The sequence below is a fragment of the Triticum urartu genome, chromosome 4A (assembly GCF_056163025.1).
Source record: "Triticum urartu cultivar PI428250 chromosome 4A, HENAU_Tu73, whole genome shotgun sequence".
NCBI lineage: Eukaryota > Viridiplantae > Streptophyta > Magnoliopsida > Poales > Poaceae > Triticum > Triticum urartu.
The window spans coordinates 485,026,173-485,314,530 of record NC_141876.1 but is presented as its reverse complement, the minus strand read 5'-3'; the positions used below and the strand labels follow the sequence as shown (position 1 = coordinate 485,314,530).

Sequence of the window (288,358 nt, the reverse complement as noted above, 5' to 3'; positions counted from 1 at the left end):
TGTTTAGACCTGGTGAAGAGAGGGTGAGAGACTGTGAATATAGGAAACCCTAGCAAATGAACGCTGAGCCTCCAGCGTGTAACATATATGTAGTGCGGCGAGCGTGTGGAGAGTGCAAACCCTAGCGAACAAGCGCTGAGGCTCCCGCTTATATATATACTACTGTAGTACAGACTGAGCTCCGGTGCCTTCACTGCACCTGCTTTTGGCTGTATGACAGGTGAGCCAGCCACATTTTGGGCCCACCTGTCATAAATCCAAAGGCAGGTGCACTAAGTCAATGAAGCTGCGTCCATATAGTACTCTCGTGTATACGACTAATATATAGTGGAGTGGTTTTCTTATTCTCTCCATAACAATCGTTTTAAATTGTGTAAGTACGAAACGAAACTCTTTATTCAATGTACAGTGAAGAAAACTAGTACTACTTCCGATGAACTAACAATCCACGCCCACGCGTCCTGGTCGCACTTCCTGTCCTTCACGTGTGGTACACTACCCTCCCTTAAGTGAACAACCACACATGTGCCAAATTATCGGAAACATGTGAGAGTGTGTACAAATTAAGAATTTTAATTTCAATTATCAGAAAGGTTTGGGAGTATTACAAAGTTTGACTTCAGTCAAATCTAATATGCGGAGTAAATAAAAATGGAGGGCTACTACGTCCATCCGGGTTTTTAGTCCACACCATTTCTTAAATCAAAGTTAATAGCTGGACAAATAAAATTACAGGGGAGCTGGAGACAAAGTTGTTAGAAGTCTTAGAAATCAATACAAAACTTATGCTCTTAGTACCAATGTCGATCCTTCTTCGAGGAAACATTTGGTTCATAGCCAATTGTGTGATAGAATTGCACCAACGTGAAAGACAACTGCGTCTCCAACGCAACCAAGGTGAACTGACGAAGGATATCATCTTTGTGTGTAACAAGCAAAGAGCACTGATGGAAGACAGCTTGTTTTTCATTGAAAATCGATCAGCTTCAGCAGCCGATGCAACCATGAGGCGCAACCATGAGCATCGATAGGTCATCGTGGTGATGCATCATCCATTTGGCATCAAGTTTGGGTGAGGCACCTATGAAGTTCGACAAATCCTCACTGTGGTCTGTTTCTTCTCAGTAATCAAGCTCGAGGAAGGAAGAACCACGCGGCAGAGGACAGTGAGGCGGAACAACAATGGCCATCCAATTTTGTGCAGTTCCACTAAAATTGAGGAAGACATGCCCGGGTATGGAGACACGCACCACTGTTTCCAAAAATATAAAAAAGGGTTAGCAACGACATCTCAATTGTCAATAAGAATTAATTAAAAGTACACCAACAAACAGAAGCATCATAATTATCTTGATGGGAACTAAACCAGGATACCCGAGGAAAAAGCATTTCTTCATTTAACCAGTGATACTACTACCACCATATGGACAATGACCGCACAACCACCATGTATTTTTTGTCAAAACAACATGTGTACCTCCACCGAGGCATAAATCAGGACAACTTTTCGAGTGGCATTTCCTCTATAATAGTACTAGTAGGTGATGTTGGACCAGCCGACGAACCCTAGCTACTATGCATGGGGAGATGGGGAGTAGTCGCATAGAAGAAAACCCGCACGCAGCGACCTATGGAGCTGGACCAGTACAAGAAGTTATACCTCAGGTGGGCGACATGTCGTTTAGGCGGGCGGGCGGGATCTGCCCACACGACCGCAGCGAACAAGGGCGCGGAGGATCTTCGTCCGCGCCAACGCCGACTCCGAGAGGACGGTGCGCATCGGCTTCCTCCGTCGCCGCGACAACGTCAGCACTGCACCTCCTCACCTCCCGCAGCAGATGGGACTCGGCCGGATCTGTGACCACCGGTGAGGAGAGAGATAGAGTGGACACTGTCATCTTGTTTTGATATGGAGAGGGTGACAGAGTGAGACGCGAGAAACTCTATCAAACAAGAGGCTATAATGGAGTAAAAAAAAATCTCTCCATAGCAGTGGTTTTAAATAGAATACGCGTGTTCCCGGAAAAAAGAAACGAAAACTGGCGGACAAATTTTTAAGGGTCTGTCTAGGACACATCTAGATGTGACATAGTTATGTCACATCTAAGTTGATGTCCACTCTGTTTGTGGTCTATTTTTTCTCCTAGTTTTTTGTTTCTTGTTGCTACATTATATACTTGTGGGAGCTTAGATGTGATATCCTTAAATAACATCTAGATGTGAATTAGACAAACTGATTTTCTAACGTACCAAGAAAGAAAACTCGATCAAAAACACGCCCCCGCTTCCAGGTCGCGAGAGTCGTCGTGCACACACACACAGACATAGACATGCATATCCGTGTTTACATAAAATTCCATTTCCATCTCCATCTCCAATCATATTTGTCCAACTGGCACATTATTTACGTTGTTAATTATATACGCAACAATATTAACGTACAACATCTCTTGCTTGCGCACGTCCGGACCGCTGCCACGGCCGGTCCTGACCAACCTGAACCCTCTTCATCACCCGCACGTGCTTCCCGCCCGAAACGGTCAGTGCCGCATTCATGCCCGGCCAGAGTGGACGCGACCTCTCACTGGCGCCGGCATTGAAGCGGCGCGTCGGCCGAGAGAGCATCGCCCGCGCCGCTTCCGGGTGCACGCGGCTGCTCCATGTTCAAAGGTCGCAATAGCCGGCTACAACATGCATGTGAAAAGTTCTTGGGAGTCTATGCTATAGCTAGCTGTCCTCCCCCAACTCGTCAATCTCTTCCAGTAGTGCTAGTACTCCATGGCGCGATCCATCGACAAGCAGGCGGGAAAGTTATCGTATACTCGGTTTGTGGTGAGTGGCATGCCGAGCGACCATGTGGGGTCGAGCCGTGGAGGAGAGTGAGACACGAACACGCCAGACGTGATTTAAATGTTGGTTTTGCTCGATGGCGCGATCCAACGAAACGAAACATTGGTTTCTCTCTGTTTCCATTTTTCTCCAGAAAAACAGAAACTTTCCACTCCATTTTCATTCCTATTCCAAGGTTGCCCCATTACAACATTCCATCAAATACAAAGGAAAACTAACACGCATGCTGATGCATCTCAATGATTCATAGATCATAGCCAATATTTACTTCACAACTAAAGAAAAAAGTTGTGAGAGCATGTACGAAAGAAAAACTACTGATGGGGTCACTACGACTTAAACCCTAAACATGATTTAATTTCCTGGCCAGGTAGAACCTGTCAAAGGAAAGACGGCTGGCACCCTCGGATCATACGATGCTTTTGTGCAGTTGCACTAAATTCGACCTGAGCATCCCTGATGGCAAAGATATTGAAGAAGTGTGATTAGAATAATAGTACTGGCACTAGTTCATGAGAGATAAACTCATCACAAGTAGAAGTCGGTAGAAGTAGAGAAAGATCGACATGGAGATGAGCTACGGCAGTGGAGCAAGCCGGCTCCAAAAGGAAGATGGACTACCTGGGACATCGGGCTGTAGCTAGAAGGGCGGTTGGGACACAGCATCGGCCCATACCGCGGTGACCCCCGATTGGGACACACCGACTGTGGGTTTTCTCCCTCGTCGATGTCGACCGCGTCTACGCAGAACATTGTTCCCTTCCCCCAGCTGCGGGATCAGGCCCGTCGTTCTATGCTTGTGAAGAGAGCAACCTAAGCAAGCAGGCTTGTAGCTTAGGCTCCTGCTAGTGTATATATAGTGGTTTTCTTTTTCTCTCCATATCAACCATTTTATATTGCGTACGTGTCATTCAAGAGTGAAATGATGGTTGCTTCTTCCGACTAACTTACTATGTGATTTGACTACTCCTTAGTGGCCCCTACATGTACTCCCCCTACGTGTATGCAACAGTCACACGTACACATGGACGCAAAAATGCGCACGACGCCCTAATGCATGCATGTCCGAGCACACGACAGAACACACACGGTCACGCTGAAGTGCTCAACCTACACGTGCATGCACACACATACTCAGTCAGGGTGAGCTAGTGACCGTATAAACACTGGAAAATATATATATTGAGCGCAATGAGCGTAGTATGAAGTTCACTGACCATATTTTTAGAAATATACAGTGATAGACAGTGTATTTATCTATGGACTAGCATTACTTTGTTGTGTCCCGTCAACTTGCCAAACGAGGAGAAGGTTGCAGGACGGGAGAAGCTTGCGTGCGGTGGCTCGCAGGACAAGGAGAAACTTTTGACTAATGCAAGCTCTCCCTCGCTCAGGCGGTGGACCTGCAACAGTTAATTCGGTGTCAGATTGCCAGAAGCATACACTATACTACTAGTGCTATTATTGTTCGACTTCCCGAATAGGCGAACAGCCAAGCACAAAGTTTACTAGTACTACTACTATAGTCTATAAAGGTACGTACTATACTAGTACTAGTACTAGGAACCGGATGGAGGAGCGTCTGCACTCTTATTATAATTTTAAAATGTGATAAAGCAATCTCCAACACATTTGGTTCTCTTCGAGGGTTATCGCATGTGATAATGGAAGTTGATTGCATGGAACACTCGCCACAATTCACGCTTAATTCTGGCTCATATCCTGTTACAAATAGTAGCGCTCGGTAATATTTCCTATTTTTTGTTATTCAACATGTAAACAGGTCAGCAAACCTTGCGGCGCATCTTTGTGTGAACCGTGCTTGCTGCACTTTGAATGTGGCCGAGAGCTGGCTTGATGAAACACCTCGCTTCCTACTTCTTTTTTTGCAGGGTACCTCGCTTCCTAGTGACCAGTATCTTGGCTGATCGTCCTAAGAATGCTTATATATGAATAAAGCTCTCTCATTTACCCGCAAAAAAGATTAAGCCATATTAACCGGAAAGGAGGGAGTATAGACTAGCACTACTTTTTGGTGTGTCCCGTCAACTCGCAGAACGAGGAGAAGCTTGCAGGACAATGTGAAGCTCGCTTACACCTTTTGACTAATGCAACCTACCCTCGGTGGACATGCATCAGTCCATTCGGTGTCAGATTGTCAGAGGTATACACTGTAGTACCCAACATGCGGAGTACCATCATTGTTCGACTTCACGAAGAGGCAAAGAGCCAAGCGCAGTAGTACGAGTAGTACTACTACTAGAACCGCATGGTGGAGCGTCTGTACTCTTATTTTTTTATCTCTGATAAAGTACACGTTTATTCCAGAGAAGGGCGGAAAATGGCAGCCCAACATGTAATGAATGATATCAATCAACCAACCATGCTCGAATATATCTTGGCCTCCATGCGAGCCCGTCTGTGTGTTCTCGCTCCTCGTCTCTCTCAAGGAACGGCGGGTTGGCTCTTTGCCATCAATTGAGATCGGTTTGCTCACACTCCTGTCCCACATGTCAGTGATATGCCAAGAGGAGGTGCATTGACCGACTGCCGTACTTGGTTTTGCACCTTCATACTACTCCTCCCTCCATCATAGTTTACAGGGCGCGCTTCATTATGATGCATTTCTCTCAATGCATTTCCACCACCAGAGAGACTTTAGACGCATTTGGTTTAATGCTCAATTAATTAGGGCGTGGTAACCGCAATCAAGTCCACAATTTTCTCTCCATGTACTGTACTACTACGGAGTGGAGTAAGTGCATGCATGTGTGTACCCGGGGTGGAAGCACTGCATGCATGTGTGTACGCATTATTCCCTCTAGTAATAGATGCCGTGCTATAACTACCAATGCTATTTTTCAGGCCGATCGCTAGTCACCTTGGTCCCACAGATTTTTTTCTTTTTCTGAAGCGCGCTGTATAAACAGTGACGGATGGAGTAGTATGAGCGGATTCAAAGAAGAGCGTATTGATGGTTGCTTCTTCAGAGCAACTTACAGTGGGAAAGGTGGGGCTTACGATTTGACTTCTCATTACTCACTATTAATGCGGCGCAACGACCGGGCTGAGTCTTCCATGCGGTTGTGCACTACCCCCTCGGTTCTTAAATATACTCCGAAGTATTTGTCTTTCTAGAGATTTCAACGAGTGACTACTCAAATATTTGTCTTTTTAGAGATTTCAAATGGACTGGCACATATAGATGTATATAGACATATTTTAGAGTGTAGATTCACTCATTTTGGTCCGTATGTAGTCACTTGTTGAAATCTCTAGAAAGACGAATAGAATATTTAGGAACGGAGGGAGTACACATACGAAGCAAAATGAGTGAATCTACACTCTAAAATATGCCCGTTTGAAATTTGTAAAAAGACAAATATTTAGGAACGAAGGAGTATAATTTTGTGCATGGCACATGGACCCAGATGATGAAGAGACTTCTGGCAATGCTATCAAGCTTCTATCATTTGTTTACATAATTGGCGTACTATACAAATAATTTTCCAGCGACATGAAATTGTACAATGGTGTGAGCTTTCAGCTTTGTTTCGCGTGTCTTGCCATCGATGCTCTTTCGAAAACAATAAAAAACTAACTTCCTTGCTAATGCATGCCAATTATTAGCAGATCAGAGCTAATAATTACATCACAACTGAAGACAGAGTTGTGAGAAGGTGTTAAATTAAAATTGATCCATGCTTTCATTGGCAGCAACCTCCCCCCAGCTCTGTCTAAATCAACAAGGCATGTTGGGAAAAAAAGTAGCTGTCTGGAGCATGCAACATTCCAATCATTTTGTGCAGTTCCACTAAAATAGAGCTGAGTGTCCCTGTTCCAAAGATATTAAGTGTGATTACGATAATAGAGGACTGCTGATGAAACAATAAACACACAAATAGAAGCCGGTCACCTTTGCAGTCTCTCTTAAGACTAACTAGTTGGAGAAGATTAAGCTCGGAGTTGGATGAGGAGGATAGAGCAAAACCAATCCCCCTTTGTGCAGTCGCACTGAAATGTAGAGACGTTGCCCGTGTGACATTTTATTACAACTGCACAAAACACTCTTAAGAAAAAAGTGATTTGTGCAGTTCACCAAAAGGTCGCAATAGCAACAAGGTGAAATGGATAGCCCTGTTTTTAAAAAAGAGGTAGAAAGGAAATAAATACTGGCCAATAACAGTTGATGACACATGCGACGACAAAAAAGAAGCATATTCCTTGTCCTAAGGGAAGATAACAACACGGTTGTGTTTGTCTAAAACGGTGTGAGGACGAGAATGCAATATGGAAAGTACGCCGGACGAGCTACGTTTTGGGCAAAGAACTATGGAAGATCCACATGCAGCGATGTGGGAAGACAGGTAGTGGAGCAAGGCCAGAGGGGATACCTGGAGGTCGTCGGGATGTAACTAGGTGAGCGGCGGCGGGCGGAATCTGCGAGCAGGTGGCGTAGGCCCTGCCGCGCCGGAGCTTGGTCAGAGAGAACGGCGTGTACCGCAGATCGGGACGTGCTGCCTCGGCACCGTCGAACAGAGAAACGATGCACTTCCTCACTTTCCCCCAGAGGACGCGATGCGGCCGGATCAATGACCAACGGTGAGAGAGAGAGAGAGGCCACCGCACTCCCTTTCCCCCGGCGGACGGGATGCAGCCGGATCAGTGACCAACGGTGAGAGAGAGAGAGAGGCCACCGCAGCCTTGTGTGAGATACTCTGAAGAGCGACAAACCAGGCAGGCAGGCTCCATTGTATATAGTGAGCGGACTACCTTTTTCTCCATAAAAATCGTTTTATATTATGTGTACGTGCCATTGAGCGCTATAACTTTATTTAAAAATAACGCGGCAACGTGTCAAGTCGAACTTTGTTTCGTGCACGCGTGGTACACGACCTCCCTAGGTAAACAACCGCTACGGGCATTCAAATTAGCATGTGGGCTGCCATTTCATAAAGAAATGAGCTCCACTGTGTACCCGCGCGGGTGTGGCTGGGCACGAAGCGTGAGTACGTGCACGGTGCACCTATTCTCTTCGTGTATACGTACACCACCTACGTGGGGTTGTGTGAGAGAGATACAAACCTAGAGAGATATAGTGTGTGGGTTCTTGAGAGTTTTTTTTGGGGCGGGGGGTCAATCAAAAAATGTAACATATGCATGTGTGTGAAATAGAGTCCTGGATATAACATATATATAGAGGGGACGATCCACGAGAAGAGAGTGGAGGTATCATTGGCTTGAGGTGTCCATAGAATCGAAGAGAGGGGTGATGTGTGTGTGTGTGCGCGCGCGCGATCGATAAAGAGTGCCATCGAATTTGTGTGTGCCCACGTCAAAGATATAGAGTGGCTGGCCTACTAGAACGTGAGATGGGACATGTGCAATTTGTCTCTGTGGCATGGATACCTACCTGCAGCGCTCAACTATTGGTGTGTGGTGGGGGAAGAGGGAGGCCCAATTAACTATAGAGGTACAATGGCTGGTATATGTGTGGAGGAGGAGAGAGGCCTACCTCATGTATTAAGGAGATCGATCTGCCTCATGTATTAAGGGAGATCGATCGGCATCCATGCATATGTGCAGGAGAGGAATAAGGTTAGGAGAGAGACAGAGCTAGAGTGTTGGAGGGGGTGGTAGTGGAGTTGCTTCTAACAAATGGTGGGATAGGCTTGCTAGACAAACGGAGGGCACACCCACAATATCAATAAGAGAGGAGATGGCTGCTTGTTGTCTGTGCACGTGTGTGCGAGAGACGGGTCAGGAGGCATGCTCGAATGATGAGGGGGGACGATGTGGCTTTGGTAAGCAGACGTAACTACATAGGAAGATCAATCGCCCTTTGTTAGAGAAAGGAGAGACATAACTTGTGAGGTACATCGATCGATGGGGGGGGGGGTAGTTAAAGTCGATCTAGGTATAGTTGGGAGATCGATCGGTATACATGCATGTGTGTGTTAGAAGCAAATGAGGCACGAGGAGAAGGATAGAGAGAGGGATGCATGTAGGAGGTGGTACGAGAGGTATACTATATCGAGGGGGGAGGAGTGTGCAAGTACGAGAACGATGAAAAGAGTGGTGAGAGTGAGGCATGGACGGTGACAAGAGAAGAGGGGAAGCTTGTGTTTGTGCTCACACCTGGCTAGAGAGGCATATCAATCGACGTGTGGCATAAAGAAGGAGCTGGGGGGCCTACACACACCGTGGGTGAACGACCTAAAGTGAAAAGACGAATTTGCGCGATGGAGCTAGAGAATGCTGAGGGAGGGTGAGAGGGATGCGGGCGTGTGCATGCACAAGAGAAAGTTAGCGCTAGCTACAAAGATAAGAGGGTTGTGTGGGTGTAAAAGACAAATAGAGATCATATATACTTCATTATAAGAAGTGAATTCGGATATTTGAAGAATTTATCATAGTGTTTCAAACCGACGCATGTGTGATAATATATAATAGTGATACACATGGTGTGGTTATGAACATGTTATACTACATTTAATATATTTTATCTCCACTCTTATAAAAAACAGAGTTGTTGATGATGGTGTGCCTGCCATCCTGCATTATGGGCCGTCCGATTTATATCTGGTGGATAGCAAGGAAACTATGATGGTTGAAGTTGGCAACAATCATGATTGTAGATTCTTATTGAAATAGAGAAACGAATTCAAATTTAGTTCGAATTGCAGCGGTAGTATAGACATTTGGAATGAACTCAAATGTTGGTATGAGTAGGTTACATGCATTATACAACAAGCGAAAAAATTTAATCGGACATAACATGGATTCATACTCCCTCCTTCCATCTATATAGGGCGTAATGAGATTTTTAAGACCGCCTTTGACTATTGACAAGATTAATAGTACATGACATGCACAATGTGAAAATTATATCATTGAAAGAACCTTTCACAGACGAATTTAACGGTGTGATTTGTGTAAGTTGCATGTCATATATCATTGCTCTAATATTTGGTCAAAGTTAGCATCGAAAAACGCATTAGGCCCTATATAGATGGAAGGAGGGAGTAGCTTTGAATAGCATTTGTATAGTAAAACGGGGCAAGACTCTCTCTTTGTGTGGTGTGAATAGTTTTATTTTTTTCGTTTTTTTGGTCGAGGGAAGTGCGAATTGATTTGGTACGTACAAGTACAATATTACTACACGTTAGGCTTGTCCCTAAAATTCAACCCGCGTCTTGTTATATCCCGAAAATTTAGATATCGTGCTCCCAAAACTGGCGCCTTCACAACCCACGCCTTGCTATCCCGAAATTACAACGCGCGCGAAAACTCCCTCTAGCTGCCAAATCCCGACACGCAAAATCCCCCTTCTAACCCTGAGCCAAAAGGGCCGCTAGTTCAAATCGGTGGGGGGTACTTTTGTAACACACCCTACATTTTGGACAAGCGCGGCCCTAAGTCATGCTTCAACCCCTCCCATCGCCCCCTTTTCGCCATTTGAAATCTTAGGCCGCCATAGCCTCTCCGCTCCAGCCGCGAAACCCCACCCTCCTCCGTCCGCCACGTCACCGCTGCCCAGCCGGAACCTCTTCCCCGACGACGTCGTCCACCGCAACAGCTCGACGTCCCTCATCCACCTCCCAGATGAGGATCCTCATCCATCTCACCGTCCTGCCGATTCAGCCGCCCCGTCCTCCACCTCCAAGGAGCTGCTCCGATGATCGCCTCGTCTATCGCGGATGCTCCATCCCCACAGCGCCGCCTTAACCTGCTCCAGCGGAACCGCAGCATCCTCACCGACTCCTCGGATGAAGCCGAGGCCTACTCGGCGCCACCAAAGAGGTTGTACACTCATCGCATCGCACCTTCTCCAAAACTCGACCTCCCGGCACCGACGGTGCTCCATCCCACACCCCCATGGAGCGGCTACCTTGAAGCCGGCGCTGCGGATGACATCTCCATGGCGGCTCTCCCCCAGTGCGAGGCCCCTTCGGCGGCGGTGTCCATACCAGCCGGATCTGCTGCTACTGCTCCGGCTCTCGCTCGCTCACTCGCGCTGCTGCTGCTCCGGCTCTCGCTCGATCGCTCGCTCGCCCAACTGCTGCTGCTGCTCTCCCCCTTGCTTGTGCTGCTACTCTGCTTCGATTAAGCCACACTTCAGTCGACTGAATCGACTTTTGGGTCAGTCGATTTTTAGGGGTTGGGGGGGCTCGCCAGAGTTAAGGAAGAACCACCCGCAACGGGGACGGGGGCTCGCCGGAGAGGTACCCCACTATCTATCTTAGTGTTCAGGGTGGGGCGGGGGGGCTAGAGGGCTGGCCGGGGCGGCGGTAGCGAGTTGTTTTGGGGCGGCGAGGCAACGCTGGGGCCGGCGGTTCAGCCGGTGGTGGCTGGCGGCTCAGGGGGGTGCAGGTTGAAGATGAACTGCAGGCCCTCCCTAAACTACATGTCAAGTGCCACTCTGCTACCATTGCATTCAGTTTCGACAGTAGCATTCAGATTCCACAGTAAATTTCAGTTTCGATAGTTAAGTTCAGAGTCAACTGTTTTTACCTCATCTGTTGTAGTCAGGTGGTCTTTGGTGATGTTAATTTTACATCCATTTTACATCATCTATTGGAGATGCTATTAGAATCCCACTTGAGATTGATGATGTCTGTCTTGTGCTGCTTCAGCCTTGATGTCTTACGGCTCACCGGAGCTGCTCCAATGACAGAACGATCCATCACAACAGAGTAGTGCCTTGGACGCCGTCTACAGATTCCTCAGATCTTCCTCCACACCTCCGACAGCCACCTCTGCCTCAACTGCTTCAGCGACCAACCCAATGATGCTGAGGTCGACACGGCTACGGCAAAGAGGTTGTACACTTGTTGCATCACTTATTACTATACATTCACGTCGATCCATTAGGGCTATTTTGGTTCAACGAAAAAACGTCAATCCACTGGTTGTTACCATCACTCTAAATTTCTGCATGCTCTCCTTACATAATATCACCATATTTTTTTCGTATGCATGTCATATATTGTACACAGTCATGCTGAACATGTAGAGAAAAAGAGAAGAGTTTTGTGCGGCAATACAATGTCATGCAGACATCGCTCCATGGTGGGTTCAAAGGCAAACCCTCCCCACCCCTCTCCAGATTGTAATCTAGAGGAAGATATCTGTTCTGAGGCGGATTCAGACGCCGGTGACCACTCCTATTTACCCCCCAAGGTGTTTGCTCTACCTTGGCATGATGGTGTTAGTCATATCATGCATATGTCGCCTTGCAGTGCCTACTTTTGACATCATATATGTCATCTGCTTAGTTTATACATGTTCTGTAATGCCGCCTGTTTAGTTTCTATATCATATATGGGAATTATGCAGTCTCATGTCTTTTAGCCAGCCATAATATATGTGAAATGTGCAATGCCATCCTGTTTAACCGGGCATCATATATTTGAATGATATCTTGCCTATCCTTTTCTTCATTACATTTCCATTTGTCGACAATGTTTGTACATTAAACTACTCTTCCCGTGAATCAGCAATTTGGGTGGGAGATGGAAAAATCTGGAGTGAAAACAAGGCCTTCAGAGCAGACAGTGCTACCTGTCAAAGCAGATCTCTTGTTGGGTCCCGATAGCTCCTCAGAGATGGATTCAGAGACAGATGACCAGTCCTATTCCCCCACTGAGGTGTATGCTCTAACTTGGCACGGTTATACTGCTCATATCATGCATACGGTGTCCTTCATTGCATAGTTTAGACATCATATACACAATATTCAACACCATGATCTTAGTTCAGACATCATATCAAATGCCCTCTATTTAGCATATAAATCACATATGTGAATTAAATGATGCGATCCTGATTACTTAGATAACATGTAGGTGAATTATGTCATGCGATCCTGTTTAGTTATTCATCATATCTTTAAATTATGTTATGCTATGCTATCCAGTTCAGATAGACATCATATATGTGAAATTATGTCATGCTATCTGTTTTAGTTAAACAATATACATATCAACTATTTCATGCCCTCTTTTTTCCACACTATCTATTGCATCTGTCTCTCATACAATGTCTATACATTCAACTATGTTTCCTGTTTATCAGCCATTTGAATTGGAGCGGGTGATTCCAGTATCTAGCGGACTAAAAACACAGTCTTCAAATAAAACAGTGCTACCTCTTGGTGGAGATAGCACCCCGGTTGTACATGCACAAGAACCAGCCCTACCACACATAACCCAAACTCTCACAGATTGTACCCCTACTACGATGGACAAAGAACCAGCTTCTCCCAATCTAACCCCAACCCCAGCCGATAGTAACCCAATTCCTGTTGACACAGCACCATCTCCACCACAGAGCTCCCAAACAAGAGCAGTTAGTAAGGTAGCTCCAGTGCCCAAAGGGCTAGTACTATCACGGCGAACCCCAACTCCACCAGTTAGTACGCCTATTCTTGTGGAGGAAGCACAACCAACTAGTCGTAGTTTAGCATCTATCGCATTTGATGTTGTTAAATCGTATGTGTGTATCTTCCCATCTTGGAAATATTATACTGAAGATGAAGGAAAATGCCAGTTGCAGGTGTTTGTCTAGGAGTTATGTGTAAGTAATGTTATTCATGGCAATTACTTTGCTTCGTCCCATACATCCTACCTCCATGATGGTTATAATACAACAAAATTTTCCCATATTTCTCTATAGAGAAGGACCGATTTGGAAGCTCAGGATGAGGTAACCTGTGATAATACCTCTGCTATCTTCAAGAATGCTTGGTGGCAGTATCGGAATTACCTGAAGAAAACGTACTTCACCGGCAAAGAAACTCATCAAATTCCCTTACGTTCTCCTAAGACACATTTACTGGACGATGATTGGGAATGCCTTGTTCTGTACTGGTCCTGTTGGGGATATTACTACTGGGCGTAAACCGGCCTATCTGGGCCAGGTTAACTTCGTCAGTAGTTAAGTATGTTAAAGCCCAAGAAGGCAGATGAGGGCTCAAGGCCCGTGGTCGGTTCAAGGCCTGTAGCCGTAAACCGGCGTTGGTAGTTAACTTGTATTGTAAGTTAGGAATAAGTAGAGACCAAACCAGACACATCTATGAGCCGGTATTGGGACTCTGTGAACCGACGGGCGTCACCTGTGTATATAAGGGGACGACCCGGTGGCGGTTCAAGGACAACAGACAACAACTCGGGACATAGGCGAAGCTTGTTTGCTCCCTAGTCATCGAAACCCCATCAATTCCGTCACAACTAGACGTAGGCTTTTACCTTCATCGAAGGGGCCGAACTAGTATAAACTCTCTTGCGTCCCTATGTCCGCTTTAACCCCTTCAAGCTAACCTGTGGCGATGGCTCCATGACTAAGTCCTTTCTCTAGGACATCTGCCATGACAAAACCACGACAGTTGGCGCCCACCATGGGGCTATCGCACGATGGTTTCAAGTTCTTGGAGGGCCGCTTTGAAGGACTCAAGGGCTACGCCGTGGGTCGGATGACTAAGAGTCGTCGCGGCAAGCTCTACATCGATGATGCAGGCTGGGGCCCCGAGGCCGGCTCAGTTGAGTACGGGTACCGGGTCCCCTTTGGTGGCACACACGTTTTCATCGGCAAGATTGGAGAACCGGGCCCTGAGCCGGATATCTGCACCGACCTCGTCGAAACGGCTCAGCGTGCGCGGTCTGCCCGGGTTAAACCGGCCATGAAGCGTGCCTTCGTGGGAGTCATCCATGGAAGAGGTCATGAGGACGGATCGGGATCTGGAGGCGAGACCGTCATTTACTCCGGCGATGAGTCATCTGGAGAAACCGAATCTCTTTATCAGCTACAAGATGGCCGGATTGGGGGCTGTTCCGATGGTGACAATATTCTGGACCCCTCTGATCTACCCAACCGAGTTGGAATATTCATGGCTGGCACGCAAGCAGCACTTCATTCTTCGACTGCTGCGCCAATAACCTCCGATTCAGCAGCGGCGACAGCTGCTGGGGCAGGGAGCTCTGCGCACCCGCTGGCTCAAGTTCTATCAGATCTATTTGATGCATTGGCTGTGCTTATGGCAGAGGCTAATCCGGCGGATCAGGAAGTCCACAACGCGGAGATTGCAAAGGTGAAGGAACAGATCACCCAGGCCAAGGCGGACCTGGCAGCTGAGGATGCCAGGATGACCGCAGAGCGGGCCGCTTTAGACGCACAAGCCTACAGGCTCATGTTGGACCAGAACGCGTCGCATGAAGTCATGAAGAGGAAGTACCGATCCCGTTTGCCTTCGGTTTTCGAGGCCAGAGACCTTTTCAACACCCTAGGAGCAGGAACCAGTAATCCGCTGGAGGTACACCGGACGGAAGCCCCTGCGACCGGCGCGCCGGTTCAGCCCCGTCGGATGGATCTGCCTCGTCAAAATACTGTTATACCTCAGGCTGTTTCGACACCTCCAGGTCACTACTCCAACCCGATGGACAATCTCGTTGCCGCTGCTGCACGGCTGGAGGCCATTCCAATTGAAGGTGACTCGCCGCAGGAAGTAGAGACGCGACGGGTCAAGGAGCTTCTGAGGACAGCTTTGGTCCAACAGGAAGCATACTCGTACAGCCGCGACCGGATCCACTCGACCCCCCGTCCAAGCCGGAGCTATAGCAGACATATGGATGAACCGGCAGTGTCGAGTAATGAACGACGTGGAGCACCCCGTGGCAACAACCCGGCGGGTGGTGCTGATAACGCTCAGGAAGTGGTGGACCGGGCCCAAGCGCGCAGGGAGGCCGAGTTAGCCGCACAGCATCAGGCTCGGCTGCTCACGCCGGTTCGTCCAACTATCTCAATCGAACCTGGTGTTACTTCTAGTTCTTTGGGGGTGCCTTGCCTTGTCCCTGCTTTACGCAATGTGCGCCTGCCCAAGGATTTCAAAGGCCCACGCAAAGTACCAAATTACACGGCGGATCAACCTCTAGAGACATGGGTGGGGAGCTATGAGATGGCCATGGAGATGCTTGATGTGGATGATGCGGCATGTGCGAAATACTTCACCATGATGCTTGAAGGAACGGCCCGTACTTGGTTAAAAAGCTTGCCGGCTAATTCTATCAGTTCATGGGCCCAATTATGAGCCCGGTTTATCAGCAATTTCAAGGATACATGTAAACAGCCTATGTCGATAGTGGACTTAGCTGCCTGCGTCCAGGAGGAAGGAGAATCGACGACTCATTGGGTGCACCGGGTTTCACAAGTGTTGCATTCATCAGACCGCATCAACGCTGACACCGCAGTATTAACCCTAGAAGGCAACTGCCGGTTTGGGCCCCTAAAGCTGAAGCTGGGACGTATGAAGCGTCATTGCACTGACATGGGGACCCTCATGGCCGCTTTGGTAAAGTATGCTGATTCTGATAGTACCAAGGATCTTGAATCTGATGATGACAAGGCAGGGAAGGGAAAGAGAAACAACAACTCCAAAGGTCAGCAGCATCACTGGGCAGGCAATGGTGGTGGAGGCAAGTGTAAAGTGGATGGTAACATGGACTTTGTGGCTAATACCAATGCGCAGGACAATGGCCAGCGACACAAGGGTAAACCTAAAAATCACAGTGGGGCTCCCAACCCTAACCCGGACCGCCTAAACTATCTACTGAGCCAGCCCTGTCCAACACATGGGACGAAGGAGGCGCCAGCAAACCACCTTTGGAAGGATTGCTTCGTTATGCAGGAGTTCAAGAATTCTAATGCTTTCCGGTATGATCATGGCTCTGGCGGTGGCTCAGGATCCGGGCCGGGTTACGGTGGAGGAAATTCCGGTTTAGGATTTAATGGTAATCCGGGCGGACATAATAATCAAAATAGTCAGAACAACCAGGGTGGTTACAACCAACAGCAGCAACCATCAGGTTACCAGAGCAACCCAAAGCAGTTGAGTAGTGGGCAGTACCATATCTTCACCACTAGCTTGGACAAGCGAGACCGGAAGGTTCAGAGGCGGGCGGTCAACTCTGTTGAACCGGCCATGCCCCGTTATCTACGCTGGTCTGAACAGCCAATCATATGGAGCAGAGAGGATCGCCCTCCCCAGGTTGATAATCCGGGTCAATTGGCTCTGGTGGCGGCGCCTCAGGTGGGAGGTTACAAGTTCACCAAAGTGCTCATGGATGGAGGGAGCAGCATTAATATCTTGTACTATGAGACCTTCCGTCGTATGGGACTAACAGATAAAAATGTCAAACCATCTAATACGGTGTTCCACGGTGTGGTACCTGGCAAATCAACATATCCTGTTGGTAAGATAGCTCTGGAAGTGGCCTTTGGGGATGATCATGATTCCAGGTCGGAGACATTGACGTTTGAAGTGGTGAAAATCCAAAGTCCATATCACGCCCTGTTTGGGTGACCGGCCTACGCCAAGTTTATGGCACGACCCTGTTATGTGTATTTGCAGCTCAAGATGCCGGGTCACAAGGGGACAATAACGGTTCACGGAAGCCGCAAAATCGCTTTGGAGTGAGAGGAGGGAGATGCGGCCTATGCAGAGTCAGTTTGTGCCACCGAGGAGCTGAAGTATTATAAGGACAATGTTGATCCGGCGGACATGACTCCATTAAAGAAGCCAACTACAGAGCATGATCCGGCCCTGAATTTCAAATCGGCAGCAGAAACTAAGCTTGTTGACTTCGTACCTGGAGATTCGTCCAAGCAGTTCGGCATCAGTGCCAACTTGGATCCGAAATAGGAAAGCGCGCTCATCGAGGTCATCCGTGAGAATCGGGACATTTTTGCATGGAAGCCCTCTGACATGCCAGGTGTACCGAGGCAACTCGCTGAGCACACCCTTAATGTGGATCCTAAAAACAAACCGGTGAAACAGTTCCTCCGCCGGTTTAACGAAGAAAGACGCAAGGCGATTGGAGAAGAGGTAGCCAGGCTCTTAGCAGCTGGCTTTATTGTTGAAGTTTTTTACCCTGAGTGGCTTGCCAATCCGGTGCTGGTCCTTAAGAAAAACGGCACCTGGCACATCTGTGTGGATTACACAGATCTTAATAAGGCTTGTCCAGCAGATCCTTTTGCCCTCCCCCGTATTGATCAAATTATTGATGCTACGACGGGTTGTGAGCGTTTAAGTTTTTTGGATGCATATTCTGGCTATCATCAGATCAAAATGGCAGTTAAGGACCAGGAGAAGACGACTTTCATAACTCCCTTTGGAGCCTTCTGCTATGTGTCTATGCCCTTTGGGCTCAAGAGTGCCCAGGCAACTTATCAACGGTGTGTACAAAATTGTCTTCACAAGTAGATTGGCCATAATGTACATGCTTACGTGGATGATATCATGGTTAAGTCCAGGTAGAAGGAGACTCTGATTGACGATTTGAAGGAAACCTTTGATAACTTGAGGACATACAAGATGATGCTTAATCCGGACAAGTGTGTCTTTGGTGTACCGGCGGGCAAGTTATTGGGTTTTCTGGTGTCCAACAGGGGGATTGAGGCTAATCCGGAGAAGATCACAGCCATCACCTCCCTGGCTAAACCGAAGTGTATCAATGATGTTCAACGCCTGGCAGGCCGGATTGCCGCGTTAAGCTGGTTTATCAATCGTCTTGGTGAGAAGGCAATCCCTTTGTATTAGATGCTGAAGAAGACGAATCAGTTTGTCTGGAGTTCCGCTACTGATGAAGCATTTGAAGATTTAAAGCGGCAATTGGCCAATCCGCCCGTGCTCGCCGCTCCCATTGACAAGGAGCCGTTACTGCTATATGTTGCTGCTAATGCTCGTGCGGTCAGCGTGGCTATTGTGGTGGAGCGAAAGGAGGCAGGTAAGGAGCATCCGGTCAACGTCCAGTCTATTATATCAGCGAGGTACTCATTGAGTCCAAGCAAAGGTATCCGCATTGGCAGAAGCTGGTGTATGGGGTTTTTATGGCAAGCCGAAAGCTTAAACAATACTTCCAAGGGCACCCAATTACGGTGGTCAGTTCTGCTCCTTTGGTGGATATCATCCAGAACCGGGAAGCAACTGGCCGGATTGCCAAGTGGGCTATAGAGCTTGGGCCGTACGGTTTGAAGTATGTGCCTCGAACGACGATTAAGTCTCAAGCACTTGTTGATTTCATCAATGATTGGACGGAAATGCAAGCACCTGAAGAAAAGCCGGATCACACATATTGGACCATCCATTTTGACGGATCCAGGCAATTGGGAGGATCGGGGGCTGGAGTCGTATTAACTTCCCCACGAGGTGATAAGTTTTGTTACGTTCTCCGCTTAATGTTCCCTTGTACTAACAATGCAGCTGAGTATGAAGCCTTGCTCCATGGTCTCCGGATGGCTAAGGAGATGAATCTAAGTCGAGTTAAGTGCTTTGGTGACTCGGACCTTGTGGCTCAGCAAGTATCTGGCACTTGGGACTCCAAGGACCCACTCATGGCAGCATATCGTCGTGAGGTGGATATTGTTGCAGGTCACTTTAAAGGCTATCAGGTGGACCACGTGGACCGGCGGAAGAATGAAGCGGCGGACGCTTTAAGCCGGCTGGGCTCTCAGCGCAAATCGGTCCCGCCCAATGTTTTTTTGGATGTGCTGCACAACCCGTCGGTCAAGATCCCTGGTGAAACGGATTTGGCTATTCCTGATCCGGAGGCTCAATTGGTGGCAGCTCTTCATGTTATTCCGGATTGGACGCTTCCTTACCCGGCGTACAAGAACTGGGGCGAGTTACCAGAGGATGAGACTCTGGCCCGACAGATAATCCGGCGGTCCAAATCCATGACTATTATCAACGGCGAGTTGCATCATTGCAGTGTGTCAGGGGCGTTTCAGCGCTGTGTGTCTCCTGAAGAAGGCCGTGAAATTTTGTGTGAGATCCACGAAGGAGATTGTGGTCACCACGCCGGTTCAAAATCGCTGGTGGCTGAAGCGTTTCGCCATGGCTTCTATTGGTTAACTGCTCATGCTGATGCGGAGGATCTGGTCAGACGATGTGATGGTTGCCAAAAGTTTTCAAGACGTGCTCATGTGCCGGCTCAAGAATTGAGAATGATTCCAATTACTTGCCCGTTTGCGACTTGGGGGCTGGATATGGTTGGGCCTTTCAAAAGGTCCAATGATAAGAAGACCCACCTCCTGGTGGCGGTTGACAAGTTTACAAAGTGGGTGGAGGCAGAGCCTGTTAGCAAGTGTGATGCGGCCACGGCGATTCAGTTCATCAAAAAAGTGATTTTCTGGTTTGGCTTTCCACACAGTATCATCACAGATAATGGTACCAATTTGTCCAAAGGTGCCATGAAGGAGTTCTGCGAACGGGAGCACATCCGGCTCGACGTTTCATCGGTGGCACACCCACAGTCCAATGGTCAAGCAGAAAGGGCTAATCAAGAGATCTTGAGAGGCATCAAGCCCCGACTAATGGTTCCTTTGCAGAGAACACCGGGTTGTTGGGTAGAAGAGTTACCATCTGTGTTATGGAGCATCAATACTACACCCAACAGATCAACAGGATACACACCGTTCTTCATGGTTTATGGAGCGGAGGCGGTTCTCCCCAGTGATATCCATCATGATTCACCCCGTGTGGCGGCTTATGTTGAAGCGGACAATGAGACAGCACGACAAGACGCTTTGGACCTGTTGGATGAAGAACGTGACATAGCAGCTGCCCGCTCGGCGATTTACCAACAGGATCTTCGTCGTTATCACAGTCACCGAGTCAGAACCAGAACCTTTCAGGAAGGAGATTTGGTGCTTCCACTCATCCAAGATCAGACTGATATGCATAAGCTATCCCCACGTTGGGAGGGGCCTTTCTTGGTCAGCAAGAATCTGCACAACGGGTCATACTATCTGATCGATATTCGAGAGCATAAAGACTCACGTACATCAGAGGAGGAGACCAACAGGCCGTGGAACATAGCTCATGTTCGGCCTTACTATACCTGAGCCATTGGCTCTACTTATGTACATATTACGACGATGTATATATTCTGATTAAATATAATAAACCGGAACCTCAGCTAAAGCGGGGTATCTGTTCTTTTACATCATGTGTGGTTACACGGAGTTGTTCTAAAGCGGCCTCCGGTTTACCCCTTGAGTTAGCTTTTCAAAAGCATCATGTTATATCACTTGGGGGCTTGGTCGTGTCCGAACCAATGCAATACCTCTTGATAGGCGAGAGCCACCAGATCACTTGGGGACTTGGTCACGTCTGAACCAGTCATGCCTCTTGATCGGCCTAAGGCCACAGAATCACTTGGGGGCTTGGTCGAACCCGAACCATTGCCATGCCACTTGATCGGCATAAATGCCACGGTTTCATTTGGGGACCTGGCTGACTTGAACCATAGCTACACCTATCGGGAGCTTGGTCGTGTTCGACCATGGTAACGCCATCTGATCAGCTCAAATAAGCCTCTTTTTGCAAACGGTTTTGTCATTACCTTTGCTTCACATTTTTCTTTGAAAGATATTTCTTTCTTTTTATTGCGTTTTTTTAAACCGACAAAGTTTTAAGCCGGTTTAAATTGTCAATTGACGAAACACGGTTCATTTTAATCCGGAGACTATTTGCCCGGTTTGATTTTTTTGTTAACATCCTATTATGGAGTAACACGGTGTTTATTATAACCCGGCACGGTTTACATGGTAAACCGGCATCATATATATATAGGAGCTGCTATCTCCTCCAATAGTGTGGGTTTATAAAACTCCGCTTCAGGATTGGCCAAGCCAACTTCACGCTCAACGATGGCAGGTATTATGTATCTCAAAAATTTGGTCATATACTTAAAAATTTCGGATGTTTTGATTTCATGTATGCAGACATCATATTCCGCCTGACGGTACAACCGCGGTGGCACTTTAAGATTTTTTATTGCAGAAAGTACTTTGGAAAGTTCATCACCCAAAGGAAGAGCAAGTTGCAGTAATTATGCACGAAGGCATATCAACATCAAAAGTATCAGCTAGCCTATTACAAGGCAACACGGTGCCCACAATAAGATCATTGTTTTTCGCAAGGGAGAAGCAGTTTTAAACTGGCTTCCGGTTCAAGCTTGGTCACCAGCCTAGCCTGATGGTTGTGGATCATCCCGCGCCGCTTCAGCTTCAGTTTCTCTACCCAGCGGCTAGAAATCAACAGTTGTCCAGTCGATTCCCATTAATGCTTGAAAGACAGCTTCATCATGGATCAGCAATGACGGGTCAATATCGGGAGCATAAGTATGCTTATGGATTGGAGGGATAAGATTTTCCGCTTCATGAATTGGTGCAGCTATTCGCTTGTTTTGATTGTCGTATTGGGCTTGATAATGAGACAAGTCTGCTTCTTCAGCCAATTGACAAGCTAGCGGACGCACCTCCCGGTTTATTGCTCGCAGATCCGCTTCACTAAACTCCGACCCGTCTTCCTTCAAGCTGGGATAGCCCTGAGCCGCTTCAATAGGATCAAAATCCGGCACCCAAGCTTTTGCCCGGATTAAGGCATTGATCGCACCGGTTCGAGTAGCAGATTTCTTCAGCTCTTCAACCCGGGCAGGAAGCACCGACAGTTTCATCAGAGTGTCCTGAATCAAAGTGGGCGCCGGCTTGTTGTGGGATGCAGTACAGATGATCCGCTGTGCACCAGTGTACAGTTGTTCGACCAACGTGTAGGCGGCTTTCAATTTCTTCCGCGCATCTGACCCCAAGTGACCAATGCGTGTCCCTGAAATATCATAAAGGGTAAACAAACCAGCAGCTCTGTAAGACGGCAGAATCAATTCAGAAGTCAAACTGTCTTACCAAAGATAGCAGTGTTCATGGCATGCACGTGCCGCTTTATGCTGGTTAGTTCATCCGCCACCGGTTTTAGTGCAGCCTCGGCATCTTCTGCTCGTTTGATTAAAGTGGATTTTTCAGTGGCCCAATCCGCCCGCTTCTTCTTGAAGCTCTCCTTAAGCTGTTCCATGGCGCTTAAAGCGCTGGTTAATTCCTCTTTTGCTTTGGAGGTTTCAGCTTGTTGGGATTTCAGATTATCTTGGAGGTCGGTGACTTGGCTTTCTTTCGTCTTCAGCTCAGCCTGCATGCAGACAGTTATATGATTCAGCAAAACGGTACAAGGATTGAAGTACCAACCACATAACAAGTTATGCACTTGGCACTTGGGGGCTAATGCATATTCGATCTTCATCTTTCAATTGCTTGCAAAGTCCCAAGATCAATACAAGTATTCAACTTGGCACTTGGGGGCTAATGGCTATTTGCTCGTATATATTCTGATGCGGCGATCTCAATTACTTAAAGTCCTGGTTTAACTACGCTAAGTTGAACCGGCCCTTGGGGACTACATCAGCGAATTTCAAAGCATTAAGATTTATATTAGTAAGTCCCGGTTTGAAAGAAGATTACAAACCGGTCCTCGGGGGCTAGGAGCGTCAACAAGAATTGAAATATACAAACAGGAAAGAGCATATGGAAGTTACCTCATATTTATCTTTCATCATATTAACCAGACCGACTTCATAGTCACGACTGTTATACAGCCGGTTCAGGTAGCCGGAATGGATATCTTGGGCGTTCAGAACAGCGTAAGTCGCCAGATCAGCATTCCACTTGCCTTTGCCAAAGGCAGCAAATTCTTCCTTGGCAGAATGTTTGGACAAAGCGACAGGATTGCTTGGCTCTGTATGGCCAATGCCAGTAATGACAACCTCATCATCCTTGGTATCGCCGGTTTGCACTGGGGCTGTTGGCTTGTCAGTAGGCTTTGTTGGACCGGTGGATTTCTCAATCCGGATGGAGCTTGTGGGCTGATTGACAGGACTTGAGGTATCAATAGGTCTCTCTTCAGCAATAATATCGTCGTCTTGCTGCGGCGGATCATTGGGTATATCCTCAGGAATAGCCGCTTCAAGATCTGGTGTTTTGCCTGGTTCAAGGACGGCATCCTCTTCGGCCGCTTTGTCCAGACGAGCTTTCTTGCTTGGCCTAGGCTTGGCCCTGAAAGGAATAACAAAATCAAATACAGCTTATGTTCCAAGGCGATGTGCTACAAATATTATGATAAGTATAGCTTACCCAAGCACCGTTTTGAGCGGTGGCAGCTGAGTAGCCGATGACTCGCCAGAGGATGAGTGTGAAGTAACCTGGTAATCGGAGTCAGATGGATTAAGAGGTTGACGAAAGCAGGCCTCTTTAGGACAAGCACTGACAAGCAAATTAGAGACCTCTGAACGGCGTTTCCGAACCAGACTGTTCGGTAAACCGGCAGAGGTAACTACCTGGCCGCTATGCCGGGTTGTGCGACGAGCTTCGTGCTGTTGGGTCTTCATAAGAAATTTGGGATCCAAATAAGCAAGAGGATGAGAAAATTTAACTTTCCGGTTTGCCTGAAGGATTTTTAGGGAAGCCAAAGGTTCTGAATCGGAAGAGAGAATAATTACCTCTGCAGCATCAGCATGGCTGGCTTCGGCATCATCCTGACAAATATCATCATCAATAAGACGCATGAAAAATAAGCCAAGTGAGTCAAGCCCTACCTCAAGGTCCGGATTATCCACATCATCATCAGGGGCCGGATTAGAGGATGCAGTGGTTCTTTTCCTGTGGGCAGTCTTCTTCACAGCTTTAGTCTTTTGCCGGGTTGCTCTTTCCGGTTTGTCTGGTTTTTCTGGTTTCTCTTGCGGCAGTTTCTTGCTCCAAAATGGATCATTGCCCTGGTTACATAGACACTGATATTAAACAATGACCAGATATATCAATAGCAGATTTAGCAAAAAGAAAAATCAAACTCTTACAGCTAGCGGTTTGTTGGTGGCACAGAAGGGAAGCAGACCGGTCTTAGCACAGATGTGTTCCGGTTCATTCAACATCTTATTCACAGCCTCTGTGATTTCTTCATTGGTGAGCTGGATGTTGGAATGTCGCAGTGGGTCATCAACACTGCTAGTATACTCGCACATCAAACCGGAGCGCTGACTAAGGGGCAGTATGCTCCATGATATCCAACAGCGGGCGAGATCAACCCCTGTTAAACCGTTGGCCATAAAGGCTCTGAGCTTCGACAGTTGAGGAGCATATTTGCTTCTCTCCTGGGCAGTCAACCTTTGCGGAAAGGGGTGTGTATTGCTGAGCCGCTCCGGACGAAAGCCAAGAAATGGATTTTCACCAGCAGGGGAGGTGTCTTTGCAATAGAACCATGTTTGACTCCACTCTTTGGGGTGGCTGTGCAGTTTGGCATGAGGGTATGTGACCTCTTTCCTTTTCTGAATCGCCACGCCACCCAATTCAGTAAACTCAGTATGGCGGTTTAGATGGAAACAGTCTCTGAACAATTCCACTGTGGGCTCCTCTTGAAAGAACACCTCACAGAGCACTTGGAAGTGACACATGTTTGTAACAGAGTTGGGGCCAGTATCTTGTGGATGGAGTTGAAAATCGGCTAAAACGTCCCGGTAAAATTTAGAACCGGGCGGCTTAAAGCCCCGGGCTAAGTGATCTACGAAAACGACGACCTCTCCTTCTTGAGGTGTGGGAGGGCATTCTTTGCCAGGAGCCCTCCAATGGATGGTATCTTTGCTGCCTAAGGTGCCGATCAGGACTAAATCGTCCAGTTGAGCCTCTGTGACGCGAGAAGGAACCCAGTTGCACTCATATACTTGCTTGGCCATGATGAAATCTACAAGGTAGATGATCCCGGTTCAAAAATGCATTGATTAAGGTACATTGGTATGTGCAATGTTAAACCGGAGACAGATCTATCTAAACCGGAGTTTTATGAAGCAACAACATCTGGCGGTTCAACAAGGGGACTAATGGTATATACCGGTTTGGCAATTTTTTCTACAAAGTTAAACTGCCTGGTCTAAACATTGAAGCAGATGAGTAAGTTTACAGAAACAGATTTCACAAGACTTCTCTACAGCAACGGATCTGAAGCAAGTTCAGAAAAGAAGGAAAATATTCAAGGTTCAAAAAAGAACATTACTAAATCAATGGGCAGAGATACATATGGATCTATGGTCTTGAGGCATGAAACTGAAGGTGGATGCTAAAACCTACCGCTACACAGAGCAAGGATTCACAGATGCATCTAGGAGCTATCATATGAACACGAAACAGGCGATGAACACTAGAAGAACATGAAACCCTAGAACAGATCTATGTTGAAAAGAACAGAAGACTTACTGAGATGAGAAAGACGCGGAAGGTTGCCGTGGTACTCTGGTGCGCCCAGGTTGATGCAGCGGCCAAGGTTGATGCAGAGGTTGACGGTGGTGGCGGATCTCCGAAGCTGGGCGACGCGAGGAAGACGAAGCAGAAGGGCACGGAGGGGAAAAAGAAATGACCCTTCGGTCCTATTTATAAGGCAAGGGACAGGAGTCAGGCGCGAAAATCAAGGGACCGAGGGTTTGGAAACAAAGATGTCGCCTTAATTGTCGCAGACCTATTAAGGTCCTTTATAACAGGTGACGTCACGCCGGTTTGCAACGACCAGAGAAGATGACATCACGGCGGTTCAACAAACTGCAAGAAGATATTGAAGATGAAGATTTTTGCTAAAGGATTGACATGAACATGTTCAAATCAATTTGGGGCCTAATGTTGGGGATATTACTACTGGGCGTAAACTGGCCTATTTGGGCCGGGTTAACTTTGTCAGTAGTTAAGTATGTTAAAGCCCAAGAAGGCAGATGAGGGCTCAAGGCCCGTGGTCGGTTCAAGGCCTGTAGCCGTAAACCGGCATTGGTAGTTAACTTGTATTATAAGTTAGGAATAAGTAGAGACCAAATCGGACACATCTATGAGCCGGTATTGGGACTCTGTGAACTGACGGGCGTCACCCGTGTATATAAGGGGACGACCCGGCGGCGGTTCAAGGACAACAGACAACAACTCGAGACATAGGCGAAGCTTTTTTGCTCCCTAGTCATCGGAACCCCATCAATTCCATCACAACTAGACGTAGGCTTTTACCTTCATCGAAGGGGCCGAACTAGTATAAACTCTCTTGCGTCCCTGTGTCCGCTTTAACCCCTTCAAGCTAACCTGTCGCGATGGCTCCACGACTAAGTCCTTTCTCTAGGACATCTGCCGTGACAAAACCACGACAGGTCCCGAACCAAGAATGTGGTAAGGTCTATGAGCTCATTTTCTATTTTTAAGTATTATATTCTTGCGTCTTACTGTACTCTGTTCAGGTAGAACAAGTGCCTAAACCTGAAGAACAACTGTTCTAATTTAAGATTCCATTGCTATCATAGTTCAAAAAAGCGCTAGGCGTTAATTGTGCGTTTTGCCACCGCCTTGCGCTTTACTGACCAAAGCGCATGCTTATGCGCAGTTATGCACAGATTATGCATAGTTATGCGCAATGCGTTTTGCCAACGCCTAGAGCCTAGGCACGCTTAAGCGCTCGCTTAGGCATGCCTTTTTTAACTCTGATTGCTCTGCTCTTGTATCACTGTATTTACTCATACAAAATTATTTTTAAATTGAAGGATCAAATCGAAAATCCAATGGCACAACAGGTATGTTCATGCATGTTTCTTTAACAGGTTTGCTCTTATCAATAGCTTTGTTGATCATTTCAATTTCAATTGTGTATGCAGTTGACTTTCATATCATGCACATTACTAGCATCACAACAGAGCCAATAGTGTTGTTGTACATGTAGACCCGTGGTACCCATCTGAAATCTTGTTGTGCCGTGTAGTTTCCCACGCTTTGTATTCTTTCACTGCTGCTTTGTCTTGAACTAATATGATTTGAACCGTGTCTCTATTTTGATTTGGCAAGACAATGAAGTGACCATAGGACATAGATATATGTTTGTTTGATGCTTTTATTATGTACTAGCACGTGGCAATAGAAGACTTGGTAGTTTAATCCTGTCCACCTTACTAATGAACTGGTTCACCGAAATGAGTTTCATATACTAGTACATCCTAAACTTGTTATGTATCTGCTTGTTTCTTCTTTTAGAATGCTGACGGAATATTGGGGAAGAGTGCCTTATTAAGCAATGGTAAAGGAAGTAATGCATATAAGGTTCAGGATAGTGGCACATCCTTGTTGGTCTCCAACAAAGCTGATAAAATAGCTAAGGAAGACTATCTTGAAGACAGCGAGACAACCCCAAAGTCCTGTCTTGGTTTAGTGTTTGAGTTACTGGCCACTACCACTTGCACAAGCTATTCAATCTCACTGTCTGAATCAGTTCGGTTTCTTGAGTCTCAACTACAAGCTGAAAGACATCGATCAGCTATGCTGCGACAAGAAGTGGAAGGACTGCGGAAGTCCCTGGAGCATTCAGATGCATACTTTCTGGTGCAACAGCAAGCGTTGGAGGATTTTAGCGCCAAACAGGACAAAGCTAATCAGCTTGCTAAGCTTATTGCCAGCATGGTGGATACCCAGGATAACATTTCTTGAGCTCTTCTGAAGTTGTTTCAGTTATGCTCTTGTTTTGCTGCCGTGTTTGTTTGCACTGGTGGCCAATTTTGATGGCCAGTGTATGTAATGTGCTGCTTTGTTCCCTATATTTGCACTGGTGGCGAACTTTGATGCCCACTGGATGTAATATGTGTAATAGCGGTAATAGGCTAGCGTTAATTGCTTGCTTATTTATTTCCTTATTGTCTTGTTTAGTTGTTTGGTTGTAGTCACTGCAGTTCTTTTTCTGTTTTTTTCTAGTGGCCACAATAGCCTATTTTTGGTAACTATGCCAAAATAATCATGGCAACACACGGACTGTTGTAACCATGGGCCTCCTGCAGGTCGTATGATCCATGGGCCTTCGTCCGGCCGTAGGATCCATCGGCCTTCTATACGGGCCTTAGTGTCCATGGGCCTTCTACGGGCCGTAGGGTCCATGTGCCTTCTACGGGCCGTACGATCCATGGGCCTTCTGCGGGCCATACTATCCATGGGCCTCATACGGGCCGTAGGATCCATGGGCCTTCTACGGGGCGTATCATCATTTCGCCAATCATGGGCCGTACTATTCGTGGACCATAACGGGCCGTTAATAGGCCGTATTTGATAACTCTATGAAAATAGCCCAACGGTTTTTTTGACATGAAAATGGCCCAACGTATTAACGGTCCGCAAACGGGCCGACTGTAACGATGGGCTGAATTTGGCCCACAAGCAGAAAATGACAGTAACGGGCCGTATGTAACCGAATGCTGCAAATGAGCCCAAGAACAAATGGGCCCTGAGAAGGCCGAAAGATAACTTGGGCTGGAAACGGCCCAATGGAATAACGGGCCGTTAATGGGTATAAAGTGATACACTGTTCATTACGGGCCAGTTTCACCACAGACCGTTAATGGGCCAAGAGTTACAAAGGTCCTCATATGGGCCGAAAGAAGTCATGGGCCACACATGGGCCGGAAGTTAAAATGGGATGAATCATATTGGACGGCCCAGATGAGGCTACCGGGCCTAATTCGGATAGGGCGTAACGGGCTGTAAATGAGCTATATGCGAACAGGTCGTTAACAGGCTTTCCGTGGGCCAGCCCGCCACCTTTGGACCAAGTCAAACGGGCCGGCCTTTTCACAGGAATGGGCCTCTGTTGGGCTGTGCCACGTGTCGCCGTATCATAGGCGCCTTCGGTCCAATGAGCGGATGATATATGTCCCAACGGTGAGCCGACACGTGTTTCCTCCAGCCAATGGTGATTTTACATGTGGAAAATCCCCATTGGTCGGGGCTGTTAACAGGTTATCGGATCCAAAACCCGACCCAATAGCTTAACGGCGTTCCGTTACGGTGGATGCCACGTGTCGGTCACCCTTGACGAAAGCACTTCTGTGATGCGCGATTTATCGTCATGGAAGTGGACACTTCCGTGATGATAATTTTGGTAATGTCATGGAACACTTCTACGACAGCACAAGTATGACTATCTTGATTCTGTCATAAAATCGTCATGGATGTACATGCATGACAAAAAACGTGACCTACTGTGACAAACATGTATCATCACGGAAGTGTATTTTTTTGTAGTGGGCTATACCAAGAAAATTAGCTATGCGGGTTGCATAAATTCCTCCAAAGAAATCTCCATTAAATCTATTAAGATGCAACCTACGTGCAACAATGGCTCCCAATTTATAAGATTTATCTCCTAACACAGCACTCCTAAGAATACTGAGGTCAGGGACACACATGTGACATGCCTCATCTTTACCATTAATGCATCTACCTATGAAGAGAGCAAAATAATGTATAGCAGGAAAGTGAATGCTCCCTATGGTAGCTTGTGTTATATCTCTAGATTCTCCCATAGTTATGCTATCAAGAAAATCTCTAAATTCAGATTTGCGAGGATCCCTTATACTACCCCATTGTGGAAGTTTGCAAGCAGTGGTAAAATCCTCTAAGTCCATAGTGTAATAATTTTCATAAAGATCAAACAGGAAAGCTGGAGAATTACGTGAAGATGAAAATTCAAACCTCCTCACAAAGGAACTAGTGAGATTGTGATACTGGCTGCACTTCTCTTCCTCAAAGCTCACAAGATCAGCGTTACGCAAATATGCGTTAAATTCTTCCTTAATTCCCGCTCGATCCATAAAGTTCTCAGAAGGCCATTCATAAGGATGCACTGGAGCGTCTCTTGGTGGCTCATCATCAACATCACAGATTGCAAGCTTGGGTCCTTGCTTCCTTGAAGAACCACCCTGGAACATTTTGCTAAGCATATTTCTTCCTCTGAAAAATTCTGAAAATTTTTAGTAACTTCAAAATAAAAGTGAACCAAACTCAATAATATTGATAGCAACTACTCATACAAGTGCCTAGAGCCTATATCATGCATCAAAACTACTTTTGACCATATAAATTTGACATGCAAGCTCAAGAACATGGTCACCTAGGCAGCACAAATTTGCAACGAATAAAGCACTAGAACAAAAACTAATTGGACCAATGGAGGAGTCACATACCAAGGAACAACCCCCAAGCAGTTTTGTGAGAGGTGCTTTGAGCAAGGAGATCGAAAATGGCAGCAAAATGAGCTTGGACTCAGGTTTGAGCTAGATATTCGTGTTTGGGGGAGGAAGAAGGAGTGTGTGGGTGAAAGGAAAAGTGGAGGAGGGCCACCGTGGGCCCACGAGGCAGGGGCGCACCCTCCACCATCGTGGGCAGGTGGTTGACCCCCCTGCTGTGTTCTCAGTGCCAAATATTCTCAAATATTCTAGAAAAAATCATATTTAAATTTCAGGGCATTTGGAGAACTTTTATTTTCGGGGTATTTTTATATTGCACGGATAATCAGATAACAGACAGAAAAATTCTATTTTTATTTTATTTAATAAAAATAACAGAAAGTAAAAGGAGGGTACAGAAGGTTGTGCCTTCTAGTTTCATCCATCTCATGATCATCAAAAGGAATCCACTAACAAGGTTGATCAGGTCTTGTTAACAAACTCATTCCAAATAACATGGAACCGGAGAAATTTCGAATAACACTATGTTACCTCAAGGGGATATGCACATCCCCAATAATAAGAATATCATATTTCTTCTTGACAGTATGAAGAGGAAATTCAAAACCTCCAAATATAATCGATGGGATTTTTCCAATAGAGTTGATACTATGAACTTGAGGTTGTTTCCTCGGAAAGTGTACCGTATGCTCATTACCATTAACATGAAAAGGGACATTGGTGCAGTCAATAACAGCCCCTGCAGCCCCTGCAGTATTCAAAAAGGGTCTTCCAAGAATAATAGACATACTATCGTCCTCGGGAATATCAAGAATAACAAAGTCCGTTAAAATAGTAATGTTTGCAACTACAACATGCACATCCTCACAAATACCGACATGTATAGCAGTTGATTTATCAGTCATTTGCAAAGATATTTCAGTAGGTGTCAACTTATTCAAATCAAGTCTACGATATAAAGAGAGAGGCATAACACTAACACCGGCTCCAAGATCACATAAAGCAGTTTTAACATAGTTTCTTTTAATGGAGCATGGTATAGTTGGTACACCGGGATCTCCAAGTTTCTTTGGTATTCCACCCTTAAAAGTATAATTAGCAAGCATGGTGGAAATTTCAGCTTCTGGTATCTTTCTCTTATTTGTAACAATATCTTTCATATAGTTAGCATAAGGATTCATTTTGAGCATATCAGTTAATCGCATACGCAAAAAGATAGGTCTAATCATTTCAGCAAAGCGCTCAAAATCCTCATCATCCTTTTTCTTGGATGGTTTGGGAGGAAAAGGCATGGGTTTCTGAACCCATTGTTCTCTTTCTTTACCATGTTTCCTAGAAACAAAGTATTTCTTATCATAATGTTGATTCTTTGATTGTGGGTTATCAAGATCAACAACAGGTTCAATTTCTATATCATTATCATTACTAGGTTGAGCATCATCATGAACATTATCATTAACATTATTACTAGCTTCTGGTTCATTACCAGATTGTGTTTCAGCATCAGAAATAGAAATATCATTTGGATTCTCAGGTGGTTCAATAATAGGTTCACTAGAAGCATGCAAAGTCCTATCATTTTTCTTTTTCTTCCTTTTAGAAGGACTAGGTGCATCTATATTATTTCTCTGAGAATCTTGCTCAATTCTCTTAGGATGGCCTTCAGGATACAGAGGTTCCTGAGTCATTCTACCACCTCTAGTCATAACTCTAACAACATTATCATTATTCTTACTATTCAATTCATTGAGCAAATCATTTTGAGCTTTAAGTACTTGTTCTACTTGAGTGGTAACCATAGAAGCATGTTTACTAATAAGTTTAAGTTCACCTTTGACATTAGCCATATAATCACCCAAGTGTTCAAGCATATTTGAATTGTATTTCAATTGTCTACCAAAATAAGCATTTAAATCTTCTTGCTTAACCATAAATTTATCAAACTCATCTAAGCATGGGCTAGCAAACTTAGTAAATGGGATTTCAGCTTTATCATATCTATAGAGAGAATTTACCGTTACTACCTGTGTCGGGTTATCAAGACCATGAGTTTCTTCAATAGGTGAAGTATTAAGATCATATGTTTCTTCAACACGCGGTAAATTAAGACCATGTATTTCTTCAATAGGAGGTAATTTCTTAACATCTTCAGCTTTAATACCTTTTTTCTTTCATAGATTTCTTTGCCTCTTGCATATCTTCAGGACTGAGAAATAGAATACCCCTCTTCTTCGGAGTTGGTTTAGGAATAGGCTCAGGAATTGGCTCCGGAGGTGTCCAATTATTTTCATTTGTCAACATATTATTCAATAGAATTTCAGCTTCATCTGATGTTCTTTCCCAGAACCAGCACAACTATCCAGGTAATCTCTGGAGGCATCGGTTAGTCCATTATAAAAGATATCAAGAATTTCATTTTTCTTAAGAGGATGATCAGGCAGAGCATTAAGTAATTGGAGAAGCCTCCCCAAGCTTGTGGGAGACTCTCTTCTTCAATTTGCACAAAATTATATATATCCCTTAAAGCAGCTTGTTTCTTATGAGCATGGAAATATTTAGTAGAGAAGTAATAAATCATATCCTGGGGACTACGCACACAACCAGGATCAAGAGAATTAAACCATATCTTAGAATCACCCTTTAATGAGAACAGAAATATTTTAAGGATATAAAAGTAGCGAGTTCTGTCATCATTAGTGAACAGGGTAGCTATATCATTTAATTTAGTAAGATGTGCCACACCAGTTTTAGATTCATAGCCATGAAATGGATCAGATTCAACCAAAGTAATTATATCAGGATCAACAGAGAATTCATAATCCTTATCAGTAACACAGATAGGTGAAGTAGCAAAAGTAGGTTCAGGTTTCATCCTAGCATTTAGAGATTGCTTATTCCATTTAGCTAATAACCTCTTGAGTTCGTATCTATCTTTGCAAGCTAAAATAGCTAAAGAAGCTTCTTTATCAAAAACATAACCCTCAGGAATAACAGGCAAGTCTTCATCATGAATTTCATCAACATTATCAGATTCAATATTTTCAATCTCTCTAGCCCTAGCAAGTTGTTCGTCAAGAAATTCACCAAGTGGCACAGTAGTATCAAGCATAGAAGCAGTTTCATCATAATTATCATGTATAGCAGAAGTAGCATCATCAATAACATGCGACATATCAGGACGAATAGCAGAAGCAGGTTTAGGTGTCGCAATCTTACTCAAAACAGAAGCTGAATCAAGTGCAGAGCTAGATGGCAGTTCCTTACCGCCCCTCGTAGTTGAGGGATAAATCTTGGTTCTTGGATCTTTCAAGTTCTTCATAATGATAAGCAGATATAAATCCCAAGTGACTCAAAGAATAGAGCTATGCTCCCCGTCAACGGCGCCAGAAAATAGTCTTGATAACCCACAAGTATAGGGGATCGCAACAGTTTTCGAGGGTAAAGTATTCAACCCAAATTTATTGATTCGACACAAGGGGAGCCAAAGAATATTCTCAAGTATTAGCAGCTGAGTTGTCAATTCAACCACACCTGGAAACTTAGTATCTGCAGCAAAGTATTTAGTAGCAAAGTAATATGATAGTAGTGGTAACGGTAGCAAAAGGTAACAATAGTAAAGTAATGTTTTTGGTATTTTGTAGTGATGATAGCAATAGCAACGAAAAAGTAAATAAGCGAAGAACAATATATGGAAAGCTCGTAGGCAATGGATCAGTGATGGAGAATTATGCCGGATGTGGTTCATCATGTAACAGTCATAACCTAGGGTGACACAGAACTAGCTCCAGTTCATCAATGTAATGTAGGCATGTATTCTGAATATAGTCATACGTGCTTATGGAAAAGAACTTGCATGACATCTTTTATCCTACCCTCTCGTGGCAACGGGGTCCTTACGGAAACTAAGGGATATTAAGGCCTCCTTTTAATAGAGTACCGGAACAAAGCATTAACACATAGTGAATACATGAACTCCTCAAACTATGGTCTTCACCGGTAAGTATCCCGATTATTGTCACTTTGGGGTTAACGGATCATAACACATAATAGGTGACTATAGACTTGCAATATAGGATCAAGAACTCTCATATATTGATGAAAACATAATAGGTTCAGATCTGAAATCATGGCACTCGGGCCCTAGTGACAAGCATTAAGCATAGCAAAGTCATAGCAACATCAATCTCAGAACATGGTGGATACTAGGGATCAAACCCTAACAAAACTAACTCGATTACATGATAGATCTCATCCAACCCATCGCCGTCCAGCAAGCCTATGATGGAATTACTCACGCACGACGGTGAGCATCATGAAATTGGTGATGGAAGATGGTTGATGATGACGATGGCGACGGATTCCCCTCTCTAGAGCCCCGAACGGACTCCAGATCAGCCCTCCCGAGAGGTTTTAGGGCTTGGCGGCGGCTCCGTATCATAAAACGCAATGAATTCTTCTCTCTGATTTTGTTCTCCCTGAAACATAATATATAGAGTTGGAGTTGGAGTCAGAGGAGCTCTAGGGGGCCCACGAGGTAGGGGGCGCGCCCTAGGGGGGAAGGCGCGCCCCCACCCTCGTGGACAGGTGGTGGGCCCCCTGGCCTTCATCTTTTGCTAGGATTTTTTATTATTTCTAAAAAGTTGTTCCGTGAAGTTTCAGGTCATTCTGAGAACGTTTGTTTCTGCACATAAATAACACCATAGCTATTCTGCTGAAAACATCGTCAGTCCGTGTTAGTTCCATTCAAATCATGCAAGTTAGAGTCCAAAACAAGGGCAAAAGTGTTTGGAAAAGTAGATACGACAGATACGTATCATGCTTTATTCATTGCATATTTTTGCTGCTTAGGTGACCCTGTTCTTGAGCTTGCATGTCAAATTTATATGGTCAAAAGTAGTTTTGATGCATGATATTGCCTCTAGGCACTTGTAGGATTAGTTGCTATCAATTTTGTTGAGTTTGGTTCACTTTTATTTTGAATTTACTAAAAATTTCAGAAATTTTCAGAAAAAGATGAAGAGATTTTTGAGGGGCTCATCGAGGTGAAGCTCGAAGGACAAGCAAAGTGAGGAGGATAAGAGGCCCAAATATAATCTTCCTCGCACTGCGGAGGTTCGGCCATGTGAATGGCCTTGTGGTGATTTCTTGAGAGCAACCGGGATTTATGATAATTTCTATGAATTGGCTGAGAATGCAGGCCTCACCGCCTTCCTCCATGACCAACGCGAACATTATCTCTTACTCACCAATATCTTTGTGCAAAACTATCATTTCCATGCTAGGAGCTCACCACCTACGGTGGAATTTTATCTATATGATGAGCATAAGGAGATGTCACTTCGTGATTGTTGTCAGGTTTGTTTGATCCCTTTCGAGGGCAGCATAGAGGAACCACATCGTGACGGTGTGGATGGGTTTATTGATACCATTGATGTAGGGGAAACGAGGAAGGTTTCCGACGCATGAATTACTAGCATAGACTTTCCTGTTCTACGTTACTTTGCTATATTTGCTAGTAGATGCTTAATTGGGTGCAGAAACTGTGGAAACCTGAGTGCCCCTGATATTGTTATTTTCTGCCATGCCTTATTTCGTGATGACACATTCAATATGGGTGCTATTGTTGCAAATCGGTTAAATCTTAACCATACTAAGGGCCCCGTCCTTGGAGGCATCTTCGCCTCACGCCTCGCTGCACACTTTAACATACCTATTAGGCATTATGAGAAGGAAGAGAAATTGCTGCCTCCTGTTTATCTAGATTATAAGAGTATGGTAGCACATGATTTTATTGTTAAGAATAGGGAAAAGGTGCTTAAGTACAAATTAATATTTGGTAAAAATCATCCTGAGACTATTACCTTGCCTGCTCCTTCGTTGTTTGATTTATCTGCAGGCAAGTACCTTGTTCCATTGGAGACCATTCACGCCTATCGGAACCCTACATCAGCTACAGAGCCAGAGCCGGAACCATAGTTTGATCCTCCACGACAGTCTGATTACCAGTGGGAGCCAAAGGTGATTACCAACGAGTGGCAATCTAAGGATTCTTCATAGTACGACCCAAACTATTACTTTGGATATCCGCTAGGCCAGCTATGGCCATAGACCAACTTAGGCCAAAAGCCTAAGCTTGGGGGAGTACGTATTTCTCACCGACATTATATTCCTGTTCACACACTCATGCTAGGTGTCGGTGCTCATACTTTTTCACTATATCATCCATGCTAGTTTATTTTCCTTTTTTATGCTTTCTTCTTGTGTGTTTGACAAACCTTAAGAAAAACAAAAAAGAGTTAGTTGTAGCTTTTAATTTGTTTACTTTCCATGCTTGTAGTAGTAACTAAAAAGAAAACCCAAAAAGATTTCTCGTTCTTCTTTTGCTTGTTGGGAGCCTTCCCGAGTAAATAGTTTTATTTCTTTCTTGTTCTTTGTGGGTCGATAGGAGAAGACCATAATGAAAATGTTGAGTGGCTCTTATATGCATTATTGTTGATCTAACAAAGAGCCCATTACCTTGTCTTCTCTCTTGAATTGAATGCTTGTAGATTCCAGCTTAGTCCAATGCACGTGCACTATTATTATTATCCACACTATTCGGTCGTGCAAGTGAAAGGCAATAATGATGATTATATGATGAACTTATTGAGATGAGAAAAGTCGGTATGAACTCGACCTCTCTTGTTTTTGTAAATATGATTAGTCCATCGTTCCTGATTCAGCCTATTATGAATAAACATGTTTGCAATGACAATTAGAGATTATGGTTGCTTATGCCATGCTTAATTAGCTAGGAGCTTATAATGGTTTACCTTGCGTGCCAACATGCTATTAAAATGGTTGTGATGTGGTATGATAGGGTGGTATCCTCTTTTGAATGATTCGAGTGGCTTGACTTGGCACATGTTCATGCATGTAGTTGAAACAAAATCAACATAGCCTCTACGATATTTATGTTCATGGTGCATTATATCCTACTCATGCTTGCATTCGGTGTTGATTAATTTTAATGCATGTTCATGACTATTGTCGCTCTCTAGCTGGTCGCTTCCCAGTCTTTTGCTAGCCTTCACCTGTACTAAGCGGGAATACTGGTTGTGCATCCAATTCCATAAACCCCAAAGTTATCCCATATGAGTCCATCGTACCTACCTATATACGATATCTACCTACCGTTCCAAGTAAATTTGTATGTGCCAAACTCTAAACCTTCAAATAAACATTCTGTTTTGTATGCTTGAATAGCTCATGTATCAACTAGGGTTGTCCGTATCTTCCATGTTAGGTGGGTTATTCTCAAGAGGAGTGGACTCTGCTCCTCACTCACGAGAAAATGGCTGGTCACCAGGATGCCCAGTCCCATGCTTTATGCAAATCGAATCAAAATAATTGCAAACAAAACTCCCCCGGGACTGTTGTTAGTTGGAGGCATTCGTTGTTTCGAGCAAGCCATGGATTGATGCTTGTTGGTGGAGGGGGAGTATAAACTTTACCATTCTGTTTGGGAACCGCCTATAATGTGTGTAGCATGGAAGATATCGCCATCTCTTGGTTCTTATGTTGACAATGAAATTATACCGCTCAAAATATTATTCATATCTATTTCAAAACCGAGCTCTGGCACCTCTACAAATCCCTGCTTCCCTCTGCGAAGGGCCTATCTATTTACTTTTATGGTGCGTCATTATCCTCTTATTAAAAAGCACCAGTTGGAGAGCACCACTGTCATTTGCATTCATTACTGTTAGTTTACATTGAGTATGACTTGACTGGATCTCTTTTACCATGAATTACAATGTCTAGTCAGTCCTTGATCTTTATAGGTGCTCTGCATTTATGTTTTGCGGTCTTAGAAAGGGCTAGCGAGATACCATCTTGTTATATCATATCATGATTGTTTTGAGAAAGTGTTGTCATCCAAGATTTATTATTATTGTTCGCTAGTTGATTATGTCATTGATATGAGTAAACATGAGACCTAAATGTTATTGTGACTATGGTTAGTTCATAATCTTTGCTGAAAACTTGAATGTTGGCTTTACACATTTACAGCAAAAAGAGCAAACAGAGTTTGTAAAAGTTTTTCTTTATCACTTTTAGTTTATCAACTGAATTGCTTGAGGACAAGCACAGGTTTAAGCTTGGGGGAGTTGATACGTCTCCGTCGTATATACTTTTCCAAACACTTTTGCCCTTGTTTTGGACTCTAACTTGCATGATTTGAATGGAACTAACCCGGACTGACGTTGTTTTCAGCAGAATTGCCATGGTGTTATTTTTGTGCAGAAATAAAAGTTCTCGGAATGACCTAAAAATCAACGGAGAATTATTTTGGAATATATAAAAAATACTAGAAGGAAGATCCATGTCAGGGGGGCCTCCACCTGTCCACGAGGGTTATGATCCGGCACCCTGGGAGCGCCCCCTGTCTCGTGGGCCCCCTGACGCTCCACCAACCTCAACCCTGACTCCATATATTCACTTTCAGGGAGACAAAAACTAGAGAGAAGGATTCATCTCATTTTACGATACGGAGCCGCCGCCAAGCCCTAAACTCTCTTGGGAGGGCTGATCTGGAGTCTGTTCGGGGCTCCGGAGAGGGGAATTCGTCGCCATCGTCATCATCAACCATCCTCCATCACCAATTTCATGATGCTCATCGCCGTGTGTGAGTAATTCCATCATAGGCTTGCTAGACGGTGATGGGTGGATGAGATTTATCATGTAATCGAGTTAGTTTTGTTAGGGTTTGATCCCTAGTATCCACTATGTTCTGAGATTGATGTTGCTATGACTTTGCTATGCTTAATGCTTGTCACTAGGGCCCGAGTGCCATGATTTCAGATCTGAACCTATTATGTTTTCATCAATATATGAGAGTTCTTGATCCTATCTTGCAAGTCTATAGTCACCTACTATGTGTTATGATCCGGCAACCCCGAAGTGACAATAATCGGGACCACTCCCGGTGATGACCGTAGTTTGAGGAGTTCATGTATTCACTATGTGTTAATGCTTTGGTCTGGTACTCTATTAAAAGTTGGCCTTAATATCCCTCGGTTTCCAATAGGACCCCGCCGCCACGGGAGGGTAGGACAAAAGATGTCATGCAAGTTCTTTTCCATAAGCATGTATGACTATATTCGGAATACATGCCTACATTACATTGATGAATTGGAGCTAGTTCTGTCTCACCCTATGTTATGACTATTACGTGATGAACCGCATCCAGCATAATTCTCTATCACCGATCCATTGCCTACGAGCTTTCCATATATTGTTCTTCGCTTATTTACTTTTCCGTTGCTATTGTTATCATCACTACAAAATACCAAAAATATTACTTTTGCTACCATTACCTTTTAACACCGTTACCACTACTATCATATTACTTTGCTACTAAATACTTTGCTACATATATTAAGTTATCCAGGTGTGGTTGAATTGACAACTCAGCTGCTAATATTTGAGAATATTCTTTGGCTCCCCTTGTGTCGAATCAATAAATTTGGGTTGAATACTCTACTCTCGAAAACTGTTGTGATCCCCTATACTTGTGGGTTATCACTAAACTAATAGCAAGGCACACATCGGGTCTGGTACACAGCATTGCTTACATGATATAACCTATGGTTGAAGCATAGGGAATGACTTTCATTTTCTCTCTATCTTCTGCAGTGGTCGGGCATTGAGTCCGACTCAACTTCACACCTTGTAACACAGGCAAGAACCCTTTCTTTGCTTGATCCATTTTGAACTTCTTCAAAACTTTATCAAGGTATGTGCTTTGTGAAAGTCCAATTAAGAGTCTTGATCTATCTCTATAGATCTTGATGCCCAATATATAAGCAGCTTCACCGAGGTCTTTCATTGAAAAATTCTTATTCAAGTATCCTTTTATGCTATTCAGAAATTCAGTATCATTTCCAATCAATAATATGTCATCTACATATAATATTAGAAATGCTACAGAGCTCCCACTCACTTTCTTGTAAATACAGGCTTCTCCAAAAGTCTGTATAAAACCATATGCTTTGATCACACTATCAAAGCGTATATTCCAACTCCGAGAGGCTTGCACCTGTCCATAAATGGATCGCTGGAGCTTGCACACTTTGTTAGCACCTTTTGGATCGACAAAACCTTCTGGTTGCATCATATACAACTCTTCTTTAAGATATCCATTAAGGAATGCAGTTTTGACATCCATTTGCCGAATTTCATAATCATGAAATGCGGCAATTGCTAACATGATTCAGACGGACTTAAGCATCGCTATGTGTGAGAAGGTCTCATCGTAGTCAACTCCTTGAACTTGTCGAAAACCTTTTGCAACAAGTCGAGCTTTGTAGACAGTAACATTACCGTCAGCGTGAGTCTTCTTCTTGAAGATCCATTTATTTTCTATGGCCTGCCGATCATCGGGCAAGTCAACCAAAGTCCACACTTTTTTCCCATACATGGATCCCATCTCGGATTTCATGGCCTCAAGCCATTTTGCGGAATCTGGGCTCATCATAGCTTCCTCATAGTTCATAGGTTCGTCATGGTCAAGTAACATGACCTCCAGAACAGGATTACCGTACCACTCTGGTGCAGATCTTACTCTGGTTGACCTACGAGGTTAGGTAGTAAATTGATCATAAGTTTCATGATCATCATCATTAGCTTCCTCACTTACTGGTGTAGGAATCACTGGAACTGATTTCAGTGATGAACTACTTTCCAATAAGGGAGCAGGTACAATTACCTCATCAATTTCTACTTTCCTCCCACTCACTTCTTTCAAGATTAACTCCTTCTCTAGAAAGGATCCATTCTTAGCAACGAATATCTTGCTTTCGGATCTGTGATAGAAGGTGTACCCAACAGTCTCCTTTGGGTATCCTATGAAGACACATTTCTCCGATTTGGGTTCGAGCTTATCAGGTTGAAGTTTTTTCACAGATGCATCATAGCCCCAAACTTTAAGAAACGACAACTTGGGTTTCTTGCCAAACCACAGTCCATAAGGTGTCATTTCAATGGATTTAGATGGTGCCCTATTTAACGCGAATGCAGTTGTCTCTAAAGCATAACCCCAAAATGATAGCGGTAAATCAGTAAGAGACATCATATAAGTACGATTACAATGTTCGGACACACCATTACGCTGTGGTGTTCCAGGTGGCGTGAGTTGCGAAACTATTCCGCATTGTTTCAAATGAAGACCAAACTCGTAACTCAAATATTCTCTCCTCCATGATCAGATCGTAGAAACTTTATTTTCTTGTTACGATGATTTTCCACTTCACTCTGAAATTCTTTGAACTTTTCAAATGTTTCAGATTTATGTTTTATTAAGTAGATATACCCATATCTACTCAAATCATCTGCGAAGGTGAGAAAATAACGAAATCCGCCGCGAGCCTCAATGTTCATTGGACCACATACATCAGTATGTATGATTTTCAATAACTCTGTTGCTCGCTCCATTGTTCCAGAGAACGGAGTTTTAGTCATCTTGCCCACGAGGCATGGTTCGCAAGTACCAAGTGGTTCCAGAAGTCCATCAGAATGGAGTTTCTTCATGCGCTTTACACCAATATGACCCAAACGGCAGTGCCACAAATAAGTTGCACTATCATTATCAACTCTACATCTTTTGGCTTCAATTGTATGAACATGTGCATCACTACTATCAAGATTTAGTAAAAATAGACCACTCATCAAGGGTGCATGACCATAAAAGATATTACTATAAATAGAACAACCATTATTCTCTGATTTAAATGAATAACCATCTCGCATCAAACAAGATCCAGATATAATGTTCATGCTCAATGCTAGCACCAAATAACAATTATTTAGGTCTAAAACTAATCCTGAAGGTAGATGTAGAGGTAGCGTGCCGACGACGATCACATCGACTTTGGAACCATTTCCCACGTGCATCGTCACCTCGTCCTTAGCCAATCTTTGCTTAATCCGTAGCTCCTGTCTCGAGTTGCAAATGTTAGCAACTGAACCAGTATCAAATACCCAGGCACTACTGCGAGCATTAGTAAGGTACACATCAATAACATGTATATCAAATATACCTTTCACTTTTCCATCCTTCTTCTCCGCCAAATACTTGGGGTAGTTCCGCTTCCAGTGACCAGTCCCTTTGCAGTAGAAGCACTCAGTCTCAGGCTTAGGTCCAGACTTGGGTTTCTTCACTTGAGCAGCAACTGGCTTGCTGTTCTTCTTGAAGTTCCCCTTCTTCCCTTTACCCTTTTTCTTGAAACTGGTGGTCTTGTTGACCATCAACACTTGATGCCCCTTCTTGATTTCTACCTCCGCAGCCTTTAGCATTGCGAAGAGCTCGGGAATCGTCTTATCCATCCCTTTCATATTATAGTTCATCACGAAGCTCTTGTAGCTTGGTGACAGTGATTGAAAAACTCTGTCAATGACACTAACATCAGTAAGATTAACTCCTAGTTGAGTCAAGTGGTTGTGGTACCCAGACATTCTGAGTATATGTTCACTAACAGAACTATTCTCCTCCATCTTGCAGCTGTAGAACTTATTGGAGACTTCATATCTCTCAATCGGGGCATTTGCTTGGAATATTAACTTCAACTCCTGGAACATCTCATATGCTCCATGACATTCAAAACGTCGTTCAAGTCCCGGTTCTAAGCCGTAAAGCATGGCACACGGAACTATCAAGTAGTCATCGGCTTTGCTCTGCCAGGTGTTCATAACATCTGGCATTGCTCCTACAGCGGGTTTGTCACCTAGCGGTGCTTCCAGGACGTAATTCTTCTGTGTAGCAATGAGGATAATCCTCAAGTTATGGACCCAGTCCGTGTAGTTGCTACCATCATCTTTCAACTTAGCTTTCTCTAGGAACGCATTAAAATTCAACTGAACAATAGCACGGGCCATCTATCTACATCAATATAGACATGCAAAATACTATCAGGTACTAAGTTCATGATAAATTAAAGTTCAATTAATCAAATTACTTAAGAACTCCCACTTAGATAGACATCTCTCTAATCATCTAAGTGATCACGTGATCCATATCAACTAAGCCATGTCCGGTCATCATGTGAGATGGAGTAGTTTTCAATGGTGAACATCACTATGTTGATCATATCTACTATATGATTCACGCTCGACCTTTCGGTCTCAGTGTTCCGAGGCCATATCTACATATGCTAGGCTCGTCAAGTTTAACCCGAGTATGCTGCATGTGCAAAACTGGCTTGCACCCGTTGTATGTGAACGTAGAGCTTATCACACTCGATCATCACGTGGTGTCTCGGCATGATGAACTGTAGCAATAGTGCATACTCAGGGAGAACACTTATACCTTGAAATTTAGTGAGAGGCCATCTTATAATGCTACCGCCGAACTAAGCAAAATAAGATGCATAAAGGATAAACATCACATGCAATCAATATAAGTGATATGATATGGCCATCATCATCTTGTGCCTTTGATCTCCATCTCCAAAGCACCGTCATGATCACCATCGTCACCGGCTTGGCACCTTGATATCCATCGAAGCATCGTTGTCGTCTCGCCAACTATTGCTTCTACGACTATTGCTACCGCTTAGTGATAAAGTAAAGCAATTACATGGCGATTGCATTTCATACAATAAAGCGACAACCATATGGCTCCTACCAGTTACCGATAACTGTGTTACAAAACATGATCATCTCATACAATAAAATTTAGCATCATGTCTTTACCATATCACATCACAACATGCCTTGCAAAAACAAGTTAAACGTCCTCTACTTTGTTGTTGCAAGCTTTACGTGGCTGCTACGGGCTGAGCAAGAACCGTTCTTACCTATGCATCAAAAACCACAACGCGGTATAGTGATTGCTTTTTAATCTTCAGAAAGAACCCTGTTCATTGAATCCGATTCAACTAAAGTTGGAGAAACTGACACCCACCAGCCACCTGTGTGTGAAGCACGTCGGTAGAACCAGTCTCGCGTAAGCGTATGCGTGATGTCGGTCTGGGCTGCTTTATCCAACAATACCACCGAATCAAGAATCAACTAGTGACGGCAAGCAATATGTATATACCCACGCCCACAACTCCTTTGTGTTCTACTCGTGCATATAACATCTATGCATAAACCTGGCTCGGATGCCACTGTTGGGGAACGTAGTAATTTGAAAAAAATTCCTACACACACGCAAGATCATGGTGATGCATAGCAACGAGAGGGGAGAGTGTTGTCCACGTACCCTCGTAGACTGTAAGCAGAAGCGTTATGACAATGCGGTTGATGTAGTCGTACGTCTTCACGATCGACCGATCCTAGTACTGAAAGTACGGCACCTCCGCGATCTGCACACGTTCGGCTTGGTGACGTCCCATGAATGCATGATCCAGCAGAGTGTCGAGGGAGAGCTTCGTCAGCACGATGGTGTGATGATAGTGATGATGATGCTACCGGAACAGGGCTTCGCCTAAGCACTGCTACGATATGACCGAGGAGGATTATGGTGGAGGAGGGAACCGCACACGGCTGGAAACAATCAACTTGTGTGTCCTAGGGTGCCCCCTTGCCCCCGTATATAAAGGAGCAAGGGGAGAGGCCGGCCGGCCCTAGTGGCGCGCCAAGGGAGGAGGAATCCTCCTCCTAGTAGGAGTAGGATTCCTCCTTTCCTAGTCCTACTAGGAGGAGAAGGGGAAGGAAGGAAGGGAGAGGAAGAGGAGAAGGAAAGGGGGGCACCCCCCCTCCCTAGTCCAATTCGGACTCCCTATAGGGAGGGGGCGCGGCTGCCCCTTGTGGGCTGCCTCCCCTCTTACCTATGGCCCATGAAGGCCCAACTTTCCCCCCGGGGGGGGGGGGGGTTCCGGTTACCCTCCCGCACTCAGGTTTTCTCCGAAATCACCAGGAACACTTCCGGTGTCCGAATATAGCCGTCCAATATATCAATCTTTATGTCTCGGCCATTTCGAGACTCCTCATCATGTCCGTGATCATATCCGGGACTCCGAACTACCTTCGATACATCAAAACACATAAACTCATAAGACTGATCGTCACCGAATGTTAAGCGTGTGGACCCTAGGGGTTCGAGAACTATGTAGACATGACCGAGACACGTCTCCGATCAATAACCAATAGCGGAACCTGGATATTCATATTGGTTCCCACATATTCTACGAAGATCTTTATCGGTCAAACCGCATAAGGATATACGTTGTTCCCTTTGCCATCAGTATGTTACTTGTCCGAGATTCGATCGTCGGTATCTCAATAACTAGTTCAATATCATTACCGGCAAGTTTCTTTACTCGTTCCGTAATGCATCATCCCACAACTAACTCATTAGTCACATTTCTTGCAAGGCTTATAGTGATGTGCATTACCAAGAGGGCCCAGAGATACCTCTCCGATACTCAGAGTGACAAATCCTAATCTTGATCTATGCCAACTCAATAAAAACCATCAGAGACACCTGTAGAGCATCTTTATAGTCACCCAGTTATGTTGTGACATTTGATATAACACTAAGTGCTCCTCCGGTATTCGAGAGTTGCATGATCTCATAGTCATAGGAACATGTACAAGTTATGGAGAAAGCAATAGCAACAAACTAAACGATCATCGTGCTAAGCTAACGGATGGGTCAAGTCAATCACATAATTATCTAATGATGTGATCCTGTTAATCAAGTGACAACTCATGCCTATGGTTAGGAAACATAACCATCATTGATTCAACGAGCTAGTCAAGTAGAGGCATACTAGTGACACTCTGTTTGTCTATGTATTCACACATGTACTAAGTTTCCGGTTAATGCAATTCTAGCATGAATAATAAACATTTATCATGATATAAGGAAATATAAATAACAACTTTATTATTGCCTCTAGGGCATATTTCCTTCAAGTTGATGCCGCTTGATAATGATACGTGTGATGTTAAGATGCCATCGCTTGAGGGCAAGGCTTGGGCAGGCACAAATGAAGATTGGGTTGTTTATATTGGGTAAAACTGTGAGTGGGAACTTGTGAATGTGTACACTCGTCACTGGGTTCCACTTCCAAAAATCTCAGACTACCCAGAGGTTGAGCACACAGATGGTCTACGTGAGTTCAAATACGATCATGGTAACTTTCGTCTACAAAAGATAACAATTTGCCGAGTTCCCAACCGCTCTTGGGATTACACGAACTATGAAGTTGTTGCTATCTTCGACAAGCTTGTTGCCTTCCTTACTTCCACACCTCGATGGATATTGCTCAAAAATCAATTTATGTACACGGATGAGTATTGTGATGCAATTCAATACGAGGGTCTTGTGTTTGCTGCCACCACTCGTGGCACTGTTTTTGCATGGAATCATCGTGCTTTCGGTATGTTTGTCTTCCATCGTAATTATAATTGTTTCATCCACATGCATACGGGTTAGCTAGTTTCCCTTTACTAATTAATTAACCTTCTTGTGTTTCCATGGTCCTGTGAACATTCCACCACCTATACTTGAAAATTTTATTCACGAGCATGAGGACGAGCAGGTCCCATATACTCAGTGGCGCCTGGCAACTTATTCTGATGGATCACCTCTTCTTGTCTGTATACGGGGCACTGTTGATGTTACTAAGGAAGCAGGTGTTGTCTCGTATGGTCGCACTCTCCGGACCTATTACAACATCCATTGCAGGGTATTTGGGATGGATACTAGTGTACTAGCTGTCGGTGTCAAAACCGACGGATCTCGGGTAGGGGGTCCCGAACTGTGCGTCTAAGGCAGATGGTAACAGGAGGCAGGGGACACGATGTTTACCCAGGTTCGGGCCCTCTTGATGGAGGTAATACCCTACGTCCTGCTTGATTGTTCTTGATGATATGAGTATTACAAGAGTTGATCTACCACGAGATCAGAGAGGCTAAACCCTAGAAGCTTGCCTATGGTATGATTGTCTATTGTCCTACGGACTAAACCCTCCGGTTTATATAGACACCGGAGGGGGCTAGGGTTACACAAGGTCGGTTACAAAGGAGGAGATACACATATCCGTATTGCCTAGCTTGCCTTCCACGTCAAGTAGAGTCCCATCAAGACACGGGACGAAGTCTTCAATCTCGTATCTTCATAGTCCAACAGTCCGGCCAAAGGATATAGTTCGGCTGTCCGGAGACCCCCTAATCCAGGACTCCCTCAGTAGCCCCTGAACCAGGCTTCAATGACGATGAGTCCGGCGTGTAGTATTGTCTTCGGCATTGCAAGGCGGGTTCCTCCTCTAAACACCCCATAGAAGATTTTGAACACCAGAATAGTGTACGGCTCTGCAAAACAAGTTCCACATACTACCGTAGAGAGAATAATATTTGCACAAATCTAATCTGCTGACGCGTTCTGACAGCACGACGTTATGTCATGGCTCGGTCATTATTCGAACCATTTTTCTCAACCAGCACCGCACATAACATGGGGCGGTTTTCTCGACACGTCTTGTCAAAGCAGAGATCGTGTCCCCCTTATTACGGGATTCTCATTAATATGGACGTGGGTAACCCAACTGTGCCATCAATTACGGCACCTAGGGAATAAGCGGTTTTACCAGGCAAGTGGGGAGACGCATCGCCTCTTCCGCCCTTATAAAGGGACAAGGATTCACTCTTTTCACCCATGCCTTCTTCCTCCTTGCTTACCCATTCCCGCACACTCGAGCTCTAGCGCCCAAGCTCACGTTCCTCTTCTCAAACTAGTCCAAGCATGTCCGGAGCAGGAGGCAAGTGGATGGTCTCCTCCATTACGGAGGAGAACATCAAAAAGTTATGGGAAGCCGGATATCTGGCCGCGGATATCGCGCACCGGCTGCCAAATGCAGGGCAGATCATCCCAACGCCCGAATCCCATGAGAGGGTAGTTTTTCTTACCCATTTTGTCCGTGGACTGGGATTTCCCCTCCACCCGTTTGTCCACGGGCTCATGTTCTACTACGGGCTGGATTTTCATGATCTGGCCCCCAATTTCATCCTCAACACCTTGGCGTTTATCATCGTGCACGAGGCCTTCCTCCGCATCAGGCCCCACTTCGGCCTATGGCTGAAAACCTTCAATGTTAAACCGAAGGTGGTGGGTGGCCAGCAAGCAGAGTGCGGAGGCGCCATGGTGGGCAAGATGCCTAATGTGACCTAGATCGAGGGCACCTATGTGGATACCATAAAGGGGTGGCAATCGGGGTGGTTCTACATCACCGAGCCGCGCGACTCCAACTGGGTGGCGGCCCCCAAATTTCGATCCAGAATCCCCACGCGGCTCACCTCCTGAAAAGAGAAGGGCCTGTCCTAGGGTTCTTCGGTAGAGTTGACCGGACTCCAGACCTGTATCCGGAACATGACGAGCAAGAAACTCAAGCTCGTCAACATGGTCCAGGTCATGCTCTTCCGCCGGATCCTCCCGTGTCAACGACGAGCATTCGATTTGTGGGAGTTCGACTCGGCCAAGCACCAGACGCTGCAAGAGCTCTATGACATGATGCACGAGGACGTCTGGAGGGTGCTGTTCAAGGGTGCCGAGATTCCTCCTTCCCTCACCGAGGACCGCGGACTCAGCGCAAAATGCCGCGCCAATCCGGTAAGTTTTTATATCTCTCAGGGTATTTATTTGCCCTAGTTTAGTCATATGCGGGATCTAAGCTTCTATGCCATTAACAGGACTGGATAAAGATAGTGGAGCAGCTTGATTGCCCAGCCCCCCTGCCCGAAGATCCTGTGGGCGCTCTCCTAACGGAGATGCTGACTCCGGCACCTTACAAGGTGCCGGTGAAGAAGACCAAGAAGAAGTCTGCGGGGACCTGAAAGGGTCTCCGGCGCAAGGTTGTATCGGACTCATCGTCCGATGACTCCGACGCACACTCCTCCCACGAAGACGAGGAGGAGGAAGAGGAAAGTTCTCCACCCCCAGCCGGGGGAGACAAGAAAAGGAAGGCCGACCCAACCGGGGAGGCCGAAGGGTCCATGAAGGGAAGGACCCTCCCTCCGGACTGCGCCACGACAGCCGCCGACTGCGGCGACGAGTAGCTACCCAGGGTCAAGCCCCTGGCGAAATAGTAAGTGTCCAGGCGCCATAGTACTTCATGGTATGCTTTATTACACTGCCTCTCCTCATGCCGAACATGATTATGCAGTCCATCCCGAGCTCGTCTCGACATATCCTCGTCGAGCGGCTCTCTTGACTCGTCGGATATGAACATCGGTTCTCTCCCGACCGCTACCACCCCTCGCCCTACGGACAATGCTGAGGTGTTGTCTCAAAAGGCACCGAGCCAAGGGGAGGTGGTCCTGGGGGCGCCTCGAGGCGACTTCCCGGACCCTAGGTACCCTACGGGCTCCGAGTTCGGCCCTCAGCCGAACACTGCGTCGGAACCTTTGATGGTTCCGGACTCTGGCAGGCGGTCCCCCATTAAGGGGGGCCAACCATCCGTGCTGGTGTCCTCTGTCCAACCAGAGGCACCGGACAACTTGCTGGAAGCACTTCGCATCGCTTCCATTGATGAAGAGCACCGCACTATCATGAGTGCGGTGGTCGAGAAGGTTCAGGCCGCCAAAAACGGATTGACCGAAGCTTGCGCCAGCCTTCTAATAGGCTTTGAGGTAAGCAATCAAAATATAAGAAAATATTACCGCATAGATAGTAGCCCCTGATGCTCTGTTCGGCGTTCGTGAAGAAAAGCCGAATAGAAGATCAAATGATAACTCAGGAGTCTAATTAGAGTATGTCTATGTGTATGTGCAGGCTTCACTGCTGGCCGCTGCCGCACGTACTGCGGAGGTCTCTGCGCTGAAGCAGGACCTGAAGTGGTCCAAGGACGAGCTCGGCCTTACCAAGAGGCAGCTTGAAGAGAGCAAAGGTAAGAAATACCCCTGTCTATATAGTTAAAAAGAAATTCAGTTATAAAATAATAGGATCATCATGGGTTTGCCAGGGGCCACGACCGAAGTGGCGACCCTGAGGAAAGTGCTGTCCAAGGCCGAAGACAAAGCGGCCAAGGAGCGTATTGAGCGGGAGAAGCAAGAAGCCCGAGTAGGCGAGGTGTCGCAAGAGCTCGAGGCTCTCGCAAAAAAGCATGAGTCCTTGGAGCTTAACTCTAAGACGCGAGAGTCCGAGCTCGCGCAGGCGCTTGAAAGCATCCGGAGCGCCAAGGCCGAAGCACACAAGGCCCTCCAGGAGATTGACGCGGTGAAGAAGATAGCAGCGGGTAAGGCATTCATTATGCAAAGCAAGCACGTGAAGGAGACTTTTCTTTTTCTTACCCGAGTTCGGAGCTCTCCATGAGCGTTTTCAGATCTTCCCCGCAGTGTACTGGATGCCGTGGAGTTTTACCGGGCTGAGGAGGGGAGCTCGATGGAGAAGTTGTTCTGGTCTCAGTATACTGGGACCGAACACCCCGTGCCCTTAAGCGACCAGCTGAAGCAATTGGTCGAGCTTCACAAGGCGGCCGAACAGGCCATGAGGGGCCTTATAGTACAGATGTGGCCTGGTGAGCCCCTGTCCGGCAGCTACTTTGGTCTGGTGAGGCGGCTTGTGGAAGCCTGCCCACGACTTGAAGTCATCAAGCAGTCTGTCTGCATCGAGGGTGCACGCAGGGCTTTTGCCCGGGCGAAGGTGCACTGGGCGAAGCTGGACGCCGTGAAGCTGGTGAAGGAGGGGCCGCCGGAGGGCAAGGAGCATCGCTACCCCGAGAATTATTATGAGAGTGTCCTGAAGGGTTCCCGCCTAGTGGCAAATGAGTGTGCCAAGGATGTAATTTTTGAATGAACATGCTCATGTGATCCTATAATATGAAACGAGTTCATTTGCGCCATGCGATGCTTTCTTAATTTAAAATATTACCTTCTGTGCGGCCGTTTATAAAATCTGAGAGTTGGCCAGTCGTTGGCTTCTATCCCCATGTAACTAGTACTGGGGTGTTCAGGATAAACCTGAACACTCTTTACCCCAATTTTGGGTCCTTCAAGGGAGGTGTTCAGCGCAACGAACCAGGCAATCAGACTATAATGCTTTATCACTCTCACTTATCCATAGAAGTCTATGATTTTAAATTTTGGCGAAGCCCCTGGTATTCGGAGGGCCGAATTTGGGGCGCTATACACGCCTAAGCCGGACAAGGCCGACTCCTCTCCCAAAGCGGAAAAAGTCTTTAAGGACTTGAGACCTCTCGAACAGCGAACAGTCTCTCGCCTTATCATGACAGTCAGTTTTTGGCTTTCTCTACTGAGGTGCTCATCCGGAAGAACCGGGACACAATCGTAGTAGTTCTCCCATCGCTACCTTAGCCGATATAGCGGAACGTAAGGTACCAAAGCATGCGATCCGGGCAACCCAACATTTGACCAAAGACATGATTCGGAGCTGATGCATATAATGCTATAAGTTCGGGGTGCTGCACTGTCGAAAGTGTTCAGACTTCTTGCGCCGTATTATGGGGTAAACGAGAACCCCTGGCGAACTGACCGTACCCGAACGTGCGGGTGCGGATTATCGTAAATGGACATATAAGAGAAAGAGAAAAACTTAAATAATGCAATGACAGATTAATGATATGCATTGTTATTTAAATAATACGTCGAAGCGTACTTGGTACAAGTAGTGCAATAAGCATAAAATAGGACAATTTGAAATGTCCTATCCCAGGGCAAGGTACGCATAAATAGTGAAAAGCGGGTATATCAATTATTACTAGAGACCACCTGGCGGTTCCTGTGTTCATCTTAGCTTCTTGCCGCCTTGGTTGTTGCTTCCGGAATGTGTTCGGCAATCGTACTGCCGGAAAGGGCTTCCAGAGAGTTAGGCCCTGAAAGAGAAAAGGAATGACAAAGGTATACAGCCCCTAGTGCGGTTAAGCCACAAGTGGGGCGTGTCCTGATCATGCCCCCGCCTATGTCCATGGTATTTTCAATGCGTAGTTATGTACGCGCGGCACGGATTTTGTCGCTTCACTGGGACTGGGACGGGGGCCGAATTGCTAGGCGAGCTCTGATCGTGCCAGGCGATCCTATTGCAGCTTGTTCCAGACTCGCTTGAAGGTGTCCGGGGGCTGTGACGCCGAATGAGTGGTCTGCCTGAACAGGCTGCTTTGTGCTTCTGCTGCAAGGTCCGCAGTGTGCTCTTCCATACGGAGCGAGTGTTCTATGTTTCCATTTACTGTTATGACCCCGCGAGGTCCTGGCATCTTGAGCTTGAGGTACGCATAATGCGGCATTGCATTGAATTTTGCAAATGCTGTCCGTCCGAGCAGTGCATGATAGCCACTGCGAAACGGGACGATGTTGAAGATTAACTCTTCGCTTCGGAAGTTGTTCGGTGATCCGAAGACCACTTCCAGTGTGATTGAGCATATGCAATGGGCCTCTACACCTGGGATGACGCCTTTAAAGGTGCTTTTGCTGGGCTTGATCCTCGAGGGATTGATACCCATTTTTCGCACTGTATCCTGATAAAGTAGGTTCAGGCTGATGCCGCCGTCCATAAGGACTCGAGTGAGGTGAAATCCGTCAATGATGGGGTCTAGGACCAGTGCGGCGGATCCGCCATGACGGATGCTAGTGGGGTGGTCCCTGCGATCGAAGGTGATCGGGCAAGCAGACCATGGGTTGAACTTTGGGGCGACGGGCTCCATCGCATAGACGTCCCTTAGTGCACGCTTCCGCTCCCTCTTGGGAATGTGGGTTGCGTATATCATGTGCACCGTCTTCACTTGTGGGGGAAACCCCTTCTGTCCTCCTGTGTTCGGCGGCCGGGGCTCCTCCTCGTCATCGCTATGCAGCCCCTTGTCCTTGTTTTCGGCATTTAACTTGCCGGCCTGCTTGAACACCCAGCATTCTCTGTTGGTGTGATTGGCTGGCTTGTCAGGGGTGCCGTGGATTTGACACGAGCGATCCAGTATGCGATCCAGACTGGACGGAGCCGGAGTATTTCTTTTAAATGGCTTTTTCCGCTGACCGGATCTAGAGCCTCTGAATCCGGCATTGACTGGCGTATCTTCGGTGTTATCGCCGTTATTGCGGCGCTTTGGTCTGTTACGATGCTGCCTACTGTTAACATCTTTGGTATCCGAGGTATCCGGATTCCTTGATGTGTTGTTGCTGCGAACCAGCCAGTTGTCCTCGCCCGCGCAAAAGCGGGTCATGAGTGTTGTGAGTGCTTCCATATATTTCAGCTTCTCCTGGCCGAGGTGGCGGGCGAGCCACTCGTCACAGATGTTATGCTTGAATGCCGCTAGGGCCTTTGCATCCGGACAGTCTACAATTTGGTTTTTCTTAGTCAGGGACCGTGTCCATAATTGTCTGGATGATTCCCTTGGCTGCTGGGTTATGTGGCTCAAGTCATCAGCATCTGGTGGCTGGACATAAGTGCCCTGGAAGTTGCCAAGGAATGCGTCTTCCAGATCCTCCCAACTGCCGACGGAATCTGCTGGCAAGCTGTTCAGCCAATGCCGAGCTGGTCCTTTGAGTTTTAGTGGGAGGTACTTGATGGCATGTAGATCATCACCGCGAGCCATGTGGATGTGAAGGAGGAAATCCTCAATCCATACAGCGAGATCTGTTGTGCCATCGTATGATTCGATATTTACGGGTTTGAAACCCTCCGGGAATTCATGATTCATAACTTCATCCGTGAAGCATAGGGGGTGTGCGGCGCCTCTGTGCCGGGCTATATCCCGATGCAGTTCATATGAGTCTTACCTGCTGTATTCGGCTTGGCCGGATTTACTCTTGGTGTATCCGACACAATGATCATCGTCCCGTGTTGGCACGCGTGCCCGTGTCCCGTATATTGACCTTGCAATTTTTGCCTTACTGTCCAATATGTCTTGCAGGTCCTCTGTGTTACCCCGGGCCTTAGTATTTTTGATTGAGTGGTGACGGGGTGCGGGCTGAACTTCAGGCTGAAATGCCTCTCTGGCTCAGCCCGTAGTGGCCGGTCAACCACATCGTACACTGGTGAATGAGGTTTCAATGCTTCCTCCTTGAGGTGAGGTAGCAACCTGCGTTTTGGGTAACTCTTGGACGGGCGCTCGAGTTCATGCTCCTCGGCCGCAAGGACTTTGGTCCACCTGTCTGCTAGCAAGTCTTGATCAGCTTGAAGCTGTTGCTGCTTTTTCTTCAGGCTATTTGCCATGGCCATAAGCCGGCGCTTGAAGCGCTCTTGCTCGATGGGGTCCTTAGGCACGATAAACTCGTCATCGCCGAGGCTCGCCTCGTCTTCGGAGAGAGGCATGTAATTGTCCTCCTTCGGTTCTCCATCTACTGCCTGCTCTGGGGGGCTAGCTTGTTCGTCCTCCAGCTCTACATCATGCTAGAGGGGATTGTTGTTGTCTTCGGCGCTATCCGGAGTGTTATTATCTCCTGTGCCAGTATCACTGCTCTTCCTGTGGCGGGACTTAGAGCGGCGCCGCTGACGTCGGCGCTGGGTTGCTTCTTGGAGGGGTCATCCTCCGCTGTCCCGTCGCCATTGCCTTATTTGGGGGTGTCCACCATGTATATATCATATGATGAGGTGGCGGTCCAGCTCCCTGAGGGCGGTGGTTCCTGTTTGTCTCTGGCTTCGTCGTCCATACCGTCGAAGTCTTCGGAGTCGAAGTCGAGCATGTCGGTTAAGTCGTCGACTGTGGCTACTAAGTGGGTGGTGGGTGGGCTGCGAATTTCTTTGTCGTCCTCATCCCATTCTAGCCGGACGTAGTTCGGCCAAGGTTCTCCTGACAGGGAGAGAGACCTTACTGAATTTAGCACATCGCCGAAGGGCGAGTGCTAGAAGATATCCGCGGAGGTGAACTCCATGATCGGCGCCCAGTAGGATTCTACGGGCACGGATGTGAGCGGCTCGGAGTCCGTGGCCGGAGATGAACCCTGTGGTTCGGCGACACGGCTCTCGTAAGGGTTGAAGTCAGTATCTAGCTCTATCGCCACTGAGAGGGCGGCCTCCACGGCGGGGTCTATCCCACCGCTCTTGGATGGCACGATTTGCTTCAGATTAACGGCCAGAGTAGTTGCGGACGAGATCTCCCGAACATTGTCCGATGGCAGAGTTACATCATGCTCGTCATGATTGTGCGGCGTACCCGACATGGGCTCAAATCCGTCGAAGATCAAGTCTCCACGGATGTTGGTGGTGTAGTTTAAGTTTTCGAACCTGACCTGATGGCCAGGGGCGTAGCTCTCGATCTGCTCCAGATGGCCAACCGAATTGGCCCGCAGTGCGAAGCCGCCGAATACGAAGATTTGTCCGAGGAGGAAAACCTCACCCTGGACCGCATCGCTAGTGATGATCGAAGGAGCCATCAAGCCTTATGGTGACGACACAGTGGAGCTCTCAATGAAAGCACCAATGTCGGTGTCTAAACCGGCGGATCTCGGGTAGGGGGTCCCGAACTGTGCGTCTAAGGCAGATGGTAACAGGAGGTAGGGGACACGATGTTTACCCAGGTTCGGGCCCTCTTGATGGAGGTAATACCCTACGTCCTGCTTGATTGTTCTTGATGATATGAGTATTACAAGAGTTGATCTACCACGAGATCAGAGAGGCTAAACCCTAGAAGCTAGCCTATGGTATGATTGTCTGTTGTCCTACGGACTAAACCCTCCGGTTTATATAGACACCGGAGGGGGCTAGGGTTACACAAGGTCGGTTACAAAGGAGGAGATACACATATCCGTATTGCCTAGCTTGCCTTCCACGCCAAGTAGAGTCCCATCCGGACATGGGACGAAGTCTTCAATCTCGTATCTTCATAGTCCAATAGTCCGGCCAAAGGATATAGTCCGGCTGTCCGGAGACCCCCTAATCCAGGACTCCCTCACTAGCGCCAACACCTTCTCCCTGGTTCAGTATTGAAAGTCTTGGAGGAAACTCGCTCTTCCTTGGACAAAACTATCCAATGATGGTGGAAGGTGATCCTGCTGCTGTTGACACAACGTTACTACCATTTATGAGAAGCAACTGTATCTATACCTCGGACATTACTATGCTTCCCTAGCGTCCCAATATGGGTATTGAAATAGGCCGCTTCAGCCTGGATGATCAGTCCTGCGTTGGTCTCAAGATTGACAGTAGTTGGCCCTTCCAAGAGAATCACTTTTGGTTCAAAGCAAGCATTTCCAACGCCGACGAGTGGTTGAGCTAAAGTTCATTTCATTGCTTTGTTATTTGTTGTGTGAGAAAAACTTTACTAGAATGTTTTGATGGAAATGATCTATAATCCAATGTGTATCCTCGTTGTCATTGTGGGTTGATGACTTGTTGTATGTAATCAATGGTACATTTGCATATGCGTCCATGAACTCACGCCTGCTAGTGGTGTCCATATGAACAGTGCTAGTGATTTTAGTTGCAAAACTTAGATAGTGCTAGTGATTTGTAGCTGCATATTTTGACAAATCGCAGTGTTACAAGGTTGACAAATGACAATGTTACTAGATAAACAAATGTCAATCTTTCTAGTTTGAGAAATGGCAACATACCCAAGATGACAGATATGCAAATCTTGCCCAATTGTTTGTACGTGGTTGCACACGGGTCATGCAAAACAACCGTTTGCGTTGAAGGGATGCAGAAATCCTACTCGACACATTTTCCCTTGGCTTCCTGGGGAAGCTGTCGGTTTGCATACGGGTGTTCTAACTAAAACGTTTGTGATGAGTGTTTTATATTTAAAAACCGTTGACATTTTTTAAAAGAAAATCATTTGATAAGTCTGTACATTAAGAGAGAAAAATGCAAGTTTGTTCAAACCATATCTTTCATTCAGTCACACTGCAAATTTATATTCGTATGATCGAGAATTCAAGATATAGTATTAAACCCCCAAAAAACTATTTCCGGCGGAGCCGGCGTGCCGCGCCGTCGCTGTCGTTGTCGTCCTCCGGGACGCCGTTGTTGAAGTCTTCAAGGCAGCACAAAATGTTCTTCACTTGTAAATCAAACATCATGTCGTCGTGCGATCGACGGGCGGGGCGTGGGAGGATGGCAACTGGCGCCGCTGAGAGGTAGCGGTCGACGGCAGCATTCCATGCCGCTGAGGGGGGGGCGCACGGGCATCGGCACGGGCGCGGCGGGTGCAGCCAAACGCACGGGGACCGGCATCGCGGTGGGTGGAGGGGCGCACACGGGCGTGGCGGGTGCAGCCAAACGCACGGGGGCCGGCGCCATGGTGGGTGGAGGGGTGCGCACGAGCACGGCATGGGCGCTGGTGCTCGCATGTACATGAGCTCGCATGGGTCCGCGGAGACCTCGCTGATGCCCGCGGCTTCCATCTCTGCGATAGTGCTCAGCGACCAGCCCGTCAATGCTATGGGGTTGGTCGCTGGCGCGGGCGCTGGGATGGGAGCTGGGATGGGAGCGGGGGCAGCAACCGCCACGGCCTGCTTGTTTTGGGCCATCTCCATGAGGCCCGATTCCTCCTTATTTTCTATCTCCTCCGGCTCGGAGTCGACTTCACCAAACTTGAAGACTAGTGGCAAATGATCATTCTGCGCCATGGTGGTGGAGGTCTGCGGGGGGGGGGTGTGGAGGGGAATGGGAGGTGAACAGTAAGGCCGCCCATATTAAACAGCGGCTCAGGCGCCATTAATGGAGAGGAAGGCGGGCGGCCATGGAAGTCAAAGGGCTCGCTTCCCAGTGAGCCTGCGCAACGTACAACACGCACGCTTCCCGGTGATCCTGCGCATTGGAGGACAGCTTGCACGCCGCTCGGTCAGCCTAAGCACCGGACTAAGCTCGCACGCCTCCTCTTCAGTCAAGGTCAAGCAGCTGTCCGCACGGCACCTCCTACAACCATTAAAACCAAGACACGTGGCATCACATGAATGGTTAACAGAACACACATGGTTTGAATTATACAAACGTTTGAGATATTAAAGTGGCAGCTATTTTTTCAAAATGCCTTTGTTGGTTGTCGTTATTCGAGTGCGCCTTCTCTCAAAATGGACACGAAAAATACCACATGATGTCGGGTGCCATTCCATGATAGCATGCCAAGTTTCATGAATTTCAGACGAGTTTTGGATTTACTAGAATTTAAAAACCAGACATCTCAATGTTTTATCGGAAATCAACGGTGCCCTGGTGTTTGAAATTCATTCACATTTCTTGCATGGGACCTAAGCATGCACCCAAGGACACATATTTGATTTTTCAACCAATTTATATGCACTGGAGCATGTGCATGTAGTTCAAATTTGAATTATGCACATAAATGCATTGAAAACTCAGTTAATGCATAAAAATGTCCAAAAGAACCCCCAAAAAATCACAAAAATTGACACAACACTCCTGTTGTTCTATGTTGACAGCAGAAGTTTTTTGGAAGCAATAAGAGGCGGTGGATATCGTTTCGTCCCCAAAGGTGGGACGTTCCCAACCGAAACCATGATGCTTGTTGTGAGAAACTCTGGTTTGTGAGAAGCATATACCCAAAAGTGCTCCAAACGGGACAAATTTTTTACCACAGCATGTTGATGCCGCTCCATGAAAGTATGCCAAGTTTCATGAATTTCAGACGAATTTTGGATTTACTAGAATTTAAAAATGAGGCATCTCAATGTTTTGCTGGCAATCAACGGTGCCCTAGTGTTTGAAATTCATTCCCATTTCTTGCATGGGACCTAAGCATGCACCCAAGGACACAGATTTGATTTTTCAACCAATTTATATGCATTGGAGCATGTGCATGTAGTGAAAATTTGAATTATGCACATAAATGCATTGAAAACTCAGTTAATGCATAGAAATGTCCAAACGAATCCCGAAAAATCCCAAAAATTGACACAACACTCCTGTTGTTCTATGTTGACACGAGAAAATTTTTTAAAGCAATAGGAGGCAATGGATATCGTTTCGTCCCCAATGGTGGGATGTTCCCTACCGAAACCATCATGCTTGTGGTGAGAAGCTCTGGTTTGTGAGAAGCATATACCTGGACCTGCCCCAAATGGGACAATTTTTTTAACACTGAATGTTGATGCTGCTCCATGATTGCATGCCAAGTTTCATGAATTTCATACGAGTTTTGGATTTACTAGAATTTAAAAACCAGGCATCTCAACGTTTTGCCGGCAATCAATAGTGCCTTGGTGTTTGAATTTCATTCCCATCTCTTGCATGGGACTAGAAATTCACCCAAGTACACACATGTGATTTTTCAACCAACCTTAGTGCATTGGAGCATGTGCTTGTAGTTCAAATTTGAATTATGCACATAAAATGCCAAGAAAACCCAGTTAATGCATAAAAAGGCCAAACGAACCCCGAAAAATTGCAAGATTGAACACAACACTCCTGTTGTTCTATGTTGACACTAGAAAATTTTTGAAAGCAATAAGAGGCAACGAATATCATCCCGTCCCCAAAGGTGGTACGTTCCCTATCGAAACCATCATGCTTGTTGTGAGAAGCTCTGGTTTGTGACAAGCTTATACCCGAACCTGCTCCAAATGGGACAAATTTTCACCACGACATGTTGATGCCGCTCCATGATAGCATGCCAATTTTCATGAATTTTAGACGAGTTGTGGATTTACTAGAATTTAAAAACCAGGCATCTCAACGTTTTGCCAGCAATCAACAGTGCCATGGTGTTTGAATTTCATTCCCATCTCTTGCATGGGACCTAGAAATTCACCCAAGGACACACATGAGATTTTTCAACCAACTTTGGTGCATTGGAGCATGTGCTTGTAGTTCAAATTTGAATTATGCACATAAAATGCCTGGAAAACCAGTTAATGTATAAAAAAAGCCAAACGAACCCCAAAAATTCATTATCATTTCTTCCATGGGACCTAAGCATGCACTGAAGGACACAGATTTGATTTTTCAACCAATTTGTATGCACTGGAGCATGTGCATGTAGTTTAATTTTGAATTGTGCACCTGAAATGGCTAGAAAACTAGTTTAATGTATGAATTGTCCAAACGAACCCTGAATAATTCCAATTCTTTTACGGCACACATACAGTTGCACGCTCGCTATAGATAAAATGTCTAGCAATTCAAACACCGTCCATTGCCGCCGTGACCCCATTTTGTAATTCAAATCAAGTAGACCCCAATAGTTTATTCTCACCAACCGTGTGAGATGTAGTAGAAAATATCTTGGAGCACCGTGGATGTATAGTACACCTATGGCTTATTGGAGAAGGTGTGTCGGCTACAGTCCACAGCCGGCATGTCAAGCCCACTAGCTCACTCCCCCAAAACTCCCGCCTCTGCATCCCTCGCAATCTCGAAAATATCTACCGCCGGGAAGGTTTTAATGTTTGATAGCACACAATTAGTATGTGCGGACCATGTGTGATGTCTGTTACTCCCGCTCTGCTTCAGTCCCTTGACTCAAATTTTCAGTAGCCCCTGTATTTTACTCCCGCCTCTGTATCCCTTGCAATCTCAAAAATATCTGCTCGCCCTTGATCCAAATTTTCAATAGCCCCACCTTGTTACTCCCGCCTAGTAAAATTTTCACTTGCCGCGGTATTTCCTAAAACACAACCTCCGCTCACACAGACACACACAACCCTCGAAACCATTGCCTATGCCTGTGTGCCGGGGAGCTCCAGTAGCCAATGGCCAAAAAGAGGTTTATCATGGCCTTTTCGCCCGACGCCGGCGAGGTGGCCTTCGAGGTGTCCCCGTCGTCCTCCGCGGGCCCGATCCGCCATCGCCGTTCCCCCGATCCGCCCGCCGCCACGCCCCTACGCTGGTTCGAGGACTTCCCCGTCCTCCCTCGGACCCGGCAGCCGACGAAGTCCTACTTCGGGGTCCGGCAGCGGCGGTGGGGGACGTGGGTCGCCGAGATTACAGATCGAGAGACCCACACCCGCTGGTGGCTCGGTAGCTTCCACACGACCGAGCTCGTGGCCATGGAGTACGACCGCTGGCAGGTCTGCTACCACGGCGCGGTGGCTAGGCTCAATTTCCCCTTCGGCACACGTCCGGTCCACCTCGTTCCGCCAGAGCCAGGGGTGGTAAGCTCAGCTATGGCGCGGGAGGACCGCAAGGCGTGGGAGCGTCTCGAGGCCGAGGCCACCGACGAGGCCTACATGCAAGAGCTCCGCCGGCAACACCCAGAGCTCATGGAGGCGGAGCGGGCGATTTTTGCCGGCATGGAGGGCGGCGAGGTTATCACGCTCTCCTCCAATGACGAGGTCGAAGGCGGTGAGGACGACGGCGCGGAGGGCGGCAAGGTTATCGTGCTCTCCTCTAATGACGAGGTCGAAGGCGGCGATGAGGACGACGGCGCGGAGGGCGGCAAGGTTATCGTGCTCTCCTCTGATGACGAGGTCGAAGGCGGCGGTGACGATGGCGTGGAGGGTGTCGAGGTGGGCCACGAGGAGATCGACGTCGACGAGTAGACGAGTGCCTTCCCCAATGACCCAGACGACGGTACTGGCCTGGACCCGGCTCGCGGCACACTGTACATGACGAGGAAGGATTGGCTCGACCTCTACTTCGACCGAAAGTAGTTTAGCTTAGTTTAAATTTATGTTTTATGTTCGTTTATGCAAAACTATCTATGTTTATATTTGAATGCATGCTACTTTCAGTTGAACCTGCTTTGAACTTGATCAAATTGAAGTTTACAACCTTAAGTTTAGGGGATCGACTAGAAAAGGCCAAAAATTGCTGGAGTATATATATATATCCACTAAGGGTTTTAGTCCTTTAACTTTTTAAGGATCGCCTAGAGATGTCCTTATGACTTGTTTATTTTAGTTCTTCATAATGTGATGCTCTAAATGTGCAACTATTTGCTGTGCAGTTCAATTTCATCAATAACAATTTGAACAATACCACTATGAATTACGTTATTTGGTTGCTGTTAAGGATATTGCAGTTAACATGCCTTTTCGTTTTTAATTGTTATTTAGAAACATGCATTGTACTGAATGACTAAATATGCAATCCCAGGCTACATAGCAACGAAGAAGAGTGTTACCTAATGTTCTGATGATGTCTAGATATACATGTAATAAAATCTTATATAATGGGATGGATGGAGCGTTGTACTACATCTTTTTTCAATTGTTGTTTAGCTTTTAATATTAACTTGGTGCTTTTAGGTACATATATCATTGCCAAAGATCCACACTTCGACCCTCTCTGCGTATGGGGCAATGAGATATTCATGAACCAGCATCAAGTGAGGAAACTGATAAAGATTGTTACTAAAATGGGTCAAAAGATGTCAATCGAACTATTTGTTTACACTTTATGCAAGACAACAGTGAACTGCAGGATGGTAACTAAGAACCCTGTAACCTTCCTTTTACTGCCCGTAATGAGTTGTGTTAGATGAAAATATCTGAATCTTTTTTTCTTTTGTAGTGGATCCTGAAGCAGTTTACTCAAGATTACCTCTCAAACTACATGATTGGTGGCCGATCATCACAAGGGGTTGGACTAGAGTCCTGCATGCCTTCTGCATCCAGGAGAGCACAATAGGGCCATTCCGCTTCACCTTGTTCAGCAACTAGAATGACTGTCGCCTCTTTCTTTACCATCTGTAATAGTACAAGTATAGAACATATGTACCTGTGAATCATTCTTTATTTGGTGCTTCTGTAATTCTTAAACATATGTACATGTGAATCAAATAATGCATTGGTTGTTTGAACCTGATGGATATGAATAAAGCTATAGCCTACTTTCAAGTTTAAATTAGGTACAATTTTAAATAGCAGCAATTAAATTAGGGCGAAATTACATTGTGCAGGTCATTATGTCACACACGGTTGGTAAAACACAAATGTTTGCGATATACACCATAATCCGAGACGGTTCATAGAGAGGAAACGTGTGCAAGCATGCACACAGTTGCCGTTTGCAAAGCATGTGTGATGTCAGACACTATCACATACGGTGCGGGAAAACTAAATGTGTGTGATTGTCTACCTATCGTACATGGTTTATAATCATGAACTATTTGTGATGTGCCAGGCATCGTAAATCTCCCGTGCCTAGAATCTGCCTAGAAAACTGCCGTGCATAGAATCTGCCTGGTTTTAGGCAGAACCACAAAACTCCGACTGTGATGGCAATGCGAGCACAAATGAGTGGCAAGGAGGGATATTTGAGATATCGGAAACGGTTATACAGGGACAACTGTATGCATCAAGGCTCCCTATCCCCAACGGTTTCTCGGTCGTGTGGGAAGGACCCCCCCTATCGCCCACACTCACTTGGAGATGGTTCCATATGCCGTCGCGGAAAGGGGTTCAAAACCGTTTGTTTAGGACTGACATGCACTAGTGGTTTATCCCAATTCGTTATGGTTTTAAGTCAATTTTTAAAATGAAAAAGACATTTTTTGACCGTAATTCTGCAAACTTTATCGTAATGGGGCAAATAATACACCGTTGAAAAGCTACGAAAAATGCGAAACGTTTTCATGTTAATGGTTTTCTTTGATTCCTAGCCCTTTTCAAGTAATTTTGAAAAAGGCCAGATCATGCGGTTGCCCTTATCGCGAAAAAAATTCTTCAAAAATGCACCGCATTAAGAACTTGAACTTCTCGGCATGTCTACTTGAACTTCACTCTGTTTTTCATGGGCTTTTTTGCTCGTAGCTCTTCATTCCGGAATTGAGCAAGTGATATACCGATGGAAAGCTGCTATAAACACGCAACTTTTCTGTGTTGATCTTTTTTCATACTCGTGAGGGTTTTAAAAAAATTTCATCTGAAATTCATTACGTGTAGTAGTTGAACTTCCCACTGTTTTCACGTTGAACTTTTGTGATGTATTTTCCTTTGCAATTTTCTCATCCATTCGTCGGTGTTACACAAATGATATTCCTTTTATACAAACCTCTCTCACAATATTTTTTAACTTTCTCCGATCGAGGACTTGAACTTATAACAACCAAAAAATTGGACCTTGCCTTTTAATTCATTTTTCTCATATTAAACACACACCATGTAGTACATGAACCTTTTTCCATTTTTATAATTTAAATTTTTTATTTTATTTTTGAAATCAAATTGCTCCCAAATAATAACTGAACTTCTTTGTGGATTGAGAGAATTATTTTATAAAGTAAAAAACAATTTCTTTTTTGTGTTCTCGAACATGGAAATATAAGGTGATCCTCTTTCTCAAAAAAATTTGAACTTTCCCGGACAGAGCACTTCAACTTCTAGCAACAACTTTTTTAGACTTTACCTGTTTATTCTCTTTTTCTCATACGAAATGCACACCATGCAGTACGTGAACTTCCGGCAGTTATAAACTTCTCTCTATTTCGCTTTTTAGTTATGAAAAACTCTTATTTTTTACATATATCAAACCACTCTAACTTTTTTACTTTGAATTTCTTTGAAGTATTTTTAGAAATATGAAAATTGTAGTTTTGTTAGATACATCAAACTTCTTCATTAATTTGAATTGAACTTATTGATTTTATTCTTTAGTAACCAAAAAAATTTGAGTTTTTAATTAAATATCAAACTTCTCCACATTTTTAAATTAAACTTCTTGGTAACTGAGTTTTTAATGTACATTGAATTACTCTATTTTTTAAAATGGAACTTCTTGGTTTAATCTTTACTATCGGGGAAAATCCATTTTTTTTAAAACAGGGAAAATCTTTTTAAAACTTTTTTTGTTGTTCCCTTATTTTAATTTGAACTTATTAGTTACTCTTTAGAACGAGAATCTGAGGTTTTTATAAACTCTAAACTTCTCTGTTATTTTAATTTTAACTTCTTAGTTTTATTCTTTAGTTAACAAGGAAAATCAAGTTTTTTGAACTTCTTTATTGTAAAATTTTGAACTTCTTTATTATAAAATTTTGAACTTCTTTGTTTTATATTTTAATAATGTGAAAATCTGAATTTTTTATAGACATGTAACTTCACCATTTTTTTAATTTGAACTTCTTAGTTGTATTCATTGGTAACGGGGAAAATGTTTTTTATATAAACAATGATACCGCGGCATTATTTTAATTCGAACTTCTAGTTTTTATAGAATGGGGAAAATCAGTTTTTAAACAATCTTTTGAAATGCTCCTCTTTTTAATTTGAAATTCTCTGGGTTTTTTACAAACGAGAAAAATCCGTTATAAAGATTTTTGAACTACTTTCTTTTCGAACTTCTTGCTCAAATTTTTTGAACTTCCAAATTTGTCTTTTAGATATTAACAACTTCATTTTTTTAATGTTGACCTGCTTCGGTTTTTAAATTGAACTTCTTATATAATTTTGTCTTGACATTTTATGCATTTTTTGCTTTTTGGTGAAATGGCCTAGGCAGTCCCTTTTTTGATTTGATGATTTTTCTTCTGTACGTGGCACACGTGAACTTCATAATTTCTGAAACATGAACTTCGCGTGCTATTAATTTTTTTTCATGAAACTCAATAGTGTTTATTCTTTGAATTCCATGATTTTTTACATTTTTTTGGTTTGAACTTCGATGTTTGTTACACCTGAACTTTCGGAATCACACCTTTTTTATACATGTTTTCCTTGAATCCAACATGTGCAAAAACAATAGGAAATTTTGTGTCAATTCTCATAACCAATAGGATAAATATTTAGAGGGCACCCATAATAGGTTTTTTGTTCTATTCAGTGTACTATGCACAACACATCCATGCAAAATTCTAGCTCACCTAAAATGAAAAAGATTTCAGTGTCACAGGACAACCATATAAGCATCTGGAATTAGAAAACATGTACTTTTTAGACAGGGCATCGGTGGACACTAATAGGGCATCGGTGGACACCTTTTTTTAACTTGATTGTGTATTTTTAGAAATGTGAAAATTGGAGTATTTTTAGAAACATCGAATTTCTTCCTTATTTCGAATTGAACTGTTTTTATTCTTTAGTAACTGGAAATATCCGAGTTTTTAAATATATATCAAACTGCTCTGTTGTTTCCGAGTGAACTTCTTTGTTATTTTGAATTGAACTTGTTGGTTTATTCTTTAGTAACCGGAAAAATCTGCGTTTTCAAATATGATATCAAACTACTCCATTTTTTATTTGAACTATTTGGTTTTATTTCTTTTATTATTAACGTAAAAACTACTGGTTTGTAATAAACATCTAGCCGCTCATCTATTTTAATTTGAAATTCTTGGGGTTTGGTGAGAAGTTCATTTTTTATGCATTATGAAAAGTTGCACTTTTTAGTGAACTTTATTGTTGTTTTATTTTCTTTCTTTTTAGTACAAATTGAACTACACTAGTTTCGCATGCTGAACTTCTATCTTTTTAATAAACATAATGAATTTCTACAAACAACGTTTCTATAATACCCAACAGTTGTCCAAAGTCAGTTTTTTATTGCTCAGACAACAACTCACGCCCATACACTTTTTTTGGACTTTTGTTATCAATAGAAAAAAATATCATGGCACTGTAAATAACGCCTCCACTGTCCTCCCCACACATAGGGAATTCGAATTTTATTCTTTTTTGTATACAGTGAACTGAAACACGCACAATTGTTGAACTTCATCAGTTTGCACATCTTGTAGGAAAAGTGTAGAAAAGGCTAGTAAAATGCACAAAAATCAAGTCATGGTATCCACATGGCATGACAAGCATGACCAAGTTTCCATTGCCTGAACTAGCTTCACACGGTAGCTTTCCCACTACTGACCATGTACTGGAACATCCAAACTCCATGTGGAATGAATATAAAAATCTCAAAGTAAAATGATAGTTGAACACAAGAACGACCGATGTTATGGAATCTATAATCATATAATCGCTGCAGGAAATATATTTTTTGCCATGTTGAAGTACATCCCGAAAACAACACAAAGATCACATAGCCTATTATGAAATCTAACCATCTTCCTCACGAACATCAACAATTCTGTCCCAAGCACCTCATGTGACCTTCTCCCCTACCACATGGTGACCTTCCTCCCAATGTTCACGTGGGCAGTGGATGGCAGAGTGACACGTAGGATCCTGGAGACACAAACTTTTGAGCATAATGAAGAGAAAAAAGCACCAAACAACTTTACGCTTGAACATTAGACAAGATTTCTTCCTCTCTGAACATTCTTGTACTAACAATTAATAATGCGAGAAGAAAATGAACTGAATTTCTTCGTCTTTCTGAACTTCTGCAACAAGATATAACTCCGTTCACATATGCATGGATCAAAAAATGCAACCAAAGACAAAAAAACAGAGGGGTCGTCCAGCGCGGAGGCCTGCAAGGCAAGTTCCTGGGGACGTGGGGCTGAGGTGGTCGTCCAGCGCGGCGCGACTGCTACAGGGTTAGCGTGCTCAGCGCAAGGAATGGATCGGCGGCGGCCGCAACACCTATGAGGAGGTGGTGTGGAGATGGAGCTCACGGCGATCGGAATGCCCTGAGTGCTGCGGCGGTGGGCCCCATCGGGAGGAGTTGTGCAGCGGCGCACCGGAGGATGCGGGGGTGGCGTCGTGCCGGAGGAGGCAGGGGCGCTAGGAGAAGGTGGGGGTGGAGTCGCGCGAAGGAGGCTGGGGTGGCTGTGCGCTGGAGGAGGAGGCCGGGGTGGCTGCACGCTGGAGGAGGCGGCGGGTTTGGATCCACAGCTAGGCGAAGGCGGCATCACACCGGAGGAGGAGGGTGATACGTCTCCAACGTATCTATATTTTTGATTGTTCCATGCTATTATATTATCAACCTTGGATGTTTTATATGCATTATATGCTACTTTATACGATTTTCGGGACTAACCTATTAACCCGGAGCCTAGTGCCAGTTTCTGTTTTTTTCCTTGTTTTAGAGTTTCACAGAAAAGGAAAATCAAATGGAGTCCAATTGACCTGAAACTTCACGGAACTTATTTTTGGAAGGAAAGCAACACAGGAGACTTGGAGTGCACGTCAGGAAAGCAACGAGGAAGCCATGAGGCAGGGGCGCGCCCTCCACCCTCGTGGGCCCCTCGTGGCTCCCCTAATGTACTTCTTCTGCCTATATATCTCCATATACCCTAAAACGACCAGGGAGCACAATAGATCGGGAGTTCCGCCGCCAGAAGCCTCCGTAGCCACCAAAAGCCAATCTAGACCCGTTTCGGCACCCTGCCGGAGGGGGGATCCCTCTCTGGCGGCTATCTTCATCATCCCGGTGCTCTCCATGACGAGGAGGGAGTAGTTCTCCCTCGGGGCTGAGGGTATGTACCAATAGCTATGTGTTTGATCTCTCTCTCTCTCCCTCGTGTTCTTGAGGTGGTACGATCTTGATGTATCGCGAGCTTTCTATTATAGTTGGATCTTATGATGTTTTCTTCCCCCTGTACTCTCTTGTAATGGACTGAGTTTCCCCTTCGAAGTTATCTTATCGGATTGAGTCTTTAAAGATTTGAGAACACTTGATGTATGTCTTGACCTGCGTGTCTGTGGTGACAATGGGATATCACGTGATTCACTTGATGTATGTTTTGGTGATCAACTTGCGGGTTCCGCCCATGAACCTATGCATAGGGGTTGGCACACGTTTTCGTCGTGATTCTCCGGTAGAAACTTTGGGGCACTCTTTGAGGTTCTATGTGTTGGTTGAATAGATGAATCTGAGATTGTGTGATGCATATCGTATAATCATACCCACGGATACTTGAGGTGACATTGGAGTATCTAGGTGACATTAGGGTTTTGGTTGATCTGTGTCTTAAGGTGTTATTCTAGTACGAACTCTAGGGCTGTTTGTGCACTTATAGGAATAGCCCAACGGATTGATTGGAAAGAATAACTTTTAGGTGGTTTCATACCCTACCATAATCTCTTCGTTTGTTCTCCGCTATTAGTGACTTTAGAGTGACTCTTTGTTGCATGTTGAGGGATAGTTATATGATCCAATTATGTTATTATTGTTGAGAGGACTTGCACTAGTGAAATTATGAACCCTAGGCCTTGTTTCAACACATTGCAATACCATTTGTTCTCACTTTTATCATTAGTTACCTTGCTGTTTTTATATTTTCAGATTACAAAAACCTATATCTACTATCCATATACCACTTGTATCACCATCTCTTTGCCGAACTAGTGCACCTATACAATTTACCATTGTATTGGGTGTGTTGAAGACACAAGAGACTCTTTGTTATTTGGTTGCAGGGTTGCTTGAGAGAGACCATCTTCATCCTACGCCTCCTACGGATTGATAAACCTTAGGTCATCCACTTGAGGGAAATTTGCTACTGTCCTACGAACCTCTGCACTTGGAGGCCTAACAACATCTACAAGAAGAAGGTTGTGTAGTAGACATCAAGCTCTTTTCTGGCGCCGTTGCCGGGGAGGTGAGTGCTTGAAGGTATATCTTTAGATCTTGCAATCGAGTCTTTTAGTTTCTTGTTTTATCACTAGTTTAGTTTCTAAAAGAAAACTATAAAAAATGGAATTAAGTTTACCTCATACGCTTTATCTTTTTAATATCTATCGTGAGAATAAGGATTCCGATAATTGTGCTCAAGTGCTAGAAGAAGGATGAATTAGAATGTTTGCCACTAAATATTTGAATGATGAGCATGATTGCAATGTTGTTAGTATACATTCCTTGAATATCCATGATGCTAATGATATGCAAAGCCACAAGCTTGGGGAAGCTATGTTTGATGAATATGATATTTTTTGTCCCCCAAGTTTTGACGAGCAAATTTATTATGATGAAAGCATGCCTCCTATTTATGATGATTATATTGATGAAAGTGGATTTGGAGAGGTCATGACTTTATTTAGTAATGATTCCACTATTCCGGAAGAGGTTCCAATTGATTATGAGAACAAAGTTGCTATCTATGATGATTGTTGTGATGACTTGTATGCTATAAATAATAATGATATCCATGAATCTTGTCATCATGATTTTAGTTTTCAATTGGATTATGCCTCACATGATAATTATTTTGTTGAGTTTGCTCCCACTATTATTCATGAGAAGAATTTTGCTTGTGTGGAGAGTAGTAAATTTTCCATGCTTGTAGATCATGAAAAGAATGCTTTGTGTGATATTTATATTGTTGGATTCATTCATGATGCTACTGAAAATTATTATGAGGGAGGAATATATGCTTGTAGGAATTGCAATAATACCAAGTTTCCTCTCTACGTGCTTAAAATCTTGAAGTTTTGCTTGCTTTACCTTCCTATGCTAATTGATTATTGTTTCCATAAGTTGTTTGCTCACAAAATCCCAATGCATAGGAAGTGGGTTAGACTTAAATGTGTTAGTCATATTCTTCATGATGCTCTCTTTATGATTCAACTCTTATCTTTTATGTGAGCATCATTGAATTCATCATGCCTAGCTAGGGGCGTTAAACGATAGCGCTTGTTGGGAGGCGACCCAACTTCATTTTTGTTCCTTACTTTTTGTTCCTGTTTAGTAACAAATAATTCATCTAGCCTATGTTTAGATGTGGTTTTATTCTTTTAATTAGTGTTTTTGCCAAGTAGAACCTTTGGGAAGACTTGGGGAAAGTCTTTGCGATCATGCTGTAAAAAACAGAAACTTTAGCGCTCACGAGAATTACTTCTATTTTTTATTGGATAGTGCTATTTAGTTAATTATTTTTGAAGATGATTAATAGATAAATTCCTCACGTCCAGAAATTTATTTGAGAATTTTATGAGTTCCATAAGTATACGTTTGATCCAGATTACTACAGACTGTTCTGTTTTTGACAGATTCTGTTTTTCGTGTGTTGTTTGCTTATTTTGATGAATCTATGGCTAGTAAAAGAGTTTATAAACCATAGAGAAATTGGAATACAGTAGGTTTAACACCAATATAAATAAATAATGAGTTCATTACAGTACTTTGAAGTGGTGATTTATTTTCTTATACTAACGGAGCTTACGAGTTTTCTGTTAAGTTTTGTGTTGTGAAGTTTTCAAGTTTTGGGTAAATATTCGATGGACTATGGAATAAGGAGTGGCAAGAGCCTAAGCTTGGGGATTGAGGGAGTCCTGGATTAGGGGGTGTCCGGATGGCCGGACTAGACCTTCAGCCGGACTCCTCGACTATGAAGATACAAGATTGAAGACTTCCTCCCGTGTCTGGAAGGGACTTTCCTTGGCGTGGAAGGCAAGCTTGGCGATACGGATATGCAGATCTCCTACCATTGTAACCGACTTTGTGTAACAATAACCCTCTCCAGTGTCTATATAAATCGAAGGGTTTTAGTCCGTAGGACAACATACACAACAACAATCATACCATAGGCTAGCTTCTAGGGTTTAGCCTCTCCGATCTCGTGGTAGATCTACTCTTGTACTACCCATATCATCAATATTAATCAAGCAGGACGTAGGGTTTTACCTCCATCGAGAGGGCCCGAACCTGGGTAAAACTTCGTGTCCCTTGCCTCCTGTTACCATCCGGCCTAGACGCACAGTTCAGGACCCCCTACTCGAGATCCGCCGGTTTTGACACCGACAGGGATGCCCAAGGCACCCCAAAGGTAATATTCAAGGATGACCAAGAGCCTAATCTTGTGGATGCCCTGGAAGGCATCCCCTCTTTCGTCTTCGTTAATCGGTAACTTTAGTTGGAGCTATATTTGTATTCACCACATGATATGTGTTTTGCTTGGAGCGTCATTTTATTTCATTTTGTTTTGCTTGCTGTTTGAATAAAATACCAAGATCTGAAATTCTTTAATGTTAGAGAGTCTTCACATTGTGAAATAATTATTCAACTACTCATTGATCTCCCCTTATATCTTTCGGAGTAGTTTGTTGTTGCTCTAGTGCTTCACTTATATCTTTTTAGAGCACGGTGGTGGTTTTATTTTATAGAAATAATTGATCTTTCATGCTTCACTTATATTATTTTGAGAGTCTTTTAGAACAGCATGGTAATGTGCTTTGGTTATGAATTTAGTCCTAATATGATGGGCATCCAAGATGGATATAATAAAAACTATCATATAAAGTGCATTGAATACTATGAGAAGTTTGATACTTGATAATTGTTTTGAGATATGGAGATGGTGATATTAGAGTCATGCTAGTTGAGTACTCCCTCCATCCGAAAAAGCTTGTCCCAAGCTTATCCCTGAAATGGATGTATCTAGCACCAAGTTGGTACTAGATACATCCATTTGAGGGACAAACTTTTTCGGACGGAGGGAGTAGTTGTGAATTTGAGAAATACTTGTGTTGAAGTTTGTGATTCCCGTAGCATGCACGTATGGTGAACCGTTATGTGACAAAGTCGGAGCATGATTTATTGATTGATTGTCTTCCTTATGAGTGGCGGTCGGGGACGAGCGATGGTCTTTTCCTACCAATCTATCCCCCTAGGAGCATGCACGTAGTACTTTGTTTCGATAACTAATAGATTTTTGCAATAAATATGTGAGTTCTTTATGACTAATGTTGAGTCCATGGATTATACGCACTCTCACCCTTCCACCATTGCTAGCCTCTATAATACCGCGCAAATTTCGCCGGTATCATAAACCCACCATATACCTTCCTCAAAACAGCCACCATACCTACCTATCATGGCATTTCCATAGCCATTCTGAGATATATTTCCATGCAACTTTCCACCGTTCCGTTTGTTATGACACTCTCCATCATTCTCATATTGCTTGCATGATCATGTAGTTGACATCGTATTTGTGGCAAAGCCACCATTCATAATTCTTTCATACATGCCACTCATGCATCATTGCACATCCCGGTACACCGCCGGAGGCATTCATATAGAGTCATATCTTGTTCTAAGTATCAAGTTGTAATTCTTGAGTTGTAAGTAAATAAAAGTGTGATGATCTTCATTATTAGAGCATTGTCCCCAGTGAGGAAAGGATGATGGAGACTATGATTCCCCCACAAGTCGGGATGAGACTCCGGACGAAAAAAGAGAGGCCAAAGAAGCCCAAATAAAAAAAAGAGAAAGGAGGCCATAAAAAAAAGAGAAGGCCCAAATAAAAAAATAAAAAAATGAGAGAAAAAGAGAGAAGGGCAATGCTACTATCCTTTTACCACACTTGTGTTTCAAAGTAGCACCATGATCTTCATGATAGAGAGTCTCCTATGTTGTAACTTTCATATACTAGTGGGAATATTTCATTATAGAACTTGGCTTGTATATTCCAATGATGGGATTCCTCAAAATGCCCTAGGTCTTCGTGAGCAAGCGAGTTGGATGCACACACACTAGTTTCTTTTGTTGAGCTTTCATATACTTATAGCTCTAGTGCATCTGTTGCATGGCAATCCCTACTCACTCACATTGATATCTATTGATGGGCATCTCCATAGCCCATTGATATGCCTAGTTGATGTGAGACTATCTTCTCCTTTTTGTCTTCTCCACAACCACCATTCTATTCCACCTATAGTGCTATATCCATGGCTCACGCTCATGTATTGCGTGAAGATTGAAAAGGTTTGAGAACATCAAAAGTATGAAACATTTGCTTGGCTTGTCATCGGGGTTGTGCATGATTTAAATATTTTGTGTGGTGAAGATAGAGCATAGCATGACTATATGATTTTGTAGGGATAGCTTTCTTTGGCCATGTTATTTTGAGAAGACATAATTGCTTAGTTAGTATGCTTGAAGTATTATTATTTTTATGTCAGTATTGAAGTTTTGTCTTGAATCTTATGGATCTGAATATTCTCGCTACAATAAAGAGAAATACATGATAAATATGTTAGGTAGCATTCCACATCAAAAATTCTATTTTTATCATTTACCTACTCGAGGACGAGCAGGAATTAAGCTTGGGGATGCTGATACGTCTCCAATGTATCTATAATTTTTTATTGTTCCATGTTATTATATTATCAACCTTGGATGTTTTATATGCATTTATATGCTATTTTATATAATTTTTGGGACTAACCTATTAACCAAGAGCCCAGTGCCAGTTTCTGTTTTTTCCTTGTTTTAGAGTATCGCAGAAAAGGAAAATCAAACGAAGTCCAATTGACCTGAAACTTCACGGAACTTATTTTTGGAAGGAAAGCAACCCAGGAGACTTGGAGTTCATGTTAGGAAAGCAACGAGGAAGCCACGAGGTAGGGGGCGTGCCCACCCCCCTGGGAGCGCCCTCCACCCTCGTGGGCCCCTCGTGGCTCCCATGATGTACTTCTTTCGCCTATATATCTCCATATACCCTAAAACGATCGGGGAGCACAATAGATCGGGATTTCCGCCACCAGAAGCCTCCGTAGCCACCAAAAGCCAATCTAGACCCGTTCTGGCACCCTGTCGGAGAGGGGGGATCCCTCTCCGGTGGCTATCTTCATCATCCTGGTGCTCTCCATGACGAGGAGGGAGTAGTTCTCCCTTGGGGTTGAGGGTATGTACTAGTAGCTATGTGTCTGATCTCTCTCTCTCTCTCTCGTGTTCTTGAGGTGGTACGATCTTGATGTATCGCGAGCTTTGCTATTATAGTTGGATCTTATGATGTTTTCTCCCCCCTCTACTCTCTTGTAATGGATTGAGTTTCCCCTTCGAAGTTATCTTATCGGATTGAGTCTTTAAAGATTTTAGAACACTTGATGTATGTCTTGCCGTGCGTATCTGTGGTGACAATGGGATATCACGTGATTCACTTGATGTATGTTTTGGTGATCAACTTGCGGGTTCCGCCCATGAACCTATGCATAGGGGTTGGCACACGTTTTCGTCGTGATTCTCCGGTAGAAACTTTGGGGCACTCTTTGAGGTTCTATGTGTTGGTTGAATAGATGAATCTGAGATTGTGTGATGCATATCGTATAATCATACCCACGGATACTTGAGGTGACATTGGAGTATCTAGGTGACATTAGGGTTTTGGTTGATTTGTGTCTTAAGGTGTTATTCTAGTACGAACTCTAGGGCTATTTGTGCACTTATAGGAATAGCCCAACGGATTGATTGGAAATAATAACTTTTAGGTGGTTTCATACCCTACCATAATCTCTTCGTTTGTTCTCCGCTATTAGTGACTTTAGAGTGACTCTTTGTTGCATGTTGAGGGATACTTATATGATCCAATTATGTTATTATTGTTGAGAGGACTTGCACTGGTGAAAGTATGAACCCTAGCCCTTGTTTCAACACATTGCAATACCGTTTGTGCTCACTTTTATCATTAGTTACCTTGCTGTTTTCATATTTTCAGATTACAAAACCTATATCTACTATCCATATACCACTTGTATCACCATCTCTTTGCCGAACGAGTGCACCTATACAATTTACCATTGTATTGGGTGTGTTGGGGACACAAGATACTCTTTGTTATTTGGTTGCAGGGTTGCTTGAGAGAGACCATCTTCATCCTACGCCTCCTACGGATTGATAAACCTTAGGTCATCCACTTGAGGGAAATTTGCTACTGTCCTACAAACCTCTGCACTTGGAGGCCCAACAACATCTACAGGAAGAAGGTTGTGTAGTAGACATCAGAGGGCGTGGCCTCGCACCAGGCGAGATCCAGGGCCAAGTGGTGGCACGCAGGATACACGGCCGGCGGCGGCGTGCAGGATCTAAGGCCGATGGTGGAGGTTTGGGGGGGGGGCGTGATATGTCTCCAATGTATCTACTTTTCCAAACACTTTTGCCCTTGTTTTGAACTCCAACTTGCATGATTTGAATGGAACTAACCCGGACTGACGATGTTTTCGGCAGAATTACCATGGTGTTATTTATGTGCAGGAGCAAACGTTCTCGGAATGACCTGAAACTTCATGGAGACACTTTTCAGAAAATAAGAAAAATATCTGCCAAAGATGAAGGCCAGGGGGGACACCACCTTGCCACGAGGGTGGGGGCGTGCCTGCCCCCCTAGGGCGCGCCCCCTACCTCGTGGGCCCCCTGTTGCCTCTCTGACTCCAACTCCACCTCCATATATTGAGTTTCGGGGAGAGAAAAACAGAGAGAATAAATAATCGTGTTTTACGATACAGAGCCGCCGCCAAGCCCTAAAACCTCTCGGGAGGGCTGATCTGGAGTCCGTTCGGGACTCCAGAGAGGGGAATCTGTCGCCATCGTCATCATCAACCATCCTCCATCACCAATTTCATGATGCTCACCGCCATGTGTGAGTAATTCCATCATAGGCTTGCTAGACGGTGATGGGTTGGATGGGACCTATCATGTAATCGAGTTAGTTTTGTTAGGGTTTGATCCCTAGTGTCCACTATGTTCTGAGATTGATGTTGCTATGACTTTTCTATGCTTAATGCTTGTCACTAGGGCCCGAGTGCCATGATTTCAGATCTGAACCTATTATGTTTTCATCAATATATGAGTGTTCTTGATCCTATCTTGCAAGTCTGTAGTCACCTATTATGTGTTATGATCCGTTAACCCCGAAGTGACAATAATCGGGATACTTACCGGTAATGACCGTAGTTTGAGGAGTTCATGTATTCACTATGTGTTAATGCTTTGTTCGGTTCTCTATTAAAAGGAGGCCTTAATATCCCTTAGTTTCTGTAAGGACCCCGCTGCCACGGGAGGGTAGGACAAAAGATGTCATGCAAGTTCTTTTCCATGAGCACATATGACTATATTCGGAATACATGCCTACATTATATCAATGAACTGGAGCTAGTTCTGTGTCACCCTAGGTTATGACTGTTACATGATGAACCGCATCTGGCATAATTCTCCATCACCGATCCATTGCCTACGAGCTTTCCATATATTGTTCTCCGCTTATTTACTTTTCCGTTGCTATTTCTATCATCACTACCAAATACCAAAAACAGTACTTTTACTACTGTTATCTTTTGCTACCGTTATCACCACTATCATATTACTTTGCTACTAAACACTTTGCTGCAGATATTAAGTTTCCAGGTGTGGTTCAATTGACAACTCAGCTGCTAATACTTGAGAATATTCTTTGGCTCCCCTTCTGCCGAATCAATAAATTTGGGTTGAATACTCTACCCTCGAAAACTGTTGCAACTCCCTATACTTGTGGGTTATCAAGACTATTTTCTGGCACCGTTGCCGGGGAGCATAGCTCTATTCTTTGAGTCACTTGGGATATATATATCTGCTTATCATTATGAAGAATTTGAGAGATCCAAAAACCAAGATCTATCCCTCAACTACGAGGGGAGGTAAGGAACTGCCATCTAGCTCTACACTTGATTCACCTTCTGTTTTGACTAAGCTTGCGACACCTACACCTGCTTCTGCTATTCGTTCTGATATGTCGCATGTTATTGATGATGCCACTTCTGCTATGCATGATACTTATGATGAAACTACCTCTATGCCTGATACTACTATGCCACTTAGTGCTTTTCTTGATGAACAACTTGCTAGGGCTAGAGAAATTGAAAATATTGAATCTGATGATACTGATGAAAGTGATGATGAAGAACCACTTGCCATTCCTAAGGGTCATGTTTTTGATCAAGATGCTTCTTTAGCTATTTTAGCTTGCAGAAATAGAACTGAATTTAAAAAATTATTAGCTAAATGGAGTAAGCAATCTCTAAATGCTAGAATGAAACCTGACCCTCCTCTTGCTACTTCACCTATCTTTGTTACTGATAAGGATTATGAATTCTCTGTTGATCCTGATATAATTACTTTGGTTGAATCTGATCCTTTTCATGGTTATGAATCTGAAACTGTTGTGGCACACCTTACTAAACTGAATGATATAGCTACCCTGTTCACTAAAGATGAGAGAACTCGCTACTTTTACATCCTTAAAATATTTCCGTTCTCATTAAAGGGTGATGCTAAGATATTGTAACGCCCTCGATGCGGCTATATCTCCCACGTGTCGAAGCACGACTTAGAGGCATAACCGCATTGAAAGCAATGTCGCAAGTGAGGTAATCTTCACACAACCCATGTAATACATAAGGGAAAGAGTTGCATAGTTGGCTTACAATCGCCACTTCACACAATTACATGAATAAAGCATTACATCATCCAGATACAATCAAGGTCCAACTACGGAACCAAAATAAACGAAGAACCCCAAAAGCGACAAGGTCCCCGATCGACCCCAACTGGGCTCCACTACTGATCAACTAGAACGAAACAACACAAAGGACAAGATCTTCATCGAGCTCCTCCTGAGCTTGGTTGCATCATCCGCACGGTAACCTCGGCACCTGCAAACTAGTTTTGGAAGTATCTGTGAGCCACAGGGACTCAGCAATCTCGCACCCTCACGATCAAGACTATTTAAGCTTATGGATAAGGTAAAGGTATGAGGTGGAGCTGCAGCAAGCGGCTAGCATATATGGTGGCTAACATATGCAAATGAGAGCGAGAAGAGAAGGCAAAGCACGGTCGATACAAGTATGATCAAGAAGTGATCCTAAAACAACCTACGTCAAGCATAACTCCAACACCGTGTTCACTTCCCGGACTCCGCTGGAAAGAGACCATCACGGTAACACACGCGGTTGATGTATTTTAATTAAGGTCAACTTCGGGTTTTCTACAACCGGACATTAACAAATTCCCATCTGCCCATAACCGCGGGCACGGCTTTTGAAAGTTCAAATCCCTGCAGGGGTGTCCCAACTTAGCCCATCACAAGCTCTCACGATTAACGAAGGATATTCCTTCTAGCGGGAAGACCCAATCAGGCTCGGAATCCCGGTTACAAGACATTTCGACACGTAAAACAAGACCAGCAAGACCACCCGCTGTGCCGACAATCCCGATAGGAGCTGCACATATCTCGTTCTCAGGGCACACCGGATAAGCTAAGCGTACGGGAGCCAACGTAACCCAAGTTGCCAAGGGACGGCCCCGCACGGTGCTCTGGGTTGGACCAACACTTAGACAAGCACTGGCCCGGGGGGGGTTAAAATAAGATGACCCTTGGGCTGGCCTAACCCAAGGGAAAAAGAGGCTAGGTGGCAAATGGTAAAACCAATGTTGGGCCTTGCTGGAGGAGTTTTATTCAAAGCAAACTGTCAAGGGGTTCCCATTATAACCCAACCGCGTAAGGAACGCAAAATCCGGGAACATATCACCGATATGACGGAAACTAGGGCGGCAAGAGTGGAACAAAACACCAGGCATAAGGCCGAGCCTTCCACCCTTTACCAAGTATATAGATGCATTAATTAAATAAGATATATCGTGATATCCCAACAAGTAACCATGTTCCAACAAGGAACAAACTTCAATCTTCACCTGCAACTAACAACGCTATAAGAGGGGCTGAGCAAAGCGGTAACATAGCCAAACAACGGTTTGCTAGGACAAGGTGGGTTAGAGGCTTGGTTCAACAATATGGGAGGCATGATAAGCAAGTGGTAGGTATCGCAGCATAGGCATAGCAAAAGAGGGAGCAACTAGCAAGAAAAGATAAAAGTGATTTCGAGGGTATGGTCATCTTGCCTGAAATCCCGCAAGGAAGAAGAACGAGTCCATGAAGAAGACAAACGAACGTAGTCGAACGGGTCCTCACAAACGCAACGTTATCGGAACCAACCCGAAGAAGCAACCACCGGAAAGAAGCACGCAACATAGTAAACAATCATCACATAACATGGCATGATGCAAAATCAAGTATGATGCATGTCCGGTTTAATGAGGCATGGCATGGCAAAGTGCACAAACAATCCTACAAATTAAGTGGAGCTCATTATGCAACGGAGTTGCATATTGACGAAACACCACATGACTTATTTAGTTCTCTCTCGGTTATGTACCCAACAATATTAAATGTTGTTAAACATGGAAAGAGGGTGAAGCAAAGTAAAACTACCTATCTAGTCAAGGTTAAATGAGGCCGGAAGCAACGAACAACAATTCCGGTAAGTCCCCATATGCATATATTAGGTTTGGTACTGTTCTGCCCTAAACCATATTTTATAGTTGTTAAACATGCAAAGTGATGCCACCATGTTAAACTATGCAAAATTCTACCCCATTTACATATAAATATTATTAAATTCGGAGCTACGGTTATTTAGTTATGAAATAAATCATTTTAGCATGGCATTAGGTAAATTATGAACAAACATCATTTTAAACATTTTAAACATAGATGAAAGTTGCACAATATGAATCTACACAAAATTCTAAGCAACTTTCATATATAAATCATTTTAATATGGTGCACGGTTATTAGGTTATTAAATGCATGGACTTGAAGGGCTTTTCTATAAAAATGTCAATCCCTTGGAAAATTAGGAAATTCATAGTTCAGGGGAAAAAAGGAGCAGGCCGAAACTGGCTGGGCGCTGGGCTGTGGTGTTCTCACCATTGGGCCTAACAGGCCGGATCTGGAGAGGAAACGACCCACTGGGGCGCTAGAGGCAAACGTTGTGGTCCAACCGGGCAGCCACGCACAAGTGATCTAGCGGGCGAGCGCGCTCCTCTGCTCATGAGGAAAACAGAGCAGCGATGCCTGAGCAGGCAAAGCAGGGAAGCGTCTGCACGATGCACGGGGGGACTTGGCGCTACTCCGGCGAGGAGCCGACGGCGCGGATCCAGCGGGCGACACGACGGGGAGGTCGGATCTGTCGGAGACGGCTACAGACAAAGCAGCGCTGCGGCGGGAGCTGCAAGGCCATGGCAGGGGAGAATTTCAGACAAGACGCTGAGAGATTAGAGAAAGAGAGGACCGGAGGGAGAGCTGGAAGAGGTGAGGCGGGTGCTCGAGGAGGTCATCTGACAGAGCAGGTCAATAGTGGTGGCGACATGGGCAGGGGCAGCGGACTTGGACGGTGGAGCCTGGGTGCGGCAGCGTGAATGGAGAGGCGGCAACGACGAGGCACGATGGCGCAAGCACGGGACAACCGAGGTCGAGCAGGGGTCCATAGCGCGCGGGGTTGCTGCCTGGTGCTGCTCCAGCGAGCTGCAGCTCGCGGTCGACGGCTGGGGCGGGGGCTATTGCTCGGGAAGAGCTCCTGCGAGGGAGAGAGAGATGTGTGAGGGAGAGCGGAAGAAAGAAAGACGGGGAGGAGGAACCGAGGGAGAGGGCACGGGGTCGGCTTGGCAGTGGTGGTTCCAATCGCCAGCGTAAGAAGTAGCTCCAGGAGGCGCAAGGTTTGTGGATCGAGGAACGGGAGGCGTGCACCGGCTGGATGTATCAATGGGACAAAGAAATTGGGGATGGATCCCGAGAGATTTCGAGTGGGTGGCGGCGGACACGGGGTGGATGGGACAGATCCCCTAGGTTTTAGGGTTAGGCTAGATTTGGTAGGTGGCGGTCTATTAATATAAGGAAAAGAGGGAGTTTGGATCCTCCGATCGAAATCGGACGGTTCAGAAAGGATAGGTTAGGGAGTCTAAATAATAAAACGGTGATATTTTGTAGACGTTAGGGGATGATCCGGACACAACGGTAGCGACAGCCCGGGTCGGGTCCGGGACAACTTCGGACGCGCGCGAGGGGTTCGATGCATTGTGCAGAGAGGGTTTCGGACCGTGCGGTCGCATCGGACAACTCTGGAAGCGAAGAGGGGAAGGAGGATGGACTAGGTGGGTTGTGGCGAGACTGCGAGGGGAAGAAGAGAGAGAGAGGGCCCGGCATCTGTTTCCGGAGACCGAAAACATCCGACGTTAGACCGGCTATAATGCCGCTATAGTTAATCGTTGGGGCGTCAAACGAACTCCGAATGCGATGAAACTTGGCAGGCGGCCTACCTACACTATAATAAGACTGCACGCCAAATTTCAACCCAATTCGAGAACATTTTCCAGCCACTTATAAAATACTATCTCAGACATGCCACGGGCGCGTGCAAGTGTGGTTGGGCTCAGAACGGACAACGGAGAGAACTCGGAGAACCCGGACGAATGCAAGTTTTTGAAAAACATGATGATGCTATGCAAAAGATGACATGATGAAATGCAACACGCAAGCAAATGACATGGCAACGCAGCGACTAACTGGAAGACACCTGGCACATCGGTCTCGGGGCGTCACAGATATGGTTTAATTCTCTTGATCCTGGTTGTGTGCGTAGTCCCCAGGATATGATTTATTACTTCTCTGCTAAATATTTCCCGGCTCATAAGAAACAAGTTGCTTTAAGGGATATATATAATTTTGTACAAATTGAAGAAGAGAGTCTCCCACAAGCTTGGGGGAGGCTTCTCCAATGACTTAATGCTTTGCCTGATCATCCTCTTAAGAAAAATGAAATACTTGATATCTTTTATAATGGACTAACCGATGCCTCCAGAGATTACCTGGATAGTTGTGTTGGTTCTATTTTTAGGGAAAGAACACCGGATGAAACTGAAATTCTATTGAATAATATGTTGACAAATGAAATTAATTGGACACCTCCGGACCCAATTCCTGAGCCTATTCCTAAACCAACTCCGAAGAAGAGGGGTATTCTATTTCTTAGTCCTGAAGATATGCAAGAGGCAAAGAAATCTATGAAAGAAAAAGGTATTAAAGCTGAAGATGTTAAGAATTTACCTCCTATTGAAGAAATACATGGTCTTAATTTACCTCCTATTGAAGAAACATATAATCTTAATCCATTACCTATTGAAGAAACTCATGGTCTTGATAACCCGACACAGGTAGTAAAGGTAAATTCTCGCTATAGATATCATAAAGCTGTAATCCCATTTACTAAAATTGCTAGCCCATGCTTAGATGAGTTTGATAAATTTATGGCAAAGCAAGAAGACTTTAATGCTTATTTTGGTAGACAATTAAAATGCAATTCAAATATGCTTGGACACTTGGGTGATTATATGGCTAATGTTAAAAGTGAACTTAAACTTATTAGTAAACATGCTTCTATGGTTACCACTCAAGTAGAACAAGTACTTAAAGCTCAAAATGATTTGCTCAATGAATTGAATAGTAAAAATAATGATAATGTTGTCAGGGTAGCTACAAGAACTGGTAGAATGACCCAGGAACCTTTGTATCCTGAAGGCCATCCTAAGAGAATTGAGAAAGATTCTCGGAGAAATAATATAGATGCACCTAGTTCTTCTAAAAAGAAGAAAAAGAAAAATGATAGGACTTTGCATGCTTCTAGTGATCCTATTGTTGAAACACTTGAGAATCCAAATGATATCTCTATTTTTGATGCTGAAACACAATCTAGAAATGAACCTGAAACTAGTGATAATGCTAATAATAATGTTCATAATGATGCTCAACCTAGTAATGATAATGATATAGAAATTGAACCTACTGTTGATCTTGATAACCCACAATCAAAGAATCAACGTTATGATAAGAAAGACTTTGTTGCTAGGAAACATGGTAAACAAAGAGAGCCTTGGATTCAGAAACCCATGCCTTTTCCTCCCAAACCATCCAAGAAAAAGGATGATGAGTCTTTCGAGTGCTTTGCTGAAATGATTAGACCTATCTTTTTGCGTATGCGATTAACTGATATGCTCAAAACAAATCCTTATGCGAAGTACATGAAAGATATAATTACAAATAAAAGAAAGATACCGGAAGTTAAAATTTCGAACATGCTTGCTAACTATACTTTTAAGGGTGGAATACCAAAGAAACTTGGAGATCCAGGAGTACCCACTATACCATCTTCCATTAAAAGAAATAATGTTAGAACTGCTTTATGTGATCTTGGAGCCGGTGTTAGTGTTATGCCTCTCTCTTTATATCGTAGACTTGATTTGAATAAGTTGACACCTACTGAAATATCTTTGCAAATGGCTGATAAATCAACTGCTATACCTGTCGGTATTTGTGAGGATGTGCTTGTTGTAGTTGCAAATATTACTATTTTAACAGACTTTGTTATTCTTGATATTCCCGAGGACGATAGTATGTCTATTATTCTTGGAAGACCCTTTTTGAATACTGTAGGGGCTGTTATTGATTGCACTAAAGGCAATGTCACCTTTCATGTTAATGGTAATGAGTGTCGTGGTAATGATTCCGACAATAAGAGAGGGGTAGGATAAAGGAGCATGATCTATCGAGATGCATATGGGTGACACGGTGGTTTTAGCGAGTTCGGGCCTCTCACGGTGGAGATAACAACCCTACGTCTCGTGCTCCGGAGAGGCTTTGTTTTATCCGAGTATGTATCCAGAGATTACAATGTATGCGAGAAAGGAGAACGGATCCCCATGCCTGAGCTAAGTCCTGAGACTAGAAAGAGAGAGAGATAGAAGAAAAGAGCCCCCGAGTGTGGTGGTGGGGGTGGCTTATATAGAGTGCGCCACCCCCTCACCCATTATGTTACACGGTGGAGCATCAATGCCATAATGCCTGCCCACTACAAAACCGTCATGCTGACTATTGGTCTTTGCATATCCGAGTGAGTTACACGGTAGAGTGGAATGAGCTCGTTGAGTGAAGTGCCGTGCTCCGAGTGGTGATCGCGTCCGAGTGACTTTCAAGTTGCAGTACATCTGGACGGTGATCTGGCCCAGGGGCCTAGTACAAAGTATACGGTGTCCATGGGTAGGGCCTTTAGGTCAAGCCTGTTACCCTACCCCTAATACATATCCTCGTCATTAGCCCCCGAATCGGTCGAGGTTGAGCGGGTCGAGTCGAGGTGAATTCCCAGATGAGTCGAGTGCTGCGGAGGCACTTATGAACTCCCTCTGGTCACCCGGCGATCTTATCTCCGCATGTTGCCTTGACGGATTCCAGACTGTATGGTGTCCGAGTGAAATGAGCTCAAACGGGTCCGCGGAGGAGCGTTAAACTCACCTTATAGCAATTTTTTTGGAGTGATTTGGAGCTAGTCCTGCATTGAGTAACTGATTACTCGGAATTTCTTCACGCCTGGAACGTGTCTTTGTTTTGTTGTTTGGCCGTCACTCGGACCGGGCGGACCGTTCCGAGTGGATACCATTCCGGTGGGGGCACGCTGAGTGCACCCACTGGGTGTAGCCCCAGAGACTGCCGTCGACTGCGGGCAGTCGGCGGGAGTCTTAGAGCTTGTCTTTTTGTTGTTGTTTGGCCGTCACTCGGACCGGGCGGACCGTGCCGAGTGGATACCAACAGTCGGCGGGAGTCTTAGAGCCTGTATTTTTTGTTGTTGTTCATCACTCGGACTGGTCAGGCCGTACCGAGTGGAGATTACTCCAGTGGGGGCACGCTGAGTGCACCCACTGGGTGTAGTCCCCAAGACCGCCGTCGACTATGGGCAGTCGGCGGGGTTCTGAGAGAACTAAAACTCTTCTTAGATGGTACTGATCGAACTTGTTCTTCTCTGACTCAGAGGTCGAGTAATTCTGGAGCTGGTTTTACATCGCGCAAAATGTTTCTTTCCGAGTTCTCTTCTAGTGGGGGCACGCTGAGTGCACCTGCTGGGTGCAGTCCCCGAGCCTCTGTCGGACTAGATGAGTCGGGCGGAGGGTTTAAGTCTCCTGGTAAACCTCCATGTAGTCGACACGGTAAATATCTTTTAGTCTGAAATTGAGTCAATCAGATGCATCTTCAGGCGCTTGACATGGTAAATAAGCTCAGCCTGGAGCTGAGTCAGTCGGAATGATCTTCGTGCACTCGGCACAGAATAAATTCAGCCTGGAACTTGGTCAAGCAGGTGAATCTTCGCGCTCTCGGCACGGTGAATGAATTCGGCTTTGAAACTGTCGACTGTAGAAAAAAGCTGGACACTCCAGGGAGTAATCTTTCCATTAGTACTTCTACCGTTAGATTTTGCGTGAAAGGGGTATTTGTAAGAGTACACTGTATCCGCAGAGGAGCTTCATTTTCACCCTTTTGCATGAAAGGGGTATTTGTCCGAGTGGACGTGCTTCCCGACTGATCGGGGTATGTTGACTCCAAGGAAAAACTTGGTGGCACTCGTATGTCTTTCGGAGGAGATAGACTATTGGTCTGACATGGACGTGCTATGAAACCCGAGTGGCGAGGCTAGTGTGTGGGCTAACTCTCCGGAGAGAGGTCACTCATTATCCTGGGGGAACACCAGCACATGCTATCTCTGAGTCCAAGTTTGGGAAACTGACGCCTTGGAGCCTAGGATAAGGGTCAAGTGTATCCGTAGAGGAGCGTTGTTTTCACCCTTTGCAGTCTTAAAGATGACTTCAGGTAATGATTTGGGCAATCGTCCGAGTGGACAGTACTACCCTTATAGATTTTCGGCAGACCGAGCATGTATGGTCAGAAGAATATTCCTGATGTGATCAATAGGTTGACCAAATTGGCGTAACCCATGAGGGCGACATGGCCCAGGGCTGTGCGAAGCCCCCGAGTGATGCTCGAAAAAGGTAAGATTGCTACAGAGTGTGATATGAGGTTTGAACATATGAGTAACTTAGTTGTTCCAGTGTTGGGGGTGTAGAGGTGAGGACATGTCCAACTGATGGTGACGCACGGGGCGGCCGAGGGGCGAGGACGTGCAGATCCGAGTGGCAACGCACGGGGCGGCCGAGTGATGCTAGGGTAGGTGGCCGAGTGAAGGACTAAGTGTCCATCCAAGTGGCAAAAATGGTCCTTGAAGGAGTTAGCCAGATGCTTTCGAAGCTGATGTAGTGACGAGGTCGGTGTAGTGTGGCTGCGGCGCAACAAGACCGGCGCGACAACTGAGTCTGAGTAGGAACGAAGATGGCGTGCAGAGTGTCTGAGTGATTATGTAATTTGTCAAAGTGACGGATCAAATGTACTTGTTGAAGTGAAGGGTCTGACTGGTGATGAAGTACTCGACCACTTAGGAGAATGTCATTCCGAATGAGCTGCAGCTCCCGAGTGCGGCGTAGCCCCCGAGCGTACTATAGGCTTCGACAATGGACGTGCCAGAATACGAGAAATATAGTTTTGAATGGATAATTTGTAATTCATCGAGTCGGACTCGGGTAAAGATGAGGAGAAGTTTCCGAGTGATGCTCGAAAGAGGCAAACTCGAAGGGAGTGAAGTGTGCAATTTAATTATAAAAGGGACTTATCAGTCTCATGCCTAACGAGGTCTATGTCATTGATATGATGAAGAGGATTCCTCTGAGGGGTTGGCCGAATGTTTTTGAAGCCAATAGGTGACAAGGTCGGTGTTGTGGTGCGCTAGGACCGGTACGGTGACCGAGTCCGAGCAGCGATGAAGTTGGCGCATAGGGCCGTCGAGTGATCACATAACTTGTGTAAAAATGGCACAAGCCAACGAAATAATTTCTCAAGGAAATTTGATGTGTGATGAAATGATTTGTGTGAATAGCGAAGGATCCGCTGGGAGTGCAAGGGGCTTGCTGGTTGACCAGCAAGAGTCTGAGAGAGCGAAGGATCCGTTCGAACTTGTCGAAGCGACGGATCCGACCGAACTCATTGGAATACTGGCTCAAATAAAATGGAAGTGTAGTGTTTCAACTGAGTTGCAGCCCCAGAGGACCGATGCAAACTCGAAATGAAGAACGACACATGGTGTTCGTGAATGATGTATGCGAAAAAATGGAAGCTGGACTCATGAGTCACATAACCAGTACTAAGCAAGTATGTGAAAATAAGCAGCCGAGCATAGAGGTACACTCGGTGGCGTGGCCTCCGAGTGAACGTGATGTGTGAATTACGAAACACTTGGGAAGACGGAAATAACAAGATGTAAAATGACTTAGCTGTCTGAAGGCGCACGAGTGGCCGAGTGGTGACGAGGCGATGGTGACAGTCGACCTTCATCTTGGTGTCCTTGCGGATAGGGATGGAGCGCACATTATACTTGTGATGCAGCTCCTTGAGTTAGAGGTTTGCTCTTGTCTCAGTCGGGTTTTGGCTACTTAGGCGAGTCCTTGGACTATAGCTAAGCCTCCGAGTAGGAGGCTTGCTCTCCACTCGGTAGGATTTCAAACACTTAGGCGAGCACTAGACTGCAGCTAAGCCCCCGAGTGGGAGGTTTGCTCTTCACTCGGTAGGATTTTTTCAAACTTAGGCGAGTATTGGACTGCAGCTAAGCCCCCGAGTGGGAGGTTTGCTCTCCACTCGGTAGGATTTTTTTCAAACTTGGGCGAGTACTGGACTGCAGCTAAGCCCCCGAGTGGGAGGTTTTCTCTCCACTTGGTAGGATTTTTTTCAAACTTAGGCGAGTACTGGACTGCAGCTAAGCCCCCGAGTGGGAGGTTTGCTCTCCACTCGGTAGGATTTCTTCAAACATAGGCGAGTACTGGACTGTAGCTAAGCCCCCGAGTGGGAGGCTGACTCATCACTCGGTAGGATTTCTTGAACTTAGGCGAAACAGATTCGCAGCTAAGTCACCCACTGGGGGATTTTGGTTACAAGTATAAGCAACAACAGTTATTTTAGAAAAAACTGTTAAAATCTGTGTGGTGATGAGGTGACCAACCGATGGCGATGCGCAGGGCGGCCGAGTGGTGATGAGGTGACCAACTGACGGTGACGCGGGTGGCGGCCGAGTGGTGATGAGGTGACCAACCGATGGCGACGCGCGGGGCGGCTGAGTGGTGATGAGGTGACCAACCGATGGCGATGCGCGGGGCGGCCGAGTGGTTATGAGGTGACCAACCGACGGCGACGCGGGTGGCGGCCGAGTGGTGATGAGGTGACCAACCGATGGCGACGCGCGGGGCGGCCGAGTGGTGATGAGGTGACCAACCGAGTGGCGACGCGCGGGGCGGCCGAGTGGTGATGAGGTGACCAACCGAGTGGCGACGCGCGGGGCGGCCGAGTGGTTATGAGGTGACCAACCTAGTGGCGACGCGCGGAGCGGCCGAGTGGTTATGAGGTGACCAACCTATGGCGACGCGCGGGGCGGCCGAGTGGTTATGAGGTGACCAACCTAGGGCGACGCGTAGGGCGGCCGAGTGGTTATGAGGTGACCAACCTAGTGGCGACGCGCGGCGCGGCCGAGTGGTGATGAGGTGACCAACCGATGGCGACGCGCGGGGCGGCCGGGTGGTGATGAGGTGACCAACCGATGGCGACGCCCGGGGCGGCCGAGTGGTTATGAGGTGACCAACCTATGGCGACGCGCAGGGCGGACGAGTGGTTATGAGGTGACCAACCGAGTGGCAACGCGCGGGGCGGCCGAGTGGTTATGAGGTGACCAACCGATGGCGACACGCGGGGCGGCCGAGTGGTTATGAGGTGACCAACCTATGGCGACGCGCGGGGAGGCCGAGTGGTTATGAGGTGACCAACCTAGTGATGATGACATGTCTCGCGGAGTGATGATACGCCGGGCGTCCGACTGATGTAGACGCGTCCCGCGGAGTGACGATGCACGGGGCGTCCGAGTGATGTAGACGTGTCCCGCGGAGTGATGATGCGCGAGGCGGCCAAGTGAAGTAGACGCGTCCCGGGGAGTGGAGACGCACGGGGCGTCCGAGTGGGTAAGTTGTTGAAGACGTGCCCAAACGAGCGCCGAGTGACGTAGACATGTCTAGCCGAGTGGCGTCCCGCGGGACGGAGGAATTGTGAGGACATTTCCAACCGAGTGGTTGTTGGACTGGAACGTCGGTGTTTGACTGTTGAAGTGGTCTTTTATCCATCCGAGCAAATTTATCTGAATATGCAATTCAGTGAGCTTAAGTCCCATCCGAGTGAACCTGGGTTCGAACAGAAAAGGAACTATTAAGTGAGTGTCGAGTAATTTGTTAGCTAATTTGTAAAATGATCGGAGAGGATAAGGTCCTTAATCCTCTGACGAGTGGCTGGAGACTTGGTCTGCCGGGTTCATCGTTACCAAAGCGGAGTGCCGCCAGCCCCGGAGGAAGGGGCCGTATGTGGGGGTTCGTCGATGACGTTGCATATGAGGCTGGAGACTACGACAAGCCGGATGGCGTCAGTGGTCGTGCGTGGAGGTTCGACGATGGCCTCGCAGACGACGACAACGCGGATGGCGCTGGTGGTTGCATGCTGAAGCCAACCAACTGAGTAAATCATCTCTGGGCTAGCCGGCCGAGTGAACCTGTTCGTTAGCCGGCCGAGCGAAAAGGTGAATCGACCGAGTGAACCACAGCTGGATTGTGATCTGGTCGCAACGCCATCCGCCGAGTGGAATAAATGGTGAGTCGGTCAGGCGACTTTGTTCGTTTTAGCAAAGCCTGCAAGTTAGCAAGTACAGGTACCTCCACGAATATTTTGTGTCGGACTAATAAAGTGTCCACGCATGAATGCTAGTACTGCTCTGCATGCCCAGCGGACTAGTATTTTGCAGGGCGTAAAGACCACGGATGGATGGCCGTGCATGCATGCACAAATTAACCTGCGCATTAGTCATCAATGGACGGCAGAGAAAACTGGCGCATTAACTCCTCTGCATGCCCACCGGACCATTAAATGATTGGCTAACGGCCCAAGGACTTGAGGTCGTGGGCGAGAAGTTTTTGCATGGGCTAACTTAACTATCGCAATAAGTAATCAGGTAATTAACTGCTATAATTTACTTGCGTACTTGGGAACGGGGTCATCGGCGGTGCCGGAGAGAAGTTCAGAATGTGTACCTCGCAGGTGTAGAGCAGCATGTCAACCGGCCCGGCGGCGCTGGCGGTGATGGTGAATCTGACCGTGACATTTCAGGTCGCGCTGTGCCCGCCGGAGCGGTCGGCGGTGATGCGGTGCGGCGAGTGCGGGTCACCGGACAGCGATATGATGGCTTAGCCGCTGGAGCGGTCAGCGGTGACGCGTTGTGGCAGGCGCAGGTCACCGGACAGCGAGACGACGGCGTAGCCGCCGGAGCGGTCGGCGATGACGTGCTGTGGCGAGCGCAGGTCACTGCTTGCCATCACCGTCGGAGCCGAGGAAGATCTTGAGGAGGGCGACGGTGGCGTGCTACAGCGCGGCGCCGATGGGGAGTTACTGGGGCTGAGCGTCTGCGAGGACATCCATTGTCGTGGCCCTCTCCTCTTCCGTCGTTCATAAGTGTGACATGCAAAAGAAACAAAAACCGATTAGCAAATCATCTATAGATTGTAAAGAGTACAGGATGAGATGAGCAACTCCCTGATCCTTTTGTATGATGAGGAGTATTTTGTGTGACGGCCGGGACTCCAATAGTCAAAATTGGAAGCGGCGATTGTTTGATCTCGGGAGATCATCCCAAGAAAGATTGGGTTGCCTGCAGAAATTAGTCTATTGACGGTGATTGAAGAAAGAACCATATGCATCATGGCTCGATAGACGCCATGCCCCAAGGTGGGCGCCAACTGTCGTGGTAACAATTCCGACAATAAGAGAGGGGTAGGATAAAGGAGCATGATCTATCGAGATGCATATGGGTGACACGGTGGTTTTAGCGAGTTCGGGCCTCTCACGGTGGAGATAACAACCCTACGTCTCGTGCTCCGGAGAGGCTTTGTTTTATCCGAGTATGTATCCAGAGATTACAATGTATGCGAGAAAGGAGAACGGATCCCCATGCCTGAGCTAAGTCCTGAGACTAGAAAGAGAGAGAGAAAGAAGAAAAGAGCCCCCAAGTGTGGTGGTGGGGGGTGGCTTATATAGAGTGCGCCACCCCCTCACCCATTATGTTACACGGTGGAGCATCAATGCCATCATGCCGACTATTGGTCTTTGCATATCCGAGTGAGTTACACGGTCGAGTGGAATGAGCTCGTCGAGTGAAGTGCCATGCTCCGAGTGGTGATCGCCGTCCGAGTGACTTTCAAGTTGCGGTACATCTGGACGGCGATCTGGCCCAGGGGCCCAGTACAAAGTATACGGTGTCCATGGGTAGGGCCTTTAGGTCAAGCCTGTTACCCTACCCCTAATACATGTCCTCGTCAATGAGCACACGGTACACTTTCCGAGGAAACAACCTCAAGTTCATAGTATCAACTCTATTGGGAAAATTCCATCGATTATATTTGGAGGTTTTGAAGTTTCCCACTGTCAAGAAGAAATATGATATTCTTATTATTGGGGATGTGCATATCCCCGTTGAGGCAACATAGTGTTATTCGAAATTTCTCCGGTTCCATGTTATTGGGAATGAGTTCGTTAACAAGACTTGATCAACCTTGTTAGTGGATTCCTTTTGATGATCATGAGATCGATGAAACTAGAAGGCACAACCTTCTGTACCCCACTTTTACTTTTTGTTATTTATATTAAATAAAATAAAAATAAATATTTTTCTGTCTGTTATCTGATTATCCATGCAATATAAAAATATCTCGAAAATAAAAGTTCTCCAAATGCCTTGAAAATTAAATATGATTTTTTCTAGAATATTTGAGGATTTATGGAACTGAGAACACACCAGGGGGGCCAACCACCTGCCCACGAGGGTGGAAGGCGCGCCCCCTACCTCATGGGCCCACGGTGGCCCTCCTCCACTTATTCCTGCATCCACACACTTCATCTTCCTCCCCCAAACACGAATAACCAGCTCAAACCCGAGTCCAAGCTCGTTTTGCCGCCATTTTCGATCTCCTTGCTCAAAGCACCTCTCACAAAACTGCTTGGGGAGATTGTTCCTTGGTATGTGACTCCTCCATTGGTCCAATTAGTTTTTGTTCTAGTGCTTTATTCATTGCAAATTTTTGCTGCTTAGGTGGCCATGTTCTTGAGCTTGCATGTCAAATTTATATGGTCAAAAGTAGTTTTGATGCATGATATAGGCCCTAGGAACTTTTAGGAGTAGTTGCTATCAATATTATTGAGTTTGGTTTACTTTTATTTTGAAGTTACTAAAAATTTCAGAATTTTTCAAAAAATGATGGGGAGACTTTTGAGGGGCTCATCGTGCCAAAGTTCAAAGGAAAAGGCACCAAAGCCTAAGTATAATCTGCCTCGCACCACGGAGGTTCGGGCATGTGAATGGCCTTCCGAGGATTTCTTGAGAGCAGCCAGAATTTATGAAGATTTTCATGAGTTGGCTCAGACTGCAGGCCTTACCGCTTTCCTCCACGACTAATGCGATCAGTATCTCTTGCTCAGAAATACCTTTGTGCAAAACTTTCATTTTCATTCTAGGAACTCACCACCTACGGTGGAGTTTCATTTATATGATGAGCATAAGGAGATGTCACTTTATGATTTCTGTCAGATTTGTTTAGTCCCTTTTGAGGGCAATACAGAAGAACCACATCGTGATGATGTAGAGGGATTTATTGACACTATCACTGTAGGGGAAACAAGGAAGGTTTCCGATGCACGAATCACTAGCATACACTTTCTTGTTTTACGTTATTTTGCATTATTTGCTAGTCGCTGCTTAATTGGTCGCGGAAACTGTGGAAACCTGAGTATCCCTGATATTATTATTTTTCACCACGGTTTATATGGTGATAACTCTTTTAGTACGGGCGGCATTATTGTCAAACGGTTAAGTCTGAACCGTACCAAGGGCCCCATCTTTGGAGGCATCTATGCTACACGCCTAGCTGCACATTTTAACATACCTATTAGGCATTATGAGAAGGAAGAAAAGGTGTTGCCTCGTGTTTATTTAGATTATAAAAGTGTGGTGGCACATGATTTTATTGTTAAGAATAGGGAAGGAGAGCTTAAATATCAATTGTTCTTTAATAAACATCATCCTGAGACTATTACCTTGCCTGCTCCTTCCTTGTTTGATTTGACTGTAGGCACGTACCTTGTTCCGTTGACAGCTATCCACGCCTACTGGAACCCTGCACCAGCCGAGGAGCCAGAGCCGGAACCACAATTTGATCCTTCACGACAGTCTAATTATCAGTGGGATCCAGAGATGATTGTCAGCCAGTGGCAATCAGAGTCTTCCTCTTCTGCATCACAGTATGACCCCAACTATTATTATGGATATCCGCCAGGCCAGCCGTGGCCATAGACCAACTTAGGCCAAAAGCCTAAGTTTGGGGGAGTACATATTTATCACCGACATTACATTTATGCTCACACACTCATTGCTAGATGTCGGTGCTCATACTTTTTCATTGTATCATCCATGCCAGTTTAATTTCCTTTTTATGCTTTCTTCTTGTGTGTTTAATAAACCTTAAGAAAAACCAGAAAAAATTAGTTGTAGCTTTTATTTAGTTTACTTTCCATGCTTGTAGTAGTAATTAAAAAGAAAACCCAAAAAGATTTCATGTTCTTCTTTTGCTTGTTGGGAGCTTTCCCGTGTAAATAGTTTTATTTCTTTTCTTTTCTTTGGGGGTCGATAGGAGAAGACCATAATTAAATTGTTGAAGTGGCTCTTATATGCATTATTGTTGATCTGGCAAAAGAGCCCATATTGCCTTGTCTTCTCCTGTTTATTGAATGCCTGCAGATTCCAGCTTAGTCCAATGCGCGCGCACTATTATTATTATTCACATCGTTCGGTCGTGCAAGTGAAGGACAATTATGATGATATATGATGGACTGGTTGAGATGAGAAAAGCTGGTATGAACTCGACCTCTTTTATTTTTGTAAATATGATTAGTTCATCGTTCCTGATTCAGCCTATTATGAATAAACATGTTTGCAATGACAACTAGAGATCATAGTTTCTTGTGCCATGCTTGATTAGCTATGAGTTATAATGGTTTACCTTGCGTGCCAACATGCTATTAAAATTGTTATGATGTGGTATGATAGGGTGGTATCCTCCTCTGAATGATTTAAGTGACTTGACTTGGCACATGTTCACGCATGTAGTTGAAACAAAATCAACATAGCCTTCACGATATTTATGTTCATGGTGGATTATATCCTACTCATGCTTGCATTCAGTGTTGATTAATTTTAATGCATGTTCATGACTGTTGTCGCTCTTTAGCTGGTCGCTTCCCAGTCTTTTGCTAGCCTTCACCTGTACTAAGCGGGAATACTGCTTGTGCATCCAAACTCCTTAAACCCCAAAGTTATTCCGCATGAGTCCACTATACCTACCTATATACGGTATCTGCGTGCCGTTCCAAGTAAATTTGTATGTGCCAAACTCTAAACCTTCAAATAAGTATCCTGTTTTGTATGCTCGAATAGCTCATGTATCAACTAGGGTTGTCTGTATCTTCCATGTTACGCGGGTTATTCTCAAGAGGAGTGGACTCCGCTCCTCACTCACGAGATAAATGGCTGGTCACCGGGATGCCCAATCCCATGCTTTATGCAAACTAAATCAAAATAATTGCAAACAAAACTCCCCCTGGGACTCTTGTTAGTTGGAGGCACTCGTTGTTTCGAGCAAGCCATGGATTGATGCTTGTGGTGGAAGGGGGAGTATAAACTTTACCATTCTGTTTGGGAACCGCCTATAATGTGTGTAGCATGGAAGATATCGCCATCTCTTGGTTGTTATGTTGACAATGAAAGTATACCGCTCAAAATGTTATTCACCTCTATTTCAAAACCGAGCTCTGGCACCTCTACAAATCCCTGCTTCGCTCTGCGAAGGGCCTATCTGTTTACTTTTATGCTGAGTCATCATCCTCTTATTACAAAGCACCAGTTGGAGAGCACTGCTGTCATTTGCATTCATTATTGTTAGTTTACATTGAGTATGACTTGAATGGATCTCTTTTACCATGAATTACAATGTCTGGTCAGTCCTTGGTCTTTAAAGGTGCTCTGCATTTATGTTTTGTGGTCTCAGAAAGGGCTAGCGAGATACCATCCTGTTATATCATATTATGATTGTTTTGAGAAAGTGTTTTCATCCGAGTTTTATTATTATGCCTCGCTAGTTGATTATGCCATTGATATGAGTAAACTTGAGACCTATGCGTTATTGCAAATGTGGTTAGTTATAATCTTTGCTAAAAACTTGAATGCTGGCTTTACATATTTACAACAACAAGAGCAAACAGAGTTTGTAAAAGTTTTTCTTTATCACTTTCAGTTTATCAACTGAATTTCTTGAGGACAAGCAAAGGTTTAAGCTTGGGGGAGTTGATACGTCTCCAACGTATCTACTTTTCCAAACACTTTTGCCCTTGTTTTGGACTCTAACTTGCATGATTTGAATGGAACTAACCCGGACTGACACTGTTTTCAGCAGAATTACCATGGTGTTATTTATGTGCAGTTGCAAACGTTCTCGGAATGACCTGAAACTTCACGGAGACACTTTTCAGAAAATAAGAAAAATACCTGCCAAAGATGAAGGCCAGGGGGTCCACCACCTCGTGGGCCCCCTGTTGCCTCTCCGACTCCAACTCCACCTCCATATATTGAGTTTCGGGGAGAAAAAAATCAGAGAGAAGAAATCATCGCGTTTTACGATACGGAGCCGCCGCCAAGCCCTAAAACCTCTCGGGAGGGCTGATCTGGTGTCCGTTCTGGCCTCCGGAGAGGGGAATCCGTCGCCATCGTCATCATCAACCATCCTCCATCACCAATTTCATGATGCTCACCGCCGTGTGTGAGTAATTCCATCGTAGGCTTGCTGGACGGTGATGGGTTGGATGGGATCTATCATGTAATCGAGTTAATTTTGTTAGGGTTTGATCCCTAGTGTCCACTATGTTCTGAGATTGATGTTGCTATGACTTTGCTATGCTTAATGCTTGTCACTAGGGCCCGAGTGCCATGATTTCAGATCTGAACCTATTATGTTTTCATCAATATATGAGTGTTCTTGATCCTATCTTGCAAGTATATAGTCACCTATTATGTGTTATGATCCGTTAACCCCGAAGTGACAATAATTGGGATACTTACCGGTGATGACCGTAGTTTGAGCAGTTCATGTATTCACTATGTGTTAATGCTTTGTTCCGGTTCTCTATTAAAAGGAGGCCTTAATTTCCCTTAGTTTCTGTAAGGACCCCGCTGCCATGGGAGGGTAGGACAAAAGATGTCATGCAAGTTCTTTTCCATAAGCACGTATGACTATATTCGAAATACATGCCTACATTATATCAATGAACTGGAGCTAGTTCTGTGTCACCCTAGGTTATGACTGTTACATGATGAACCACATCTGGCATAATTCTCCATCACCGATCCATTGCCTACGAGCTTTCCATATATTGTTCTCCGCTTATTTACTTTTCCGTTGCTATTGCTATCATCACTACCAAATACCAAAAACATTACTTTTACTATTGTTATCTTTTGCTACCGTTATCACCACTATCATATTACTTTGCAACTAAACACTTTGTTGCAGATATTAAGTTTCCAGGTGTGGTTGAATTGACAACTCAGCTACTAATACTTGAGAATATTCTTTGGCTCCCCTTGTGTTGAATCAATAAATTTGGGTTGAATACTCTACCCTCGAAAACTGTTGCGATCCCCTATACTTGTGGGTTATCAGTGCGCATGGCCAGTGGGCGGCGGTGGGGGTTAGCCAGGGTCGGGAGGTGGGGGTGCGGGTATCGGTAGTGGGCAAGGGTGGTTGCAGCAGGAGGCGGCTGTGCTGAGGAGGAGAAGGTCATGTGGGGTTATTTAGGCCGTCTGAAAATGTGCTTATGGATAACTATTTCGATAACACTTCCGCACTGCACGCTCAACGCAAGTGCACGTCATTGTTTGAACCAAGTGTGCTGCAGTACTCATGCGAGTGAACTTCATGTCAAAAAAAACTGCACGCGGTGTTTTCTCGGTACTATTTTTGCTCCAGTTTTTAAATCGTTTATCATAACGAGGCGTGTAATATACCATTGAGAAGCTATGGATTAGGTGCAACTTCGCCATGTTGAACACTTTACGAGACTCCTCGCGGTTTAAGAGCAGTTTTGAAAACGGTGTGGCGCTTGACGAGTGGCAGCAAGCATTTTTTCACGTTTTTTCTAAACCGCTCGCCGGAATGAAGCAAATGATACACCGTTGGATAGATATCGTCAAGGCGCATCTTTTTCATATCTATTATTTTCTCTAATTCGTTACGGTTTAAGAGCAGTTTCAAATTTACTAAATCACAAAATTCTTTTTTTGTAAAAAAAAATCAAATTTCCGCTACTGTTTTCGCTCCAGTTTTCTAACCGTTTGTCGAAACGAGGCGTGTAATATATCGTTGAAAAGCTATGGATGAGGCGCAACTTTCATATGTTTAAATGCTTTCGAGATTCCTTACGGTTTTTAGTTAGTTTCGAAAATCGTGTATCTGACGACGAGGGGCAGGGGCCGTTTTTTGCGAAATTTTTAAAAACCGTTGATCGGAATGATTCAAACTATACGACGTTGGAAAGATATCGATGAGGCGCAACTTTTTCATGTGGAACACTCTCCCTAATTCCTTCGGTTTAAGAACAATTTTGATTTTAGCGAAATGCGGACACTCTGTTTTTTCGCGAGATCAAAATCATGGTATGTACTGCATCAGACAGAAAAAGGCACTGCTTTAGACTAAAAACCGCACTGCATCAAACGGGCAAGCGAGCTTCATGATTTTTTTGTCGGTCATAAATTTCATAGATGAAGTTCTAAATGAAGTGTACTGAAGAGTCCTTCACAGTGCACCGCAATTACATGTTCTATTAAATGCATTTTATTTTAAATAGCACTGAAAAGTCCTTCGTTGTGGACTTTTTGTAAGACCAGACTGCACTGCATTTGCGTGTTTTTTAAATGCATTTTTTCTAAATGGAGTGTGCTGAAGAGTCCTTCGTAGTGCACCGCAATTACATGTTTTTTAAATGCACTTTGTTTTAAATAGAGTGTACTGAAAAGTCCTTCGTAGTGGACTTTTTGTAAGACGAAGGACTTTTTGTAAGACCAGACTGCACTGCATTTGCATGTTTTTTTAAATGCATTTTTTTTCTAAATGGAGTGTGCTAAAGAGTCCTTCGCAGTGGACCCTTTTTTAGAGCAAAGTGCACCGCATGATCAAAAAGAATAAACCACAACACCACGCCATATGAACAACACTTTTTAAAACAAAATCATGTATGTGTTTCACATTACTGGATTGCAAGTTTCTATATATATATATATATATATATATTTTTTTTCGAACGTGTTCTGCACTGCAGGGTCAAGAGTAGTGAACTACTACATGCAATTGAATTTGGTTACAATTTCTCGTCCCTGGAAATTAGCAAAACAAAAGGAACCGCATCAAATTGCAACAAAAAAACAACATTGTACAGTTGAACGAACCTTTTGCAAACAAGCAGAGGACCTCACAATGCACACAAACTGCATTTAGCTTAATAAAACAAAAAACAGGATCACTGGGGATAAACAAAACGAAGTGGGGTTTGGGCCATTTGTTTGTCCCATTTCTTTAGATGACGAACTATAGCCGAGAGCCTGCACATGACACGAGGGCACTGAACTGCATCAGCCAAAAACTTGCACGGGTTGAATGGCGTCATGAGCGAACATCATGTTGGTCGCCAGTGCAGATATTTCACACAAAACAACCTAAAAAAGTGGCATTTTTGTGAACTGCACACATGAGCCGGGCGACCCGAAAAATTGCACCAGAGCACTGCATTTTCTGAACTGCATCGGTATCATCGCCGCTATTGATCAGGGATCACTGGCGTCATCACGTGCTCCACGGATCACTGGGATCTTGTCGTATCATCGACATTGAGCTGATGCAACCCGCTGACTATCACGCGTCGGCGTCCACTGCAGTCAGAAATTGCATTGGAGCTCAGCTCAAGGCGAGGGGAAGTAAGCAAAGGGGGAAGGAAGGATGTACCAGTCGTGGGCAGGTGCCCTGCGTGTCGATGTCATGCGCCCTCCTCACGTTGTCAACTCTCCCCACCCGTCCCCAACCGCGTTGACTGGAGTCAATGACCCCCATGGCAACGCTGCTGGTGCTGGGGAAGGACCTGCAAAAGGGGAGAACATCAGAAGGTCGCGCCACCCAAAAATCTGCAGGCACGTGCCTCGCAAACTGCACACACGGAGCAGCTGTGGATTGCTATTCCTCAGGGGCGCACTTGTAGCAAGCACACACTACCGCACTACACATCAGCGGGCTGCGAGCTGCACGCGTTGGAAACATGGACTACGGGCAACCTTCGGTGGCGTGGATTCGGCGCCGCCCGCACTCAGCGTGTTGCACGCACACGCCCACCGGAGTACACGTGCACACTACCCGCACTGCGCGGGGGCTTAGGTGGTGCTCCTGTTGAAAAAGAACGGAGAAGGATGGTAGCGGGCAGGTGAGGCCGCGCGCCCCATCGGGGTGGCCCTGGGTCCTGGGTCTTGTCCGTCGCCGGCGGCCGTTTCGTGGCGGAGGCATGGTGGTCCGAGCCACTGGAGGTGGGTGGGGTCCCATCGGGGTTGGGGTTCGCCATGGGGTTCCAGCGAGGTCGAGCTTGATGAGTGCAGCCACTGGCGGGGGAGGAGGCCATGGAGAAGGCATGGGAGGGCAGGGGGGCTCAGATCCGTCGGTCGCCGGGGTCCACGCGGAGTAATAGGAAAGGGGAAGGGCTCACATTGGGGTAATCAGGGTGGCCGGCGGCGCAGCGCTTTCTGGGCAGTCGACAGTGGATGTGGAGGTGGTGCTGGAGGCCACGGTGGCCGGTGCGTGGGGGGGCTGCAAGGATGAACGTGGGTTGTGGGGGGCCGTTGGGGAAGAAGGAGAAGGTGGGGGTGCGGTGTGACGCCCCCGATTCAATCGTACACTAATCATATACGCAAACGTGTACGATCAAGATCAGGGACTCACGGGAAAATATCACAACACAACTCTACAAATAAAATAAGTCATACAAGCATCATATTACAAGCCAGTGGCCTCGAAGGCTCGAATACAAGAGCTCGATCATAGATGAGTCAGCGGAAGCAACAATATCTGAGTACAAACATAAGTTAAACAAGTTTGCCTTAAGAAGGCTAGCACAAACTGAGATACAGATCGAAAGAGGCGCAGGCCTCCTGCCTGGGATCCTCCTAAACTACTCCTGGTCGTTGTCAGCAGCCTGCACGTAGTAGTAGGCACCTCCAGAGAAGTAGGAGTCGTCGTCAACGGTGGCGTCTGGCTCCTGGGCTCCATCGTTTGGTCGCAACAATCGGGTATAGGAAGAGGAAAAAGGGGGAACAGAGCAACCGTGAGTACTCATCCAAAGTACTCCCAAGCAAGGAGCTACACTACATATATATGCATTGGTATCAAATGGAAAAGGGGGTAACATATGTGGACTGAACTGCAGAATGCCGGAATAAGAGGGGGATAGCTAGTCCTATCGAAGTCTACGCTTCTGGTAACCTCCATCTTGCAGCAGAAGAAGAGAGTAGATGGTAAGTTAACCAAGTAGGATCGCAAAGCATAATCCTAACGGATGATCCTCCCCTCGTCGCCCTGTGAGAGAGCGATCACCGGTTGTATCTGGCACTTGGAAGGGTGTGTTTTATTAAGTATCCGGTTCTAGTTGTCATAAGGTCAAGGTAGAACGCCAAGTCGTCCTATTACCGAAGATCATGGCTATTCGAATAGTTTAACTTCCCTGCAGGGGTGCACCACATTTCCCAACATGCTCGATCCCCTTTATCCGGACACACTTGTCTGGGTCATGCCCGGCCTCGGAAGATCAACACGTCGCAGCCCTACCTAGGCACAACAGAGAGGTCAGCACGCCGGACTAAATCATATGGCGCAGGGGTCTGGGCCCATCGCCCATTGCACACCTGCACGTTGTGAACGCGGCCGGCGAGCAGACCTAGCCTCCCTTATACAAGAGCAGGCGTTCCAGTCCAACCCGGCGCGCGCTGCTCAGTCGCTGACGTCACGAAGGCTTCTGTTGATACCACGACGTTGAGTGCCCATAACTGTCCCCGCGTAGTTGATTAGTGCGTATAGGCCAGTAGCCAGACTCAGATCAAATACCCAAATCTCGTTAAGCGTGTTATTTTGAAGTAAACGCGAACGCCGACCAGGGCCAGGCCCACCTCTCTCCTAGGTGGTCTCCGCCTACCCTGTTGCTCCGCCTCAAAGGAACAGTCGGGGGCCGCCGGGAACCTAGGCCCACCAATACCTGGGTGGAACCACCTGCCCCTTCAGCCCCCAACATCGGAATCACTTGCGGGTACTCAACGAGACGACCCGACTTTAGTCACCACCTGTATAGCATTTATATATGTATAAGTATATACCCATGATCACCTTCCGAGTGATCACGGCCCAATAGTATATCATGGCAGACGGACTAGAATGTAGGGCCACTGATGAAGTGCTAGCAACCTATACTAAGCATGTAGGATTGCAGGTAAGGTATCAACAGTTGTAGCAACAATGACAGGCTATGCATCACGATAGGATTAACGGAAAGTAGTAACATGCTACACTACTCTAATGCAAGCAGTATAAAGGAGAGTAGGCGATATCTGGTGATCAAGGGGGGGGGGCTTGCCTGGAAGCTCAGCCGAGAAGGAGGGGTCGTCAACACCGTAGTCGTACTAGGTAGCAGCGGTGTCGGTCTCGGTGTCTAGCGAGAGAAGAGGGGGAAGAAACAATAAATACAGTGCAAACAAATACATGACGATGCATGACATGACAAGTAGCGGTGCTAGGGGTGTCCTAACACGGTATGAGGTGGTACCGGTGAAGGGGAGAAATATTCGGGAAAAGATCCCCGGTGTTTCGCGTTTTCGGACAGATGAATCAAAGGGGAAAGTTGCATGTTCACTATGCTAGGGATGCGTGGCAGACGAACGGGCTGCGTATCCGGATTCGTCTCGTCGTTCTGAGCAACTTTCATGTACAAAGTTTTTTCATCCGAGCTACGGATTAATATATATGATTTATCAAAGTTTTTAATCAATTTCTAAAATTATTTTTTGTTCAAAAAGAACTTAATGCGCTAGCATGACGTCACCCTGGCATCAGCAGCCAACCTGCCAGTTGACTGGTCAAGCTGACATCCGGGGCCCACCTGTCAATGACAGCGGGGGTTAACAGTGTTAAGAACTAAACTAAATTAGTCAACTAACCTACTGGGCCCACCTGTCATTGGGTAATTAGATTAAACAAATTAAATTAATTATCTTAAAAACGTGGTTTGGTTAATAAAGGGTGGGACCCATCTGTCAGTGGCACGAGGCAGCTGAGTCAGCATGTTGACCAAGTCAATATGGTCAACAGGGCCCATGGGACACATCTGCAGCGAACCACGGGTGGGCCCCAGGTGTGCCACGTCGGCTGTGGCCGGCGACTCGCCGGCGGCGACGCCAAAACGCGGCGGTGTCGCACTGGCCGCGTCGGGAACCGGCTAGGGGGCACCACTTGACGCGCGCAAGGGCGCGTTCGAATGAGGCGACAGAGCCGCGTCATTTCGTGGCGGTGGCATAGGTTGGGGTGGTCGGGTTCGACGGCGGTGAGCTCGCGAGCGGGCGCCGGAGTACGGGCGTGGTCGGGTACCGCGATGTAGGGCACGACGAGGCGAGCAGGCAGTGGCTTCGGGCTCCTAAGGCTGCGCTGAGCATGGTTGCGTGCTCGGGCAAGCTCGTTATCGTCGGTAGCGACGGCGACGAGCACCGTGGCGGAGCAAAGCTCGGGTGGCAATGGCAGTGGCGGCTATGGGCGTCTACAAGCAGCACTGAGAAAGGGGAAAGGAGAGGATGCTCACCGGGGAGGCACACGAAGGCCCGACGGAGGCTTAGGAGCAGCATAGGCCGGCCGATTCAACGACCAATGACAGAGACCGGAGCGGATGGCGGGAAGAAGACGATGCCGCCAGGCTCGACGTAGGTGCTCCCGGCTCGAATGGCTGGCACCAGATGACGTGGGAGACGACGGCAAAGCCCTACAGCATGGCGGCGGGGCGAGAGAAGGACGGTGGTCGCGGGATCGAGCGGCGCACGGCGACGGCAGCGTCGGTGATGACGAAAACAAGGGGGCTGAGCGAAGGAAGGGAGGAGTGGCGAGCTAGGGTTCGCCAGGGGGTCGAGGGGATCTTGTAGGTCATTGGGGATGCGGCGGATGGTTGCCCCGTGGTTGATCCGAGCCAGGGACGTCGCACGGGCGCCCACCGCATCGCCGGTGAGCAGTAGGAAGGGGAAGATCCAGAGGTGGGCTGGGCCTGCACTGTGGACTAAGTCCCATTCCATAGTAGATTTCCCTGTTTCTTTTCTTTTTGTAATTTCTTTTCTGTTTTGCAAATTGCCAGGCCACAAAAAGACTTTTGTAAAATATCGAATTGTGCCACATAAATACTTTGCAATATTTAGCACTGCCATGAAAAGGTTTTGAGGCAAGATAATTTCATCATAGTTTTCTTTAAATGAAATGATTTAATTTGTGGTTGTTTTGCTACTGTTTTATTCCTTTTAGAGTATTTAAACATTTTATAAAAGTGTGGTTTCTCCTCCATAATTACCTATGCATTATCTGGCTCTCTGCAAACATTTTTGTTTTAATTTTTGAAAACTTTTATTGTTTGCTTGATTTTCAATTTAAATTTGAACCGGTTTTGAACTAACGCGAGATTAGCAACAGTAATCAAAGTGACGTGGCATCATTAGCATAGAATTACTGTAGCTTAATTATTCGGGCGTCACAATTCTCCTCAACAACAACAACAACAACAAAGCCTTTAGTCCCAAATAAGTTGGGGTAGGCTAGAGGTGAAACCCATAAGATCTCGCAACCAACTCATGGCTCTGGCACCTGGATAGCAAGCTTCCACGCACCCCTGTCCATAGCTAGCACTTTGGTGATACTCCAATCCTTCAGGTCTCTCTTAACGGACTCCTCCCATGTCAAATTTGGTCTACCCCGTCCTCTCTTGACATTCTTCGCACGCTTTAGCCGTCCACTATGCACCGGAGCTTCTGGAGGCCTGCGCTGAATATGCCCAAACCATCTCAGACGATGTTGGACAAGCTTCTCTTCAATTGGTGCTACCCCAACTCTATCTCGTATATCATCATTCCGGACTCGATCCTTCCTCGTGTGGCCACACATCCATCTCAACATACGCATCTCCGCCACACCTAACTGTTGAACATGTCTCCTTTTAGTCGGCCAACACTCAGCGCCATACAACATTGCGGGTCGAACTGCCGTCCTGTAGAACTTGCCTTTTAGCTTTTGTGGCACTCTCTTGTCACAGAGAATGCCAGAAGATTGGCGCCACTTCATCCATCCGGCTTTGATTCGATGGTTCACATCTTCATCAATGCCCCCATCCTCCTGCAGCATTGACCCCAAATACCGAAAGGTGTCCTTCTGAGGTACCACCTGGCCATCAAGGCTAACCTCCTCCTCACACCTAGTAGTACTGAAACCGCACATCATGTACTCGGTTTTAGTTCTACTAAGCCTAAACCCTTTCGATTCCAAGGTTTGTCTCCATAACTCTAACTTCCTATTTACCCCCGTCCGACTATCGTCAACTAGCACCACATCATCCGCAAAGAGCATACACCATGGGATATCTCCTTGTATATCCCTTGTGACCTCATCCATCTCCAATGCAAAAAGATAAGGGCTCAAAGCTGACCCCTGATGCAGTCCTATCTTAATCGGGAAGTCATCAGTGTCGACATCACTTGTTCGAACACTTGTCACAACATTATCGTACATGTCCTTGATGAGGGTAATGTACTTTGCTGGGACTTTGTGTTTCTCCAAGGCCCACCACATGACATTCCGCGGTATCTTATCATAGGCCTTCTCCAAGTCAATGAACACCATATGCAAGTCCTTTTGCTCCCTATATCTCTCCATAAGTTGCCGTACCAAGAAAATGGCTTCCATGGTCGACCTCCCAGGCATGAAACCAAACTGATTTTTGGTCACGCTTGTCATTCTTCTTAAGTGATGCTCAATGACTCTCTCCCATAGCTTCATTGTATGGCTCATCAACTTAATTCCATGGTAATTAGTACAACTCTGAACATCCCCCTTGTTCTTGAAGATTGGTACTAATATACTCCGTCTCCATTCTTCTGGCATCTTGTTTGCCCGAAAAATGAGGTTGAAAATCTTGGTTAGCCATACTATCCCTCAGTCCCCGAGACCTTTCCACACCTCAATGGGGATACAATCAGGGCCCATTGCCTTGCCTCCTTTCATCCTTTTTAAAGCCTCCTTGACCTCAGACTCCTGGATTTGCTGCACAAAACGCATGCTGGTCTCATCAAAGGAGTCATCCAGTTCAATGGTAGAACTCTCATTCTCCCCATTGAACAGCTTGTCGAAGTACTCCCGCCATCTATGCTTAATCTCCTCGTCCTTCACCAAGAGTTGGCCTGCTCCGTCCTTGATGCATTTGACTTGGCCAATATCCCTCGTCTTCCTCTCTCAGATCTTGTCCATTTTATAGATGTCCCTTTCACCTTCCTTCATGCCTAACCGTTGGTAGAGGTCCTCATATTCCCGACCCCTTGCTTCACCAACAGCTCGCTTTGCGGCCTTCTTCGCCATCTTGTACTTCTGTATGTTGTCTGCACTCCTATCCAGGTATAGGCGTTTGAAGCAATCTTTCTTCTCTTTAATCGCCTTCTGGACATCATCATTCCACCACCAAGTATCCTTATCTTTGCTTCTCCTTCCCCTGGACACTCCAAGCTCCTCCGAGGCCACCTCACGAATGCAAGTCGCCATCTTCGTCCACACATTGTTCGCATCTCCTCCTTCCTCCCAAGGGCCCTCCTTAATGACCCTCTCCTTGAACGCTAGAGCTACCTCCCCCTTGAGCTTCCACCACTTCGTTCTAGCGACTTTGGCACGCTTATCCCGCTGGGCACGAATCCGAAAGCGGAAGTCAACAACCACCAGCTTATGCTGGGGTACAACACTCTCTCCAGGTATTACCTTACAGTCTAGGCACGCATGCCTATCTTCTCTTCTCGAGAGGATGAAATCAATCTGGCTAGAGTGTTGGCCACTACTAAAAGTCACCAGATGTGATTCTCTCTTTCTAAAGAGGGTGTTAGCTACAATCATGTTGTAGGCTAGAGCAAAGCTTAAGACATCTTCTCCTTCTTGATTCCTGATGCCATAGCCAAAGCCCCCGTGCGCCCCTTCAAAACCTGTGTTAGATGTACCCACGTGGCCATTGAGGTCTCCTCCTATGAAGAGCTTCTCACCAATCGGTACACTCCTAACCATGTCTTCCAGGCCTTCCCAGAACTCCCTCTTGGTGTTCTCATTGTGGCCTACTTGCGGGGCATACGCGCTGATAACATTGAGAACCAAGTCCTCAACTACCAGCTTGACCAGGATAATCCGGTCCCCACGTCTCTTGACGTCTACCACTCCATACTTGAGGCTCTTGTTGATCAAGATGCCTACGCCATTTCTGTTTGCAGTCGTCCCTGTGTACCACAGCTTGAAGCTGGTATCCTCCACCTCCTTCGCCTTCTGTCCTCTCCATTTGGTTTCTTGGACGCAAAGGATATCAACACCTCTCCTCACCGCTGCATCAACTAGCTCCCGAAGCTTCCCTATCAGAGACCCTATGTTCCAGCTACCTAAGCGAAACCTCCTAGGCTCGACTAGCTTCCTTACCCTTCGCACTCGTCGAGTCAAATGCGAAGACCCTTGCCCATTTTCCACTACATCCGGGCGCCGATGTAGTGCGCCACTAAGGATGCGACGACCCGTCACAATTATCCTCCACTACAAGAACTCTCGTCCCGAGATTTTAAGAGGTGGAATAAGGGGGAAGGGATTTGGTTACGAAATTCTAACGTGTCTTCTCGGTCTTGGTTACTCTTCTCGAAGAGGTCAATCCATTACGTTGATGTCTTCATTTCTCTTCTTTGGATCATCATGATGAAGTCGGCATCCTTTCTTCGGGAACTCCATCGTACGTATGAAAGAATAAAGGGTGGGTATTCCGGGAGAACAGACCTCTGCAAGGTTGACTATCTGGTCGATAACATCGGGGAAGGTGGCGGAAAGTAACTCTCGAATTGAAACTTAATTAAAATATCGAGAGCAAAGTATGAAGGTACCAGGAGAAGTTTCAAGCGGGTAGGCATTCATTCAAAGCCTGAAACAAAGTGTTAAAGGGGGTCCAGAGCAATGGGGGTAAGTTTTGTGTTTGATACCAGAATAGAGCACTAGGAAGGGGGCCCGTGAATTAAATACGAAGACAAGCGTGGGGAATAACCATTAGAAACAGGATTGTATAGGAGAGTCAGGTTTCGATCCTAGGACATGTGGGTTATGGGCCCACCATGTGGGTTAAGGTAAAAAAGTGGTGACATCGTGCACGGTCATGATAGCAAGGTATGTGAGAGAATAACCGGTCAGTTATGTTGGCAGCATCGTTGGTACCAAGGGCGAGGGACGAAGAGAACCATTTTCCTGCACGTTAAACGAGGCGGACCAATAGGCAAAGTTCTCATCCATCGGCGGTTATCGGAATGTCATCAACAATAGTAATAGGTTCTTACTGACAGAGCTGTACACTGAGGTGCTTACAAAAGCAGTGACTTATTACTGCTTAGATCATATAAACCTCACGAAGGTTAAACAAAACAATGGAAAGGAAAATGTGATTATCAGACTGAACAGAACAATGGAAAGGAAAATGTGTTTAAACACATAATTTAGGGGGTATATCCTTCCCAAGGACAAGCAGCGCATGATATCCATGATGGGATATAATTGTAGAAACCCCTTTAGGAAAGGGGAGAGAAATTTCATGACATTACCCATACAACGGTGTTTGGATAATTGATAAAGAGAATTTAGCATTGTGCTTCAAATGTTCTTGTTGAAAATCAGAGTACCACAGACATGCTTCGAGATAGCATTGACATGGTCTTCAAGCAAAGGTCGGACTTTGGATACTCAAAGGATTCATCTGGAACAACTTATAGAATAAGTCTTATAATTTCCTCATGGAAGAATGGTTAACCTTGCTAAAAAGGAAGAACCATAACAATAGGTCCTTCGGCCAGTTGTGCTAGGTATGACATCACCTTACCGTGCTATATAAATACCAATGTTATGACTCTTGGAAGATGCTCGAACCACCATATCTGACCGAGATTCAGATCTAATTGGCGTTAGGATACCTCAGACACAGGATGCCTGAGAGGAAAAGGAGCAACACAAATTGACGAGATAACATTATAAGATTCTCGGGAAATGAACTATGGAAGCAAGTTTCGAATCATGCGTTCATCATTAAACCAAGGAGAGGATGAGGAGGTGGCTGATGATCTCAGCCACAATTCATTGGGATTTCCAAAAGATGGATTTCCACAATCATGTGAACAAGGAGATAACATTAGTCGGATCAAATGATATAATGATGTATGCTCGATGAAAACACACACAATTAAACATTGGTTGAAAGTTGCGCTCGAAATAAGGGCAGAGGTAGCATGATCAATGTTAGAATGGTGATTTGATAACCAATGGTCTAAGAATGAAATATCGACCATTAACTTCAAAGCAATAGGGTTGCTAGAACTTTGGAAGTGGCGCATCATAGATCAATAGTCAGTTTTCCGGTTAGAAACAACACGGGGACCAAGGGATGAACGGATATGGCAAGAAGTATCACCTGTATCAAGAATTCTTAAGAGGTGGTGAAATTCTAACAACATTCTTGACATAAGGGATGGTAATACTCCAAGGTAGAACATAACATAAGCTAGATAACATGGAACTCAAAGTATAACACAAAACACGGACAAGTTTGTGTTGAATGGAAGGCAGTAAAGTGGTCGATGATAACACAAATCATCGAGGGAAAAGGATGGTATTTTTCATCAAGAATTCAATAGATATCTTGGAAGGCCTCAAAATGCTGATGATGATCACGACACATGTGTCGAGAGATTTCATGAAGATTTAATCGATTGGCGATGACATTAGGCCAAAGGAATGATGAAGCGCAAGGTTATTGGAACCACGGGTACGACACAAACTCTAAATCAAGCTTGTTGTTCAAGGCGAGATGATATGACAAGGAAGATTGACGTAAGCTTAGCTCATTGTCGAAATCTGTGCTTTGGGAATAAGGACCAATTGGCAAAGTTTAAAAGTTAGAACAAGGTGATAGACGATCAGGCTAGGATTAACATGCTCGAGTACAAACTCGTGAGTAAAGGAGATTACTAAGAGTTGTTTAATCGTGGTGCAGACCTGATTTAGTTATCGGTGTCCTCGGGTGACTAACAACTCGGAACCAGGAAATATTGGAATCGGTGAGGAATAATACTCGATGAAGGCTCATAATAAGCAACATGGTTCGATGATATTATCAAGATACCAGAGGGTAATACTCAGAGGTAGAGCAAAATAGAGGGTTGAAAAGTGTATTGATCTGCAAAAGACAAGTACTTTAACTTCTCCGAGAAAAGGAATCAAGGAATATCAACATGGCCGAAACCATAGTTGCAAGGGATCCAATTCAAAGACACCGGAAGAATTATCCAACTAATTAAAAGTTTTTCAAGAAGCTTCCATGATAAGTTCCACATCGGGTCCATGGGCATGAACACAAAGTTCAAGGTCGACTCCCACTTCTCCAATGCATAACCTTTCACTCACTTCTCATTTTCGAAGAAGTTGTAATATTGAAATTTTATCTGGCAAAATACCAAAAGAGTATGACTCGTGAAAACTTTCGAGTTCACACATATTACGGAAGGCATAGGTTCCAGTCATCGGGGCTTCTTAGAACATATACCACGAACTTCAGGAGTAAATAACACAAGGTCAAAAGTAGAGCATGGTTGACAAAGCAGAGGATACAATTTACCAAAGGCATTATATACCCGGGGAAAGGCTCACAAGGTTATTGATTATGAAGGACGATGTCGGATGAAATCCAACAATGGATCGAGCGATCCACAACAGAGCTGATGTGAGTATCGATACTCAATCAAAGGAAGAAATAATGCAAGGGCGTTAGATTATAGAACATCCGAATAATTTGATGCTTAGTTAAAAAAGGAATTTATGATTTCCAAAACGAAGGATCAGAAGCAGACGCTCTGATCAAGGATGGATAAACTGAATAGACCAGAGGCACAATCGATGACAAATAGTTTGGTCGAGAACCAGCTCATGTTCAAAATGACGGCTGAGCCGGAAAGATAATTTAGAAGGGTCGATTGATGATTGTGTGCATTCGCACACATGTTGAATCAATAGGATCAAAATGATAGTCTCAAAAGATACTAGTGAATATTGCTAGTGATATGGGAGCATCCATAATGTAAGCATACAAGTATTTGCAGAGCAATAGTTCGAAGAGGATGCTCAGAAGTTCGGATAGTATTTTAGAGTATCTTATGAAGCATACGAACAACTGGGGATGAATGGATACTCAATAAGTGTGAGGAATCTTCAATAGGGGTATTCATGTGGTAAAGAACCAGAAGACAGCAAGCTTAAAGGATTTTCGGAACAACGGAGAGCAAGTTAGGGCATCTTGTAATAACAAGAGCAACTGAGAATGAAGGTATGAACGACAATTGTAGGTAGTTATCCATAAGGGTATATCGGTGGTAGGGGATTGTAAAGTCGGTGGGCAGAAGGGCCTCAGGAAAACCTCGGAGAGTATCTTCGGAATCTTCTGGTGCAACAAGCGATCATCTGGAGTGAAGGGCTCTCCGGGAGAAATTATTTACGAGAACCTAAAGTTAGTCTTTTTAGAGAGAAAAAACATTTAACCCGAATAGGGGAGAGATTAGAGTCCCAGAGTATAGACGAGGAGTAAAAGATCCTAGTACCACCCAATGGTGACGTGGGCCTGTAAGGCACACAGCCATGTTAGCAAAAGTTTTGTAATGTCTAGACTCGACTTCGGCCAAGGAGTGTGGAAGGGGGATTCCTACAGGCAGTCGGCTCTGATACCAACTTGTGATGCCCCCGATTCAATCATACACTAATCATACACGCAAACGTGTACGATCAAGATCAGGGACTCACGGGAAGATATCACAACACAACTCTACAAATAAAATAAGTCATACAAGCATCATATTACAAGCCAGGGGCCTCAAAGGCTCGAATACAAGAGCTCGATCATAGACGAGTCAGCGGAAGCAACAATATCTCAGTACAGACATAAGTTAAACGAGTTTGCCTTAAGAATGCTAGCACAAACTGAGATACAGATCGAAAGAGGCGCATGCCTCCTGCTTGGGATCCTCCTGAACTACTCCTGGTCATCGTCAGTGGCTTGCACGTAGTAGTAGGCACCTCCATAGAAGGAGGATTCGTCGTCAACGGTGGCGTCTGGCTCCTGGGCTCCATCGTGTGGTCGCAGCAATCGGGTATAGGAAGAGGGAAAAGGGGGAACAAAGAAACCATGAGTACTCATCCAAAGTACTCGCAAGCAAGGAGCTACACCACATATGTATGCATTGGTATCAAATGGAAAAGGGGGTAACATATGTGGACAGAACTGCAGAATGTCGGAATAAGAGGGGGATAGCTAGTCCTATCGAAGTCTCCGCTTCTGGTAACCTCCATCTTGCAGCAGAAGAAGAGAGTAGATGGTAAGTTAACCAAGTAGCATCGCAAAGCATAATCCTAACCGATGATCCTCCCCTCGTCGCCATGTGAGAGAGCGATCACCGGTTGTATCTGGCACTTGGAAGGGTGTGTTTTATTGAGTATCCGGTTCTAGTTGTCATAAGGTCAAGGTACAACTCTAAGTCGTCCTGTTACCAAAGATCACGGCTATTCAAATAGTTTAACTTCCCTACAGGGGTGCACCACATTTCCCAACACGCTCGATCCACTTTGTCCGGACACACTTGTCTGGGTCATGCCCGGCCTCGAAAGATCAACACGTCGCAGCCCTACCTAGGCACAACAGAGAGGTCAGCACGCCGGTCTATATCCTATTGCGCAGGGGTCTGGGCCCATCGCCCATTGCACACCTGCATGTTGCAAACACGACCGGCGAGCAGACCTAGCCTCCCTTATACAAGAGCAAAGCGTTCCAGTCCAACCCGGCGCGCGCCGCTCAGTCGCTGATGTCACGAAGGCATCGGCTAATACCACAACGTTGAGTGCCCATAACTGTCCCCGCGTAGTTGGTTAGTGCGTATAGGCCAGTAGCCAGACTCAGATCAAATACCCAGATCTTGTTAAGCGTGTTATTTTGAAGTAAACGTGAACGCCGACCAGGGCCAGGACCACCTCTCTCCTAGGTGGTCTCTGCCTGCCCTGTTGCTCTGCCTCAAAGGAACAGTCGGGGGCCGCCGGGAACCTAGGCCCACCACTACCTGGGTGGAACCACCTGCCCCTTCAGCCCCCAACATCGGAATCACTTGCGGGTACTCAATGAGCCGACCCGACTTTAGTCACCACCTGTATAGCATGTATATATGTATAAGTATATACCCGTGATCACCTCCTGAGTGATCACGGCCCGATAGTATAGCATGGCAGACGGACTAGAATGTAGGGCCACTGATGAAGTGCTAGCAACCTATACTAAGCATGTACGATTGCAGGTAAGGTATCAACAGTTGTAGCAACAATGACAGGCCATGCATCAGGATAGGATTAAGGGAAAGCAGTAACATGCTACACTACTCTAATACAAGCAGTATAGAGGAGAGTAGGCAATATATGGTGATCAAGGGGGGGGGGGCTTGCCTGGAAGCTCAGCCGAGAAGGAGGGGTCGTCAACACCGTAGTCGTACTAGGTAGCAACAGCGTCGGTCTCGGTGTCTAGCGAGAGAAGAGGGGGAAGAAACAATAAATACAATGCAAACAAATGCATGACGATGCATGACATGACAAGTAGCGGTGCTAGGGGTACCATGGAGCAAGGCCTCGTACCCAGTTGCATTGTTAGTACAAGGGAACATCAGTCGGAGAACATAAGAAAATTTATCACCTCGTGGGGAAGTTAATACAACTCCAGCCCCGAGCCTTCCAACGGCTTGGACCCATCAAAGTGAATAGTCCAATATGTGTTATCCGGCTTCTCCTCGGGCATCTGCAATTCTGTCCAATCATTGATAAAATCCACAAGTGCTTGAGACCCGATGGATGTACGTGGCACATACTTTAAACCATGAGGTCCAAGCTCAATAGACCACTTGGCTACCCGCCCTGTGGCTTCTCTGTTTTGAATGATATCCCCTAAAGGGGCAGAACTAACCACAATGATAGGATGACCCAGAAAATACTGCTTAAGCTTCCGGCTAGCCATAAAAACCCCATACACAAGCTTCTGCCAATGTGGATACCTCTTTTTGGACTCAATAAGGACCTCACTGATATAGTAAACCGACAGTTGAACCGGGTATTCTTTGCATGTTTCCTTCCTTTCCACTACAATGGAAACACTAACCGCTCGGCTATTGGCAGCCACATATAACAACAAAGGCTCCTTATCAATAGGAGCAGCAAGAATGGGCGGATCAGTCAACTGTTTCTTTAAGTCCTCAAATTGCTTGATTAGCAGCATCACTCCAGACAGAGTGATCTGTTTTCTTCATCATATGGTACAGCGGTTGAGGGAGTCCTGGATAAGGGGGTGTTCGGATAGCCGGACTATACCTTCGGCCGGACTCCTGGACTATGAAGATACAAGATTGAAGACTCCGTCCCGTGTCCGGAAGGGACTTTCCTTGGCGTGGAAGGCAAGCTTGGCGATACGGATATGTAGATCTCCTATCATTGTAACCGACTTTGTGTAACCCTAACCCTCTCCGGTGTCTATATAAACCGGAGGGTTTTAGTCCATAGGACGACATACACAACAACAATCATACCATAGGCTAGCTTCTAGGGTTTAGCCTCTCTGATCTCGTGGTAGATCTACTCTTGTACTAACCATATCATCAATATTAATCTAGCAGGACGTAGCGTTTTACCTCCATCGAGAGGGCCCGAACCTGGGTAAAACTTCGTGTCCCTTGCCTCCTGTTACCATCCGGCCTAGACGCACAGTTCGGGACCCCCTACCAGAGATCCGCCGGTTTTGACACCGACATTGGTGCTTTCATTGAGAGTTCCTCTGTGTCGTCACCATCAGGAAGGATGCCTCGCCCCATCTTTAAAGATGGCACCGTTGCTAAGGGAGCTTTGGCTGTCGGCCAAACCCTCCGGCTAGGTGGTTTTCTTATGACCGCCTGTTCGGCTTCTGCGCCTTTGATGACCTCTCGAGCCATCGAAAACAATCTTCATGTCAGCTCGGAACTCGCCGAGCAGTTAGATCCAATGGAGCTCTCCTCCATAAACGAGCTCTTGGATCGCTTTGCCGCCCTGGGAGTCGCTACGGATTACGACCAGATTGGGCCTAAACCTAATCTGAGAGAGATTAACTCTCCCCAAGTCACCCATCACGTTGCCGTGGTAGAGGGACAGTGAAACGACCCTTCATCTATCTTAAGGACTCATTACGTCCGGATTCCCGATCCCTCCAAGCCGGATACCCGCGGAGGAGAGGATATCACTCAAGACCTGAACTTAGAGTGAGGCGACGGACTGGATTCATTGGACAACATCCAGGAATCCAAATTTTCGAGTTTGGAAATTTCTCGGCCTCTGAGCCTCAGATGGGGTGAGGCTCCGGATTTAATTCCACCCACCCACCCGAACAGTAGCGATCTATCCCAAATTAGGCAAGAGCCCGAAGAAACAGTACATCATTACTGGGCCAGATTCCTCCTGGTTATGAACAGGATAAAGGACTGCCACGAGGAAGACGCGATTTCATTCTTCTGCAATAATTGCACGGACAAGGGAATCCTCAACGCCATAAGTCGCCGTGATATTAGACGCTTCACTGACTTGGCGTCCATAGTACAAAAGTACTGTGCGATGGAAAGCGCCTGGAAAACCGAAATAAAATTTTGGGACAATCCGGCCCTGAATGCAAACCCAGTCCGAAATAAAAGGGTGCATCATCGCCAGACACCCGGGTCAAACACCAAAAAGCAAAAACCCTCTACAGGGCATGGAACCGTATTGGAAGGATGGCTTAATGGACCCTGTAAAACTCACAGTACAGAGGACGCCACACCAACTCATAGCCTTAGAGCATGTTGGATACTCCGGCAGGTGGCCAAAATTGGCGAAAATCTCCTAATTCCTGAGGCCACAGAAAGCCACCCCAGAGACACCAAGACGGTATTAACAGTCTTCGAGACTTCCGCATCAAATAATATGTGAAAAAGGGCACTCCCAGCCTTGCCGAAGTCTACCAAGTAGCAACAATAAATCCATGGAGTGACACGGCTATTACCTTTAATGCCAGTGATGAACCTAAATTCCGAACAGCCCGAGCACCAGCCGCATTGGTCCTTAGTCCAATAGTGGACGGCTTTCGTCTTACCAAGGTACTCATGGACGGAGGCAGCGGATTGAACCTCATTTATGAGGAAACCCTTCAAAAAATGGAAATAGACTGGAACCGCATTGAGCGAAGCAGCACAACCTTTAGAGGAATAATCCCCAGTCGGGAAGCGCGCTGTACAGGAAAAATCACATTAGATGTGGTGTTCGGCACGCCGGATAATTACAGGTCCGAAGAGGTCACGTTCCATGTGGCTCCGTTCAGCAGCGGTTATCACGCTGTGCTAGGGCGGGAAGCGTTTACAATCTTCCAAGCAATACCCCATTACGGGACATAGCACTCCGCGCCGAAAACAAGACAACCACACTGGCCCTTGAGGCACTATCCGAAGCCCTAGCAGCTGAGGAACTGACTGCGCTGCACTCCACGGTGAATAGAGACGACGTGGTACTCGACAAAAGATCCAAGTCCACCTCCTTTAAACCGGCGGACGAAATAGTCAAATTCCAGGTCCATCCAACGGACCCCAATAAAACAGCTTCCATCGGGGCACATTTAAACCCTGATGTAGATGCCGCACTGTGAGAGTTCCTACGAGAGAACTGGGACATTTTCGCTTGGCACCCTTCAGACATGCCAGGAATCCCACACAGGCTGGCCGAGCACAGCTTAAATATCCTAAAAGAATTCAAGCCTGTCAAGCAAGCTCTTCGGCGTTTTTCCGAACCTAAGAGACAGGCCATGGGAGAAGAGCTAGCAAAGCTATTGGAGGCCAGATTCATCAGAGATATAAAACATCCGGACTGGCTAGCAAACCTGGTGATGGTACCAAAGAAGGACAAATCCTGGCGCCTGTGCGTTGATTTTAAGGACCTTAACAGGGCTTGCCCAAAGGATCCCTTCCCACTCCCCCGCATCGATCAAATTATCGATGCTACTGCAGGACACGATTCGTTGTGTTTCCTCGACGCATATTCCGGCTACCATCAAATCAAGATGGCGGAACCAGACCAAGCCGCAACGGCATTCATCACACCATACGGCCCATTCTGCTTCAACACAATGCCCTTCGGGCTCAAAAACACCGGCCCAACATATCAGCGCATGATTCAGACATGTCTGGCAAACCAGATCAGCAAAACAGTGGAGGCATATGTAGATGATGTGGTCGTCAAAACAAGACATGTCGAATCTCTAGTAGACGACTTGAGGCTCACATTCGATAACCTCCGAACGTATGACATCAAGCTCAACCCGGAAAAATGCGTTTTTGGCGTTCCAGCCAGAAAGCTCTTGGGCTTCATTGTATCCGGTAGAGGAATTGAAGCAAATCCAGCCAAGATCCGAGCTCTGTCGCAACTGGATATCCCAAAGGACCTCAAACAAATACAAAAGTTAACCGGATGCGTGGCGGCTCTAAGCCGTTTTATCTCCCGCTTGGGAGAAAAGGCCCTACCCCTTTACCGCCTCCTTCGGCGCACCAAACACTTCGAATGGACGGATGCAGCCACGGCCGGACTCGACGAAATAAAAGCCATATTGGCAACAAACCCAGTCCTGGCCGCGCAAAACACTGGTGAACCAATGCTATTGTACGTTGCAGCAACACATCAGGTTGTAAGCGCAGTACTCGTCGTCGAACGAGAAACGGACGGACACAAATTCCCCCTTCAAAAGCCGGTCTATTATGTGTCCACCGTCCTCACTCCCTGCAAATCACGGTACCCACATTATCAAAAGATTGCGTACGCGGTATTCATGGCATCCCGGAAGCTACGACACTACTTCCAGGAGTGTTCAATAACAGTAGCCTCGGAAGTACCACTTAACGATATTATAAACAACTGTGACGCAACGGGCCGGATTGCAAAATGGGCCATTGAGCTCCTCCCGTTCGACATAACTTATAAGCCACGGCGAGCCATCAAGTCGCAAGTCTTGGCCGACTTTGTCGCAGAATGGACGGAGGCCGAACTCCCTAAAGAGTACGACACATATTCAAATTGGATCATGCATTTCGACGGCTCCAAGATGTTGGCCGTACTGGGGGCTGGCGTCGTTTTGACGTCCCCCACAGGAGACACAGTTCAACACGTACTCCAGATTATGTACATAGACTCCAACAATGCAGCCGAATATGAGGCCCTTTTACATGGTCTCCGGATGGCAGTATCCATGGGCATTCAACGCCTAGAGGTGCGCGGGGACTCGAACCTCGCAATATCCCAAATAAATGGAGACTTCGACGCCAAGGATCCAAAGATGGCGGCTTACCGCAACGCCGTCCTAAAAATATCAGCTCGGTTCGAAGGGCTTGAATTTCACCACATAGCCTGGGAAAATAATCAGGCGGCAGATGTCCTGGCACGCATCTGCGCAAAACGCGATGTAGTCCCCCCAACATCTTCTTGGAAAGGTTGTTCAAGCCATCCGTAGTATGGGAAGGGGAGCCGCACAACAACAGCCTGGACCCAACCGTACTGCCCGACACCGAACATTCTGACACAATCAGCAGCTCTGCCAATGAAATAACACCTTCAGCCCACGTAATAATGGCCGTCATCGCCCCATGGACAGAACCATTCCTCGCCTACCTTATTAGGCAGGAACTCCCCGAGGACCAAAATGAGGCACGCTGCATAGTGCGGCGATCCAAAGCCTACAAAGTCCACGAGGGAGAGCTTTATAAGAAAAGCACTACCGGAGTCCTTCAAAGGTGCATCTCCGAAGAGGAAGGGCGGAACCTCCTGGCTGAAATTCATGCCGGACTCGGCGGTCATCACGCTGCAGCTCAGTTCCTTGTGAGCAAGGCCTTCCGCATAGGCTTCTACTGGCCAACGGCCCGGGCAGACGCCCAGGACTTAGTCCAACGATGCACCGGTTGCCAGCTCTTTGCAAACCAAAGCCATATGCCACCCATCGCCCTCCAAACTATCCCCATCACTTGTCCCTTCGCGGTCTGGGGGCTTGACATGGTTGGACCCCTTAAAGGCGGAACCCACAAGCAAAAATACTTACTGGTCATGGTGGACAAGTTCACCAAATGGATAGAAGCCAAGCCTGTTAAGACGGCCGAATCCGGACCTGTGATAGACTTTATATCCGGGGTTGTACACCGTTACGGCGTCCCCCACAGCATCATCACTGATAACGGCACAAACTTTACGGCCGACGAGGTAAAACTCTAGTGCAAAAACATGGGCATCAAGCTCGATTATGCTTCCGTCTATCACGCACAAACTAACGGCCAGGTCGAACGTGCAAATGGTCTTATCATGAGCGGAATCAAACCCATATTAGTGCAGTCTCTCAAGGAATCTAACAGCACTGGGTAGAGAAGCTCGACTCCGTACTCTGGGGGCTGCGGACCACGCCAAATCACACCACCGGATACACACCATTCTTTATGGTGTACGGCGCAGAGGCAGTTTTGCCTTGCGACATAATTCATGACTCACCTCGAGTGCGCATGTACGAAGAAAGAGAAGCCGAGCTCGATCGGCAGGACAGTTTGGACGCATTGGAGGAGGAGTGTGATGTGGCAAAAGCCCGTTCCGCATTCTATCAACAGTAGGCTCAAAGATACCAAAGCAGAGAAGTACGGGCCAAAAATTACAACGTTGGCGAATTAGTTCTACGTCTGCCGGACAAGAAAAAGGACAAACTCAAGCCCAAGTGGGAAGGACCCTTCATAATTGACCAACTCCTGACTGTTGGAGCGTACCTCCTGCGAAATGCATTGGATAACCGACTCGAGCCGAACCCATGGAACGCAGCCCGTCTCCGAAGATTCTATGCCTAGCGCCGGACTCTGTGTTCGTCTCCTTCCTCTGTCCATTTTTTATATACTTTCTGTCTTACATTCCTCTTCTTCTCTCTCTCTCTATCTCTCTTATAGCCTTTAAAAGCTCATAAAGTGACGTGCTATCCGCGCTCATTAAACCTGGGGGCTTCTTTAAACAGAAGCTTATTTATACAGGCTTCATGCCCAACACATGTGCCAGACTTCCGCATGTACCTTTTATTCACCATTATATGCATCGATATGACTTAAGTTTTGGCCAAGCTGGGTTGCCTGGCTCCTGTGCTTACCCCTACGTTCCCGATTGTTCGGCTAGGTGGTAAAGGGAGCACCTCTGCGATTGTTACTGTCGGGTCAGCCGAACGTGTACCTCAGACTGGGTGAAGCCGAAAGCTAGCATTCTTAAGGGAATATTCGGTCGGTGAACTAAAGATGATTTTTTTTATTTTTTATCTATATGCCCCCAGATGTTTTTCCTGCATTTCTTTTCACAGCATGGACATGCACTTTAGGGCATGCCTCCCAGGGAAAGGAACCCCTAACGGAACTATTCTCCCTGGAAGATGTTTCTTACTAACCATGTGATATAACATAACTAGTCAGGCACTTGTCTGTTCACGCACTAATGACCCCTACACCTAGTCTCCATGCATTCCCCGGTTCCTATATAACTGCATGGGAATTCGGACACACTTCGGACCGTCAGGTCCCGAGGCTGAAGCGAAAAGGTCGTCCATGACAAATGATCTACAATCCGGTTAGAAGGCATTATAAATGTCAATTAAATTACATAGTCATTTTGACTGATTGTATTCCTCTTCAATACCATCTAACAGGCTATCTAATTTACAGTCCTGCTGGGAATACTTTGCGGCCAACTCTACTTGGCCGTATACTAAGCTTACAGGGATCTCCGCCCCATCGGGCCCCATAGGACTGACCTCGGCCATGTGGTTGGGGTCAGCCTTTGTGTACCGCGTCTTCACCATGGCCCAGGCCTCCCTAGCGCCTTGACGGTAGGCCAATATCTTCCACAATCGGAAGCGCCGCCGTGCTCCCTTTAGCTTCTCCGCAAGCTCTCCAAGACCTTTGGGTATGGAGATGGATGGCCACAGGGCCTGGGCGATGCCTTGCATCGCCTGCCAAACTCGATCGAGCAGTTGCGAGAGCTCGGGAAGAAGGTCACCCGTAGAACCGGGCATCTCCTCTACAGGACGACCTGTTAGCACACCTACAGACACTCTCTGTTAGTCGACTTCCCCGCCGAACTTTCTTTCAAAGGTTCGTTCAAGCACTTACTAAATATGTCGCACCGAAGCCGCTGATTCTCCTTCACGGAGTCTGCCAGCTGGGCACGAACATCTTTCAGCTCGACGCCTAGCTTGGTATTGGCATCTTGGAGATCGTTCTTCTCCCGCCTCACCTTTGTCAGCACCTTCTCACCAGCCTTTAGCTGGCGTAGGAGGTGTTGCCTTTCCGGATTCAATCCGGCGCCATCTGCAATTTCATTTGTCAGATTCACACCCATGCCGTGCTTCGCAAAATACTTATCTTTCGAAGTGTATATTACCAGAGGGGGTCTCCTTGGGATCCCCTGCTGCTGCTAGTGCGGCCTCAAGTTGGGCTTTGCACTCTTCCAGCTCCTTGGACAGTAGGGAATTCTTTTCTGTAAGAACCTGCATAACAAATGATCCTTAAATCAGTTATTCTAACTGTTTCAAGTCTCGGGGGCTACTGGTATATATATATATATAATTACCAAAATTTCCTTACCCGTATCTCTTTTACATATTGCTCCGTGGCTCTGGCTAGACCATTTTGAGCGGCACGGAGGTACGCATCTCCCGAATTGAAGGCATCTAACGCCCCTTGGGAGAAACAAGCGTCGCGAAGAATTGTCCGGCGACGCCTGTGGTTCATGGCACTCTCCACCTCAGAGTTGGTGGCAGACAACTCGTCCACATCCTCCGTCGGAGGAGCGTCTGGCGCGTGCCTTGCGGTCGCCTCCGCCTCCGGACCAGGCTTTGGAGCCTGGCTGCTGGAGGCGCGACTGGCAGCCTCTCCGGATATAGTCCGGCGGGGTCTCTTTGTCCTGAAGAGAGCACAAGTGTCAATATGCCTCGAAGGTATAACACCTGGGATAAGGGGGTGCGCCATACCTTTGCGCTAACGTCTCGGTCCGGACTGCACTTCTTTTCTGCCCACAGGGCCCTGCGGCCCCTAGTTGGCTTGTTGCCGCAGGTTCGGCCTTCTGCCTCAAAAACCTCCCCTGCAAAGCTCGGTTGTAATAAGGAAACTGAAAACACGAGAGGGCGGACACCTATTCAGGGTACTGGGACTTCGATCCAGTTACCTGGGAGGCCGGGATTAGCCCCGGGTAATCGGCCGTAATGGCCTCCAAGGCGTTGTCCTTGCTCAACTGATGGAACACTCCATCGATCAGCTCCACAGATATGTCCGGATCCTCTTGAGAGGCCGGTTCGAGGGACCATCCTGGGTCCTCGGGTTGTGGAGGAGGGCTGCTTATTTCCTTAACAGCCCGGCGCAGTTCCTGCGTTAAAGTCGTCAGACTGAATATTTAACAATGGGAATACAAAACGGATGGGCAAGTAAATGCGACCGCTTACCCAGCTTGGGGGATTGTGCGTAGAGAATCCACCCTGTCGGTTGACGCGGAGAAATTCCTCCTCTTCTCCCTTATACAAAGTGGACAAGATCTTTAGTAGAGCGGCAGCTGAATCCGGCCCCTTACGGCCGTAGCGGGTGGCGTCGTCCTCCCCGTTGAAGTCCCACATGGGGTGGCTTCTATACTGAAGCGGCTGCACCCCCCGCATGATGCATTCGGCCATAACCTCGATCATGGTTAGTCCGGAATGGGCTAACAATCTTATTCGGCCCATCAGGTAAATGATGTCCCTGTCACTTTCCCTCTGAGGGCTCCGTGGACGCCAGCTTAGGCGCTTTTTTAAGGGAGCACTGTCGAATTCAGGGAGGCCGATCCGGACAGGATCCGGCAGCGGGACGTCTTCTATATAAAACCATTCCGAGGGCCAGTCTTCAGACGCCTTCTTTGGGGTTCGGACAGATATCCGGTCCCGGCGATGCGCCACACTTCGGCTCCGCCCACTTGATACATTGACCCCTCCTTAGAGCGGGGCACAAGGCAGAATAACCTTTTCCATAGCCCGAAATGAGCCTCGACGCCCAAAAACAGCTCGCAGAGGGCTACGAAGCCCGCGATATGCAATACAGAGGCAGGCATGAGATTGTGTAGCTGGAGGCCGTAGAACTCCAGCAGCCCCCGGAGAAATGGATGGATTGGAAACCCGAGCCCCCTTATTAAATAAGGGACAAGGCATACCCGCTCTCCTTTGGAGGGATTGGGGGCACTCTCCGCTTGCTTTCTGCCGTTATAGATGGCAAGACCGGCTCGAACCGGGATCATGTAGGATGGGGGGAGAAATCCCCTGGTCTGGAGCGTCACTAGCTCGCTATGCGGGATGGAGCATCTCACTCAATATCCAGGCTGAGGGATGAAAGGGCGAAAGGAGGAGTTGCGACGGCTGGCCATGGTGGAATGGACCTTTGTCGGATGCGCTCTGATGAACACTCACGAAGGGGGGAAGATGTGGTTTGGATCTAAATCCCCGTCCCCTTAAATAGGGCAGCTCATTTACGCGGCTATGGGTGTGAATGTAAAAACACTCAGACTTTTCATATTCGTTTGACACGTGGGAAGCGGCCATTATTGGGCGTAGAAGCCAAGGAGCGCAACATCTACAAGAAACCGAACTTTATTCAATAGGTACACGGAATTTGGGGGAGAACCCGCCTTGCAATGCCGAAGACAATCTACGCGCCGGACTCATCGTCATTGAAGCCTGGTTCGGGGGCTACTGAGGGAGTCCTGGATAAGGGGGTGTTCGGATAGCCGGACTATACCTTCGGCCGGACTCCTGGACTATGAAGATACAAGATTGAAGACCCTGTCCCGTGTCCGGAAGGGACTTTCCTTGGCGTGGAAGGCAAGCTTGGCGATACAGATATGTAGATCTCCTACCATTGTAACTGACTTTGTGTAACCCTAACCCTCTCCGGTGTCTATATAAACCGGAGGGTTTTAGTCCGTAGGACGACATACAAAACAACAATCATACCATAGGCTAGCTTCTAGGGTTTAGCCTCTCCGATCTCGTGGTAGATCTACTCTTGTACTACCCATATCATCAATATTAATCAAGCAGGACATAGGGTTTTACCTCCATCGAGAGGGCCCGAACCTGGGTAAAACTTCGAGTCCCTTGCCTCCTGTTACCATCCGGCCTAAACGCACAGTTCGGGACCCCCTACCCGAGATCCGCCGGTTTTGACACCGACAGCGGTATAGCCTTCTCTCCCAACCGGCTTATGAACCGACTTAAGGCCGCAATACGGCCTCCCAAACGTCGAACATCATTGACACATGCCGCTTAGCCAAGGAAGTAATGGCCTTGATCTTCTCCGGGTTAGCTTCAATGCCTCTGTTGGAAACCAGAAAACCCAAAAGCTTACCAGCTGGTACACCAAAAACACACTTGACTGGGTTATCAAAGGTCTCCCTTAAATCATCAATTAGGGCCTCCTTCTTCCTGGACTTTACCATAACATCGTCCACATAAGAATGAACATTGTGCCCGATTTGACAATGAAGACAATTTTTGAACACACCGTTGGTAAGTCCCTAGGCGCTCTTGAGCCTAGAAGGCATAGACACATAGCAGAAGGATCCAAACGGAGTGATGAAAGTTGTCTTCTCCTGGTCCTTAACTGCCATCTTGATCTGATGATAACCAGATTAAGCATCCAAAAAGCTCAAACGCTCACTACCCGCCGTAGCGTCAATAATTTGATCAATACGAGGGAGAGCAAAAGGGTCAGCCGTACAAGCCTTATTTAAGTCCGTGCAATCCAAACACATACACCAAGTGCCCTTCTTCTTAAGAACCAGCACCGGGTTAGCCAACCACTCAGGATGAAAAACTTCAACAATGAACCCGGCCGCCAAGAGCCGGGCCACTTCTTCACCAATGGCCTTACACCTCTCTTCATTAAAACGACGAAGGAATTGCTTGACCGACTTAAACTTCGGATCAATATAAAGAGTGTGCTCAGCGAGTTCCCTCGGTACACCTGGCATGTCATAAGGTTTCCATGCAAAGATGTCCCGGTTCTCACGGATGAACTCGATGAGCGCGCCTTCCTATTTCAGATCCAAAGTAGCACTGATGCTAAACTGCTTGGATGAATTGCTAGGAACGAAATCAACCAGCTTGGTGTCATCTGCTGACTTAAACTTCAAGACCGGATCATGCTCCGTAGTTGGCTTTTTCAAAGAGGTCATATCTGCTGGGTCAACATTGTCTTTATAAAACTTCAACTCCTCTATTGCGCAGACAGACTCAGCGTAATCAGCGTGACCTTCTTCACACTCCAAGGCTATCTTGCGACTCCCATGTGATGTTATAGTGCCCTTGTGACCCAACATCTTCAGCTGCAAGTGAACATAAGAAGGCCTTGCCATAAACTTAGCATAAGCCGGCCGCCCAAACAGAGCATGATAAGGGCTCTTGATCTTAACCACTTCAAAAATCAATGTCTCAGATCTGGAATCATAATCATCTCCAAAAGCAACCTCCAGGGCTATCTTACCAACTGGGTATGCCGACTTACCAGGCACCACACCGTGAAGACAGTGTTCGATGGTTTAAGATTTTTATCAGTCAGTCCCATGCGATGGAAAGTTTCATAATGCATGATATTGATACTGCTACCTCCGTCCATGAGTACCTTAGTGAATTTATATCCTCCAACCTGAGGCGCCAATACTAAAGCCAGGTGACCCAGATTATCAACTCAGGGTGGGTGATCCTCACGACACCACACAATGGGCGGCTCAGACCAGCGCAAGTAATGGGGAGCTGCCGGCTCAACAACGTTCACAACCCTTTTATGGAGCTTCTCATACCACTTGCATAAACTTGTGGTGAAGACGTGGTACTGCCCACTATTCAACTGCTTCGGGTTACTCTGATACCCAGATTGCTATTGTTGATCCCCCTGACCAGATTGTTGATGATAACCACCCTGATTGCCTTGATTGCTTGGGTGACCCTGGAAACCGGAATTAGAACCGCCACCACCGTAACCCGGGCCATGAGAACCACCACCACCGGAACCTGAGCCACCGCCCGGCCCATGATTGTTCTGGAATAAATCAGAATTTTTGAACTCCTTCATAATGTAGCAGTCCTTCCAAAGGTGGCTGGACGGTCTTTCCTGCGAACCATGTTTTGGGCAGGGCTGATTCATCATCTTCTCAAGGTTGAGACATAACCCTCCTGCCCGAGGAGGTGGCTTCCCCTTACGATGCTGACCATTATTCTGTGTATTGGTATTGGCCACAAAATCCGAATTATTATCAGCCTTGCGCTTACCATTGCCCCCCTGGCTTGCCGGGTTATGATGCTGACCCTTGGTGTTGCCACTCTTCTTTCCCTTTCTCGGCTTTTCATCATCAAACTTTGGGTCCTTGGTACTATCAGAGTTGGCATATTTAATTAGAGCCGCCATCAGCTCCCCCATATCATTGCAGTGGCGCTTGAGCCACCCTAGCTTCTGTTTAAGAGGCAAAAAACGGCAATTCTTCTCTAACATGAGGACTGCTGAGCCGGCATTGATGTTATCCGATGAGTGCAAGATGGCTTTGACCCAGTGCACCCAATGGGTTGTTGACTCGCCCTCTTCTTGGGAGAAGGCATCCAAATCCACAATCGACATGGGCTGCTTGCACGTATCCTTAAAATTTCGGATAAACCTGGCTTTTAAATCGGCCCACGACCCGATGGAGTTGGCAGGCAGCCCTTTTAACCAAGTACGAGCCATCCCATCTAGCATCATGGTGAAGTATTTGGCACATCCAATATCGCTAACCTCCAGCAGCTCCATGGCCATCTTGTAACTCTCAATCCACGCCTCAGGGGGTAAGTCAGTTGTGTAGTTGGGCACCTTACGAGGTCCTATGAAATCCTTGGGGAGACACTCATTATGCAGAGCCGACACTAGACATGGTACACCCATGCTTCGAGAGGTCACGCCTGCCTCCACTGAAGCTGTCGAATAAATCGGAGATGGTTGATGAGCCGCGTACTGAGCCGCCAGCTCAGCCTCCCTACGTGCTCTATCCTGATCCATTAGGGCTTGAGTATTACGGGGCGGGTCATGTCCATGGGGCGGGTTACGACGCTGCTCACTACTTGACACCGCCAGGGAGTCCATGTGTCTGCTATAACTCCGTCTTGGGAGAGGGTTTGAATGGATCCTCTCACGACTGTAAGAATAAGCCTCCTGCTGCACCAATGTTGTCTGAAGAAGCTCTCTAGCCCTCCACGTTTCAACCGTAGCTGGAGACTCGCCTTCAACTGGGAGAGCCGCCAATCGTGACGCTGCAGTGATCATGTTATCTGAAGGGTTAGAATAATGACCCAGTGGTGTCGGCACAAGTTATGGTGGGATATTATTCTGATGAGACGGGTCCGTCGTGCGTGGTTGAGCCGGCACTCCAGCCCCAGGTGTGGCTACTGCCCCGTTTACCCCTGGCAGGTCACTGGTCCCCGCACCAGGTGTGTTGAAGAGGTTCCTCGCCTCGTAAACCGGAGGCAGACGACTCCGGTGCCTTCTCCTCGGGACTTCGTTTGAAGCGTTCTGATCTAACGAGAGCCGGAAGGAATCAACCAGGATCCGTTGCGCCTGAGCATCCAAGGCGGCTCGTTTCGCCGTCATCCTTGCGTCCTCCGTCGCCAGATCTTCCTTGGCTTGAGCTATCTCATCTCGTAGTTTCGCAACTTCCGCATTATGCTGAGTTTGATTTGCTGGGTTCACCTCTGCTGTCAACAATGTTGTCAAAGTGTCCAATAAGTCGGACAAGACTTGAGCCGACGGGCGCCCAGGACCTCCCGCCCCGGCCGCCGTCGCCGTTGCTGGCCCAGGAACCATTGCCGCTGCAGTATAAGAATTCTGCACAGGCTTCGTACCGGCCATGAAAATCGCGACCCGTTTCAGTGGATCATAGGGGTCTGGAATACTGTCGCCATCGGAATAGCCTCCAAGCCTGCCGTCCTCCAGTTGATACAATGATGTAGTCTTGCCCGTGGATGAATCATCATCAGAATAGATGGCCGTCTCACTGCCAGACATGGATCCTTCCTCAAATTCTCCCCCATGGATGAATCCAACGAAGGCGTGCTTCTCGGCGGGTTTAACTTGGGCGGGTCGCGCACGCTAAGCCGTCTCGATGATGTTGGTGCAGGTGTCCGGCTCAGGGCCCGGTTCGCCGATCTTGCCGATGAAGATGTGGATTCTGCCAAAAGGGACCTGATACCCGTACTCGATTGAGCCGTCCTCGGGGCCCCAGCCTGCGTCATCGATGTAAAGCTTGCCGTGACGACTCTTGGTCATCCGGCCCACAGCGTACCCTTTGATCCCTTCAAAATTGCCATGTAAGAACTTGAAAACACCGTGCGCTGGCCCCACAGTGGGCGCCAACTGTCGTGGAATTGTCACAACAGATGTCCTAGCAAAAGGACTTAGTGGTGGAGCCATCGCAACAGGGTTAGCTTAAAGGGGTTAAACGGGACAAAGGACACAAGGAGTTTATACTGGTTCAGACCCTTGCGGTGAATGTAAAGCCCTAATCCAGTTGAGGTGGTATTTCTTATGTCTCAATTACCAGGGAGCGAATACGCTTGACCTAGCTTTCGATTTGTTGTCTCTTGCCCTAAACCGCCGCCGGGTTGCCCCTTTATATACTCAGGTTGATGCCCTGCGGCTTACAGAGTCCCGAACAAGTTCATAACAACGTGTTCAGCTCGATGACCAAATACACATGCCTTATAATGCAAGTCACACATATATGGCGGTTTACACCTATGGGCCTTAAGCCGCCTTTGGTCCTTAGGCTCTTAATAAGTCATCTTCATGAACCGCCATCTTCGATACCTTCATGGCCTTCGAGATAATGAATCGCTGTTGGTATAACCCGACCCCTCCTGGGCGGGTCATACCTAATAGTTATATCCCCAACAAAGGAAGAAGGTGGGGATGGGCACGGGGTCGGGTGGGTGTTAGCAGAATAAGCGTGGTTGATGTTCAGAATAAGGTCTATAGAGGTGTTATCATAACAGACCCACCCTATATATATAGGACAACACTATTCTAATATCAGGATTAGAATAATTATTTGGATTACAATGCGCTATATAGGGGTGACGGGATCCTCCTAAACTCCCGAGAAAACCCACCGGACGATACAACGAAAAAATCCCACCCCACCCGCTTCCCACGACCCCTTCCCCTAACCTCTCCTGATCCCATCTGGCTTCTCCTCCTCACTGGCCTGCGCCGCCGCCACCTCCCTCCCTGGCCCGCACTGCCAGCGGCCCTATGATGTCTACTACGCAACTTTATCTTTGTAGGCGTTGTTGGGCCTCCAAGTGTAGAGCTTTATTGGACAACAGCAAATTTCCCTCAAGTGGATGACCTAAGGTTTATCAATCCGCAGGAGGTATAGGATGAAGATGGTCTCTCTTAAACAATCCTGCAACCAAATAACAAAGAGTCTCTTGTGTCCCCAACACACCCAATACAATGGTAAATTGTATAGGCGCACTAGTTCGGCAAAGAGATGGTGATACAAGTGCAATATGTATAGTAGATATAGGTTTTTGTAATCTGGAAATATAAAAACAGCAAGGTAGCTAGTAACAAAAGTGAGCGAAAACGACATTACAATGCTTGGAAAGAAGGCCTATGGTTCATACTTTCACTAGTGCATGTTCTCTCAACAATGATAACATAATTAGATCATATAACAATCCCTCAACATGCAAAAAAGAGTCACTACAAAGTCACTAATAGTGGAGAACAAATGAAGAGATTATTGTAGGGTACAAAACCACCTCAAAGTTATTCTTTCTAATCGACCTAATGGGCTATTCCTATAAGTGTCACAAATAGCCCTAGAGTTCATACTAAAATAACACCTTAAGACACAAATCAACCAAAACCCTAATGTCACCTAGATACTCCAATGTCACCACAAGTATCCGCGAGTTTGATTATACGATATGCTGTAGCGACCCGACCCAAAATCGGTCAAGTCTCTGTGTAGCTGTACCATCCCAAGATCATGCTGGCACACATAGTATATTGATGAAAAGATTCAAAGTTCAATCACACCTGAATTTATTACACAATTCTCATATCGAGTCTTTATTACAATAGAATAAATTCTGCCAAAGGCCAACTCATGAGAAATAAACTAAATAAAGCTGCGGAAGCGTAGACGAATAGCGAGTCCATCCGACTCCATAGGGCAATCGCCAAGCGCGGATCGTAGCCTCACTCCTGGTCGGAAAACTCCTCTGCAACATAAGACGTTGCAGCCGTGTAGGTCAGCATTTTGAATATGCTGGCAAGTCATAGAGAGAACAACAATAAAATTTCTCACACTATATGCAATTTGGCTGTGGGGCTCTAAGTTTTATGTTTTTGAGAAAAAGCCAATTTTTCTCCCTATAACAAAGGACTTGCTTGCAATTACTACAAAATATTGGTTGTTATTGAGATGGTTCCGCCAACCAATGTCTCATTTCCAATTATTAAATAACCCCTCAATTAATTTATTAAGTTCGGTGTTGAGATTTCCGAAATACTCCAATTTCCACAGGCTCATTTGTCCGTAACCGGGGACACGGCTAATCGATTAGGTTGTTACTCTACAGAGTCTTGTGCACTTTACCCGCAAGAATCGTTCCCTCCTTTATGTCCTCGCACTGCCTGGTGTTTGAAGACGAGATGAACGAAACAGGGTCTTCCGTAGAGTATCTCTGGGCACTGCTGGTGCCCATCCATGTCCTACAGTTATTCTACATCTGCTGGCACCGTCCGTCTAGGGTCAACCCAGCCAGAGCCCATAATGGCTTGCGGCTGCACAGGTAAGCTTCCGGTCAAGGGGTATCCATTCGTCTCTTCGTGGCTGGGTGAAGCTTTTCGCAAGATGTCATGGCGCTTCTCCATGCATCCCGGCCATCCGCTGGTTTCTCCAGGGTGCCCGTCAACCGTCCTCCACCCAGTAGTGAATTTGAAGTCCATCTTGAGCTTGAAGTCATGGGGTTGTCATCATCTTGACTCTCACATCTCCCTTATGAATCACTCAACCAACCCCGTCTACGAGCATAGCAAAATAAACTACATCGTCCCGGGCAATGGTAACAAGGGGAATTGGGTTCATCCTACCTCATGATACTACTCAAGAACATAACTTAAAATTCTCTTACTGCATGCATGGTGGGGAGGAACAATTCTAATGCAACAAAATCATAGGTATTGCAAAACATGATCAAATGACTTGCCTGGCTGACGGTCTTCAAACGCTAGTGACTCGAGATAGCAAGCTTCGCACTCCGAAAATTCCATCGAGTCAAACAATAGCACAAATAAGCATTTCACTAATGACGTATCAGCAAACTGAAGGAAAACACACAAGCACTCAAACCAAAATCAAAGAAAACCCGAGGAAAACAAAATCAAGGTTTCCATCACATCAAGCAACAACAAAGAAATAGTTTTAACCTACTAACACTTTTCTTTACAGATCCAAAACAATGGTTTTACTAACTAACGTAAAGGAAAACAACATACAAACTAGGTGAAAAAAGAATCAAACCAATATCTATTATGGAACTCCTCTTATACCTAAACAAAACTAATAAGAAAATAAAATAAAACTTTTTATTTTGCTGTAAATAAATGTTCACTCTCTATAACTACAGAAACTAATCTAAAATAAATTATAACCTAGGAAAAATAAAATTTAAAAATAACTAGAACAGCAGAAAACATCATCAAGCAAAATAAACTAGAAAAGCTTGTTTTCGCATAAAAACTATTTTTAATAAAGACTATAAATGCCCAAATAAATTCCTACTGCTAGACAAGGTCAAAATAAAGCAGTGACAAAAACAATCACTAAAAAAATAATCCTAACTCAATTCATAGCAGAAAAACTAATCTGACTAAAACTAAAATAAAACAATTTTTAAAAACCTAAACATGGCCGAAACTAATTTTCTGCAGCAACTATAGAAAATTTGCAAACTAGAGCAAAAAGAATCAACTAAAAATATTAAATAACTTGAAAGATATAGATTTTTCAAAACTGGAACTATTCTGTTTTAAAAACAGAAACTAAAATAAAACTAAACAAAAACTACCGCGCTAATGGGCCGAAACAGTGGGCGATCGGACACTAAATAGCGCTCGGGCGATAAATAGACTAAACCATGCACACGCTTAATAACAGAAAACTGACCGGTTCGATCTAACTAAACCAGGTAATTAAACCAAAATAAAACCACCTAAAACCGATCTAATCTAAATAAAACCTAACCCTTCACTACTTCTAATCTACGGCATAGATTGCAGATCAAACGGTGGAGGGGAGGTGGCGGCTTACTGCGGCGGTGGTCGACGGCGACAGAGGGTGGCGGACGTCGGCGTCGAGCGGGGCGGGGTCTCCGGCGGTCGGGGAAGGTGGCGAAGACGTCGGGCGGATGCGGTGGAGCGAGGCGGAGGTGGTGGTGATCTCGGTGGCGATCGAGGGTGACGGTAGCGAGCGACATGAGCTCGACAGAGCTCCTGGTGAGCTCCAACTCCGGCGATGGGCGGCGATGCTCAAGGCGGCGGCTCCGACGATCCCTGGGCGAGGAGAAGATGTCAAAGAGGTGCGGGAGGAGGTGGAGGTTCGGGTGAAGGTGTTGGGAAGGGCAGAGAGGGCTCACCGACGTCGGGAGTGGCTGCGAACCGAGGCGACGGCGGCGAGATGCGTTTAGCGAGGGCGTGGGCGGTGGTGGGTTTCGGGGTTGGGGTTTTAGGGGGATCGAGAGAGGAGAGGCAGGGCTATTTATAGGACAAAGTCTTGGGCGAGGGGATAGCCCGGACTAGGGTTTTAGCGAAGGCTCGGACTCGGCCGGCGCGAGCGCGTGCAGGATACGCGCGCGTGGCTTGTGGGAGGAGGAAGACGGGGTGGGGCCGGCGCGTCAGTGGGAGAGGGAGAGGAGGGTTCGGTCGGGCGACCAAAACGGAGTGGGTTCGGGCGTCGAGCGCTGGGACAGGCCGGCTCGGTCGCTTGTGGGCTGCGGCTCGGCGCTGCTGGGCCGGTTGGCCTGGCCGTCGGCTGGGCCGGTTGGCCTGGCTCGCGCTTGGGCCTTTTCCTTTTTTTAATTAAGGTAGAGAGAGAAAAAAATAAGAGAAATCTATACTATTTTTATATAGGACATATATATATATATCAAAATTCTCAGGGGAATTAATCCTATAGCATGGACATTTTTATAGAGGCAAAACAGAAACAAAAAAACATTTTCTGCAAACTCCAACTAAAATTAAAATTTGAATCCAAACCTTTTGGCAATATTTTCTTCTTACATTTTTGGAGTGTCATGTTAGCTCCTCTCATACTTTTTCTCAACTATTTGTCAGGGATATTGAGGTAGATTTTCAAATGCCAAGTTGAATCCAATTCAACCAAAACTCAAAAGCCTCTGAAAATTTCCAAATGTCACTCAAATCAAACAAAATGCATAGATGCTTCGCTAATAATTGTAAAACATTCCAAATTGAAAATTTGGGATGTTACAAACCTACCCACCTTAAGATGAATCTCGCCCTCGAGATTCGGGTTGGCTAGCAAATAGGTATGGGTGGTCTCGGCGGAGATCTTCTTCTCGCTCCCAGGTGGCTTCCTCCTCAGAATGATGACTCCACAGAACCTTGCAAAACTTGATGATCTTGCTGCGGGTAACTCTGTTCGCAGTCTCGAGAATCCTGACGGGTTTCTCCTCATAAGTCAGATCACTGTCGAGTTGTATGGCCTCTAGGGGCACTGTGTCTTTCAAAGGAATATCGGCCATCTCAGCATGGCATTTCTTCAACTAGGAACATGGAAGACATCATGAACTCCTGACAATCCTTCCGGCAATTCCAGCTTGTATGCAACTTCTCCTCTGCGTTCGAGGATTTTGTAGGGGCCAATGAACCTGGGTGCTAATTTTCCTTTAACACCAAATCTCTTGATTCCACGAAGCGGGGACACACGGAGATAGGCTCGGTCTCCAACTTCATACGTTACCTCCTTGCGTTTACTGTCGGCATAACTCTTCTGTCTCGACTGGGCTATCTTGAGTCTATCTCGAATCAGCTTGACCTTCTCTTCGGAGTCTCTGATAAGATCGGGACCAAAAAGTTTTCGGTCTCCAACACCATCCCACAGCAATGGTGTTCTACACCTCCTTCCGTATAGAGCTTCGAAAGGGGCCATCTTCAGACTGGTCTGATAGCTGTTGTTGTACAAGAACTCTGCGTGTGGAAGATTGTCATCCCAGCTAGACCCATAGTCTAGCACATAGGCTCTCAACATGTCCTCCAGAATCTGGTTGACTCTCTCGGTCTGTCCATCTGTCTATGGATGGAAAGCTGTACTGAACTCCAGCCTCGTACCCAAAGTTTCATGCAACTAATTCCAAAACTTTAAGGTAAATTGCGTTCCTCTATCTGACACGATACTCCTCGGAACTCCATGCAGACATACAATCCTGGTCATGTATATCTTGGCTAACTTAGCGCTGGTATATGCAGTCTTCACGGGAATGAAATGAGCTACCTAGCGATCAACCACTACCCAGATAGAATCATAACCTGAACGGGTCCTGGGTAACCCTGTGATAAAATCCATTCCAAGTTTTTCCCATTTCCACCCGAGAATAGGTAGTGGTTGAAGTAACCCTGCTGGCTTCTGATGTTCCGCTTTTACTCGCTGGCAAACATCGCATACTGCTACGTACTCGGCAATATCCTTCTTCATACTTGTCCACCGGAAACTTTCCTTCAAATCCAGATACATCTTGGTGTTGCCTGGGTGAATCGAGTATGGTGAATCATGGGCCTCCTGAAGAATTAACTTCCTGACCTCTAGGTCATTGGGCACATATATGCGATCCTCAAACCATAAAGTTTCGTGTTCATCCTCACGGAAACCTTTAGCCTTTCCATTACTCATCTTTTCCTTTATCTCTGCAATTTCCTTGTCCGTCTTCTGGGCCTCACGGATCATTTCGGTCAGAGTGGACTGAATATCCAAGGTGGCAACAAATCCTCTTGGTACTATTTCCAATTGGAGATCTCTGAGACTGTCGGCTAAATTCTGAGGTAATCCTCCAGCTATGAGGGTGTTCACATGGCTTTTACGGCTCAAGGCATCTGCTACAACATTTGCTTTCCCTGGGTGGTAATGCAATCTCATATCATAGTCCTTGATCAATTCAAGCCATCTCCTTTGTCTGAGGTTCAACTCCTTCTGCGTGAAAATGTACTTCAAGCTCTTATGATCCGTGTAAACATCACAACTATTTCCGACAAGGAAATGTCTCCACGTCTTGAGTGCGTGCACTACGGCTGCTAACTCCAAATCGTGTGTGGCATAATTCATCTCGTGAGGTCGTAGCTGTCTGGAGGTATAAGCTACAACTTTTCCTTCCTGCATGAGCACTCCTCCGAGCCCTTGACGAGAAGCGTCACAATACACCTGGTAGTCCTTGTGTATGTCCGGCAAAATGAGTACTGGGGCTGTAACCAGACGTTTCTTCAACTCCTGAAAACTGGCTTCACAATCCTCGGTCCAAATGTACTTTGTTTCCTTCTTCAACAACTCGGTCATGGGTTTAGCAATCTTGGAGAAATTCTCAATAAGTCTCCGATAATATCCTGCGAGTCCGAGAAAACTGCGGATCTCCTTGACTGAGGTGGGGGATTGCCAGTTGGTGACCGATTCAACCTTGGTGGGGTCGACTGCTATTCCTTCTCCTGAAATAACATGTCTGAGGAATCCGACTTCCTTCAACCAAAATTCACATTTGCTGAACTTGGCATATAACTGATGTTCTCGGAGTTTTCTCCAGGACTAGACGCAGATGTTCCTTGTGCTCTTCCTCGCTCTTGGAGAAAACCAAGATGTCATCGATGAACACCACGACAAACTTTTCCAGATATTCCATAATTACCTTGTTCATCATGCTCATGAAATACGCAGGGGCATTAGTCAATCCGAATGACATGACGGTATACTCATATAAACCATACCTGGTGGTGAAGGCTGTTTTGGGTATATCATGTTCACGAATCTTCAGCTGATGATACCCTGATCGAAGATCGATCTTGGAAAATACTTTGGCTCCGACTAGCTGATCAAATAAATCATTAATCATCGGTAGAGGGTACTTATTCTTGATGGTCACGTCGTTCAATGAACAATAATCTACAACCATTCTCAGGGTTCCATCCTTCTTCTCTACCAAAAGAACTGGGGCTCCCCAAGGTGACGAACTTGGGCGAATATATCCTTTCTCTAATAATTCCTTGATCTGCTGCTTGATCTCTTCCAAATCATTCGGGGGCATCCGATAAGGTCTCTTGGATATTGGGGCTGTGCCAGGTAATAACTCGATCAAAAATTCTATTTCTCTATCCGGTGTCATTCCTGGTAATTCTTCCAGAAATACATCCAGAAAATCTTGTACTACAGGCACTTCCTCCTGAACCACTCCCGTGAGGGAATTCACCCGCTTCTTTACCGGTGGGCGTTTGGATACATACTTGATCCTCTTCTTCTCCGGGGTGGTGAGCAAAATCGTCTTGCGTGCACAGCCGATGTTCCCTTCAAACTTCGTCAACCAGTCCATGCCTAGGATCACGTCCAATCCCTGGGATTCTAAGACTATGAGGTCTACGGGAAAATCATGATTTCCAATGCTGAGGGTTGAATGACAGCCTAAGCCTGCCATCATCTCTCCTCCTGGAGAAGTGACTTGGATCGGGGTTCTAAGGGTCCTAGTGGGCAACCCGTATTTTTCCACAACTACCCTTGATATGAATGAATGCGTTGCACCGGAATCAAATAGTACCAATACTGGACGTGAATTTAATAAAAACTTACCAACCACAGTTTCTGGCTGATCATAGACATCCTCCACGTCAATGTGATTCACCTAACCACGAGGAAAAGGGTTGGGCTTCTTTGCTGAGCTTCCATTGCCGTTGCCATTCCCATTCCTCTGCTTGGCCTCTGGACAATCGGTGGCGTAGTGTCCTGTCTTCTGGTACTTGAAACAGGTGATATGACTCAGATCCTTCTGAGTCGGAGCAGGACGGTGCTGGTTGCCGTTGCCTCCATTGCCTGACTTGGGGTTGTTGTCGTGGTTGCGATTGTTCCCATTCCCTCCATGGTTATGTCCTCCATGATTGTGTCCTCCATGGTTGTGATGGGTATGTCCTCCCGAATGGGGCATAGCGGGGCTTCTGCTGAGCTCCGGAGTTGTACTTTCCCTGGCTATATTTCCGCTTGCGGCTTTCAATCTGCTGCTGCTTGCCTTCAAGTATAGTGGCCTTGTCTACCAGCTCCTGGTAGTTATTGAAGGTAGCCACCATTAGCTGCATTCCCAGCTCATCATTGAGTCCCTCAAGAAACTTCTCCTGTTTTGCGGCATCTGTGGCCACGTCATCTGGGGCATATCGAGATAACTTGTTGAACTCATCCACATACTGCCCCACAGTACGGTTCCCCTGACGTAAGTTGCGGAACTCACGCTTCTTCAGACTCATGGCTCCAGCTGAGACATGCGCGGTGCGGAAAGCCTGCTGGAACTGATTCCATGTCATGGTGGCGACCGGATAAGTGGCGGTGTATTTTTCCCACCAAGAGGCTGCAGGTCCATTCAGTTAATGTGCGGCAAAACGCACCTTCTCAGCATCTGTGCATCCAGCAGTTGTTAGATCCCTTCCGATCTTGCGGAGCCAATCATCGGCTACAATCGGCTCGGTGCTACTAGAGAACACCGGCGGATTCAGCCTTAGGAACCGGGTCAGGTTATCGACAGGGGGTGGTGGCTGTGGATTGTTGTTGTTGTTGCCTTGGTTTTGGATGAGCATTTTCATTAAGGCATTCTGCTGTTGAATCAGCTGGGTGAGCTCCGGCGGGAAAGTGAAACCAGGGTCACGTCTCGGAGGCATCTGGTGTTATGGAGTGGATGAGAAATTAGAATAGAGGAAGGGTCTAATGAGAAAATAGCACTACCCAAATGAATGCACAAACACAATCACACCAATCATTTATTCATTCATCTCAAGCAAGGTTCAAACTCGGATTACAAGATCTCACGACTAATCGAAAATAACGGCCTAACTGATCGATGAAAAATAAAATAACATGGCGGTCGACTAAATGTCTTCATCAATTATCCCTGCGTCCTCTGGTGCGGTGTCTCCTCTTGCGGCTTCCTTCGGTGGAGCTCTCTTCATAATCCTGGTCATTGCTTACGAGAGGTCCATCATCTCCACTCGGGAAAAGGTCTTCTCCCAGATCCATCTTCTCCTCCAGTGTGGCAATGTATTTCTTCCGGTCCTCGAGTCTTTCCATAAAATCCTTGACTTCATCCTCATGCTCATAGTGGGCTTCACGTGCTGCATCCTCTAGTTCAATTTCACGAAGATGCAACTTTTGGACCGTCTTCATGCTCCTGCGCATCTGAATCTCTAGAGCCCTGATGTGAGCCTCCAAGTCTTGGACATATGAGCGGACGGAGTCTTCATCTATGGTGCGGATAATCTCTCCATCTGCAGTCCTGCGAGAAATCATGGTGTGGTCTGATCCAACAAGCTCGGTCCTGTATTCCTCCTAGATGCGTCCAAGTGCACTATGAACTGCTATGTCTCTCCCGAGTACCCAAGTGGGAGCAGTGAACTTGAAGTCAACGGGCGCTGAGAGGCTTCCGAACGTTCTCCCTGGAATGTGCACCTTAATCCTATAACGACGGTCTTCTGGAAATGCCATGATAGGGGTCCCAGTGATAGACAGTAGAGCAATCTTCAATTCCTTGGTGATCTGGACCAGCCTCCTGCCAGAAAGCATTGTCTCATCTGGCTGGCAAAACTCCGGGAGCAGAACTGGGATGAACTTGACGGCCATCTAGAATGTTGAAATCGGAGAGAAGTCAGAAATGAACAGGGGAGAATTACAGAATGATAAGGACATAAAATAAAATAGTCTCTTCCTATGGCTTTCCGATCCTAGGGGTTACGTCCTACGGTCAGCGTGTGCTCTGATACCATCTCTGTAGCGACCCGACCCAAAATCGGTCAAGTCTTTGTGTAGCTGTACCATCCCAAGATCATGCTGGCACACACAGTACATTGATGAAAATATTCAAAGTTCAATCACACCTGAATTTATTACACAATTCTCATATCGAGTCTTTATTACAATAGAATAAATTCGGCCGAAGGCCAACTCATGAGAAATAAACTAAATAAAGCTGCGGAAGCATAGACGAATAGCGAGTCCATCCGACTCCATAGGGCAATCGCCAAGCGCGGATCGTTGCCTCACTCCTGGTCGGAAAACTCCTCTGCAACATAAGACGTTGCAGCCGTGTAGGTCAGCATTTTGAATATGCTGGCAAGTCATAGAGAGAACAACAATAAAATTTCTAACACTATATGCAATTTGGCTGTGGGGCTCTAAGTTTTATGTTTTTGCGAAAAAACCAATTTTTTCCCTATAACAAAGGACTTGCTTGCAATTACTACAAAATAATGGTTGTTATTGAGATGGTTCCGCCAACCAATGTATCATTTCCAATTATTAAATAACCCCTCAATTAATTTATTAAGTTTGGTGTTGAGATTTCCGAAATACTCCAATTTCCAGAGGCTCATTTGTCTGTAACCGGGTACACGGCTAATCGATTAGGTTGTTACTCTGCAGAGTCTTGTGTACTTTACCCGCAAGAATCGTTCCCTCCTTTATGTCCTCGCACTGCCTGGTGTTTGAAGACGGGATGAACGAAATAGGGTCTTCCGTAGAGTTTCTCTGGGCACTGCTGGTGCCCATCCATGTCCTACCGTTATTCTACATCTGCTGGCACCTTCTGTCCAGAGTCACGCCTAGGGTCAACCCAGCCAGAGCCCATAATGGCTTGCGGCTGCACAGGTAAGCTTTCGGTAAAGGGGTATCCATCCATCTCTTTGTGGCTGGGTGAAGCTTTCCGCAAGATGTCATGGCGCTTCTCCATGCATCCCGGCCATCCGCTGGTTTCTCCAGGGTTCCCGTCAACTATCCTCCACCCAGTAGTGAATTTGAAGTCCATCTTGAGCTTGAAGTCATGGGGTTGTCATCATCTTGACTCTCACATCTCCCTTATGAATCACTCAACCAACCCCGTCTATGAGCATAGCAAAATAAACTACATCGTCCCGGGTAATGGTAACAAGGGGAATTGGGTTCATCCTACCTCATGATACTACTCAAGAACATAACTTAAAATTCTCCTACTGCATGCATGGTGGGGAGGAACAATTCTAATGCAACAAAATCATAGGTATTGCAAAACATGATCAAATGACTTGCCTGGCTGACGGTCTTCAAATGCTAGTGACTCGAGATAGCAAGCTTCGCACTCCGGAAATTCTATCGAGTCAAACAAAAGAACAAATAAGTATTTCACTAATGACACATCAGCAAACTGAAGGAAAACACACAAGCACTCAAACCAAAATCAAAGAAAACTCAAGGAAAACAAAATCAAGGTTTCCATCACATCAAGCAACAACAAAGAAATAGTTTTAACCTACTAACACTTTTCTTTACAGATCCAAAACAATGGTTTTACTAACTAACAGAAAGGAAAACAGCATACAAAGTAGGTGCAAAAAGAATCAAACCAATATCTATTATAGAACTCATGTTATACCTAAACAAAACTAATAAGAAAATAAAATAAAACTTTTTATTTTGCTGTAAATAAATGTTCAGTCTCTATAACTACAGAAACTAATCTAAAATAAATTATAACCTAGGAAAAATAAAATTTAAAAATAACTAGAACAGCAGAAAACAGCAGCAAGCTAAATAAACTAGAAAAGCTTGTTTTCACATAAAAACTATTTTTAATAAAGACTATAAATGCCCAAATAAATTCCTACTGCTAGACAAGGTTAAAATAAAGCAGTGACAAAAAGAATCACTAAAAAAATAATCCTAACTCAATTCATAGCAGAAAAACTAATCTGACTAAAACTAATATAAAACAATTTTTAAAAACCTAAACATGGCCGAAACTAATTTTCTACAGCAACTATAGAAAATTTGCAAACCAGAGCAAAAAGAATCAACTAAAAATATTAAATAACTTAAAAGATATAGATTTTTCAAAACTGGAACTATTCTGTTTTAAAAACAGAAACTAAAATAAAACTAAACAAAAACTAACGCGCTAATGGGCCGAAACAGTGGGCGATCGGACACTAAATAGCGCTTGGGCGATAAATAGACTAAACCGTGCACGCGCTTAATAACAGAAAACCGACCGGTTCGATCTAACTAAACCAGGTAATTAAACCAAAATAAAACCACCTAAAACCGATCTAATCTAAATAAAACCTAACCCTTCACTACTTCTAATCTACGGCGTAGATTGCAGATCGAACGGTGGAGGGGAGGTGGCAGCTTACTGCGGCGGTGGTCGACGGCGACAGAGGGTGGCGGAGGTCGGCGTCGAGCGGGGCGGGGTCTTCGGCGGTCGGCGAAGGTGGCGAAGACGTCGGGAGGATGCGGTGGAGCGAGGCGGAGGTGGTGGTGATCTCGGTGGCGATCGAGGGTGACGGTAGCGAGCGACACGAGCTCGACAGAGCTCCTGGTGAGCTCCAACTCCGGCAACGGGCGGCGATGCTCAAGGCGGCGGCTCCGACGATCCCTGGGCGAGGAGAAGATGTCAAAGAGGTGCGGGAGGAGGTGGAGGTTCGGGTGAAGGTGCTGGGAAGGCAGAGAGGGCTCACCGGAGTCGGGAGTGGCGTCTAACCGAGGCGACGGCGGCGAGATGCGTTCGGCGAGGGCGTGGGCGGTGGTGGGTTTCGGGGTTGGGGTTTTAGGGGGATCGAGAGAGGAGAGGCAGGGCTATTTATAGGACAAAGTCTTGGGCGAGGGGATAGCCCCGACTAGGGTTTTAGCGAAGGCTCGGACTCGGCCGGCGCGAGCGCGTGTGGGATATGCGCGCGTGGCTTGCAGGAGGAGGAAGACGGGGTGGGGCCGGCGCGTCGGTGAGAGAGGGAGAGGAGGGTTCGGTCGGGCAACCGAAACGTAGTGGGTTCGGGCGTCGAGCGCTAGGGTAGGCCGGCTCGGTCGCTTGTGGGCTGCGGCACGGCGCTGCTGGGCCGGTTGGCCTGGGCGTCGGCTGGGCCGGTTGGCCTGGCTCGCGCCTGGGCCTTTTCCTTTTTTTAATTAAGGCAGAGAGAGAAAAAAAATAAAATAAGAGAAATCTATACTATTTTTATATAGGACATATATATATATATATATATATCAAAATTCTCAGGGGAATTAATCCTATAGCGTGGACATTTTTATAGAGGCAAAACAGAAACTAAAAAAACATTTTCTACAAACTCCAACTAAAATTCAAATTTGAATCCAAACCTTTTGGCAATATTTTCTTCTGACATTTTGGGAGTGTCATGTTAGCTCCTCTCATACTTTTTCTCAAGTATTTGTCAGGGATATTGAGGTAGATTTTCAAATGCCAAGTTGAATCCAATTCAACCAAAACTCAAAAGCCTCTGAAAATTTCCAAATGTCACTCAAATCAAACAAAATGCATGGATGCTTAGCTAATAATTGTAAAACATTCCAAATTGAAAATTTGGGATGTTACATATGCATTACACAATCTCAGACTCATCTATTCAAACAAACACAAAGAACTCCAAAGAGTGCCCCAAAGTTTCTACCAGAGAGTCAAGACAAAAACGTGTGCCAACCCCTATGCATAAGTTCACAAGGTCATAGAACCCGCAAGTTGATCACGAAAACATACATCAAGTAGATCACGTGAATATCCCATTATCAACACAGATAAGCACATGCAAGACATACATCAAGTGTTCTCAAATCCTTAAAGACTCAATCTGATAAGATAACTTCAAAGGGAACACTCAATCCATTACAAGAAGGTAGATGTGGACAAACATCATAAGATCCAACTATAATAGCAAAGCTCGCGGTACATCAAGATCATGCCAAATCAAGAACACGAGAGAGAGAGAGAGAGATCAAACACATAGCTACTGGTATACCCACAACCCCGAGGGTGAAATACTCCCTCCTCATCACGGAGAGCGTCGGGATGATGAAGATGGCCACCGGTGATGATTTCCCCCTCCGGCAGGGTGCCGGAACAGGGTCCCGATTGGTTTTTGGTGGCTACAAAGTCTTGCGGTGGTGGAACTCCCGATCTAGGTTTATTTCTGGGGGTTTCTATATTTATAGGAATTTTTGGCGTTGAGAACAAGTCAGGGGGTCCACGAGTCAACCACAAGGTCGGAGGGCGCGCCCTAGGGGGTGGGGGATCCCTCCACCCTTGTGGATGACCTGGGACTCTTCTGGCCCAACTCTTTTGCTTAGGGGGCTTCTATTGGTCCATAAAAAATTCTCGTGAAGTTTTAGGTCAATTGGACTCCGTCTGATATTCCTTTCCTGCAAAACTCAAAAAGAAGGAAAAACAGGAATTGGTACTGGGCTCTAGGTTAATAGGTTAGTCCCAAAATCATATAAAATAACATATAAATGCATATAAAACATCCATGATAGATAATATAATAGCATGGAACAATCAAAAATTATAGATACGTTGGAGACGTATCAAGCATTCCCAAGCTTAATTCCTGCTCGACCTCGAGTAGGTAAATGATAAAAACAGAATTTTTGATGTGGAATGCTACCTAAAATATTTATCCATGTAATTTTCTCTATTGTGGCAATAATATTCAGATCCATAAGATTCAAAACAAAAGTTTAGTATTGGCACAAAAACAATAATACTTCAAGCATACTAACAAGGCAATTATGTCTTCTCAAAATAACATGGCCAAAGAAAGTTATCCCTACAAAATCACATAGTGTGGCTATGCTCCATCTTCATCACACAAAATATTCAAATCACGCACAACCCCGATGACAAGCCAAACAATTGTTTCATACTTTTGATGTTCTCAAGCCTTTTCAACTTTCACGCAATACATGAGCGTGAGCCATAGATATAGCACTATAGGTGGAATAGAATATGGTGGTTGTGGAGAAGACAAAAAGAGGAGATAGTCTCACATCAACTAGATGTATCAACGGGTTATTGAGATGCCCATCAATAGATATCAATGTGAGTGAGTAGGGATTGCCACGCAACGGATGCACTAGAGCTATAATTTTGTGAAAGCTCAAAAATAAAACAAAGTGGGTGTGCATCCAACTTGCTTGCTCATGAAGACCTAGGGAAATTTGAGGAAGCCCATCGTTGGAATATACAAGCCAAGTTCTATAATGAAAAATCCCCACAAGTATATGAAAGTGACAACATAGGAGACTCTCTATCATGAAGATCATGGTGCTACTTTGAAGCACAAGTGTGGTAAAAGGATAGTAGCATTGCCCCTTTTCTCTTTTTCTCTTTTTTGTTTTTTGTTTTTTGTTTTTTAGGCCTTCTCTTTTTTTGGCCTACTCTTTTTTTATTTCCTCACATGGGACAATGCTCTAATAATGATGATGATCATACTTTTATTTACTTACAACTCAAGAATTACAACTCGATACTTAGAACAAAATATGACTCTATATGAATGCATCTGACGGTGTACCAGGATGTGCAATGAATCAAGAGTAACATGTATGAAAGAATTGTGAACGGTGGCTTTGCCACAAATACAATGTCAACTACATGATCATGCAAAACAATACAGCAATGATGATGTGTGTCATAATAAACGGAACAGTGGAAAGTTGCATGGCAATATATCTTGGAATGGCTATGAAAATGCCATAATAGGTAGGTATGGTGGCTATTTTGAGGAAGGTAAATGGTGGGTGTATGGCACCGGCGAAAGTTGCACGGCACTAGAGAGGCTAGCAATGTTGGAAGGGTGAGAGTGCATATAATCCATGGACTCAACATTAGTCATAAAGAACTCACATACTTATTGCAAAAATCTATTAGTCATCAAAACAAAGTACTACGCGCATGCTCCTAGAGGGATAGATTGGTAGGAAAAGACCATCGCTCATCCCCGACCGCCACTCATAAGGAAGACAATCAAAAAATATCTCATGCTCCAACTTCGTTACATAACGGTTCACCATACGTGCATGCTATGGGACTCACAAACCTTAAAGCAAGTATTTCTAAAATTCACAATTACTCGCTAGCATGACTCTAATATCACCATCTTCATATCTCAAAACAATCATAAGGAATCAAACTTCTCATAGTATTCAATGCACTTTATATGAAAGTTTTTATTATATCCCTCTTGGATGCCCAACATATTAGGACTAAATTCATAACCAAAGCAAATTACCATGCTGTTTAGAGACTCTCAAAATGATATAAGTGAAGCATGAGAGTTTAATAATTTCTTCAAAATAAAACTACCGTCGTGCTCTAAAAATATATAAGTGAAGCACTAGAGCAAATAACAAACTACTCCAAAAGATATAAGAGAAGATCAATGAGTAGTAGAATAATTATGTAACTATGTGAAGACTCTAACATTTAAGAATTTCAGATCTTTGGATATTATTCAAACAGCAAGCAAAACAAAATAAAATAAAATGACGCTCCAAGCAAAACACATAACATGTGGTGAATAAAAATATAGCCCCAAGTAAAGTTACCGATGAACGAAGACGAAAGAGGGGATGCCATCCGGGGCATACCAAAGCTTAGGCTCTTGGTTGTCCTTGAATATTGCCTTGGGGTGCCTTGGGAATCCCCAAGCTTAGGCTCTTGCCACTCCTTATTCCGTAGTCCATCGAATCTTTACCTAAAACTTGAAAACTTCACAACACAAAACTTAATAGAAAACTCGTAAGCTCCGTTAGTATAATAAATCAAATCACCACCTAGGTACTGTTAAGACAAGATTCATAATTTTTATCGCATCATGCCTACTATACCCAATAATTTCTACAATTTATACTAAGCAATATAAGTCATAGAAACTAGAAAACAAGCAAACTATGCATCGAAAACAGAATCTATCAAAAACAGGACAGTCTGTAGTAATCTGTAAATCTCGAGTAATTATATAACTCCAAAAATCCTGAGAAATTAGGAAGTACTAGAAAATTTATTTATTAATCCTTTGCGAAAAGAATCAGTATTTTACCGCGCTTCTGTTAAAAATGAAAACTAATCTCCTGGGCGCAAAAGTTTCTGTTTTTCAGCAAGATCAAATCAACTATCACCATAGATCATCCCAAAGGTCTTACTTGGCACTTTATTGAAACAAAAGCTATAAAACATTATTAATAAAATAGCATAATCATGTGAACACACAAAAATAGTAGGGGTAAATATTGAGTTGTCTCCCAACAAGCGTTTTTCTTTAATGCCTTATTAGCTAGGCATGCTGATTTTCAATGATGCTCACATAAAAGATAAGAATTGAAGCATAATTGGAGCATCATGAAGCATATGACTATCACATTTAAGTCTAACCCACTTCCTATGCATAGGGATTTTGTGAGCAAACAAATTATGGGAACAAGAATCAACTAGCATAGGAAGGCAAAACAAGCATCACTTTAATATTTTCAACACATAGAGAGGAAGCTCGATATTATTGCAACTCCTACAAGCATATATTCCTCCCTCATCATAATTTTCAGTAGAATCATGAATGAATTCAACAATATAACCATCACATAAAGCATTCTTTTCATGACACATAAGCATAGAAATTTTACTACTCTCCAGATAAGCAAAATTATTCTCATTCAGAATAGTGGGAGTATCATACAAAACTCGAATACTATAAATTGTTTCCACATTAAAAGAATAATGTTCAGATAAAGGATAATCATAATTATGACAAGTTTATAAATATAATCATCACTACTTTTTATAACATAAGTATCATCACAATAATCATCATAAGTAGCAACTTTGTTCTCATCATAATCAACTGAAACCTCTTCCAAGATAGTAGAATCATTACTAAATAAAGTCATGGCCTCTCCAAATCCACTTTTATCATTATAATAAGATTCAACACCCTCCAAAATAGTGGGATCACTACTTCCTAAAGTTGACACTCTTTCAAACCCACTTTCATAAATATTGCAATCATCATAAATAGGAGGCGTGCTATCATCATAATAAATTTGCTCATCAAAACTTGGAGGACTAAAAATATCATCTTCATTAAACATAGCATCCCCGAGCTTGGGACAAACATTAATTACAGCAAATAAATTCTCAAACGTGTCATTTTCATCAAACATAGCATCCCCAAGCTTGGGCCTTTGCATATCACAAGCATAATCACTCTCATCATTAATAATATGAATAGCACCAATAGTAAAACAATTATTATCACAACTTTCTAAGTTGGTGCCAAAAAGATTTTCAAGATTATAACAAGTATCATTACTTTCCCAATCACAATCACCATAATGAGTAATAGGCATAACAATAATAGGAGCAACATCATTTGGGAGGGATACCTTTTTACCTTTGCTTCTCTGTCTTTTCTTTTTCTTCTTCACATCATGTGTGAGTTTTATCACCCATTTGGAGCTCCTTATTGATGAGATTGTTTGAATAAAAAGCTCCTCCTCGTTACTTGATTCATCATAAGAGAAAATAGGAGGATATTGGGAAACCTCTCCCCCTTCATTAGTATTCTCTTTATCTTCTATTTGTTTTCTTGTCTTTAAATAATTGGTAATATAAGGATTCTCAGTGCAATTCACCACACAATAAATATAAATTTTCTCTAGATCAAAATCAAGAACTCTCTCAAAATAATATTCTAGAATACCCTTAGTTATACGTTTCATTCCTTCATATCTCAAAAGCAAACTAAGTTCATTATGATGCACAAGGGAAATCAAATCATCATAATTTTTGGACACGACGCGATCATGAAACAATTTGCATTGGATATTTAAATGACCATGTTCATTGCAAAGTTCACAAGGATGGCAAAAAATATTAAATTTTTCAGCACAAACATTTAGCCTCTCTTGCAACTATTTAGTTTCTAAATACTTATGCCTCTTGCAAAATCTATCTTCCCTTTTTGGTATGTAACATCAAATTTAAGCTCTATGCACTCCCCCAAAATTGACATGCTTATAAGAAACGTTTTTATCATGACTAGTGCAATCATCATTAGTACTCTGGATATTCAAAGAATTCATACGAACAACATTGCAATCATGCTTATCATTCAAAGATTTAGTGCCAAACATTTTAATGCATTCTTCTTCTAACACTTTGGCACAATTATCGGAATCCTTATTTTCACGAAAGACATTAAAAGGATGAAACATATGAGGCAACCTCAATTCCATTTTTTGTAGTTTTATTTTACAGACTAAACTAGTGCTAAAACAAGAAACTAAAAGATTCGATTGCAAGATCTAAAGATATACCTTCAAGCACTAACCTCCCCGGCAACGACGCCAGAAAAGAGCTTAGTTGATGGGGTGTTAGTCCCGCTTACCTAGCCTCCCCGGCAATGGCGCCAGAAAAGAGCTTGATGTCTACTATGCAACTTTATCCTTGTAGATGTTGTTGGGCCTCCAAGTGCAGAGTTTTATAGGACATCAACAAATTTTATTGGGGAACACAGTATTTTAAAAAAATTACCTACAATCCCGCAAGATCTATCTAGGAGATGCATAGCAACGAGCGGGGAAAGTGTGTCCACGTACCCTCGTAGACCGAAAGCAGAAGCGTTTAGTAACGCAGTTGATGTAGTCGAACGTCTTCGCGATCCAACCGATCCAAGCACCAAACGTACGACACCTCCGCATGCAGCACAGGTTCAGATCGATGACGTCCCTCGATCTCTTGATCCAGTTGAGGATGGGGGAGAGTTCCGTCAGCACGATGGCATGGCGGCAGTGATGATGAACTTACCGGCGCAGGGCTTTATCGGTCAAACCGCATAACAACATACTTCATTCCCTTTGTCATCGGTATGTTACTTGCCCGAGATTCGATCGTCGGTATCATCATACCTAGTTCAATCTCGTTACCGGCAAGTCTCTTTACTTGTTCCATAATGAAACATCCCGCAACTAACTCATTAGTCACATTGTTTGCAAGGCTTATAGTGATGTGCATTACCGAGAGGGCCCAGAGATACCTCTCCGATACACAGAGTGACAAATCCTAATCTCGATCTATGCCAACTCAACAAACACCATCGGAGACACCTGTAGAGCATCTTTATAATCACCCAGTTACTTTGTGACGTTTGATAGCACACAAAGTGTTCCTCCGGTATTCGGGAGTTGCATAATCTCATAGTCAAAGGAATATGTATAAGTCATGAAGAAAGCAATAGCAATAAAACTAAACGATCATTATGCTAAGCTAACGGATGGGTCTTGTCCATCACATCATTCTCTAATGATGTGATCCCATTCATTAAATGACAACACATGTCTATGGTCAGGAAACTTAACCATCTTTGATTAACGATCTAGTCAAGTAGAGGCATACTAAGGACACTCTGTTTTGTCTATGTATTCACACATGTACTAAGTTTCCGGTTAATACAATTCTAGCGTGAATAATAAACATTTATCATGATATAAGGAAATATAAATAACAACTTTATTATTGCCTCTAGGGCATATTTCCTTCAGTCTCCCACTTGCACTAGAGTCAATAATCTAGTTCACATCGTCATGTGATTTAACACCAATAGTTCACATCTTTATGTGATTAGTTCACATCTCCATGTGACTAACACTCAAAGGTTTTACTAGAGTCAATAATCAAGTCTACATCGCTATGTGATTAACACCCAAAGAGCACTAAGGTGTGATCATGTTTTGCTTGTGAGAGAAGTTTAGTCAACGGGTCTACCAGATTCAGAGCCGTATGTATTTTGCAAATTTTCTATGTCTACAATGCTCTGCACGGAGCTACTCTAGATAATTGCTCCCACTTTCAATATGTATCCAGATTGAGACCTAGAGTCATATGGATCAGTGTCAAAGCTTGCATCGATGTAACCCTTTACAACGAAATTTTTTATCACCTCCATAACCTAGAAAAATGTCCTTATTCCACTACGGATAATTTTGACCGCTGTCCAGTGATCCACTCCTGGATCACTATTGTACCCTCTTGCCAAACTCATGGTGAGGTACACAATAGGTCTGGTACACAACATAGCATACTTTATAGAACCTATGACTGAGACATAGGGAATGACTTTTCATTCTTTTTCTATTTTCTGCTGTGGTCAGGTTTTTGAGTCTTTACTCAACTTCACACCTTGCAACACAGGCAAGAACTCATTCTTTGACTGTTCCATTTTGAACTACTTCAAAAACTTGTGAAGGTATGCACTCATTGAAAAAATTTATCAAGCGTCTTGATCTATCTCTATAGATCTTGATGCTCAATATGTAATCAGCTTCACCGAGGTATTTCTTTGAAAAACTCCTTTCAAACACTCCTTTATTCTTTCCAGACAATTCTACATTATTTCCGATCAACAATATATCATTCACATATACTTATCAGAAATGTTGTAGTGCTCCCACTCACTTTCTTGTAAATACAGGCTTCATTGCAAGTATGTATAAAACTATACGCTTTGATCAACTTATCAAAGCGTATATTCGAACTCCGAGATGCTTGCACCAGTCCATAGATGGATCGCTAGATCTTTCACACTTTGTTAGCCCTTTAGGATTGACAAAACCTTCTTGTTGTATCATATACAACTCTTATTTAAGAAATCCATTAAGGAATGCAGTTTTGACATCCATTTGCCAGATTTCATAAAATGTGGCAATATGCTAACATGATTCAGACAGACTTAAGCATCTCTATGAGTGAGAAAATCTCATCGTAGTCAACACCTTGAACTTGTCAAAAAACATTTGCGACAATTCGAGCTTTGTAGATAGTAACACTACTACAGTGTCCATCTTCCTCTTGAAGATCCATTTAATCTCAATGTCTCGACGATCATCGGGAAAGTCAATCAAAGTTTATACTTTGTTCTCATACATGGATCCCATCTCAGATTTCATGGCCTCAAGCCATTTTGCGGAATCTGGGCCCATCATTGCTTCCTCATAGTTCATAGGTTCATCATGGTCTAGTAACATGACTTCCAGAACATAATTACCATACCACTCTGGTGCGGACCGTACTCTAGTTGACCTACGAGGTTTAGTAGTAACTTGATCTGAAGTTTCGTGATCATCATCATTAGCTTCCTCACTAATTGGTGTAGGAATCACTGGAACTGATTTATGTGATGTACTATTTCCAAATTCGGGAGAAGGTACAATTACCTCATCCAGTTCTACTTTCCTCCCACTCACTTATTTTGAGAGAAACTCCTTCTCTATAAAGGATCCATTGTTAGAAACGAATATCTTGCCTTCGGATCTGTGATAGAAGGTGTACCCAATAGTTTCCTTTGGGTATCCTGCTACCTCTTGAGCACTGCGTTGGTTTTCCCTTGAAGAGGAAAGGGTGATGCAGCAAAGAAGCGTAAGTATTTCCCTCAGTTTTTGAGAACCAAGGTATCAATCCAGTAGGAGGCCACGCACGAGTCCCTCGCACCTACACAAACAAATAAAATCCTTGCAACCAACGCAATAAAGGGGTTGTCAATCCCTTCATGGTCACTTACGAAGTGAGATCTGATAGATATGATAAGATAATATTTTTGGTATTTTTAGGATAAAGATGGAAAGTAAAGAAAGCAAAATAAACGGAAAAGGAAATAGCTTGTTGATGGAAGATTAATATGATGGAAAATAGACCCGGGGGCCATAGGTTTCACTAGTGGCTTCTCTCGAGAGCATAAGTATTGTAGTGGGTAACCAAATTACTGTTGAGCAATTGACAGAATTGAGCATAGTTATGAGAATATCTAGGTATGATCATGTATATAGGCATCACGTCTGAGACAAGTAGACCGACCCCTGCATGCATCTACTACTATTACTCCACACATCGACCGCTATCCAGCATGCATCTAGAGTATTAAGTTCAAAAGAACAGAGTAACACTTTAAGCAAGATAACATGATGTAGAGGGATAAACTCATGTAATAGGATATAAACCCCATCTTTTTATCCTCGATGGCAACAATACAATACGTGTCGTTTCCCCTATTGTCACTGGGATCGAGCACCGCAAGATTGAACCCAAAGCCAAGCACTTCTCCCATTGCAAGAAAGGTTAATCTAGTAGGCCAAACCAAACTAATAATTCGAAGAGACTTGCAAAGATAACCAATCATACATAAAAGAATTCAGAGAAGATTCAAATATTATTCATAGATAATCTTGATCATAAACCCACAATTCATCGGATCTTGACAAACACACGCAAAAGAAGATTACATCGAATAGATCTCCAAGATAATTGAGGAGAACTTTGTATTGAGATCCAAAGAGAGAGAAGAAGCCATCTAGCTAATAACTATGGACCCGAAGGTCTGAGGTAAACTACTCACACATCATCGGAGAGGCTATGGTGTTGATGTAGAAGCCCTTCGTGATCAATGCCCCCTCCGGCGGAGCGCCGGAAAAGGCCCCAAGATGGGATCTCACGGGTACAGAAGGTTGTGGCAGTGGAATTAGGTTTTCGTGGTGCTCCTCGATGGTTTGGGGGTACGTAGGTATATATAGGAGGAAGAAGTAGGTCGGTGGAGCCACAAGGGGCCCACGAGGGTGGAGGGCGCGCCCCCTGCCTCGTGGCCTCCTCGTTGATTGCTTGACGTCCACTCCAAGTCCTCTAGATCACGTTTTTTCCAAAAATCACGCTCCCGAAGGTTTCATTCCGTTTGGACTCCGTTTCATATTCTTTTTCTGCCAAACACTGAAATAGGCAAAAAACAGCAATTTGGGCTGGGCCTCCGGTTAATAGGTTAGTCCCAAAAATAATATAAAAGTGTATAAATAGGCCCATTAAACATCCAAAGCACAATATATAATAGCATGGAACAATAAAAAATTATAGATATGTTCGAGACATATCAAGCATCCCCAAGCTTAATTCCTGGTCGTCCTCGAGTAGGTAAATGATAAAAACTGAATTTTTGATGTGGAATGCTTCTTAGCATAATTTTCAATGTAATTCTTTTTATTGTGGCATGAATATTTAGATCCGAAAGATTCAAGATAAAAGTTTAATGTTGACATAAAAACAATAATACTTCAAACATGCTAACCAAGCAATTATGTCTTATCAAAATAACATAGCCAAAGAAAGCTTATCCCTACAAAATCATATAGTTATGCTATGTTTCAATCTCATCACACAAAACGTTCTCATCATGCTTAACCCCGATGACAAGCCGAGAAATTGGTTCATACTTTTTAACGCGCTTCAGCCTTTTCAACCCTTACGCAATACATGAGCGCAAGCCATGGATATAGCACTATGGGTGGAATAAAGTATAATGATGGGGGTTATGAGAAGACAAAAAGGTAGAAAGTCTCACATTGACGGGGCTAATCAATAGGCTATGGAGATGCCCATAAATTGAAGTAAATGGGAGGAGTAGGGATTGCCATGCAACGGATGCACTAGAGCTATAAATGTATGGAAGCTCAACAAAAGAAACTAAGTGGGTGTGCATCCAACTTGCTTGCTCACGAAGACCTAGGGTATTTTGAGAAGCCCACCATTGGAATACACAAGCCAAGTTCTATAATGAAAAATACCCACTAGTATATGAAAGTGACAACATATGAGACTCTCTATCATGAAGATCATGGTGCTACTTTGAAGCACAAGTGTGGAAAAAGGATGGTAACATTGTCCCTTCTCTCTTTTTCTCTCATTTTTTTCTTGGGCCTTCTCTTTTTTTCTTTGGCCTTTTTTATTTAGTCCAGAATCTCATCCCGACTTGTGGGGGAATCATAGTCTCCATCATCATTTCCTCACATGGGACAATGCTCTAATAATGATGATCATCACACTTTTATTACTTACAACTCAAGAATTACAACTCAATACTTAGAACAAAATATGACTCTATGTGAATGCCTCCGGCGGTGTACCGGGATATGCAATGAATCAAGAGTGACATTTATGAAAAATTATGAATGGTGGCTTTGCCACAAATACGATGTCAACTACATGATTACGCAAAGCAATATGACAATGATGGAGCGTGTCATAATAAACGGAACAATGGAAAGTTGCATGGCAATATATCTCAGAATGGCTATGGAAATGCCATGATAGGTAGGTATGGTGGCTGTTTTGAGGAACATATAAGGAGGTTTATGTGTGATAGAGCATATCATATCATGGGGTTTGGATGCACCGGCGAAGTTTTCACCAACTCTCAAGGCGAGAAAGGGCAATGCACGGAACTGTAGAGGCTAGAAAATTGTGGAAGGTTGAGAGTGCGTATAATCCTTGGACTCACATTAGTCATAAAGAACTCATATACTTATTGCAAAAGTTTATTAGCCCTCGAAGAAAAGTACTACTACGCACGCCCCTAGAGGGATAGATTGGTAGGAAAATACCATCTCTCGTCCTCGACTGCCACTCATAAGGAAAGCAATAAAAGAACACCTTATGTGTCAAAATTGTCACACAACTTTTACCATACGTGCATGCTATGGGACTTGCCAACCTTAACACAAGTATTTCTCAATTTCTCAATTACTCAACTAGCACACTCTAATATTACCACCTTTATATCTCAAAACACTTATCAAGTATCAAACTTCTCATGATATTCAATGAACTCAATATGGAAGTTTTTATTATGCTCATCTAAGATGCCTATCACCCTCGGATTAACTTCACAATTAAAGCAAATTACCATGCAGTTTAAGACTCTCAAAATAATATAAGTGAAGCATGAGAGATCAATAATTTCTATAAAATAAAACCACCACCATGCTCTAAAAGATATAAGTGAAGCACTAGAGCAAAAACTATATAGCTCAAAAGATATAAGTGAAGCACATAGAGTATTCTAACAAATTCCGAATCATGTGTGTGTCTCTCAAAAGGTGTGTACAGCGAGGATGATTGTGATAAACTAAAAAGAAAAGACTCAAATCATACAAGACGCTCCAAGAAAAACACATATCATGTGGTGAATAAAAATATAGCCCCAAGTAAAGTTACCGATAGACGAAAATGAAAGAGGGGATGCCTTCTGGGGCATCCCCAAGCTTAAGCTTTTGATTGTTGCTACCTCTGAGCACTGCGTTGGTTTTCCCTTGAAGAGGAAAGGGTGATGCAGCAAAGTAACGTAAGTATTTCCCTCAGTTTTTCAAGGTATCAATCCAGTAGGAGGCCACACACGAGTCCCTCGCACCTACACAAACAAATAAAATCCTCGCAACCAACGCAATAAAGGGGCTGTCAATCCCTTCACGGTCACTTACGAAAGTGAGATCTGATAGATATGATAAGATAATATTTTTGGTATTTTTAGGATAAAGATGCAAAGTAAAGAAAGCAAAATAAACGGAAAAGGAAATAGCTTGTTGACGGAAGATTAATATGATGGAAAATAGACCCTGGGGCCATAGGTTTCACTAGTGGCTTCTCTCAAGAGCATAAGTATTACGGTGGGTAAACAAATTACTATTGAGCAATTGACAGAATTGAGCATAGTTATGAGAATATCTAGGTATGATCATGTATATAGGCATCATGTCTGAGACAAGTAGACCGACTCCTGCCTGCATTTACTACTATTACTCCACACATCGACCGCTATCTAGCATGCATCTAGAGTATTAAGTTCAAAAGAATAGAGTAACGCTTTAAGCAAGATGACATGATGTATAGGGATAAACTCATGCAATATGAAATAAACCCCATCTTGTTATCCTCGATGGCAACAATACAATATGTGCCTTGCTGCCCCTACTGTCACCGGGAAAGGACACTGCAAGATTGAACCCAAAGCTAAGCACTTCTCCCATTGCAAGAAAGATCAATCTAGTAGGCCAAACCAAACTGATAATTCGAAGAGACTTGCAAAGATAACCAATCATACATAAAAGAATTCAGAGAAGATTCAAATATTGTTCATAGATAAACTTGATCATAAACCCACAATTCATCGGTCTCAACAAACACACCGCAAAAGAAGATTACATCGAATAGATCTCCACAAGAAAGGGGGAGAACTTTGTATTGAGATCCAAAAAGAGAGAAGAAGCCATCTAGCTAATAACTATGGACCCGAAGGTCTGAAGTAAACTACTCACACTTCATCGGAGAGGCTATGGTGTTGATGTAGAAGCCCTCTGTGATCGATGCCCCCTCCAGCGGAGCTCCGTATCTCATGGATACAGAAAGTTACGGCGGTGGAATTAGGGTTTTGGCTCCGTATCTGGTAGTTTGGGGGTACGTAGGTATATATAGGAGGAAGAAGTACGTTGGTGGAGCAACATGGGCCCCACGAGGGTGGAGGGCGCGCCTGGGGGGGTAGGCGCGCCCCCTACCTCGTTACCTCCTGGTTTCTTTCTTGACGTAGGGTACAAGTCCTATGGATCATGTTCGTTCCGAAAATCACGTTCCCGAAGGTTTCATTGCGTTTGGACTCTGTTTGATATTCTTTTTCTGCGAAACTCTGAAATAGGCAAAAAGAACAATTCTGGGCTGGGCTCCGGTTAATAGGTTAGTCCCAAAAATAATATAAAAGTGTATAATAAAGCCCAATAATGTCCAAAACAGGATATAATATAGCATGGAACAATAAAAAATTATAGATTCGTTGGAGACGTATCAAGCATCCCCAAGCTTAATTCCTACTCGTCCTTGAGTAGGTAAATGGTAAAACAGAATTTTTGATGTGGAATGCTAATTGGCATAATTTCAATGTAATTCTCTAAATTATGGTATGAATATTCAGATCCGAAAGATTCAAGACAAAAGTTCAATATTGACATAGAAATAATAATACTTCAAGCATACAAACTAAGCAATTATGTCTCTTCAAAATAACATGGCCAAAGAAAGTTATCCCTAAAAAATCATATAGTCTGGCTATGCTCCATCTTCACCACACAAAGTATTTAAATCATGCATAACCTTGATGACAAGCCAAGCAATTGTTTCATACTTTTGGTGTTCTCAAACTTTTTCAATCTTCACGCAACACATGAGCGTGAGCCATGGACATAGCACTATATGTGGAATAGAATGGTGGTTGTGGAGAAGACAAAAAGGGAGAAGATAGTCTCACATCAACTAGGCATATCAACGGGCTATGGAGGTGCCCATTAATAGATATCAATGTGAGTGAGTAGGGATTGCCAAGCAACGGATGCACTAGAGCTATAAGTGTATGAAAGCTCAACAAAAAGAATTAAGTGGGTGTGCATCCAACTTGCTTGCTCACGAAGACCTAGGGCATTTTGAGGAAGCCCATTATTGGAATATACAAGCCAAGTTCTATAATGAAAAATTCCCACTAGTATATGAAAGTGATAACATAGGAGACTCTCTATCATGAAGATCATGGTGCTACTTTGAAGCACAAGTGTGACAAAAGGATAGTAGTATTGTCCCTTTTTATATAAATATTTTTTGGGCCTCCCTTTTTTTGGCCTTTCTCTTTTTTGGGACAATACTCTATGAATGATGATCATCAGACTTCTATTTATTTACAACTCAATGATTACAACTCGATACTAGAACAAAGTATGACTCTATATGAATGCCTCCGACGGTATACCGGGATAGCAATGATGCATGAGTGACTTTTACGCAAGAATTATGAATGGTGGCTTTGCCACAACTAAAATGTCAACTACATGATCATGCAAAGCAATATGACAATGATGAAGCGTGTCATAACAGACGGAACGGTGGAAAGTTGCATGGCAGTATATCTCGGAATGGCTATGGAAATGCCATGATAGGTAGGTATGGTGGCTGTTTTGAGGAAGGTATATGGTGGGTGTATGATACCGGCGAAAGGTGCGCGGTATTAGAGAGGCTACCAATGGTGGAAGGGTGAGAGTGCGTATAATCCATGGACTCAACATTAGTCATAAAGAACTCACATGCTTATTGCAAAAATCTATTAGTTATTGAAGCAAAGTACTACGCGCATGCTCCTAGGGGGATAGATTGGTAGGAAAAGACCATCGCTCGTCCCCGACCGCCACTCATAAGGAAGACAATCAATAAATAAATCGTGCTCCAACTTCTTCACATAACGGTTCGCCATACGTGCATGCTACGGGAATCACAAACTTCAACACAAGTATTTATCAAATTCACCACTACTCAGCTAGCACGACTCTAATATCACCATCTCCATATCTCAAAACAATTTTCAAGTATCAAACTTCTCATAGTATTCAACACACTCATAAGAAAAAAAATATTAATCTTGAATGCCTAACATAATTAAAGCAAATTACCACGCTGTTTTGTAGGACTATGAAAATAATCTAAGTGAAGCATGAGTGAAGAATAGTTTCTATAAAACAAATCCACCACCGTGCCCTAAAAGATATAAGTGAAGCACTAGAGCAAAAACTATATAACTCGAAAGGTATAAGTGAAGCACATAGAGTATTCTAACAATTTCCGAATCATGTATGTTTCTCTCAAAAGGTGTGTACATCAAGGATGATTGTGGAAAACTAACAAATAAAGACTCAAATAATACAAGACGCTCCAAGCAAAACACATATCATGTGGTAAATAAAAATATAGCTCCAAGTAAAGTTACTGATGGAAGTAGACGAAAGAGGGGATGCCTTCCGGGGCATCCCCAAGCTTGGGCTTTTAGGTGTCCTTAGATTATCTTGGGGTGCCATGGGCATCCCCAAGCTTAGGATCTTGCCACTCCTTGTTCCATAATCCATCAAATCTTTCACCCAAAACTTGAAAACTTCACAACACAAAACTTAAGGTAGAAAATCTCGTGAGCTCCGTTAGCGATAGAAAACAAAACACCACTTCAAAGTACTATAATGAACTCATTCTTTATTTATATTGGTGTTAAACCTACTGTATTCCAACTTCTCTATGGTTTATAAACTATTTTACTAGCCATAGATTCATCAAAATAAGCAAACAACACACGAAAAACAGAATCTGCCAAAAACAGAACAGTCTGTAGTAATCTGTAGCTAACGCAAGTTCTGGAACCCCAAAAATTCTAAAATAAATTGTTAGACGTGAGGAATTTATCTATTAATCATCTTGAAGAAGAATTAACTATATATCAATAAAAATGGCGGCAATTCTCGTGAGCGCTAAAGTTTCTGTTTTTTACAACAAGATTAAAAAGACTTTCCCCAAGTCTTCCTAACGGTTCTACTTGGCACAAAAACTAATTAAACACAAAAAACACGACCAAAATAGAGGCTAGATAAATTATTTATTACTAAACAGGAGCAAAAAGCAAGGAATAAAAATAAAATTGGGTTGCCTCCCAACAAGCGCTATCCTTTAACGCCCCTAGCTAGGCATAAAAGCAAGGATAGATCTAGGTATTGCCATAATAATAGGATAGATCACTAAACTCATTTCATATTCTCTACGTTCGGCAGCAAGTTTTCTTTGAGGCAAGCAAAAGTAATAGAATGGGCTAAATTTATTGGGACCAAAGTCCCCAAGATCAACTTTAGGAGGTATAGGTTCCTCCTTTGGCCCTTCGTATTGCACAACTAATTCATCATTATAAGCATTCTTTTGACAAAACTTTGTGAGCCTATACTCGAGAGAATATCCTAGCTCATTATTTTGAATAGCCAAATCATTATTAAGTTCAGAAATTCTATCAACTAGAACATTGGTAGGAACCCTTTTTCTAAGATTTTCATTGAAAGCAACAAAGTCTAGAGATTGAAATGCATTATTTCTTCTTGATCAAAAAGGATAGCCTATATGGGAGGACGGCCAGCATCCACCCTATAATGCACAAAGATTTCTTTGGCCTCTTTTATTATAAATCTAAACTCATGAGCCAAAAAGATAGTAGCAGCACGCTTAACAAAAGAATGCTCAATATTAGAAAATTCTAGGAAAATCCTTTGTATGCAAGGATGCATGTGCATAAATTGTCTTTCAAGTTCAACTACAAGCATGGCGATAGCGTCCACAAGACTACTAGTCCTATGAAGAATAGAACTACCCATAGAAGGCAAAGCACCAACACAAGTAAAGAAATCTTGGATAACTCCTTTTCCAATAATATTACCACTACCAATTCGGAATTTTTTTTAGTATGTAAGATAGGGGGTTCTTCAGTAGGAGCATCAAAATTTTCCATGATAGTATTATTGTCCATATCGACAATAATTTCCAAAATTTCAGACATAACGGCAGAAAGTGCAAGGGGCAAAAAGAAGGAGGAAGGCGAACGGAAAGAGGGGGCGACTAAAACGGCTAGGGTGAAGTGGGGGAGAGGAAAACGAGAGGCAAATGGCAAATAATGTAATGCGAGAGATAAGGGTTTGTGATGGGTACTTGGTATGTTAACTTTTGCATAGACTCCCCAGCAACGGCGGCAAAAATCCTTCTTGGTAGCTCTTGAGCACTGCGTTGGTTTTCCCTTGAAGAGGAAAGGGTGATGCAGCAAAGTAGCGTAAGTATTTCCCTCAGTTTTTGAGAACCAAGGTATAAATCCAGTAGGAGGCCACACACGAGTCCCTCGCACCTACACAAACAAATAAAATCCTCGCAACCAACGCAATAAAGGGGTTGTCAATCCCTTCACAGTCACTTACGAAGTGAGATCTGATAGATATGATAAATATTTTTCGTATTTTAGGATAAAGATGCAAAGTAAAGAAAGCAAAATAAACGGAAAAGGAAATAGCTTGTTGACGGAAGATTAATATGATGGAAAATAGACTCGGGGGCCATAGGTTTCACTAGTGGCTTCTCTCGAGAGCATAAGTATTACAGTGGGTAAACAAATTACTGTTGAGCAATTGACAGAATTGAGCATAGTTATGAGAATATCTAGGTATGATCATGTATATAGGCATCATGTCCGAGACAAGTAGACCGACCCCTGCCTGCATCTACTACTATTACTCCACACAACGACCGCTATCCAGCATGCATCTAGAGTATTAACTTCAAAATAACAGAGTAATGCTTTAATCAAGATGACATGATGTAGAGGGATAAACTCATGCAATATGAAATAAACCCCATCTTGTTATCCTTGATGGAAACAATACAATACGTGCCTTGTTGCCCCTACTGTCACTGGGAAAGGACACCGCATGATTGAACCCAAAGCTAAGCACTTATCCCATTGCAAGAAAGATCAATCTAGTAGGCCAAACCAAACTGATAATTCGAAGAGACTTGCAAAGATAACCAATCATACATAAAAGAATTCAGAGAAGATTCAAATATTGTTCATAGATAAACTTGATCATAAACCCACAATTCATCGGTCTCAACAGACACACCGCAAAAGAAGATTACATCGAATAGATCTCCACAAGAGAGGGGGAGAACTTTGTATTGAGATCCAAAAAGAGAGAAGAAGCCATCTAGCTAATAACTATGGACCCGAAGGTCTGAAGTAAACTACTCACACTTCACCAGAGAGGCTGTGGTGTTGATGTAGAAGCCCTCTGTCATCGATGCCCCCTCCGGCGGAGCTCCGGAAAAGGCCCCAAGATGGGATCTCACGGATACAGAAAGTTACGGCGGTGGAATTAGGGTTTTGGCTCCGTATCTGGTAGTTTGGGGGTACGTAGGTATATATAGGAGGAAGAAGTACGTCGGTGGAGCAACGTAGGCCCCACGAGGGTGGAGGGCACGCCTGGGGGGTAGGCGCGCCCCCCTAACTTGTGCCCTCCTGGTTGCTTTCTTGACATAGGGTCCAAGTCCTCTGGATCATGTTCGTTCTGAAAATCACGTTCCCGAATGTTTCATTCCGTTTGGACTCCGTTTGATATTCTTTTTCTGCGAAACTCTAAAATAGGCAAAAAATAGAAATTCTGGGCTGGTCCTCCGGTTAATAGGTTAGTCCCAAAAATAATATAAAAGTGTATAATAAAGCCCAATAATGTCCAAAACAGGATATAATATAGCATGGAACAATCAAAATTTATAGATACATTGGAGACGTATCAGTTGTCCTTGAATTTTACCTTGGGGTGCCTTGGGCATCCCCAAGCTTAGGCTCTTGCCAATCCTTGTTCCATAATCCATCAAATCTTTACCCAAAACTTGAAAACTTCACAACACAAAACTTAAAAGAAAATCTCGTGAGCTCCGTTAGTAAAAGAAAACAAACCATCACTTCAAGGTACTATAATGAGTTCATTATTTATTTATATTGGTGTTAAACCTAATGTATTACAACTTTTCATTGGTTCATAAACTCTACTACTAGCCATAGATTCATCAAAATAAGCAAACAACACACGAAAAACAGAATCTGTCAAAAACAGAACAGTCTGTAGTAATCTGTAGGTTTCGAATACTTCTGGAACCCCAAAAATTCTAAAATAAATTTCTGGACGTGAGGAATTTATCAATTGATCATCTGTAAAAATAATTAACTAAATATCACTCTCTAATAAAAAAACGGCAGCAAATCTCATGTGTGCTAAAGTTTCTGTTTTTTACAGCAAGATTGCAAAGACTTTCCCCAAGTCTTCCCAAAAGGTTCTACTTGGCACAAACACTTATTAAAAGCATAAAACCACATCTAAACAGAGGCTAGATGAATTATTTATTAGTTAACAGAATCAAAAAGCAAGAAAAAAAATAAAATTGGGTTGCCTCCCAACAAGCGCTATCGTTTAACGCTCCTAGCTAGGCATAAAAGCAAGGATAAATCTAGGTATTGCCATCTTTGGTAGGCAATCCATAGGTGGCTCTTATAATAGATTCATATGGTAACTTAGTTTTCTTTCTAGGGAAGTGTTTCATGCCTTTCCTTAACGGAAATTGGAATCTAATATTCCCTTCCTTCATATCAATGATTGCACCAATCGTTCTAAGGAAAGGTCTACCAAGAATAATAGGACATGAAGGATTGCAATCTATATCAAGAACAATGAAATCTACGGGCACATAATTCCTATTTGCAAAAATAAGAACATCATTAATTCTTCCCATAGGTTTCTTAATGGTGGAATTTGCAAGGTGCAAGTTTAAAGAACAATGATCAAATTCATAGAAATCTAGCAAATCACACAAAGTTTTGGGGATCGTGGAAACACTAGCACCCAAAACACACAAAGCATAGCATTCATGATCTTTAATTTTAATTTTAATTATATGTTCCCATTCATCATAAAGTTTTCTAGGGATAGAAACTTCCAAATCAAGTTTTTCTTCATAAGATTGCATCAAAGCATCAATGATATGTTTAGTAAAAGCTTTATTTTGACTATAAGCATGAGGAGAATTTAGCACGGATTGCAACAAGGAAATACAATCTATCAAACAGCAATTATCATAATTAAATTCCTTGAAATCCAAGATAGTGTGTTCACTGCTATCTAAAGTTTTAACCTCTTCAATCCCACTTTTAACAATTTTAGCATCAAGATCTAAAAACTCCGAAATTTTGGGACGCCTTCTAACTAAAGTTGAATCATCTCCAATCCCATCATTATCAAGATTCATATTTCAAAACAAAGATTTAATAGGGACACATCAATAACTTTTAGATCTTCATCTTTATTCTCATAAAAACTAGAAGAACACGCCTTCACAAAGCAATCTTTCTTAGCACGCATCCTAGCGGTTCTTTCCTTGCACTCATCAATGGAGATTGTCATGGCTTTGAGAGACTCATTGATATCATGCTTAGGTGGAATAGATCTAAGTTTCAAAGAATCAACATCAAGAGAAATTCTATCCACGTTCCTAGCCAATTCACCAGTCTTAGGCAATTTTTCTTCAAGCAAAGCATTGAAATTCTTTTGACAAATCATAAATTCTTTAACACTAGTCTCAAAATCAGAGGGCATATTGTTAAAATTTCCAAAAGAGATGTTGTAGGAATTACCATAATTATTAGGGAACGGCTTGGATTAAAGTTTCCTCCATACGCATGGTTACCAAAATTATTCCTACCAACAAAATTCACATCCATAGATTCATTATTATTCTCAATCAAAGTAGACAAAGGCATATCATTAGGATCAGAAGAAACATTCTTATTAGCAAACAATTTCATAAGTTCATCCATCTTTCCACTCAAAACATTAATTTCTTCAATCGCATGAACCTTTCTACTAGTAGATCTTTCAGTGTGCCATTGAGAATAATTAACCATAATATTATCTAGGAGTTTAGTAGCTTCTCCTAAAGTTATTTCAATAAAAGTGCCTCCCGCGGCCGAATCTAAAAGATTTCTAGAAGCAAAATTCAATCTGGCATAAATTTTCTGTATAATCATCCACAAAATCAAACCATGAGTAGGGCAATTACGTATCATTAATTTCATCCTCTCCCAAGCTTGTGCAACATGTTCATTATCAAGTTGCTTAAAATTCATAATATTGTTTCTAAGAGATATGATCTTAGCGGGAGGAAAATACTTAGAGATAAAAGCATCTTTGCACTTATTCCCAGAATCAATACTATTTTTAGGCAAAGACGACAACCAAGTTTTAGCACGATCTCTAAGAGAAAACAGAAATAGCTTCAATTTAGCAATATCATTATCCACATATTTCTTCTTTTGCATATCACACAAATCAACAAAGCTATTTAGATGGGTAGCGGCATGATACGTCTCCAACGTATCTATAATTTTTGATTGTTCCATGCTATTATATTATCTATTTTGGATGTTAATGGGCTTATTTTTACACTTTTATATTATTTTTGGGACTAACCTATTAACCGGTGGCCCAGCCCAAATTGCTGTTTTTTGCCTATTTTAGAGTTTCGTCGAAAAGGAATATCAAACGGAGTCCAAACGAAATGAAACCTTAGGGAGTGCTATTTTTGGAACAAACGTGATCCAAGAGACTTGGAGTGGACGTCAAGAAACAATCGAGGAGGCCACAAGGCAGGGGGGCGCACCCACCCCCCTGGGCGCACCCTCCACCCTCATGGGCCCCTCGTTGCTCCACCGACCTACTTCTTCCTCCTATATATATCCTTATACCCCGCAAACATCCAGGAGCACCACGAAACCATATTTCCACCGCTGCAACCTTCTTTACCCAAGAGATCCCATCTTGGGGCCTTTTCCGGAGATCTGCCGTAGGGGGCATCGATCATGGAGGGCCTCTACATCAAATCCATGGCCTCTCCGGTGATGTGTTAGTAGTTTACTTCAGACCTTCGGGTCCATAGCTAGTAGCTAGATGGCTACTTCCCTCTCTTTGGATCTCAATACAAAGTTCTCCTCAATTCTCTTGGAGATCTATTCGATGTAATCTTCTTTTGCGGTGTGTTTGTCGAGATCCGATGAATTGTGGGTTTATGATCAAGTTTATCTATGAACAATATTTGAATCTCCTTTGAATTCTTTTATGTATGATTGGTTTATCTTTGCAAGTCTCTTCGAATTAACAGTTTGGTTTGGCCTACTAGATTGATCTTTCTTGCAATGGGAGAAGTGCTTAGCTTTGGGTTCAATCTTGCGGTGCTCGATACCTATGAAAGAAAGGGAAACGACACGTGTTGTATTGTTGCCATCGAGGATAAAAATATGGGGTTTATATCATATTGCATGAGTTTATCCCTCTACATCATGTCATCTTGCTTAAGGCGTTACTCTGTTCTTATGAACTTAATACTCTAGATGCATGCTGGATAGCGGTCCATGTGTGGAGCAATAGTAGTAGATGCAGAATCGTTTCGGTCTATTTGTCATGGACGTGATGCCTATATACATGATCATGCCTAGATATTCTTATAATTATTTGCTTTTCTATCAATTGCTCGACAGTAATTTGTTCACCCACCGTAATACTTATGCTATCTTGAGAGAAGCCACGAGTGAAACCTATGGCCCCCGGGTCTATTCTCCATCATATAAGTTTCCCATCTACTTTATTTTGCTATCTTTTACTTTCAATCTATATCATAAAAATACCAAAAATACTTATCTTATTATTATCATCATCTCTATCAGATCTCGCTCTTGCAAGTGGCCGTGAAGGGATTGACAACCCCTTTATCGCGTTGGTTGCGAGGTTCTTATTTGTTTGTGTAGGTACGAGGTGACTCGTGCGTGGTCTCCTACTGGATTGATACCTTGATTCTCAAAAATTGAGGGAAATACTTACACTGCTTTACTGCACCACCCTTTCCTCTTCAAGGGGAAACCAACGCAGTGCTCAAGAGGTAGCAAGAAGGATTTCTGGCGCCGTTGATGGGGAGATCTACGCCAAGTCAAGACATACCAAGTACCCATCAGAAACTCTTATCCCTCACATTACATTATTTGCCATTTGCCTCTCGTTTTCCTCTCCCACACTTCACCCTTGCCGTTTTGTTCGCCCTTCTTCTGTTCGTCTTTCCATTTGCTTTGATGTCTTACTTTGCTCGTTTGCTCGTTTGTTTGGAATAGTTGTTTATTTATTGCTAAACAGAGAATCTAAGATCTATGGATCCTCATCCGCTTGCTAATCTTTTTAAGAGATCCAATTATGATGAACCAATTGCTAGTGAGTTTTTTGCACTAGATTATCTTTATGAAGTTTTGCTTGAAATTCGTGAATCTTAAAATTGTGATGAAGAACTTTATGGAGTGATTCACAATTGATCTTTGAATAGAAAGCATGATTGCAATGATGATAGTATAAATTCTATTAATGTCAATTGTGCTTATAATATGCAAAACCCTAAGCTTGGGGATGCTAGTTTTGCTATGTCCTCTACTTGTTGCAATGATCATGATTGGGGTGATTCTTCTTTTGATCTTGAAAATTTATTTACTCCCCATGATGAATATGAGGTTGATAATAGTGTTTGCAATAATACTGAAAGTGGGTTTGGAAGAGTGTCAACTTTAGATCCCACATATTTGGATAATGTTCATTCTTATGAAGTTTTTGATAAAAGTGGGTTTGAAGAGGTCATGAGTTTAGTTAATGTTAATCCCACTATTTTGAAAGTGTGTCAACTTTGCATGCATGTGGATCGTGTTGAAAATATTTTATGTGATAGCTATTTTGTTGAATTTTCTTATGATCCCACATGTAATTATTATGAGAGAGGAAAATATGGTGGTAGAAATTTTCATGTTACTAAATTACCTCTCATTATGTCGAGATTGCTATTGTTTCTTTCCGCTTCCTTGCATATGCTAGTTTTTGCTTGCCTTGATAATTTGTTTACCTATAATATGCCTATGCATAGGAAGTATGTTATACTTAGATGTGTTTGTCACGTGTTTTATGATGCTATCTTTGTGCTTCAATTCTTGTCTTTCATGTGAGCATCGTTGAAATCTTATGCCTAGCTATAAGGCTTTAAAGAAAAGCGCTTGTTGGGAGACAACCCAATATTTATCCTTGCTGTTATTCAATAAATAATTTATCTAGACTCTGTTTTGGTTGTCTTTTTTGTGTTTAATTAGTGTTTGTGCCAATTAGAACCGTTGGGAAGACTTGGGGAAAGTCTTTTTGATCTTGCTATAAAAAACAGAAACTTTAGCGCTCACGACAATTGCTGCCATTTTTTATTGGAGAGTGCTATTTAGTTAATTATTTTTGAAGATGATTAATAGATAAATTACTCACGTTTAGAAATTTATTTTATAATTTTTGGGGTTCCAGAAGTTTGCGTTAGTTACAGATTACTTCAGGCTGTTCTGTTTTTGACAGATTCTGTTTTTCGTGTGTTGTTTGCTTATTTTAATGAATCTATGGCTAGTAAAAGAGTTTATAAACCATAGAGAAGTTGTAATACAGTAGGTTCAACAACAAGATAAATAAAGAATGATTTCATTACAGTACCTTGAAGTGGTGTTTTGTTTTCTTTCGCTAACGGAGCTCACGAGATTTTCTTGTTAAGTTTTGTGTTGTGAAGTTTTCAAGTTTTGGGTAAAGATTTGATGGATTATGGAACAAGGAGTGGAAAGAGCCTAAGATTGGGGATTCCCATGTCACCCCAAGGTAAAATACAAGGACACCAAAAAGCCTAAGCTTGGGGATGCCCCGGAAGGCATCCCCTCTTTTGTCTTAGTTCATCGGTAACTTTACTTGGAGCTATATTTTTATTCGCCTCATGATATGTGCTTTGCTTGGAGCGTCTTGTATGATTTAAGTCTTTGATTTTTAGTTTAACACAATCATCCTTGCTGTACACACCTTTTTAGAGAGACACACATGAATTGGAATTTATTAGAATACTCTATGTGCTTCAGTTATATCTTTTGAGCTATATAGTTTTTGCTCTAGTGCTTCACTTATATCTTTTAGAGCATGGTGGTGGTTTTATTTTATAGAAATAATTGATCTCTCTTATTCACTTATATTATTTTGAGAGTCCTTTAGAACAACATGGCAATTTTCTTTTAGGCATAATAAAAACTTTCATATAAGTGCACTGAATACTATGAGAAGTTTGATATTTGATGATTGTTTTGAGATATGGAGATGGTGATATTAGAGTCATGCTAGTTGAGTAGTTGTGAATTTGAGAAATACTTGTGTTGAAGTTTGTGATTCCCGTAGCATGCACGTATGGTGAACCGTTATGAGATGAAGTCGGAGCATGATTTATTTATTGATTGCCTTCCTTATGAGTGCCGGTCGGGGACGAGCGATGGTCTTTTCCTACCAATCTATCCCCTTAGGAGCATGCGTGTAGTACTTTGTTTTGATAGCTAATAAATTTTTGCAATAAGTATGTGAGTTCTTTATGACTAATGTTGAGTCCATGGATTATACGCACCCTCACCCTTCCACATTTGCTAGCCTCTCTAGTACCGCGCAACTTTTGCCGGTACCATAAACCCACCATATACCTTCCTCAAAACAGCCACCATACCTACCTATTATGGAATTTCCATAGCCATTCCGAGATATATTGCCATGCGACTTTCCACCGTTCCGTCTGTTATGACACGCTTCATCATTGTCATATTGCTTTGCATGATCATGTAGTTGACATCGTATTTGTGGCAAAGCCACCGTTCATAATTATTTCATACATGTCACTCTTGATTCATTGCATATCCTGGTACACCGCCGGAGGCATTCACATAGAGTCATATTTTGTTCTAAGTATTGAGTTGTAATTCTTGAGTTGTAAGTAAAAAAAGAAGTGTGATGATCATCATTATTAGAGCATTGTCCCAGTGAGGAAAGGATGATGGAGACCATGATTCCCCCACAAGTCGGGATGATACTCCGAACGAAAAAAAAGAAAAAAAAAGAGGCCAAAAAGAAAAGAAAAAATAAGTCCCAAATAAAAAAAGAAAAAAATGAAAAGAGAGAAAAAGAGAGAAGGGACAATGTTACTATCCTTTTTCCACACTTGTGCTTCAAAGTAGCACCACGATCTTCATGGTAGAGAGTCTCTTATGTTGTCACTTTCATAAGCTAGTGGGAGTTTTACATTATAGAACTTGGCTTGTATATTGCAATGATGGGCTTCCTCAAATTGCCCTAGGTCTTCGTGAGCAAGCAAGTTGGATGCACATCCACTTAGTTTCTTTTGTTGAGCTTTCATACACTTATAGCTCTAGTGCATCCGTTGCATGGCAATCCCTACTCACTCACATTGATATCTGTTGATGGGCATCTCCATAGCCCATTGATACGCCTAGTTGATGTGAGACTATCTTCTCCTTTTTTTGTCTTCTCCACAACCACCATTCTATTCCACCATAGTGCTATATCCACGGATCATGCTCATATATTGCGTGAAGATTGAAAAAGTTTGAGAACATCAAAAGTATGAAACAATTGCTTGGCTTGTCATCGGGGTTGTGCATGATTTAATATTTTGTGTGATGAAGATAGAGCATAGCCAGACTATATGATTTTGTAGGGATAACTTCCTTTGGCCATGTTATTTTGAGAAGACATGATTGCTTAGTTAGTATGCTTGAAGTATTATTATTTCTATGTCAATATTAAACTTTTATCTTGAATCTTTTGGATCTGAACATTCATGCCACAATAAAGAAAAATTACATTGAGAAATATGTTAGGAAGCATTCCACATCAAAAATTCTGTTTTTATCATTTACCTACTCGAGGACGAGCAGGAATTAAGTTGGGGATGCTTGATATGTCTCCAATGTATCTATAATTTTTGATTGTTCCATGCTATTATATTATCTATTTTGGATGTTAATGGGCTTACTTTTACACTTTTATATTATTTTTGGGACTAACCTATTAACCGGAGGCCCAGCCCAAATCGTTGTTTTTTTGCCTATTTTAGAGTTTCGCCGAAAAGGAATATCAAACGGAGTCCAAACGGAATGAAACCTTCGGGAGCGTTATTTTTAGAACAAACGTGATCCAGGAGACATGGAGTGGACGTCAAGAACCAATAGAGGAGGCAATGAGGCAGGGGGCGCGCACACCCCCCTGGGCGTGCCCTCCACCCTCGTGGGCCCCTCGTTGCTCCACCGACCTACTTCTCCCTCCTATATATATCCTTATACCCCGCAAACATCCAGGAGCACCACGAAACCATATTTCCACCGCCGCAACCTTCTGTACCCAAGAGATCCCATCTTGGGGCCTTTTCCGGAGATCCGCCAGAGGTGGCATCGATCACGGAGGGCCTCTACATCAACTCCATGGCCTCTCTGGTGATGTGTGAGTAGTTTACTTCAGACCTTCGGGTCCATAGCTAGTAGCTAGATGGCTTTTTCTCTCTCTTCGGATCTCAATACAAAGTTCTCCTCGATTCTCTTGGAGATCTATTCGATTTTATCTTCTTTTGTGGTGTGTTTTTCAAGATCCGATGAATTGAGGGTTTATGATCAAGTTTATCTATGAACAATATTTGAATCTCCTCTGAATTCTTTTATGTATGATTGGTTTATCTTTGCAAGTTTCTTCGAATTGTCAGTTTGGTTTGGCCTACTAGATTGATCTTTATTGCAATGGGAGAAGTGCTTAGCTTTGGGTTCAATCTTGCGGTGCTCGATCCTAGTGACAGAAAGGGATGTATTGTATTGTTGCCATCGAGGATAAAAAGATGGGGTTTATATCATATTGCATGAGTTTATCCCTCTACATCATGTCATCTTGCTTAAGGCGTTACTCTGTTCTTATGAACTTAATACTCTAGATGCATGCTGGATAGCGGTCGATGTGTGGAGTAATAGTAGTAGATGCAGAATCGTTTCGGTCTACTTGTCACGGACGTGATGCCTATATACATGATCATGCCTAGATATTCTCATAATTATTCACTTTTATATCAATTGCTCGACAGTAATTTGTTCACCCACCGTAATACTTATGCTATCTTGAGAGAAGCCACTAGTGAAACCTATGGCCCCGGGGTCTATTCTCCATCATATAAGTTTCCCATCTACTTTATTTTGCTATCTTTTACTTTCAATCTATATCATAAAAATACCAAAAATACTTATCTTATTATTATCATCTCTATCATATCTCACTCTTGCAAGTGGCCGTGAAGGGATTGAGAACCCCTTTATCATGTTGGTTGCGAGGTTCTTGTTTGTTTGTGTAGGTACGAGGTGACTCACGCGTGGTCTCCTACTGGATTGATACCTTGGTTCTCAAAAACTGAGTGAAATACTTACGCTACTTTACTGCACCACCCTTTCCTCTTCAAGGGAAAACCAACACAATGCTCAAGAGGTAGCACGACATCTTCACTAGGAAGGTCGGCGAATTTATCTTTCATGACAAGATTCAACAAAGCAGCATTAATTTCACAAGATTCAGCTTTGGTAAGAGGAGAAATCGGGGTACTAAGAAAATCATTGTTGTTGGTATTGGTAAAGTCACACAATTTAGTATTGTTTTGAGCCATCGTGACAAGCAAGCAATCCAACACACGAGCAAACAAGAAGCAAGCGAAAAAGAGGCAAACGGAAAAGAGAGTGAATAAAACGGCAAGGGTGAAGTGGGGGAGAGGAAAACGAGAGGCAAATGGCAAATAATGTAATGCGAGGGATAAGAGTTTGTGATGGGTACTTGGTATGTCTTGACTTGTGCGTAGACTCCCCGGCAACGGCGCCAGAAATCCTTCTTGCTACCTCTTGAGCACTGCATTGGTTTTCCCTTGAAGAGGAAAGGGTGATGCAGCAAAGAAGCGTAAGTATTTCCCTCAGTTTTTGAGAACCAAGGTATCAATCCAGTAGGAGGCCACACTCAAGTCCCGTGCACCTACACAAACAAATAAGAACCTTGCAACCAATGCGATAAAGGGGTTGTCAATCCCTTCACGGCCACTTGCAAAAGTGAGATCTGATAGAGAAGATAAGATAATATTTTTGGTATTTTTATGATAAATACTAAAAGTAAAGAAAGCAAAATAAATGGCGGAAGAAATAGCTTATTGACGGGAGATTAATATGATGGAAAATAGACCAGGGGCTATAGGTTTCACTAGTGGCATCTCTCAAGATAGCGTAAGTATTACGGTGGGTAAACAAATTGCTGTCGAGCAATTGATAGAATTAGGCATAGTTATGAGAATATCTAGGTATGATCATGTATATAGGCATCACGTCCGTGACAAGTAGACCGACTCATGCCTGCATCTACTACTATTACTCCACACATCGACCACTTTCCAGCATGCATCTAGAGTATTAAGTTCATAAGAACAGAGTAACGCTTTAAACAAGATCACATGATGTAGAGGGATAAACTCATGCAATATGATATAAACCCCATCTTTTTATCCTCGATGACAACAATACAATATGTGTCATTTCCCCTACTGTCACTGGGATCGAGCACCGCAAGGTTGAACCCAAAGCCAGCACTTCTCCCATTTTAAGAAAGATCAATCTAGTAGGCCAATCCAGACTGATAATTCAAAGAAACTTGCAAAGATAACCAATCATACATAAAAGAATTCAGAGAACATTCAAATATTGTTCATAGATAATCTTGATCATAAACCCACAATTCATCGGATCTCTACAAACACACCGCAAAAGAAGATTACATCGAATAGATCTCCAAGAGAATCGAGGAGAACTTTGTATTGAGATCCAAAGAGAGAGAAGAAGACATCTAGCTAATAACTATGGACCCGAAGGCCTGAGGTAAACTACTCACACATCATTGGAGAGGCTATGGTGTTGATGTAGAAGCCCTCCATGATCAATGCCCCCTCTGGTGGAGCGCCGGAAAAGGCCCCAAGATGGGATCTCACGGGTACAGAAGGCTGCGGCGGTGGAATTAATTTTTCGTGGTGCTCCTCGATGGTTTGGGGGTACATAGGTATATATAGGAGGAAGAAGTAGGTCGGCGGAGCCACAAGGGGCCCATGAGGGTGGAGGGCGCGCCCAGGGGGGTAGGCGCACCCCTGCCTCCTGGCCTCCTCGTTGATTGCTTGACGGCCACTCCAAGTCCTCTGGATCATGTTTGTTCCAAAAATCACGCTCCCGAAGGTTTCATTCCGTTTGGACTCCGTTTGATATTCTTTTTCTGCGAAACACTAAAATAGGCAAAAAAACAGCAATTTGGGTTGGGCCTCCGGTTAATAGGTTAGTTCCAAAAATAATATAAATGTGTATAAATAAGCCCTTTAAACATGCAAAACAGAATATATAATAGCATGGAACAATCAAAAATTATAGATACGTTGGAGATGTATCATATCCTCCGATTTGGGTTCAAGCTTATCAGGTTGAAAGTTTTTTCACATAAGCATCCAGCCCCAAACTTTAAGAAACGACAGCTTAGGTTTCTTGCTAAACCATAGTTCATATGGTGTCGTCTCAACGGATTTAGATGGTGCCCTATTTAACGTGAATGCAGCCATCTCTAATGCATAACCCCAAAACGATAGTGGTAAATCGGTAAGAGACATCATAGGTCGCACCATATCTAATAAAGTACGGTTACGACGTTTGGACACACCATTACACTGTGGTGTTCTAGGTGGCGTGAGTTGCGAAACTATTCCACATTGTTTCAAATGAAGACAAAACTCGTAACTCAAATATTTGCCTCCGCGATCAGATCGTAGAAACTTTATTTTCTTGTCACGATGATTGTCCACTTCACTCTTAAATTCTTTGAACTTTTCAAATGTTTTAGACTTATGTTTCATTAAGTAGATATACTCATATCTGCTCAAATCATCTGCGAAGGTCAGAAAATAACGATACTTGCCGCGAGCATCAATACTCATCGGACCGCATACATCGGTATGTATTATTTCCAATAAGTCATTAGCTCACTCCATTGTTTCTAGAGAACGAAGTTTAAGTCATCTTGCCCATGAGGCATGGTTCGCAATCATCAAGTGATTCGTAATCAAGTGATTCCAAAATCCCATCAGCATGGAGTTCCTTCATGCACTTTACACCAATATGACCTAAACGGCAGTGCCACAAATATTTTGCACTATCATTATCAATGATGCATCCTTTGGCATCAATATTACGAATATGTGTATCACACAATCGAGATTCAATAAACCATTTATATTAAGTGTCTGACCATAGAAGGTTTTATTCATGTAAATAGAACAACAATTATTCTTTGATTTAAATGAATAACTGTATTGCAATAAACATGATCCAATCATATTCATGCTCAACGCAAACACCAACTAACATTTATTTTGGTCCAACACTAATCTCGAAGGTAGAGGGAGTGTGCGATGGTGATCGTATCAACCTTGAAATCACTTCCAACACACTTCGTCACTTCGCCCATAACTAGTCTCTGTTCATTCTGCAACTCCTGTTTTTTAGTTACTAATCATAGCAACTGAACCGATATCAAATACCCAGGGGTTACTATGAACACTAGTAAAATACACATCAATAACATGTATATCACATATACCTTTGTTCACTTTGCCATCCTTCTTATCCGCCAAGGTTTTTGGGGTAGTTCCGCTTCCAGTGACTATTTCCTTTGCAGTAGAAGCACTTAGTTTCAGGCTTAGGTTCAGACTTGGGCTTCTTCACTTGAGCAGCAACTTGCTTGTCGTTCTTCTTGAAGTTCCCTTTCTTCCCTTTGCCCTTTTTCTTGAAACTAGTGGTCTTGTTAACCATCAACACTTGATGCTCCTTCTTGATTTCTACCTCCGCAGCCTTTAGAATCGCGAAGAGCTCAGGAATTGTCTTATCCATCCCTTGCATATTATACTTCATCACAAAGTTCCAGTAACTTGACAGTGACTAGAGAACTTCGTTAATCACTACCTTATTTGGAAGATTAACTCCCACCTAATTCAAGCGATTGTAGTACTCAGACATTCTGAGAACATGCTCACTGGTTGAGCTATTATCCTCCATCTTGTAGGCAAAGCACTTGTCAGAGGTCTCATACCTCTCGATTCGGGCATGAGTTTGAAATACCAATTTCAGCTCTTGGAACATCTCATATGCTCCGTGTCGTTCAAAACGTTTTGAAGGCCTGGTTCTAACCCGTAAAGTATGGTGCACTAAACTATCAAGTAGTCATCATACCGAGCTTTGCCAAACGTTCATAACATCTGCATCTCCTCCTGCAATAGGTCTGTCACCTAGCGGTGCATGTCGGTGTACAAAAAGAGGGGTACACTTTTTGTACCCCTATAACTGTGCACGGGCAGTCTGAGCCATGGGCACCACCACACCAAGCAAGGCAAGGGAGGTGAGCCAGGGTAAGACCGAAGCTCAAGAGAACTATGACGCCAAGGCCAAGACCACGAAGAGCAAAGGGGACGAAGCGGACTCCCCCGGCAAGATCCTTGCCGGGAGACAGTTCTAGCAGCCCCGGCAAGACCCTTGCCGCGGCGACTCGTCCCGCGCCTACGGAGCAAATCACCCTTGAGTCCATTGCCCCTAAAGGGCAAGGATTCGGGAGACATCCCCGTGGTGGCATGCAGATCTTTGTGAAGACATTCAAGATCAGATACGCACTAAGGAGACGACAACCCTTGGCGGGATCCCAGCCGAGGAAGATCACAAGTCCCCCGGAAAGCGCCTTGCCGGGGATGACAGCAGGCGCCCCGGCAAGACCCTTGCCGGGGCCCCAGCAAGGCCCATACCAAGGACACCCACAGGGCCACCATCAGGCCCACGCCAACTAAACCTCCACCACCGTTCGCATGCAGCTGCCGACCCAACCAGCTGGGCAGGCACCTGCGTGGCGGCATGCAGATCTTCGTGAAGACCCACCACTGCGCCACCTCAGCTGCTTGCCTACCTACGTGGCATCGCAGGCGTCGCTGGCCAGGGCGCGTGTTGACATAAGAAGGAGCGGCGACGGACGAGACAGGTTTCTCCCCCGTCCCCGATAAAGCAAGGACACCTAAGGAAGACGCATTAAATGCGCCTTGTCATGTAATGCGAGGGATAACCTCGCATCACTGTACCCTTTCCACCTCCTGTGTGCCACTGTGGCAACCCCTTTTTCTATAAAAGGAGGCCCGAGGCGACCAGGAGAAGGATTCGACTTTTTGGAGCTCCTCACGCCCCATAGCTAACTCAAGAACACAGATATACAATCCACCAAAGCTGGAGTAGGGTTTTACGCATCCTCGCAGCCCGAACCTGGATAAATGAACCGTGTGCTACCTGTTAGATCCACTCTTCTCACGACCCCGCCCCCCGCTAACCGTAGTAGGGATTCTTGTGATCCCATAGGTGTCGTCCCCACCGACATCTCTGGCGCGCCAGGTAGGGGGCACAGTTGTGAGAATTGGCTTTAGCAGTTAGTTTGGCGCTTCTTCATCATCATGGCGCCCAAGAAGAAGACGACGGTGGCGGTTGGCCAGTCGGAAGCCGGATAGCCCGTCCCGACGCGGGCGAGCAGCGGACCGGTCACAGAAAGGACCCGGGGCGCTGCTCGCGAACACCAACACCATCCCAGCAGCCGGAGTTTGGGAGGCGGCGATGTTTGTGCGCCTGGTAACGGGCCACACGTCGCCAAATCCAAAGGCGGAGCCAAGCCCTTCGCGGGTGGAGCAGAGCCTTCCAGGGTCATCGCCGCCCCGCCCGAAGGCGACGCAAGGGCCTCCAAGACTCCCACGCCGGCGCCAACAGCGCGCTCCTCCCAGGCAGCGCGCGACGAATGGCGTAATCACGCCGAAGATCCTGGGCGTCACCGCGGGAAGAGCCCCGAGCGCCACTCCCGGGACGTAGAAGACCTGCCCACTCGTCGAGGCGCTGGTGAAAACGGCATGCGACCGCGGGGTCGTGATAGAGCTCCTTCTGACATGGTCAGAAGTCGAAGCGCATTGCGATCCATGCAGGTTTCGCGGCCACCAACACCAGCAGAGGCCCTGGCGCGCGCGCAGTTGCTCCTTGATTTTCCTCCGGCTACGGGGAAACTCGACGAATGGAGAGCCACTATCTGAAGCCTTGTTACGGTGGCCAACAAAGACGAACCAAGTCCGGTGAGGCCCCTGGGTCGACGCTCCGATGGAGTCCCGCGGACCAGTGGCGGAAAAGCCGGCGGCACCGCGACCATGGTGCATTCACCTCTTCCCCATCCGGTACCGTGGACGCCGGCTCGTCGCAACATCGCGGGCGATGCTATCTCCATAGCATCGTCTGACCCGCGGACCCACTGTGACCAGCGCCAAGTTCTTCGGGAACGAGCCCATGAAGACGCTCGAGCTACTATCGAGCGCCGGCGCGGAGCGCGCCACCAGTCAGACAGGCGAGCAGGGCCTGCTGTGAACCACCCGGCCCCGGAGAGCCCTGGAGGCCTACCTTACGAGGTAGGCTGTCCGGCTTTTACCCGTGAGCTGCGGCAGTTCTAGTGGCCCACTCACCACACCTTCAAACCTGACGTTGGCGAAAAGTACAACGGGAAGACTCACCCGTCTGAGTTCCTCAGCATCTACACCATCGCGATGCAAGCCGCCGGAGCCCGCGACGATAAGGTGCTTGCGAATTACTTTCCATTGGCTCTTAAACCCAACGCCAAGTCGTGGTTGATGCACTTGCCGGTAGACTCTATTTCCTCCTGGTCGGATTTGTGCCATGAGTTTGTGGGCGCCTTTACTGGGGGTCACCAAGCCCATGGCCAAGCAAGCGACCTGCATGTCATTCCCCAGAAGGGAGGCGAGAGTCTGCGCAAGTATATACAGAGGTTCAGCCGGGTACAGTACAACATCCCTGATGTTCATCCTGCCGCCATCATCAGCGCGTTCCATCAGAACGTGCGTAACCACAAGATGCGCGAAGAACTGGCAATGAACAAGGTGAAAGATGTGGCAGAACTCTATGTTCTTGCTGACAGATGTGCCCGAGCTGAAGAGGGAAGGACGTACCCCGGCGAAGATGCCGGCGTGGAAACCGACTCCTCAGATGAGGATACTGCCGCCCCGGCGAAGTAAGGTCGGCGCCGCAATAGGAAGCGCAAAGGTAAGGCTGTGCTTGCCGTCGAGGGATCTGATGACGCCGGCTCCGCCAAGAAAACCAAGGCAGATGACCCCGGCGAGGAAATTGCCGGATTTGTCGCCTGCCGGGCCTTGGCGGCTGCCGAGAAGCCAGGAAACTCCGACAAGCAATACTGCAAGATCCATCGCACCAAAGGCCATGATCTCCAGAACTACCGACAGGTCGAGCTCCTTGCTGAGAAGCAGAGGGCTGAATATGAGAGGCGAGACAAGGAGAAAGGCCAGGACGGTGCTGAGGGGTCCGGCAAGAAGCTTAATGGCCAGGTGGGCCGTCGTGGCAAAGATAAATAGCAGGAGAGGCCCGCCCGGGGCCGTGACAAAAAGGCAGAAGACAATGATCACGAAGAGGACGATGAGTCTGGTGACCAAGAATTTCAGAAGGCTACAGAGGCCATGTGCGTCGATGGCGGCACCTCGCTGCATACCTCTCACCGCCAACTTAAACAGTGAGCGCGTGAGATTACAGCGGCGGAACCATCGTTTGATGCCCAAAGGCCGCTGAAGTGGTCCAGCACACCCATCATTTTTGACACTGAGGATCACCCTGATCGCACTACTGCAGTCGGGTGCTTGCCATTGTTGGTTTCACCAACAATACGCAACCTCAAGGTGACAAAGATGCTAGTCGATGGCAGGGCCGGTCTGAACTTAATCTCGCCTGCCGTGATCGAGAAATTACAGATTCCTGATGAAGACCTCGAAGAGACGGGCACGTTTCAGGGGGTCAACCTGGGAAGAAGTCAACCAAAGGGAAAGGTCATGTTGCCCGTGACTTTTGGGAGTGATCTGAACTACAGGATAGAAAGGATTGTGTTCGACGTTGCCAAGATCCCCTTGCCTTACAACGGGATCCTTGGCCGCCCAGCGCTGGCCAAGTTCATGGTGGCGTCACATTACGCCTACAACACCCTGAAGATGCCGGGGCCTGATGATCATCACCGTCCCGTCAAACAAGAAGGATGCGCTAATTTGCGCTGACTAACTCTACCAACAAGCAGTTGCAGCAGCAGCCACTGCTAAGGCGCTTGCTCCTGCCGCTAGAGCCCCGGGAAGGTGAAAGAAGAAGACCGGTGAGACCTCAGTCACCCACTCCGGTAAGCGCACCTCTTTGGAGTGTGGCGCTCCTGTCGAGGACGTGCCAGAGAGCTCCGCCGACAGAAACAAGAAGTCCAGGGCCACGCCGCCCGGAACCAAGAAGGTTTCTGTCAAGGAGGACGGCACGGGAGGAGCTTTTACCATAGGCTCCACCCTTGACGACAAATAGGAAGACACACTCGTCACCTTCCTGCGGGCTAATGTCGATGTGTTTGCATGGCAAGCATCTGACATCCCCGGCGTTCCCAGGGAGGTGATTGAGCACCACCTTGCTGTCTATCCTCATGCGTGGCCCGTCAAGCAGAAGGTCAGAAAGCAAGCTTTGGAACAACAAGAGTTCATCACAGAGGAGATCCGGAAACTGGAAGTAGCGGGTTTGGTAAGAGGAGTGCTCCATCTGACATGGTTGGCCAATCCGGTGGTAGTGCGCAAGGCAAATGGGAAGTGGAGGTTGTGTATTGATTACACAGATATTAATAAGGCTTGTCCCAAAGACCCCTTCCCGTTGCCGCGCATCAACCAGATTGTTGACTCCACAGCTGGGTGTGATCTGTTGTCATTCCTCGATGCCTACTCCGGCTACCACCAGATCTTCATGACAAGGGAAGATGAAGAGAAAACGGCATTCATCACCCATGCGGTACGTATTGCTTTATACGGATGCCTTTCGGGTTGAAGAGTGCTGGTTCAACATTTGCAAGGGCGGTCCAGATTGGTTTTGAACCCCAGCTCCATAGAAATATGGAAGCTTATATGGATGATATAGTGGTCAAAACCAAGAACAGGGCAACCCTCATATCAGATTTACAAGAAACATTTGCAAACCTACGCAAGATCAATCTCAAGCTGAACCCTGAGAAGTGCGTCTTCGGCGTCCCGTCTGGCAAGCTTCTCGGGTTCTTTGTGTCACAGCGTGGGATAGAGGCCAATCCGGACAATATCAAAGCTATAGAGCAGATTGAAGCGCCCAAGCAAGTCAAGGATGTGCGTCGGCTTGCTGGTTGCGTTGCCGCCATGAGCAGGTTCATTTCCAAGTCCGCCGAGCGCGCCCTTCCTTTTTTTCAAGATTTTGAAAAAGTCGGGCCCGATGGAGTGGACACCAGAAGCCAAAGCAGCATTGCAAGATTTGAAGAGGTACCTCTCCTCCTCGCCAATACTAGTTGCGCCTAGGCCACAGGAACCGTTGCTGCTGTACCTGGCGGCAACGAACCAGGTGGTCAGCGCCGCACTAGTGGTGTAGAGAGAAATTGATGATGAGGTAATAGTAGCGACGGAGCCCGATGCCACCGATGCCGAGACGACGCAGCCAATTGAAGTGCCTCCGAAGAAGAAAATGATGCAGCACCCAGTCTACTTTGTTAGTTCCCTCCTGCAGGGGGCTAGATCGAGGTACTCCGGTGTGCAGAAACTGCTCTTCGGCCTTCTTATGGCCTCGAGGAAGCTGTGTCACTACTTCCAGGCGCACGAAATCACTGTCGTCACTCGCCTCCCTCTGCAACGGATATTGCACAATCCAGACGCAACGGGAAGGATCGTAGAGTGGGCACTGGAACTGTCCAGCTTTGGCCTCAAGTTTGAGAGTACCTCGACGATTCAAAGCCGAGTCCTAGCGGAGTTCATTGCAGAATGGACCGCGACGCCTGACGAAGAAACCCAAGAGACTGCTCTCCCCGGCAAGGAGGCAAGTTGCGACTGGATCATGTACTTTGATGGAGCTTTCTCCTTATAGGGCGCCGGGGCTGGCATACTGCTTGTCGCGCCCACCGGAGAGCACCTCAAGTACGTGATCCAGATGCACTTCCCCAGGGAGGTGTCAACAAACAATACGGCTGAGTACGAAGGGCTTCTTGCCGGTCTTAGGATCGTGGCGGACCTTGGAATCAAGAAACTCGTCGTCAGAGGCGACTCGCAACTTGTCGTCAAGAAAGTCAACAAGGATTACCAGAGCCCGTTGATGAAGGCCTACATCGATGAAGTGAGAACGCTGGAAGAGGGTTTTGACGGTATACAGGCAGAATACGTTCCCCGAGCAAAGAATGATATCGCCGATTACCTGTCAAAACGCGCTGCCCTCAAGCTACCTGTGGAACCAGGTACCTTTGTGCTTCGGCTAACTCAGCCATCCATTGATCCATCAACAGAGCAGAACAAGAGGAGAAAATCAGAGCCCGACAAGTACTTTCCCGCTGAGCTCCCCGAAGCCGCCGGCAAGGATGTTGCCGGAGACACTGAGCCCGCCACAGGACGGCTAGCTCCGACAGAGCATCAAGCTCTTGCCGTCGAGACAGCCGCTCCTGTAGCGGAGGAAATGCCTTTAGTCCTCGCCGTCGAGCCCCAGGCTCTAGCGTGGGCACAGCATACCGTCCGATTCCTCCAAACAGGGGAACTTCCTGAGGAGCAGGAAGAAGCGGAAAAAGTAGCCCGTCGCTCTACTATGTACCAGTTCGTCGATGACGTCCTATACAGAAAGAGGCCGAACGGCGTGAAATTGAAGTGTATCCCTCGAGAGGAAGGACTGGGGCTGTTGGCGGAGATACATGGAGGCATATGTGGATCCCACATCGGGTCAAGGGCCCTTGCCGGCAAAGAGTTTCGGCAAGGTTTCTTCTAGCCCACCGCACTCCAGGATGCGACGACACTAGTCACCAGGTGTGAAGCGTGTCAGTTCCATTCAAAGAAGCTTCATCAGCCAGCTCAAGCCCTTCAAACCATTCCTCTCTCCTGGCCTTTCTCGGTCTGGGGGCTCGACATACTGGGCCCTTTCCCTCGCGCTGTCGGGGGCTTTGAGTACTTGTACGTTGCAATCGACAAGTTCACAAAGTGGCCAGAAGTGGAAGCAGTGAGGAAGGTCACAGCACAGTCAGCCGTCAAGTTCTTCAAAGGACTGGTGTGCCATTTTGGTGTACCCAATAGGGTTATCACCGACAACGGCACGCAGTTCACAAGCCACACCTTCATGCAATATATTCAAGACCTCGGCAGCAAAGTCTGTTTCGCTTCCGTTGCTCACCCATGAAGCAATGGTCAAGCTGAGAGGGCGAATGCTGAAGTACTGCGAGGCCTGAGGACAATGACCTTTGACAGACTGTGCAAGAGTGGAAGGCGCTGGATTGATGAATTGCCGGCGGTTCTTTGGTCAATCAGAACAACACCAAATCGAGCCACCGGCCAGACACCCTTTGCCCTAGTATACGGGGCAGAAGCAGTTCTCCCCACGGAACTCATATACGGGTCACCTCAAGTACTCGCTTATGACAAGCTTTAGCAAGAGCAATTGCAGCAAGATGACGCAACGCTCCTTGAGGAAGATCGTCTTCGGGCGGCTGTGAGAGTAGCGCGCTACCAGCAAGCCTTGCGCCGCTACCATAGCCGCAAGGTTCATGCCCGAAGCTTTGAGGAAGACGACCTTGCTCTTCGGCGCGTTCAATCGTCCAAGAATTCCAACAAGTTCACGCCAAAGTGGGAAGGCCCTTATCGGGTAATACGAGTCACCAGGCCCGGCGCAGTCCGCCTGGAGACTGAAGATGCTGTTCCGGTGAGTAACTCCTGGAACATTGAGCATCTTCGCAAGTTTTACCCGTGAGGCGCGGCCTGCCGGGCCCCCCAGCAAGCCACCTTTTGTACGAGCCTTGCCGTTGACGCATGTAACCCTTTGTACAAAGCCAGGCACAGACCCTAAGCATAAGTAAATGAAGCGTTGGCGCCCTAAGTTATAGCATGCATGCTAGGTCGAGTCTCATCCTTGGTTAGGGTTGATAGTGCTTAGCGGCGACTAACCCCTAGCTTAGAGGTCGAGTGTGCGTCTCTTTGTCTTTCTTTTGTCTTCTTTGGTTCACAGGACACGCAGATATCCGTGACGAACCACTTGGGGAGAAAAAAAGAGGAACAGACCAGCATCTAGCCCCCGGCAAGCCAGTATTGCCGGGGGCTGCAAGAGCAAAGATTCACCCACGGTGAACCAGGGTTGCCGGGGACTGCAGCTTCAGATAAGTTCTTCATCCCTTATCATGCATTCCATTATGGACTGAGGTATGTGAAACCTCGTTTTCCCCCAAGCTACCGTGCTCCCCTAACTCTAGGCCCTAGGGCTCGTTCCTGGGGCCAAGTTGGGTCGTAGTCGCAGCAGCGAAAGGATGAAACAAGGAGCCTGAACCCGCCTCATCCCTGCCTCCGCCAAAGGCGCGAGGAAGGTCGAGCGAACTGGGGAGACGGCAAGGCCTGTTGCCGGGCAAGGAAATGTTTATCTTGAAGATATCAAGGATTTACTCCTTGTCATGGGTTCCACCCGCAAACAAATGACCCGGCAAGCATCCCTTTTTCATTAAAAAAAACATTCCACTCAGGTACAGTCCATAGGGAATGAAAAACATGAATGATGGGATTACAAGTTTTAAATTCAACAAAGGCCCGAAGGCTTACAAACTAAAAAGAGATAAGGTGCCCTTAATCCCTTTCTTGTCCCTCTCCTCAGGAGGAAGGTCAAGGAGGTGAAAAGGATAAAAGGAGTGCCTAGGCGAGCTACGGGTGGCAGAAGACACCAAGAGAACATCTTGGTGGTCGTCCATAGGCTGGATGGTGATGGCGGCGCCGGAAGCAGAGCTCGAAGACGAGGCGGCAGGACGTCAGCACGCGTCGAAGGCATCGGTACTCCGACTTGACGGCCTTGCCACCCGCCCTCTTCCTCTTCCGCAGCCTCCCAACGCCAGCCGCCCAAGGAGACGACCCCGAGAAGTTCAGGGAGCCGGCGACGCGGATGATGGGGTCGCCGGTGCCGCACGGAGCGGCACCCGACACCTAATCGGACCCGTCATCCTGCAGCCTACTACCCTTGTCGTCGCTGCCGCCGTCCTCCTCGTCACTCCCGCCCGAGGAGGAGTCTTCACTATCAGAAGAGCTCTCCACGCAGCACCTTGCATGGGTCCCAAAGCACCCAAAGACCTTGACAGAGAGAAGGCCACCCTCCATCAGCTTAAAATGGAGAGTGAGCCCCTGCGTCAAGCGGTGGATATGAGCAAACGTCTTCCATCCCCGACAAAGATACATCACGTGAGGGGCGGGGAAGTCGACGCGGACCCGCCTGCCACTGATCCCGCAGCCCCTCATGTGCAGCCGCAACGATTTCGGCGGATCCAGCTCCATCTCCCGCGTAAATGGAGTCAGGAGACGAAGGCGATGGCGCGGCGGCCGGTGCAGCCTGACGAAGAACTCACAAGGGTCATCCCCAACATGGCCCTCCATTGGAGGAGGAGCTGCTGGCGGAGGCGAGGCCGGCGTGCCGCCCCGTCCTCCTCTTCCCCGAGCGCCCCGGCCTCGCCCACGGCCTCGCCCACTCCCCCTTCCCCTCGCGGTTGGCTCTGCCACCGCAGGCGCAGGAGAAGGAGGGATGTGTTGTCGAGCGGCGACCCTCGCCGCAACTGTTGAAGGACCGGGATTCCCTCTCTCCATGACGGATGGAAGGGAGGAGCAGAAGCTGAAGGAAGAAGAAGATGAAAGAATGCGGGACGCCATCCCCCCCCCCTCCCGCTCTTTATAAAGGATCGGGGTTGGGGCTCGGCCGCCCCGCTCGGACAATCAAGATACGGAAGGCGCGGGGAGCCAGGACCGACCCGCCACCCCAACCAGCGACGGCCCGGTTTCTCGCCTCCACCGTTTGCCACCCCAGGCGCATGGAAGACATGTGGAGGACGTGCAGAACCGAGGGGACGGGTGAGACGACCACTCCCCACCCCGTGATCGTGGGGAGTGGACGCCTTGAAGACCGCGCCTCAGCCCCATTCAGTAAATGGGACGCGCCTCCACGCCTCCCTCCGTTTATGGGGAAGGCGCGAACCGCCCCTTTACTACGATGTGACGCATGCCTGCGGGAACCAACCCCGCGCATGCCGCCCACGTCACACGCGCCTCCCCATGCCATGCCACGTGTGGGAGTCATGGGAAGCGCAGCGCGCAAAGAATCTTACCGTGGTAAAAACCGCCCTGCCTGCCCGCGCACTGTTTTTGGGCCTAGCCCAACAACGCGTTGCGCTTATGTGTGGCCTAGGCCCGGGGGCTCCTGTCGGTGTACAAAAAGAGGGGTACACTTTTTGTACCCCTATAACTGTGCACGGGCAGTCTGAGCCACGAGCACCACCACACCAAGCAAGGCAAGGGAGGTGAGCCAGGGTAAGACCGAAGCTCAAGAGAACTACGACGCCAAGGCCAAGACCACGAAGAGCAAAGGGGACGAAGCGGACTCCCCCGGCAAGATCCGTGTCGGGAGACAGTTCTAGCAGCCCCGGCAAGACCCTTGCTGCGGCGACTCGTCCCGCGCCTACGGAGCAAATCACCCTTGAGTCCACTGCCCCCAAAGGGCAAGGATTCGGGAGACATCCCCGTGGCGGCATGCAGATCTTCGTGAAGACATTCAAGATCAGATACGCACTAAGGAGACGACAACCCTTGGCGGGATCCCAGCCGAGGAAGACCACAAGGCCCCCGGCAAGCGCCTTGCCGGGGATGACAGCAGGCGCCCCGGCAAGACCCTTGCCGGGGCCTCGGCAAGGCCCTTACCGAGGACACCCGCAGGGCCACCATCAGGCCCACGCCGACTAAACCTCCACCGCCGTTCGCATGCAGCTTCCGACCCAACTAGCTGGGCAGGCACCTGCGTGGCGGCATGCAAATCTTCGTGAAGACCCACAACTGCACCACCTCAGCTGCCTGCCTACCTACGTGGCATCACAGGCGTCGCTGGCCAGGGCGCGTGTCGACACAAGAAGGAGCGGCGACGGACGAGACAGGTTTCTCCCCCGTCCCCGATAAAGCAAGGACACCTAATCAAGACGCATTAAATGTGCCTTGTCATGTAATGCGAGGGATAACCTCGCATCACTATACCCTTTCCACCTCGTGTGTGCCACTGTGGCAACCCCTTTTTCTATAAAAGGAGGCCCGAGGCGACCAGGAGAAGGATTCGGCTTTTTGGAGCTCCTCACGCCCCATAGCTAACTCAAGAACACAGATATACAATCCACCAAAGCAGGGGTAGGGTTTTACGCATCCTCGCGGCCCGAACCTGGATAAACGAACCGTGTGCTACCTGTTAGATCCGCTCTTCTCACGACCCCGCGCCCCGCTAACCGTAGTAGGGATTCTTGTGATCCCATAGGTGTCGTCCCCACCGACAGTGCATCAAGGACATAATCCTTCTGTTCAGCAATGAGGATAATCCTCAGATCATGGAGCTAGTCCGCATCACTGCTACTAACAACTTTCAACTTATATTTCTCTAGGAACATACCAAAAATAAACGGGGAGCTACATCGTGAGCTATTGATCTACAACATAGTTTGCAAATACTATCAGGACTAAGTTCATGATAAATTAAAGTTCAATTTAATCATATTACTTAAAAACTCCCACTTAGATAGGCATCCCTCTAGTCATCTAAATGATCACGTGATCCATATCAACTAAACCATGTCCGATCATCACATGAGATGGAGTAGTTTTCAATGGTGAACATCACTATGTTGATCATATCTACTATGTGATTCACGCTCGACCTTTCAGTCTCAGTGATCCTAGGCCATATCTGCATATGCTAGGCTCGTCAAGTTTAACCCGAGTATTCTACGTGTGCAAAACTGGCTTGCACCCGTTGTATATGAACGTAGAGCTTATCACACCCGATCATCACGTGGTGTCTCGGCACGATGAACTATAGCAACGGTGCATACTCACGGAGAACACTTGTACCTTGAAATTTAGTGAGAGATCATCTTATAATGCTAATGCCGTACTAAGCAAAATAAGATGCATAAAATATAAACATCACATGTAATCAAAATAAGTGATAGGATATGGCCATCATCATCTTGTGCCTTTGATCTCCATCTCCAAAGCACCGTCATGATCACCATCATCACCGGCTTGACACCTTGATCTCCATCGAAGCATCATTGTCGTCTCGCCAACTATTGCTTCTACGACTATCGCTACCGCTTAGTGATAAAGTAAAGCAATTACATGGCGATTGCATTTCATACAATAAAGTGACAACCATATGGCTCCTGCCAGTTGCCGATAACTTGGTTACAAAACATGATCATCTCATACAATAAAATTTAGCATCATGTCTTGACCATATCACATCACAACATGCCCTGCAAAAACAAGTTAGATGTCCTCTACTTTGTTGTTGCAAGTTTTACGTGGCTGCTACGGGCTTCTAGCAAGAACCGCTCTTACCTACGCATCAAAACCACAACGTTTTTTCGTCAAGTGTGTTGTTTTAACCTTCAACAAGGACCGGGCATAGTCAAACTCGATTCAACTAAAGTTGGAGAAACAGGCACCCACTAGCCTCCTGTGTGCTCATGAACGTGGTCATGTAATGTCGGTCTAGGCCGGTTCATCCAACAATGTCGCTGAATCAAAGTAAGACATTGCTGGTAAGAAGTATGACTATTATCGCCCACAACTCATTGTGTTCTACTCGTGCATATAACATCTACGCATAGACCTGGCTCTGATGCCACTGTTGGGGAACACAGTATTCCAAAAAATTTACCTACGATCACACAAGATCTATCTATGAGATGCATAGCAACGAGCGGGGAGAGTGTGTCCACCTACCCTCGTAGATCAAAAGTGGAAGCGTTTAGCAACACGGTTAATGTATTTGAACGTCTTCGCGATCCAACCGATCCAAGCACCGAACGTACGACACCTCCGCGTTCAGCACACGTTCAGCTCGATGATGTCCCTCGATCTCTTGATCTAGTTGAGGACGAGGGAGAGTTCCGTCAGCATGACGGAATGGCGACGGGGGTGATGAAGTTACCGACATAGGGCTTCGCCTAAGCACTACAATGATATGACCGAGGTGTGTAACTGTGGAGGGGGCACCGCACACGGCTAAGAGAAGGCTTGGTGTGCCTTTGGGGTGCCCCTGCCCACATATATAAAGGAGGGAGGGAGAGAGGTCGGCCCTCCTAGGGGCGCGCCAAGTGTAGGGAGTCCTACTAGGACTCCTAAGTCCTAGTAGGATTCCCTTTCCTTTTCGGAGTAGGAAAGAGGGAAAGGAAGGAGAGGGAGAAGGAAAGGGTGGGTTGCGCCCCCACCCCTTGTCCAATTCGGTTTGGGCAGGGGGGAGGTGCATGCCACCTCGTGGCCCTTCTTCCCTCTCTCCACTAAAGCCCAATAAGGCCCACTAACTTCCCCCAGCGAATTCCTGTAACTCTTCGATACTCCAAAAAATACCCGAATCACTCGGAACCATTCCGATATCCGAATATAGCCTTCCAGTATATCGATCTTTACCTCCCGACCATTTTGAGACTCCTCGTCATGTCCGTGATCTCATCCGGGACTCCAAACAAACTTCGGTCATCAAATCGCATAACTCATAATACAAATCGTCATCGAACGTCAAGCGTGCGGACGCTACGGGTTCGAAAACTATGTAGACATGACCGAGACACATCTCCGGTCAATAACCAATAGCAGAACCTGGATGCTCATATTGGCTCCGACATATTCTACAAAGATATTTATCGGTCAAACCGCATAACAACATACTTCATTCCCTTTTTCATTGGTATGTTACTTGCCCCAGATTCGATCGCCGGTATCATCATACCTAGTTCAATCTTGTTACCGGCAAGTCTCTTTACTCGTTCCATAATGCAACATCCCGCAACTAACTCATTAGTCACATTGCTGGCAAGGCTTATAGTGATGTGCATTACCAAGAGGGCCCAGAGATGCCTCTCCGATACACGGAGTGACAAATCCTAATCTCGGTCTATGCCAACTCAACAAACACCATCGGAGACACCTGTAGAGCATCTTTATAATCACCCAGTTACGTTGTGACGTTTGATAGCACACAAAGTGTTCCTCTGGTATTCGGGAGTTGCATAATCTCATAGTCAGAGGAATATGTATAAGGGCATGTTCTGAATCTCTCCCAACTCCACCAAATCTGCAGCTTCTACTTCTCTGGCGAGCTTCTCACTCCACGCAGCGATCAAAAAACGTTCGGGAGCTCTGGCAGCTTCTCCCCTCGCTGCAGCCCAACTGGGAGGCAAAAAACCTGCTGGGCGCCCCTTTGGGCTGGCTGGAAGCAACCCAGTTCAGCAGCTGGATGTCTAGAGGCCGAAAAAGAAAACCAAGACATGCTGGGCTGCTCACGTGGTGATGGATGGCCTTATAACATGCACACTTTTTTTCCAGTAGCTATTTCCAACAATTTTGGCTTTATAGGAACATGTACAGAGAGCATTTCTTGGGTACATGGAGCAACAGATGTACAGCAAACATGTATTTTTTTGAAAGATCCCAAATTTTCTCAGCTAACATAAGTTATAATTTAGTAGAAAAACTAGTTCTCTCATGTGTCATACAACAAAAGCTCCATTTGCATATAAGTTTGCAAATCAATATGGTCACACATCTAAAATCACGAACATGATTACTTCACCAACTAAGAGCAATGGCGGTAGCTAGTTCATGCCTAAACAAATCCATGTTAGGAGCACTTGCCGCCGTTGTTGAAGCATCCGATGCATTTGAAGGAATAGCATACTTCTTGTATCTATCAGGAATAGTTGGAACATAATCCGGATCCCTCTCACACCGAAGGAAGTGGAGATCCTCTTTGTCATGGAGGCGGACGTAGTTGTGTAGTGTCATGGTAGCCCCAATAATCATTTTTTGTGTTACAATCGAGTACTTTGGCATCTTGAGCAATATTTGCCATTTCATCTTCCACACACCAAAGGTTCTCTCTATGGTATTGCGCTTGGAAGAGTGGATCCGGTTGAACTTCTCCACGGGAGTAGTTGGGGGCGCACCTCTTTGGAAGTCGGGGACGTGATATCGTTCTCCTTTGTAGGGTGCTAGATAGCCATCTCTGTTAGGATAACCAGCGTCTACAAGGTAATACTTGCCTACAGAAAGTAACAACAAACATGATTGTGAGTTGGAGGATATGTTACATAAGTTGCAACAACAAGAAATACTAACCCTTGGGAGGATGTGGGAATGTGGCCCTGTCATTTTCAATAGCATGGAATAGCACACTTGTGTCATGCATAGAACCCGCTTGTCCAATTGAAGCGTAGGTGAAATGCATATCAAAGTCGCATACTGCCATCACATTTTGAGTTGTTGCACCCGTTCTTCCAATGTACCTTACTTTTGAAGGTCCCTCCGGAATAGAAGCCCTAACATGTGTCCCATCTATTGCACCAATGCAGTCTTTGAGGTGAGGATAAGCCCTTTTGTCACGCTTAATCCTATCATGCACAATGTGAAAATTTGGGTCTTGAGGCCTAATGTAGTGAGATGACATCTTGATCACACAATGTAGAACCTCATGGAACTTACGATGGACTGTATCCGCTCCATGTTTAAAACGGTTTTGGGTTCTTCTATTTGATTCACAACCCCCCAAGGTCCACAAGAACATAGCAAGAGACTCATAAGTGGTAATAAAGCATGTTTCTTTGAGGCCGTACTCCGCCACCAACTTGTCATGAAGATCAAAGAACACATGTGCATTCATTCTCAACATTGTGTACGTCTCTCCAGGTGTGCAAATAGTCTCTTGCAACCATTCAAAACCAGTCAACCTAGATGTCCTAGGCTCGGCCTTCATGACCCAACTTTTACAATACTTACCAACTATGGATGACACACCTGAACAACGCATGTCCATATCATGTTGATATTGGAAAACCATAATTTTCTTTCTTTCATAATGAGTGTCATCATCACTTTCACTATCCGATGACATCTGCATATAAACAATCACCAAAATATGAAACACAAGTTAGCACCAATTGGATCGACAACATAAGAATAATGCATACATAAATAGCAAACACTAGGCTGAACAACATAGACATAAAAGATGGTTCCACAGTGCGTACATAAATAGATGGAATAGTATCAAGTAGTTCCCATACTTTAAGAAGTAGGTTCAACATAAAAGACACAAATGGTTTTGAGAGCAAAGGATAATCGACCATCACACATAGATGGAATGTAAAGTAACTACTTCCCATACTTCAACTCATACTTCCTACGCAACCAACCCTTTCGAGAGTCAAGAGGCATGTAAAGAAACATCTCCCTTTGCGCCCTCTTCACAAACAATTCGCTAGCCATGAAGAACTCATCACTATCAACTGCTGCACCACAAGCAATGACTTCATCCATGACCGAGGTGACACAGTTTGCCTCATCTTGCTTTAGGAAAGACTGAAATGATGAGTGAGAAGCCTCGGCAATGTCACCAATCCTTATAACTTTCTCACACATCACTTGTGCGGTCTTGGGTTTCTTGTTCTTCTCTGGAATGATGATTCCAAGCCTCACTCTAGATGAACTAGGTGTTGCCTGAGATGCTTGTTCTTCCGTATCATCCAAATCAAGATCCTCGATCTCATCAACGTTGATGGATTCTTTCACTGCCGCACTAGAGGGGGGAGGTATACCAGAAGAGGGGTTCCAATGGTCAGTACCATCAGTTGTGATATCTCCAAAGATAACCCGCAACTTTTCTTCATTAGCAAGTCCTTTCTTCTTGAACTTGCCACAACTTTTAATATCCTGTAATACAACAAGTGAAACACATTATTAGTAAATAAAGAGATATGGCTAAATTAAGATACATGATACAACAGCCAAAGAACTCACAATTTTAGCCTTCTTCCACCACTCATCATCTTGTGACACGGTGTTGTTCACATAGTCCCATCCGGCTCCGATCTCCCGAAACTTGAGTTTCTTGAACAAGGTGAAATCAGATTTAAGCTTGTCCCATTTGTTTTTCATTTGCGTATGTGTGTAGTCAAGCCCAGTTCTCATCTTAAATTGTCTTGTCACCTCATCAAATGCATTTGGGGTCAAATAATTGCCTGGCCTATTTCCAGCATCCACTTGCTCGGCGAACAACTCACAGACAATCTGAGTGTTTTCAACGCTCCATTCAGCAGTCATGCTTGGCACTTCTCTATGAAAATGCATGTCACATTGGTCCTCACATATACAAGCATAATAGGGAAACTGAAGTTTTTTGCAAAGCCAAAATCATGTCATATCTGAACTACACTTCACGAATAAACTAATGTCTACATATGCAAAAAGTAGCAGTGGCCTCTCAACAAAAAGGAGTAGCTGGCTAGCCTCTTTCATATATGCAGAGGCTGAAACAGGAAGATAAACCTCTAGACAGATGGTAAGCTGGCCAACTATAGCTAGCAGCATATGATTATAGAATCCTATCGCCAGATTAATTAGCTAGCACCGATGGGGACGGCCTTATGCAGCCGCTTCGTTACGCACAAAGTCATCTTTAGTACTGCTAATATCTTAGCACTACACATAATACTTCAAACTGTTAATATCATACCAGTACTAAACCTCACAAATCAAATTCACCCTAACATGTACTAGTTCATACTGCTTATATCTTAGCAGTACACATAATACACTGCAGAAAAATTCAGTTATCATGCACAGTACACGAACACCAGGTCTGACATAGGTAGGCCATCTTTGTTGGAGCTCACCTTGTGGTTTGGGCGAGGGGGCTCGGCCTCCGGGCTGCTGCTCCTGGCTCCGGAGTCAATGGTGTCCTGGTGAGCTCACCATTACCAATGGGGTCGCTGCTCCAAGCTGGTGGCGGTACGAGCGCCAATGAGCAGGGGATCCGGCGGGAAAGTGGCCGATATGGCTGGATCTGTACGCGGAAGAGTGGATCCGGTCGGCGACAGGGGGCATCGGGTGTGGCGGCGGGACTGGCGGCAGCGGTGAGGGTTCAAGGTGGGAGAGTTTGGGGTGAACGAGGGAGCAGAGCGAGAACGATTCGAGAGGAGGGCTGGCTCGGTTCTGTATGTTGCGCCAATCGTTTTCCTTGGCGATGGCAAAATCTTGTAAATACATGGGAACTCCAAATTCTGTTTATTTGCGAAGCTGGGGTTTCCTCGCTCCACAAAAATGCACTACGGCCCATGAGAGCTTCACGATTTCAGCTTCTCGGAGCGAATGTGTTCGGCTTCGTTTCTTAAGTGGAGTTTGTGAAGCTGAGAGTGGGGGGGGGGTTCAGAACACGCCCCGAGACATGAAGAAAGCAATAGCAATAAAACTAAGGAACAATTGTATTCATGCCCCTAGTTGGGTCACGCTCGACTGATTTGCCCCTATTTTTTCAACAATTGCGGTTTTGCTCAGCTCACTTCACACGCCTTGTGTTTTTGCCCTTCCGGGGCGGTTCCGACCAATCACGGTTCGCCACGTGCTAAAACTAAATGATCATTATGCTAAGCTAACGGATGGGTCTTGTCCATCACATCATTCTCTAATGATGTGATCCCGTTCATCAAATGACAACACATGTCTATGGTCAGGAAACTTAACCATCTTTGATTAACGAGCTAGTCAAGTAGAGGCATACTAGGGACACTCTGTTTTGTCTATGTATTCACGCATGTACTAAGTTTCCGGTTAATACAATTCTAGAATGAATAATAAACATTTATCATGATATAAGGAAATATAAATAACAACTTTATTATTGCCTCTAGGGCATATTTCCTTCAAATTTCCCTCAAGTGGATGACCTAAGGTTTATCAATCCATGGGAGGCGTAGGATGAAGATGGTCTCTCTCAAACAACCCTGCAACCAAATAACAAAGAATATCTTGTGTCCGCAACACACCCAATACAATGGTAAATTGTATAGGCGCACTAGTTTGGCGAAGAGATGGTGATACAAGTGCAATATGGATAGTAGATATAGGTTTTTGTAATCTGAAAATATAAAAACAGCAAGGTAGCTAGTAACAAAAGTGAGCGAAAAGGGTATTTCAATGCTTGGAAATAAGGCCTAGGGTTCATACTTTCACTAGTGCAATTTCTCTCAACAATGATAACATAAATAGATCATATAACAATCCCTCAACATGCAACAAAGAGTCACTCCAAAGTCACTAATAGCGGAGAACAAACGAAGAGATTATTGTAGGGTACGAAACCACCTCAAAGTTATTCTTTATGATCGATCTATTGGGCTATTCCTATAAGTGTCACAAACAACCCTAGAGTTCGTACTAAAATAACACCTTAAGACACACATCAACGAAAACCCTAATGTAACCTAGATACTCCAATGTCACCACAAGTATTCGCGGGTTTGATTATACGATATGCATCACACAATCTTAGACTCATATATTCAAACCAACATAAAGAACTTCAAAGAGTGCCCCAAAGTTTCTATTGGAGAGTCAAGATGAAACGTGTGCCAACCCCTATGCATAAGTTCACAAGGTCACATAACCCGCAAGTTTATCACCAAAACATACATCAAGTAGATCACGTGAATATCTTGCTGTCACCACAGATAAGCACATGCAAGACATACATCAAGTGTTGTCAAATCCTTAAAGACTCAATCCGATAAGATAATTTCAAAGGGAAAACTCAATCCAAACAAGAAGGTAGAGGGGAAGAAATATCATAAGATCCAACTATAAAAGCAAAGCTCGCGGTACATCAAGATCGTGCCAAGTCAAGAACCCGAGAGAGAGAGAGAGAGAGAGATCAAACACATAGCTACTGGTACATACCCTCAGCCCCGAGGGTGAACTACTCCCTCCTCGTCATGGAGAGCGTCGGGATGATGAAGATGGCCACCGGTGATGATTTCCCCCTCCGACAGGGTGCCGGAATAGGACCTCGATTGGTTTTGGTGGCTACAGAGGCTTATGGCGGCGGAACTCCCGATCTAGATTTATTTTGGGGGTTTCTATATTTATAGGAATTTTTGGCGTCGAGAACAAGTCAGGGGGTCCACGAGCCAACCACAAGGTCGAAGGGCATGCCCTAGGGGGTGGGGCGCCCTACACCCTTGTGGATGACTCGGGACTCTTCTGGCCCAACTCTTTTGCTTCGGGGGCTTCTTTTGGTCCATAAAAAATCATCGTGAAGTTTCAGGTCAATTGGACTCCGTCTGATATTCCTTTCCTGCGAAACTCAAAAACAAGGAAAAAACAGGAACTGGCACTGGGCTGTAGGTTAATAGGTTAGTCCCAAAAATCATATAAAATAGCATATAAATGCATATAAAACCGAAAATTGGCAATGGCTCCTAGGTGCATATGCACCCATTGTCTAAATACACATTTTGAAAAGTTGAAAAATTCGGAACAAAAATCCCACGTGTATATCCGAACATTCTAGTGCGTGCACAAAGTTTTTGATGAAAAACGAGGTATTCTGTGGCTTGTGTAAAAAAGACAATTTCTGATGCTTCATTAAAACTATTCATTTTGCATTTCTTTATATTTTTTACACAAGCCACAAAAAACATTGTTTTTCACCGAAACTTTGTGCATGGACATAGAATGTTCGGATATACCCGCAGGATTTTTGTTCGGAATTTTTAAACTTTTCAAAATGTGTATTTAAACAATGGGTGCATATGCACATAGGAGTCAAAACATCCAAGATAGATAATATAATAGCATGGAACACTAAAAAATTATAGATACATTGGAGACGTGTCACCCTACCACTAACCAACGCCGCCGCCTCACCCCGACCTTCCCCATGCACCGCCGCCGCCTCACCCCCACCTTCCCCACGCACCGCCGCCATCCACCCCACCTTCCCCACATGGCGCCGCCGCCCCACCCCACCTTCCTCGTGCGCCGCCGCCGCCCCACCCCAGCCCACCTTACCCGTGCGCCTCCGCCCCACCCCACCTTCCCCGCACGTCACCGCTGCCCCAACCCACCTTCCCCACCCCACCTTCCTTGCACGCCGCTGCCGCCTGATAACCTACAAGTATATGGGATCGTTTATAGCATTCTTTGATAAATAAGAGTATTGAACCCAACGAGGAGCTAAAGGCTGAACAAATATCCCCTCAAGTTCTATCGACCACCGATACAACTCTACGCACAGTTGACGTTTGCTTTACCGGAAACAAGTATGAAACTATTTTGTAGGTTTGATGCTAGAACTATTTGGCAAGAATAAAAGTACGAGAACTTTGCAAGATAACAAAAGTTAGGTGTTTAGTAAAAGGGTTTGTGTCAACAAGAAAGTTATTTGTCCCAAGGTAATCGATAACAAGTACTGGTAATCATCCTTGCAATTTTATATGAGGGAGAGGCATGGGCTAACATAATTTCTCTACTTGGATCATATGCACTTATGATTGGAACTCTAGCAAGCATCTGCAACTACTAAAGATCATTAAGGTCATGAAACCCAACCATAGCATTAAGTATCAAGTCCTCTTTACTCCCATACGCAATAACCCACCTACTCGGGTTTAAGTTTCTGTCACTCTCGCAATCCACCATAAGCAAATCATGAACATATTGCAACACCCTACAGCAATTTATTTGAGAATTTTATGAGTTCCAGAAGTATACGTTTGATCCAGATTACTACAGACTGTTCTGTTTTTGACAGATTCTGTTTTTCGTGTGTTGTTTGCTTATTTTGATGAATCTATGGCTAGTAAAATAGTTTATAAACCATAGAGAAGTTGGAATAAAGTAGGGTTAACACCAATATAAATAAATAATGATTTCATTACAGTACCTTGAAGTGGTGTTTTTTTTCGCTAACGGAGCTTACGAGTTTTCTGTTATGTTTTGTGTTGTGAAGTTTTCAATTTTTGGGTAAGGATTCGATGGACTATGGAATAAGGAGTGGCAAGAGCCTAATCTTGGGGATGCCCAAGGCACCCCAAGTTAATATTCAAGGATAGCCAAGATCCTAAGCTTGGGGATGCCCTGGAAGGCATCCCCTCTTTCGTCCACTTCCATCGGTAACTTTACTTGGAGCTATATTTTTATTCGCCACATGATATGTGTTTTGCTTGGAGCATCAATTTATTTTGTTAGGATTTGCTTTCTGTTATTTAGAACAATGTTTTGCATCTTTTATTTCAATAAAAGTGGCATTGATAGCCTTTACTATGCCTATGTTACAAGTATACATGTCGCTGTTTAAAAACAGAAAGTTTACCGATGTTGCAATAATTCCCTAGAAAAGTCAGAATGTGATAAAATGTTGAAACCTTTTGCATATTAAGATCTGATAAATTTACTACAGTGGTAATTTTCTTTCATAATTTTTGGAGCTAGGGAAGTATGGATGTTGCTGCATTCTTTACAGACTGTCCTGTTTAGGCAGATTGCTGTTATGTTTGCATTTTTTGCATATGTTTGCTTCTTTAGTGATTCTATTTGAGGATAGGACTATTAAATATGCAGAGTAATTTAGTATGCAATGTTGAATAATAATTTTAGTGGTTTGCTACAGTAGAGTATGATAAGGTTTTTGCAATGGTTTATACTAACTTATCTCACGAGTCCTTGTTGAGTTTTGTGTGGATGAAGCTTTTGAGATTTAGGGAGACCGTGATATGAGAGGAATTAAGGAGACACAAAAGCTCAAGCTTGGAGATGCCCAAGGCACCCCAAGATAATATTTCAAGAAGTCTCAAGCGTCTAAGCTTGGGGATGCCCGGTTGGCATCCCACCTTTCTTCTTCAACAATTATCGGTTAGTTTCGGTTGATCCTAAGTTTTTGCTTCTTCACATGATGTTTGCCATTCTTAGAATGTAATTTTATTTTGCTTTGCTTGTTGTTTTAATAAAATACCAAGATCTGAAATAATTAAATGGGAGAGTCTTCACATAGTTGCATAATTATTTGACTACTCATTGATCTTCACTTATATCTTTCGGAGTAGTTTGTTGTTTGCTCTGGTGCTTCACTTATATCTTTTAGAGCATGGTGGTAGTATTATTTTGAAGAAATAGATGAACTCTCATGCTTCACTTATATTATTTTGAGAGTCTTAAATAGCATGGTAATTTGCTTAAAATCCTAATATGCTAAGCATAAAAGATTTGTAAGAATTCTTATGAGTGTGTTGAATACTAAGAGAAGTTTGATGATTGATGATTGTTTTGAGATATGGAGGTAGTGATATCAAAGTTGTGCTAGTTGAGTAGTTGTGAATTTGAGAAATACTTGTGTTGAAGTTTGCAAGTCCCGTAGCATGCACGTATGGTAAACGTTACGTAACAAATTTGAAACATGAGGTGTTATTTGATTGTCCTCCTTATGAGTGGCAGTCGGGGACGAGCGATGGTCTTTTCCTACCAATCTATCCCCCTAGGAGCATGCGCGTAGTACTTTGGTTTTTGATGGCTTGTAGATTTTTGCAATAAGTATATGAGTTCTTTATGACTAATGTTGAGTCCATGGATTATATGCACTCTCACCCTTCCATCATTGCTAGCCTCTATGGTACCGTGCATTGCCCTTTCTCACATCGAGAGTTGGTGCAAACTTCGCCGGTGCATCCAAACCTCGTGATATGATACGCTCTTTCACACATAAACCTCCTTATATCTTCCTCAAAACAGCCACCATACCTACCTATTATGGCATTTCCATACCATTCCGAGATATATTGCCATGCAACTTTCCACCATCCCGTTCTTCATGACACATTCATCATTGTCATATTGCTTAGCATGATCATGTAGTTGACATAGTATTCGTGGCAAAGCCACCGTTCATAATTCTTTCATACATGTCACTCTTGATTCATTGTCCCGGTACACCGCCGGAGGCATTCATATAGAGTCATATCTTGTTCTAGTATCGAGTTGTAATCATTGAGTTGTAAATAAATAGAAGTGTGATGATCATCATTCAATAGAGCATTGTCCCAAAAAAAGAGAAAGGCCAAAGAAAAAAAAGGCCCAAAATATATATATATATAAAATAAAATAAAAAAGGAGAAAATAAAAAGGGGCAATGCTACTATCCTTTTTCCACACTTGTGCTTCAAAGTAGCACCATGTTCTTCATATAGAGAATCTCTTGTTTTGTCATTTTCATATACTAGTGTGAATCTTTCATTATAGAACTTGGCTTGTATATTCCAATAATGGGCCTCCTCAAGTGCCCTAGGTCTTCGTGAGCAAGCAAGTTGGATGCACACCCACTTAGTTTCTTTTGTTGAGCTTTCATACATTTATAGCTCTAGTGCATCCATTGCATGGCAATCCCTACTCCTCGCATTAACATCAATCGATGGGCATCTCCATAGCCCATTGATTAGCCTCGTTGATGTGAGACTTTCTCCTTTTTTGTCTTCTCCACATAACCCCCATCATCATATTCTATTCCACCCATAGTGCTATATCCATGGCTCGCGCTCATGTATTGCGTGAAGGTTTATAAGTTTGAGATTATTAAAGTATGACACAATTGCTTGGCTTGTCATCGGGGTTGTGCATGATGAGAGCATTCTTGTGTGATGAAAATGGAGCATGACTAAACTATATGATTTTGTAGGGATGAACTTTCTTTGGCCATGTTATTTTGAGAAGACATAATTGCTTAGTTAGTATGCTTGAAGTATTATTATTTTTATGTTAAAATGAACTTTTGCCTTGAATCTTTCGGATCTGAATATTCATATCACAAGTAGGAAGAATTACATTGAAATTATGCCAACTAGCATTCCACATCAAAAATTATCTTTTTTATCATTTACCCACTCGAGGACGAGCATGAATTAAGCTTGGGGATGCTTGATACGTCTCCAACGTATCTATAATTTTTGATTAATCCATGCTATATTATCTACTGTTTTGGGCAATATTGGGCTTTATTATCCACTTTTATATTACTTTTGAGACTAACCTATTAACCGGAGGCCCAACCCAGATTTGCTGTTTTATGCCTATTTCAGTGTTTCGAAGAAAAGGAATATCAAACGGAGTCGAAACGGAACGAAATGAACTGGAGAAGTTATTTTTGGAAGGAAACCTACCGGATAGACTTGGACCCTACGTCAGAAGATGAAGGAGGTGCTCACGAGGGTAGGGGGCACGTCCCCCTGCCTCGTGGCCCCTCCTTCGGTCCACCGACGTACTCCTTTCACCCATATATACCTACGTATCGTAAAACTTCCAGAACAGAGATTAGATCGGGAGTTCCACCGCCAGAAGCCTCCATAGCCACCGAAAGCCAATCTAGACCCGTTCCGGCACCCTGCCGGAGGGGGCAATCCCTCTCCGATGGCCATCTTCATCATCCCGGTGCTCTCCATGATGAGGAGGGAGTAGTTCTCCCTCGGGGCTGAGGGTATGTACCAGTAGCTATGTGTTTGATCTCTCTCTCGCGCGTGTTCTTGATTTGGCACGATCTTGATGTATCGCGAGCTTTGCTATTATAGTTGGATCTTATGTTTCTCCTCCCCCTCTTCTCTCTTGTAATGAATTGAGTTTCCCCTTTGAAGTAATCTTATCGGATTGAGTCTTTAAAGATTTGAGAACACTTGATGTATGTCTTGCCATGCATATCTATGGTGACAATGGGATATCACGTGATTCACTTGATGTATGTTTTGGTGATCAACTTGCGGGTTCCGCCCATGAACCTATGCATAGGGGTTGGCACACGTTTTCGTTGTGATTCTCTGGTAGAACTTTGGGGCACTCTTTGAGGTTCTATGTGTTGGTTGAATAGATGAATCTGAGATTGTGTGATGCATATCATATAATCATACCCACGGATACTTGAGGTGACATTGGAGTATCTAGGTGACATTAGGGTTTTGGTTGATGTGTGTCTTAAGGTGTTATTCTAGTACGAACTCTAGGGCTGTTTGTGACACTTATAGGAATAGCCCAACGGATTGATTGGAAAGAATAACTTTGAGGTGGTTTCGTACCCTACCATAATCTCTTCGTTCGTTCTCCGCTATTAGTGACTTTGGAGTGACTCTTTGTTGCATGTTGAGGGATAGTTATGTGATCCAATTATGTTATTATTGTTGAGAGAACTTACACTAGCGAAAGTAGGAACCCTAGGCCTTATTTTCACACATTGCAATACCGTTTATGCTCACTTTTATTATTCGTTACCTTGCTGTTTTTATATTTTCAGATTACAAAAACCATTATCTACTATCCATATTGCACTTGTATCACCATCTCTTCGCCAAACTAGTGCACCTATACAATTTACCATTGTATTGGGTGTGTTGGGGACACAAGAGACTCTTTGTTATTTGGTTGCAGGGTTACTTGAGAGAGACCATCTTCATCCTACGCCTCCTACGGATTGATAAACCTTAGGTCATCCGCTTGAGGGAAATTTGCTACTGTCCTACAAACCTCTGCACTTGGAGGCCCAACAACGTCTACAAGAAGAAGGTTGTGTAGTAGACATCAAGCTCTTTTCTGGCGCCGTTGCCGGGGAGATGAGTGCTTGAAGGTATATCTTTAGATCTTGCAATCGAGTCTTTTATTTTCAAGTCCCAACCGACGTTCGAGGAGGGAACAAGACACCTAGGCGTGCCAGGGGTATCTGGCGCGCCCTGGTGGGTTGTGGGCTCTATGGGCCCCCGTTTGTGTTGATTCCACCTCCTAAAAAGCACATATAATCCAAAATAATTCTCTGTGAAATTTTATTGCATTTGGACTTCGGTTGATATGGATACTCTGTGATACAAAAAACATGCAAAAAAGAGGGACTGGCACTGGGCACTGGATCAATAGGTTAGTCCAATAAATCATATAAAAAGTTGCCAAAAGTATGTAAAAGTTGTATAATATTGGCATGAAACAATCAAAAAATTATAGATACGACGGAGACGTATCAGCATCCCCAAGCTTAATTCCTGCTCATCCTCGAGTAGGTAAATCATAAAAAAAGATAATTTTTGATGTGGAATGCTACCTAACATAAACTTGATCATATGTCTAGTTATGGCATGAATATTGAGACATAAGTGATTCAAAGCAATAGTCTATAATTTGACATAAAGATATCAATACTCAGGCATCCCAACAAACAGTCATGTCTTTCAAAATATCAACGCTAAAGAAAGCTATCCCTACAAAATTATATAGTCTTGTCATGCTCTGTCTTCTTAACACAAAGTATTTATCATGCACAACCCCGATGACAAGCCGAGCAATTGGTTCTTACTTTTTAACGCGCTTCAGCTTTTTCAACCCTCATGCAATACATGAGCGCAAGCCATGGATACAGCACTACGGGTGGAATAGTGTATGATGATAGGGGTAAATATAGAGAAGACAAAAAAGTAAGAAAGTCTCACATCGACGCGGCTAACCAACGGGCTATGGAGATACCCATCAATTGATATCAACGTGAGGAGTAGGGATTGTCATGCAACGAATGCACTAAGAGCTATAAGTGTATGAAAGTTCAATATGAAAACTAAGTGGGTGTGCATCTAATCCTGTAATGAAAAATTCCCACTAGTGTATGAAAGTGACAACATAGGAGACTCTCCATATGAAAAACATGGTGCTACTTTGAGGCACAAGTGTGGTAAAGGATACTAACAATGCCCCTTCTCTCTTTGTTTTTTTCTTTTTTTCTTTCTTTTCTTTCTTTTCTTTTTCTTTTTCTCTCATTGTTCGGAGTCTCACCCCGACTTGTGGGTGAATCATAGTCTCCATCATCCTTTCCTCACTGGGGCACTTCTCTAAAAATAAATAATGATGATCATCACACTTGTATTTACTTATAACTCAAAAGAAATAAAAATCACAACTCGATACCTATGACAAAGTATGACTCTATATGAATGCCTCTAGCATGTACCAGGATGTGCAATGATCTAGCATAACATGTATGAAAAATGATGAATGGTGGCTGAGACACAACTACTATGTCAGCTATATGATCATGCAAAGCAATATGACAATGAATGCTCAAGTCATCAAATGGAAGAGGTGGAAGTTGCATGGCAATATATCTCAGAATGGCCATGGAAAGCCATAATAGGTAGGTACAATGGCTATTTTGAGGAAGATATAATAAGGCTTATGTGTGATAGAGCGTATCATATCACGGGGTTTGGATACCTGCGAAGTTTGCACCACATCTCGATGTGAGAAAGGGCAATGCACGGTACCATAGAGGCTAGAAAATTGCGGATAGGTAAGAGTGCGTATAATCCATGGACTCACATTAGTCATAAAGAACTCATGTACTTATTGCAAAAGTTTATTATCCCTCGAAGCAAAGTACTACTACGCATGCCCCTAGGGGGTAGATTGGTAGGAAAATACCATCGCTCGTTCCCGACCGCCACTCATAAGGAAGACAATCAGTAATAAATCATGCTCCAACTTCATAGCATAACGAGAGACTATACGTGCATGCTTCGGGAATCACAAACCTTAACACCAATATTCTTACTAAACACAACCATTTACTAGTACCTCCCACATATTCCATCTCTATATCACAAAACTATTGCAAGGAATCAAACATATCATATTCAGTGATCCATAAGTTTTATGTAGGATTTTATGACTAACCATGCAATTGACCAATTCCTATTGACTCTCTAAATAGATATAAGTGAAGCATGAGAGTTTAATTATTTCTACAAAAGACCATGCTCTAACAAATATAAGTGAAGCAAAAGATCATTCTTCAAACAGCGGTTTTCTATGTGAAGAGAAGTAGGCAATCCAAACTTCAAATGATATAAGTCAAGCACATGAAGCATTCTATAAAGCCATACTCAAAAGATATAAGTGAAATGCAATGAGAATTCTATAAATCAACCATGGACTATCTCATACCAGCATGGTGCATAAAATAAAAATGAAACTAAAAGCAAAAGACACTCCAAGATTTGCACATGTCACGTGAACGAAACGAAACCGAAAACATACGGATACTTGTTGAAGAAAGATGGGATGCCTTCTGGGGCATCCCCAAGCTTAGACGCTTGAGTCTCCTTGAATATTTACTTGGGGTTCCTTGGGCATCCCCAAGCTTGAGCTCTTGCCTCTCTTCCTTATCCTCATATCGAGACCTCCTCGATCTTTGATCAGTTCATCCTCACAAAACACAACGGAAAACTCGGTAAGATCCGTTAGTATAATAAAGCAAATCACTACTCTAAGTACTATTGAAAACCAATTCATTTTTTGTTTTTTCATTTTAGCTACTGTAATATAACTTTTCCATAGCTTATACCACCGATAAAAATCGATAGTTTCATCAAAACGAGCAAAACAATGCATCAAAAACAGAATCTGTCTTAAATAGGACAGTCTTTACTAATATGAAAATTGACCATACCTATGGTACCCCAAAAATTCTGAAACAATTAGGAAAAAAATTTGTATAGCAAGACTGTGCAAGAAGTTTCATAAGCTTTCGACGTTCTAGTAAAAAATGTAAAATCGCGCACTAAAGCCAAAGTTTATGTTTCTGCACCGCTCATACCAACAAGCAATCTAAACATCCTGAAGGAAAATCTTGGCACATTATTTTTATAATACGATGGAATTGTACAAGGGGATAATTATTTTTGTGAGAATCTTCATGAAAAATTCTACATTGTTTCCATGAGCATGAACATAAGTGTTCAAGGTCGACCCTCACTTCTCCAATGCATGACTTCCAATCACTTCTCTTTTGTGAAAAGGTTTTTAAGTTACCCTCTATATTTTTTTTTCATTTTTAAACTTTATGAAAGCACTCAACAGAAATAAATGACTCTCTAAAACTTCCGGGTTGTCTCCCTAGCAGCGCTTTCTTTAAAGCCATTAAGCTAGGCATAAAATGCACAAGTAATGAATCCACCCGGATCCCAAGGTATATCAAAGCCAATTTTAATTAACAATGATTTGGAATTTAGTAATGAGCACAAAGCAACATATATCATGCAATGATGAAGTCTAACTCTCTTCCTATGCATCGGCATGTCATACAAGAACAATTCATGCACATCAAGTAAAGGCCAATACGTAGCATAAGCAGTTTCTTGCAATTTTATCGTGTTGGAAACATAAAGAGGCGGAGATGTAGTTCCTCTCTCATAATAATTGCAAGTAGGAGAAGCAAGCACATGCATATTATATTCATGAAAATTGTCATGTGCAACGGTAAAAGCCAACCCATAGATATAATCCTTAACAAGAGCAAACTTCTCCGATATAGTGTAATTGGGAGAATTCAAAAAGATAATAGGACTATCATGTGTGGGTGCAATAGCAACGATTTCATTCTTAATATAAGGAACTATAGCAAGTTCATCTCCATAAGCATAATTCATATTGGCATCTTGGCCACAAGCATAGCACGCATCAAGTTCATCAAAAAGGGATATTTCCAAAGAATCAACGGGATCATAGCAATTATCATAGCATTCATCCTCCAGTAAGAACGAAGGGAAATTAAACAATGTATGAGTTGGAGGGTTACTCTCATTAGAAGGTGGGCACGGGTGATCAATTCATTCTTCCTCCGCTTGTTCTTCACTCTCCTCATCATCTTTTTCATCTAATGAGCTCACGGTTTCATCAATTCCTTCTTCAATAGACTCCTGCAAAATATTAGTCTCTTCTTGGACAGCGGAGACTTTCTCAATAAATTCATCAATATTGGAATTGTATTTACAATTATCATAGCAATACTTAAGGATAGCAAAATTTTCAGGTCTATAAACTGAATAATCAAAATCTTCAAACTTTTTAAACAAAGATTCAATTTCATAAGCACCCTTAAAAGCAACAAATTCTTCTATTTGTTCCACATCATAGTAATCATATATACCATTAACATAAGAAGCCAAGGTTTCATTACCATTAAATTCACATGCAAAGGGAAGATGTGGAGCATTCATCCTAGAGCAACAAGTATAATCATATCTCTGGCATAAATTCCAAGCATACCAATGCAACATATGAATTTATCCCATAACAATTTCCCTTTATGAGTCAAGTGATAATCCCTAAAGTATTCACGTTGATCCAACGTTACTCCCATTATATAGTTGAATGGGGTTCTCTCAGGATTATCAAAGTAGTGCATAATATCTTTCACATAACGAGCATCAAGGGTTTTAGGAGGTTCCCCATCTCCATGAGTAGCAAGTACCAGTAATTTTTTGGTGTTTCATGCTCCATATACATAACTAAAGATAGAGCACAACTTAGAACAAGAAATAAAAACTACTTAGTGATAAAGCAAACAAGCACACACGAGAATATTCACCCGACGCTATTGCTCCCCGGCAACGGCGCCAGAAAAAGGTCTTGATAACCCACAAGTATAGGGGATCGTTTGTAGCCTTCCTCGATATATAAGAGTGTCGAACCCAACGAGGATCTAAACACAGAACAAATATTCCCTCAAGTTCTATCGACCACCGATACAACTCTACGCACACTTGACGTTTGCTTTACCGGAAACAAGTATGAAACTATTTTGTAGGTGTGGCAAGAATAAAACTATGCGAACTTTGCAAGATAATAAAAGTTAGGTGTTTAGTAAAAGGGTTTGTGTCAACAAGAAATTTATTTGTCCCTAGGTAATTGATAACAAGTACCGGTAATCATCCTTGCAAATTTATATGAGGGAGAGGCATGAGCTAACATATTTTCTCTACTTGGATCATATGCACTTATGATTGGAAATATAGCAAGCATCTGCAACTACTGAAGATCATTAAGGTCGTGAAACCCAACCATAGCATTAAGTATCAAGTCCTCTTTACTCCCATACGCAATAACCCACCTACTCGGGTTTTAGTTTCTGTCACTCTCGCAACCCACCATATGCAAATCATGAACATATTGCAACACCCTACAACGGGGGCCCCCCACGTTTGCGCGAGATGGAGGGCACCGTAGGACTGCACCATAAATAAAATATACAATCATACCAACCAAGATGACGATTAACCCATAGGACAAAACGGATGTACTGAAACATCATAGGATAACCATAGATCATTGGGAAATAATATATGGAGTTGAGCACCATGTTTAAGTAGAGATTATAACGGGGAGAAGAGGTGTTACACCGTTGCATAGAGGGGGAGAAAATTGGTGTTGACGGTAGCAAGATTGTTGATGTAGATCGCCGTCCCGATCGTTGCCCCGGTGGCACTCCGGCGCCACCGGAAGCGAGGGGGAGAGAGCCCCCATCCTTCTTCTTCTTACTTGGCCTCCCCCTAGATAGGAGAAGGTTCCCCACTCTGGTTCATGGCCTCCATGGCGCCGGAGGGGCGGGAGCCCCTCCGAGATTGGATCTCCCTCTCCGTTCTCTTCAGTTTCGCATTCCCAGATTTGGCCGAAAACCGTTTCTTATATTCCGGGAGATCCGTAACTCCGATTGTGCTGAGATTTTAACACGGTTTTTTTCGGATATAAGCTTCCTTGCGTCCGAAGTAGAGCTCCAACCGATGTTCGAGGAGGGCACAAGACACATGGGTGCGCCAGGGGTGTCTGGCGCGCCCTGGTGGGTTGTGGGCTCTATGGGCCCCCGTTTACGTTGATTCCACCTCCTAAAATCACATATATTCCAAAATAATTCTCCATGAAATTTTATTGCATTTGGACTTCGTTTGATATGGATACTCTGCGATACAAAAAACATGCAAAAAATAGGAACTGGCACTGGGCACTAGATCAATAGGTTAGTCGAATAAATCATATAAAAAGTTGCCAAAAATATGTAAAAGTTGTATAATATTGGCATGAAACAATCAAAAAATATAGATACGACGGAGACGTATCACCGCCCCAACTCACCCTCCCTGCGCGACGCCGCCGCCCCAGTGGATCCATGCCACTCCTTTGGCCCCCGGATGATGCCGCCGGCAGAGCTCAGGCGGAATCCGCCTCCTGTCAGTCGCCATCGCGAGGCTCGCCCCTCCATGATGCAGCCTCCTCTCGGTGGGCTCCGCCGCCGCATCGCCCAAAACTGTTCAACGCCGCCTCCTTGGGCCGTTCAAGGACACATCCCCAGGCCGTTGAATGGTATTTTTGTGCTTCTCCTGAACTTCTCCCAGCCTCCAAGCGGCCTCTGCATAGCTCATCGTAGCTCCTGCATATCCATGCTCCGATGCCAACTTGCGCTGCGTGCATCTTCACCCTACAGAAAAAGCAATGCTCAATTTTAGCAATTACTTGCAGCAGTTCAATTTATGCTGGAGAAGAAGAAAAATAGGAAATACATTGCAGATGTTGTGTTTTGTGATTGTTGCAGGCTTGCAGCAATTTAGAGGTGGGTTCAAAAAAAAATGTACCCAAATTACACAAATCATGCAATATACATTGAACAAAACTAGGTTGGCAACAATGTTGTGTCTTTTTTGTAAATACCGGAATATGCTCAAACCAATTGCTTCTTGATTTTTGTCTCATTAAACTGTTTCCAGATGAAGTGAATGAGATCCTTCTCAAATACATAGCACGTGCGGATTCATGTGATCATGCTAGTGTTCCTGCTCAAATTTTGTAACATGTGTTGATTTTGTTTTCATGTTACCGTTCAGCTATTTTGCTCCCGTAACCTTGGTCTGAATTTGGCATAGACTGATAATTCATTCAATACTACAAACTCATGAAGTAATTGTTTTTCTTACAGATCATCCCATAAAATTGGTACCTCAGGGATCTCTGGGTCCAAGTTCGGCATGTATTTTAGTTCAGGAAGATTTGGCACGGGTTAGTTGTGGATGGATCAATTTTTTCTATCGGATAGGGGATTGACACTTTGTTCATGTGTATGTGTGAATGAACCTTCTCTGTATCAAAAACAGTATTGTGTTGATTATAATGTGGCATGTACATAAAAAATTCTTTTGGACCTTGATCGATTTGTGTAGAAGTTTTCTTCTTTCCACTCGTCTCCGGCCACCCCCTTTCCCACCTTCGTCTTAGACCAAATATGATCTTCTCTCTGCCAGGGCACTGGCCTTCTTCCTTCTGCTCCTCCCTCCACCCCTCCCTGATGAAAAAACTACATTACACAGTGGTGTGAACTATCGGCATTACTCATCCTATTTTGCAGCAGCGGATCACACAATTTGAAGCAAGATTCAAGTCGAGAGTTCTTCTCCATTTTTAAAAACCTAGAAGTTCAATTTTAAAACACGGAGCTCAAATTCGTCTTTCACCAAGTTTGTGTGTTCAAAATATGAAATACTTGACAATAAAGAAGAAAAATAACATTCAAACAAATCAAAACCTTCAGTGAGATCAACAAGCAGATTTCGTTCAATCTCTCACTTCAAAACACATGGAAAAAACCATATAAAAAATACATGAGAAGTTTGATGTCTACTATGCAACTTTATTCTTGTAGACTCATGTTGGGCCTCCAAGCGCAGAGTTTTGTAGGACAGTAGCAATTTTCCCTCAAGTGGATGATGCAAGGTTTATCAATCCGTGGGAGGCGTAGGATGAAGATACTCTCTCTCAAACAACCCTGCAACCAAATACAAGAAATCTCGTGTGTCCACAACACACCTAATACAAGGGCAAATTGTATAGGTGCACTAGTTCGGTGAAGAGATGGTGATAAAAGTGTAATATCGATAGTAGAAATATATATTTTTAATATGAATAAATAAAAACAACAAGGTAGCAAATAGTAAACGGGCACAAAAACGGTATTGCAATGCTTGAAAATGAGGCCCAGGGTCCATACTTTCGCTAGTGCAATCTCTTTACAATGCTAATATAACTAGATCATATAACCATCCCTCAACGAGCAACGAAGAATCACTCCAAAGTTCCTGTCTAGGGGAGAACATACGAAGAAATCATTTGTAGGGTACGAAACAACCTCAAAGTTATTCTTTCCAATCTATCCAAGAGTTCATACTAAAATAACACAAAATAATTTCAGATTCATAATACTCAATCCAACACAAAGAACTTCAAAGAGTGCCCCAAGATTTCTACTGGAGAAACAAAAGACGAGAACGTGCATCAACCCCTGTGCATAGATTACCCCAATGTCACCATGGGAATCCGCAAGTTGAATGCCAAAACACATATCAAGTGAATCAATATGACACCCCATTGTCACCACGAGTATTCATATGCAAGACATATATCAAGTGCTCTCAAATCCATAAAAGTATTCAATCCGATAGCAACGAAATCTCAAAGGGAAAAACTCAATTCATCACAACAAGATAGAGAGGGGAAAACACCATGTGATCCGACTATATTAACAAAGCCTGCGATACATCAAGATCATGACATCTCAAGAACATGAGAGAGAGAGAGATTAAATACATAGCTACCAGTACAAACCCTCAGCCCTGAGGGTGGAATACTCCCTCCTCATCGTGGTGGCCGACGGGATGATGAAGATGGCCACCGGTGATGATTTCCCCCTCTGGCAGAGTGCCAGAACGGGGTCTAGATTGGTTTTCGGTACCTACAGAGCCTTGCAACGGCAGAACTTCTGATCTAGGTTAACCCCGAGGGTTTTCAGAATATTTGGGAATTTATAGGGTAAAGAGGGGGTGCAGGAGGCCACCGAGGTGGGCACGACCCACCTGGGCGCGCATGGGCCCACATGCGTGCCTTGGTGGGTTGTGCCCCACTCGGGCCACCCCCAAGTGCTACTCTGGCCCATCCTGGGTGTTCTGGTTATTAAAAGAATAAAACTCAGAAGTTCAAATTTTAGAATATCTTGATGGTTAGATGTGTGTTAAAACCATGTGAGTGTATGTGTGTGTAGGTGCATGCCAACACAAAAGTTCGGATGAGGAAAAGGTAATAAAATGAAACCTAAAATATTCATTGCAACAAATTCACCCCCAAAAGGAACACACCATTGAAATATCCACATGTGTAGGAAAATTAAAAAAACTGATTTTCACCATTCTATAAAAACTAGAAGTTCAAATTAAAAATAACGGCACGGTATCATTGTTTATATAAAAAAGCATTTTCCCCATTTCTAACCAACAAAACTAAGAAGTTAAAATTTAAAAATGATGAAGTTCGATGTCTATGAAAAATTCGGATTTTTCACATTATTAAAAATTAAACCAAGAAGTTCAAATTTTAAAACAAAGAGGTTCAAAAAACTCGATTTTCCTCATTACTAAAGAATAAAACTAAGAAGTTCAAATTAAAATAACAGAGAAGTTCCAAGTTGATAAAAACCTCAGATTCTCGTTCTAAAGAATAACTAATAAGTTCACATTAAAATAAGGGAACAACAAAAATAGATTTAAAAAGATTCCCCCCTTTTTTAAATTTGGATTTTCTCCAATACTAAAGATTAAACCAAGAAGTTCAATTTTAAAAAACATAGTAATTCAATATACATTAAAAAACCTTAGTTTTTCTCGTTACTGAAGAATAAACCAAGAAATTCAATTTAAAACATGGAGAAGTTTGATATTTAAATAAACACTCGAATTTTTTTGGTTACTAAAAACTAAAAAAAAATTCAATTCAAAATAACAAAGAAGTTTGATGTTTCTAATAAAACTACAATTTTCATATTTCTAATAAATACATAAAATAAATTCAAATAAAAAAATTAGAGTGATTTGATATAGGAGTTCGATGATTATAGAAAACTCAGATTTTCCTCGTTATTAAACAATGGAAATAAGAAGTTCAAAAACAAAAAACAAGAAGTTCAACTTTTAAAAATAGAACGCTTAAAAATTTCATAAAAAAGATTAAGAAATAAATCAGGAAGTCCATATTAAAAAGATGGAGAAGTTTGATGATTATAGAAAACTCAGATTTTCCTCGTTATTAAGAATGGAAACAAGAAGTTCAAGAATAAAATAACAAGAAGTTCAACTTTTTAAAATAGAGCGCTTCATAATTCATAAAAAAAAATAAGAAAATCAGATTAAAAATTCATAAAAAAACTCCGATATTTTCACGTAACCGAGAGAAGTTCAGATTGATAACTGCCAGAAGTTCATGTAGTACACGGTGTGAATTTTGTATTAAAAAGGAATGAAAAGCAAAGTCTAAAAGTTTTGTTGTTATATGTTTAAGTCCTCCATCGGAGAAAGTTAAAAAAATATTATGAGAGAGGTTTGTATATAAAAGGAATATCATTTGTGTAACACTAACAAATGGATGAGAAAATTACAAACGAAAATACGTCACAGAAGTTGAATGTGAAAACAGTAGGAAGTTCAACCACTACAGTGAATGAATTTCCGATGAAAAACTTTCAAAATCATCGCGAGTATGAAAAAATGATCAACACGGGAAAGTTGCGTGTCTACAACAGCTTTCCACCGGTATATTACTTGCTCAATTCCGGTGAGTGTTCCGGTGAGTGGATGCAGAGGTACGGGCAAAAAAAGCACGTAAAAAATAGAGTGAAGTTCAAGTAGACATACCGAGAAGTTCAAGTTCTTCACGCAGTGCATTTTCGAATAATCTGTTTCACGATAAAGGCAGAACGAATGATCCTGTTGTTTTCAAAATTACTTGAAAACGACTAGGAAACAAAGACTACCATCAACATTTCGTAGCTTCTCAACTGTATATTATTTGCCCCATTTTGATAAAGTTTGTAGAAATTACGGTGAAAATACGTTTTTAGACATTTTCAAAATTGACTTAAATCCGTAAGAAATTGGTAGAAATAATATATACCACAAAGTTTCGCGTTTCCTCAAGCTTTCCAACGCCATATCATGTGTTGCATTCAGACGTACGGTTAAAAATTAGCTTGAAAATACAAACTCGGTGGAACTTATACCATTTTCTAAATTACTTTTAAACCATTCAAAATTAGAAAAAAACTATCAACATGAGAAAGTAGCGCATTTTCATAAGCTTTCCAATGCCATATCATTTGCCTCAATTGGATTAGCCGTTTAGAAATGACATTGAAAATATGAACTTGGTTGTTCGGTTTACGAAATTTTACTCTTTACCCCTAGAAAATTAGAGAAAACTTCAACATGTCGAAGGAGCGGTTTTGCAGCAGATTTCCAACGCCATATTATTTGCCTCATTCCGATAAACGGTTTAGAAATGCGATCAAAAATACAATGCACGTTTTTTGTATGAAGAAAAAATAGTTTTCAAAAATGCTCGTAAAGCGCTCATATTTTGCCAAAAATTTAATTTGGGTCATGATACTCATGTCCATAGCTTTCCAGCGGTATATCACAAGCCCCATTTGGGCAATTTTGGCGGAAGTTCAACCTAGCACTTGGGAAAGTTCAACATACTACTGCCGGTGCAGGTCGGGTTGTGATCAGAATATTATTCTCATCCCGTGATCAGAATAATGTTTACTTGATTTGAGGACTTTTTAGCTTATTGGACATGTTTTGCAGATATTGGCAGTCTTTGGCTCAATCTATTTTTCTTCAAAGATTTATATTTTCAAGAAAAAGAAAAGGAGCCAACAAAATAATATATGAAGCATGTATTGATTTGGAATTTTTTTTTTGACTCATTTGACCTTAGTTTTGGGGAGATTGGATTTCTTTAGTTCAAGTTGACTAACTTCGCATGTTTTTTGTGCCATGTGCACTTACAAGCTAGACCCAGCTATTAGTGATCATGTGAACATAATCAAATGATGAACTAGATCTAGCCGCAACAGATTATACCAATAGATGATGTTCTGTGCTACAAACCATAAAAGTAGGTGGTCTGTGCAAATCTTACCTCAATAGTTAGTGGTTTATCCAATTTTCTTATTAGGGCCGAGATAGTCTTTACACTTGACACAAAGTATCACTAGTCTCTTCCCGCGGGAGCTATTTCTCGCCTGCACCAATTTCTAGAATAGCCTCATCCCTAACGCTCTTTCCTGGCATGTGTTAGTGGGCCGACCGAGTAGAGCGATTTTGGGAAATTTGTATGGACTGATTTGTCTGGTTTTAGAATCTTAAGTGAGATTTTTGTTTGGTGTTTTTCTTAGCGATTTCATGGGTTTTCTTCAGTTTTCAACTGTTTTCTTTGATTCTTTATCTTTTATTTTTATTTTTTAGTGCATTTCTACTTTTTTAACACGTTGTACATTATTCTTATCCATCTGGAATACTTTTTAACACATGTTGAATATTTTCTAATTACATCATTAACATTTTGTAAAATACAAGTTTTGAACATTTTTTAATACATGTTATATATTTTTCAATACACGTCGAAATATGTTCCTATGATACAAAACATTTTTTATTTTTATTTAATTATTTTTATAAATATTTTTAAAAATGGCATGAACATAATTTTGGAATGTGTGTAGAATTTTCAAAATGTCATGTGCATTTCTTGAATGGCACAAAACATTTTTCTGAATTACTTGATTTTTTTCATTGTATAAATATTTTTAAAAATGTCACACTTGAACATTTTGTAAATGTCACAAACAATTTTTTGAATGACATCAACATTTTTGAAAAAAAAACTACACTAACAAAATATTCACACCATGTTAACATTTTTCAAAAATATGTTTCTTAAATTAATGTAGTTTATGTTTTTGGAAATATGTATTTAAAATATTTTGAAAATATCAAAAAAGTTAAATAAAAAATAATGGGGAAAACGGACTAACATGCAGGAAGCTACTTAGGCTGGCCCAATAGTAGCGAGGGGAGGGCGGCGCTTGAGGCGAGACCTCCTTTGTGGTCGCTATAATCAACATATTGAAAATATGGCCTAGAGGCACTGATAAATATTAGTATTTATTTCCAACTTTATAATTAAAGTTTAATTTTTATGCTATACTGCAATGATTCTCGAGTCTGCAATATAAACAAGTTTTGGAGGAATACTCATGTGCATGTGTTAAGTAATAAACAGTGAATAGATTCTTAGTCTCGACTCTAAGACTAGGTCAAGCAGCGCATGATGGTCAACTTTTCTTGATCATGGGCATAGGTAAAGTAACAAGGATGCCGAGAACTTTGAGAAACAATATTGGAAGACACTTGTGTTGAACATACCTAATTGATTGTTATACTACGAGATCATATGGTCACGAGTTATTATCATAATTACATAGATGTTAACATATGCATAATTCCTTAGACCAAAGAATATTGAATACCTTCATACCAGATCGTGTGATTTGGGGTTCGTCAAACATTACCCGTAACAAGGTGATCATAACAACAATTTTTAGGTGCATCAGAAATGTATAACAAGGGACTTGCTAGCTCGAGACTGGAATTTTCTCATATGAATACGGAGAGATATTCTTAGGTCAGAAATTGCCACGGTAGAAAATGTCATTAAAATATAGAATGAACAGTAACAAATATATGAATAAATTGCCATGGCAGATACATAATAAAAAATGACATGGTATTTTAATTAAAAATCGTCATGATCTATATAAGAATATGGCTAATAGTATAGCCAACTGCCGGCTATATGAACATGTTATGTCATCAAGAGTTAACATTATTAATTAATAATTACTCATAAAATAAGGCTTACTATAAGGTTAGATTTTTTTCACTTTCTCTATATCTCTTTCCTCCCATTAAATGCTTTTACCAAGAAACACATGCGGATGCTAACTCTTGCATGAGAGCCCACTTCTTCAGTTTTTTACTTCTCTCTCTCCTTGACGGACAAAGTGTCATGTAAATGGCCTTATAGCCTACCATTGTACTTGGTCTAAGAAATTTGCCATGTATGTAAACATGACACATATTATGACCAAAAATTGCTCACAAATGCATTTAAAAAAATTCCCAAGCTATTTTAATCTGAAAATTTGTCATGTTCTATGTAAGAATTTTGCCATGTATGTAAAATGACACAAATTACGCCCTGCATCGAGATTCATGAGCACGAACCAACGGCAATGAGTGCGTTCGCGCCGGAGGTCAGATCTTTAGCTTTATATTGTTAAAAACACATAACTTCATATATCTCTTTCCTCCTCCAAAAGAAAATCTCTTCCCGTCGGGGCCGCCACTAGTCCGCCCAATCTCCGATGGCCTGTAGGCCATGAAGGTGCGGAGGATGTAGCGGTCTGACCTCAAACGGTCCAATCTCTATGTATAAGTGACATCCCTGGATCGATAATGCTGACACACACAGTACTTGAAGGATTTATAACAGAGTGCAATCACACCCTTAATACATCAAATGTCTCAAAAGAGAACTTATTACAATAATATGGCTTAAGGCCATCTAAATACAATAACAGCGGAAGTCTTGGAAGATAAAGAGAGTCCATCAACTCCAACAGCATAGCTAAGTGCACGACAACGACCTAGCGCACCTTACTATTCGTCTGAAAAGTCTGCAACTTGATATGTTGCAGCCCGAAATGGGTCAGCACATGGAATATGCTGGCAATATAACACAGTAGAGCAATGAACAAGTAAATGCTATCACTACATGCATATATGGGTGGTGGAGGCTCTATGGTTATAATATTTTTGCGAAAAGCCAATTTTTCCCTACATCAAAGGAATATAATTTGTTTAACTATCATGGTAGTGGATTAAACATTGAGAATGGTACCCCCATGTGGTACCCCGGTTCAGAGCAACTGGTTTACCATGCATTGCCAGCCCAGAGACCATGTCTTCTGGCAATACACAACATCTTGGTACAGAAAACAACCGCTTTATTGATGCTAGCGGATCAAGGTTTACATTACAACAGGTAGCGAGGCCAAGCGGCACACACGGTGCGGCTGAACAATATGTACATTATTTAGTGAACATAAAGGCCTCGATCATAACAAGTACGCGGCAACGGAACAACGTCGTAGCGGAACTCCATAGCACAGGGACACTGATGTGCACACGATCTAGACTCGGACAACACTCTTTCCAACAAAGCTTTCCTGAAATCTGGCATGACACGCCAGGTCAGTACATGGAATGTACTTGCAAGCTCACAACAGACATAAACATAATGACAAACAATATCATGATAATTAACCAATTATTGACAATGCAACAATATAACCAACATGTTGTGATCATACTCTTGTGAGAGAAATACCTCTTACCAACGGTGATCACTTCTTGGATCAGCACCGTACCAACCTCAAAATCTTAGCTATGAATCTCTCGTGATCTTTCCGGCGATCACAACCACGACCCATAGTTGGTCTAAAACAATGATCCTTCCAGCGATCACAACCACGACCAACACTTGGTCTTATCCAACCCAATGGCCTTCTCGCCATCATCAACAATGCAGAGTTCATAACTTAGTGTGCAAGTTTTATTAAGTGTTGACCCATGGTGGGACCTACTTCCGAGTGTGTCCGTAACCGTGGACTCAGCTATCGATAGATTAATACACTCTGCAGAGGTAGCGCACTGTACCCACACCATGGAACACATGGCCTCGCACTCCCATTCGGGTGGACCAACGGCATTCCGACGAAACCCCTCCATTGCCATGACACTCTCTTGTCCACTCCGACTCACTCCCAACTGGGCTAGTCCTGGGTGGCCCCGTGTCTACCAAAGACACAATGACCACCGTCGTGGCCAAAACATAAACATCCCTCATGGGAACCGGTACCAAAATCTCAACAACGGGCACACAAGGTTATGTCTGCTTACCAGGCCAGGGTACCGCACGTCCATAACCTTCCCTAGTTGGAGGCACCGACCAAAGGCATGACAACGGACCGAATAAAGGCCTTCCCATAAAGGCGAATGTGGTTGCACTGGGAAAAACTCGATTCAGTGGCACCATGACCCGGTCAACGATATATTCAAGTTGTATTATCATCAGGTTCAACTTAAATTGCAAATAACCGGTGTCATAGTATGCCATGAAGTGCAACAATAACATATGCATCACATATTAACGGAAAAGACTGAGTCAACTATATCCACACTAAGCATAACCATCAACAACTCTTGCCACTTCTCTGGTCAAGATTAAACCTCACATTAAACAGAATCTTTTCTAACAAATTTTATCATTTTTCTTATGCAAGAAAAATAACTCCAATTAATTACTTATATCCATAACCATATTATTTCTTTCATAGCAAAATAAATTTTATTCTCTTTACCAACTTAGTTAGCTTTAAACTTTTTGTAGCACAAGCATATTAACTTGTACAAGAACTTAACAGAATAAAAATAACGCAATAGTGATCTATATGCATGGATTAACTCATTCATTCAAGTAGAAAAATCACAAACATTGCAATGGCACCATGAAAATGTTGTTGTGACTTGCCTTAGTGCAGATGAGGTTCACAAGCCTCCTGGTCATCCTCAAGACAAGCTTCACTTCTCTGAAAACATTTATAAACACAAAAAGAAAACATCAAGAACCCTTCTGAAATTCACTAGAAAATCTAGACAGCAGGGAAAAATCCCATTTTTGGCGAGCTGCTAGATTTCTTTACAAAGAACACAATGCAAAAAGAATCAATTCATTTGGACTTACGGTTGAAAAGTTATAGTTGTTCGAAGCTCTCTGGATATAAATGAAATTTGAATTTAAATAAAGACAGACTGGGGGTGACGTCGAAGGCGTAATGCCTTGGGGCCCCACCACTCGTACCGCTTCACGCGTGTACTGAGTGGCTGACTAGCGGGCCCCGCTAGTCAGGTGAGGGGGAGAGGGGGCCTTGCTGGAGGAGTTTTATTCAAGGCGAACTATCAAGGGGTTCCCATTATAACCCAACCGCGTAAGGAACGCAAAATCAAGGAACATAACACTGGTATGACGGAAACTAGGGTGGCAAGAGTGGAACAAAACACCAGGCATAAGGCCGAGCCTTCCACCCTTTACCAGGTGTATAGATGCATTAATTAAATAAGAGATATTGTGATATCCCAACATAATCATGTTCCAACATGGAACAAACTTCATCTTCACCTGCAACTAGCAACGCCACCCGAATGTGCCGACAAATCCCGATAGGAGCTGCACATATCTCGTTCCAAGGGCACAACGGATGAGCAAGACGTCGGGTAGGCCAGCCCAGAGTTGCCCCTGGTAGCCCCAGACATCGCTCAGTTTGGACCAACACTTAGAGAAGCACTGGCCCGGGAGGGTTAAAATAAAGATGACCCTTGAGTCCGCGAAACCCAAGGGAAAAAGGCTAGGTGGCGAATGGTAAAACCAAGGTTGGGCCTTGCCGGAGGAGTTTTATTCAAGGCGAACTGTTAAGGGGTTCCCATTATAACCCAACCATGTAAGGAACACAAAATCAAGGAATATAACACCGGTATGACGGAAACTAGGGCAGTAAGAGTGGAACAAAACACCAGGCATAAGGTCGAGCCTTCCACCCTTTACCAAGTATATAGATGCATTAAAGTAGACAAGAAATAATAGTGACATCCCAACAATAAATATGTTCCAACAAGTAACAAACTCCAATCTTCACATGCAACTAGCAACGCTATAAGAGGGGCTGAGCAAAGCGGTAACATAGCCAAACAACGGTTTGCTAGGACAAGGTGGGTTAGAGGCTTGACATGGCAATATGGGAGGCATGATATAGCAAGTGGTAGGTATCGCGGCATAGCAATAGAGCGAGCAACTAGCAAGCAAAGATAGAAGTGATTTCGAGGGTATGGTCATCTTTCCTGCAAAGATCTCCGAGTTGCCGAAAGCTTGATCCTCGTAAGCGTACTCAACGGGTTCCTCGATCACAAACTTGTCTCCCGGCTCTACCCAAAGAAAGAACATAAGCAAAAGTACCAACAATCAATCACGGTGCAATGCGCAAGCAACATGATGCAAAACATGGCATGATATGCGGGATGTGATATGCAATGCATATGCATGCTACGGAAGGAAAAGATTGAAGCAGGCCTCAACTTGGCAAACCAAGTGTGCCGCTGGAAAGATGAGTTGATTTCGGTCGAAATTGATATAAAGATCACCGGAATCGGATGCACGGTTTGCAAATGGCAAGCAAAACAATAAAGGCTCAATTCTGCGATTAACATCACGATGCCATATAGAATGCAACAAGAAACTAAGCTACTGCACTCTAACATAGCAAAAAAGCACATGGCAGTGATCTACTCAAGATTCTTGACAAAAGATGATCACTGAGCTACGGCTAAATCACACAAGAGCAGATTCAAACAAGCATGGCAAAAGTGCAAAAGATAACAGCATCACAGGCTTAGTGAAAATAACAACATGCCAGGAATTAACATCAGGAAGCAATGTTTAGAGCAAGATATCAACAAGCTACAGGAACTTAATATAGAAACACAAGGCATGGCATGAATCTACTCAAAGCATAAAACAAAAGTCCCTTACTGACCATAAGCCAAAAAGGATCAGACGATATGATGGCACCCATGTAAACATAGCAAGTTTCGTTAACAGATTCAGACTTAGCAGAAAACTGGACATGGCGAAACAGAATGATGAAGGCATGTTTGCGATCTTGATGCACTCAACACAAGGCATTGGATGACAAACTAAGCATACTACCAGCAAGAAGACATGATCAAGAAGCTAACCATGGCAAGAACAATCTCATCGCATACATGGAACAACTACAACAACCTTGGCAAAATTGATTAACACGTAAATAATCTGCCAGGAACATTTTATAGCAAAAGTAGAGCAAGATTGAGTCATGCTAGGGTACTCCATAAATGCACAAAGGGCATGGATGGATAGAACACAACCATATGCCCAAATCATCCTTACTGAATATACTCAAAAGAAACATGGATCTCTCTGTAGCAACATGAATACATGGCATAAAAATAACAGCAGAGCAAAGACTTAGTGAAATTCTAAGTCTCTGAAATCATCAACATTACGAGAGCTACTTTGCATGCTTGTGCTAGTCACCACATTGATCACAAAAATACATGGCATACACACCTGTAAAGATGGCATGGCATAGCCCAAAACACATGTAGAGCTCATGACTATATGCAGCACACAATAATCATGGCAAAAATGACAAATGCTCATAAACTGATAAGCATCAGGAACTAACATTTTATAGCACTCTTGCAACAGCAATTAGGGCATCAATATGGACTCAAACAAGCATGGTGCAATGGAACGAAATGAAGAGCACATCACGATGAACAATTTGATATATGGCACGCACAAAATGGAGCATCACACAGGAAGTTATGGCATGATGAACATGGCAATAAAATGTTACAGAAAAAGACCTAGAGAAATTATACCCTCCGAAAGTCAACGCGGGACGGGCTCGACCCGGGACAGAGGGATCCGGGCACGGGGACGACGTTTGGTTCCCGGGATTGGTGGATCTCGTCCACCTCTCCCGGATCCGGCGGAGGCGGATCTCCGGCGAGGAGGAGATGGCACAGGGCGGCGTGGGTCTCCGGGCGGCAGCCGACGAGGCGGAGGGGCGGCGCCGGTCAGGGCTGGGCGGCGCGCGAGCCGCGGCCGGTGCAGGCGACGGCGGGGAACGGAGGCACGGAGCGGAGGCGGGAGGCGGTGATGAGCGACGGCGGGGTACCGGCGGGGCGCGGCGAACGGGCTCCGGCGAAGCTCAAGCGGTGGCGGTGGAGAGCCGGCGGGCGGCGGCGCGGCCGGGTGCCTGCGGGCGCGGGCGGCGGGGATCCGGGCCCGGGCGGGCCGGATCTGGGTTCCACGGGCCCATGGTGGGAGGAGAGAGAGGCATGGTGAGGTGGCGGCGCCGGATAGGCTGTGGGCGGCGGCGCGATGATGTGGCACGACGGGGTTGGTCAGAGCGATGTGGCCGGCTGGACATGTCCGGCGAGGGTGGACATGTCCGGCGGCGTGGTGGAGAAGGGCTAGGGTTTCACCCGCGAATTTCGGAGGGGGGGGCTATTTATAGATTCTGGGAGCTAGGAGAGTCCAAATGAGGTGCGGTTTTCGACCACGCGATCGTGATAGAACGGACGAGAGGATGGAGGGGGTTTGGATGAGTCATTGAGCCACTTTGGATGGGTGTTGGGCTGCAACACACACGAGGCCTTTATGGTTCCCCGGTTAACCGTTGGAGTATCAAACGAACTCCAAATGGCACGAAACTTGACAGGCAGTCTACCGATAGTATACCAAGGTCGCTTGGCAAATCTTGGTCCATTCCGAGAAGGTTTAACACCCGCTCACGAAAAGAGGCAAAAGGGGGCGCCGGAGGACATAGGAGTGTCGGATCGCGAAACGGACAACGGGGAAAATGCTCGGATGCATGACACGAACACGTATGCAAATGAGATGCACATGATGACATAATATGAAATGCATGACACGCAAACAAATGACAAGGCAACAACAGTGAATAACTGGAAGACACCTGGCACAACGGTCTCGGGGCGTTACAACACTCCACCACTACGAGAGGATCTCGTCCCGAGATCTAGGATGGCACCGGGGAGGAACGGAAGAGGAAGAGAAAGGTAAAACTAAGTTGCTTCTTTGACAAACGAGTGAAACCAAAGAACCTTGAAATGTTAAACAACTTCAAGAAAAGAATACAACAGAGATGAACAAAGTTGAAAGCACTCCGTTAGGAAAGAGGAACAAGGAAGAACAAATTCGAACAGCACTCCGGTTGCAAAGAGATGCAAGACTTGATAAGGCGAAAGGAACTTGAGCAGAGGGCACAACACTCCGGATAACAGGATAATCACGAAAAGAACACGATCCTCACAACTTGAGATGATGAGAGAAGAGAGAAACATCACAATTCCTTCGTAAGAAGAAAGAATATAGATCATTGAAATGAAAGGATGGAGAAGTAAAGGTCAACTTATGCCACAAGTGAGCTTGAAGATCACCCTTCCAACAAAGTTATAACGGAGTTGTTGGAAAACCAACAACAAAAAGGATAAGCTTGATATGGACTTATAGAAGACATCTCAAAATTATGAGGTGAGAACTTGCCACTCACGGAAAAGATTTTATTGAGAGCTAGAAAAAGATAGAAATCTTCTTCCACCGAGGTGAGAAGGATAAAACTTGGATCATAGATAATCACCACAAAGAGCAACATTCCCAATGGAAGGCTTTCGGTGAAATCTATACCAAAATACTCCAACAAAGAAAATGATGGGTTTAAATTCCTCATTCTTGTGAAATAAGAATGGTATATTACCACCTCAAAATATAAGGGAGAACAATTGCACCCGGATTACAAGATGAAGAAAACTTGAGCTCCTCTGAAAAGAATCTCAATGAACACTTCGAGAATGAATTAAATCCTCGATGAACCATCATGTAGAGCCTCCATGAAGAACTCCGGTAAAAAGAATGATCAAACGAAAGGAAAGAGAATTTGAAAACACAAGGTGAATCCTTGAAATGATTTAGATGGATCTCCGTGGTGATATAATTGCGAGAGCTTGGAACTCCGGGAAAGAAAAGATGAAACAATTGAAAACCGAGAACTTGATGAGCCTCCGGAGTAAGGAATTGAATTTACTCGATGAAACAAGAATAATAATTACATTATGCTTATCCTTCACCAATTTAAATTGATGACAAGCAATGGATTTGGCATACTACTTATTCCCGTAGAAAAGATTAAGATAGATATAGCGTAAACTTGAGAAGGTCTTCAATGAACCGCCGGTAGGATTGAAACAATGAATGAATTGATATGACAACGAAGAAAGAGAATTCTTGAATGAACCACCATAAGAATTAAAAATGATTGAAGAAGAGATAAAGAAAACACTGGGAAGAATTGGAGAACGAATGAAGATACTTGAGGGAATTTAGATACCTGAGAACGAAGAGATCTCGAGCTGATTGGAGAATATTTGAACGATGCACCGGTAGGATTTGGAGAACAAGAACTGAAAGTTGAAATGAATAATATTTGAAAAGATGGCCTTCGGAGGAAAGAAATGGAAACAACTCATGAAATGCTCCGAGTAGGTGAAAAGAATTCTCGCAATCAAAACAATTATGAGAGGAGGCATCAAGCTAGAACCATGAATCTTGAAGAGAATGGAGCAAGATTGAGAGAGAAACTCTTCTTCGGTCTTCAAATCTGAGAATGACGATGAGAAACACCACCATGAATTGTTTAGACACTCCAAGAGAATCAAAAGCAAAGAGGTTGAACTAATGATGAAAAGAATTTGGTCGATCTTGGAGAAAGACATTTGACTGATGATAACTCATTCTTACGTCAAACTTGTAGAAGAATTTGAGAATAACTCCGAGAAAATTAGAAGAGTCAGGTAAGATCCTAGGAAAAACCTGTGGGTTAGGGCCCACTCAAAATATACACTGTTGAACAATTTCTTGAAAGGGAGCTTGCGCCGGTTGATTTGAATGGCTTGAACGGATCTGGAGTGAAAAGACGAGCCTTTTGAGATATCTTGAGCACTTCGGATATGAATAGAGAGAGATGAACGATTAAGAGGTACACCGGCATGGGAAAACATTTGAAATAAGGAAAGAGATATGATCAACACCGAAAGCTTGCATTGAATCCACCAGAGAAGAAAAGAAACAAAGAATGATAACTTGAAGCTCCATTAGTATCTTCCTGAGAATCACCGGATAAGAATATTGACGGAAAAAGAATGGAGAAACTTCACATCCATAAGATGGATACTTGATTAAGAAATCTGAGTCCTTGAAGAAAAAAGGTGGGAGGGCGGGAAAACAAATGCAACTTGGGACGGATGAACCAAACAACGTTGAGAAGACTTGAGTTGATCTTGCGGATGTTGAAAAAGATCAGATCCACTTGAAGGGAAACACACCGGCTGAAAATGATTGACATGACCATCTCGATGATCAAGAAGGATTGGTATTCACATAGAAATATGAGAACACTGCTTAGGAAAGGTATGGAATTAACGTTTGACTTCGAAGCAACTCGAATACCACAACTAAAAACAAAAGCAAAGTATTGGCTTGGAAAATAAGCCGGAAACAAACATATGATAGATCCCATATCGTATCATGTGTCTGTTGGAAAGAATTCCTACGTGATACTTGAATTCCCACTTATAAACTCCCGAAACTTTCTGGTTATGCAATCAGGTGTTGGGATACAGGGGAAGCATAATATCTCACCCAAAACTAGCAAATCCTACATCCAGCTGTATCCATCCTTCAACACATAACCAAGAAACCTTCAAAAATCATTTACCTCAACCTTAGAAAAGCATCCATTATACGAGTTATGGCAATACTCCCGAACTCCCGCCCCAGTACTGGGTGGCGTCGAGGTTATCTCACCAACAACTGCATAAAAGAGATTTTCGATGTCGGTGAACTCAGGTATTCAAGAACTGCAACGATAAAATTGTGACGACAACACCTCGGAGCTCAACTCCCCAGGACACTGCCACAACCCCTAAATGTCAGGAGGCACCAAGAACAATGTTCTCATCACAAAACCATCGGAACAATTCCAAGATACCCGCGTGATCCTAAAAAAGTTCATGAAATTTGAGGAGAGAAGAGTCAAAACTCTACGTCAGGAGGCCTCACCAGAGCGATGAAGGGACTGAGGAGTAAAAAGAATCCTACTCTCTGATATATATAATCCTATAAGACTCAAAACATTTTTCTAGACTCAACAACGCCAGCGATTCGATCAAGCAGGGGGCTGCTAAGTCGGGGAAGGCTCTGATACCAACTTGTAACACCCACGATGCGGCTATATCTCCCACATGTCAAAGAACGACTTAGAGGCATAACCGCGTGGTAGGCATGTCGCAAGAGGGGTAGTCTTTACACATCCCATGTACTGAATAAGAAAGGGATAAAGAGTTGGCTTACAATCGCCATTTCACACAATACATAAATATAGCATTCCATCATCCAGAATACAAACAAGGTCCAACTACGAAACCAAATAAAGAAAGACAACCCCTAATGTTAGATCCCCGATCACCCTGACTGGGCTCCACTACTGATCAACTGGAAACGAAACAACACAACGAACACGATCTTCATCGAGCTCCTCCTTGAGCTCGGTTGCGTCACTTGCACGGTTATCATCGACACATGCAACTATTTGAAGTAATCTATGAGTCACGGGGACTCAGCAATCTCACACCCATGAGATCAAGACTATTTAAGCTTATGGGTAGGAAAGGGGTAGTGAGGTGGAGCTGCAGCAAGCACTAAGCATATATGGTGGCTAACATACGCAAATAAGAGCGAGAAGAGAAGCAAAGCAACGGTCGTCAACTAGAAGTGATCAAGAAGTGATCCTAAAACTACTTACGTTCAAGCATAACACGAGACCGTGTTCTCTTCTCGGACTCCGCCGAAAAGAGACCATCACGGCTACACACGCTGCTGATTCATTTTAAATAAGTTAAGTGTCAAGTTTTCTACAATCGGATATTAACAAATTCCCATCTGCCCATAACCGCGGGCACGGCTTTTGAAAGTTCAAAACCCTGCAGGGGTGTCCCAACTTAGCCCATCACAAGCTCTCATGGTCAACGAAGGATATTCCTTCTCCCAGGAAGACCCGATCAGACTCGGAATCCCGGTTACAAGACATTTCGACAATGGTAAAACAAGACCAGCAAAGCCACCCGAATGTGCCGATAAATCCCGATAGGAGCTGCACATATCTCGTTCTCAGGGCACACTGGATGAGCAAGACGTCGGGTTGGCATAGACCCTGGTTGCCCAGGGGGCGCCGGACATCGCTCAGGTTGGACCAACACTTAGAGAAGCACTGGCCCGGGGGGGTTAAAATAAAGATGACCCTTGAGTCTGCAGAACCCAAGGGAAGGTGATAGGTTGTTAGTGCAAATGTAAAACCAAGGTTAGGCCTTGCTGGAGGAGTTTTATTCAAGGCGAACTGTCAAGGGGTTCCTATTATAACCAAACCGCGTAAGGAACACAAAATCAAGGAACATAACACCAGTATGAAGGAAACTAGGGCGGCAAGAGTGGAACAAAACACCAGGCATAAGGCCGAGCCTTCCACCCTTTACCAAGTGTATAGATGCATTAATTAAAGAAGAGATATTGTGATATCCCAACATAACCATGTCCCAACATGGAACAAACTTCATCTTCATCTGCAACTAGCAACGCTATAAGAGGGGCTGAGCAAAGTGGTAACATAGCCAAACAACGGTTTGCTAGGACAAGGTATGTTAGAGGCTTGACATGGCAATATGGGAGGCATGATATAGCAAGTGGTAGGTATCGCGGCATAGCAATAGAGCGAGCAACTAGCAAGCAAATATAGAAGTGATTTCGAGGGTATGGTCATCTTGCCTGCAAAGATCTCCGACTTGCCGAAAGCTTGATCCTCGTAACGTACTCAACGGGTTCCTCGATCACGAACTCCTCTCCCGGCTCTACCCAAAGCAAGAACACAAGCAAAAGGACCAACAATCAATCACGGTGCAATGCGCAAGCAACATGATGCAAAACATGGCATGATATGCGGGATGTGATATGCAATGCATATGCATGCTCCGGAAGGAAAATGTTGAACCAGGCCTCAACTTTTCAAACCAAGTGTGCAGCTGGAAAGATGAGTTGATTTCGGTCGAAATCGATATAAAGATCACCGGAATCGGATGCACGGTTTGCAAATGGCAAGCAAAACAATAATGGCTCAATTCTGCGATTAACAACATGATGCCATATAGAATGCAACAAGAAACTAAGCTATTGCACTCTAACATAGCAACAAAGCACACGGCAGTGATCTACTCAAGATGCTTGACAAAAGATGATCACTGAGCTACGGCTAAATCACACAAGAGCAGGTTCAAACAAGCATGGCAAAAGTGCAAAAGATAACAGCATCACAGACTTGGTGAAAATAACATGCCAGGAATTAACATCAGGAAGCAATGTTTAGAGCAAGATATCAACATGCTACAGGAACTTAACATAGCAACATAAGGCATGGCATGAATCTACTCAAAGCATATAACAAAAGTCCCTTACTGACCATAAGCCAAAAAGGATCAGACGATATGATGGCACCCATGTAAACATAGCAAGTTCCGTTAACAGATTCAGACTTAGCAGAAAACTGGACATGGCAGAAACAGAATTATGAAGGCATGTTTGCGAGCTCGATGCACTCAACACAAGGCATTGCATGACAAACTAAGCATACTACTAGCAAGAAGACATGATCAAGAAGCTAACCATGGCAAGAACAATCTCATCGCATGCATGGAACAACTACAACAACCTTGGCAAAATTGATTAACACGTAAACAATCTGCCAGGAACATTTTATAGCAAAAGTAGAGCAAGATTGAGTCACGCTAGGTTACTCCATAAATGCAAAAAGGGGCATGGGTTGATAGAGAACAACCATATGCCCAAATCATCCTTACCGAACATACTCAAAAGAAGCATAGATCTCTCTGTAGCAACATGAATACATGGCATAAAAATAACAGCAGAGCAAAGACTTAGTGAAATTCTAAGTCTCTAAAATCAGCAACATTACGAGAGCTACTTTGCATGCTTGTGCTAGTCACCACATTGATCACAAAAATACATGGCATACACACCTGTAAAGATGGCATGGCATAGCCCAAAACACATGTAGAGCTCATGACTATATGCAGCACACAATAATCATGGCAAAAATGACAAATGCTCATAAACTGATAAGAATTAGGAACTAACATTTTATAGCACTTTTGCAACAGCAATTAGGGCATCAAGATGGACTCAAACAAGCATGGTGCAATGGAACAAAATGAAGAGCACATCACGATGAACATTTTGATATATGGAATGCACAAAACGGAGCATCACACAGGAAGTTATGGCATGATGAACAGGGCAATAAAATGTTACAGAAAAAGACTTAGAGAAATTATACCCTCCGAAAGTCAACGCGGGACGGGCTCGACCCGGGACGGAGGGACCCGGGCGCGGGGACGACGTTTGATTCCCGGGATTGGTGGATCTCGTCCACCTCACCCGGATCCAGCGGAGGCGGATCTCTGGCGAGGAGGAGACGGCGCAGGGCGGCGCGGGTCTCCGGGCGGCAGCCGACAAGGCGGAGGGGCAGCGTCGGTCGGGGCTGGGCGGCGCGCGGGCCGCGGCCGGCGCAGGCAGCGGCGGGGAACGGAGGCGCGGAGCGGAGGCGGGAGGCGGTGACGAGCGGCGGCGGGGTACCGGCGGGGCGCGGCGAACGGGCGCCGGCGGAGCTCAAGCGGCGGTGGTGGAGAGCCGGCGGGCGGCGGCGCGGCCGGGTGCCTGCGGGTGCGGGCCGTGGGGATCCGGGCGCGGGCGGGCCGGATCTGGGTTCCACGGGCCCGTGGTGGGAGGAGAGAGAGAGGCGCGGTGAGGTGGCGGCGCCAGATAGGCTGTGGGCGGTGGCACGATGATGTGGCACGACGGGGTTGGTCGGAGCAACGTGGCCGGCTGGACATGTCCGGCGAGGGTGGACATGTCCGGCGGCGCGGTGGAGAAGGGCTAGGGTTTCACCCGCGAATTTTGGAGGGGGCCTATTTATAGATTCTGGGAGCTAGGAGAGTCCAAATTAGGTGCCGTTTTCGACCATGCGATCGTTATGGAACGGCCGAGAGGATGGAAGGGGTTTGGATGGGTTATCAGGCTACTTTGGAGGGGTGTTGGGTTGCAACACACACGAGGCCTTTACGGTTCCCTGGTTAACCATTGAAGTATCAAACGAACTCCAAATGGCATGAAACTTGACAGGCGGTCTACCGGTAGTATACCAAGGCCGCTTGGCAAATCTCGGTCTATTCCGAGAAGGTTTAACACCCGCTCACAAAAAGAGGCAAAAAGGGGCGCCGGAGGACATAGGAGTGTTGGATCGCGAAACGGACAACGGGGAAAATTCTCGGATGCATGAGGCGAACACGTATGCGAATGAGATGCACATGATGACATGATATGAAATGCATGACATGCAAACACATGACAAGGCAACAACAGCAAATAACTGGAAGACACCTGGCGCAACGGTCTCGGGGCGTTACAGAACTAGAGTGGGAATGATGGTTAGAGAGGGAAATGGGACACTTGGGTGAAAGCCAAGGGGAACCCAAGTGTTTAAGTCCATATGAAAATATTCAAAAAGTCCAAATTTCAAAATCAATCCAACTAAAAATCAGGCAAATAAAGGAGGGCAAAAACCAGGTTGTCACAAAGCTCCCCCACTTAGAATGAATCTCATCCTTGAGATTCAGTTACTTGGGAAAACCATTCAGGATAATGTGTCCTTAGAAATTCTTCCCGTTCCCACGTGGATTATGACTATGTGTGATGCTCCCACTGAACCTTGTAGAACTTTCTTACTTTGCTACGAGTGACCCTTTCCATCTGATCCAAAATTTTAACCGGTCTCTCTTCATATGTTAAATCCTTTGCCAACTCTATCTTAGTCATAGCAGTCTTTTTCTCAGGCGGCGATATGCATCGCCTCAACTGTGAAACGTGGAACACGATGTGCACATCTGATAATTCAGGGGGTAGTTCCAACTGATATGCAACAGTACCCACTCGTGAAATAACTGGAAATGTACCAATAAATCTAGGTGCCAACTTTCCACGAGTCTAAAATCTCTTGACTCCTTTCATAGGAGTGACTCGGAGGTATACCTGTTCTTCGGGTTCAAAACTGATCTATCGGTGCTTTGCATCATAGTAACTCTTCTGTCGAGATTTGGCCAATTGCAATCTATCTCTGATTTCCTTAACTTGTTTCTCATCTTCCATCATGAGATCCGTCCTGAAAATGCGGCTATCTCTAGTTTGAGACCAATTTAAAGGAGTGCGGCACTTACGGCCATAGAAAGCCTCATATGGTGACATTTTCAGACTAGTCTGGAAGCTGTTGTTATAAGAGAACTCAGCGTTCGGCAGACAGTCTTTCCATTTAGATCCTTGGGCCAAAGCACAGGCTCGCAACATATCTTCGAGTATTTGGTTCACCCGCTCTGTCTGTCTATCGGTCTGAGGATGATAAGCGGTACTATATTTCAGTGTCGTCCCCAAGGCTTGATGGAGACGTGACCAAAAAGCGGAGGCAAAAAGTGAACCTCGGTCAGAAGTGATGGTTCAGGGTACTCCATGCAGACTGACTATCCTGGATACATACAGCTGTGCAAGTTGATCCGCTCGATATGTGGTTCTGATTGGGATAAAGTGAGCAACCTTGGTTAAGGTGTCCACTATGACCCAGATTGCATCATTACCTCGTGGAGTCTTGGGCAGTCCTGTGATGAAATCCATGCAGACATCATCCCATTTCCATTATGAGACTGGCAGGGGTTGGAGAAGTCCGGCTGGCTTCTGATGGTCTGCCTTCACCTTGTTGCATATGTCGCAACATGCTACAAAACAAGTGATGTCTTTCTTCATCCCATCCCACCAGAACACTTGTCGCAGATCTTCATACATTTTCGTACCTCCAGGGTGAATAGAATACGAAGACTCATGTGCTTCCGACAAGATTTTCTGCTTTAAATCCGCCCGATTTGGTACACAAATTCTTCCACGGAATCGGAGAGTACCAAATTTAGCCCTTGAGAAATCTAAAGTCTGTCCCGCTACCTTATTCTTGGCACGTTTCTGCAGAATGGTGTCATCTGGTTGTGCCTGGCGGATCTCTTCCTCAAGGGTGGGGGCGACTTCCAAAATATTAGCAAGGCCATCATCAACTATGACCAGGTTGAGCTGAGCAATCTCCTCTTGAAGTTCAGGAGGCAAGGATTCCAATATGATATTCAGGCTGACAGGCTTTCGACTGAGTGCATCAGCGACCGTGTTGGCCTTACCCGGGTGGTAATTTATTCCAAGATCATAATCCTTGACTAACTCAAGCCACCTTCGTGGACAGAGATTTAAATCTGGCTGACTAAATATATAATTGAGACTTTTGTGATCGGTAAAAATTTGGCACCTTTTCCCGATAAGATAGTGTCTCCAAATTTTTAGAGCATGAACCACTGCGGCCAATTCCAGATCATGAGTGGGATAATTTCCCTCGTGGGGTCATAGCTGTCGTGATGCATAAGCTACTACCTTGCCATCTTGCATAAGTACACATCATAAGTCCTTGCCTGGAGGCGTCGCAGTACACATCAACACTGCGGTAGATATCTGGAAGAGTTAACACCAGTGCGGTCGTCAGCTGTATCTTTAGCTCATTAAAAATTTTCTCACAGTCCTCAGTCCATTCAAACTTCTTATCCTTTTTTAGCAGCTCCGTCATGGGTTTCGCAATCTTGGAAAACCCTTCAATGAACGACGGTAATACCCGGCTAATCCAAGAAAACTTCGGATCTGTGATACGGTTGCGGGTGGCAACCAATCGAGCACATCCTTTACTTTTGCTTGGGTCCACAGCTATCCCTTTGGCGGATAGCACATGTCCCAGAAAACCAACCTGCTTGAGTCAAAATTCGCACTTACTGAATTTGGCGTATAGCTGATGGTCGCGGAGTCGTTGTAACACTGCTCGGAGGTGTTCTTTGTGATCTTCTTCACTCCCTGAGTAAATAAGTATGTCATCGATGAAGCCTACACGAACTTATCGAGGAAGTCCATGAATACTTTGTTCATCATATGCATGAAGAAAGCAGGGGCGTTGGTGAGACCAAAGGACATAGTTGTATATTCATAAAGACCGTATCGAGTGGTAAAGGCGGTCTTAGGAATATCTTCCTTTTTAATCTTGAGCTGATGGTATCCTGTTCATAAATCAACCTTGGAGAATACCTTGGCCCCATTGAGCTGATCAAAAAATCATCAATCCTTGGTAGCGGATATTTGTTTTTGATGGTGTCGTGGTTTTGTCACGGCAGATGTCCTAGAGAAAGGACTTAGTCGTGGAGCCATCGCGATGGGTTAGCTTGAAGGGGTTAAAGCGGACACAGGGACGCAAGAGAGTTTATACTAGTTCGGCCCCTTCGATGAAGGTAAAAGCCTACGTCTAGGTGTGATGGAATTGATGGGGTTTCGATGACTAGGGAGCAAACAAGCTTCGCCTATGTCTCGAGTTGTTGTCTGTTGTCCTTGAACCGCCGCCGGGTCGTCCCCTTATATACACGGGTGACGCCCGTCGGTTCACCAAGTCCCAACACCGGTCGATATTCGTATCCGGGTTGGTCTCTCCTTATTCCTAACTTACAATACAAGTTTATATACAAATACCGGTTTACAGCTACAAGTCTTAAACCGACTACGGGCCTTAAGCCCTCATCTATCTTCCTGGGCTTTAGCACTCTTGAACTACTGATGAAGTTGACCCGACCCAGATAGGCCGGTTTACGCCCAGCAGTAATATCCCCAACATTAGGCCCCAGATTGATTTGAACGGGTTCATGTCAATCCTTTAACAAAAACTTCATCTTCAACATCTTCTCATACATTGGTAAACCGCCATGATGTCATCTTCTCTGATTGCTGTAAACCGGAGTGACGTCACCTATCGTAACGAAGCTATCCATTATGCTTCCTTGTTTAATAGATCTGCAGAAATCGAGGCGACAGCTCCGTTTCATGGCCCCTTGATTGTCGCGCCTGACACATGTCCTTTTGCCTTATAAATAGGACCGAAGGGTCATTTCTTTTCTCCCCTTCATGCCTTTCTTCTTCGTCTTCCTCGCGTCGCCAGCCTCGGAGCTCCGTCGCCGCCGTCGACCTCTGCCTCAACCTTGGCCGTTGCATCAACCTGGGCGCACCAGATCATCGCGGCAACCTTCCGCATTTTCCTCAGCTCCGGTAAATCTTCTATCCTTTCCCCCGCAGATCTGCTCTAGGGTTTCACAGTTCTTCAGTGTTCATCGTCTGCCTCTTGCTCATACGATAGATCTTTAGATAAATCCGCAAATCTTTATTCTGTGCAATGGTAGTTGTTTAACCTTCGCCTTCACTTACGCATCTCAAAACCATAGATCTATATGTATGTTTTGCTCATTGATTCGGTACTGCTCCTTTTGGACCTCTGAATATTTATCTCTTTTCTGAACTTGCTTCAGATCCATCGCTGTAGAGAAATCTTATGAAATCTGTTTCTATAAACTTACTCATCTGCTTCAATGTTTAGACCAGGCGGTTTAACCTTGTAGAAAAAATTGCCAAACCGGTATATACTATTAGTCCCCTTGTTGAACCGCCAGATGTTGTTGCTTCATAAAACTCCGGTTCAGATAGATCTGTCTCTGGTTTAACATTGCACATACCAATGTACCTTGATCAATGCATTTTTGAACCGGGATCTTCTACCTTGTAGATTTCATCATGGCCAAGCAAGTATATGAGTGCAATTGGATTCCTTCTCGCGTCACAGAGGCTCAGCTGGACGATTTAGTCCTGATCGGTGCTTTAGGCAGCAAAGATACCATCCATTGGAGGGCTCCTGGCAAAGAATGCCCTCCCACACCTCAAGAAGGAGAGGTTGTTGTTTTCGTAGATCACTTAGCCCGGGGCTTTAAGCCGCCCGGTTCTAAATTTTACTGGGATGTTTTAGCCGATTTCCAACTCCATCCACAAGACACTGGCCCCAACTCTGTTACAAATATGTGTCACGTCCAAGTGCTCTGTGAGGAGTTCTTTCAAGAGGAGCCCACAGTGGAATTGTTCAGGGACCTTTTCCATCTAAACCGCCGCACTGAGTTTACTGACGGCTCCAATACGGAGTTGGGTGGCATGGCGATCCAGAAAAGGAAAGAGGTCACATACCCTCACGCCAAACTGCACAGCCACCCCGAAGAATGGAATCAGACATGGTACTATTGCAAAGACACATCCCCTGCTGGTGAGAATCCCTTGCCCGGCTTTCGTCCGGAGCGGCTCAGCAATACACACCCCTTTCCGCAAATATTGACTGCCCAAGAGAGAAGCAAATATGCTCCTTAACTGTCGAAGCTCAGAGCCTTTATGGACAACGGTTTAACAGGGGTTGATCTCGCTCGCTGTTGGATATCATGGAGCATACTGCCCCTTAGTCAGCGCTCCAGTTTGATGTGCGAGTATACTGGCAGTGTTGATGACCCACTGCGACATTCCAACATCCAGCTCACCGATGAAGAAATCACAGAGGCTGTGAATAAGATGCCGAATGAACTGGAACACATCTGTGCTAAAAATGGCCTGCTTCCCTTCTGTGCCACCAACAAACCGCCAGCTGTAAGACTTTGATTTTTCTTTTTGCTGAATCTGTTATTGATATATCTGGTCATTGTTTAATATCAGTGTCTTTGTAATCAGGGCAATGATCCGTTTTGGAGCAAGAAACTGCCGCAGGAGAAACCAGAAAAACCAGACAAACCGGAAAGAGCAACCCGGCAAAAGACTAAAGCTGTGAAGAAGACTGCCCACAGGAAAAGAACCACTGCATCCTCTAATCCGACCCCTAATGATGATGTGGATAATCCGGACCTTGAGGTAGAGCTTGACTCACTTGGCTTATTTTTCATGCGTCTTATTGATGATGATATTTGTCAGGATGATGCCGAAGCCAGCCACGCTGATGCTGCAGAGGTAATTATTCTCTCTTCCGATTCAGAACCTTTGCCTTCACTAAAAATCCGTCAGGCAAACCGGAAAGTTAAATTTTCTCATCCTCTTGCTTATTTGGATCCCAAATTTCTTATGAAGACCCAACAGCACGAAGCTCGTCGCACAACCCGGCACAACGGCCAGGTAGTTACCTCCGCCGGTTTACCGAATAGTCCGGTTCGGAAACGCCATTCAGAGGTCTCTAATTTGCTTGTCAGTGCTTGTCCTAAAGCGGGCTGCTTTCGTCAACCTCTTAATCCATCTGACTCCGATTACCAGGTTACTTCCCACTCATCTTCTGGCGAGTCATCGGCTACTCAGCTGCCACCGCTCAAAACGGTGCTTGGGTAAGCTATACTTATCATAATATTTGCAGCACATCGCCTTAGAACATATGCTGTATTTGATTTTGTTATTCCTTTCAGGGCCAAACCTAGGCCAAGCAAGAAGGCTCGCCTGGACAAAGCAGCCGAAGAAGATGTCGTCCTTGAACCGGGCAAGACACCAGATCTTGAAGCGGCTATTCCTGAGGATATACCCAATGATCCACCGTAGCGAGATGACGATCTTATTGCTGAAGAGAGACCTATTGATGCCTCAGGTCCTGTCAATCAGCCCACAAGCTCCATCCATATTGAGAAATCCACCGGTCCAGCAAAGCCTACTGACAAGCCAACAGCCCCAGTGCAAACCGGCGATACCAAGGACGATGAGGTTGTCATTACTGGCACTGGCCATACCAAGCCAAGCAATCCTATTGCTTTGTCCAAACATTCTGCCAAGGAAGAATTTGCTGCCTTTGGCAAAGGCAAGTGGAATGCTGATCTGGCGACTTATGCTGCTCTGAACGCCCAAGATATCCATTCCGGCTACCTGAACCGGCTGTATACCAGTCGTGACTATGAAGCCGGTCTGGTTAATATGATGAAAGATAAATATGAGGTAACTTCCATATGCTCTTTCCTGCTTGTATGCTTCAATTCTTGCTGACTCTCCTAGCCCCCAAGGGCCGGTTTGTAATCTTCTTTCAAACCGGGACTTACTAATATAAATCTTAATGCTTTGAAATTCGCTGATGTAGCCCCCAAGGGCCGGTTCAACTTAGCGTAGTTAAACCGGTACTTTAAGTAATTGAGATTGCTGCATCAGAATATATACGAGCAAATAGCCATTAGCCCCCAAGTGCCAAGTTGAATACTTGTATTGATCTTGGGACTTTGTAAGCAATTGAAAGATGAAGATCAAATATGCATTGGCCCCCAAGTGCCAAGTGCATAACTTGTTATGTGGTTGGTACTTCAATCCTTGTACCGTTTTGTTGAAGCATATGACTGTCTGCATGCAGGCTGAGCTGAAGACGAAAGAAGGCCAAGTCGCTGATCTCCAAGAAAACCTGAAAACCCAACAAGATGAAACCTCCAAAGCAAAAGAGGAATTAGCCAGCGCTTTAAGCGCCATGGAACAGCTTAAGGAGAGCTTCAAGAAGAAGCGGGCGGATTGGGCCACTGAAAAGTCTGCTTTAATCAAACGAGCAGAGGATGCCGAGGCTGCACTAAAACCGGTGGCGGATGAACTGACCAGCATAAAGCGGTACGTGCATGCCATGACCACTGCTATCTTTGGTAAGCCAGTTTGACTTCTAAATTGACTCGGCCTTCTTACAGAGCTGCCGGTTTGTTAACCCTTTATGAAATTTCAGGGACACGCATTGGTCACTTGGGGTCAAATGTGCGGAAGAAATTGAAAGCCGCCTATACGTTGGTCGAACAACTGTACACTGGTGCACAGAGGATCATCTGTACCGCATCCCACAACAAGCCGGCGCCCACTTTGATTCAAGACACTCTGATGAAACTGTCGGTGCTTCCTGCCCGGGTTGAAGAGCTGAAGAAATCTGCTGCTCGAACCGGTGCGATCAATGCCTTAATCCGGGCAAAAGCCTGGGTGCCGGATTTTGATCCTATTGAAGTGGCTCAGGGCTATCCCAGCTTGAAGGAAGACGGGTCAGAGTTTGGTGAAGCGGATCTGTGAGCAATAAACCGGGAGGTGCGTCTGCTAGCTTGTCAATTGGCTGAAGAAGCAGACTTGTCTCATTATCAAGCCCAATATGACGATCAGAACAAGCGAATAGCTGCACCAATTCATGAATCAGAAAATCTTATCCCTCCAATCCGTAAGCATACTTATGCTCCCGATATTGACCCGTCATTGTTGATCCATGATGAAGCTGTTTTCAAGCATTAATGGGAATCGACTGGACAACTGTTGATTTCCAGCCGCTGGGTAGAGAAACTGAAGTTGAAGCGGCACAGTATGACCCACAACCATCAGGCCAGGCTGGTGACCAAGCTTGAACCGGAGGCCGGTTTAAAACTGCTTCTCCTTTGCAAAAAACAATGATCTTATTGTGGGCACCGTGTTGCCTTGTAATAGGCTAGCTGATACTTTTGATGTTGATATGCCTTCGTGCATAATTTGCTCTTCCTTTGGGTGATGAACTTTCCAAAGTACTTTCTGCAATAAAAAATCTTCAAGTGCCACCGCGGTTGTACCGTCAGGCGGAATATGATGTCTGCATACATGAAATCAAAACATCCGAATTTTTTTAAGTATATGACCAAATTTTTGAGATACATAATACCCGCCAACGTTGAGCGTGAAGTTGGCTCGGCCAATCTTGTAACGAAGTTTTATAAACCCACACTGTTGGAGGAGATAGCAGCTCCCATATATATATATATATATATATATATATATATATATATATATATATATATATATGACGCTGGTTTACCATGAAAACCGTACCGGGTTATAATAAACACCGTGTTACTCCATAAGAGGATGTCAACAAAAAAGATCAAACCGGGCAAATAGTCTCCGGATTGAAATGAACCGTGTTCCGTCAATTGACAGTATGAACCGGTTGAAAACTTTGTCGGTTTAAAAAATGCAATACAAAAGAAAGAAGTATCTTTCAAAGAAAAGTGTGAAGCAAATGCAGTGACAAAACCGTTTGCAAAAAAGGTTTATTTGAGCTGATCAGATGGCGTTACCATGGCCGAACACGACCAAGCTCCCGTTAGGTGTAACTATGGTTCTAGTCAGCCAGGTCCCCAAATGAAACCGTGGCATTTATGCCGATCAAGTGGCATGGCAATGGTTCGGGTTCGACCAAGCCCCCAAGTGATTCTGTGGCCTTAGGCCGATCAAGAGGCATCACTGGTTCAGACGTGACCAAATCCCCAAGTGATCTGGTGGCTCTCGCCTATCAAGAGGTATGGTATTGGTTCAGACACGACCAAACCCCCAAGTGATATAACATGATGCTTTTAAAAAGCTAACTCAAGGGGTAAACCAGAGGCCGCTTTAGAACAACTCCGTGTAACCACACATGATGTAAAAGAACAGATACCCCGCTTTAGCTGAGGTTCCGGTTTATTATATTTAATCATAATATATACATCGTCGTAATATGTACATAAGTAGAGCCAATGATTCAGTTATAGTAAGGCCGAAGATGAGCTATGTTCCACGGCCTGTTGGTCTCCTCTTCTGATGTACGTGAGTCCTTATGCTCTCGAATATCGATCAGATAGTATGACCTGTTGTGCAGATTCTTGCTGACCACGAAAGGCCCCTCCCAAGGTGGGGATAGCTTATGCATATCAGTCTGATCTTGGATGAGCCGAAGCACCAAATCTCCTTCCTGAAAGGTTCTGGTTCTGACTCGGCGACTGTGATAATGACGAAGATCCTGTTGGTAAATCGCCGATCGGGCGGCTGCTATGTCACGCTCTTCATCCAACCGGTCCAAAGCATCTTGTCTTGTTGTCTCGTTGTCCGCTTCAATATAAGCCGTCACACGAGGTGAATCATGACGGATATCACTAGGGAGAACCGCCTCCGCTCCATAAACCATGAAGAACGGTGTGTATCATGTTGATCTGTTGGGTGTTGTATTGATGCTCCATAACACAGATGGTAATTCTTCTACCCAACAACCCGACGTTCTCTGCAAAGGAACCATGAGCCGGGGCTTGATGCCTCTCAAGATCTCTTGATTAGCTCTTTCTTCTTGACCATTGGACTGTGGGTGTTTCACTGATGAAACGTCGAGCCGGATGTGCTCCCGTTCGCAGAACTCCTTCATGGCACCTTTGGACAAATTGGTACCATTATCTGTGATGATACTGTGTGGAAAGCCAAACCGGAAAATCACTTTTTTAATGAACTGAACCGCCGTGGCCGCATCACACTTGCTAACAGGTTCTGCCTCCACCCACTTTGTAAACTTGTCAACCGCCACCAGGAGGTGGGTCTTCTTATCTTTGGACCTTTTGAAAGGCCCAACCATATCCAGCCCCCAAGTCGCAAATGGCCAAGTAATTGGAATCATTCTCAATTCTTGAGCCGGTACATGAGCACGTCTTGAAAACTTTTGGCAACCATCACATCGTCTGACCAGATCCTCCGCATCAGCATGAACAGTTAACCAATAGAAGCCATGGCGAAACGCTTTAGCCACCAGAGATTTTGAACCGGCGTGGTGACCACAATCTCCTTCGTGGATCTCATGCAAAATTTCACGGCCTTCTTTAGGAGACACACGGCGTTGAAATGCTCCTGACACACTGCAATGATGCAACTCGCCGTTGATAATAGTCATGGACTTGGATCGCCGGATTATCTGTCGGGCCAGAGTCTCATCCTCTGGTAACTCGCCCCGGTTCTTCTACGCCAGGTAAGGAAGCGGTCCAATCCGGAATAACATGAAGGGCTGCCACCAATTGAGCCTCCGGATCAGGAATAGCAAAATCCGCTTCACCAGGGATCTTGACCGACGGGTTGTGCAGCATATCCAGAAAAACATTGGGCGGGACCGATTTGCGCTGAGAGCCCAGCCGGCTTAAGGCGTCCGCCGCTTCATTTTTCCGCCGGTCCATGTGGTCCACCTGATAGCCTTTGAAATGACCTGCAACAATATCCACCTCACGACGATATGCTGCCATGAGTGGGTCCTTGGAGTCCCAAGTGCCAGACACTTGCTGAGCCACGAGGTCCGAGTCACCGAAGCACTTAACTCGACTTAGATTCATCTCCTTAGCCATCCGGAGACCATGGAGCAAGGCTTCATACTCAGCTGCATTGTTAGTACAAGGGAACATTAAGCGGAGAACATAACAAAACTTATCACCTCGTGGGGAACTTAATACGACTCCAGCCCCCGAGCCTTCTAATTGCCTGGATCCATCAAAATGGATGGTCCAATATGTGTGATCCGGCTTTTCTTCAGGTGCTTGCATTTCCGTCCAATCATTGATAAAATCAACAAGTACTTAACCGCCGTCCGAGGCACATACTTCAAATCGTGCGGCCCAAGCTCTATAGCCCACTTGGCAATCCGGCCAGTTGCTTCCCGGTTCTGGATGATATCCCCCAAAGGAGCAGAACTGACCATCGTAATTGGATGCCCTTGGAAGTATTGTTTAAGCTTCCGGCTTGCCATAAAAACTCCATACACCAGCTTCTGCCAATGCGGATACCTTTGCTTGGACTCGATGAGTACCTCGCTGATATAATAGACCGGACGTTGAACCGGATGCTCCTTACCTGCCTCCTTTCGCTCCACCACAATAGCCACGCTGACCGCCCGAGCATTACCAGCAACATATAGCAGTAACGGCTCCTTGTCAATGGGAGCGGCGAGCACAGGCGGATTGGCCAATTGCCGCTTTAAATCCTCAAATGCTTCATCAGCAGCAGAACTCCAGACAAACTGATCCGTTTTTTTCAACATCTGATACAAAGGGATTGCCTTCTCACCAAGACGACTGATAAACCGGCTTAACATGGCAATCCGGCCTGCCAGGCGTTGAACATCATTGATACACTTCGGTTTAGCCAGGGAGGTGATGGCTGTGATCTTCTCCGGATTAGCCTCAATTCCCCTGTTGGACACTAGAAAACCCAATAACTTTCCCGCCGGTACACCAAAGACACACTTGTCCGGATTAAGCATCATCTTGTATGTCCTCAGGTTATCAAAGGTTTCCCTCAAATCATCAATCAGAGTCTCCTTCTCCCTGGACTTAACCATGATATCATCCACGTAAGCATGTACATTACGGCCAATCTGCTTGTGAAGACAATTTTGTACACACCGCTGATAAGTTGCCTGGGCACTCTTGAGCCCGAAGGGCATAGACACATAGCAGAAGGCTCCAAAAGGAGTTATAAATGTCGTCTTCTCCTGGTCCTTAACTGCCATTTTGATCTGATGATAGCCAGAATATGCATCCAAAAAACTTAAACGCTCACAACCCGCCGTAGCATCAGTAATTTGATCAATACGGGGGAGGGCAAAAGGATCTGCTGGACAAGCCTTATTAAGATCTATGTAATCCACACACATGCGCCAGGTGCCGTTTTTCTTAAGGACCAACACCGGACTGGCAAGCCACTCAGGGTGAAAAACTTCAACAATAAAGCCAGCTGCTAAGAGCCTGGCTACCTCTTCTCCAATCGCCTTGCGTCTTTCTTCGTTAAACCGGCGGAGGAACTGTTTCACCGGTTTGTATTTAGGATCCACATTAAGGGTATGCTCAGCGAGTTGCCTCGGTACACCTGGCATGTCAGAGGGCTTCCATGCAAAAATGTCCCGATTCTCACGGATGAACTCGATGAGCGCGCTTTCCTATTTCGAATCCAAGTTGGCACTGATGCTGAACTGCTTGGACGAATCGCCAGGTACAAAGTCAACAAGCTTAGTTTCTGCTGCCGATTTGAACTTCAGGGCCGGATCATGCTCCGTAGTTGGCTTCTTTAATGGAGTCATGTCCGCCGGATCAACATTGTCCTTATAATACTTCAACTCTTCGGTGGCACAAACCGACTCTGCATAGGCCGCATCTCCTTCCTCGCACTCCAAAGCGATTTTGCGGCTTCCGTGAACCGTTATTGTCCCCTTGTGACCCGGCATCTTGAGCTGCAGATACACATAACAGGGTCGTGCCATAAACTTGGCGTAAGCCGGTTGCCCAAACAGGGCGTGATATGGACTTTGGATTTTCACCACTTCAAACGTCAATGTCTCCGACCTAGAATCATGATCATCCCCAAAGGCCACTTCCAGAGCTATCTTACCAACAGGATATGCTGATCTGCTAGGTACTACACCGTGGAACACTGTATTAGATGGTTTGAGATTTTTATCTGTTAGTCCCATACGACGGAAGGTCTCATAGTACAAGATATTGATGCTGCTCCCTCCATCCATGAGCACATTGGTGAACTTGTAACCTCCCACCTGAGGCGCCACCACTAGAGACAACTGACCCGGATTATCAACCTGGGGAGGGTGATCCTCTCTGCTCCATATGATTGGCTGTTCAGACCAGCGTAGAAAACGGGGTATGGCCGGTTCAACAGAGTTGACCGCCCGCCTCTGAACCTTCCGGTCTCGCTTGTCCAAGCTAGTGGTGAAGACATGGTACTACCCACTACTCAACTGCTTTGGGTTGCTCTGGTAACCTGACTGTTGCTGCTGTTGGTTGTAACCACCCTGGTTGTTCTGACTATTTTGATTGTTATGTCCGCCCGGATTACCGTTAAATCCTGAACCGGAATTTCCTCCACTGTAACCCGGCCCGGACCCTGAGCCACCGCCGGAGCCGTGATCATACCGGAAAGCATTAGAATTCTTGAACTCCTGCATAATGAAGCAATCCTTCCAAAGGTGGTTTGCTGGCACTTCCTTCGTCCCATGTCTTGGACAGGGTTGGCTCAGTAGATAGTTTAGGCGGTCCGGGTTAGGGTTGGGTGCCCCATTGCGATTTTTCGGTTTACCCTTGCGTCGCTGGCCATTGTCTTGCGTGTTGGTATTAGCCACAAAGTCCATATTACCATCTGCTTTACGCTTGCCTCCACCACCATTGTGTGCCCAGTGATGCTGCTGGCCTTTGGAGTTGATGTTCCTCTTTCCCTTCCCTGCCTTGTCATCATCAGATTCGGGATCCTTGGTACTATCAGAATCAGCATACTTTACCAAAGCAGCCATGAGGGTTCCCATGTCAGTGCAATGACGCTTCATCCGTCCCAACTTCAGATTTAGGGGCCCAAACCAGCAGTTGCCTTCTAGGGTTAATACAGCGGTGTCAGCGTTGATGCGGTCTGATGAATGCAACACTTGTGAAACCCGGTGCACCCAATGAGTCGTCGATTCTCCTTCCTCCTGGACGTAGGTAGCTAAGTCCACTATCGACATAGGCTGTTTACATGTATCCTTGAAATTGCTGATAAACCGGGCGCGTAATTGGGCCCATGAACTGATAGAATTAGCCGGCAAGCTTTTTAACCAAGTACGGGCCGTTCCTTCAAGCATCATGGTGAAGTATTTCGCACACACCGCGTCATCCACATCAAGCATCTCCATGGCCATCTCATAGCTCTCCACCCATGTCTCTGGAGGTTGATCCGCCGTGTAATTTGGTACTTTGCGCGGGCCTTTGAAATCCTTGGGCAGGCGCACATTGCGTAAAGCGGGGACAAGGCAAGGCACCCCCAAAGAGCTAGAAGTAACATAAGGTTCGATCGAGATAGTTGGACGAACCGGCGTGAGCTGCCGAGCCTGATGTTGTGCGGCTAACTCGGCCTCCCTGCGCGCTCGGGCCCGGTCCACCACTTCCTGAGCATTATCAGCACCACCCGCGGGTTGTTGCCACGGGGTGCTCCACGTCGCTCATTACTCGATACTGCCGGTTCATCCATATGTCTGCTATAGCTCCGGCTTGGACGGGGGGTTGAGTGGATCCGGTCGCGGCTGTAGGAGTATGCTTCCTGTTGGACCAAAGCTGTCCTCAGAAGCTCCTTGACCCATCGTGTTTCTACTGCCTGCGGCGATTCACCTTCAATTGGAATGGCCTCCAGCCGTGCAGCAGCGGCGACGAGATTGTCCATTGGGTTGGAGTAATGACCCAGAGGTGTTAAAACAGCCTGAGGTATCATGGTGTTTTGATGAGGCGGGTCCATCTGACGAGGCTGAACCGGTGCACCGGTCCCAGGAGCTTCTGCCCGGTTTCCCTCCAGCGGATTGCCGGTTCCTGCTCCTGGAGTGTTGAAAAGGTCTCTGGCCTCGAAAACCGGAGGCAAACGGGATCGGTACTTCCTCCTCATGACTTCCTACGACGCGCTCTGGTCCAACATGAGCATGTAGGCTTGTGCATCTAAAGCGGCCCGCTCCGTGGCCATCCTGGTGTCCTCAGCTGCCAGATCTGCCTTGGCCTGGGTGATCTGTTCCTTCACCTTTGCAATCTCCACACTGTGAACGCCCTGATCCGCCGGATTAGCTTCCGCCATAAGCACAGCCAATGCATCAAATAGCTCTAATAGAACTTGAGCCGGCGGGCGCACAAGGCCTCCTGCCCCGGCAGCCGTCGCCGCTGCTGAACCGGAGGTTGTTGCCGCAGCGGTCGAAGAATGAAGCGCTACTTGTGTGCCAGCCATGAATATTCCAACCCGGTTGGGCAGATCAGAGGGGTCCGGAATACTGTCGCCATCGGAACAGCCCCCAATCTGGCCGTCTTGTAGCTGATAAAGAGATTCGGTTTCTCCGGTCGATGACTCGTCATCGAAACAAACAACGGTATCGCCGCGAGATTCCAATCCATCCTCATAACTTCCTCCATGGATGACTCCCACGAAGGCATGCTTCATGGCCGGTTTAACCCGGGCAGATCGCGCGCGCTGAGCCGTCTCGACGAGGTCGGTGCAGATGTCCGGCTCAGGGCCCGGTTCACCGATCTTGCCAATGAAAACGTGAATACCACCAAAGGGGACCCGGTACCCGTACTCAACTGAGCCGGCCTCGGGGCCCCAGCCTGCGTCGTCGATGTAGAGCTTGTCGCGACGACTCTTAGTCATCCGGCCTACAGCGTAGCCCTCGAGTCCTTCAAAGCGGCCCTCCAAGAACCTGAAACCATCATGCGATAGCCCCACGGTGGGCGCCAACTGTCGTGGTTTTGTCACGGCAGATGTCCTAGAGAAAGGACTTAGTCGTGGAGCCGTCGCGACGGGTTAGCTTGAAGGGGTTAAAGCGGACACAGGGACGCAAGAGAGTTTATACTAGTCCGTCCCCTTCGATGAAGGTAAAAGCCTACGTCTAGTTGTGATGGAATTGATGGGGTTTCGATGACTAGGGAGCAAACAAGCTTCGCCTATGTCTCGAGTTGTTGTCTGTTGTCCTTGAACCGCCGCCGGGTCGTCCCCTTATATACAGGGTGACGCCCGTCGGTTCACCAAGTCCCAACACCGGTCGATATTCGTATCCGGGTTGGTCTCTCCTTATTCCTAACTTACAATACAAGTTTATATACAAATACCGGTTTACAGCTACAAGTCTTAAACCGACTACTGGCCTTAAGCCCTCATCTGTCTTCCTGGGCTTTAGCACTCTTGAACTACTGATGAAGTTGACCCGGCCCAGATAGGCCGGTTTATGCCCAGCAGTAATATCCCCAACAGATGGTGACATCGTTCAGCTGACGGTAATCCACACACATGCGGAGGCTGCCATCCTTTTTGTCCACGAAGATAGTAGGTGATCCCCATGGTGAAGAGCTGGGACGGATATATCCTTTCTGGAGCATTTCATCAAGCTGTTTCTTTAGCTCCACTAATTCTGACGAGGGCATCTGGTAATACTTCTTGTATAACAGTACAGTTCCGGGCACAAGATCTATTGCGAACTCAAGCTCTCGATCTGGTGGCATGCCTGGCAGCTCTTCTGGAAATACATCAGGAAACTCACTGACCACAGGAATTAATTCCAATTCAGCCACAACGGTGAAGGCCATTTCTTTCTTGGGTATTCTTCTGCAAGCATAGAATTTGGTAGTCTGCCCCTTCTGACTGGTCAAAGTGACTTCTCGAGACGCGCAATTTATGCATACTTGGTATTGGGTCCGCCAATTCATACCCAAGATAACATCCAGTTTAGCAGACTCAATAAATATCAAAGAAGTTGAAAAACAGACTCCATTGATATTGATTTCCAGATTATGGCAGACCAGATTGCTCTTGATTAAGGATCCCGGGGTTTGTACCAGCATATTATTACCCAAAAGTGAACAAGGAAATTTGCTTTGGGCAACAAAACTCCGAGAGATAAAAGAGTGGGAAGCCCCAGCGTCAAATAAAATTACTGCAGGTATATTGTTAACAGGAAACATACCAATGGCGATTTCGGGGTTTTCTTGGGCTTCATCTGCGAGGAGGTGATGAACGTGCCCAGTGATGTGTTGCTGGTCCGGGCATGATTCCATAAAGTTGACTTGTGGTCTGAATAGAGCATTTGCCTTGCTGTTCTTGGGACACTGTCTAGCATAATGTCCAGTTTGCCCACAACTGAAGAAAGCATTGATGCGTTGTCGCTCCTCGTGAACCGGGTTGGTCATGACATTCTTGACTTGGGTGGTGGTCTTGTTAACACTCTGTTGCCAATTGGGCTTGTATTCCACCTGAGTCTGCTGCCAGGTACGAGCCTTTTGCACGGGTTGTCCATCCTTCTTTGGCTCAAACTTGCGCTTGTGATCGTTATTTACAGGATTGTTGTCTGATACGAGCTTGTGCCTCCTTTCCGCAATGAAAGCTTTGTTCACCAGAGTTTGAAAATCTGGAAAATCAAACATGCTGAGAGTACACTGGAGTTGCGGGTTTAATCCACCAAGAAATCTGTCAATCTTTCTTTCTTCAGTGGCCACGTCATGAAGGGAGTAACATGACAAATGATTGAATTTTTGCAAATATTCACCCACAGACTGATTTCCTTGGAGGAGCGCAAGAAATTCTTGCTGCTTAGTCTTCATAATTCCAGTAGGGATATGATATTTCCGGAACTGATCCGTGAATTTTGACCAGGTGATTTCTTCATCAGCAGGCCACATGGCTTTTATATTTTCCCACCATATGGCAGCAGCGCCTTCAAGATAATGAGTTGCAAATGGAACTTTATCACCTTCTTCAGTCCGCGCAATCTCAAGTTTCCTCTCAATGGTTCGCAGCCAATCGTCTGCTTCCAAGGGGTCAATAGCCTGACTGAACTGGGAGGCTTGGTCCTTCGAAAATCTGACACCTTTGAGTGATGACCGTTCTAATTCCCATTCTGCCCCACCATAGCTTGCACACTTTTTAAGATTTCAATCAGATCATTATTCCGTCTTTCCTCAAACATACGTAGCATTTTCTCGGTGGAGGACGGATTTGGCGGTGGAGGCGGTGGTGGAACGTACGGCTCGGGGGAGTGTCCTGCCTGTCGTGCGGAACGATGAACAGGAGTACCCTCGCGAACGTTGCTACTGCTGCCTCCCCGCGGCATCCTATTGTGGTTTTTCCCCAAGACAATGCAACCGAGATGAGAAGCATTCAAAATAAATTGGGGAAAGGCCAACAACAAAAGCCCGAGAAAAACCGAAATGACGAAGAAAATACGGCAAATAAAATAAGGTCCCAACATAATTATACATAGACTCATACATGAAAGATACATAACATGACAGGTCCAACTACTCTCATACATGAAACGAAATCTCATGACTCGTACAACTACACTCATACATCATCCGAATGACTGCGAGTACTCAGAAGCTCTACTACTTTGCTAGTGTTGCGGGGTCCTCTCCTGACTCAGATCCTGAACTGACATGGTTAACTGAGACCTCCGGGTTAAAGGTAACACGGCGACGTTGCCTTGAGGGCTCTCCCTCAGGGACAGGTATAGGGTGAGGCATCGGGGCTACATGAGTAGTGAGAAGTGAAACCCACTCAGCAGGAGCACTAAGAGGATTCACGGTCGAGGCGCCTGAGCTACTCGAAGGAGTAATCGGTGAAACAGGGGAACTAGAACTGACTGGAATATAAGGAGTAAATCCCAGGGAGGATGGAGTAGTGGCAGATCTAGTAGAGACTGGAGCAGATGCTAAAGCAGTACGGGCACGAGTCAGCTCTTGAGCCAGCTCGTGGATAATAAGATAGCTAGCGGTGATGTAATGAGCAAGATGGCTAGCAACACTATCGGACTCCGGATCAATGATAGGGAAGTGGACACGACCATTGTCGTGCAGAGAAGGATAGTAGTAGAAACCTGGGTGGTTCTGCATCCGGACCTCGTTGTAACGAAGCTCAACAAGGACCTCGAATGCAGCAAACTGGACAACCTGGGAAGCGGTAGAAGCATAACCGCTCCGAGAGGTACGAGTGTAAGTGCTGGAGTCGGAACTGGTGCGCAGAGTGACCACTGTGTGATACTCATACACTGAGTTAGCTAGACGCTCCCGGTACACACGGTGAACTGGATCGTCGCCGAGGGGGTACAGCCGACGCCACACGTTACAAAGAAGATGCGACAACGTGTACGACATCAGCTGCAACTGGCACCGATACGGCACCGGAGCCATCTACACTCACAACCATTAGTAGGTTAGCATAAAAATAAGACAAGAATATGCAATGCAACAACCAGCTACCAATGCTACCGACACTCAACGTAAACTCGTATCTACCGTTTAGTCAACACGTCATAGTCTAGCATGGCCTACAGTCAGCGCGGCTCTGATACCAAGCGTTGTGGCACCCCGGCTCAGAGCAACCAGTTTACCATCAATTGCCAGCCCAGAGACCATGTCTTCTGACAACACGCAACATCTTGGTACAGAAAACAACCTCTTTATTGATGCTAGCGGATCAAGGTTTACATTACAACAGGTAGTGAGGCCAAGCGGCACACACGGTGCGGTTGAACAATATGTACATTATTTAGTGAACATAAAGGCCTCGATAACAACTATGCGGCAGCGGAACAACGTCGTAGCGGAACTCCATAGCACAGGGACACTGATGTGGACATGATCTAGACTCGGGCAGCACTCCTTTCCAACAAAGCTTTCCTGAAATCTGGCATGACACGCCAGGTCAGTACATGGAATGTACTAGCAAGCTCACAATAGACATAAACATAATGACAAACAATATCATGATAATTAACCAATTATTGACAATGCAACAATATAACCAACATGATGTGATCATACTCTTGTGAGAGAAATCCCTCTTACCAACAGTGGTCACTTCTTGGATCACCACCGTACCAACCTCAAAATCTTAACTATGAATCTCTCGTGATCTTTCCGGCGATCACAACCACGACCCATAGTTGGTCTAAAACAATGATCCTTCCAGCGATCACAACCACGACCAACACTTGGTCTTATCCAACCCAATGGCCTTCTCGCCATCATCAACAATGCAGAGTTCATAACTTAGTGTGCAAGTTTTATTAAGTGTTGACCCATGGTGGGACCTACTTCCGAGCGTGTCCGTAACCGTGGACTCGGCTATCGATAGATTAATACACTCTGCAGAGGTAGCGCACTGTACCCACACCACGGAACCCATGGCCTCATACTCCCATTCGGGTGGACCAACGGCATTCCGATGAAACCCCTCCATTGCCATGACACTCTCTCGGCTACTCCGACTCACTCCCAACTGGGCTAGTCCTGGGTGGCCCCGTGTCTACCAAAGACACAACGACCACCGTCGTGGCCAAAACATAAACGTCCCTCACGGGGAGCGGTACCAAAATCTCAACAACGGGCACATAAGGTTATGTCTGCTTACCGGGCCAGGGTACCGCACGTCCATAACCTTCCCTAGTTGGAGGCACCGACCAGAGGCATGACAACGGACTGAATAAAGGCCTTCCCATAAAGGCAAATGTGGTTGCACTGGGAAAAACTCGATTCAGCAGCACCATGACCCGGTCAACGATATATTCAAGTTGTATTATTATCAGGTTCAACTTAAATTGCAAATAACCGATGTCATAGTATGCCATGAAGTGCAACAATAACATATGCATCACATATTAACGGAAAAGACTGAGTCAACTATATCCACACTAAGCATAACCATCAACAACTATTGCCACTTCTCTGGTCAAGATTAAACCTCACATTAAACAGAATCTTTTCTAACAAATTTTATCATTTTTCTTATGCAAGAAAAATAACTCCAATTAATTACTTATATCCATAACCATATTATTTCGTTCATAGCAAAATTAGTTTTAGTCTCTTTACCAACTTAGTTAGCTTTAAACTTTCTGTAGCACAAGCATATTAACTTGGACAATCAATTAACAGAATAAAAATAACACAATAGTGATCTATATGCATGGATTAACTCATTCATTCAAGTAGGAAAATCACAAATATTGCAATGACACCATGAAAATGTTGATGTGGCTTGCCTTAGTGCAGATGAGGTTCACAAGCCTCCTGGTGATCCTCAAGACAAGCTTCACTTATCTGAAAACATTTATAAACACAAAAAGAAAACATCAAGAACCCTTCTGAAATTCACCAGAAAATCTAGACAGCAGGGAAAAATCCCATTTTTGGTGAGCTGCTAGATTTCTTTACAAAGAACACAATGCAAAAAGAATCAATTCATTTGGACTTGTGGTTGAAAAGTTATAGCTGTTTGTAGCTCTCTGGATATAAATGAAATTTGAATTTAAATAATGTCAGACTGGGGGTGACGTCGAAGGCGTAATGCCTCGGGGCGCCACCACTCGTACCGCTTCGCGCGCGTACTGAGTGGCTGACTAGCGGGCCCCGCTAGTCAGGTGAGGGGGAGAGGGGGAAAGAAACAGGGGACGGCACGGCTTCGCTGGAGCAAACGCCGGCAACGAGGGCTCCTTGGCCCAAACGAGAGGGAGGGATCAAGAAAGGAGATGGAGGCGCACCTGCCCGTACCCGTAGAGTAGCTAGGGGTGGTCGGACGGCGTCGGAATCGTCCTCTCTAGCGGAGACAGGAAGCAGAGCTCGCCGGAGACGAAGACGACGGTGAGCCGAGGCGACTCCAGGGGCTCCAACCGGGCGGAACAGCACCATTGCAGAGTAGCGGAGGCCCTAGAAGGGTTGCCTAGGCCTGGGAGGGACCGGAGCTGAGACGACCCGAGGGGATTGCCGGCGAGCTCGAGCTAGGGGACGGCGGCCCGTGGCCTGCCCGGCTGGGCTACGGTTCTCTACGAGGTTGTGGAGTTTGTGGGAGTGGAGGATGGTGCTCGAGGAGGCTGGGGAGGGCTCTATTTATAGCCGAGCGTTGAGGGGGGTTTGGGCTCCACCGGGGGACACCTGGACACGGCGCCCGACGACGAACGGCGTCAGTGAGAGGGGGAGAAGGAGACGCAGCTCACGCGGGGACTGTTGGCGAACGGGGAGGAGCGCAGGATCGAGAGGATGGCGACGAGCACAATGTGCACTGCACTGTTACGTTGGCTGGACTGTGCCTGTGCTCGCTGAGGTGAGCTCCGGCGTCGGCGAGTGCCACGGGAGAGTTAAGGGGGCTAGGACGAAGATGGTGGCGAGGTTTGGCATGCTTAGGCAGGCGGGGAAGCGAGCACGCGATCAATAGAGGCTCGGGCGCGTCGCAGAGCGTGTCGGACGTATGCCGGCATGCGTGGACAAACGCGGTCACCACGTGAACTCTGACCTCAGGCCGACCTAAGACCAAACTTCATGTCTGGCATGTTGTTCGTGGTAGTTTTGAAGTTTACCACGCTATGGTTTGGATCCAAACGCAATAGAAAATATTTCACAAGCCTAGTAAGTTTCTGATTAGTAACTTTGAGAGGTTACTGAGTTCAAATGGCTAGGAGTTGGGAGCTGGGCTTTGGAGGTTAGCAACCATCTACTAAGGTGATGATGCACAAGAAAAATCAGCCACAATGGAGCAAGTAAAATGGTAGTTGCTGTAGAAACCACAATTTCTGTCTAGAATAGAAAATATTTTCTGTAGCAAAAATATTCCAAAAAGTTATGCAATATTTTTGCTCAGAAGGGTGCCCTAGGGTTCCAAGAATATTTGTGAATTTTCTCAGATTTTGTGGGCAAGAAAAATTGGGGTTGATTTGGAGCACATTGATCTAGCTAGGGTTTAAGAGAGGGAAATGAATATTTTTCATTTAAGAAAAATATTCCAATAATTATTTTGAGATGAACCAGAGAGGGAATGATGCTTAGAGAGGGAAATGGGACACTTGGGTGAAAGCCAAGGGTACCCAAGTGTTTAAGTCCATATGAAAAGATTCAAAAACTCCAAATTTCAAAATCAATCCAACTAAAAATCAGGCAAATAAAGGAGGGCAAAAACCAGGCTGTCACACCCCATCTTAATCCCAATTAAACAGTAATTAATAACCCAACAAATTAATTTAGAGTGATGAGATCAACATGATAATCCAAGAACCAGATACTCAAGATGTCCATAACCGGGGACACGGCTAACCATGATTAGTTTGTACACTCTACATAGGTTTGCGCACTTTTCCCCACAAGACTCGATCTCCTCCGTTGGATTTCTCGCACTACATGGTGTTTGAGAAACAAATGATCGAGACACAGTCTTTCAGAAACATTAGCTCTTTACTCTGGGTAGACAGTACCAACCTACATCCCCTACATCTGCTAGTCTACCACTGAAAGAGGTCATGCAACATACTCAACTATGCTAGAGCCCATAATAGCTTGTGACTGCACACGGAAGTTTCTAGCAAGAATAATCTTATGATCCCTTTGAGCCTGGGTGGCGAACCAAAGGACAACACTGGTATAACCCCAGGTTCCCGCAACCAATCCACGCAGATGTGTATTTAAGTAGACACCTTAAGTTAACCATTAATTAACAATCTCACATCTGTCATGGTTCACTCAAACCAAACCATGTCTACGAGCATAGCATGGCAACCTAAGCATAACGTAGATGTAATTCCCAAGGTTTGATAATAAAAGGGCAATAGGTTCTACCTCATCATCTACTTCCTAATAGCCACATGTTAATCACATCCTAAGCATGCAGTGTTTTAGGATTGAAACTAATGCATAAAAACTGGGTAATAAAGGGGTATGATCAATGTGTTACTTGCCTTGCTGACGATCTGCAAACCCTAGAGACTCGTAGTAGCATGCTTCGCACTCCGGGAATTCTATCGCAAACAAACAATAGCATACATAAGCACTCAAGCAAAGATGCAAGGGTAAAACTCAAATAAGAAGATCCAATCTGAAAGTCCAACTGAAGATCTTCGATTTGCAAAAAGAATCAATCGAATCGGAGCTACGGAACTGAAACTACGGTCAAAAGAACTTCGAATGCAAATCTGCTTGCAACCAAAATTTTAAATTGTCAAAACCATGTTCAAGTTGTTTAACTGGTAAGAGGGCTTCAAGACAAAGATTTTGGCGTTGGTTTCACTGGATTTGGACGAATGGTTGAAAAGTTGCGAGGGTTTGAAGATCAGGGGCTAATATGCGATAAAAATAATCGCGGATAGGTCCCTGGTGAAAATAAAACAGAAAAAGAAAAATCTATCGGACGAACGTCCGCTAACAGAGGCAAACGAACGAATTTGTTTGTTATTAGGTCTAAACGAACGAACGTTCGCGGATTAGAACTAAACCGAGAAGAACCCTAATCTTAAAAAAACCGACCTAGATCCAAAACCAAAAAACCGGAAGAACCGGCGAACCGGGCGGTTCCGTACCGGTCATCGGCGCCGGTGGCTTCGGGTGGGACGGCGGCTCCGGCGGGCTGCGGCGGCGGGCTGCGGAGCGGCGCGGCAGAGTGGCGGCGGTTGTGGTGAGAGGCGACGGGGGTGGCGCGGGTTATAAAGGCCTCAGGGGCGGCGGCGTCTTGCGGGAGGGGGCACGGACGCCGAGGCTGACCCGGACTCTGGTGGGAGTCCGGCGCTGGCATGGCTGCGGGAGGCGGCGGCGCTGGTGGGCTTGGCCCATCTCGGCTGGGTCGTTGGCCCAGTCGGGCGCGTGACTTTTTTTATTTAAAAAAAACTAAATTTCGCCAAAAAGTAAAAATCCTAAAAAAATATAAAAAAATTCTAAAAAATGTCAAAAACAATTTTCGCCGTTTAAATAAAATATTTAAGACAAAGTGAAAATTTTCTTGGCCTAAAAATGCAATTTTGAAAAATGCATTTTTTTCTAATTCAAATAAAATAACAAATAAAATTATTTATTTGATTTTAACATTTTCCTCCAATATTTCCTTTATTTTGGAGAAGTCATTTTATCTCCTCTCTTTTATTTTTAATATTGGAAATATTTTGGAGAGAAAAATAATTAAAACCAAAATGATCCTCTTTTCAATATTTGAGAAAAACTCAAATATGAAAATAAACGAAATCCCCAACTCTCTCCGTGGTCCTTGAGTTACTTAGAATTTCTAGGATCAAAACCCAAATTGCAAATAAAATATGATATGCATATGATGACCTATGTATAACATTCCAAATTGAAAATTTGGGATGTTACAAACCTACCCCCCTTAAGATGAATCTCGCCCTCGAGATTCGGGTTGGTTAGAAAATAGGTGTGAGTGGTCTTTCCGTAGGTCTTCCTCTCGCTCCTAGGTGGCTTCATCCTCGATATGGTGGCTCCACTGAACTTTGCAAAACTTGATAACATTGCTGCGTGTGACTCGGCTGGCAAACTCGAGAATCTTGACTGGTTTCTCCTCGTAGGTCAGATCACTATCCAACTAAATTGCTTCCAGGGGCACTGTATCTCTCAGAGGGATATCGGCCATCTCAGAATGGCACTTCTTCAACTGAGAAACATGGAACACATCATGAACTCCTGACAGTCCTTCGAGTAACTCCAACTTGTAGGCCACTTCTCCCATACGTTCCAAAACTCGGTATGGTCCTACAAATCTCGGGGCTAACTTTCCCTTAACTCCAAAGCGTTTAACTCCTCGCAGAGGTGACACACGAAGATATGCTCTATCTCCGATTTCATAGACTACTTCCTTGCGTTTTGAGTCTGCATAACTCTTCTGTTTGGACTGAGCTACCTTCAGTCTATCTCGAATCAACTTAACCTTCTCTTTGGACTCTTTGATCAAATCTGGTCCAAACAACTGACGGTCTCCAACTTCATCCCACATTAACGGTGTCCTGCACCTCATTCCATACAAAGCTTCGAAAGGTGCCATCTTCAAACTATCCTGGTAGCTGTTGTTGTATGAGAACTCCGTGTAGGGCAAATTATCGTCCCAGCTAGGTCCATAATCCAGCGCACAAGCTCTCAACATGTCCTCCAGAATCTGATTGACTCTCTCAGTTTGTCCATCTGTCTACGGATGAAAGGCAGTACTGAACTCTAGCCTGGTACCCAAGGTCTGGTGCAGCTGATTCCAAAACTTTGAAGTAAACTGGGTCCCACTATCTGATACGATGGTCCTCGGAACTCCATGCAGACACACGATCCTGGTCATATATATCTTGGCCAACTTCGCACTCATATAGGTAGTTTTCATTGGGATAAAGTGAGCCACTTTGGTCAAACGATCCACTACTACCCAGATAAAATCATATCCCGATTAGGTCCTAGGTAATCCGGTGATGAAATCCATGCCAAGCTTATCCCACTTCCATTCGGGTATCGGCATAGGCTGCAGTAATCCTGCTGGCTTCTGATGTTCTGCCTTCACTCTCTGACATACATCACATACGGCTACATACTCGGCAATATCCTTCTTCATCCCTGTCCACCAGAAACGCTCCTTCAAATCCAAATACATCTTGGTGTTTCCGGGGTGTATCGAGTATGGCGAGTCATGAGCTTCCTGAAGTATTAACTTCCTGATCTATGTATTATTGGGTACATAAACACGGTCCTCAAACCATAAGGTATCGTGCTCATCCTCATGAAAACCCTTGGCTTTTCCTTTGCTCATCTTCTCCTTTATCTCAGCAATTTCCTTATCATCCTTCTGAGCTTCTTGAATCTTTCCCAATAATGTTGATTGAAGTCCTAAACGAGAAGCGTCGCAGTACACTTGGAAATCCTTGCGTATATCCGACAGAATCAGCACTAGGGTTGTAACCAAACGTTTCTTCAGCTCCTGAAAACTCGCCTCACATTCATCTGTCCACTTAAACTTAGTGTCTTTCTTCAGCAACTCCGTCATGGGCTTCGCAATCTTAGAAAAATTCTCAATGAATCTCCGATAATATCCCGCGAGTCCAAGAAAACTACGGATCTCTCCAACTGAGGTGGGTGCCAACCACTCAGTGACAGACTGAACCTTGGTAGGATCCACTGCTATACCTTCTCCTGATATAACATGGCCAAGAAATCCAACTTCCTTTAACCAAAACTCACACTTGCTGAACTTGGCATATAACTGATGTTCCCTGAGCTTCTCGAGAACTAAACGCAAATGCTCCTTGTGCTCATCTTCATTCTTCGAGTATACCAAGATATCATTAATGAACACCACAACAAACTTATCCAAGAACTCCATGAACACCTTATTCATCATACTCATGAAATAGGCAGGGGCGTTAGTCAATCCAAATGACATAACCATGTACTCGTATAGCCTGTACCTTGTGGTGAAGGTTGTCTTGGGTATATCCTATTCTCGGATCTTCGACTAGTGGTATCCTGATCGTAGATCGATCTTGGAGAATAATTTAGCTCCTTACAGCTGGTCAAACAAATCATTGATCATCAGCAGTGGGTACTTGTTCTTGATCGTCACTTCATTCAATGCACGATAATCAACAACCATTCTCAAAGATCCATCCTTCTTCTCAACCAAAAGCACTGGTGCTCCCCACGGTGACGAACTTCATCGAATGTAACCTTTCTCTAATAACTCCTTAATCTTCTTCTTAATCTCCTCCAGATCATTTGCGGGCATCCGGTATGGTCTCTTTGATATCGGTCTGGTGCCTGGCAATAGCTCTATCAAAAACTCAATGTCTCGATCCGGCGGCATGCCTGGTAGCTCCTCTGGAAATACATCCGGATAATCCTTCACTACAGGCACTTCCTCGTGAACAACTCCTGAGAGGGAATTTACTTGGGTTCTCCTTGGCGCATGTCTGGATACATACTTAATCTTTTTTCCCTTCGGGGTGGTGACCAAAATTGACCTACTAGCACAGTCAATGTTTCCTCCATACTTCGACAGCCAATCCATGCCTAGTATAACATCCAATCCTTGTGACTCCAGAATTATTAGGTCTGAGGGGAAAACATGGCTACCAATGGTTAAGGGTAACCGATCGCACCATCGGCTGGCCATATACTCTGCACCTGGTGAGCTTACTAACATGGGTGTCCTAAGAGCTAAGGTGGGTAGCTTAAACTTGTCCAGAAATCCCCTTGATATGTATGAATGCGATGCACCAGTGTCAAAAAGAACGAGAGCGGTAAATGACTTAACCAAAAACTTACCGATAACTGCGTCTGACTGCTCTTCAACCTCCTCCACATTAACGTGGTTCACATGTCCCCTATTGAAAGGGTTGGGCTTCTTCCCAAAGCTTCCATTGCCATTACCATTCTTTGCTTCGGGGCACTCATTGGCATAGTGTCCAGTCTTCCCGCACTTGAAACAAGTAATGTGACTTTGGTCCTTCTTGGTGGGTGTGGCTGGGTTAGAGCGGTTCTGGTTGCTGCCGGCTCCATTCCCATTTCCATTCTTGGGGCCACTGTGGTTATGCGAACTTCCTCCATTGTGCATATGTCCTCCATGGTTATGGGTATATCCTCCCGAGTTCGAGGTAAAATGAGGCTTTTGCTGAGCTCCTGAATTGTACTTCCCTTGTCCATACTTCCTCTTGCGGCTCTCTATCTGTTGCTGCTTCCCTTCAATCATAAGAGCCTTGTCTACCAACTCCTGGTAGTTAGCGAATGTTGCTACTATCAACTGCATACTCATCTCATCATTCAACCCTTCCATAAACTTGTCCTGCTTCGCGGCATCGGTGGCGACATCATCCGGGGCATAGCGAGCTAACTTACTGAACTCATCCATGTACTGCCCCACAGTACGATTTCCCTGGCGTAAGTTGCAAACCTCATGCTCCTTCATGCTCATAGCTCCAGTTGAGACATGTGTAGTGCAGAATGCTTGCTGAAACTGATCCCAAGTGACATTGGCTATAGGGAAAGTGGTTGTGTAATTCTCCCACCATTAGGCTGCGGGTCCATCCAATTGATGTGCGGCAAAACGCACCTTCTCAGCATCTGTGCAACCTGCGGTGGTCAACTCCCTTCCAATCATGCGTAGCCAGTCATCAGCAACTATCGACTCGGTGCTACTGGAAAACACTGGCGGCTGCAACCTCAGAAAACAGGCTAAATTGTCAATGGAGGTGGTGGTGGTGGGTTGTTGTTGTTGTTGTTGTTGTTGTTGTTGTTGTTGTTGTTGTTTATGTTGCCTTGGTTCTGGACTAGTAGTTGCATCAAGGCATTCTGTTGTTGGATCAATTGAGTGAGCTCCAACGGGAAGGCAAATCCGGAGTCATGTCTCGGAGGCATCTGGTAGGTTTAGAGGGGAGAGATTAGAATAGAATGAGGTCTAGTGAGAAAGCACTACCCATATGCACATGATACAAACACATTCATATCACACCAATCAATTCAAACAAGGGCATATAGTCGATCTAACTATCGTTACACTGCTCGGGCTACTACTATATACATGGGGGAATACTACTGATAATATGGTGGTCTACTAGAAATTTTGATCGGTGGAAGACTCCATGATATCCGCTCCAGCTTCGTCTTCATAATCATCATCACTACTGTCGGGGTCGGAGTCGGGGTCATCGATGATGATGTAGTCTTCAGAACGAATGTCCTCGGGAGGGTCGTCATCTCCTCCTGGCGCGGGGTCTCCCATGAACACTCCTAGCTTCCTTGTCAGGTCGTCATTCTTCTCCACTAGTATTGTGATTTCTTCCTCATATCCGTCGCGTGTAGACTTGAGTTCCTATTCTAGCTCCATGTTCCTGGTCATCACCTTCTTCAGGTCTATCATGCTTGCGCACATTTGGTTCTCCTGGCAACGAATGTGCTGGTTTAACTCCTGGATGAAAGCTGCAATGGACCTGCCCCTCCTGGTGCTGATCATCTCCCATTGCTCATCTCGATGCCCACATATCTGGTAGATGGTGTCCTTAAGATCCTTGTGATAAACTTCGCTGATGCGTCCCATGGCGATGTGGGCTGTCATGCTCTTTCCTAGACTCTAGGTTGGTGCATCAAAGGAAAACTCTATGGGCTCAGTAACTGGCGTGAATGTCCTTCCTGGAACTTGAACTCGAATCATCCAATGCTCCTCTTCTGGTAAAGTGGCAGTGTAGGTCCTAGTGAAGCTTGGTATTCTGATGTTCAGGTACCTAGTGACTTCCTTCAAGTGTCTCCCAAAAGGTGTGTCTTCATTCGGTTGTGCAAACTTGTTCCTTGAGTCCTCCTTCCTATAGTGTGGAAAATGGAGAGGAGTCAGAAATGAGTAGAGAAGAGTGACCTATGGCTTATCTTAGTGGTCGTGTCCTACAATCAGTGTGTGCTCTGATACCATCTTGTAACGATCCGACCTCAAACGGTCAAATCTCTGTGTATAAGTGTCATCCCTGGACCGATAATGCTGACACACACAGTATTTGAAGGATTTATAATAGAATGCAATCACATACTTAATACATAGAATGTCTCAAAAGAGAACTTATTACAATAATATGGCTTAAGGCCATCTAAATACAATAACAGTGGAAGGCTTGGAAGATAAAGTGAGTCCATCAACTCCAACGGCATAGCTGAGTGCACGACAACGACCTAGCGCACCTTACACTTTGTTTGAAAAGTCTGCAACATGATATGTTGCAGCCCGAAATGGGTCAGCACATGGAATATGCTGGCAATATAACACAGTAGAGCAATGAACAGGTAAATGCTATCACTACATGCATATATGGCTGGTGGAGGCTCTATGGTTATAATATTTTTGCGAAAAGCCAATTTTTCCCTACATCCAAGGAATATATTTTGTTTAACTATCATGGTAGTTGATTAAACATTGAGAATGGTACCCCCATCTCAATCCCAATTAAACAGTAATTAATAACCCAACAAATTAATTTCGAGTGATGAGATCAACATGATAATCCAAAAACCAGATACTCAAGATGTCCATAACCGGGGACACGGCTAACCATGATTAGTTTGTACACTCTACATAGGTTTGCGCACTTTTCCCCACAAGACTCCATCTCCTCCGTTGGATTTCTCGCACTACATGGTGTTTGAGAAACGGATGACCGAGACATAGTCTTTCAGAAATATTAACTCTTTACTCTGGGTAGACAGTACCAACCTACATCCCCTAATCTGCTAGTCTACCACTGAAAGAGGTCATGCAACATACTAAACTATGCTAGGGCCCATAATAGCTTGTGGCTGCACACGAAAGTTTCTAGCAAGAATAATCTTATGATCCCTTTGAGCCTGGGTGGCGAACCAAAGGACAACACTGGTATAACCCCAGGTGCCCGCAACCAATCCACGCAGATGTGTATTTAAGTAGCCACCTTAAGTTAACCATTAATTAACAATCTCACATCTATCATGGATCACTCAAACCAAACCATGTCTACGAGCATAGCATGGCAACCTAAGCATAACATAGATGTAACTCCCAAGGTTTGATAACAAAAGGGCAATAGGTTCTACCTCATCATCTACTTTCCAATACCCACATGTTAATCACATCCTAAGCATGCAGTGTTTTAGGATTGAAACTAATGCATAAAAACTGGGTAATAAGAGGTATGATCAATGTGTTACTTGCCTTGCTGACGATCTGCAAACCCTAGAGACTCGTAGTAGCGCGCTTCGCACTCCGAGAATTCTATCGCAAACAAACAATAGAATACATAAGCACTCAAGCAAAGATGCAAGGGTAAAACTCAAATAAGAAGATCCAATCTGAAAGTCCAACTGAAGAGCTTCGATTTGCAAAAAGAATCAATCGAATCGGAGCTACGGAACTGAAACTACGGTCAAAAGAACTTCGAGTGCAAATCTGCTTGCAACCAAAATTTTAAATTGTCAAAACCATTTTCAAGTTGTTTAACTGGTAAGAGGGCTTCGAGAAGATTTTGGCGTTGGTTTCAGTGGATTTCGATGAACGGTTGAAAAGTTGCGAGGGTTTGAAGATCAGGGGCTAATCTACGATAAAAATAATCGCGGATAGGTCCCTGGTGCAAATAAAACAGAAACAGAAAAATCCATCGGACGAACGTCCGCTAACAGAGGCAAACGAACGAATTCGTTCGTTATTAGGTCTAAACGAACGAACGTTCGCCGATTAGAACTAAACCGAGAAGAACCCTAATCCTAAAAAAACCGACCTAGATCTAACACCAAAAAAACAGAAGAACCGGCGAACCGGGCGGTTCCGTACCGGTGAACGGCGGCGGCGGCTTCGGGCGGGGCGGCGGCTCCGGCGGGCTGCGGTGGCAGGCTGTGGAGCGACGCGGGTGGGGCGGAGCGGCGCGACAGAGCGGCGGCGGCAGCGGGCGCGGCAACGACGCGGGGCGGAGCGGCGCGGCAGAGCGGCGGCGGTGGCTGCTGCTGCTTGCTGCTGCGGCGGCGGTGGTGGTGAGAGGCGGTAGGAGTGGCGCGGGTTATAAAGGCCTCGGGGGCGGCGGCGTCTTGCGGGAGGGGACACGGACGCCGAGGCCGACCCGGACTCCGGCGGGAGTCCAGCACTCGCACGGCGCAGGAGGCATCGGCGCTGGTGGGCTTGGCCCGGCTCGGCTGGGCCGTTGGCCCAGTTGGGCGCGCGATTTTTTTAAAAAAAATCTAAATTCCGCCGAAAAGTAAAAATCCTAAATAAATATAAAAAAATTCTAAAAAAATACCAAAAACAATTTTCACCATCTAAATAAAATATTTAGAACAAAGTGAACATTTTCTTGGCCTAAAAATGCAATTTTGAAAAATGCATATTTTTTCTAATTCAAATAAAATAACAAATAAAACCCAAATAAAATTATTTATTTGATTTTAACATTTTTCCTCCAATATTTCCTTTATTTTGGAGAAGTCATTTTATCTCCTCTATTTTATTTTTAATATTGGAAATATTTTGGAGAGAAAAATAATTAAAATCAAAATGATCATCTTTTCAATATTTGAGAAAAACTCAAATATGAAAATAAACGAAATCCCCAACTCTCTCCGTGGGTCCTTGAGTTGCTTAGAATTTCTAGGATCAAAACTCAAATTGCAAATAAAATATGATATGCATATGATGACCTATGTATAACATTCCAAATTGAAAATTTGGGATGTTACAGAGGATCTCGGCCCCCCGCCGGCGGGAGGGACCCCGTTCTCGTTCTTACTAGATTCAACGTCTTGGTTGGCGCTGTGTGGTGGCGGTGATGTTCCTTAGTAGGAATAATGTCTCCCACGTTCTATCCACGTCCTGATGGTGCATATAGCATCGTTGGAGAGCGTGTGGAGGTTTGTCTTCGTCGGATCTCGCGGGATTCGGTCGGTGCTGGTCTTTGTTGGATCTGTTTGGATCCGGTTTTTGTTCATCATCGTTTGGGTGTTTACAGGTTTGATCCTTTTGATCTACAACTTTCTTCATGGCCGATGGTTGCTACTCTGGTGTGTTGGTCCTATGTGGCCTTAACACGATAATTTCCTGACTGTCTACTACAATAAGGTTTGTCCGGCTCTGGTGAGGGAGGGGCAGTGATAGCGGCGCGCCTTCGGCTCGATCCACTGCTTGTAGTTGCCGCTAGGTGGTCCACGAACATGGTTGTAATTTTTATTGGAAAAAATTGTTTTTGCCGCTCTAGATTTTGCCAATTTTCCATATGCCACTCTAGATTTTGACATTTCACTTTTTTCACTCTTAGTTTTTGACAGTTATCACAATTGCCATTCCGGTGGCAAAAACAAAATTTTCAGAGTGGCAATTGTGATAATTGTCAAAAGCTAAGAGTGGCAAAAACGAAATAAATTATTTTGCTTTTGCCACAGAATGGCAATTGCGATAATTGTCAAAAACTAAGAGTGGCAAAAGTGAAATGTTAAAATATAGAGTGGAATAAGGAAAATTGACAAAATCTAGAGTGTCAAAAACAAAAAAAAATCCCATTTTTATTACTCCCTTCGTTTCTTTTTAGTCTGCATATAAGGTTTGGTCAAAGTCAAGTTTGTAAAAGTTTGACTAACTTTATATTATAAAATATTATCATTCACAATATGAAATCAATATTATCAGATGCATCATGAAATATATTTTCATACTATATAGTTTTAGTATTATAGATGTTCATATTTTTTATATAAATTTGGTATATAGTTTTAGTATTATAGATATTCATATTTTTTGATATAAATTTGGTCAAACTTTGTGTAGTTTTGACTTTGACCAAATTTTATACACAGAGTAAAAAAAAGGAGGGAGTACCTCTGTTGCTCTTTGTAATGCCATGATTGAAAATGAATATATTGAAAGTTTCTGGAAAAAAACGCATCAAACAATCGGCTTTGTGGTCAACGGAAAGAAAGATCCCTCGAGAAGAGCTAGCGATCCAACAGAGAGGGATCACATCCAATCCCACAGTAAACCCAGCGCGATAAATTTGACCTCCGCGGTCGCAGCTGACAAGCAAGAGAGATGGACGATGGATCCAGTCCAGCAGCGCGCGCCCAGGGACAAGAGCCAACGCGGGGGCTGGCCATGGCTTCCAGCTCACGTGACCATTAATGCGAGCAGCAGACATTCAACGCCTTCGGTGCGATAAACAACGCCCGGGAAACCGTGGCGACCCAGGCACCGGTCGGCGCTCCCCGTTCGCTCCCGCCTCTGCCGCCTCCCCAGCGCCCAGGGCGCGCGGCGCGGGACATGCATGCAGTGCAGCGCAGATGCACGGAGACTCGGAATCTCTTGAGCTGCGTGACCCAAAAGCTCTTTCCAGGCTTCCCACCCGTGGTTTAATCAGGGCCGCACTTCTATGCCATTTATTTCCCTTCACATCTTCTGGCCGGATTTATGTAGGACTGCCTGGTTGGAGCAAAACATACGGTGCTAGATTAGCGCTAGTGTATGTTCTTGCTTTGTCCATAAGACACCAGAACCAGAGAGACATGAGATGCACTGCCGCCTGGAATGGATGATGCATGCGACTCATGTCGAGTTGTTAACCAACCTGAGGCGATGGACATGGCCCTATCGACCAGTCTGATCCTGTCGGCACAAGCAAATGACCGCTGATTTGTCACTCTACCACGGTCAAATCTCGACCAGTCGCCGCCTTCACTAAAGGCTTCTACAAAAGCACGTACGTACGTACCTGCATGGTGTCGACGTGCGTATACGGTACATACGTGAGTACAGTCTATCTATATGCACCGATACAAACACCTACTATTGCTGCTGAAACATCATGTCAGGCTAGCTATAGTAGTTACTTACCTCCATTGATCGATCTCTTCTCAGTGTTTCTCACGGGTAAAACAAAAGTTACTCCGACAGATAATACGTGTACAAAGCGGAGCTGCGCGAACTCCTACGTAGATCATTTTGACCTTGTACTAATCTAATCAAGCAGAAGATGATGACTTGGATGCAGCACCGGATCCGCCGGTGAAAGATAGACAGGGCGTGATGCATGCGTACGTCGTGGTTAGTGCAGATGTGAGAGCAGTACGAGTGCCGCGCATATAATAGTGAGTCCGAGGGCGGAGAACATCAGGGCACCTTTTCCGGCGACTTGTGCGTTAAGTTGCACCAACGCACACGCGCTCTCGCTCCCGACTGCATATGCAGATGCAGGACTGCGAGTGATGCAGCTGCTTCCAAGAGCAACACGCCAAGCCTGCCCATGAATCCCACAAACACGGCTCCGTTTGGACAACGGAATTGATGCACTTCAAACAAGGATCATCAATTGCCGCGTTACAATACTGTTCCCAAGTACTAGTAGCAGCGAGTAATCCAGATCTGACCTAATTGAATATGAGCTATTGAATGAGTAACGATGGCAATATCTGAAATCGAGCAGAGAGACCACGTTTGCAACTGGAAGTTTGTTTCTTTGTTTCTCTTAAATTTGCATCTGGCCAAATGGTTTTGAGGTCAAATTCCTTGGCCACGACGTGTCCACTAGCTACTGTCTTTGTACTGGTGTCATGGGGCCTCGCTTTGACTGGAACCAGATGGGATCGTCCACACTGACACTGGTACTACGTACAACGAGTTTTGCAGCACGGGGCCTTTCTTACCTTGTCTCCATGCATCATCGTGCATGGAAGAAGAAGAAGAAGCCCAGCCCCAACTAATGTCAGGTGCAGGCGCATTTGTCACCACGGACGTTGACCTCCCTTTACTCTATCGCAACAACTGTGTATTTATTGATCCATCGTGAAGAAGAAGAAGCAAAATGAGAAGCCCCCCGGAGGGCGAAAACAACAAATGATTACATGAATGTTTTTACTTGAAGCATCAAGAATGCCATACTGCTACAAAACAACAAGGGCGTACTATACCTAGCTAACTAACACAAGCGCAGCCCAGTACCCTTCTCATTTAGCTTCCTTTCTCCTCGACCAGACCCCCAGCTGATCAATTGATCGATGACTTCACGGCTTGGCGCGGAGAAGAAAAGAGGTAGAATCAGAAGCTTACGGAGTCTCGCAGCACTGTCGAATGTCGATCGCGAGTTGATCAGCCTGCATGCTCTGAATGATACACGCACTGTATCTCCCTCTCACCCAGGATACCAGCAGCTTCGCTGTGCGTGCCACGATCCTGCGGCCCGCCTCATCTGTTGTGCAAAGGGTTTGCACCCGTCGGCACACGCCTTTTGTCGTCCTTGAGCCCCGACGGCGAGGGGGCCATAGCCACAGCTGGTAGCGGCGCCATGGCCATGAACGCCGACGTGCGAGCAGCGTCCACGGCCAAGAGGAAGGTGGATCCGAGGAGCGAGGATTGGACGAGGATGGCGATGAGGAGGCACGACCCGAGCAGACCGCCGGCCGCCGGCGTGTCTCGCCGCCGAGAGCAACAAACCATAGCTATATATACTACCTCCTTTTCGCTTCAATTACTGAGGAGGTGCAGATTACACGGCTGGTGCAGGGCTCGCGACCTCTCGGCGGCAGTTGTAGAAGCTTTGGGAGGGCAGGGTGGCGGGGGCAGGCTGTGGCGAGGAGTTCGGCCGCACATGAACGAGGAGGGACTGGGAGAGCGTCGGGAGGATGAGGCGTCTTTGCTGGCTAGTAGCTTGGACTGGAGGTTGATTTGAGGACTTGAGTAGTGTGGGTGGCGGTGTACTCGGTCGGCGAGTATAAAAGTGGTGAAGCGAAGCGACCTCTCCTACCGAGATCTAACACCACGTCTCACCAACCAGCTCTTATATTAGTTTACCAAGGGACTATTACTGGCGCAATGGACTTGCAGAACACTATTACTGGCGCAATGGACTTGCAGAACGAAATAACAGTATGACACACCGTTTATGGTGCTTCGAAATACTTGTATTGCTCATGTTCGACCGAATCACTACTTTGTTAGTCACATTTTAGCTCATTATGATAGGCCGAGTGGACGTCCCGCCGTTTGTCGGGAGCAAACCGAAAGTAAGTAGATGTGTTTCTTAGTTTTGTGTCTTTGAGTTTAGGATGCATTCATGTTTTGCATTGGCACTGCATGATTTGCTATTAGAGTTGGTTTGGGACTAATCTTCCTTGGGGTAAAATTATTCCTCTGCCTAAAATACATATGTTGTATCATAGCTTGGTTGAATTTCTCAATATTTGCCTAATACATATGTTGGAAATAATCTCTTGGGCCTACGGAGAAAAACATCAAAGAAACATGCCATTCCAGGCACTCAGAGAGAGATGACGTTGACTATGATGCCCACACTCACACAGGAAGTCGTACAAGAGAGAGGGGCCGAAGCCAGACCAGAGCATTTGACGGCGTTTGATACAAGCGCACTCGCTCGTACCAGCGCTCGTACCATCCTTGGGCACAACCTAATAGAAGGTCCCGGAGACCAAGATGATGTCAAGTATGAGCGCTCCCGCCCGTACTGCTGCTCAAACTCCATTCGGCCAAAAGCAACAGAAAGTCCAATATTTCAAGACGGTGCGCTTGTACCGAATGGCGTCGACGTGGTATGCCAGATCAGAGCAAAAAAACAACAACGGGTGGTGCGCTCGTACCAAGGCCAGAAAACGCTCAATCTGCTTATATTTCTGTGCTGGGTCAGTGGGTTATATTTTAACCACCCGTTTTGCAATCTAACACTCCCTCCGTAAACTAATATAAGAATGTTTAGATCACTAAAGTAGTGATCTAAACACTCTTATATTAGTTTACAGAGGTAGTACTATTATTTACCTTCAAAGACTCCCAACCAATAACTGTCTATAGCACTTCATGTTTTCTTTTATCTTTTTCCTGGTTAGGTCCGTTCGTATACCGAATCATTTTCTTTTACCTTGTATGTTATTTTCACAAAGGTTTGGACCTAGTGTGGTGACATATACGGTACCGCGCCGAATATGCAAACCCGCACAAGCCGCTCAGTCGCTTCGATTCGACAAAAAGAGTCTAGTACAAGTGCCCGGTATTATCTTCCAATATGAACCTTGCTCAATAAAATTTGTAGTTTAGAGATGAGAACTCCAGCCTTAAGTGGAATCTCCCTTTTTAATTAAGCACGTATGAGGCTCCACACTTGTGTTTCACATCTTGTCTCGCTTGCACTTCACTTTTAATGTGAGTAGTATACACTTTCGGACTTAGTTTATCAACTTAAGTGTGGTGCTTAGGTTCACGAATCGATTTTAATGAAAAACATATGTTTTAATCACCTGGGAGCTAACCCTTTGTGCCAAAGAAAAGGAAATGGAAATTTTTGAAAAGCACAAAACCATTTTGTTCTCCTTTTAGTTTTTGTTCTCCTTAGCTTTCATGCCATGGGTGAAATAATAAATGATTGTGACATGGGCGAATAAGCTTGTCTATAATCACGTGAGGAAAGTAAAAGGAACATCGCGAGTATTAAAAACAAAGAGAAATCAACAAGTCTTAAAAAATATTTAAATACCTGGAGAGCCCCTTGCAACTTGTTCATCGAATGCTAGATAGTTTACCACGTGAGATTGTTATTCTTTCGCTTAGCAATCAATTCGAAAAATTGTGAAATCCTCTCTAGTTATCTTGCTAACCATTAGTGCAGAAAAGCCTAGCTATGGTGTGGAAAAAAGTGCCTTGCTGGCATGGACACCCAATGCCACCAATATGGTGTCACTGTTAGAAAATAGTGCTGACGTGGGATATTTGCACCGGGGGATAAAAGGGGAGGGGGACACAGACGGCGATGGTGACACGTAAGGAGGAGGGGGATTGAGGGGGCATTGCTTGGCCATGGAAGAGAAGGGAGGATAAGGGATTGTGTGCGGTGATGAAGAAGAGGGAGAGTAAGATTTCCAGTTGGGGATCATATCTATGGAGAATTAAGTATTAGGGGTTCTGTTAGCTCCACATTTTTTTAACTCATTGGATTTGAGGATGCATTCGAGGAGTTAAAATTGTGTGTTCTATTACAAATGTCCTAACCATCCAATCATTGGTTGGTTCCCCCCTATGATGTAGTGTTTGTAAGCATTCAAAGATGCACAAACCTAGGTTTGCTCTTCCTTTTTGCCACTCGCAAAGAAGTAAAACATTCAACTATCAAATACAAATGAAGGCCCAAATTTGATTCATAAAAAGGCATGGCCAAGTTCAGTTAAACTTTCCAAATTCTTTAAGAAAACCGGGAAGAAAATTCTTTTTTCAAATAAGAAGGGACAAGTTCGGTTTCATTAATACGAGTTGTTTATCTATCTCAAACTATGATTTAATTTAGCTAACATGTGTTTGTATGAGCCTATTTGGATCACAGTAGATATATATCATGTTTTTTTGTAGGAAACATGATATTTACATAGTTTAATTGTTCTAGTCCTGCACAAAGCTGAAAAGGTTGGATTTCATCCCTAATCTAATTTGGTACTTTTTTTAGAAATGAGTATATTATTTTTCAGGGGTTACAGTTACAAGGATAAGTTTCAATATATCATCTTCGTAACACATGTATTTTCATATACTCCCTCCGCCAGGAATTCTGCGACAAGTAATTCCAGATAAAGGGAGTATTTTCCAATTTAAAGGTATCTTTGCATCTCTACGCCATCGCGTGCCGTCAGATCCATTGTCGCGGCGGGCGGTGGGGTCTCCGCCCTGTAGCCGTCGAGAATCCACATCATCTTCAGTGCCATATTCTTGTTTCCCATGGTGTCGTCGGTCAGAAGCGGATGGGGACGATAACTATGAGAGGGGAGAGGAGTGGGTAGGGTTAGGGGGCGGCTTTAATAATTAGAGTAGGCTTCTCAAGCGGTGCACGGGCCGACCAGACTTCCAATGCGGGTAGGCGGATGCCCGGTGAGACGGTATGAATATGAATATTATTCTAGTGTCAGCAAGGATTTTTGAATGCGACCGAGTTGTCGGATGCCGACGTGGCGGATGTCCAGGCGTCTGAGAGCTCCACTGACTTGAAGTCGTCCTGGAAAATGTTGCACGTTCAGACCGAGCCAGCCCAATATAAACATCCGTGTTGAAGAACTTAATGCCTTCAACCGTCTAGTCCGGATATACAGGGGATTTGATGAGCTACAATTGGAGATGCCCTTAAGTGAGACCTGCAAAACACGGGTATATATCAAGGTGGACACATTTGTTCACTTTTTGCAATTCAATGGGGACCTGTATAAGTTCGCAAAGCTGTTTGGACGTCCAGATTCCGTTATTTTGGAGACAAACGTGGGGAAGTTTTGCTGGAGTCCAGACATGCACTTGACCAGTCATATACATGTCCCTCTTTTCTCTCTCTCCTCCCAACAGCACATGCATGTAGAGTCCCCCTTTTCTCTCTATCCTCCCAATGAGACACTAAACCACAAATATTCCACCACATGCATGGTCTCCATCTAATTTTTCTCCTCTTAGCCGGATACTTCGTAATTAGCGTTGGATGTCTGCCTCCCGTATCATGTCTGGACATAAAAACAGGCATATACCGAAGGAATTTGCGGGTCGTCATTGGAGATGCCCTTAAGTAGCATCTCCGGCGTGACAGTAAGGGTATATATAGTGGTTGATAAGATAGTCTTATTTTAGGTCTTGCATGTAATTTAGATATATGACAAAAAAAATTTATAATGAGTCATCTCTTAGCCTTATCTTCAATAACTAGTCATTTCTAAAAATGTGGCGAGACGTATTGTGCTAAGAGATCATCTCTTATATTCTCTTAACTTTTTTTTATAAGTTTTTTTATTCACCTTATCATTTGTCCTACGCGACACTCCTAAAATAACAACATGGTATATGCCCTAAGCAGTACGAATGCAACAGATAAGCGACAGACATCGTGAAATGTAAGCTTGTAGCGGTCGAGAGGACGAGGTCAAACTCAAACTGCCAGCTTCCTAATCGTTTTTACAGTCCATGCTTTGCACGGGAAAAATAGTGGCGGTGAATTTGAGCAGCAGAGAAGTTTCTGCTGCCGGCGGGTCGTGCGGGCGGGTCACGTGACACGCCGACGTCTGGCCGAATCTTCCAACCAGCAGTTTCTACTTAATTCCCCCACTTGGTCCCTTTGCTTCGGCCAAACACGGCAGGAAGTCAACACACCCGCCACACCGGACGTTCTTGTATTCACTCTGCTGCATGTTACTGAACGATCTCTTCTAGCGTCCCCTGAAAAGAAGTTTCTTTTTCTTGTTTTCAGGGGAAGATCGCGAACGGAGCATTAGAAGTCGCCGTTGCTCCGGCTGCTGACAGTTCGATCCGCAAGGCCCATGTGTGGTACTCTGACTAGTATGAGCGCAGTAAAATACATGGAGATTCAGCGTAAGCCGCGTACAAGAACCTTGTCGTAACCTGGCCGGCTGCCCAGTTAGTTCTGACTTCGGAATCGGTGACCCCTGAGCTACTTGCTCCATTGACGCCCACTTTATCTACTTGGGGCATCTGGACCATTAAACTACCCGTATTCGTCCGCATCAACGCATATTGTCATTCAATGCGATGCCTTATCGATTCACGGAGCGATCTAAGGTTAGTCATAGTGGGAGTAACTTAGACTAGTGTGATGCATATGACACTAGTCTTTGTTACTACCTTCATAGTGTAAAGTAATATACAAGTAGTATCATAGATGGTAGCATTTATTACATTATAGACTCATTTTGCTTTCGGTCGTGTTATGTTACAGTAACATATTATGTTACTTCAAACACCTCTCTTCTCATTAACTATATGCCACATAAGCAAACTTGTCTTGATATGCGCTATGTTACTTGCTAAATTACTCCCACTATGACCGGCCTAAAAGTTTGTTTTCTCGCAAAGTAGGAGCTTTGCGGGCCTCCAGACCACTGTTACATATGCGTCTGCCGCCCCGGACCAAACAAGCCGGCAACGCAGCTTCAATGCCTCCATGGTGATCGAGAAGCCTACTCCGACCGCTGCACCGCATTGAAACCAGCTTCCCATCCCTTCGCCGGCCTGGCCGCACCTATTTAAACAGAGCTCCGGTGTCGTCCACGCCGCACCACACCAGTCCATTTCCTCTCTGTTCCGGCTTCGAATCTTGGCACCCCGCCGTCAGTCCCCAGGTCACTAGACCTCCACGGCCGCTGGATCCTACAGGAAGGAGGAGATCGTCATCTCCGCCGGCGACGAGGAGGACCACACGTCGCAACAGCCGCGACGGCAGCTGTGCCTCCTCTCTAGGTGGCGGCAATGGATGAGGAGTACCGGCGGTAGATCAATCTCATGATTGAGCGGTCGTTGCGCTACCATAGGCCGCCATCGCCCACGTCAAGGCGAAGCCGACGTCACCGCTGCGCTACCTCATGAAGGAGCCACCATCCCCGCCTCTCTGCTGCATGAACGTGGAGCCGGCATCGCTGCCGCACCCCCATCACTATCGAATTAACCAGCCAGTGTTGCCGCTGCGCCGCAACTAGCGCGACAGGGCCATGTAGGAGGAGGTGTCGCAAGCGATCGTGAATGCGCACATGCGCCTCCTCAACTACCTAGGTGGTCGCGGTGGCGGCGGCTCCTCGTTGTCATGGAGCATCGTCACGACAAAGCACATGGCGACGAGGCAGGCGGCACGGCTGGAGCGACAACGAGGAGTGGTCGCTCAGCGACGCCACTGCCACTGTCGACAAGGGCAAACCCGTCAGGGCACCCCGGCCAGGGGCGGCATTGGCCGAGGCGGCCCTCTCCATGACGCAAGAGGAAACCGAGTGGCTCCTCTGTGAGCGCCAAGCGGCGACGAGCAGCGGTGTCGCACTCCCATACATTTCTGCCACTGGAAGGACTACTCTGACGACGACGGCGACGACATGGACGGCGACGGTAGTGCTACTGGCCAGGCCGGCCACTCGTGCAAGGTTACCGTCCGCTAGAAGCTACTTTAGTTTTTTCTTAAGTTTTAGTTGAATGGATGAAATATCACCCGTTCTATGTAAATTATGTCTAACTTAACTGAATTCCATCTTGTTTGAATGAAATTCATCTAGTTTTGTATATTATGTTTGAAATGTATGTGGGCACAGTTAGATGGTCGGCTCTTGTATCATTGTTCATGGACACGTCCGGGGACAAATACAGTGTCTGTTTTAGGGGTCAACGTTGGAGATGCCTTAGCATAAGTTCTCGCTTTGCCTTTTTTTTACACAAAATTATATGCATATATAAATCATGAGGATTGAGTCGTGACTTAGCTTTTTGACATGTAGTGTAGCGAGCAACAAAACACTCAACATCCCGTCTCATGTTTGACGAAAAGAAATGTGTAGCAAGTATGCCCTGTTGGGGAACATAGTAATTTCAAAAAAATTCCTCCACACACGCAGGATCATGGTGATGCATAGCAACGAGAGGGGAGAGTGTTGTCTACACGTATACCCTTGTAGACCGTTCGCGGAAGCGTTATATCAACGCGGTTGATGTAGTCGTACGTCTTCACGATCCGACTGATCCAAGTACCAAAAGCATGGCACCTCCGAGTTCTGCACACGTTCGGCTCGGTGACGTCCTCGCCTTCTCGATCCAGCAAGAGGGGCGAGGTAGTAGATGAGTTCCGGCAGCACGATGGCGTGGTGACGGTGTTGGTGAAGAACAATCTCCATAGGGCTTCGCCTAAGCACTACAAAAATTATGACGGGCGATAAACTAGAGGAGACGGGGTTGCCGGCACACGGTTTGGTGTTTCTTGATGTGTCTTTGGTGCTAGCCCTGCCCCTCTATTTATATGTTGAGCCCTGGGTCAAAACTTGGAGCAAAAGCCTCCTCAAAGTCGGTTTTGCCCGAAAGGCAAGAGTCCCACTCGGACTCCAGGACCAAACGCCACAATCCTTGGCGTCTGGCCCAGACGCCATGGGCCTCGGCGTCTGGCCCTCCGGCGTTTGGCCCCCTGGCCTCCGCAAAACTCCTTTTGAACCGACTTATAGCCCCATGGGCCTGGCCCCTTGGCCAAACCATATCATCCAATATATGAATCTTTACCTCCGGACCATTCCGGAGCTCCTCGTCATGTCCGTGATCTCATCCGAGACTCCGAACAACATTCGGTCACCAACATACATAACTCATATAATATTATATCGTCAACGAACGTTAAGCGTGCGGACCCTACGGGTTCGAGAACTATGTAGACATGACCGAGACACCTCTCTGGTCAATAACCAATAGTGGGACCTGGATGCCCATATTGGCTCCTACATATTCTACGAAGATCTTTATCGGTCAGACCGCATAACAACATGCATTGTTCCCTTTGTCATCGGTATGTTACTTGCCCGGGATTCGATCATCGGTATCTCAATACCTAGTTCAATCCCGTTACCGGCAAGTCTCTTTACTCGTTCCGTAATACATCCCGCAACTAACTCATTAGTTGCAATGCTTGCAAGGCTTATAGTGATGTGCATTACCGAGTGGGCCCAGAGATACCTCTCCGACAATCGGAGTGAAAAATCCTAATCTCGAAATACGCCAACCCAACAAGTACCTTCGGAGACACTTGTAGAGTACCTTTATAATCACCCAGTTACGTTGTGACGTTTGGTGGCACACAAAGTGTTCCTCCGGTAAACGGGAGTTGCATAATCTCATAGTCATAGGAACATGTATAAGTCATGAAGAAAGCAATAGCAACAAACTAAACGATCAAGTGCTAAGCTAACGGAATGGGTCAAGTCAATCACATCATTCTCCTAATGATGTGATCCCGTTAATCAAATGACAACTCATGTCTATGGTTAGGAAACTTAACCATCTTTGATCAACGAGCTAGTCAAGTAGAGGCATACTAGTGACACTCTGTTTGTCTATGTATTCACACATGTATTATGTTTCCGGTTAATACAATTCTAGCATGAATAATAAACATTTATCATGAAATAAGGAAATAAATAATAACTTTATTATTGCCTCTAGGGCATATTTCCTTCAGTCTCCCACTTGCACTAGAGTCAATAATCTAGATCACATGTGATTTAACATCAATAGTTCACATCTTTATGTGGTTAACACCCATAGTTCACATCGACATGTGACCAAAACCCAAAGGGTTTACTAGAGTCAGTAATCTAGTTCACATCGCTATGTGATTAACACCCAAAGAGTACTAAGGTGTGATCATGTTTTGCTTGTGAGATAATTTTAGTCAACGGGTCTGTCACATTCAGATCAGTAAGTATTTTTGCAAAGTTCTATGTCTACAAAGCTCTACACGGAGCTACTCTAGCTAATAGCTCCCACTTTCCATATGTATCTAGATCGAGACTTAGAGTCATCCAGATCGGTGTCAAAGCTTGCATCGACGTAACTCTTTACGATGAACTCTTTTATCACCTCCATAATCGAGAAATATTTCCTTAGTCCTCTAAGGATAATTTTGACCGCTGTCCAGTGATCTACTCCTAGATCACTATTGTACTCCCTTGCCAAAAAGATGCTAAGATATACAATAGGACTGATAAACAACATAACATACTTTATAGAACCTATGACTGAGGCATAGGGAATGACTTATCATTCTCTTTCTATTTTCTTTACTCAACTTCACACCTGGCAACACAGGCAAGAACTCCTTCTTTGACTGTTCCATTTTGAACTACTTCAAAATCTTGTCAAGGTATGTACTCATTGAAATAACTTATCAAGCGTCTTGATCTATCTCTATAGATCTTGATGCTCAATGTGTAAGCAGCTTCATCGAGGTCTTTCTTTGAAAAACTCCTTTCAAACACTCCTTTATGCTTTGCAGAATAATTCTACATTATCTCCGATCACCAATATGTCATTCACATATACTTATCAAAAATGTTATAGTGCTCCCACTCACTTTCCTGTAAATACAGGCTTCACCGCAAGTCTGTATAAAACTATATGCTTTGATCAACTTATCAAAGCGTATATTCAAACTCCGAGATGCTTGCACCAGTCCATATATGGATTGCTGGAGCTTGCATATTTTGTTAGCACCTTTAGGATTGACAAAACCTTCTGGTTGCATCATATACAACTCTACTTAAATAAATCCATTAAGGAATGTAGTTTTGTTTATCCATTTGCCAGATTTCATAAAATGCGGCAATTGCTAACATGATTCGGACAGACTTAAGCATAGATACGAGTGAGAAACTCTCATCGTAGTCAACACCTTGAACTTGTCGAAAAACCTTTTGCGGCAATTCTAGCTTTGTAGATAGTAACACTACTATCAGTGTCCGTCTTCCTCTTGAAGATCCATTTATTCTTAATGAATCACCGATCATCGGGCAAGTCAATCAAAGTCCATACTTTGTTCTTATACATGGATCCAATCTCAGATTTCATGGCCTCAAGCCATTTCGCGGAATCTGGGCTCATCATTGTTTCCTCATAGTTCGTAGGTTCGTCATGGTCAATTAACATGACCTCCAGAACAGGATTACCGTACCACTCTAGTGCAGATCTTACTCTGGTTGACCTACGAGGTTCGGTAGTAACTTGATCTGAAGTTACATGATCATCATCATTAGATTCCTCACTAATTGGTGTAGGAGTCACTGAAACAAATTTCTGTGATGGTCTAGTTTCCAATAAGGGAGCAGGTACAGTTACCTCATCAAGTTCTACTTTCCTCACACTCACTTCTTTCGAGAGAAACTCCTTCTCTAGAACCAACTGTCTCCTTTGGGTATCCTATGAAGACACATTTCTCCGATTTGGGTTTAAACTTATGAGGATGAAACTTTTCTTATAAGCATCGTAACCCCAAACTGTAAGAAACGACAACTTTGGTTTCTTGCCAAACCACAGTTCATACGGTGTCGTCTCAACGGATTTAGATGGTGCCCTTTTTAACGTGATGCACCTGTCTCTAATGCATAACCCCCAAAAAATATAGTGGTTAATCGGTAAGAAACATCATAGATTGCACTATATCCTATAATAGTACGATTATGATGTTCAGACACACCATTATGCTGTGGTGTTCCAGGTGGCGTGAGTAGTGAAACTATTTCACATTGTTTTAACTGAAGGCCAAACTCGTAACTCAAATATTTTACTTCTGCGATCATATTGTAGAAACTTTTATTTTTGTTACGATGATTCTCCACTTCACTCTGAAATTCTTTGAACTTTTCAAATGTTTCAGACTTGTGTTTCATCAAGTAGATATACCCATATCTGCTCAAATCATCTGTCAAGGTCAGAAAATAATGATACCCGTCGCGAGCCTCAACACTCATCGGACTGCATACATCAGTATGTATTATTTCCAATAAGTCAGTTGCTCGCTCCATTGTTCCGGAGAACGGAGTCTTAGTGATCTTGCCCATAAGGCATGGTCCGCAAGCATCAATTGATTCATAATCAAGTGATTCCAAAAGCCCATCAGCATGGAGTTTCTTCATGCGCTTTACACCAATATGACCTAAACGGCAGTGCCACAAATAAGTTGCACTATCATTATTAACTTTGCATCTTTTGGCTTCAATATTATGAATATGTGTATCACTACTATCGAGATCAAATGAACCATTTTCATTGGGTGTATGACCATAGATGGTTTTATTCATGTAAATAGAACAACAATTATTCTCTAACTTAAATGAATAACCGTTTTGCAATAAACATGATCAAATCATATTCATGCTCAACACAAACACCAAATAACATTTATTTTGGTTTAACACTAATCCCGAAAGTATAGGGAGTGTGCGATGATGATCATATCAATCTTGGAACCATTTCCAACACACATCGTCACTTCACCCTTAACTAGTCTTTGTTCATTCTGCAACTCCCGTTTCGAGTTACTACTCTTAGCAACTGAACTAGTATCAAATACTGAGGGGTTGCTATAAACACTAGTAAAGTACACATCAATAACATGTATATCAAATATACCTATGTTCACTTTTCCATCCTTCTTATCCGCCAATTACTTGGGTAGTTCCGCTTCGAGTGACCAGTTCCTTTGCAGTAGAAGCACTCAGTTTCAGGCTTAGGTCCAGACTTGGGTTTTTTCACTTGAGCAGCAACTTGCTTGCCATTCTTCTTGAAGTTCCCCTTTCTTCCCTTTGTCCCTTTACTTGAAACTAGTGGTTTTGTTTACCATCAACACTTGATGTTTTTCTTGATTTCTACCTTCGTCGATTTCAGCATCACGAAGAGCTTGGGAATCGTTTCCGTTATCCCTTGCATATTATAGTTCATCACGAAGTTCTACTAACTTGGTGATGGTGACTAGAGAATTTTGTCAATCAATATTTTATCTGGAAGATTAACTCCCACTTGATTCAAGCGATTGTAGTACCTAGACAATCTGGGCACATGCTCACTGCTTGAGCTATTCTCCTCCATCTTTTAGCTATAGAACTTGTTGGAGACTTCATATCTCTCAACTCGGGTATTTGCTTGAAATATTAACTTCAACTCCCAGAACATCTCATATGGTCCATGACGTTCAAAACGTCTTTGAAGTCCCGGGTATTAGAGGGTTTTTTAGAAACATCAAACTTATTCATTTTTTGAAATTGAACTTATTGGTTTTATTCTTTAGTAACTAGAAAAATCTGATTTTTCAAATAAATATCAAACTGCTCCGCTTTTCCCAATTGAACTTCTTGGTTTTATTCTCTAGTAACGAGAAAACCTGAGTTTTTTTACATACATTGAACTACTCCGTTTTTTAAAATTGAACTTCTTAGTTTAATTCCTTAGTATTGGGGAAAATCTGAGTTTTTTATAATCATCAAACAACTTCATATTTTTTAAAATTTTGGACTTCTTGTTGTCATTCGTTAGCGACGGGAAAAGTGCTAGTTATGTAATAAATATTGAGCTGCTCAATTATTTAGATTGAACTTCTAGGCTTTTTTTAGAAGAGGGAAAGTGTGTTTTTATTAACTTTTGAACAGCTTGGTTTTTTCAATTTACCCGTTAATTTAATTTGAACTTCTAGGTTTCTCTTAGAAACGGGGAAATCCATTTACTAATTAAATTTTCTATTTTTTTTGTTATTTTAATTTGAGCTTCCGTTGTGGAAACTTGTTGAACAAGAGGAACTTTTTGAATTTGCCCGGTCTATGCACTTGTACTTCTAGCAACAAAATTTTTGGACTTCTCCTTTTTACTCCTATTTTCTCATAATAATATTCTGATCACAACATTAACTGCCTGAGTAACGCGCCTGAACTTCCCTCTGCACAAACCCGACCTTCAGGCTATCTTCGCAACTGTGTCTCCCCGCGCGAATTATTCTGGTTAGTTGTGTTCTATATGATGCTAGTGTAATCTAGAAACGTTTTTAGCAACTAAATACCTGTTTTAAATAGGAATCTCGCTCGTTGGCGGATTTTTTCTCTCGGGTTGTGATGAAATTGCGTTTTTTGCATTTTTACTGACTGAGTTGTTTGACCTGAACTTCTCCGAGTGCTACGTTTAACTTCCACCAACATTGCCCAAATGGGGCTTGCGATATACCGTTGGAGAGGTATGGACACTAGTATCATGACCCAAGTTGAATTTTTGGCAAAATGTAAGTGGTTTAAGAGCAGTATTGAAAACCGTTTTTTCTTCACACAAAAAACATGAATCGTATTTTCGGTAGCATTTCTAAACCGTTTATCGGAATGAGGCAAATAATATGGCCTTGGAAAGCTGTTCTAAAACCGCTCCTTACATATGTTGAAAGTTTTCTCTAAGTCCTTATGGTTAAAGAGTAATTTGGAAAATCATGAAATTTCACAAACCGAACAGCCGAGTTCGTATTTTCGATGTCATTTCTAAACGGCTAATCCAACTGAGGCAAATGATATGGCATTGGGAAGGTTATGAAAATATGTTGCTTTCTCATGTTGAAAGTTTTTTCTAATTATGAAAGGTTTAAAAGTAATTTAGAAAACGATACAAGTTCCATCGAGTTCGTATTTTTGAGCTAATTTTTTAACCGTACGTCCGAATGCAGCAAATGATATGGCGTTGGAAAGCTTAAGGGAATGCAAAACATTTTGGTATATATTGTTTCTCCCGGTTCCTTACAGTTTTAAGTCAATTTTTAAAATGGCTAAAAATGTATTTTGCCCGTAATTTTGACAAACTTTATCGGAATGGGGCAAATAATATACCGTTGAAAAGATACGAAAAATGCGAAACTTTTTTATGTTGATGGTTTTCTCTGATTCCTAGCCGTTTTCAAGTAATTTTGAAAATGGCGGGATCATTTGTTCTACCTTTATCGCGGAACAGATTCTTCGAAAGTGCACCGCGTGAAGAGCTTGAACTTCTTAACATGTCTACTTGAACTTCACTTTGTTTTTCACGTGTTTTTTTGCCCGTAGCTCTCCATCCACTCACCGGAACACTGACCGAAATTGAGCAAGTGATATACCGGTGGAAAGATGGTGTAAACACGCAACTTTCCCGTGTTGATCATTTTTACATACTCGCGGTGGTTTTAAAACCTTTTCATTTGAAATTCATTCACTATAGTAGTTGAACTTCCTGTTGTTTGCAGGTTGAACTTCTATGACGTATTTTCGTTTGTAATTTTCTCATCCATTCGTCAGTATTACACAAATGAGATTCCTTTTGTACAAACCTCTCTCACAATAATTTTTTTAACTTTCTCCGACGGAGGACTTGAACTTATAACAACAAAACTTTTAGCATTTGTTTTTTTATTTTTTTAATACAAAATACACACCGTGTAGTACGTGAACTTCTAGCAGTTATTAATCTGAACTTCTCTCCGTTACGTGAATATATTTGAGTTTTTTATGAATTTTTAATCTGATTTTATTAATCCTTTTTATGAATTTTGAAGCGCTCTATTTTTAAAAGTTGAACTTCTTGTTATTTTATTTTTGAATTTATTTTTTCATTCTTTAATAACAAGGAAAATCTAAGTTTTCTATAATCACCGAACTTCTCCATCTTTTTAATATGAACTTCCTGGTTTTATTTCTTAATCCTTTTTATGAAATTTTGAAGCGCTCTATTTTTAAAAGTTGAACTTCTTTTTTTGAACTTCTTGTTTTTCATTCTTTAATAACGAGGGATGTCTCGCACATGAATTTTGAACTATGCTAGAAGGACCATGTGAACTTCTTCCAACAAACATTTTAAGCTTTTTGTTTTCTATTCTTATATTCTTATCTGAAACGCATCCCGTGTAGTAGTTGAACATCCCGCTGTTCTCACAAGAATTTTTTAACTTTCTTGGGCCGAGCACTTGAACTTCTAGCAACAAAACTTTTAGCCTTTGCTTTTTCATTCTTTTTTAATATAAAACGCACATCGTGTAGTACGTGAACTTCTCGCAGTTATCAATCTAAATTTCTCTCGGTTACGTGAAAATATCTGATTTTTTATAGACATTGAACCGCTCTACCTTTTTTATTGAACTTCATTGTGTATTTTTTAGAAATGTGAAAATTGAATGTTTTTTAGAAACATCAAACTTATTTCGTTTTTTGAAATTGAACTTATTGGTTTTATTCTTTAGTAACTAGAAAAATCCGATTTTTCAAATAAATATCAAACTGCTCCACTTTTTCCAATTGAAGTTCTTGGTTTTATTCTCTAGTAACGAGAAAACCTGAGTTTTTTACATACATTGAACTACTCCGTTTTTTAAAATTGAACTTCCTGGTTTAATTCCTTAGTATTGGGGAAAATCTGAGTTTTTTATAATCATCAAACAGCTTCATATTTTTAAAAAAATTGGACTTCTTGGTGTCATTCATTAGCGATGGGAAAAGTGCTAGTTATGTAATAAATATCGAGCTTCTCAATTATTTAAAGTTGAACTTTTAGGTCTTTTTATAGAAGAGGGAAAGTGTGTTTTTATTAAATTTTGAACAGCTTGGGTTTTTCAATTTGCCCATTAGTTTAATTTGAACTTCTAGGTTTCTTTTAGAAACGAGGAAATCCATTTACTAATTAAATTTTCTAAACTTTTTTTTGTTATTTTAATTTGAGCTTCCATTGTGGAAACTTGTTGAACAAGAGGAACTTTTTGAATTTGCCCGGTCTATGCACTTGTACTTCTAGCAACAAAAATTTTGGACTTCGCCTTTTTACTCCTATTTTCTCATACGAAACACACACCCATGCAGTACGTGAACTTCCGCCTGTTGTCAATTTGAACTTCTCTCTATTTCACTTTAGTAACAAAAAAAAACTATTTTTGTATAGACATCGAACCATTTTAACTTTTTATTTGAACTTCTTTTGTGTATTTTTAGAAATGTGAAGATTGGATTTTTTTAGAAACATCGAACTTCTTCCTTATTTCAAATTGAACTTATTGGTCTTATTGTTGATTAACTGGAAAATCCAATTTTTTAAATAAATATTAAACTGTTCTTCCTTTTACAATTGAACTTCTTGTTTTCTTCTTACTTTCCATGGCGTGTATGTTTTGTGTTCTTTTTCTCCTTTGTTGGACTTCCTTTTGTTCTAGTATTTGAATTTACTTGGGCTTCTTTGTTTTTTAGTTTTTGAATTGAAACCAACATATACTAGTTTTTTGCGTCCATACATATTGTTGAACTTTAGGAAATAATACATAACAAGAAACTGTACAACATGATGTTTTGGACTAATGTTTTTTTTGTTAGAACATCACATTTTTCCCCTAGGACATGTTGTACAATGTTTGAACATGACATTTTTGCTTTTTTTATCTCTATGATTTTTGTTGTTGTTGAACTTCAAGGGTTTTTATATTTGAACTTGCAAGGGTTGTCATATCTACTAAGATATCTTTAATCACCCCCAAGTTTCTTTCATGAACTTCTAGTTTTTGACCAATGCCCCTGAGTTTCTTTTTTATAGATTTTTCAGCGACAGTAATACATGAACTTCATCAACTTTTTTTTGTAAAGTAACAAAAGATGTAGAACAAATACGGAAGAGTGATAACCCACAAGTATAGGGGATCACAACAGTTTTTGAGGGTAGAGTATTCAACCCAAATTTATTGATTCGACACAAGGGGAGCCAAAGAATATTCTCAAGTATTAGCAGCTGAGTTGTCAATTCAACACCACCTGGAAACTTAATATCTGCAACAAAGTGTTTAGTAGCAAAGTAATGTGATAATAGGGGTAACGGTAGCAAGAGTAATATTTTTGGGTTTTGTAGTGATTGTAACAGTAGCAACGGAAAAGTAAATAAGCGAAGAACAATATATGAAAAGCTCATAGGCATTGGATCAATGATGGATAATTATGCCGGATGTGATCAATCATGCAATAGTTCTAACATAGGGTGACACAGAACTAGCTCCAGTGCCTCAATGTAATGTAGGCATTTATTCCGAATATAGTCATACGTGCTTATGGAAAAGAACTTGCATGACATCTTTTGTCCTACCCTCCCGTGGCAGCGGGGTCATATTGGAAACGAAGGAATATTAAGGCCTCCTTTTAATAGAGTACTGGACCAAAGCATTAACACATAGTGAATACATGAACTTCTCCAACAACGGTTATCACCGGTAATGGTCCCGATTATTGTCACTTCGGGGTTAATGGATCATAACACATAATAGGTGACTATAAACTTGCAAGATAGGATCAAGAACTCACATATATTCATGAGAACATAATAGGTTCAGATCTAAAATCATGGCACTCGGGCCCTAGTGACAAGCATTAAGCATAGCAAAGTCATAGCAACATCAATCTCAGAACATAGTGGATACTAGGGATCAAACCCTAACAAAACTAACTCGATTAGATGATAAATCTCATCCAACTCATCACCGTCCAGCAAGCCTACGATGGAATTACTCACACATGGCGGTGAGCATCATGAAATCGGTGATGGAGGAAGGTTGATGATGAGGGTGGCGACGGATTCCCCTCTCCGGAGCCCCGAACGGACTCCAGATCAGCCCTTCCGAGAGAGTTTAGGGCTTGGAGGCGGCTCCGTATCGTAAAACGCGATGAATCCTTCTCTTTGATTTTTTCTACCCGAACACGAATATATGGAGTTGGAGTTGAGGTCGGTGGAGCATCAGGGGGCCCACAAGGCAGGGGGCGTGCCCAGGGGGTAGGCGTGCCCCCACCCTCGTGGACAGGGTGTGGGCCCCCTGACGTGGATTCTTCTTCCAGTATTTTTTATATATTCCAAAAATAATATCCGTTGATTTTCAGGTCATTCCGAGAACTTTTATTTCTGCACAAAAATAACACCATGGCAATTCTGCTGAAAACAACGAAAATTGTCAGTTTTGATTAAAAAATCACAAAAATCGAACAATGTTCATAGATTTTGGAAAAAAGTTCATGAAACCGAAAAAGTACACATATTTTATTTAAGTTCACGAATTCAGAAAATGTTCACCAAATTTTGAAGAACTAAAATCACACATTTAAAGAAAGTCAACAAATTCAAAAATAGTTCACCTGATTTTGAAAAAAAAAGTTTATGGATTTGAAAAAGTTCATTAGTTTTGATAGAAAAATAAAGAAAAACGAATAAAAACGGTCTAGAAAACAAGAAAAAGAATAAAGAAAAAATCCAATAAAAGAAAAAGTGAACAAAGAGTGAAAAACCAAACAAAAAAGTAAAATAAAACCACCCGAGAAGCTTCCCAAAACCGGCCTCGAAGCTTCTGTAGCTTCCCAAAACCAGCGAATAAAGTACCAGCGAAACCTCTTAATGGATCGGCGCACAGAACATCGGTCGAGCGAGGGGGTGTGTGCGCGGCTTATGGTTGCACCGTTAACCGGCGCCGCAGACGCCAAATACTATTCGTTGTGAAAAGTTATGGAGTCGGACAATCAGTTTCATGTGCCAGCCCACAGAAAATCAGTAGACGCTAGACCTACATGCTCACCTGAAAGTGAAAGCAACTAGCTTTTTTTAGGGTAATAGCTAAATTTTATTGATGAAAAACCACATGAAGTGTGATACAAAAAAGATCATGGGGTTGAAACCAAACACGACACCCCTCGTCCAGAGAATTCAAAAATCTAGCTGGTGTATCTACATCTATGTTCGTTGCTCGGCCTTCAAAAATGAATTTGCAATTGAAGTTTAATGCTGTGTGCTTGATCTCCTTGATAATGTGTCCATTGGTATTGTTCATTCCCTTCTCAATGTCGTTTATCAGATTCGAAGGCAACAATAAAATCTTGAAGTAGCAAACCCTTAGCAAGATACAGAGCTTCGCGACAGGCGATCGCTTCTAGCGCTGCAACCTCCTTGACTCCATGGATGATCATGGCCAAATTGCCCAAGAAAAGACCCTTTACATTTCTGCATATGGCTGCTGCAGAACCCCCCAAGCCGGAGCGATCTAGGCCGGCATCTACATGAATCTTTGTGTATCCCGACGGGGGTGCCTTCGGTCTTGAATACAACCATGATAGCTTGTTTCCTTGCTTTCTTTTGGGGAACTATCTCAAGCTCTATTAGAAATATGTTTATGAAATGATGAATGACCGAAGGGGTCTGGTAGATCTCCTCGTGAAAACCTGACTCCTTGCCCACCAAATCACCCACAATGTCACCGATAGCTTGCCAAAAGATTCATGCGAGAGTGTGTCGATCATCGAGAACAACCATCGCATTGCACTAGGTTTCGTTGTTTCGCACAAATGTTCCGCCATTTCTCCATCAACTAGTGCCCAAATCCACCATGCCATATACACTCAAGAAGAAAATGCCTCCATGAATCAGCAGCTCTACACAAGGCACAAGAGCTCGTGACAGACATTTTTCTATGTGCTCTCACATCCTCCGTTGGCAGCGAGTTTTTCGCTACTCTTTAGAGAAACATGTGTATCTTGCCCGGGACTGGAGTCTTCCGTAGTAATCTCCATGATGTTGTGTCTCTGTCATTGCTCGATGATCCTGAGGAACCATCTAACCAAGCTTCAATTCCCTCCTTACTTTTGTTGCCACCATCATTTTGTAGGCCAATCCGACTGAGAAGTTCCCATTTTTTTCAAAATTCCATACCCAGCTATCATACATATCCCTAGCACACAACGTTATGCCGAGGATGGCTGGCACATCAATCGGTAGGCAAGCCTCAACATTCTTTACTCTGTCTCATTTAGTAGTGCTATGATCAATAAGTTTAAGAACAAATGTATGGGTTGAAGCTCCATTACCAATCCACGTGATCAGTCCCTATTTAAATATATCGCGTCCCTCCAAAATGGCTCTCCATAACTAAGAGCGCATTTCTCAAAAATAAAAAATAACTAAGAGTGCCCTTTTGTCTTGCGTACTGCGTGACCTAGCGTCCCTTCGCCTTAAACGCACAAAGTTGGTTCGCCCAAGACGTTACTTCGTCAGCTTTGACTATTTTTACTTTTATACCCCCCCATTTAAAAAATATATTTGAAATACATATATTTAAGAAGTAAATTTAGTTAAATTTACAAGCATTCCTCGCACATTTTCAAAATGTCCATGTAGTGTAGAAAGAGTATGTTCAACTCTCAAAAAATATTATTATCACTCATAAAACTATTTCGAGATACTTAAAATGCTCACGTATTTAAAAAATATGTTATTGACTTTAAGAAAATATTTATAAAAACAATAACATTCAGATGTATTTAATAAAATAAATGCAACATTCAAAAACATTATGACATTTAAAAAATGTTCAAGCATTACAAAATATTTCTGTTATTTTTTATAAAATGTTTATAGAATGAAAATATTCATGATTTCTTTAAAATGTTTCTGGAATTTCAAGATTTTTTTAAAATTTTAAAAAATATTTTTACTTGTTCAAAAGTATGTTCGTCACATTTCCAAACCAAATTAATATGATCTAAAAACATGATTGCGTGATTTTGAAAAATATTGAATATGTATGTGAAACTGTTTAACAAGTTCGAATAAATGATCAAAACATGAATTTGTGAAAATCTTTAATACTTCCTATGTCCCATAATATAAGAGCGTTCCCATAATATAGAAAACATGTAGAACGTGTATCGCATTGAAAAAAAAATTTGCTGGATGTAAATAACAAAGGAAATGAGTAACGAAACAAAAAGAAACGAACATAAGAAAATGAACACCTTTTTTTAACCAAAGTGCACACGTATTTGATAACTGAAGAAATGAACTGAACAAACAACCAGAAACAAAATATATAGCATCCGTTACTGGGCCTGATCTTTCGCCGCACAGTGGCGGGAGGTGCATATATCTCGCATCAAGCGAGCGAACAAATCGCTCACCCCCACTGCTCAACCTGGGCATGTATTGTTCAAGGCACGGGCCGTGAGGAATTTTTTCATTTCCTTTTTCTAGTTGGCTTCTTTCCTTTTTTTCTCTTTAGTTTCTTATTCCTTTTTATTTTTAATTAATTTTAAATAAAATTCGAAAATTTCCCAATTTGTTTGAATATAATTAAGAATTTTAAATGTTAACAAAATCAGAAAA

The 288,358-nt window shown here is 44.6% G+C and overlaps 2 protein-coding genes across 2 annotated transcripts; both read right to left on the bottom strand.

The window, feature by feature from the left end:
* Positions 1-190,618: 190,618 nt before the first annotated feature.
* On the bottom strand, positions 190,619-191,760 carry LOC147976252 (uncharacterized). Its single transcript, XM_087519746.1, has 2 exons — positions 191,697-191,760; positions 190,619-191,091 (listed from the first exon to the last, which is right to left on the bottom strand). The coding sequence occupies exons 1-2, from the start codon at positions 191,758-191,760 to the stop codon at positions 190,619-190,621; spliced, it is 537 nt and encodes a 178-aa protein (XP_087375872.1).
* Positions 191,761-191,827: 67 nt separating this feature from the next.
* On the bottom strand, positions 191,828-193,147 carry LOC147976251 (L10-interacting MYB domain-containing protein-like). The gene is made up of 3 exons (XM_087519745.1): positions 192,845-193,147; positions 192,213-192,757; positions 191,828-191,939 (listed from the first exon to the last, which is right to left on the bottom strand). Exons 1-3 carry the CDS (start codon positions 193,145-193,147, stop codon positions 191,828-191,830), a joined length of 960 nt encoding a protein of 319 aa, XP_087375871.1.
* Positions 193,148-288,358: the final 95,211 nt, after the last annotated feature.

Bases quoted from the DNA above. Each gene is read 5' to 3' on its own strand.
- LOC147976251 (XM_087519745.1), bottom strand. From the start codon at position 193,147: ATGACTGCTGAATGGAGCGTTGAAAACACTCAGATTGTCTGTGAGTTG. The intron at 192,758-192,844 runs GTGAGTTCTTTG...GTTGTATTACAG, and splicing joins GGTGGAAGAAGGCTAAAATT to GATATTAAAAGTTGTGGCAA. The intron at 191,940-192,212 runs GTATGGGAAGTA...GTTTATATGCAG, and splicing joins CGTAGGAAGTATGAGTTGAA to ATGTCATCGGATAGTGAAAG.
- LOC147976252 (XM_087519746.1), bottom strand. From the start codon at position 191,760: ATGGTTGCAAGAGACTATTTGCACACCTGGAGAGACGTACACAATGTT. The intron at 191,092-191,696 runs GTGTTCTTTGAT...TACTTTCTGTAG, and splicing joins TGTTGAGAATGAATGCACAT to GCAAGTATTACCTTGTAGAC.